At 28.3% G+C, this 206,079-nt stretch overlaps 4 protein-coding genes and 1 long non-coding RNA gene across 10 annotated transcripts; 3 read left to right on the top strand and 2 right to left on the bottom strand.

Annotated features, from left to right (window-relative positions):
* The first annotated feature begins 21,013 nt into the window (after positions 1-21,013).
* On the top strand, positions 21,014-68,643 carry LOC136989039 (corticotropin-releasing factor-binding protein). 4 transcript variants are annotated; one of them, XM_067287117.1, is made up of 10 exons: positions 21,014-21,166; positions 21,302-21,349; positions 36,894-37,170; positions 47,306-47,381; positions 66,203-66,360; positions 66,428-66,638; positions 67,187-67,371; positions 67,447-67,555; positions 67,607-67,790; positions 68,306-68,643. In XM_067287117.1, the coding sequence occupies exons 3-9, from the start codon at positions 37,099-37,101 to the stop codon at positions 67,786-67,788; spliced, it is 993 nt and encodes a 330-aa protein (XP_067143218.1). In that variant the 5' UTR covers positions 21,014-21,166; positions 21,302-21,349; positions 36,894-37,098; the 3' UTR covers positions 67,789-67,790; positions 68,306-68,643. The 4 variants fall into 4 exon arrangements, with proteins under 4 accessions (XP_067143218.1, XP_067143208.1, XP_067143199.1 ...); XM_067287107.1 differs by having other exon boundaries at positions 21,015-21,166; positions 21,302-21,340; positions 47,303-47,381; XM_067287098.1 differs by having other exon boundaries at positions 21,015-21,166; positions 47,303-47,381.
* Positions 68,644-69,428: 785 nt separating this feature from the next.
* Positions 69,429-115,290, bottom strand: LOC136988815 (mucin-17-like). The gene is given in 16 exon segments (XM_067286781.1): positions 69,429-69,990; positions 70,218-70,459; positions 71,839-71,885; positions 71,957-72,032; positions 72,193-72,339; positions 72,416-72,683; positions 72,756-72,883; positions 72,955-77,109; positions 77,295-77,438; positions 77,708-77,893; positions 77,963-83,963; positions 83,965-91,766; positions 92,421-92,486; positions 93,941-94,042; positions 104,503-104,634; positions 114,981-115,290. Coding segments are annotated over 16 exon segments (19,794 nt in total). The 5' UTR covers positions 115,096-115,290; the 3' UTR covers positions 69,429-69,807.
* A 14,847-nt stretch (positions 115,291-130,137) lies between these two features.
* On the top strand, positions 130,138-138,542 carry LOC136989058 (uncharacterized). Its single transcript, XR_010882853.1, has 3 exons — positions 130,138-130,400; positions 135,514-135,602; positions 138,472-138,542. It is a non-coding gene; the product is annotated as an uncharacterized lncRNA (long non-coding RNA).
* On the top strand, positions 138,531-148,099 carry LOC136989029 (transmembrane protein 169). Of its 2 annotated transcripts, none has more exons than XM_067287075.1 (2): positions 138,531-138,547; positions 146,877-148,099. In XM_067287075.1, the coding sequence occupies exon 2, from the start codon at positions 146,898-146,900 to the stop codon at positions 147,894-147,896; it is 999 nt and encodes a 332-aa protein (XP_067143176.1). In that variant the 5' UTR covers positions 138,531-138,547; positions 146,877-146,897; the 3' UTR covers positions 147,897-148,099. The 2 variants fall into 2 exon arrangements, with proteins under 2 accessions (XP_067143176.1, XP_067143185.1); XM_067287084.1 differs by lacking the exon at positions 138,531-138,547 and adding an exon at positions 138,802-138,822.
* An 8,914-nt stretch (positions 148,100-157,013) lies between these two features.
* dally (division abnormally delayed protein) lies at positions 157,014-197,152 on the bottom strand. Of its 2 annotated transcripts, none has more exons than XM_067286948.1 (7): positions 196,746-197,152; positions 169,798-169,956; positions 166,830-167,524; positions 164,329-164,579; positions 163,314-163,437; positions 161,541-161,682; positions 157,014-161,299 (listed from the first exon to the last, which is right to left on the bottom strand). In XM_067286948.1, exons 1-7 carry the CDS (start codon positions 196,933-196,935, stop codon positions 161,103-161,105), a joined length of 1,758 nt encoding a protein of 585 aa, XP_067143049.1. In that variant the 5' UTR covers positions 196,936-197,152; the 3' UTR covers positions 157,014-161,102. The 2 variants fall into 2 exon arrangements, with proteins under 2 accessions (XP_067143049.1, XP_067143057.1); XM_067286956.1 differs by having other exon boundaries at positions 161,544-161,682; positions 196,746-197,151.
* Between the last annotated feature and the right edge of the window lie 8,927 nt (positions 197,153-206,079).

Here is a 206,079-nt window from a genome sequence, read left to right as displayed (position 1 = left end):
GTTATCGTCCGAGAGTATACAACGAAGTGTAGAATTAGATATTGTCGATATTTAGCTAATCCCCGATACGTACTTGTATTTCGTTTCTAAGTTATCGAATCATATAATAGTAATCCATTCTTAAGAAGAAGAAAACAGATGAAATTCTTAATGTATATAACGCGTCTTATCTGCATATATTCTAATGGATTAAATTTCATTTTACAAATTATTTTTTATTGGGAGCAATTTAAGGATTGATGGTTTAAGGCAATGCAACATATGAACGATCTGCCAAGGAAGAGTGCCTCCCGTAAAGACTTCCGGTTTTTTACGTGTCTTACACCTAAAAAATTCCACGCGTCCAGCCCGTTGGTGAGGCCCGAACCCACGACCGACTGCTAGCGTTCACAGGTTTCATCCATTCGATGGGAGCAATTTAAATGAATGGCATAAAGTTCTCCGTATATGAATATGAAAACAGAGACTGACGAGTGAGATTGATTGATTAGTAACGCGCAGTGTCAACAAGTCAACCCATTATATCCAGCTTTGGTCAGTACGGGTGTTTCTGTAATACTAGCGTTAGCCCTATACCGCCGGAAATATCTGTATTCTGATTCGATTTGCCGGGCAATACGCCACGCTGTCATCTTGTCCAAGCGACATCCGAAGGTAATTTAATATGTTAGTTAACGGAGTGGAAATGACCAAGATTTTTTTCCATTGTTTGACTCTGAACCTCGAAACGTCGAAAAAATGCAAAAAAAAAAAAAAAAAAAAAATCAGGAACTTTTTCTCTATGCATGGATGTGTGGTAAGATTTTGTTACCCCGTTTGAATCTTAATAACTCCTGTGCTTTTTGTCGAAAGTTTCTGAGATTTTGCAGGGAGGTTGATGCTATTAAATTTTGGTGGTTAAAAGCCGAGGGATTGGGGAGATAGAGCGTCGTGTGCCCTATCTCGAGTAGGATCGACTAAATGACGATTTTACTCGTTATTAGCATTTACAGTTTTTTTTTTTTCATAAAACCCATTCCTAACCTCAAAAGTAAGCTTTTTGTCATTTTATAATATTTAAAAATATAAAAAGTTTTTAATAAAATATCGTAACAGATGGCGCCACAAACGCAACTTTAAATTGTCGCCGAGAAAGTTAAACAACTCGTCACTGGATATTTTTTTGTTTGTTTGTTTATTACGCTAGGATATTGACATCCGATCTTTTATCCGAAAACAATCTTACTGTTTACGATTTTCTTCTATCTTAACACAAAATAGAAAAGTCGCAGTCCGGAAATTTATCTATAGAACCAAATCTCCTAAATTAACAGAGAGAAATCTGTCCAGATAAAAACAATTCGGATTGAAGAAATGAAACCGCATAAGATCCGCTTCGTCGCACAGTTGTCCCGAATAGATGCGAACAGTAGCGCTAAATACACACACACACACAAAAAAAAAAAAACTTCTAGAAAATATCTCGCGATTATTTACGGGAATTTTTTTACAGACTGAACTTTTAACAGAGTTTTCATTATTTTTCAGATGTTAACATTTTTGATATGAGAATGGAGTCAGTGTGTCGACCGTGGACGAAATACGTCAATTTTAATCAGTTTGAAGCTTTCTGGTCCAAATTGAATTATGTACAGTACAAACCTTCTATTTCTGATAGACAGAAATCCTTTGATTTACCGCACTGCAATAAAGAACTATAATACTTTACAGATAAGCGAATGAAGGAAATGAACTATTGTCGACCAACAGGGATTTTATTTAAATAATTTTTTAGAATATATTAATATATAGTAATTTTTATATCTAAACTTGTTGAGTTTTCCGACGATTATAATAATGTACTGTTTTAATTAGTTTTAATTAGTTTTTAAAATGATTCAATATTTTATGTAGCCTATTTGAGACGAAAATTCCAAAAAAACGCGTACGTTTCGTAGAAACAGTTTCGTCGTTCTTTAATTATATATCATAGGTCTTTTATTTTAACTAAAAGTTACGGTATTGGCTATTGTTTTAAATAAGGAATATGCGATTGTAATTTTATTGCTTGGAATCGATATGTTATTTCGTGTTGTTTTTCAATGCCGAATTGAATTGTTCTTCAATGCCGAATTGAATTGTTCTTATGGAATTTTTACGTCGATTCTATGATTCTGGATAAATTAAAATATTTTAAAATGTAAACAATATAATCGTCTTTTTTTTTCTTTCTTTTAAAATTTTATCTTTAAAACAGCGAATCGGTATACATTTTAAAACAAGTATCATAAAATCCATTCCTACCCTAAAATTACGCGTTTTGCCATTTTATAATAATTAAAAATGTAAAGAGTTTTTAATAATAAAATATCGTAACAGATGGCGCCACACAGACAGTTTTAAATGTTGCTGGGAAAGTTACGCAACTCGTTGCCCAATTAAAAAAAACGTTTTTAATCTATATTCTAGTTTAGTTGAGTATAGTTTTACTAGAAAATAACATAAGATATAACATCATGTTACCGTCATCATGGAAGTACATGGTAAAAAGTAACACACATAATAATGCTTATACAGAGGCTCAATAGATATATGCGTTAAAGGATAAAGAATTTTTCCTTTAATGGTTTATTTGGATTTTCTTATTTATTATTTAGTGTTATACTTGTTCTATTTGTTTAAATTTAAAATGTATGTTCTAATTTAGTTTAATTTTGAACGTGTTCGATTTTCTATTAGAATCGAACAACTGTAACCTGAGGATGGCCCATAAAGTGGGCCGAAAACGACTCGTTGCCCAATTAAAAAAAACGTTTTTAATCTATATTCTAGTTTAGTTGAGTATAGTTTTACTAGAAAATAACATAAGATAAAACAATCAAATAATTGTTAATAAACCAACAATTCGAAATAAATTGCATATTATCAAAATAATTTGATGAAAATGTCAGGTTACAGAGAATGGACATTTCATGAAATTTCTCAAACCATGGTTACCGATGACGATGGAATTGATTTCGATGTTTTCCACGTTTTATTAAAATCAATTATAAATGAAACTGGTTTGGAGAATAAAAAATTCGATGGAGATTTCAATTTAAATGAACAACAATTTCCCGGAGAAAACTATTGCGAAGGTAATTCGACAAAGAAAGAAAAGATATCGCAAGACCAAGTCGAAAATGCAACATTGTGGAAAAAACGTAATCGTGCACTAAAAAGTAAAGACGTAGAGATGTCGGGGTCGATTAGTTCTCGAGGAATTGCGTCGGCAAAATTCAGTTCTCTTCCTCCTCTCCATCAGAATACAAACAAACCTTTCTTGCCCATGCATTTTGATCTCGGAAAAGAAGAGTCTTCCCCTGGAATAATCCGAGACAAAACCAAAGATTCTAAATTTTCACAGAATGGTAAAAATGAAGATAAAATAAATCATATTCCTGATGATATTAAAGATGAAATTTTTATTCCAATCGAAACTACAGAAATGAGACTAGACTACGATAAACCCGAAGATAAAATATTTATTTCAGAGAAAACTTCAGAAATAAACTCAGTTTATGATAATCCCGATGAAAACCAACACGTTTCGGATAAAACTGGGGAAATGGGATTAAGTTTTACTTTGGATAAATCTGAAGAAAACTCTTTTCTCCCCGAGGAAGTTCCCGAAATGAGTTTTGTTGATGATAAATCCGAACAAAAGAAAATTTTCTCCGAAAAGCTGCGTGGTAAAAATTCATTAACAAATCCTTTTATTGATTCCAAGCTTTTTTCTAGCCAAACGAATTTAGAAGAGACAAAAGACGATCAACAAGCGAAATCCAAGGATATTTTATTATGGTTACGTAGAAAATTTCGACTAAATCAGAAAGAAAAGAACGGAAAAAATAAACGCATAGACGAAGAGTTACAACTATTAGAAGATAAATTAAATGAAATGTTTACAACAACATTGATAAAAATAAAAAACCTTGAAAATAGAATTCATTCATATATAAATTAACCGAATAAAATGACATTTTAAAATGTAACAATTAGTTTCTTACATACATGTTTTGATATTTGAAAATAAGAAAGCAAACATTAAATCGATATCGCCCCCTTCTGGGCGTTTATTGCGTTTTACAAGCATAACAATCCGCCATTTTGAATCTTAACGTTTCGTTAACCAAATACAGTATTGAAAAATTCGTTTGCGTAAAATATTTCATTGGTATTTTTATTTTTAAAATAATCTTTATTTTTTAATATATTTATTAAGTTAACGATAAATTTAAAATAATAAACGCATGCAAAAATTTACTGATGTTTAGATATTATACCGAATTATTACAATTTTTTTAATATAAAGTACTTTATTTATATTATTTATTATGTTAGTGGAAGTAATATTTTAAGGTATAAATAAAAATTATTTAAGTTAATCTTTTACTATTTGTTTGTGTTGCCAAAGTTATTGTTTCGTAAACATTCTTCCTTCTGCATTCTAGAACTCTGGGAGGATTAGGCACACCAAATAATGTAGGAATAGCAATTTGGCTTTAACTTTTTTGCCATCAGCCCTACGCTGTATAAATTATGATGTTCATAAAATTATTTTTAAACTCTTCTTATTGAGCCCTTTTTATAATGACCGATAAAAATCATTTGTTTAAATGTAATTTTATACTTACAAGCATAAAATCAAACGATAAAAGTAAATCTCCGTGAACTTTGATCTATCGACTCGGAAAATCGACAACGCCTCACTGATAACGAGAGAAACAAGTTTAAAATTGAGTTTTCTAGACCCGGTAGTGTTTTTCTCTAGGAGCTTCTTCATTGCCGGCTGAAGAAGAAAGAAGAAAGCAGTTATTTTGGCGATTTTTATACCTTTTAATTGCTTATATTTCGGCAACACCTTTATAGAAAAATCTGAAATTTTGTACACTACTTAAGAAAGCAATTACCTTTCGAGCCAGATATCCAGAATTACTATAGGCGTTTGGCGGGCGAAGAAATAGACCCCCGAAAATCGGCAACTCTGATCCCCGTGTATATAGTCAATGACTTTTTACTTGTGAAATTAAAAATGTATTTTAAAAAGAAAACTAAACACGTATTTATTTCTACGTAATTTTTTTGTTTAATTAATGCTTTCGGCTGAAATTTTCTAATTTCGAATTAAAGAAACTTTTCAAATAACTTCTTAAAATTCCTTCTGATTTGTTAATTCTTTGGCATTAGTATTTACAATAAACAAATGTGGATATTGCAATAAAAAGAGAGATCTTTAATTCAGCATGGAATTTAAACTTTTCAACAATTTGCATATTGTTTTATATTTATCATTTGATTGAAAAGAAAGACTTGTAAAGGTAACAAATTTAATAAATTACATGAGTAATAAAACTTTTGTAAATAAATAATTACGAAGGTTGAGGCAGAAGTTTTAAACGCGAAAACGTGTACCTCGGACGTTCAGCGCCGCTTTTCTGTAAGCCTAGAAGTTTGACAATGGCGTTTGGAATGTCAAGCGTGATTCCACTGACTTTCCAAACGCCATTGTCAAACTTCTAGGCTTACAGGAAAGCGGCGCCAAACGTCCGACGTACACGTTTTCGCGTTTAAAACTTCGGCCTCAACCTCGCTATTATTTGTGTTATGTACACGTCTGATTTCATATTAAAATTTTACAAGTTATGAAAGAAATAACTTTATAAACAATAACCTTAAATATTAAGTAAGAAAAATCTATTCTTTGCTGAATTATTATAAATATTTTTGGCTTATCCTCCTAGTTTTCTATAGACAGTTCATTACGAGTATTGAAGGAAAACAATGGTTTAGTGGTAAAATTTCTTTAGTATTTCTTATTTATTATAAATTCAATAATATATTTTGAAATTTAATTGTTAACAACTTCTAAGATCAAGTCGTTTATAGATTTTTATTTATCCTACGTTTAAATTTAGAGAAGAATTAAAAGAAAAATCAATAAAAGTGGAAGATATTCCAAGACATAGAGGGAAGGAAAGAAGAAGTTTAAGATTCTTTCTGTTTTTCCATTCGAATTCGATATTTCAGACATTAGAATTATGTCTTCCATTTTTTTAAATATAAATTAATATAATTTTGTGGGTTTTTTTTTATGTTTTAAATTGTTCTGGCCAAAATTTTAGGGTTGGACTGAGTTTCTCCTTTTGCAATCTTTGTGAAGGAACAAATTTTGGGCTTTTCTCTAAATACTTTATGCTTTTTAAACAGCTGCATCGAGGACATATTGACGAAGTTTATAAGCTTGACAGATGGCTTCTTCGGATTATACAATATTTACTGATATATAAGCAAGAGTGCTTTTAATTAGTCCAGTTCTTTTAAACAAACTGTTTAGTATCGTGGATTACGTACCTAAATCCTCTAATAGATGCACGGGTGTCTGTTGGACAAAACATGCACCCAATCGCATATTATTTACCATATCGTCCCATGTCGTAGTAAAAACATTTTTCAAGAGTTTCCAGGGGAAAATTACCGCAACACGTAACATTCTTACAATTACATTTACTTCATTTTCATCACTATATTCTAAATCTACGATATGATATATTGGTAGTTTTCTAAAAGATTTCCTAAAGCAAAAATTTACTTAAGAAAATAAGTAGCGGTTAAATTATTTTTCACACCATATAATATAAAAATGATTAATTGAAAATGATTGTAAAAGAACGTCGCAAATGGCGAATATGTTTGATATTATTATATTAGATATGAACATGGGAAAGAAGATGACAAGATAATTTATCATTTTAACTTACAAAAATTGAGGACGAGAAATTCCTTCCTTGTTAAAATTCAGATACAATAAGACTCTTTCAAAAACTTGATAAATTGTACTTATTGATATACAGATTTTAAAGATCCATTAATTATAAGAACCACGTTTCTAACTATTGTTGAATTCGGCTTAAATATAAACACTATTGTAGTTTTATAGCTGTCAAATAAACACAAAATTATTGTTCGGTTAAATAATGCTCATATATTTCATATTACACATAAATAATAGTGTTAATCGTCACATATTATGTTTTCATAAGCCAAATAGCAAGTTTTTATAATGTTTAAGTAAATTATTGGGCTGAAATTTTCAAAAATTGCAGACCTATAAATTCTCACTGGCCACCATTGTTGCTGTCTGTCCTTTCTTAATCTCGAGAATGGAGTTAGATAGATGAAACTGAAGATCAGACATAAAAAGATTAGGGATAGAGTCCCAGATTAACTTTATATGAACTTCTGATTTATACCAGAAGTTACTTCATTTTAATTCAAACTTTTTTCTTGAATGGACTTAAATAGATGGCTGGCATGACTCCATTGTTAATAGGAAAAGTATGATGTATGGGAGCAAGACACTACTAAAATTGAGAGCATTGTGAAGAAAACTTGCATCCGTTCATTATGTCACAATAAATAGTATTGTGCTCGTTATAATTTCTTTAAAAATACCGTAAATTTCTTATTACAGTAGTGCTATGAAATAAGTTTGGCTTTACAGTAAGGTTTTCTATGTTGCATTTTTTTTATAGTGATCAACAATTTTTCTGTATGACTATCATTTTATAACAAATAAAAATATTTTATACGTGACTTAATATATTAAAATATAATAAATAAAAGTATAACAAATCGCACTATATCAACCAAAACATTTTTATACTATTAAAATGTATAAATATCATTAATAAAAGTTTAACTTAAAACCATTAAAGAAAATAAAATTATAAAATGTAATATGCAGGGAAAGAACGTTTTATAACAGATTAGAAAACTTTTATTTTTGGTCGACAGATGGAAGCATTTTCCATTTGTACAAAATTTTTATATTATGAATTTATATGTACTTAAAATGTACATAAAATATTTAGGATGACGTGTCAATTTAAAAAATTAACTGCGCAAAATTCGTTTAAGATTTATGGAAATTTATTATATATTCGACATCTAAATATTCAGCATATTAGAAAAGACTTGTTTTAAATATAAAAATTCTATTTTAAGATCTCCGATAGTAGAATACATATTGTATTATAGTATTTTCTTATAATATATTACAAATATACAGTAAACAGTACAAGTAAAACTATTGAACTAAACTTTTACTATTCTCAATCTCTCAAATCTCTTGATATTTCAATTTTTCTGTTGTTGACTTTTAAAGGTGACAACTACGAAAGGAAAAAATTAAAAAAAAAAGAAAAAGAAATATTCCATTTTTCAAAATGATTTCTTATGTAAGGTTTTCGAGTCCTCCATCCGACCATATTTCTTTTTTGGATATTGAAAGTTTCGAAAACAGCACAATTATTTTGTCATATTCCTACGGTGAGTTTAGTCAAGTAAAGAACGAATTTTTACTTTTAATCCGAACAAAACAGACGTTTTAATGTATAAATACCCGCAATTATATTCAGTATACTAGGTCAACAATCAAAAGAAAGATCTCTACTGGCAATTCTACTTCGATTGAAGTTTTGTTCACAATTCCCTAGTCGTTCCGAACAATTTAAATCGGGAAGTGAAGAATTGATTCATTTCTAATCTCTGTCAATGAAATATCGACCTCAATAGATAACCTCCGAAATAGATTTATTTAATACAGAAAAAAAAAATTTGGATAGTAATGATCAATTAAGTGTACGATGCCTTAATCCCTTTTGTTAGATACAGTAACTAAGTATTTCTAGAAAGATCATAATGAAGGGAATGTAATTAACTACTGCACTGTCATTAGGGAATATAAGATAGGCAAAACCAAAAAAAAGGATGTTTTCTTCCTAAACAGGATAATTTATAGGAAATATTTTAAGATGCACTGTTAAAATGTTTATCTATATTGCATTGCTAAATAAACAGATCTATATATAAATATAGAAGAAACAAAAATAAACTATTTATAAATTTTTATCATATATAATTCTATTTATTTTGATTTTATAAATCTTTAATTGGCTTATAAAATTACATTTATCAGTTGATAAAACAATTATATTAGTTTACATTATTTAAAAAATGGCAGACGTAATTACAATATATAGATACTGAAATTATGTCGGACAATTTTAATAAAGTAAATCAATACGATTTTTTTTTCACTTTTTCGAGTATCGAACCGAAAATAATATATATATATATTTATTCGTTTGAGAAATTTATTGCGTATTCGAGAACATATAGATGGATTGAATTCCACCAAAAGTGCTGTGACAACACGGATTGGAGAAACGATTTAAATAAAGGCCCTCTAGCAAACAAATAATCGAATTTCGGCAAATAAAATCCACGTGATCCAAAACGAATTCTCTTAAAAACAACATTAACGCGAGATAAGTATGACCTTTGTATAAGTGCACTTTAAGGGTTTTCGAAAGAACTAAGATGAAGAAAAGGTGATGTAAAGATAAAAATCATCTTAAAGGTTAAATTTTTCCGCGAAAGATGTTTTATATAAATATTTTTTTATAAAATCACTTTTTGTTGTGTAAAGAATGTTAAGCTAGTCAACATCAAATTTCGAGTCAAGGCCAGATCCTTCTAGTACATTAACGACCTCATTAAACTTTCATTCTATTCATTAATCAAAAGACTCTCGTCTCGTTAAATTGATGTCTAAATCATTAAACATACTTTTATTCTTTAAATTCGGAGCACTTTTTTTTTCTTATAAACAGTTGAAAAGGGAAGAGAAAAAATATATTTTAGAAAAAACTTCAAATACATTTTTAAGTTAATTATATACGCATAACTCTTAATTAAAATTGTTTTCACGTAAGAATAACTTGCATTAAATAAATTAATGAAAGCTTTCTTTTCTTTTTTTTAAAAAAAAATCCTGAAATTACGAAAAAACATTAACGCCATCGTCTGAAACTTGCTACCAAATGAATACAGGAAACTCATTCATTACAAAATTGTCTATTTGTTAAAATTAATATTTTAAAATATTACGTATCTTATATTTAAAATTTTATATTAGTATAACCACGTACAGTAAACCTGCCTAAACGGAAAAATTCTTCGGAACAGAGAGATTTTCTTGTGTTAAAAATAACACTGTTCAAAACGGAAAAGAATAAGGTGCTCCAGAAAAGTATAGAACCGCTGCAAATTTACTAGGAATTACACGATGATGTAGCCACCTTTCTTATATTGTTCAGGTTTTACGAAAACGTATTTTGTCGAAACTCATAGTTTCCTATATCGCAGCCAACAGCAGAAATTGTAAAAAGAAAACTGATTTTAAACACCACAAAAGTATAGAATCGAACAGTAAATGAATGCAAAAAGCATTAAATACTACAAAATAGTTTAATTTACTAATTTATTTGTGCATTTCCTGTAGAATATCAGTCATAACATTAGGACTGCGCCAGCTGTATTTTCATCAATTTTCTATATTTGCGGGCAGGTGCCCTCTTTATCGGCTCTCGATTGTGCTTTGGCATGGAGCTACTCGACCGAGTAGCCTTATGCCAAACCTTTTGCTATTGGCAATTTTGTAATATCTGCAATCCTTAATGTTAGTCAGGGCACAACCTGCCATCTCTATATATAGTATTTTTTCTCTTCGTATTGCAATTCCCTGTTCTGTGTTTTTCCCCGCCTCATAGTGCTAAGGCTTGTTTACTGTTCTCGGGTGTATTTTATTGTAATTCTGTGGCTACCCTGGTTGTTTAAATAATCGGGACTTGGTGGCTGCTCTGGATCTCAGGCTTTCACACTTTCCTATCATTCTTCTCTTTCCTTCACCCTTCTCGCTTCAGCTAAACTCTTCATTCTTCCTTTTTAAAGGCTATGCCCTAGGGTTAAGCCTTCTCTCCTTTGAAAGAATGTAGAATGTAGAATATACTAATAACATCGAAAAGGCGATTTGGCATGATATTGACAAGGTTATTTTTATGATCGAAGCCTCAAGGGAGTTTCGGGCGGTGACAATTGCTTGTTTTAAGTGTTCTTGAAACAATCGATGTTTATTTACTGAAAGAAATTTCTTTAATTTAATATCGCCACGTTAGAATTATAGAATAACGCGGTTTAAGAAGTTTTCTGGAAATGTCAAAACGTCTATTGTTCTTGTGTTGCTTTGGAACTGAATCGACATTTTTGTAACTATACAGATCTGGAAAGACGTCATTTCCATATCCGTATAGGTTTGGAAACATCATCCACAATGCTTGGATAGTATTTCACCTCTTCCAATACATTAATTTCTGTCAGAGTACAAACGTCTCTGTTTGAGACATCACTCTAAATAAACATTTTTCAAAATTTAGATTTTTCTTGTACATTTGCTTTGTCCAGGAATTGAATATTATAATTATTTTTTTTAAATTTTAATCGCATCCTTGTTCTCTGCCTTAAATTCAGCAGTAATTTTTTTTTTTCTATTTTTTCGATGAAGCGAGATAATTTCAAAGTCTTCTTCTCCCACGAGTAATTTCCTTTTAATTTTCGAAGTTCTTTGTCGTATTTACCCTTTTCAGATTAATGTTCAACTTCTGCTACTGAAATTAATTCTTTCGGCTTCTTTAAATTGATTTCCAAATTTAAAACTTTTTCTGTTCTTCACTAAAGATAATGTACTGTTTAGATTTGCTGAAACATTTCTCATTTTCTTCCAATAAGTTATCGGTTAAAATCTGAAATTTATTATAAATTCCCTAATTTCCAATGTTAAATTATTAAGATTGTCTGAAATATATTTTAATTTCATAGTTAGGAGATTTATAGCAAATTGAAAATGTCTTCTTTATAGTTTCGAACATGATGGATGTAAGCATTTTTTTTATCCTGAACTCTAATAGTTTTTGCACGAATTCTTTAAATTTCTTCATTGAGTTACGTTCATTTTCTAGAGTTAATTTTGTGAACTGCAACTGATGATTTAGCTTAAGAATTGTATTAAAGAATTGAAATTTTCAAAACAAGGATCACGAAGGAAGAGTCTTTCCAAATGAAATTTATTTAAAGACTGGAAAAGTAATTTTTCTTCTTCTTTTAAATTTTCTATTTTCAATTGAAGACTATTGTCGGAGTTATAAATATAATTATATCCTATTTTAATGTAATCGTGGATAACCTTTCATCTAGCCAGGAGTTTCAGACGGTTAGAGTTCAATTTACTGATTTGATCTTGGAGTATTTCCCTGTTCCTTTTTATCTAGATGAAAAGTAACAGGGAAATACTCTAAATAAAATTTCAGATTTTTTTTTATTATAAAATTTTTACTTTTGGTGAAATCATCACGTTTATATTTCAAACTTCCATCATTATCATTAAGTTATAATAATATTTGAAGGACAGAAAAATCTTCCTGTTTGTATTTACTTCGAAGTTCTTTTGCAGTGAAGAATAGAGAATTCTGAAAATCTGCTTAAACCAGAAATCTTACTTCATGAAGATTCAGTTTCTTCATTAGCATTCGTTTGTGAATTTTCATTATCTATACCAGACACTAGCTCTTTACATTGATTTCTTGGTTAATGTTACCCTAGGTATACAAAAAGGCTCGTCTCTGATCCCAGCAATCAGAAGACAGGGTTATCTTGTCTTCTGATGGAAAATCTTCTGAGGAAGATGGAAAATGAAAATTGTAATAAATCACCATAATTATTACCAACCAAATTATTAGAATAGGTTAGGTTAGGTTAGAACGTGCGTCCCCACTGTTCCCAGTCTTCTGATTGCTGGGATCAGAGACGAGCCGCCATTTTGTCTACCTAGGGTAACATTAACCGATTTCTTATTTCAGCCTGACCATCTTCATGCACTTTTTTCTTGTCCGTGAAGGAAAAAAATGTAAAACAACGCATTAAAAGTAACTCTAGATGATATAAGATAGGCTCTTATCAATAACTGATGATATTGTTATTCAAATGAACTTTAGAGTAAATTATTATTACTTTTTTGTGTAAGAAAAATTTTTATTATTCTGTAGTTTGACATTAAAATACTAATCTATAGTCATTAGCGCTTTTAGTAAAAAACACGCTAATGACTCGTTATTAAATTATTTAAAAACTTAAATGGATTATTTTGAATAATGTAAAAATTAATTTCTTAAGCTGGTGTTAATACTGTATTGTTTTAATTCAAATGTATCGAAAACCGTTTTAAATTAAATCTATAAAAATAATTACAATATAAATAGCTCGTAAACACGGTGCGGCAGTAAATACTTTCGACGTGCAGAAAATTAAAGCTTTTAAAAAATTAATTATTTATAAGCTTTAATATGTTTAAATGTAAACGAAACGTAACGGACAATCCGTATTCCTGTTGGGATTATTAATAAAGTCCAACGATGATAATTTCTCATATAAATAATAAAAAAGACAACAACGTGTTGCTTAACTTTCCCGGCAACATTTAAAACTGCGTGAGGTGCCATCTATTATGGTATTTTATTTTAAAACATTTTATATTTTTAATTATTAAGTTTTTAATAACAAAATATCGTAACAGATGGCGCCAAACGCAGGTTTAAATGTTGCCGGGAAAGTTAAGCAACTCGTTGCTGTTTTTTTCTTTTTTTTTTTTAATTATTCATTCTCAAACAAGCGTCATTTTCATCAAATTACTTTTATAATTTGCTGAAAACGTCACAATAAATATCGATTTTACAAAGTAATATTTTCATTTACAGTTTTAACATTTTTGTATACAGAAAATTGTAATTTAAACGTAAGTGTTGCAATGTTATGAATTTTAATTTATTTAAATTTTTGGTATTCCTACTTTTTAATGTATTACGAAAAAAAAGGATTGTCCGCAGGGCAGAAAGAGATAAAATTTCGAAAAAAACTTATGATTTTCGGTTTTATGTAACATCAAATTTTAATTAATATAAATTAAAATAATTTGTAATTATAAAAATTCAAAATTACAATTTTTACTTTTAAATTCAACTTTTAAACTAATTATTAGTTTTGACTTATAATCAATTTTGAAATTATAAAAACCGGTAACTGAAACACAGAATTATTGTTGAATTACATTATAATCGAATTACATAATGAAAAACTGCCTGATTATATAGACAATATCGTATTGCCTTACTCGAACTAATGAAATTTATCAAAATTTAAATATAAATGATTGATATATGATATTCGTTTCCATCTCGCAACGAGAAGATTAATCCGCCCACCTGACAGCATTGGCGTTGCCAGGGTTTTGTTATGGGGGCCTAGTAGAGGCTGTAATTTTCTGGGGAGGGGCACCAGGTTAACTGGGGGGCCGTGCCCAGCCTTTTCTTCTTCCTTCCTTTCCTATTGTATAATTCATAAGCGGAAAAGTTGCAATTAACAATGAAAAATGAAATCTCAAGAGCAACTTAGAAACTTTTCAAGAAAACAAAGAACAAACGATATTCATTTCTCGAATGGCGGAATAGAAATTCCTTTTCACCAAACCTACTTTGAAGGATTATCCTTCTTTCTTCCGAGTAGATCCTTGCATTATAAATTACGAGGGAAGATGGTTAATTAAAGGAATCAAAAAAATATTTTGTTTTTTTTTTGAAAAACAACTTTTTTCTTTATTTAAGTAAATATTAGGTCTATAGAATCGAATCAATTGCAAATTTTCATTTATGAAACGAATTAAATAATTTATTTAATATTTTATAAGTATAAGTCTAGCGCAATACATAGAATAGTATTACAAACATTGAATCCATAGACTATGTAAAATTCAATTTCTTATTTAAAAATCCAGCAACGAGTTGCTTAACTTTCCCGGAAACAACATTTAAAACTGTATTTGGCGCCATCTGTTATAATATTTTATTTTTAAAAAAGTTTTTATATTATTAATTATTATAAAATGGCGAAAGCTTAATTTTGAGGGTAGGGACGAGGTTTATAAAAAAAAATTGTAAATGCTAATAACCAGTAAAATCGTCATTATCTCTTTACGCCCTTTATCTCTCCACCCCTCCACGTTGAACCATCAAAATTTAATACCATCGGCGCCCCTAATGCACAAACCACCTTGCAAAATTTCAGAAACTTTCGACAAAAATCACAGGAGTTATTAAGCTTTAAACAGGGTGAAGAAAATCGTGTCACATATATCCATACACACAGAAAAAATACCCGATTTTTTTAACATTTCTCGACATTTCAAGGTCCTTTGAGACCAAAAGTGGGGGTAGAGGTCATATTTTTTGGACCGATCGTCATACTTTCCCTCTGTTATATATTACAGAGCCGGAGAAAGTAGAATAAATTAGATATAATTTGTAATTTAACCTCTGTTCTGTGATTAGTTCGTCGTATAAAATATAATTTTTTTGAGAATTTTACGTTGTAATTTTATAATTAGCTCATTAATTATCCTACAAAATTTCAAGTATGCCTTACGGTTGAAATATCTACCAAGTTATAACCATAACTTACTTTGAAAATTGTTGAAATAACGAAACTTTTAACTTTACAAACACTTCGGAGACTTTCTTGCAAATTTACGTTAAGAATAATTAACCTCCAACATAAATCAGGTGGAGTTTTGCTCCACTAATACTTTGTATTCGCGAGATTTTGTAATTAAATGAAGTAATTAAATTTATAATTTTAATTAGAACAATTCATTTCAGTTTTTCTTGATTAAACACAAAATTATTTTTACAAATCTAAAAAAATTAAATACTTTCATTTTTTATAATTTAACATATAAAATGTACATATTTATACGTTTATATACGTGTACAATGATATCAATTTCTTAAAATTTGAATTTGAAATTTCATAATTTAGGGTAAAACAATAACAAAAAATGTACTTCTATGACTGGCACAAATATATGTTTCATATTTAAAACACTAATTAATTATTGGCAATTTTAAGATCTGACCTTTAAAAATTATTCCTGGTGTATGTTACGAGGTGTGAAAAGGGACAAATCACAATTCGTCCCTTTTCACACCTCGTAATTCGATAATGTAATCAGAGGGAGTGGACTTTTATTTTGAGGCCGTCATCCCCCTCAATTTGCAAAAAAAACAAAAAAAAATGTTAAAAATGTCCTTGGACCTCGGGCTACATTGTTAAATCGCGAGGCATAAAAAGGGACATATTGTAACGACACTTCTACTCTAATTTAATGTTTCTTCTAAACTTGTGAATTTTAATTAGCTAGAATAATAAAATAATTATTAATTTGAAGTACTGTACAAGAAACAAAAACTTCTCTCTTAATTTAATTATTAATTAAATTATTTAAAGAAAAACAATGATTTAGGTAAAAAAAATATTCAAATACTTTCATCTTTAATAGTAAAATAAATCACTTCTCTTGTGATAATGCAATAATCAATTACTATGATGATTTATTAACTAATATCAGATTGTCATCATCAATGATGGAATCGTTGCCTAGTCTCGAGAAATGTGAACAACTGGAACATGTTGGGAGTGCAGCGCGATAATAGAACAACTGCAAGAGAATGTGTTCTTTCGAAAGTTTCATATTGTCAGACATTGCTGATCCAATGAAATATGTAATGAAATACCCCTTGGTTACTCTACCTATATATCCACATTGTTTATATAGACTTAAAGAAAGTTAATGTCGTGTGATTAGATATATTGACAACATTGCAGAGTAGAAAACACTAGCATAACAGATTGCTTTGTATGCATTAAAAATATTATAATAGTTTCATTTTAAACTAGTTCATCTTTTGCTTTGTACATTAAAAGATATTGTCACTGTGCGAAGCCTGCATATGAAGCAACTTTCATGAAGAAATACTGTAAGTGGCTTATACTCCAAAATAGGGCACGTGGATTCGAGTGGCTTGTTTTTATGCCAAACATTTTTTTATTTATGGGAGAATTCATTGATAAACTGGATGAAAAATCTTCAGCGGCGCAATGAAACTCAAGAGTCTGACAAAACAAGAAGTCGTGTTTAATCATACAAGTCTCTCTGTAGTTGGGTTTTTATGCATGAGGGAAACAATCTCTCTATTGAGAAGCAGTGTTTTTAAACACCCTAAAAATCAGTTGGATGGATTAGCTTTAGAGAAACTGGGACACTCCGAGAAAATTCCGGATATTCAAAATATAACTCCTGAATTCCTTTAGCCATAAAACCTGGTGTTTTTAGTGAAAATATGCTCCTCTTATTGTACAACTGTTGAGGTTGAGATAGTTTTTTTAGTTTAAAGGTTTACTTTCTTCGAGCCGTCTGCAGCTGACCATGGAGATTGTAGAAAGACTCTACAATTTCACATGTACATTTGCAAGTACATTGCTTTTCTGTTTGTAAACAGTAAAACTGGTGAATCAGATTCCGAAAGTGATTGATTCGCATTTACTCTCGATTCCTTAAGTTTAGTCATTACAAACAAATATTAAATCGACTAAAATTAATTTGATGTTCCTTAAATATTTTATATCTTTTATTTTTCACATATTCGGGCACACAAATTCCCAATGAAATTTTAAATGATTACGATTTAATATATTATTAGTATTGATCGCAAATTTTAATATTTTAGGCTAAAAATAAATATGTTATTTTCGGTAGGAAATTTTTTACAATGTAGTAATCACTAATTAATAAACATTCTCTTAGATCGTACGAGACATTGATTAAATTTAGGATTATCTTCAATGGCAGATTAAATTGGAAATTTTCAGTGTAATTTTATTAAGAAAATAAAGGTAAACATTAAATTTTCTGTTATTTGTGTGATGTACTGCTGTACAAATATAATGAGAAAACACTGAAATTTTCAAAAAAATACATTTACTAATATAACTAGAAACAAAACGATATAATATTCATCATACACAATAAAAATATATAATAATAAATATAAAATCTCCCTCTTTTACGTCGAAATAATAGTATTAATATAGTTTGGAACAATTCAATTATGAATATTTGAATCAATTAAGTTATTTTAGATTGGGAATTTATTTACCTTCTATGTTACAACTTGTTATATTACACAGAAATACCTTTTCTTTCGTAGTAATTATCATTCTAACACAAGCTAAAACTGTTGCAACATAAACCTTTGTTATGATATTACAATTTTACATGTAATATCTTTTCGAAATGCATTAACAAATGTTTTCAAAGTTGGTATGATTTATTACATTGTATAAAATCATAATGAGATCATTAAATAATTAAATTTATAAGGGGGTCTTCCGTGTAGTGTTGACGTCAGACATTTTTTTTTTTCGAGGTATTTTTTGAGGAAAATATTCTATAATAAAAGATTGGTTTAGGGTCCCGACTAACAGGCAATTGTCTTTTTCGCCCGTAGGATAATGTGCCACCGGAAGTCTTAAATTACGATATATAAGTAAAAAATTGGTTAATGTCACCTTAGGTGCCAAGATGGCGGCTCGTCTCTGATTCCAGCATGGAAATAGTGGAACGCACGTTTTAACCTAACCTAACCTATTCTAATAAATTACCATAATTATTAGCAATCAAATTATTAGAATAGGTTAGGTTAGGTTAGAGCGTGCGTTCCACTATTTCCTTGCTGGAATCAGAGACGAGCCGCCATCTTAGCACCTAAGGTAACATTAACCAAAAAAATTTAATACACTACAAACTTTTGTTTAGAGATTATAAAATATTACTTGTGAATAATTATTTTATCAATTTTGCGCTTAAATTAATCATTTAAAGCGCATTATTGCTTATACATACTTAATTTTATATGTAATAAAATTAATGTCTTGAAGTGATATTAAATATTACAGACTGTTCAATAATATATAAAGAAGAGCGACAATGAAAATTAAATTTAAAGTTTATGGAAGAAAACAACGTTGAAATATATGACATTATACGCGTTCAAAAACAAAAATATTCAAATTATTTTTTAATAAGATCTTTATCCAATTACAACATCAATTTCCGAAAGAATAATTAAGCTTTCATGAAATTACATTATTATTAGTAATCCAGAATATTTAGTTTCAAATTAGCAATTTATAACAAAGTCAGGCTATTTAATACGTGGAAGATGAAAATAGGATGATAAAAAAAAAAATGTAGAGAATATCATCCTACTGTTTCTATAGAAACCTAGGACAATACTTTCCACAAGTAATTCTTGATTTATTTTAATGAAGTTGGTTGGCATCTTTGTTTATGCTTTAGATTTAATCCGTACAAGAAAATTCTTTTATTTGTAAATGCTAATGACGTTTACTGTTTGTCTGTCCTTCCTTAATCTCGAGAATGGAGTAAGATACATAAAATTCAAAGGTGGATGTAGAAAGATTAGGAGCAGGAGGCCCTGATTAACCATATACGAATAAACCAGAAGTTATGTTATTTTAATCTAAAACTTCCTCTGAGTTAGATACGATTCCATTGCTAACGGAAAAGTATGATATACAGGGGCAAGACAGTAGTAATTTAAGGTGGAGAGCGTATATTTTAAATTAATTAAATTAAAAATTAAAGCCCGGCAAGTAATAAATAATCGTTCGTTCTGTATGGATTTTTATTCAAAAAAAAAAACATTTCTAAAAAAAATGGCTGCCGTTTAGAGGTGCGGTTAGGCTACATTAAGAAAAATAGTTGTTTATTTAGAAACGTTTTCTGATCTCTCATTTAAAAAACTTATTATAATAGATTTACTCCTATCATTAGCCGAATTAATTTAATATTTTATAGTGAATAATTAACTTTTAAATAAATTAAAACTAATTTTGATTTTTAGCATTTATAATGTATAATGCAATTAAGATTTGATTAAAAAATTAAAATGAAAGTTCTTCATTTTTGACTCGTAACTTCCAAAATTAGATTTATTTAATCTTATTAAAGTAAACGAGACTTTACGTAAACTTTTTTCATTACTCCAGGAGTCATGGGGATTACAAATGCTTATACATAAAACTATTTTTTGTAACATCTAAAATTAAAATCGTAAATTCATGCAATACTTCGAGCTTAACGTACCCTTACGGTTACAAAAGTATTTCCCCGAAATTCTTAATTTCGTTTGTCTTGAAGTAGCTTTCAAACCAGGTTCTGTATAATTCATTTTTAATAGTTTTTATACCTTCCTTTTCGTGTTTTTCCCTTGAAAAAGTACAAAAAAATTAGTTTATTGTATGTTGAAATTTTGAATGTATTTTCTTTTTATATTTTAAACTTTTGAAAAGTTTTTCTTGACAAAGTTTTGAATGTACTGAACCTGTAATCATTAAAGTTTCCAACTTTCTTGTACAAAAAGAAGAAACGTTGCATGGACATTGTACAATGGAGGACATTTATAACAAAGTTGCTTGTTATAAATACATTAAATATAGTTTTAAACTCAATGTTAGAATTCTTATCATGTGTAAAAAAAAAACAATTAAAAACCATTTATAATTGAAGAGTTCTATGGAATAAGGTACAGTACCTAAGTGCACTTAGATAATGTTAACACTTTTTTAGTTAAGTGTTTTATTGTGAACATCAAATACAGTTTTATTAATTAATATGGATATTCGCCTTGGTATAATTTGTACTTTACTCAAGCGCGTTTAACTTTAAAAATTTGATCTGAAAGTTAAATTTAACTTTCAAATCAAATTTTTTGTCGTAAAATTATCACGGACCAATCAGGTTACACAAAACAAAGTTCGTTATATATTCTAATATTTATTTGAATGAAATAGTTTCGTACGTAAAATTTTTCATTATAATTTAATAACTAAAAAACTTAAGTAATAAATATTTAAAAATAATTTTTAATTTATCATATTTATTTATTTCGACCATTCATAATAGACCAAACGTTACAACATAAAATAAATCGTATTGCATTCTAAAAATTCAAGAAATAATCCAATTCTAACTTTTATTATTTCATTTCGTTCTATACTTAGAATTAATATCATTATAAAATAGCAATATATTTTATAATTTTAAATAAACAGACGATATAAAATAATATAATCTTATTTACATAACTAATTCGACCAATCACAGAAGATGTTTTCATTTACGTCAAAGTTAACTATCGTCTGTCGAATGTCATCGATAATTTTCCAATTAATGGCTTGAATTTTATGATTATAATTAATTAATTAGATATTTAGTTAATGGGAGCGATTCTGCTCTATATGAAAATAAAAGAATCTAAGAATAATTATAAAGATAAAGGTAACTGTAATTATTGATCGTAAAAGTTGTATGAATTGAAATTAGTATTAGGCCTAATAATAAAATTATTATACTTTACATTGTTCTTATGTTAACTTGATCTTATAATTTTTTTTTTTTTTTTTTTATGTTTAGCAAGCTTTAGAGTCGTCTCTAATGTACGTTTCATGTTTGGTAAGTTTGGTAAGTGCATATCAATGTGTTTTTATTAGATTAGATGTATATCTTATAATCTATTTAAGATAAACATCCTAGAACTTTATCGCTAGCATCATGGACCTTACATTAAGCAAACTAACACTTTCATGACACTTACATAAGAGGGAAAGTATGGCGGTAGTTAAATATATATAATATATACATTTTTTGGAACTCTGGGGACCGTAAAACATGGAGAAATGCAAAAATATTCGGTACTTTTCCGTTAACTGGGCGCCATTCAATTTTCAATTTAGTTTTAAAAAAAAGATGTTTAATTTCACATTTTTTATTTTTTTACAGATAAACCTTATTTTACAAACATATTACAATGAATATGTTTACGCACATTTCTACTACTTTTATTTTAATATTATTTTTTGAATTCTTAACTTTAGCATTCCTCAAAACCAAACACATACAATAGATAATAAAAAAAAAGTAGTAAAAATGTGTATAAACGTGTATATAAACGTATTCATTGTAATATTAAACATGTGTGAATTACGAAATAAAATATCGATTTCGCTAAAAATAGTAATAAAACTCACTGGTGCCCAGTAAACAGAAAAGTACGAAATATTCTGGGATTTTTTTTCTGTATTATAGATGTTTGTGTGTGAAGGACACGATTATTTTTCACCTATTTGAAGCTTTTTCCCCGTGTCAAATATTTCTGAAGTTTTGCAGGCAGGTTTGTGTATTAGGGGCAAATGTTATTTGATATTTTCAGGAAAATCGGATCATTGGTTCAGAATATATGGTCCCACCCCCTTAATATCACTGGCCTTTTAGTGCTCTCTGAGCGGGAAAAGGCCTAAAACCACAAAAAAAACCTTTAATATCTCCCTCAATCTGAAAACTTAAAGATAATGGTAGGGTTTAAAACAAATAATGGCGGGAAAGTCCAGCAACAACTTTGCCAGCTTATTTAAGTGCATTAACGTGTCGAATTTTATTTTAAAAATATTATAAAAGGAATTTTAAAAAGTGTTTATAAATAACTATAACAGTACATCACGTTGATAAAGGTCGTTATTTATATATAAGCTAAAAAATTCTTATCGTAAAACAGGAAGTATCTCTGCATTCATAATAATATTAAATAGTAATCCGCGCATTCTTTTATTCCGCAGTGCGCTGAGCAGTTGCTACCGGAAGTGACGTTTTTGCTGCTGACGGTCGAAAACACTTTTGCTGGAGAGAAAGCTATCTCAAAATGGCCGATGTAAACGATGATTCTCTTACTGCTATATTTACGCGCGTTTGTTCAGTATTATTAGAAGAAAAGCCATTAAGTTCGATGTTTTTTATAAGAAAACGTAAAAATGATGATTTATTTGTGTCATTGGCGTTGACTGATTCTATTAACACTTTATGTATTTTTAAATGATTTAATGATGATAAGTCTACTTCAGAAGGCAAAATTTTATTCTCTCTCAAATATTGCAGTAAATTGCTAGAATCTGTAAATAAAAATTAGAAACAGTATTTCATAAACCAACTTTTAACGGTAGGTTTGACTTCATAAACAAAGACAATAATAATAGATTCTTATATTTCGTTTTGTTATTATACATTTCACATTTATTAAAAAGATACTTGAAGCAAAGGAGTTAAAAATCTGCTCATTTAATGTAGCAAAAAAACTGTTTATCGTTTGGTAATCGAAAAAGATACTTCTTCACGGAGGCGTCCATCTTGTAAGCAGTATTTTTAGCGTGGTCGAGAGGTGCTGCCAGTGCGCTGAAAGCGCAGCTTAAGCGCGCTGGCAGTAGGCTTAATAATTGAACACATGCGCTAAAAGCGCTGCAAGCGCGCTGAATAAAAGAATGCGCGGAATGCTCGTGGCATAGCAGATATTTTTCGAAAAATCTGTCATTCGTTTTGGAATATTCATCCGTGGCCTAATGGTTACTATGTAAATGTTTCGTTGTGAATGATCGTGTTTCCTGACACCATCCCAAAAATGAATCTTGTATTTAATGTTTATATTATTATATCTCTAATATATAACTTATAAACAACGTGGAAACTGTTTATAAACATGGAAAGTAAAAATGCCATTTATATTCGTTTTGTATAAAATTTTAAGTTTGTGGTCGCTCGATAACCTGATTATTTTTCATATAGAATTACTAGAATTTTATTGAATTAAGAATAGTATATTTACTAAAACTGAAAAAATTTTCATTTAGTTTACAGTTACTTGTTCTCGAATCTTATATAAGTTACATATTCGCATGAATAGAAGAATAACTTTTAAAATTAAATAATAAAGTTCAAACTAAAGTACTTTCAGTTAGTAATAAATTACAGTAACCCTTCGTTATATCGCACATTCGGATATACCGCGCTCATTTTTTATCTTCTAAATATAAAAGCGCTTAACGAATAATTCTTTAAAAAAGTCGGTTGCCATTGAATTTCTACAGGCGAAGAACTGTTACCTTATTCCAGATAATCACGTATAAACTACATTATATGAAATACAACCTACGAAAAAGCAAGTCGGCATAGAAATCGTAAATAGACAAAACAGTGGACAGACGTCTTGACAGCGTGCAGGTCAAGAGACAAACAGTTTGTCTCTTGACTTGCACGCTATATATAACAAGAGACATAACACATGATTTAATAATAATAAATAATAATAAATTACGTAAAATGATAATTTTATCACTAGCACAATAAAAAAATTATTTGTGTGACTGAAAATATTAACGAATTTTTTATACTAAATCACTTTCCCGATTTTTTGAAAATTTTTCATTACCTAAAATACATTATATAATATGTTTCGGCAATTTAATAGTGATATGTGAATTTAAATTAGCCTATATCTGAAACTACATGTGTAGTTTCTTTCCCGGCTGTTATATGTTGTTAACTGTTGCCGGGAAAGTTATGTAACTCGTTGCTGGAATTTTTTATAACATTCGTCTTCATAAAATTAGACAGTCATGTTTTTTAGATAACACAAATACATATAATTAAACTATTTGTTAATCTGTTTATTATGTCATTTTTTTATTTTTAATTAGAAAAAAGTTAACTTTAAACGTTTGTTTTCTTATAAATTAGAACTTATAAAAATGGAGACAAAAATGTCGATTAAAAAGATGTGTTTTCGTCCTAGTGTAAATATTTGAGGAAATTTTCTAAGCCTACTGCAAACACGATTTAAATATTAAAAATGGAATTTTTAATATTAAATATGCTGTAGATTGCTGAAATCAAATAATATCAGATCGTTTTTAAACATTATTTTACGTTATTTAAACTTAGAATCAGTTGAATGTCAACGATGACGTGTCTACGATTCGTTGTGCAATGGTAGAGAGGACGTCATGATGACGACATAAAGTAACGTAAATGACGTCATGGAAAACTTGAATTTAAAAATAAATTTCACGCAACTTTAGTAAAAAGAATTTGTTTATTATTTATTAAAAAAATAAAAAATTAATACCTAATACAATGTATAGCATGCTATTCATTTAATTGATCGTTTTTATTAACAATGAAATAACATGTAATATTTAAAAATATATTTATATAACGATATTAATAATTATATATTTTTGTAATGTAATCATTGGTTTAATTTTTAAAAAATTACTTTTTAATTAAAAATCAACTATTTACAAGGGAAACGTTATATTAACGTTTCATTTAATAAAATATTATTGTTATAGGTAATAAGATATGTTTATTCATTATCCCTTTCGAAACGTAATTATTTAAAAAGTTATAATTTTAAAAACATTTTGTTTTCGCCAATTTTGTTAAATTATTTAAAATACAAACTAGTTTCTCGTAACTCAGTAACTGTCAGCTATACAGGGTGAGGCAATAACTATTGCCACCTTGAATATCTCTTAAACTAAGTGAACTATTAAGATCCCGTTTCTTCGAGGTTGTATGATGTCAAGGGGGACGCATTTAGATAAAAATTATTTGACCTTGAGTGGGCGCATCAAGGTGAAATGAAGGTCCTTCGTTTTTTTTTTAAATAAAATATGTGTGTATATATACTTTTTGATGGTGACTACTGAAAGAAATATTGCGATCTATGACTTAAGGGCATTCAAAGTCATTGGAGCTCAGTTATAACAAAAATATATTTTTGTTATAACTGAGCTCCAATGACTTTGAATTTGACATTTTAAGATATTCAAGGAGCAATATCTGTTCGTTAATTTCATTTCATAAATTTAATAAAAACATTTTCATTAATTTACATTAAAAATATTATGGTTCGTATGTTTAAATTCCCTAATCTATTAATAAACACAAATTGTATTTTAACTTGGTTTACTGTAAAACTTTATATGTAAGATCTATACATACGTATACACATGCATGCATAGAAATATACTGTATATATAAATATGTGTGTATAATTTCTTTAGATTTTGAAAGAATACTGTGTATATGATAACTATACGATAACATTAGGCCTATATTTATATATATAAACGCATAGAAATTTTTTAACATCCAACGAAAAATATATAGTCTATCACTCAAAATCTATTGATTTTATATACATACAATTCTATTTTTTACAAGAGTTTGATTTAAAACTGACTGGAAAAAAAACTTAATTTTTATAACACGATTTGTTTTGATCTAACATATTTCAATAAATTTGCCTATTTAAAAATATCTCCGTTTTATTCAATTCTAAGGAAAAACGTTCATATTCTTTTCTAGAAAAATATTTTTAAAAAAAGTAAAACTTAGAATTTGTATTTAATGCTATTATACACGCTCAAGTAAATTTTGGCTGTTTTTTACGGCCTATTTGAACGAGTGTAGCGACAGTCTTTCATTCCGACTTTATCCCGCTGTTGGAGCAGTTCGAAAAAATTTAATTCGAAGTTTGACGATTTGTCTGTATGGTTGCATTTCTTTCGATTTCTTTCAATACGCAATAGTTTTGTATGCCATTTGGTATTAAAAACTAGAGGAATTTTTGTGTTTAATTAAAAATGTCGAATAAAAAGTATTATAAAATAAATATTAAAAAGTATTAAAATAAAATCTGTGCGAGTAATACAGGCTATATAAGTAAGTTACAATTGTCTCTCCTGTAATTTATTAACTAAAATCGAAATATTTTGTTTCAAACATCCTATTAGGTGGTTTATCGTATCATTTTAACTGGTTTTTAAGGTCTGAAACCAATCTTCCATTTTTTTTTTTTTTTTGTACAGTCTTTTTAGCAGAGTTTTCGGAAACGTATCTACCGTGTAAAAACAGAATTAGTATAATGGAAGGGCGCCTGTACTAAGTATATGCTTAATTTGCTGTAATTGCGAAAAAATAACAAACCACAAGTGAAATCTGTTAGTCTCAATACGAAGTTTGCGTACCTCAGAATACTTGGCAATACAATAGCGGGCGAATACGCTTTAGTGTGATTGTTATCAATATGAGTCTGAAATCTAAGTTCTTGATGATTGTGCTAGACTAGAGGTTTATGACTACAAATAGGTTGCTATCGTGTCACTGTACTAATAAGCATTGTTATCTCATAAACAAAGGTAATAGGCATACAAGAAAACTCGTAATTGTCGTTTTCGAGGGGTTGGAAGATATGTTCAAGATGACGACGAGTCCTAAAATGCACCTATAGGTGTTTCTTAGGATAACATTAAATTCGATATTTATGTCGTACAGAACATTTATCGAATACTACAATACCGAAGTATGCAAGTGCGAAGTTTAATAAGAATGGCGGATTTCGATTTTGGTAAAGATAAGCAGTGACAATAAACGTTCGTTGTTACTATGAGCTGAGCCAAGAGACGTTTTTCTGTCAAAACTACGTTTCTAGGTTTTCTACTACGTTCACATTTTCCTCGGAGATCCAATTTAAACACATTTCCTCTATTACGAGGTATTAATGCTTTTAGTTTCTTACAATAAGATGATAACTATAAAATAAAAATTTTCTCGTAATTTCAAATTACATCAATGCATATTTTATGTTAAAGTAATAAAAAATCAAATGAACTAAACAAAATAAAGTTATTTGAAGCAAATGGCTGATTACGAAATATTGATCTGCAATACCTTTTTAATAAATGCAACACGAATTGTCGATCTCTAGAAAAAGAAAAACTATTGATTTCGCATTGCATTCTTTGGAAACGTACGATATTGAATGTCATTAGTGAATAAGATTAGTTTTTTGATGTAGTGAAATGAAGGAAATTATAATTAATCATTGAAATTATTATTTAAACTTTCGATAAATCTTTCGTAATAGAAAAAAGTATTAACTTATTCCTAAATCTACGTTATATGGCAATTTTCCGTAAATAATTTCATCATTCTTGTCTATTTTACATTTTTTTAATGTAATTGATAGTACTTTATATAAGATTGTATCAGAAAAAACAATGACAAAGTTTAGTTCGATTACTCGTACCAAAATGTAATATGTTATTCGAAAAACGCAGCTAATTCAAGAAATTTCAATAAATAGACGATTAAAATAATGTTGTAAATTCGAAAACCAAGATAAATTAATCTCTGTGGAAATAAAAAAAAAATTATTTATTTTCTTAATTATTTTTACAGTTTTGTTTAACAACAAGTGGAATTCTTGATAAGATCTTGACCTATTATGTTAGACTGCTGGTTAGACTATTACTATGCTAAAAACTTCAAGTCTGTATTCAAAATTGTTGAAATTTGTTAACAAAACCGAACAATTAATAAGTAACAAAACTGGTTGATTTGTTCGAAAGTAACCAGTTTTGTTACTTTAGAAATAAAAATATAATAACGCATATTACATGACTTCAATTAGGTAAAATTAGTAGAAACACTGTCGTTTTTCGGAGAATGTTAATCAATTACTAATTCTAAGGTAATTGAGTAACATTCCCCGATAAACGACAATTGGCACGTATCTTGGTTCCTACCTTGAGCATCACTCATATTTTCAAAATCCTGGATTCGCCATCGCAAGTAATTTGTATTGGAAAATATGATGTATTTTTAGCTTAAAATATATTGTAAATAAATATCTAAACAAACCAATAACATCCAAAGAAAAATTTTTATACATAAACTATCTGTTCATTCAACTCAAAAACCAGACGTAAAAATATTTTATAGTTAGATTATATATTCTGAAATCCTTCTGTGCATACGGGATGTTCTAAACATCTAAGTTATTCGGATAAGTTATCTTTTATTCTAAAGCAACTCTTAATTTTATTCTGAGAACAGTTAATTTTAATTACGTCGTACGTTCAGGTATTAAATTTTTATTATTCTTTTAGCGATTCGACAGACTACAAAATTAATATTGTATAAAGAAAAATAGATTTATATATTTTCTTGTAATCTCTACTAAGCCATCTCATAAACAAATTTAAACATGAGCTACATTTTTTTTTAAGCTAGTTTACAAAAAGATATCTTTTCTGTGTCTGTCTTCGTTTTGCATTTTTTAATACTTAAAAAATATTATAATACTTCGTCACAAAGAATTTGACAGAGGTAGTTATAATGATGATATACTACAAATACATTAGTTTTCGATTATCTGTGTTTACTTAATTATCAGATCTTGATAAATACAAATTTGAATTAATTATAAATGCATTTTTAGTACCTTAAATATGATGATTAAAATGAAAATTTTCTGTCGCTGTAACCTATATCCGAACTCTATTTTATTCATTCCCCTTTTCATGAACATATCAAATCTCTATATTTTACATAAATAATAATATTTCTCTAAACATTAGAATTTATCATTGAAATATTTAGGGCCTATATTGTTTTTGTTGAAATTTTTCGTAGTTTTTAATTAGAACTAATTAATTATATCGTATTTCTAATTAATAAATTTATTATTTATATAAATATTTATTAATTAAAGCTCTATATTGTTTAATTATTTTTATTATTAATAATTAAAAACAATGTTTACTTAAATTGGAGCGTATTATCGTTATTATTGAATTGCGGTTCTTTCGTTATTAATTTTGAAATGTTCCATTTCATTCTTTTAAAGCGAATTCAATTAAATAATAATTTTTACAAAGAACAATATTTTATAGATGATGCGTTAAATATCAAATAAAAAACCTTTTGATGTAGATCTATAAATAAATAAAGAAAGAAAATTTAGAACTAATTTTTTATCATTTAAATCAAATAAAAACATTTTTAGAATTATAATTAAAATAACTTTGATTATATTTAATATGAGTAAGATTATACAATAATTTAAAACATTTGTTAATCAAATTATTTTAATATACTAATAGTAAAATAATATAGCCTATATATATAGGCTATATTATTAATATAGGCTATATATATGCATATTATATAATAATATATATATTAAAATGCGGGCATTTTTTCAGCAATAACTATCGAATTTTACATAGCTGATTGCTTCGTTGTTATTAAAATTATTATTATTATTAAAAATTAAAGCTAAAGGCCAAAGAAAAAAGCTTAAAGGATAAGATGCAAATTTTATACATAATGCTTCTTATAATTTCTATACTTTCTATTGACGAATGCAGCTATTATATGGATATATTACAAGTTTTATAGTATAACGATCATCATATAAAATATTATTTCTTTTTAAACACAATTAATTATTGGAAGATAAAGATATTTTTATTTTAAATCTAAATAAACTATAAAGATTATTATCTAATAATTGTTTCAATTATCTTTAAATTAAATTTTCATTTTTAGCTTCCGAACATTTAAAAAGTTTTAAATTAATATTGCTATTAATGTATTTTTTATTATTTAGTAAGAACTAATAAAAATATTTATATAAAATAGAATAAAATTTCTTGTAATCATATATTAGTTTTAAACACAGCAATGAAAAGGATAAAATAAAATTAATGAAGACTTTTTAATTTATCCAAAATTTGATTATTAATATTATATAAGAATACAGTAAATCAAATTTCAGTTTTAAATGTTGATCCTTTCTAAATATTAAACAATAATTAGTTCGTATATTAATTATAATTTTAATATTAAAAAATAAAAATTGTTTTAACAGAAAATCTCTTTTGGTAGTAATTTTGGAATTATATAAATGGATGTTTTGTTGTTTATAATTCGTGTAAGAATATCGAATTCTAAAAAGCATATTTAAAAATCAAAATTAATTCCCAATTAATAAAGAAAACAAATAGATTTGTTTATTAAGTAAATTATAATCCGTAATTAATTTGGAATTTTTATATTTATTAATATAAAGATTTTAAAACAATAATTGGATCTTTTCAATGTTTGTCACTTTTGCTTTTCAATAAATAAAAAAAATTCAAACAGGTTTTCATCTGAATAATACTTATATTCTGTTTTAAATATTTAAAATAATATAATAATTATTTAATGAAAAATAATATAACCAGATATCTATTGGTTTGACTGTAATAAATAAATGTAAGTTTAATGCAATGGATAAAATTGGAATGTGCCAAATTTTAGATTACATCTGGAAACTTTAGAAGACTAAGTGAATTAACGAAAAGCAGATTAATAATTATTTAATACAATAATTAAACTTAATTTATTTAAAGAATTGACAAAATTTTAAGTTTAACTGAATGTTTATAATTGATTTCATAGAATAACTCGATAAAGTCATGATAATGTTATAAGAGAAGTGCTCTTAATGAAATCGCATTAATCTCTCTTGATAAATGTACAAATGATTACTACAACACTTAACAAATTACTGAATCACTTAAGCGATATTTAATTGATAAAAATAATATCGGAAGTGTACTAAAATAAAATTAACTTAAATTATTTTGTCGTATACATTTAACAGATGTTAATAAACCAGCATAAAATCTTAATTATAATACAATAGATTAAAATAATTTCTCGTATTACATTTGTGTTACATACGTTAATAGACATATAAATTTACACTTAAGTTTTTAATATTATTCATTGTCTTCCTTACATAAAGATAAATTATAAAAGTTTGGTTTAATTATATTGTAATTATTAAGATACTTTATAGATAAGTATGCAAAAAATTATTTTATTCCAGAATGATTATATAAATTTTAATATATCGTGTTTAATATTTACTTCATCAGTACTAATAATACTTTTAAGACAAACATCACTCTTAGATTAAATGAAAATTAAGTGAATTAATCTAAAAATTGCCTCTAACGTCATCGTTGATGTAGGTTGTTCTATTTTCTTTGCAAAATCTGTTTACTCATTAATTTTATATTAATGTATAACATGACATTTATAGTAGAACTAGATCACTATTGTTATATTCTTTACAAAATGGCTTGTATACGAAGAATAGTCTTTCACTTCTAATTTGAATATGTTCTAAAATTGTTTATTTAAAAGAGAAGTAATAGAAACTTTATTATTATTTTTTATTTTTCAGTTTATGATATGAAGCAACAAAGATTAATGTTTGCGCTTTTAAACAGAAATTCGAAACTAATTCAAATTACAATAAGGAATTTAAAGTGCTCTTTCAACTTTAAAATTTTAGCTTTAATTAGAATATAGTCAACCATTTATAAATGAGAAAATAACTCATTAACTTTCTAATTTAGTGATCGTATTAAGCATAGTCCTCCAAATGAAAGTTATTTTTGTATGATAAAATGTATCTAAAGGAGCAATGTTTGTAAGAGTAAATTAGTCATTTCTTTTGCAATTGCAGCAAAAAGCAGATAATTAAGTCAATTTTCTTTTATATTACAATATGGCCTAATGATAATTGATGATAAATGGAGTATTTAAATAAAATTATCTTTAGTTGTGAATGTTTTACATGAGGGAATAACAAGCTTAAGAGGATTAAAACTTCAAAAATTTTTAAAACGAGATTCTAAATGAATTACAATTGTTAATTATTATTTGAAAAGAATTTAAAATAAAATAATTCTAGTAACTTTTCTCATTGAATTTAAAAAAAAAAATAATAAACCCGAAAAATATATTTTTCTAAAGAATTCTCTGAATGAACAAATTAGTTTGTACGAGTGTTACTACTCTGAAAGCTATTAACTTGATTACTTTCATTAATTGTATTGAGTTTTGTTAAACCACACACATTTTTAAATCTAAACTCTGAATAGTTAAAAAGTAACCGTATTAAAATTTCATTTCGATTAAGAGAAGATTAGAAATACTTTCAACAAAGTATCTCTAATATCGTGAGTGATCCAAAATGGCAAATTTCATATTCTTAATATTAGATATTTTGAATAAGAAGATATTGATTTAGCTTCCGTTTAAAAGTAATCTTGTTCAATTATCAAAAACTAAAACTTATTTATTAAAAAATTGATAATTATGTATGTGTATATTAATTATATTTTGGAAATATAAAATCGTCTTTTAGGATTGCCAAAAATAGGAAGCAGAATATTAATCATAAAATTAAAAATAATTGACCTCTTAGGAAGCGATAAACCACGTTTTATTTTTTATTTATTTTTGAACTCATAGATTTACGTTGATATTCTACTCAATGACTAATTAGTGCATTGTATTTATGAAAATAACTTATATTTAATAAATGTAAAATTATACTCTTTTTATTTAAATTACTGAAATGAAATGAAATGCTTATAAGGATTTACAAAAAAAAAAAAAAAAAAAAAAAAAAAAAATTACGTGAAATATAAAAATAATGATTTTTATTCCCTATTCATAAAATTATTGATATTTAGTTTAAATATTAAATTAAAAGAATTAAATTAACAATTAACATCAAATAAAAGTATACAATTTATGCGTGATAATATGCGATTTTTTAGAGAATAAGACTGCTTTTATTAAAATGGAAGCACAGAGGACATTTTGTAAAAATAAATTATATTCAAAATAAAAACAAAAATAAAACTACTTTTTCGTAAATTTCAATATCTTAATATTTTTCTAGATTTTGTAGACTTTTAAAATAAATAGTTTGTAATTAATTATTATTATTATCATCATCATCATCATGTATCAGATTCATCATATCATGTTATAAAACATTTCATAAGAATTAATAATAATAAGCTTTTAATGGATAATATATTTCAACTTTTCATCGTCTTTTTAACAAAAGATAATTTGAACTTTTGTATTCAGGAGAATTCTTGATCAAATAAACAAAACATGAACCATTTTAAAATATTTACGAAGTATTTTAAAAAATTTAATACTAAATTTAAATTTAATATCCTTTCTGCACTTAAGAAATCTTCATTATAGAGAGTTAAAATTCAATAATGTAAAATTCAATAATGTAAAATTACTGCAAAATAAATAATGATGTAAGACGAATAACAGTTTCAACATTGTTTCTTTTATTCATATTTATCTATGCTATTTGTTTATTTTTAAAGGAAAACATTTCGAAATTGTTATCAATAAATTTTTAAATATCCATTTTCAACTATTTATAATACGTTGTCAAAGTGATTTTTGTTTCTCTTTAATTTTAATATATTTCTTGTTTTTGATTTCTTAATTGTTAGAAAATATTTTAGATTCTAACTAGAATTCGATAATAAAATCGCAAAAGACACTCTAAAAGAAAACTTTTCAATAATGATTAGATATTGTTTAAGCATAAATTTTAAATATAATAGTTATAAAAAATTTGTTTATAAAATTTTATTTTTTCTATAAAACTATAAAACAGGCTATAAAATGATTTCACTAAATAATTTTTTATACTTGCCAAATTATTAGTATAAAGGTTTTAAGAAGTGGTTCGATATGTTAAATGCCATCGATATTACTATAGTAAGAACTTTTAATGATAATTAAAATATTATCATTTTTATAGGGCCTATATTTTTTAAAGTTATTCAGAAAACATGAAACATATTCGAATATGAAACAAAACTTACTGTACAATACCTTCTTTTTTACATTCGAGTATATTTTACGTTGTTTCAAATTCGAATGTGTTTCATGTTTTCTGAAATAAGTAAAAGAAAAAATAATTAAATGCAGTACTTATGAACATCGAACGTATTTAAGAAATAAAAAGTTCTGTAACAATAATACAGACATACACACTAATACTAACAACAATTATAATAATACTAACAAACAATAAAATTATATGCTCATAAATGAAAATAGGTTTAAATTTATTATCGAAATTTTAATATTTATTGGGCTGCAATTTGAAAAAAATTGTAGACCTATAAATTCCCACTCTCGTCCGTCTGTCTGTCTTTCCTTAATCTCAAGAACAGAATTATATAGATGAAAGACAAGACCAGATATGGACACCGTAGGGGCAGAAGGCCTCAATTAACTATATAAGACTTTTCGATACCAGAAGTTACGTTATTTTAATTCAAAAATTTTCCGCTGAAAGATAATGATGGCCGGCAGGATTTTGTTGCTAACAGAAAAAGTATAATGTATGTACCGGGGCAAGCCACTACTAATTTGAGGTGGAGAGCCTACATTTTAAATTAAATAAATTAAAAATATGTTTAAAAATTGCAACCTGGCATTGTGATGTCACAATAAATAATAGCTCGTTAATTTTTCATTATTCTGCTTTAAATATTTGTTACATAATGTGAACACTATTTCAATGTGTATTTTGAAATTAATTGATTTTGTTAATTTATCAATGAACTTATAATTTTTTTCATTTATTAAACAACTATAAGTTTGATATACAATTTTCTATTGTTATTTAAGGTTAGATTCTTTAATAGTATGGGTTATAAATAAACCTATACGTTCTTCGATGAAACTGAATAGTAGTTTCAGCCTCGATTCATTTTCACATTTTAGCACTTCACCGTTTCAAGACGAAATTCCGTTAGACCAACTTAAAACTTGCTTGAAATTTTTGATGCAATATGTTTTATTTTCTAGCAATTTTATTGCTTTGAATCGTATCATTTCCACTCTAACTGTCACTCGATTTAATCTTTTTTTGAACTCAAAAATATTTGTGTCAAAGTTATGAAAGGAAATAAGAACGGCAGGTTTTTCAATTTAGTTTCTAAATTCGTTTTTACCTTTTTATTAATAAGGTTTTTCTTTTGTACTTTAATCATATTACGCAACATTTTCTTAAATCTTTTCGTTTCATTTATAAAACTGTCGGTTTAAAATTTAAATTGTAAGTTTGATCTTTTAGGTATTAGTGTTAAATACATTTATATTTTATTTTCAATTTATTTTTGTAAACTTATTTCAAGCGAACTGTTTTTGCTTTTTTATATATTAGACCTATTTTATGGGAGGAGATACTTCTCAACAAGCGTATCTTTTTCATAAAACGTTGATAAATATTATTTGTGGATATAATAAATATAAAAATCACCAAAAATATTTCATTTGGAAAACTATTGATGTATCCAGATTTATTTTTATTTCAAACTATAGAGCAATATTTTATAACGCACACGCACACACACAACATAAATAATTTAGCAGGTAATAATTAAAAACAACTGATTATAAATTTATTAACAATTAAAAATCTTTAATGGCAAATTTTACTGTAATTTAAATGTTTCTAATACCTGATATAATTTATCTATAAATGTTTATTTGTTTTATGATAATACTTTATCCACGGCTCATATATACCTTTTAAGCTGTAACTATTAATACAAGTTTGGCGATATATTGCTACTATTAAACTCGACACATTCAGTTTAATGAAAGTAAATATGTAATACGTCAAATATTCAATAGTAGTTTGAATAATAATTTATAGATAAATAGCTTATGCTATGTATATTCTATTAAAAATATGCTGATTTTTTTATTTTTTTATTCTAAGATTTTTATGTTTATCGAAACAAAACGAGAAAATGTATTATGTCAGAGAACGACTTCATACATAAAATAAATATTATATTGACTGTGAATAAAATTTATATTATGTTAAAGCTGTATTATAATAGAAGAAAATAAAACATGGGCTTATTAAATAATATTTAAAAACTTTTCTAATATTGAGATATTATTTAAAAATGTATATTATATTAGTTAATAATTTTTATTTAAAATTAGAAGTTATTAGAATTTTGCATATTATTATTAAATTATCAAATAGCTTACGTTAAAAGTAAAAATATAGTTTTCAAAAACATGAAAAAACGAATATGTAATTATATAATCAATTACCCTCATTATCTTTTAAATTAAATTACTTTAATGCAATATTTTTTTAACTTTTTCTATCTTTACGAAGTAATAATGAATAATTTTTGAGAAACTTCACGCTGTTCTTTTAAAGAATAACTATCTGTTTTCATAAAGTCACATTTAAATTTATGAATTCGTTTTTGTTAAAGTCGAGAAGAGAATTTAACATCATCTTACTTAAAGATCAATATACTTATTATATTAAAAAAGAAATTGATTTGAATGACATGAATGTTATCGTTTTGAATTTAATACTAACATTTACATCAGTAGAAATTAACATATATCAGCAGTGTCTTAAAATTAATAAGGAAATCTCTCACTGCCATGCTTACAGGTGTGTCTGACATCTTGCTGTCCAAGGGAGTGCGCCGTCTACATAATATATAAAGCTTTACCTCTCCGTCCAGGCATCGCCACTTCGCACGAGTTAGTCAGCAAGTGCAGCATTTCTTACGCCTGTTGTGAACAGCCTTGTTGAGTGGGTGAAAGAAAACTTTGGGTTTGGACTTTTAGGAAGACTCCTCTGTAAAAATTGTGACATGTGTCGAAATATCAAAATCAGAGCACTTTTGTTCTGTTTCGCCGTTGCATCCTGTTCCACTCTTCCTAAGGTGAGAATTTACTAATATAAACTGAAATTACAATTTTTTACATTCTGTGTGGAAATTTTCTTATAGGTACTAAAACTTTACGTTTTATTATAAAGTTTATCAAGCAAATAAACTATAAAATTTAATCTTAAATGTTTAAAAAAAATGAAAATTTTTTATATATTTAAGTAGCTAAAATTGATTTTATATATAGATACTTTCAAGAAAACAATTTTTCGTTGATTTAAGTTTGATTAAACGATTTTTCTCGTTATGTTAAAAATTAAATGGCAATCTGTCATTCTGTGTTTTATTTTTAATAATCTAATTATTCTTATTTTAAATATGGTATTATAATAAATATATTTAAAGACGTTAAATTTTGTAACTATATTCTGAAAATATTAAGTAATATCGATTCACAAAAGTTTCCAACTATCATTTACTTTAACAGAAAGGTATTATTAACCTTCAGCTAATTTTTTAAAACCGTATTAACGATTTTTATGTTATATACAAAAAGGTTTTATTGAGATAAAATATAATTTAGATCCTCGTTTTAATCTATTCAAAATTATTCAAGTTACAAAACAAAATTATTTATTGATTTCTTAATGGATCGATCATTATAGAATTTTTAAAATCTATATATTGGAAAGAAAGTTCCTTATAACTGTAAGAATCTTAATAATTTCTGAAACTAGTTTATTCGAGTGGCTGTCGTTTAGCGGTGACGGCAAATTTGCAAAGTATGCAATTCTCCAAAAGAGGATAAAACAAACATGAACAAATAAGCACAACAAGCACTTTAAAATGCTTTAAAGTATATCAATGTATTAAATGTAAAAGTTACAATGTTTTTCTTTATATGATCTTGGATTATTATATTACTTTAATTAATCCTCTTTTGTTTTTTTTAAAAAATGCTCCCATAGTTATTTAAAACTGTTAATATTTTTATTCATTTTTGAATTATTCAAAACAATTTTAAGCGTGAAATGCTATCCGAATCATTTCATAAATGCGAGTTGCTTGTTAGATGATGTTTAATATATCGATAACAGTAATAAATAAATGTAACGTAGTAGTATCATATAATATACTGTATATTATTTTAACTAAATAATTTTGAAAAAGTAAAATTAATGCTTGGTTCACTTACTAAGTATGGGTCAAGAAGTTTCAAAATTATCATAAAAATTTTACATCTTTAGTGTTAACGATATAGAATTAATATCTGCACAAAATATTTATATTCGCCTAAATTAAAAATATAAAGATGTAAAGTTCTCTTGATAAATCAATTTGTTAAAAATAATTACTTTTAGTCATAACAGTCATGATAAATTATCATTAATAATTGAAAGTATAATAAAAAATTATTTCCTGTTTTTCTTCTATAATAAAATTACTTGCTCTTTTGCTAATGGTAACTTCTATTTTTAAAGCTAAACTCAATTAAGTTTATGAAAAGTTAATTTAGCATTAAACTTTTCAACTTGTGATCTTAATTATTACAGGTCTATCATCTAAGAGTTTTCTTTGAAGAAAACATAAAAAGAGGAGTCTTTAAAATAGAAAAAACGATATAAATATATATGATAGAAAACTTACTTTAAGAACATTACTGTGTATAGATGTAAAAATGCACTGATTTCTAATAATTTTCAATCTTAACATTTAAAATTATTTGATTTGAATCTAAAATACGAACTATCAATATTTATTTTTATTCAAATCTGTTTTATTTTTTATCTGTTAAATAAATTTTTTATCGTAATAAGAATCGAAGAACTTTGCAAATAGATCCACTGCTCTATCAATAAAACGCAAACGTTTAAATTAAATTTTAGGATTTGGTGTAGATAAATTTATGATTTGAATCGTTCACTTTAAAATGTAATCGAAACCACCATCTATTAAACTTATACAAATATAACAATTTTATAAATAAAATTGAGGAAAAATCAATTTCGAAGAGAAAAACATTACATTTGTCATCTGCAGTTGACGTTTCTTTCATAATAGTTATTCGTAAGTGGAAAATGATATTTCATAAAAAAAAAAGGAAACATTGATTGATTAATCATGTTGTACAAACAACTTTCGGAAATGATAGAACAGAAGACCAATTAACGCCCACTATTTACTCTTTTCGATTCATACCTGAGTGAATTGTTTTAACAAGACGGGAACAATAAAGTTGTCCTGGAAACGTGAAGATCAAATGATATATAATAGCAGAACATTTTGATGTTAAAATAAAATTAGTCATTCAAAAAAGTAAAGAAAAATAAATATTGATCCTACCCAAAAAATACCGCAAAGATAATCTGAACAGCAATTAAACTATTTTATATTAAAAATAACCTCAAGACATTTTTCAATTACATCCTTATAGTTTTATTTTTCAAGTAGCAAGAATATTTCTTAAGTTCTGTTACTAAACCATAACAATATTTCTATCTGAAAGTACTGTACAATTATAATAGTTCGATCTAAGCATAATAAGTGGAATTAATTCAGATATTTTTTTTGTCGTATAAGATCTTAAAAACAAAACAAAATAATAATAAATAATTATGTAATGCTTCAAAAGCAGATAAAATATTCGACATTTACGTATCTAAGTTTTTTTTTTTTTTTTTTTTTTTTGTTATTAGTTAAGTGGTAATTAGTGCATATTAAATTAAGTTGGAAAATTAAACGCTTCAAATTGACTGAAGTACTATGTTTTGGTAATTAAATGTTTCAAAAATTAAATTATCTATTAGATGCTTAGTTGGTGAAAAAATGCACCTCTGTAGTTAAATTTCATATTAAAAATATGCCTGGAGAAAATTTTTGAAAATTTTTATGTATAATGTAAATTGGATTAAATGTAGTATTGAATTCTTAGAGTTTAACAAATACTGAAAAATTTAAATTTTTATTTATGATTATTACTTTTAAAATCCAAATTCTTAGCATTCAAATTTCCGCGTAATGTAAATAATTTGAATAAGATAAGAATTGTTTTAAAAATAGTTAATCATCATTAAAATGCTAATAGCAAGAATCGAAACACTCGTTGTCAGTTGAAAGTATAATTTATAGTAATATAAATTAATGATTTCAATAACGATAAACCTTTTATTAGAATAAACACGTCTTTACAATTTATTAATTATTAATTCGACTATTCATTTTATTTATTGTTCTTTTGTTAATTGATATTAAATAAATAATCGCTTTTGCTCTTTCGGTTTATCGCCGATAAAATACGTTAGATAATTGCATTCGAATATTCAATATCAATGATTCGATTTTTATATATATTTGTATATTTCCATTTAGTTAAAAGCTTAAGAAAAATTGCTTTTTTTTCCCTTTTTTTTAAAGTTTTTAAATAGAAAATGTCGAAAATACTATTTCTTATATAAATTTATCTTTTGATTCCATGTATCAGGTTACAGATATCTTCGGATATATGTTTTTCAGTTTTTAGTAGGGATTTGTTGTCGAGAAAAAGTTTGTAGCTGATAAACTAAACTAAACGAAAATACCGTTATTATGACGAGGAGAAAAACTTCTACGTCACGATACAAAGATATAGGTAATAGGTCATTAAAGGTAGAAATAAAAAATAAAAAAAACTGTAGTAAAATTACACTAATAATGAAGGCGAATTAATGTAGTTTCAATAAACAATAAGCATAGAGATATTTAGAATATGAACCAAACATAAGCAATTAAATTTCGATTGTGTTTCTTATTAAGCAAAAATCCTTTTATCTTAGGTATTTATTATTTATTTATTTTTAAGTGGCATTTTAAATATATAAAAACATAAACTGAAATAATAAATCCATGTTTCTATTTTTTAAATTGTTAATGTTTTAAAGAATTAAAATGAAAATTTTTTGTATAACTATTATCTTGTTAATATTTTATACGATTATTTTAATAACCAGTATAAAATTTGAATGGAATTTATTTGGAAAACAAACAAAAATATTTTAAAATATATGCAAAAAGTTTTAAAACATACATTTTTATATTTCTTTTCACAAACTTTTAAAATAAAGGCAAAATTCAGTTTATTTTCCTATTTTTTATATTTTTAAAAACAAGAATTTTACAAAATATCTTTTCTTTGATTTAATATTTTGATATCTGTTGATGTTTCCGTAGTTGAGAAATTGGAGAATTTCAAAACGTTTACATTTTTTCTCTTACAAAAAAAAAAAAAAAAAAAAAAAAAAAAAAAAAAAAAAAAAAAAAAAAAAAAACTAAGTATCAGTAATTCGATGTATAGCTTTTTGAAAAGTTTGATAAAAATGTTTTTCGTATATCCCAATACGTTACACATCTAATGGTTTGCTTCTACTGTATTGGTGTGCTTTCACTTATATTGGTAGCGGCTTTATAGTTTACAGACACGAAAACCCTTTCTGAAAAGAAAACTTGTAAAAAGCATTTGAAGCCCATTGCATTCTGCAATTCAATATGAATAAATTCTTACTGAGCAGAACTTGTCATTTGTCGTGTTTACGAAACTGAACGCATTCTTTTTATTTTTTTAAATGATCTGTTTAATATAAAATATAAATAAGTATTTCAAAACTTAATCACTTCGTTTTAAATGATATTTAACTATAAGTTGAATAATTTACACAATTGCAATGGCTAATGTTTGCGAAAATTATTTTAAAAAATTTCTGATAATTTTTAAACTTTATAATAAAACATAATAAAATCGAAATTGATCAAATTAAGACATACTTAAAATTTATCAAATGATATATTCTAAAGTCTCATTAATCAGTTTCATTATCCCATTTTACAAATTTTGAACCCGTACGCCGGATATATTTTAAAATAAAAAAAATGTCGCTCGTATAGAAAAAGTTGCTGTTATGGACTGACAAAACATATATAAATTATATCAACAAATTTCTGAAGCATGAAAATTTTCAGATGAAACTAAACTTTAAAACTTTTTGAGCGATCGTAAAAATCTCGAAATCGATATCTTGTGTTCCAAGTATTATGATGTAATGTTGCAATTTATATTCATATCACTTAAAGGACATTTACTTAATGGTTAAAAGAATTTTCGACATCGTTTACGCTTAACGGAGTTTCTATATCAAAAAGGGGTGAAATTTCCAAAATCGTTAAATTTAATGCGGCAATTTTATATTCATTCAAACTAATCTTTCCGTCTATTTTTAATAAATATCGGATAATAGTGATTTTCGTTCGCTACATTTACGTTTATATAATTATTAACTTATTTAGATTCAAAACTTTTGTGGTAACATATTTATCAACTCTATAAAGAAAATAATTTTTGATAATTGACTTATTATTCGAGTATTGAAAAATTGCTTGATGATGATCGAATTTTCTTGTAATTTTCCATTGAAACTGCAAGTTTTTGCGGTGAGTATGTAAGAACGCAGCCAGGTCGAGCGGTTGGCCCATGCGAACCTCAATGATCCTTTGCGACATTAAAAATGAGTATCGCGTGAGTCTGGTTGCCTCCCCACACACACTTAAATCTCTAAATATATTATTTAATATAGAAAGGAAATAAATTAATTTCCCGATAACGCGAGAGAGTTGACATACTTTGACACATGTGACAACGTTCGAAGATCTAAATGTGAGTCGTCTGTCTTTCTGTCCAACGGAGAAGTGATGATTAGGCTGAAAGCGGATGACGACTAAGGACACGCTTTGGCGGCTGGTGGGTGATGGATGGTCGACAGTTGGTCGAAGTCTTGTAGTATACAGTACTCTACATCTTAGGTTCACGCTGTTCTTCTCGATCCTACGTGCATTGTCGCAGCCTCTTTCTCTCCTTTTTACGGGAAATTTTCATTTGGTGGTCACGTCCTAGAATATTTCAAATTTTGGGAGTGATTTCTTTTATTTTTCCCTTGGCTGTTTAGTTTTTGATTCTTACTATGTGTCATCGGCGTATGTCATTAATATGTTGTCTTACACGAGGCTATTGTTCTTTCTTGTGACAGATGTTCTCGGTAGAGTTACTTTAAGAGTTTTCGATTGATTAATAAAATTTAAAGTCAAAATATATAACTTGCAAATACTTTGGAGCGTCCAAAACGATTAATTGAATTGTATATTTATCTATAGAAGGCATTGTGAGATTATAATCTAGTTAATAATTTCGTAATAATTTTTATTTTAAGATATTTTATCATTGCATTAATTTCTTTTAAATTTTTCATTTAAAAACTGTAAATAACTTGATTAATTTGTTATTTCCAAGGTAATTTTTTAAATTATGGCTATTTTTACCTTGATTTAACGTAAATAGTTCATTAATGAAACTAGCTTTACTACGAAGGTTCTTTATTCTGAAAAGAGCAGGTAGAAAAATTCAAAATTTATAAGTATTGATAAAGAAACAATCAATTTTCAAACAGTTCAAGAAATAATTATTCTCGGTATTCAGACCTTTGACAAAGTATATTGAATAATTTAATTAACTTAAAATTTTATTTTAACTTCAATCTAAATTCATTAAATGATGAAATAATCGAAATTTGTGGCTGGATTTAATTATATTTCATGAAAGAAAAATTTTCCACGATCATAATTTTACATATGATAGATAAGAAAGATGAAATTTCTCGTCAAAAATTAATTATAAACATAAAAAACATTTGTATAAATCTTATTTAAAAAATTATTATGAGACGACATTTAATAGAAAGAATCTATTTTAACTTATTTTTAAGCCTTTTTATGGAGTAACTTAAGAATAATTGACTTAAAAAGTTTACCACTTTTGACAAACTTTAGAAAGTTTAACATAAAAATAAACTCTACATCCTATTTTCAAGATTAATTTCTCTCTTTATTAATAAGAAATCTGTAAGTCCTAATGCTTCTTTCGTGTATCAAAAATTAATTTATTCTCTGATATTGGATTTATACATTTAAAATTTTTTGTTTCGGAAATAAGTTTATTCCTTTCAGTTTTAAAATAATTATCTAAGGTAAATTTAATCTTATTATCCTTTTCTTCAATAAGTTACGAATGTTTATCATTTATTCTTATTTATTACATAAGACATTATAGTTATCTTTAATCAAATTATTTTTTCACGAGAAATGCTGTCTTGTTGCCAACAAATAACACTGAGCTTGTAACGTAGATCTATATATTTCATAAACTCAGACTCTTTGTTTTCATATTTAAAAAGGAGTTTTCTTTATAAAAGCTATTCTTAATTTTTTACTGTGTTTATTAAATGAATAGTACTAAAGCTGCAATATTCTCTCTAATTAATTTTGATAATAATTGCTAATCACATAAAATTTAAGTTATGTGAGTTTTATCAGAATTTCTTAAAGCAGTGATGCCCTGGTCGAACATGTTTGATACATCATTTATAAATGATCGAAATAATTTTTGTTCATTCAAAAATTTGTTAAAAAAATATTATTGGAATATACAAAATATTTGGGGCCTGTTTACTTACAGTTTATGCGCAATTTGTCTCGCCAGTTCAAAACTTTCGGCACCAGTTTTAACGTAATATTTTCAATTCGCTAGATAATATGTTCAAATTTCACTTTGGGCATAGATGTTTGTTGAAGTTGGATGGAATTTTTATTTAAAGAAGACAGTACTGTATCCACGGTAGTAGTCTACATGTGGCAGTACTCCTAGTGAAATTAATAAGTATAAATATAAAGATTTTTTTATATTTTGTTGTTTTTTCTGGGATTTTTATTACTTAAAGTAATTAATTTTGAAATTTCGTCAAAAATTTAACTTTTATTATAAATTTTATGTAATATATTATACAAATTTCTGAATCAATTTGTACGCTTATTATTATTTTCTCATCTTTCATCAATCTCATATAAATTTAATTTTACAGAAAAGCCTCGCTTATGTGGACACCTTCCGGGTTTAGTTTCTGTCCACATAAGTGAGGTGGCTGCCAAAATGAGTTCTGAAAAAATCTACATACAAAATTGTAATTATAGTACTGTACCGAATCCTGCTGAAAGTTTGATACAGATTTTCTGAAACTCTTTCCGCCCTGTGGGCACTAAGAGCAAGCCCACTATGGGTTTGGCCAGGCTTGATGATGAAGAACGAAGTCAGACGTGTCCGGACGGATCACTCCCGAAAAATTCCTGTTTTTTTCGACCCGCCCACATTCGAACCTAGATTGATTTATATTAAAACGTGCAGTTATAGGGGGAGTTTCAGGAATGGCCACAAAGCTAGGTTTTACTGTATTTATTTATTTATACAGTATATTCTCTGTTTAACGATAGACAAAAATCCTAAACTATTTATAGAATATTTTAAGATTTTATTACTTGCAAAGCATTAAGAAATGAAATAGGATCCCATTTAGATTCTATTTTATATCAGAAAATAGAAATAAATAATAAAATGTTAGTAGTAAATAATTCTAATAATATAATGGTTTTATTGAAAACCTGTTTTACTTAAAATTCGGAAAACGTTTTTCCAATTTCTTGAAGTTTCTTTTGACTATCCTTTCTTTCTGTATTTCAAGACTTGTAATTTAAATCTTATTTTATTCCATTATCTAAATTAGCTATAATCTATATAGCCTATGTAAAACTGAATTCACATATGTCTGTCTTTCTGTCCGTTTGTTCGAGTATCACGTGAAAACGTCCTATTCCTTCTCAGGCTATAAAATGTATTTATAGTAAATTTTAATGTAAAATTGCTTTTTGTAGAATCTATTATAAGTTTATTATAAGTAGGCCTATATATTTTGTTCCGTATATACATGTTTATATGTGTGTATTTTATATTAGTATATTACTTAATATATTATTTTTTGAGCGAAGCGGATACCTCAGCTATTATTTATTAAAAATCTGATAAATTTACTCCAATAACATTAAACTAAGATTTTTTAAAAATTATTTTTTTATCTAGCCCTTACTTATTTATATGTAGATTTTAAATATAATTTTATAAATATTATTTAGGTTGTTAAAAATAAGTATTGCATATTCTCATTTACCAGCAATTGCAAATCATCGATGTTGACGTATATATCATATTTAGAAACTTATCAATATAAAGATTTTCATTCATTAGAGAGAAGAATTTTAATTTATTAGACTAGCTTGCGAAACTTTACATTACAAAGGTAATCAAAAATAAAACATTCATTCATTTTTCCATTACAACCTTGTTATCACAAAAGTAAGGACACATCATATTGAATTACATGTTATTATAAACAATAAAGTCATAGAATGCGATGCTATTACCTAGGTAATATGATGTAAAGAGACAAGTAATCTTTCTGATAAATCAGGTTAGCGAGGAGAAGAAAGGAGATGGTTTCTCGTCTGAAGATAAAAAATTATATCAGAGATCGTTTCTGATAACCAATTATTGCTTAGTCGTAGTAAGCAAAACTTCTCTTGAAAAGAAAATTGTTTATTCTTTCATACTTGACATGATTCGAACTATTCGCCTAACTTGTACATAAAAGCAGATTGAACCATATTCTAAAGTACATAAAAAATTTTGACTGAAATTGAATTTCAAATTCTGTAAGTCGAACTGAAGAAGATGGATTTATGTTTCTTTTGTTTCGTTTATTTTCTGATTTAAAGCTTGAGAAATCAAGTATATAATGTAAACATTCAAAATTTTGTAGGATTTCCGTTTAAAACTTTATCTATCGGAATCAGTTATATGGCTCTTTAAAAACTTATTTTTATGAAAAAGTTTGGAAAATTAGTTTTAGTAGAGAGAAAATTTACAAAAATTAAAACATAACATTTTTAACGGCGAATTTGATTCCTAGAATAACAGGAATTTATTTTTTTTCCACCTAAATCGCTATAAAATTTATTTTTAATAAGCTGCATTTTCTCTAATTTCATAAGTATTATATGTCAACGAGTTAATTAGAAACACGAATGTAATAAAAACTGGATATAAAAGTAATAAACAAAAGAGTATATCTAAACTCTTGCAAATTTAAAACTTATATGGTTAATTTTAGTATCAAAAGAGAAAGTTTATTCTGTTTTGTATATATATATAATAAACTTGATGAAGAAAATAAATTAAAATAAAAAATAGAAAAAATAACGTAGAATTTTCTTTTTCATTTAGCAGAATGAAATAAAAAGAAGATTAATTAGAGAAGCAAGTTACGATGATGGCATGACACTAAATTTTGATCAGTCAGGAAGTGAGTGAATTTTTGTTTATCCATAATTAAAAATTATTGTTTCTTTTAAAATAAATTTATAACTTTCTTTATTTTTGGAGAAAAATTAGTCTCCAATTTCATGTAAGTATTATAATTTTTTTAAATGTAAGTTTATTGCACAACTCACTATAAATAGTAGTCGTTTATTTATTATACAGTATCAGATTTATGTAATAATAATTCATTTAAGAAATAAGAAAAATTATATAGAAATTAATGAAGAGTTTTTGCAGTTGTGTTTTTTATATAGTTAAAACCTGTTTATACATATAACAATAAAGAAAACCCAAATGCGTAAATATGCAAAAGAATGTACCGACTACATTAATAATCCTTTAAGAGGATTTAAAACTTTTAAAATGTGATATTTTTATGCTAATTTTAAAATATTGAAATAAAAATTAACATGCATTTTTTAATGAATTCTTTTCATTAATAACGTTAAAAGAGTAAATATTTTACGTCAAACTAAAAATAGTATATATTATATATATACTCATTGACAAAATAAAGTTACGCATGCAGCTAAATAGAATGACACAAAACTCGGAACACAGCTGTGTTAAGTATGTATATCATTACAGTTGTAGTCCGATTGCATGCTAGGCGATGCCACCAGAATGTTTTAAAAGTACCTTATGAAAAGGCTCGTACAGGCTTACTGCTCAGAATTTCTAGTTTATCTGTTGTTTGGAATCTTCGAACGCTGGACTTGTACGACACAAAGACATTGTCTTTGTGTCGTACGCATACGTATGCATAGCTGACAGAATTTGATAAAGACCGCATTATTGGGCTAGGAACCGTTTCGTCGAATTGCGCTTAATCTGGGCAGTTCTGATTTGACCGTGAAGAGGTGTTGGTGCAGTGACACGTGAGGGCACGCACACAAATGATCATGTATGTGTGCCCTCACGTGCTATTCGTACTTGTCTTGCGAACAGCTGCAACGACGTCTTATCTGTCATCAAGAGACAAATTTTTATGCACGTCGATCGCTACGTGTTGTGTCATTAGCATCGTCGGCTTCGTTTGCATTAGTATCATGACAGAGAAGCATGGACCTGCTACAGGCTGGCAACATATCGCTTTTAGCGATGAATTTCTGTTCAATGTAAAGAACGGATGTCTGTGTTAGAGTGGAGGGAGGACTGCTGATGAGCGCTTAAATCTTGCTTTAACTGCTGAGCGGCGCGCAGTCCCATTGATGGAGTGCTAGGCTATTATCTCGTATGACAGCCGGTCACCCTAGTGCGAAGGACATTAACGGCTTAGCAGGTATGCTCAGGAAAACCCGTGCCCTCATATGTTCCCTTTCTTGACGAGGTATCTTGACAAACAGACATTTTTGGCAAGATAATGCTCAGTCGCACACAACTAGGGTTTCACACTAATGCCTTCGTCATGAATATAGCTTTTTGTCAATAAGTGTATTATATATATAAAAAATATACATTACATATTTATATAATATATCATCGAAATTTACTTAAATTATTTAAAATATTTTTCATAGAACATTTATATTTAAATAAGTAATATCTTAAATGTGACAAATTTGGTAATAATTTTGAATAGAAAAAATAATTGCTTAAATATTTTTAAAGAATTTCTTAAGGAACATTTAATAAAAATATTAAGAAATATTTAATAAAATTAGTGTTTAAATTAAAATTGAAAATGAAACATTAATTAAATCTACACATAATTAAAGATTATTCATTATTTCAGTACATTATATAAAAGTTATGTAGGAGAGAAAAGTAAATTAAATTACTTCACATAAAAGTTTTGAAGTTTCATTAAATTATTAACTTTCTCTGCCGTCGAAATTTTTAAATGAAATTAAAATATATTAATTTACAAAAATATATTATCCGAAAGAAAGTGTAATAAATAATTTATGAGTTCAAAATTGAATAAAATCGTAAACACGTGTAATATCTCTTTCGAGAAATAAGAATCGTTAATGGAAAACCATAAATATGTAAAAGAATGTTAGCTGATGCAGAACCAAGGAAAACAAATTAACCGATAAAAGGTATTCTCGCTACTCTAATAGAAAAGTTATACAATAGTTTTATATTATGACAATAGCCAGTTTTTGATAATTTAAATTTCACAGATCGAATTTACGTTCACTCAAATGCCGTTTTACGTAAATAGTTTTAAAAACATTCGATGTGATTATCTACAATCTCAATATCACAGATTTTAAACTTCTCAGTCTTCGTTACGGAAATATGAAGAAATTCTATTTTTAGAAATAAGGATAATATTGAAGTCATTATTTTTCGATATAATCTCTAGACATTAACGTTCACATTATTATTATTTTTTAATACATAAAATACAATCAACAGTGCATTTTAATTACGTTAGAAGTGAAAATGGCTTCATAAAAATTTTAATTAAGTGTGGATTTTTATGTTTTACATTGCATGACTAAATTACAGTAGAGCGTCGATAAGTGGAACCAATTGGGGACTGGGGTCCTTCCAGTTAATGATTTGTTCCAGTTTCCGACTTTGTACGAAAAAATACATTAACCTGTCCGATGTTCAAATTTTTCTCCGTTGCGTATCGCTTCCTGTTGAATTTTTCTCCGTTGCGTGTCGCTTCGTGTTGAATTTTCGTCGATTTTAAGCCTAACGAAAATTTTTATAATAATCATCGAGGCTATCGTATCGTTAAAAATTATTTCTGCATTTTGTACAAACAAAATAAATATATTAAAGAATATAAAAAACATGAAAATTATACTTTAGAAGTAAATTTAGTATCAAAAACATTCGATTCAGCACGACACAGTCCGACTGAAAATCGTTCCACTTACCGACGTTCCACTTATCGACGCTCTACTGTAATTTGATTCATACGTGTACAGTAGTTAATTTTTATTAGTATGTTTATGACTTTTAAATAGTCTTTCAAAAGTAAAAAATACAGCCTGTTTTTAGAATAACTCTATTCTAAACTAAGCCAGATAAATCCAGAATAACTGAAATTTAAACGATAAATTTTAATAAAATGCAATTTAAATATGTAATCCTCTTTACTTGAAATTAAAAATAATTACAAACATTTCGCTAAAATATACAGTAACTCATTTTAGCCCATAGCTTATTTAAACTAATTTTTTGGTTAATATTTAAATAAGTATAGCAAGTTATTTTAATTTATATAAATGTGATACTTAAATTATTATTCATTTATACTTTTAAATAAAATTAAATCATTAACTAGTTTAGTGATAATTAAATAAGTACTGCAATTTATCTTTACAAAATTTATTTCTTAGCTGCATTAACGTAACTGTAGAGTGCTGAATAGAATTAATGGAAGCGAAATATGCATTTGATAAGCGAATATAAATTATCTTGAAAGATGAAATTTCAATCCTTTACTAATGTTTTGTAAAATAACTTAATATATTCTATAATTCTACAGTTAAATTTTCTGTTAGTTTCATAATTTTAATAACTAAAAGTTTCTAAATTAAGTACAAATATCTTTTATTAATTATCTGCGATTATGAATTAATGACTGTTAATTTAACTACGTCGTAATTAATAAAATATTTAATTATTCCCAACATTTTAAAACTATAGTAAATTATAATTTAAAATATAATTAGTTTTCAAAGATTTAATGAAAGAAATCGAACTTTTAGTACTGTATAAAAGTGTTTTATTCGTCTCAGATCGACTGAATTTTCTGATTACACTAGCTTTTTTTTTTAATTACTTTTTAATAATATAAAATTTTTATTAGAATTTTAATCGTTACAGAGATATAGTATAATAATAATATTAAAAAATCTAAGGTGTTTTAACGAACGATGGAAATATTTTCATTTAAAAATTTCTTTATAAAACCATTTATTAACAACTCTTATTAACAATTTTTAAAAATAATTTTTAAATCATATTTTTATTTTTGAATATTCTTAAATAACGTAGCTCGACATTTTAGTATTGTTCATGGAAAAAGTTTTTAACAACTCTACCTGTGACATTGAATTAAGTACACATCAATAGTTAAAATTCATTTACTTTCCTCTCTGAAAACACTTTTTCCCGTCTTTTTAGAGCTGTTAAAAGAGCTTTATAATACTATATATTGTGTAACATAATTAATATAGTGAATTTGATAGAATTTAAATCAACACATTAAAAACCTTTTTTATATCTCTGTACGAATAGCTTTAGATAAAAACTAACGTTTTCGACCAAAATTTGGGCTTCGTCAGACTATTGACCAGTATAAAATTCGAAACTGGAATTCGAACAACGTGTTTAAAATTATTTTAAATTCCAAATTATTTAAAAATTGGAAACTAATTTTTACCGTACTGTACATGCTACCGAAGTGATAAAAATATTGTTACATCCCTACAAATAAATAATACGATGTATTTGCTTGTATAGAAACGTTAGCAACATGCTAGTGTTGTTTATGCTTTTTCTCATATCATCACCTCCATGCATACGAAATATTGACGGCATCTTTCGCATTAATACAGTTGCCGGCCAGGTCGGCTTTGTATATTTCCAACGCTTCAACGTTGCGAAGGTGTTGAACCTGATCTGACATTTTTACCAATTTGGCGCTGTGGAGGTCGACTTGTATTTTGGGGTCTGTGGCATAGGCAGCTAGGACGGTGGTATGCCTTTGGTTGATGATATCATACCCGGGTTCCTGTATTCTTTTGCTTTGTGAGCGCTTCGTGGATCCGATGTGTACTAGATCTCGCTGGAATCTGTGGTCTCTGAGAGGAACCATATAGACACCCGGTGCTCGACTTTCCTCTGTCCTGTCTTTGTCATTGCGTAATAGCCCATATATTGTGTTATATCTCTTATATGCGATCGTGCCTTTACGGTTAGCAATTTCTTTATAAATGGAACTTAGGTGTTGGTTGTATTGCACCACTGTGCGTGATTGGTTGGTACTATGACTATGGATGTCTACCTGTGTGCTATGTGTGTGGCGTGCCGTTAGTAGGTTGGCGTACCTGCGCGATAAATTATGTATCCTGTTTTGACCATACCCGTGATTTATCGCTATGTTTTCAATGCACTTCAGTTCTGCCACAGTATCCTCCCATCTAATGTGGTGCGTGTACGCCCTTCTAGTTAGCGCACGGAATGCAGAGATCTTGTAAGAAAAAGGGTCCGCAGAGTTCGACGGAATAAATATTGGTACGTAGCAAGGTTTGTAATGTATGCTAGTTTGCACCCTGTCTGCGTCAAAGCGAAAGTTGACATCTAGGAAATGTGCATTTGTGTCACTCTTCTGCTCCAGTTTGACAGTAAGGCCATACGGGTTGTTGTTCATGTATTCCATGAAATCATTTACGTTGGGCTCAGTCTTCCAAAGAATGCAGATGTCATCTACATACCTTTTATAAACTATGATGTTGGGTAGGAATAGAGGTATGATCTTTCGCTCCAATTGTCGAACAACTAATTCCACAAGTCCCCTGAGATGGGGCTGCCCATAGGTACGCCCCGTTTTTGTAAATTGTGGGTTTTGCCGACAGGGTGCGACTATGTCAAGAGGGTCGAGCGGTCCCGAAGGGTCGTATGTAGGCGATCGGCACCGAGACAGACTCTACGGTTACAAGAAACCGTTTATTTGACACGAAAGAAGCTTACAAGATTTCCGCGATCTTGGAAGTTCTAGGTCGGCAGCAGCCTCTGGGTCTTCCTCTCCTTTCGAATATAGTCTCATTTTGAAGGAGTGTCCCTAGGTCGCGAATGGCCAGTTCCCTCGACGACTCCGCGACTCCAGGACGATGCGGTCGACTTCCGTTGATGGAAAGATGTCGATCCGAGGTCGGGAGACGGAGACGAAGATGGGCACCAGACACACACACAACAATAGATCCGTCACTTGGAACTTTCGGGAGAAGAAGCCCTCGCGTCCTTGAATTCTCAGGTTTTATCTGTTTTCCTCCGATTCCGCTTTCCGATTGGTCTCTTCTCGTCACCTGGTGACAATTCGAAACCTTTCGGGGGCGCGGGAGAGGTCAAAATCGAAGTTTAATTCGATTCCCACTCGGAGATAGACGATCTACGTTTCCCCATTGTTCTATTGTTTAAAAGTTCGCGTCGTTTTCTTTAAGAAAAACTATTTCTAACTTCTATTTTTTTTCCTCTAAAAAAATAATCTTTTTCTAAAAAGAAATGATTTTAACGCAAATTTCAGTGAGGTTCGGACCTATCCAGAGCCTCACAGAGCTTCCCGCCAATTTAAAATGTCGTAACGAAATAACGACATTTTAGCTGGCAGCTCTGGAAGCTGACAGTCCTTTCTCCCTTTGTTTGCCAAGTGACGTAACAGCGATACTTGTCTGAGAATCCAGCCTTCTCTGGCGCGCGTTCGGTTTCGCGTTACACCAAAGTTTTTTTTTTCGATACATTATTGAATGGTATAGAATATCGTTTACAATTCATCGAAATGTTTGTGTAACATCACATGTCTGTTTATAAGATTGGTTACAAATAATCAAATAACAATCACGGTCATCGAATAATATTTTAACAACATAAATGATCGACAAACTATTTTCTAAAACATGTGAGTTTTTTTTTTTCGTTTTCAGACTGAGCAATTCACACAATCTCAAAATTTTCAGAAAATGGTCTGAAACGGAGGGGGGAGGAATGGAATGTATTCGTGTTCCCTTCCTAATTTTTCGGAACATCTGATTCAGAAATCTGATAACAGGTTCAACGTTTAGTTTGATTCGCCTGTCTCAACCAGAATTGGAACTTGGGAACTTCATAGCCATTTCCGGTGCACGTGTAGCGCGGAGTTCTCTGGATCTAAGTTGAAGACACGTGCTTTTCGAAGCTATGCATCTAGTTCCGTTCCAAGTTTTCTGAAAAACTTCGTCTTTACCATGGGGGTCGAATCTTTTCCATTTTTTTTTTTTTTTTTTTTTTTTTTTTTGTACTGGACCGAAAGAGGATCATGGAGCTTCTGCATTGACGGTGTGCAGTTGTGATCTTGCCAATGTCTTTACGGCCATAACTTCCGGATGTCAGTCTCTTGAACCAGTGACAGTTCTCTATCATCGGTTTTCCGACGCAGATTACCGCTAATCAAGGTCACGCAGTTCAGAGTGTTGTTCCGTAACTTCCGTTTGATCTGGTCAGAGTCTATTCGCAGTCTCGACTGTGACAGGTATGATCAATCATCATGTACGCAAAAAAGGAAAAAATTTTCTGACATTTTGACTATATAAATTACTCAATCTATAACAGAAGTTTTCATCAATGTTTTGATCACGACAAAATTGTTTTCCGATGAGCGCGAATCAAATAGAAGATCATCGTTAAGTTTTCTCGAGAGTGATCAAATCCTCATTCTCTCTAGGACGGACAAAGTGACAATTTTCTGTCATCTATCCTAAGTATGAGAAAATTTTGGAAAGGCGTTGACCAAGGAGATAAGTCGCTTCCCCGACATGACTCTCTTCCCTTGACCAGTGTAGGCTCAATCGTGAGCGCTTCGTAAGGGATGGACAGAACAGTTTACACGAAACAAAAACAATACTATGGCTCCCTTTCGAAATGCACCACGCTCACATTGACTTGAATTCCGATTCGCGACAATTTTAACATTTAAGCACGTTTTTTGCATACATTTTTTTCAGCGACAATTTTTATTTTCAGAAAACGTGAATTCAATTAAAATTAACATTCGCTTTTGTTTTTATGATGATCTCTCCTCTCCAGAATGAAAGTTCATCATTCACAGTTCGCAAAACCGGACCGATAGAAAATAGAGAGTAGGATACCGTAATCGCTTATAATCTTGACCTTAGGTTAAAGTTGCTATATTTTTTTTTTGCAATTGACAATCTGCTTGCTTTGCGTCTACCTTGGGACTGAGAAAAGCTAAGCATCTAGTTGCGGTCGCATTGGCCTGTTTCCGGGCTAATACTGTCAGAAAATCCTCTACATAAAGTGCCTGTTCTAAATTTCAATCGACTTCGGATTCGATTTGCCTATTCTGCGATTGATGAAAGAGTATCTACTGAAATAATTAGCCTATATCGCAATGAATACGATGGATTTATAATCGGAACCTGCAACGCATTGGCCTCGATCTCCACTCGACTAGAGATGGCAGAGGGACGTCCTTTTCTCCGTACCAATCGGGCGACAGTGGTTGCATGTTATGAGGTTGTGAAAAGCATTGCAGCGAATTCGGATAGGGGTGTGCGTTTCCTACTTCGCTATTCCCTCGTTCCATGGGTTGTCCTGTTTGTTTATTCTGAATATTATCTTTGCGCACCAGTTATCGGTACTGACAATGTTCGATTATCTAACAATTTTTCCTAAAGTTTTAAACTGTTTAAAATTTTGACCCATCTTTGCACCGAACGCAGATTTCTTATGGAGTTTCACTCTTCCCGAATCCTTTAGGTTATTCTCCGACGTTTCAGCTTCGCGCCTGACAAAACTGTGCATTCTGCTAGTCACTCGTTTCTTCCCTAATGGCTACCTTTAGAGCTTTTGTGAATGAAGCAGTGCCAAGCATCCTGACGCTCAGTTTAATGTTTTTACTTATATTTTGAAAAACTGACCTCGGAACATTTTGCCTACTTCCGCTGCTGGCACTATTTTATAGTGGCGTTTTGTTGCTCGGTCAAGCCTATTTATTCTATCATTGTCGCACCTGCGAGCTTGCGCTTGGTTAACTAAAGCATTTCTGCGGGATCATCCAGCTAAGCTCGATATTTTTTTAAGGGATCGAAGAAGTCATAATACGCTTACTTTCACCGAAGAAAGCAGGTATCATTCCTCTCAAGGCCAATGAAAGAGAACTGCTAACTAACTCGCGAGTTCGCGCCGAAGTGTCTGTCTCAGCATCTATCGTTCCGACCCACCTTTAACTCAATTTCGGGGCGAAATTTTGATGTCGGCATCCTCAACTATAGTGTGGGCCCGCTGAATTTGTGCAAATTCTGCATTTAAAATCCCACTTCTGACACCAGTGTGAGTTTGCCGACAGGGTGCCGACTATGTCAAGAGGGTCGAGCGGTCGCGAAGGGTCGTATGTGGGCGATCGGCACTGAGACAGACTCTACGGTTACAAGAAACCGTTTATTTGACACGAAAGAAGCTTACAAGATTTCCGCGATCTTGGAAGTTCTAGGTCGGCAGCAGCCTCTGGGTCTTCCTCTCCTTTCGAATATAGTCTCATTTTGAAGGAGTGTCCCTAGGTCGCGAATGGCCAGTTCCCTCGACGACTCCGCGACTCCAGGACGATGCGGTCGACTTCCGTTGATGGAAAGATGTCGATCCGAGGTCGGGAGACGGAGACGAAGATGGGCACCAGACACACACACAACAATAGATCCGTCACTTGGAACTTTCGGGAGAAGAAGCCCTCGCGTCCTTGAATTCTCAGGTTTTATCTGTTTTCCTCCGATTCCGCTTTCCGATTGGTCTCTTCTCGTCACCTGGTGACAATTCGAAACCTTTCGGGGGCGCGGGAGAGGTCAAAATCGAAGTTTAATTCGATTCCCACTCGGAGATAGACGATCTACGTTTCCCCATTGTTCTATTGTTTAAAAGTTCGCGTCGTTTTCTTTAAGAAAAACTATTTCTAACTTCTATTTTTTTTTCCTCTAAAAAAATAAGATCTTTTGCTACAAAGAGACAATGATTTTCGAACGACAAATTTGCCAAGTCCTGAGGTGCGGGCTGCCCATAGGTATCACCATATATTTGCCAGTACGTAGAGTTGTTGAAGCGGAAGAATGAAGTATAGCATAAGAGGTGCGTTAGCTCTAATACATGCTTACGATGCGTACCCGCCCCTTCGCGGCTTAGTAACAGATTCCTGAGTGCACAGAAGCACGGTTGTATTTTAATCGAGGAGTATAGGGAGACAAAATCAAAGGCAGTAATGCATGCAACATCTGTTGCCTTAACATGTCGTAAACTATCAATTATATCATTAGAATTCTTGACATTCCAATCATACCCCTGTAAGCGCTCAGATATAAAGTTGTGTACCGCATTGTCAAGCAACTTAGTAGGAGATCTGAATTTATCCAGAATGGGTCTCAGGGAAGGTATCGGTTTATGTGTCTTTGCGAAAGCAAATAGTCTAGGAGTATCTGTCGAGGCAACCACTGCCTTGTTCAACTTCCACGCCCTGGCCAAGGGAGTTTGTGTGAATCGTTTCACTCTAGCCTGTAACCTGTTTAAGTAGGTATCATTGACGGGTTCACAGTCAGTGTTCACGATGTACTGCTGCATTAGTGATTTGTAGGTATCTTCCTTCAGTAAGACAAGCAACACTAGCATGTTGCTAACGTTTCTACACCAGCAAATACATCGTATTATTTATTTGTGGGGATGTAACAATATTTTTATCACTTCAGTGGCATGTACGGTGAAAATTAGTTTACAATTTTTAAATAATTTGGAATTTAAAATAATTTTAAACACGTTGTTCGAATTCCAGTTTCGAATTTTATACTGGTCAATAGTCTGACGAAGATTAAATTTTGGTCGAAAACGTTAGTTTTTATCTAAAGCTATTCGTACCGAGATATAAAAAAGGTTTTTAGTGTGTTGATTTATCTTTCCCAGGGATTGTGCGAGAAGTTGGTTTGATAGAATTTAAGTCAACAGATTTAAATTAACAGATTATTGAAATCTAACGTTTATTAAATTTAAATCTGTTTAATATGTATATGTTAAGATATTTTTCTCGCATAACTTTTTATTTAGATTTGTTAATTTTTGAAGATTTGAAATTTTTTATTACTTGCGCTCCAGACTAAAAACATACACATATGGCGACAGGCCTTCCTTTTTAGGCTTCATGTCGCCAAAGGTAAAAAAGTCCTTTAAAAAAACACAAACATCCAGTTAAAACTAGGAGTCGGTGACACACAGACGTCTTACTCTTTAACCATCCAGCCATTGGGTGTTTCCGCTTTTTTATCTGCTGGAAACAAGCGACAAAAAGAAATTTTAAAATACCGACGCCAGGGTGCAGCTTTAAAATTTGCATTTTCCAGCGCTTGTTCCAGCAGATAAAAAAGCGGAAACACCCACTGGCTGGATGGTTAAAGAGTAAGACGTCTGTGTGTCACCGACTCCTAGTTTTAACTGGATGTTTGTGTTTTTTAAAGGACTTTTTTACCTTTGGCGACATGAAGCCTAAAAAGGAAGGCCTGTCGCCATATGTGTATGTTTTTTAGTCTGGAGCGCAAAATAAATGGTGGTCCTCTTGGCAAGACTTGTCTTAACAATTTGATTAATAAATTTAAATCTGTTTAATATGTATATGTTAAGATATTTTTCTCGCATAACTTTTTATTTAGATTTGTTAATTTTTGAAGATTTGAAATTTTTTATTACTTGACACCTATAGAATAAGATAACAAAACTTTTGTTAAACCTAACACGATGTTAAGATATTATTTTTTCTGACTTTCACATTTGTTTTAATGAAATGGTTTTTCCTATTAATTAATAAATTATCTGTTGGTGTAAAAGACTAAACAAAAACAGAAAAAACAAAAATAGTTTTATTAGAAAACTATAGTTTAATTGAGTTTCGGAACCAAAAACGTAGCACATTACGCGTATCAGATACGCACCATTTCTTTTTGTTCGATATTATAAATCCATGTTCACTTACATCGGTAATGCGAGTAAACAATGGTTGATTAATACGATAAATATTAACATTATCGTATACATTTTACTTGGGAGATTATTGCGAGAACTTCCTTGAAATGTTACGGAAATGAACGACGACTAACAGCAAAATGACAACGTTTATTAGCCTGTGAGGCAGCTTTCTAAGTACCTGTAGATTCCATAAACTGCCGCATAATAACTATTAACGCGTTAGATTTATTCTACAACTTCATTAGTTTAATTATGTGCTCTATATATGGTGTGTGTGTGTGTGTGTGTGTGTGTGTGACTTTTCGTTTTTATACTAAATAGACAAATGAAGAATAACTTCAATTTCAAATTTCTATTTGTAGACAGATTTTAAATTTATAAATCATACACATCGCATCGCGTCTTTATAACATTTAGTCCAACTTTATTATCATATTTTAAATACCCTTCCTTTTATCAGATAGTCTTCCAAAAAAAATTTAAGTACTGTAGTAAATAATAGTTAAATTTTAAAGGCATTTTTCTGTTTTATTATCAATTATTTATCTACAGTTGTAACATATAATCTATTTAGTACACATTACAAATCAATTATTATCATTTATTTATTAACTAAATGATTACATTCAAATAATTTAGTTAAGTAACAATTGATAAATAATTTTTAGTAACGAGTTTTTTAAATATTATTTTCTTGAATTAATAATAAATTTTCAATGAAAATATTAACATATCAAATAATAGCAAAGTTTTTACTATTAATTTCTAATGTTGATCGCTTTTCTAATAATGATTAATTTCATTGCATTTTTTCTTTATAATTTTCAGTTTTACGAAACAATGGATTACTTCAAGTTTTTCTAACTTATTAGTTGATAGACGAAAATAGCTTAAAAATAACTAGGTATAAAGATTTTGAAGCCATTATTTTGAGAAGTCAAGATCGAAAACTATAATTTTATGTTTCATTTTATCATCAAAGAAGCAAGAAAATTGCTTTGGTCCTGTTATAACTTTGTTTATTAGTGTAAAAATCGAAAATAATAGTTTTTACTTACTTGATCGTATCACGAATATAAATCTAATACTATTGCTATCGGAATAACGATGTTGTGACTGAATTCGAATCGTACTATATGTAACTTAAGCGTAGGTCACGTACTGAAATCAATTTTTGAATCGCCTTATTTTTGTACATCAGATAGGATGGTCAATTTGATATTTTGTTTGTATTCAGAAATAAAATATTTTTATTAAAAAAAACTTTGTATCAGTTAAAACTTGTAATTAGCTAATACAGTTTTTAACTGATACACAGATTATTATAAGCTTGATTATTAGCTGATATAGTCTTATGTTTTAATGCTTAAATGAAATTCTGTTAAAGCTTATTGCATTAAATTAATTATATATAGTTAAAACAGAATTTTCATTTAAAAACAAAGTTGAAATTTTTTAAAGTTTAAAGAAATGAGCTTAGTAAAACCTTAAGGCTGTTAATGAGAGTTGGACCAGTCAATTGAGACTCTAAATTCGACAAAACTTTTGGTTAGGCATGACATAATGATTTATTATTCGTTTTTTATGTATTTAAGATTTTACAAAATTATGCAGACTATGTAGATTAGTCTTGGTTTTATTTCGAATCAACTGATATAAATTGTGAGATCAGACACGAAAAGGATATACTTTATAGTTAAAAAATAAACATAGTTTGAGGTATTATCTTTCAAAGTTAGCGGTACTGATTTTTCATTATTTTTAACTTTTACGATTGCGCATCAAATAGATAGTAACTATCCGCGGATTTGATATTTGGAATTTGGTTGCATATTTGGAAAGCATTCTTATAATAATTTTTAAGGTTAATAAAGTAACACCAAATTGAATTTTTTTTCTTGTTCTTTTCTCGAGCTATGAAATTCTTATTAAAGGCTGTCCATAAATTACCTCAGCACTTTTCTTGAAATTTTTACTCTCCCTATTTCTCTTGTTCCAGTTTGTCCAAGTTTCCGTAACCCCTCCCCTCTTCGGACGTCCAACAAAACTCGATCCCCCTTTAAAACCTTTATCACTTTATGAATAATAAATACTGTTGCCATAAGTAGAAACGAAACATACAAGAAATTCTGAAATAAATGTAATAAAATGGATGAACTGTATATGTATAAAGTTTGATGAAATAAACAGATGTTCACTGAAACTCCCCTTATCCGGCTTTTGTCCGACTCGTCGTAACTCCCTCTCTCCCTTCTAGTGTGGACATAATTTATGGACAACCCCTTATAAGATCACTATTGGAGATTTTCGCAAAGATATGAAATATATAAATAGGGACACATTAATATATAGTATATATAGTCTTATTTATCCTTCTCACATTCGATTTCACACACACACACACACACACACACACACACATAATATATATATATATATATATATATATATACTATACATACATACATACATATAGCTTACACACTCATACATATACATCTATATGTGTGTGTGTAAGCTAGGCTATATATAACTAATGTTATCTTACCTACGTTTAAAATATATTTGAAAGCTTAGGAAAATTATCACAACAAATAAAATTGTAATATATTCAGATTTATTGAAAGTTTTGTTTTTTAAGTTAAAGTTTATTTTGTGTTAATTTTATTTTTGTTTAGTTCTGTTTTGTAATACTGTATATCTTGACTATCGTCCTCGTTTCTCTTCTCTTTTTACTTTCCCGGCTATAATAGCCTATATAACCAGAGGAAAAGTATGGCGATCGGTCAAAAAATGATTCCCTTCAGATTTTTCTCTATCGTTTTTAGGTTTGCTTTAAATGAAGACGGTTTTAGAAAAGGACTCAAGCCTTGTTATCTATATAATTAAAATAATTGTGCATAATACTAAATGTAACTTGAAACTTTATACATTTACAGGAAAATATTTTAAATAGCTATTTCATTCAAGAAATTATTTTTCGTTCTACCGTGAACAAAGCTCTTTTCGGCATTTAAAATTTTGATTTAAGTAACATTGAATCTTGTATCTTAAAATGATTTGTGAATTGTTGTTATTTTGTACGAGTTATATGTTGGTGAAGGTTTTCTTTAAATTGATTGAAAGTACTATGTTTTGTTTCCGTATTATTAGTAGAAACTATTACTTTACCTATACTTTTGGAAAAATTTATGTAGCGATTTTGAAAAGCCTGTGAATTAGAATTATTTACGAAAAAAATGCAAATTTGGATACAAAAGTATTAGCAATGATAACGTATAACAGCAGACAGCAGAGTTAGAATAAAAAATAAAATAATATTTCTAAGCTTCTATTAAATAGAAGAAAATTTTTACATATTATAAAATGAAATAATAAGTAAAAACTTATGGAAAAGTTTCTCATATATTTTGGCACATCATTATATATTCTATTTAAAATATTATGCACAGTATTTTTATAGAAAACGGGATACAGTAAAACCTCGTTAATTCGAACTGCGTTAACTCGAAGCTGTCTACACGTCCCGGGCACAGTATATAGAGGTACAACCTGACGTCGACATCCTTTTACTGTTACAGTACGTTACCAGTGATCTGATTTGGACCCAAAAAGGCACTTTTGACAACGCACTCAAAGGAGCTATAAACTGTATACAAATTTATAATCGTTCTATAAACAGATTCTTGACAAAACGTTAAAAAAAGAAATTTACGGTCATAGCAAAATTTGACAAAATTGGATATTAAACTTTTTAACTCGAAGTCGCTATATATTTTGCCCGGTAAACTACGACTTAACGAGGTTGTACTGTAGTTAAGTTTCATAAATAGGCATTCAATAGTAGATTTGATTTTTCTTTGATGAAATTAGATCTTAAATTCATAAATTTAAGATTGTTTTCTCACTTAAAATGTTATAGCTAGAAACATGTCCATATTCTTCCAGGAAAACAATTTCGCAATGATTGTTTTTGTTTTACTTTTTTTTTTATAGACTTTCTCTCTTTAGTCTTGTACTCAAATGGTAAACAGTTCTCCTTGGGTATTTTATTCAGTTATAAAAAATTCATTTTATCGTCCACGACCGAGTATATAACACTCAAAGAACATAAAATTAGATTATTTTATTATAATGATAAACAAACTGCTATTGATCTAGGAAAGAGGAAATCGTTATTGATATTATATAGTTAGAAAACAGTTTATAACAGAGATAAAATTTAACGTCGTTCTTACGTCAATATTAAAAAAAAAATCTTTGTTTTGCAAATTTTATTTTAATATCTTTAGCTTCATTTGCAAGTATTTTATTTATATATTATCAAGAAATTTTAAATAAATTAACTTAGGAACTACAGACAATAATTATTATAATTATACCGACGATAATTTACTCAGCTATGATTTGCGTAGCTGAATATATGGTATTTTATAATTTTTAGGGGCTTTAATTTGAAAAAAAAAATTGTAGACTTATAAATTCCCACTGTCTTTTCTTAATCTCGATAGATGAAAGGCGAGACCAGATAAGGAAATCTTAGGAGCAGGAGACCCGATTAACTATATATGGACTCACAATGAAAAACGAAAGTCACGTTATTTCAATTCAAAAATTTCCCCCGAAAGGTGTTACATAGATGATCGGCACGACTCCATTGTTAAAGAAAAAGTATGATGTACAGGGGCAGACCATTACTAATTCGAGATGGCGAGCACATATTTTAAATGAAATACATTTAAAATAGTATTAAAAATTGCCGCCTGGCATTGTGACGATGTAACAATAAATAATTGCTCGTTCTACATCATTTTTCGTTTCTCCTAGTTTTAAACCTAAATGAAATTAAAAGCTCTTAAAACTTTAAATTGAAAAAAAATAAATAAAGTTTGGAGGATTAAAAAGAAAAATTTATTGCAGTTTTAAATCTAATTTCGTTTATATATAAAGTGGAAGTAGGCCTATTCGTTTTTAATGAATAGCAGTTGATTCTGTCGCTATACATCATTAGTGTGACTACTTTAGAATGTAACGCTGCATGTTTTGTAAGCAAAATAATTCTAATTTGTTTCCTTTTCAAAGTTACTGAGTAAATTTTCTCCTCCAAAAACTCTAGTCTCCATCGACAGTATCAACTTTTTCCTTAACAATATTTACAAATATCTATAGAATAAATTTATATATGTGTGTGTGTAATAATTATAATGAAAATGAAGTAATATTATCTTTAACATAATAGATTTTTTAAGATAATTTGTTATATAAGTTCAGATGTTGAGAAATTGGATTACTAAAGATATATAAAGTTTCTATTTGACGATCCAATGAGAGAAAACTGATGCATGATACATGAATTTGTTTGTTGTGGAAAAGCATAGGATGAGAAAAATAAATGTTGCCAGTCAATGATAAATAATACGAAAGCCTCTCGTAACACCGATACGAAATTGAAATAAACACTATGGTAGTAAAGTATTCTACAATAGAATCCGATTGTCATTGAAGATCAAACATAAAGCCGTAATCGGTAAAAATATATTTCCTGAAAGAATAGTATAAAAATTCCATAGATTTGTAGCAAGACAACAACATTCTTTATACTACAAGGTGAAAGTAATATCATTTTAAAAATCTTAAATTTACGTATAAACTATTTATTAACCGATATAAATCTCTGACGTTGAGTGACATCTCTATCTTTACTTTTGCAACAAAAAGTTACAATTAAAACTTTTTAATATTACGAAAAATAAAGAATAATAAAGAATTTATTTTCAAGATCATAAATAATATTTCGTTTATCAGATATATTGTGTACATTGCTAGTTTATATATAGTACATTTGCCGAAATTTTAGATAATATTGATATAGAATTTCAGTAAATTACAACATAAGCTGAATTTTGAAACTGTCAAGTTTGAATGTTTAAAATTTCTTCTTCAATAATAAAAAAATATATTAATAAAACGTTTAAAAATATAGAAAAAATCTCAAAATTAAATTAAAACGTAAATAAATTCGGATTTATCAGAACAAAACACGTTTTTCTGAGTGCGAATTCCAGAAAATATTTATTTTTCGTTAAAATTGTTTTATAATATATTTTTCTCTTTCTTCAAATTCTAAATTAGATTCTCTACCTTTTCACGAAAAAATAAAACGACAACACGTCGTGATTAAAGACAAATTCTGTGAATAAATTATCATGTTTGACTGCATAAATTTATTCGTATATATATGTACTGTACATTAAAAAAAATCAACTTAAAGATTGATTGGTATAAAGACGAAAAAGGAGAAAAATCTATCTCTCTGTATATTTCTATATATTTATTTAAAAGCAAGACCGCTCACTAAAGCGCCATTTTCTGAAGAGGGAAAAACATTTCTACTCCAATTGTCTAACTAAAAGCTTTCCCGTTTCAAGACTAAGTAAAAATCATTTTGTCGCAATTGAAAAAACGCATTTGGAAATTTTACTTTTGAATCAAGAAAAGTCAATTTAATTTTAAACGTAGTAAAATAATTAATATTCTATCTAAATTTATATAAATAGTTGTTATTTTTTTCAAGATTTAAAAGTCGAAATGCCGTCTGAATCTTTAAGTGAAAGATTTTTTTCTGGTTTCTTATTTGGGAATGCTTCTTAAATGCATCGCTAGATAAGTTTAAAAGTCTTTTATTCAGAAATACAAGACATTTTATTGATGCTACGATTTCCAATACTAAAATCCTGAAGTAATCCTTTAGATGGATTAGTTAAAATGGCACAAGATATAAAATGATTTTCTTTTCATCTTTTGGAGAAATGACGAATGTAAAATGAAGAGCTTTGGATTGTAATTCTTGAATCTTTTGTTAATGGATTAAAACTCGGTAAACAAATAAGAATTAAAATAAATCAAATTAAAAAATAATTTTGTATAATTTGAAGTACAGTAAAAATAAGTTATTGAAATATCAAACAATCGAACAAAAATTTTTATGGGATTTTACTTTCTATTCTTTACAATATTCTTCACAATAAAATTGGATTGCTGTATATTTATGCTTTCTATTATTTGTTGTTGTTGTTGTGGAAATATTACGCATGGGATGATGTAAATTTTAATATTATTTCACAGATTGCATATTTATGAGATCCCAAGAAGGAACTTACACATTTATGTCGCCAGGTAGTCAACAAGTTTGTGGATTATACATAATAACGGAACCAGAATATATAGTGGAGTTCGAGTTCGAAAACTTTGACATATCTTGTTCAAAGGAGGGACTTTTAACTGTAAGTAATCATATTTTTATATGTAAATGTTTAGAAGCTGTATTAATTATTACTTTGTTTTATTCAGGTAATGGATGGCTGGGAATTAAGTGGTCAATTTTTCCCCGGATTAGCAGATCATCAAAAACCTTTAGAGAGACGATATCATAATTTCTGCGGTATTAAAAAGCCTCACAAAGTCTTCAAAATGTCACAGAATGTAGGTCTTTTGGAATTTAGAGTGCCTATTTCTGGTGACGGGTTTTCCGTCGCCGTTAGATTCCTCGATAATCCTAAACGTAAGTGTAAATTAACGCTGTTATTAATGTGCAGATTTATAATTACAAATAATGCGCTGTTTCCTAACTGCATTGCGTAACTGTAGACAGCAAAGGATGTTCTAGTTCTATTTCTACTTATACAATGTCGATTTATTTGTTTTATTTTTTAAACAAATACTATAAAGTTTGGAAGAATTTAGTTACATCAATTAAGAGTAGAAAATAATCCAACAGAAATAACTAGCGAGTTGGCAATGAAGTATTCTATCCACTCGCAATCTTCTGTTAAATCCTAACAAATGATATAGTCAAAGATTTACTTTGTTGACTTCCTCGTTTATCATTTACAAAGTACGTAGTATCAGTCCAGACTCGGACTCTTAATCTCTAATTGTCCTTTGATCTTATTTTCTATACATATATTTTTTATCGCTAATGATTTTTATATGAATATAATTAAACAAATTTATGTTTTATGTAGTTAATTAATAGTTTTAAATCAGTAAAATCAGTAATTTAATAATTTTATAAATTTATAAATTTAATAAGTAAACGTCTTTTTCCAGCTTGTAATGCTGTTTTATACTCTCCCGCGGGAGTTTATACGTTAAGAAATCACGGACGTCCCGCTAACTGCAGTATATCAATTATATATCCCGAAACCATTCAGATTTTATCGACAAACGTAGGCAACCAGAGATATACGATGCATGGAAGATATATGGATGTGGAGACGGGGACTTTACATAAAGTGCGTGTTATCCTCATTTGTATATAATAATTAAATATATATATAGTTGCATATTTTTATTTTTATCTGTTTAAGTGTAAAAAACGCGGAATGGCCGATTATGTGGAGATTAGAGGTGGAGATGGTTTGGATCCTGGATTGATGTCTGTCGCTGAAGATTTCTGTGGATTGGATTCATTCCCAAGTTTGTATTCTTATAAATATTCGAGAAAAATTATTCTTTATTATTACTCAGATATTTATTTATATTCTATTAAAGGAAAAAATACAGTAGATATCGGGTGTGGAAACACCGCAGTCCGTCTTGTTTCGAGTGGCCAATATGAAAATTCAGTCACTTTTGAATATAGTATTCTGAGCGATTTTAGTTCTTTGAGTCTATTGTGTCCAGGAATGCTTTCTTCACTCTCATCCTAATAGTAAGTTTACGTCAAACGTTTATACGCCAATTGATATTAGAGCTTAGAGTTGATGACTCGAACATTTATCCTTGTTAAACTCTAATATCGAAATCCTAATTATTATTAAATAATAAATGTTTTAATTCGTAGAATTATCTCCGTTAATCCGATCACACGTTTATAATTTATATTATTTATAATTTATGCTTGACGTATTGGCACGTTATAACCGTTTAAATCGAAAAATACCAGGAAACTCGAATATATCGAAATCTTGCTTTTGTTAAACCATTAAATAGCTTTTAAATATACACATTAATTAATTTAACTGTTTAAATCCCTTATTTAAGAACAATAACAAAAGTACACACAGAGATAATAGAAATAATTAAGAGAGGTACTAAGGAACGTTAATGTATATCTATTCATCTGTAGTATAATGAGAGTTTGCGAGAATTAATTTAATCTCCAACAATTAAATAAGAAAATAACACGCAAACGAGTGGTAATAATGTAACTTTCCTTTCTATTAGCAAATAACCGTTCCTGTTCCATAAATGAACATCCACCAGCGGCAGAAGTCCCGTTTTCCATTCTACATAATAATATAACTTAAAAAAGAAAATAATAATATTAAGAAAACAAAAATTTCTATAAACGTTGTCCGTATTTCGAGGATAAAATATTTCCGAAGAGAACCGAGAAGAAAGGAAATTCGATTATTTTCTTTTTACTTCGTAGTGACTGAAAAAATAAATAAGTAATTTTTAACTGGACAGATGTTCTATTTAATATGGTATAAGTATCTTATAAATAATCTCAAATATGTACTAACAAATTCGTAATAAAGAAACTTTGTTCTTAATTTCAACTGTTACGTTTTCATACATTTTATAATACTATGTTACCACTTTCACCTGTTAATGTATTCTGTTATCCGACATAACATCTGTTGTTAAAGTATCATCTGTCTAAGCTATTAATGATAACTATCAGTAACAAACAATAGCATCTTGTTAGCTCTTTCTATTGATACAAAATATCTATTAATATTTAATAAGGAAATACTATAACCGTCCACGAGCTTTTATATAGAACACTTTCTCTAATACAATAACATCCATTAATGTAGTATTTTATTATCGTACCCGATGCTTTTCATTGATATGCTGTTTACTTTTGTTTTTTACTTTTGATCAAATGGAAATTATTACTTTCTAAACGTTAGAAAATTTCCTTTACGAGTTGCAGAAAGACATTTTTTTATAATTGTATCATACGCTACCTAACGAAGTATTTGATAAAAATGATTGAATCTTTTGCTCGATTGGAATAAAAAGTAGTAAAAATTTCAGACGTTTCTTTCAATGATTGAATTTATCATTTCGTGAGAATTTTGTTATTCTTGTCAAAGACATAATATTGTAACATTTGATGGAATTACAACTCTCGAGAAAGTTCAATCTTCTTTTTAAAACTTTCTAAACTAATTTTTTTATTTTATTTTCGTGCGCCAATCAATGCTTTTGAATTTATTATAGTGTCATTTATAATAACCATGATCGATATATAATAAAATTTGGAAATTTGAAAAGATGATTTTTCATATACATATATATTTAAAAAAAATCATAATACATTAATTAACAAGCGGACTGGGTCAACAAAGTACCTTTATTGAGCACAAAGAAAAATATAATCGATACAAATAAAAAGAGAATACGGTTAGATGATCTTTAATAGAAATTACAACTCTCATTATAATATTATACAATTCGTCTCGACTGTAAACAACGAACTTTTTAAAACATCTCGATCCTCGGAAGGATTTCGTCTCGGTACGATTGGTTAAGTCCTGTCACAATCAGGACTAAAGTTGACACGTTGGGGGCTAAACGGGTTAGTCCGAGTTTGGTTAGACTCACACAAATAAGACGTTTTCGCAACAGACGCTTTAAGTCCCGGGGACGAACCCGCAAAGCGTCTCGAGGCGATATCGGTATTGATTTGTAGTTTCATTTGTACATACTGGACTTTACCACACGTATACTTGTCCTCTGTACACGGTATAGTTCATTTTTTTGGGTTGTCCTGGTGGGTGCTGGGACTTGGCACGTGGAATGGCCACGGCTGGCATGGCGTAACCCGTCGATAAACTGCGATCTAAACTCAAATCGCTTCGTTTGCTGCTCTTTTTTGTCGTTAAATCGCTGGTTTCCTATTAAAAAATCACCGTATATAAACATATATAAATTTAACTATTTAAATTCTATCCTTTTTTTCCTACTAGTATTTCCATTCTAAAATAAATTATTATAAAAATAAGAATAAAAAGCATTTTGACATAAGTAATTTTTTACCTACGTCAAAATGCTTTTAAACCGCCATAACATATATAAACTCTGACAAAGGTAGAAAAATAAGGTAAAAAATTACCACACTTACTATAAACCCGTCGTATCCGTGTTTTTTAGAATGGTGTTCTCCGCTACTTTCGCTAGACGTGTCGGGGGGGATGATGGCTTTCCTGTCGATTGTGCCTGTCAGAGGTCCTCGAAGAGCGATGCCGCGGAAGACCACGTTCGAATTATCTTTGGGCGTACGACGTTTCTTTTTACAACAACAGAAAGCGCAACACACCGCGAAGAAAACGATAGCACCCGCTATGGGTATGGCAATGGCTAGAACTAAAGAAAGAAAAAAAAAACGACTGTAACCAGCAGCCATAAATAGCCAAAATTAAAATCAAATCGTAATATGTATTAAAATGGTTAATAGTGTGTAACACAAGTTGACAAGCTTCTTAGTTTGTCTATTCCTTTCGAAATTAGATTTCATTGACAGATCCTTTCTACGCCGATACAAAATAAGGATAAATTATAAATAGGAAGTTGATAAAACATCAAATAAATGATGTACTGTACTTTTCGAAATTTTGATCTGTATTAAATTTTAAAATTGTGCTATATTTATTGAATTTAAAGATTTATAATAATAGTTGATATCAAAATATATTTATCTAATCGACCCTTCCAGATATATTGATTAATTAATTAATAAAACGCTGTGTTGAAGATAGTAAAAATAACATTGACATGACAGGAGTAGGAACCCCCACTGGTCCCTAAATTTTTTCCTGGATGGGAGTAAATCTCTAGTTCCTTGCCTATTTATTTATGCTTTATTTTTATTGACTTTCATTTATTAAAATGAAATGAATTTTCTACATTTGCAGGAACTAACTCTCGAGAAACGATCGACCATTTCGTTATTTTTCCTTTAACAGTTTTTACTGCGGAGTAAACAGTTTCATTTTTTATTTTCTAGATAATTCGTTTAATCTCTCGGGGGAAATATTTTCCGGTAAATAAATAATTTAAGTCGATAAGAGTCGAGTCCGTAATATGGATTATGTTCAGAATTCATTGTAAAATTTAAACTATGTATCAATGTTTATAAATTGCATTAAGCTGTGACACTTGCTCGTTCAAAAATCATCAAGAATAAAAATTGGCGGAAATTCGAAAAAGAATAATTTTCTTTTGTTTTCGGAAAGTAATATAATAAAAATAAATTATCCGAGTCTGAATACCACGTAATTTAGAAAATTGTTAAATGAAACAATATATAAAATATTTTAAAGTTAGTTTCGGTTTTATTTTTGATTTATTTTTAATAAATTAAGAATTCTAATGAATCTGCCTAAAATTTTATAACGAATCCACAGTGGCGTAGCGAGGGAGCAAGTTGGTGTATCATGCACCGGACGCCACTCGCAGAGGGGCGCCCAAATGGTCTCCAAGACAAACTATATGTGTTTCTGGAGGGGGAGGGGGCGCCAATAAAGTGTCGTGCCCCGGGCGCCAATTATGTTCGCTACGCCACTGCGAATTCAAGAAATATAAATTTTTCGCGTATTAAAACGTAAATTACCGGTGGGAGTTTTTTCTTTAAGAAACGAAAAAATTATTTAAACGACTGGAATATAAAATATTACGTGTAATATTTGAAATTATATAACAACGAATGTATTAAAATAAATATTTTAGAATAAATGTAGACATACTCAAGCCATTGATTTCGCATCTCTTTCCTATGTACAAAGAGTGACATCTGAAATGAATAAAAGATTGTTATTACATTTTATCTCTTCCTCCACTCGTAATTTATTTACAAGCAGTTACCTGCAGATCTCTCCACCGTCCACCGTTCCTACGCAATCACCCCGTCCGTTGCATCGTTCGCAACTCTTAATTTCTCCTGTAATTAATTTTATTTCCATTAACTCAATACAAACCCAACATTAAAATCTCCATAACTTAAAAAAAGTATCAAATTTTTAAATCGTAAATATTAATAAGAGACATGCGTGCTGCCATCTATCGGTTAAGTTATTCAATTTTATTACGAAAAATCTCACCTAAACAAATTCTACCGGGGCGATCGGGATCCATGTCCTTGAATCCCATTTTGCACTCGCACGTGTAAGAACCGGGTTTATTGATGCAGATGGATCCGGATCCGCAATCGTTATGCTTCTCGTTATCGCATTCGTCGAAATCGGCCACTGTAACACGGCCATACAATGTTTTAACATGGTGTAAAAAGTATATTTTAGCCTGGAAAAATTTCGTTACACTAACCTTGCACGTCCTCGACACTCTGTATCAGTCGACTGACGTAAAGTTCGGTGCCACCGATGCTATAATTAGATTGAAGCAGAGACCTGGCTAACTCTTCTTGTAACACCGAAGGATTTAGATGCGCGTCGCGACTCACTTGTATGGTAAAATTAACAACTACACCTTCTCCTTTATTGTTGTTCCTGAGTTCGGCAGAAGGTAGGATACCGTTGACGTCGGCAGAAATTAACTCTTCCCCGATTTGTGTTCCTTTATACGCTTCGTTGATCTAAAATATACATTATTACGGTCAAGTTCGAACTTATTTATTTATTTATTTAAGAAATAATAAAACACTTACTCCCGTTTTTGCGGCATTTACGAATTCCTTGTATTTATCGGATTGGTTGTTACTCAATTCTTGATTAAATTTCACTGCTCGTTCTCCTCTCCTCACTACTCTCAATAAGACTACGTACGTTTGTATTTCTAAAATCGAGAATTTTACCTGTTAATTACTTTACGGATAAACGAGGTTACGGTTTGTGGCATACACTTACCTTCGCAAACCGTCCTTCCGTCTTTTTTGGCGTATCCGGGTTGGCATTGGCACCGTCCTTCACCATTAACGATGTGACACGTCTCCTTGTTATCGGCATTGCATTTCGGATTGCACGTCACTTCTGCATCTTTCGTCCATACCACGGCAGGTGTTTTAGTTGTGGGTCCGGGATAAACTGGTCTTTCTGTCAATAATCTGTCGTCCGTCTTTAATCGCGGATTTCTATCCGACTTGACGTCTTTGACCAAATTGTCTAAAACATCTGTTCTGGTTTCTGTTCTTTCCGTGCTTGCCTCTGTAGTTAAAGTGTTTTGTGTCGTGACTTCCGACGTAGAAGTCGATAAAGTCTGCACGCCGTGTGTCAAACTATATCCGACTTGCTGAGTGAAAGAAGGATTTGGTACCGTGATTATAGGCGCTTCGTTTCTTGGGGTGGCGATGCCTAATAACGTCCTTGTACCGATAATAGTCGTAAGGAAAGTCCGAGGTGGATAAGTTGAAGTGACGACGGAAGTCACGTGAATGGAACTATCGCGAGTGTAATAAATTTTAGTTGTGGTAATAACTTTAGTCCGAGTAAATGATTCGACACTCGTTATATATTTTGTAGATTCGGAAAGAGCCGGGGTATTCTGAGTCGAATGAGAATTTGGGAAGAAAATAGTTGTTGCACCCGTTTTTGTCTTTCCTAATACTGTTTGTCCCCTTGAAGAACTTACAGTAAAAGAATCCTTGACCTCATCCTCTGATTTACTTGACGGTTCAGTTGTTGAAACTGTAGAAGTACTTGTATCACTTGTAGTAGTATGGACAGGTGCCTGTTTACCCGGTAAATCAGAAGGGGCGAAAAATATAGTTTTGATACCAGTAATTATGGAAGTTTTAATCGCATGACTTGTTGAAGTGGTTGCACTAATCGAACTTTCGTTTGATGTATCTGTAAAGCTGCTTTCTAATTGAACTGCAGGAACGAGAACTGTGCTGCTTTCTAATGTACTAGTTGAAGTAGTAGAACTAATTACTGACGTTGGAGATATTTGGAGGACAGAACTTGTTTCTAATTTTGTAAAGCTGGTCGAAGAGCTGCTTGTTTTAATTTCAATATCAGTTGTATCTGTAGTGGCTGTTTCTGTACTTGTATCTTTAGAGGGAATATCTGTCTTAGTTGTTACGCTTGGAATAAAGAATATTGTTTTTATTCCCGAGTGAATATTAGTAGCAACGGAAATTGAACTTGTATTTACGATATCCAACTGTGTAGTAGGTTGAACCGAAGAAAGGTCAGTTGGCAAAATAGAAGATCTTGAAGAAATTTCCTCGATACTTGAACTTCGATCGTCAGATGTAGCAGTAGTATTACTAATGGAAGTAGTTGATGTACTAATACTAGTAGTAGATGTTTTCGTTGTAGAGTTTATGGGGATAAAGCTTGACTGAAGGAAAATTGTATGGATACCTGTTTGAGTCGATGTAATTATGGTGCTAGAAATTGTAGTTGTTTCTATAGCTGACGGTGGTTTATAAACAGGCATTAGAGTTTCTGATGTTTTATTTAGTAAAGTACTATTTATGACACTAGGTTCGACAGTATTAAATGGAAATAGAATTGAGGGCAAAGAATAAACAGATGTTTGAACGGTAGTTATTTCAGATTTAGTTTTAACGCTCGTATCGACAACTGCAGTGTCGTTCTTTTTACCCCTAATTTGACTAAGAATATCTTTAATAGCGTCTCCAATGTTGCCACCTAAGCTTGTATTTCCTCCAAGTAAATCTGAAAGCTCAAACACAAGACCCGGTTTGGTTTCAGGTTGCGGTGTCGTTTCACCCGTTGTCTCTGTTTCTTCTTTGCTTATTTCAGTAATTACATCGGCGGAAGTCGGTGTGGTGGTTTCTGATTTGGTAGTATCTTCCAAATCAGCATCACCCGTTACATTGGCTTTTCTTGGTATAGTTGGTAGACTAACAGTTTCAACAGTGGTTAGAACGGTTTCAGTAGGTACAAAACTGGACAGACCCAAATCTTGATATACTATTACTGTTGAGCCATTAATTATTTCCGTTAGAATTGAAGAACTTGGAAGTACTTCACTTCTAATAGAAGTAGGTTCAACGACCAAAGTCGATAATGTTTCAATTATATTAACTATTGAAGAAGTATCTACAATAATTGGTGTTCCTGCGCTGGTTGTTGTTGAGATTTTGTCTTCTGAAACGGATGTTTCTGCATGAATTGATGTTAAAATGGAGTGTGGTAAAACTGAAGTTGAAGTTCCATCGACTACTACAATAACAGTACTATCGACAACCTTGTCTTGATCGACTTGTGAATCAATGCGGGTGCTAACTGCTACATTTGTTTCAATATGAACGGAACTTTCTGGTATTCCAGTCACAACTTCGATTATTGTTTCTGTATGTATAGTTTCGGGTAATGGCTCTGTAGCAGTACCAACAGCAGTGACTACGTTCACTATTTCTTCCACGTGACTTCCGACGGATACAGCTGTGTGTATTACACTAGATACGTCTATTACAGACTGGGTAGGCAATGACGATGTCGGAGTAATTACGATACTAGAGGTAGGAGTAGATTGAACGGTAGATTCTATAGTTACGTACTGTGTAATTATACTTTCACTGGAAGTAACAAGTACATTTGTACCACTGAAATATGTAGTATAATAAGTGTGAGTGGATAAGAAAGCAATAACGGATTGAACACTGGGAGAAGGAACAGTCGACCCTTGAGAAGTTGTAATAGTAGAAACAACTATTTCCGGAACGACCTGAGTATTGGAGACAACCACCGGTTTATCATCACTAAAGAACGTTGTGTAGAAAGTAAAAGTGCTATAATCTGTAGTCGTGATATACACAACTGTTGGCGTTGGCGTAATAACTGATGACGAAACAGATTTTGGAATAGCTGTATCAGGTACGAAAAAGGTTACGTATGATGTAGCAACCTCTTCTTGACTGGCTACTATAGGACTTGTGCCACTGAATAGTGTAGTGTAATATGTGTAAGTTGTTAGCATAGCACGTACAGAAGGAATTAAAGGTACTTCGTAGGTAGGACTAGAACTAGAACTGGTTTCGGACGTTGTTAATCTGGTAGTTAATCTTGTCGGCGTAGTGATGATAGAGCTAGTAGGTAATGTTTTTATTGTTTCACTCGATGTATAAGATGTCGTTTCGGCAGATGTCGAAGTTGTAGAAGCTGGAATAGTCAGCGGTATCGTTTCTGTAATTAATTGCGTACGCACTTCTTCGATTGATGATAAACTAGTTTGATCACCACTAAACAGTGTTATGAAATGGGTTTGAGTACTCAGAGATGTTCTTGTTATTGTATAAGAAAGCGGTTGAGATGTAGTTGTTGTTGTTGCTAATACAGGAGTTACCGTACTTATTGTTGGAATAATTTGAGACGACGTCGACTGGGTAGGTTTTTCCGTAGTCGTAGGTACAATAGCCGTTATAACAGTTTTCGGTAATGTTAAAGTAACCACATTTGATACGACATCTTCCAAAGTAGATACCACAGAACCCGTATCCTTAAATAGAGTGATGAAGTTCGTGTATGTCGTATAGAACGTACTTGTTACAATCACAGATGTCGTTTCTGCAGTAGGAATAGCCTGTTGAATAACTGATGTAGTAGTGGATGTTGGAGCAGGAGGTTCAGTAGTAGATGGAGAAATGATTTTAGTTATCGTATACGTTTCAGTGATCGTGAATAATTCAGAGCTAACTTCTTCGATCGGTGTCACGAAAGAGCTAGTATCGCTGAAAAGAGTTGCATAAAATGTGTTAGTACTGAACGAAGTACTTGTAATCACACGCTCGCTCGTTTCCAATATGGTGCTCGGCAAAGTTTCCGTTTCTGTTTGAGTCGATACTGAAGTAGCAACAGTTGAAGGAATTTGTTTGAAAACCGGGATTGTGATGACATTTGTCAGAACCTGTTCTGTGCTAGATATAATAGAATCCGTGCCGGAGAAGAAGGTAGTGAAGAAAGTGTAAGTTGTGAAATACGTTTTGACATCGTAGGATGTACTATATTGGGCAGTTGGAGTAACGGACGTGGTGACTTCTGGTGTTACGGAGCTGACGGGTGGTGGCAGAGTTGGGACTGTTGTTATCGGAGCTAAGACAAAGAAAAGAAAATAAAATTACTGATCGTAAAAAAAAACTGAGTAATTGAAATGACTGGAAAATATGTATTAAACTCTATTTTATTTTTGTTTGTACTATTAATAATAAATGAATGTATAATTTTGAACTTTGTTGAATTATTTTGTAAAAAATTTTAAAACAAGAAAGAAGACTTACAAGTTATAGTCGATGCTTCCGGTACGTATCCATATTGTGACGTTAGTGATATTCCATTTGCTCCTACTATGATAACTTTTGTACCAGGTATAGCTCCAGAAAGAAGAGGATAAAAGATGGATCTAGTCGAACTTCCGTCTTTTCCTAAAAATTAGATAAATATTAGACATTTATCTTTTGTAAAAATTAATATTTCTAATAAATTACGTTAAACTCGTAGAAAGGGTATTTATTTAAGCAATAATTACAGTAAATGTTTAACTAAAACATAACGTTAAGGCATTCATCCATTAACATAACGTAAGACATTACGTCGAGTAAATAAGAATTAGGTTTAATTAATATTTCCTTATTTACGTAACTACGAAACCTTAAGTAATAAAATTATTTTCAGAAACAGTAATATCATTTACCAGATAACATAAGATGAGTAGTAGGACCATTTGTTCCAAATTCGACACTTGTAATAGTATCTTGAGAGGTAGAAAGTTCAGACGATGGAGATTGAGGCGATGCAGTCTGAATAGTAGGAATATACTGTTCGGAAGTTACAGTAGCAACCGGTTTAGTTGTACTTGACATAAATGTCGCTGGAATTTCTATAGAAAATTAAAATAAAAATCAGTAAAAATGTTAACTGTGGAGTTAAAATAGTGATATTTACTTACCTAAAGTCTGAGTTAAAACTCTTGAATTAGTTTCTTCCAAAGTTGTGTAGAGAGTTTGTCCTCCAAAAGTGAAAGGTATAGTAAAGGTTGTAGTTGTAAAATATGTCAGCACAACCGTGTGAGTCGAAGCAATATTTGGAGTTGGTACATCGTATTCTGGCGACAGTTGTGATGTAATAGCCGATGAAGCCGTTAGAAGTACATTTCTATAACTTGTTTCTAAGCCAAATATTACAGGAACAGAGGTTAAAGTAGTATAAGTCTCATAAATAACAGTTGTTGATGGACTAGGTTTAAATAAAACAGGATCAGAAGATTCAGGGTAAGTTTCATAAGTAGATGTCGATGGACTAGATTTAAATGATTCGGTTTTGGATTTTCTTCTTCCTATAACGGTATAAAGCCTATCGGAGGCTTTAATAATACCACCAAGACCAGTTCTAGTAACAACGTAGAAACTCGGTCGACTCGTTATTTGGAATCGCGATGGTAAAACAAATCGTGAATGTTTTCTGACTTTTTCAGTCTGTTGATAAGGTCTTGTAATGGTAACTGTCAAACGTTTTCGTGTTAATTGACTAGTTTCGGTTTGTTCCTGATTTTCTGTTGTTGTTGCGATATTTTCTTCGATAGCGGTTTGTACATCCGATTCAGATGGTTCTTGCGAACTTAAAATGGGTGTTACATTAATCACTTCATTTGTAGATGATTCGAACCCGGGAGGAATTATAGATGTATCTAGAAGGTTAGACGATTGAGAATCGTCTAACGTTTCTGACTTTTGTTTAGAAGCGATAGGTCTCACTACAACTCGTACACCCGGTCTTGGGGTAAATATTCCTTGCCTCAGTTTACCGTTTGCTTTCTTTAATACAGAAGTTAATATTATCTTTCTTTTTAGAGTTGGGGTTGGATTTTGGGGTAGGGTTTCTGTTGGTATCTCGGGTGTCGCTTTTTCTAAATAGCTGGTGCCTAGTAATTCGTTCACTGAAGTGTAAGATGGTTGAAGATGAGAAACTTCGGATGTTAATTGTGATATCTCTATTGTTGGTTGTAAACTAATCTCGGGCGTTGCTGTGGCTTCTTGTTTCACGTAAGCATTACTGATACCATCGAAACGAATTAAAGTTTTTAAAGCTAGATTTACTTCAGTCGTTGTACCAGCGATACTCCTAACTCCTAGATTAGTAGTCATACTCTCTGGGAGGAGAGTGAGATAGCCCTCTGTATCGATTGTATTAAGATGATTTTCAGTAATTGGAACGGGTTGAGAAACTACATTTGTTGTTGTCTCGGCTCGGACGGACATTCGTGTATTCAACCCATCGTAAAACGTATAAAAATACGTAAATTGCGTATAATACGTCTTTGGTACTTGCGCAAGTTTGTTAATATCAATAGTCTGTTGCGGTGCGGGTGGAGTGGTAGGCTTAATGACGTTGGGTGGTACGAATACTCCGTTATAAACATCGTCGTTAAATATTCTAATTCTTGATGCAAGATTAACGACAGTTATACTGTCACCAACAGTCCTAGAAGCGAGATGGACGATTGAATTACCACCAGGAAGAACTGTGTAACCTCTTTGAGTTTGAACCACTCTGACCAAGTTCGAATCGATGGTTTGTGGAATAACATTTGAATGTACTGATTCACTGCTGCTGTAATCGATATCAGTACCATGCAAAATTGTTGTATAATAAGTCAGAGTGGTGTAATAAGTTAACGGTATTAATTCAGTAGCATATTTTGCAAGTTGAATTGACGGATTTCTACCCGGAGGATTCAATATTTCATCTTTCTGTTCAATCGGGCCTCTACCCTGAAGAGAATCTGTAGGTTTTGTTCCTGATAAAGTTTTAGTTATAACTATTCTTCTTCTTCCATTCCCTCCCGGTTGAATTGGTTTACGTAGACGAATTATTTTTCTTCTGGAGGTTGCAGATATATCTTTTTCCGTTGAAGACGGTTGAGGTATTTGTTGTGATTCTAAAGACGGTTGATTTGTGCTTGTTAATGATTGGTCCGTATTACTTGCCACTGCATTAATTTTCGTGCGTCTTATTATAATAGGCCTTCCGCTCCCGGTACCTTTCGATGGCCTAATCCTTCGTATAATTTTCCGTCTAGAAGGTTGTAGCTCAGTTTTTGAATATGTAGGTTCAGTAATAATATTCTGAACATTTTCTTCGGCTGTTGCTTCTGTTGCTTCGACAATTTCTTTTGATGATGATGCAATAGAATCAATTATTAATGGTTGTAAAGGATTTTCTATTTTAGGAGTTACAAGTTCGTCATTTGATAAAGGTTTAGTAGTACTTTTCGCTATAACGATTTTTCTTCTCACAGCAGCAGTAGGTCTATTTCCCGATCCTACTCTAACTACTTTATACCTTCTTCTGGGATTATTTCCGTTTACAATTCGTCCGTCACTGGGTTTAATAGGTACGAAACCGCCTCTATCAGGTGAGATCGGTATCTCCTGTCTACTATCAAAATTCGGACGATTTTCTATTTTACGAGGTGGAACCTGAGGCAAATTTCCAAGAGTTCTCTTTTGATCATCATCATCATCAAAAGGATCCTCGTCGTAATATTCACTTTGGCTGTGTATATTTCTAGAGGGGGGAGAATACTGTGTTGTCACTCTAGGTACGGTTGGTCGACGAATTCTTGTAAAATCTCTTACAGGTCGGAATCCACCTTGATCAGAATTATCTTCAAACTGTTGAAGTCTACGGAAATTATATCTTAACCCATTTCCGTAAGGGTTATCATCTTTTTCTTGGCTTGCCGAAGATATAAAATCTACTGTAGCGCTTCTTTCGTATATTTCAGTAAACGAACCTTTGAAAAGAGTTTTTACATCTGATTCCGAGGATGAACTATCAAAAATTTTTGAACTATCTAATGGTTCTGTACTTATCGAAGTGGTCATTTCTATGACATCATTAATCTCTTCAAGACCAGAACTTAGTAACATATCTTGCTGAGTATCGAGATCAATCTCTCTGCTAGTTTGAAGTGGCAATTTAGTCAATTGTGTATGCATTATAGGGGAATATTCAGAAGTTCGGCTTTGCAAACTGCGTGCAACTTTCGTGTGGAATAATGGCTGCTGATAGAAAGGAACAGTAACAGTAGTAACAACAGGCTTTAATTCGCCTTTATCACCTGTTACATACAATGTTAAAAGTGTTGTTAAAGGTTGAAAAGCAAAATATTGTTGAGGAATGAAAGGAGCTGGAGATGGTACTTGTGCTGGGACTCTAACAGTAGTCGTTTTTATAACTGTTGATTCGTAAGTAGACGTTGTAGTCAAAGTACTCATAATGGTTCTTCCTCGTAAAATTATAGGAATTACTGTAGTCGAAGTGATAGTTCCAGTAGTAACGAAAGAATTAGTTAATAAATTGATATCACCTGCTCCTCCTGCTCCAGCACCACCTGCTGCACCCCCTGCATTTTGACCCGGAAAGAATGGTACCGGATATTGTGGAAATGCAGTTGGCGTGCTAGTTTCTGGTGAAATAGTGCTATATACAGTAGACAAAGTTGTTAATACCTGAACATCAGTAATTGTATCTGTACGAGTGCTAAAACCAATTTTGATGGGGACGAGCTTCACGGAGGCTAAAGAAGTTGTTGTTATTATAATTTCTGTAATAGTTGTTTGTAATTGATCCAATGGCATGTTTACATCCGGGATTCCGACTCTAGAATAGAATAAAGTCTTAGTCACACCATCGGTAATGACTGTACTGTATTGAGATGGATGTATGATACTAGTGTCCAGTGTTGTGGTAGTTAATGTAGCGTAAGAAGTCTTAAACCCATGATAAATAGGTAATGTTTTAACTGTTGTTACAACAGAAGTTATAGTAACTGGAGGCTTAGTCCACGTGTTTGTGGATTTAGATGTGCTTATTATACTTTGTCTATTAGTACGAGGATTATACGGACGTCTTCTATTATTACTTCTCAGTCTAGAAAATGATATAGATGATCGACTATCAGTATCGTCATCTTCGTCCCTATTTACGGAATTGAATGATGATTTTAGTGTTGGTGATCTGTTGCCACCTCTTCTATTTTTAATTCTGTTTCTATTATGTCTAAAACGATTATATTCCGGCGTCGAGGCTTCTATATTGTCATTTTCGATATCTTCTTCTTCTTTAGATCTTGCTCTATTTAGGAAAGAAGCACTTCTTCTATCTCCATATGTTCTTGTCCTACGAGGAAATACGGGTCTTCGAGTTGATCTAGGACGATTGTAACGATTTTCAGATTTTTCGTTATGGTCACCATATTCATTATAATCTTCTTCTTCTGTTGTGTTCTCTTCGTAATCGGAATGTTCGTGTTCATCTCTCTGAGCAGGAGTTGGAGAAGGAATGGAAGATCTTCCGGAGAAAGGTCTTCTATTTCTTCCTAATCCGAATGACTGACTCCTTGATGGTCTACTCGGTACGAAACGCGAATTGGTCGGCTTGAATCTTCTAATCGGTGCGACCTGAGGCGGTGCCGAACTCACAATAGCTTCACTAGCATCTATGTCACCGTTGTCACTTTCTTTGTGTTCTTCTTCTTCCAAATTATCTGATTTCTGCCCGAAACGTTGAAAGCTCCTAGTTCTTGTTGGTCTTCGAAAATGAATAGTAAAAGACGGTTTATTCGTTGTTGTCCTAGAAGGAATTGTAAATACAGGTCTATCTCGGGTGCGAAATGGTCTAATTTTAATAACTGGACTAATTCCTTTTGATGTAGTAAATTCTTCGTGCTTAGATGAAGGAGCCGGTGTCTTATCTTTATTATCGTAGTCGTCATAGTCTTCGTAGTCTTTATCATTTGCTACGCTCTTTGTATTTCTAATGTATTGCTGAGGACGATTAGTCTGACCTGCTCTAGCTGGTCGATTTTTTTTAGTCGATGTTGGTTCAATGGTTGGAGAATGTTTTGTTTCTTTCTTTGAATCTCTATATTCATCATAATAATCATCGTAATCTTCATAATCAGAATGATCGATTGACTTTTCACTTTTTATTTCTGAAAACGTACTTGATTGTGATGAAAACACTAACGGAGAAGTGGATTGTATCGATTTTTCAGATGCTTCAGAAAACTTAGATTCCGTATCTTCGTTTTCGAAATCATAGTAATCTTCGTAATCTAAATCATCAGAAACCGAATTACTATTTTTTTCAGATTTAGATGATTTAATAGCAGTTACACTGGTGGAGCTCTTCTGAGTGATATCGCTGATCTGCTTATCTAGATTTATTTCTTTGCTAGATTTTAACGTACTTGTAGTAGAGGTAGTAACAGCCTCACTTTTGATTATAAAATCTGTATCTTCCGAAGGATTTAAGGTTGGTGTTAATTTGTCTGTTAAATCTAATAAATTATCCGAATTTATAGACGGAGAAAGTTTTATTTTGTAAGGTGTTGCTGCTGTAATAATCTTTTCTTGAAGTTTTAAAGGATCTTCTACTTTCGGTGGAGTAGTAATATTCCCATCTACTTTATTATCAGCAGCTCCATCCAGCTCATTATTTACTACAGTTAGTCCTACAGTAGGACTAATAGCAACATCGGCAGGCTGAAGCTCTTTTAATGTCTCATAACTGTAACGAACTGGCGTACTGACAATTTGATTGTATTGACTATCTGCTGTTGTTTCTATAATATTCGATGCAGAATTGGTTAGAACTGTTGAAGAACTTCGGGCCACATGAGCATAAAATCCATTAATGTGAGTTCCATAGATATCCGTAGTGTGTAAAGTAGTGGTTCCATCATTAACTTCAGTATTAATTACAGAAGAAATTAAACCATTGGTACTAGTCGGTTGTATGACTGTTGAAGTGCTTCTAGCTATATGTGCATAAAATCCATTAATATATGTTCCGTAAATCAGTTTAGTATGAAGAGTTGTAGTTTGATGATTTACTTCGGTATTAATTTCTGAAGAAATAAGTCCTTCTGTGTTTGTATTAGATTGCGTTTGGTGACGGTGACGGTGACGGTGACGGTGACGGCGAGGGTGACGGAGAACTAGTAGTAGGAAGAACAGGTAAAATTGTGCTGGTTCTGCGAGCAACATGTGCATAAAATCCACCAATATAAGTACCGTGAATTTCGGAAAGATATAAAGTAGTAGTTCCACTATTAATATCACTACTGTAAACCGTTGACGAAATTAATCCTACTTTTTGAGTTGGAGTAGAGGATGACGGAGGTTGTTCAGTCCAAGAAATTGCTGCATGACTCCTTGGCTGTAGAGTTGGAGTTGGAGTTAGTATACGGCTTGTTGATTTTGCTATATGAGCATAAACACTACCGATATAAGTACCATATATTTCTGACAAGTAAAGGGTAGTAGTTGAATCATGAACCTCACTACTTAATGGTATAGATGAAATTAAGCCAGTTTTATAATTTTTTTGAGAAGTTTGTTCAGTTGAAGTTGTAGGGGAAAGTATTTTTGTTTGTGTTGATGTTTTTGCTACTTGAGCATAAAAATTTCCTAGATAAGTTCCATAAATTTCAGTGATATAATAAGTGGCTGTATTTCCATTTATTTGTGTACTAACTTGTGAAGATACTAGTCCTGTGCTTCGAGGTTGAGCTGTTTGAGTAGTAGTTGGTTTGATGGATAAGAGAGTAGATGTTGTCTTAGCTATTTGGGCATAAATTCCACCTATGTGAGTGCCAAATATGCTTGTTATATATCTAGTTGTAATATCATTTCGGACCAGATCTGATACATGAGAAGAGATGAAACCTGTTTTGTAGTTACTCAGAGACGGCGTTTTAGATACAACGTTTTGAATTATAGGTTCTGACGACCTAACATTAGAATGAACACCATAATCTGGCGTAGCTTCGAACCATTGAGCTTTTGTAGGTGTTATTATATTAGAATAAGTAGAAGCCACATGAGCATAAAAGCCATTGAGAAATGTGCCAAATATTTTAGTGGTCCAAACTGTAGTTGTTCCATCTTTAAGTTCCGATCGGAGTGAGGTAGAAATTAAACCGGTTGGATAATTATTTTGAGTTGGTTTTACAGGTTGTATGGAAGATGTAGTTTGTGCTATGTGAGCATAAACACCTTTAACATAAGTTCCGTAAATATTAGTAGTATAATGGGTCGTTGTACCATCATTAACACGAGAATTAGTGATGGAAGAAACAAGTCCAACTTTATGAGATGGTAAAGTTGGTGTCGGTTGGGCTGTAGACTGAAAATTATAAGTTCCAAGAGTGCTTGCGGCATGACTACGATCTATTTCGTTTGGTGGATCAGAATAAATTCGAACAGCACTTTGAACAATTTGAGCATATGCACCATTAATAAACGTGCCATATACTTCCGTAGCAAACACCGTTGTAACACCATTATTTATTGTTTTCGCTTCTACAGATTGTATAAGACCAGTAGGATAGGGCTGACCATTAGTCGTTGTTGGATTAACTGTAAAACCCGCTTTGTAAGCATCTTCGTCTGCTATCGAACGAGCTACAAGTCCACCATTTCCTTTGACGTAAGGATAAACCAAATCATCGTCAGATATAGCTGAAAGATCACTATAACTTTCTTCTTCGTATAAATCGACTGGATTATTTTCTTCTTCTCTGACGTGTAATAATTTTCTTTTGTGTGGTTTATTTTCCTTATATTTTTGTGAGGAAATCAATGGAATGACTTTAGTTGGCTTTATTTTTAATTTACTAGCAACATCACGCTTTGCGCGAGTACTAGTTACGATATTACTTACTGTCTCGACATTGCTGGTAATTATGCTTTTATCACCTTGTAGATATGTGGTGTAATATGTTAGAGTTGTATAATAGGTTTTTAATTCTATTACTTTCGACGGAGATGGTAAAATAGTCGGTAAATCAGTTTTGCTACTGGTACTACTAGTTGAGTCTTGAGGCTTGATACTTCCAGTTGCTACGTTTGAAACTACTTCAGTTCTACTCGATACAACGCTGCTTCCGTCTGTAAAGAGAGTCGTGTAATAGGTGAATGTTGTGTAACGAGTAACAAGTGCACTTTTTAGAATCTCTTTCAAATTGATGGAGTTTGGTAAAGTCACTTGAGGCTTTATTACCTCATCTGGAACGACAGCTGTGGCTTTTGGTAATGATGATGTTATTACGTTAGATACTGTTTCTTTACGTGTCGAAACCGAAGGCTGACCATTAACTATAAAAGTAGTGTAATATGTGAAAGTAGTATAAGATGTTATTTCAGTTTCCTTTAACTTAGCTACTTTAGTAGGTTTAATTTCACTTTTGGCAGTTTCTGTTACGATGTTAGTCGAAGTTTCTTTTCGAGTACTTATCGAAGGTGTTCCATTGTGTAAAAATGTAGTCAAATAAGTGTATGTTGTGTAATAAGTTTTAGTAACAGCAGAAGGTATAACACTAAATTTTGATTGTAATTTATCTACAACGTTAGTAACTGTTTCCGAAATAGTGTTTACTAATGAACTATCTCCATTTAAAATAGTAACTAAGGATGTTAAAGTTGTATAAAGAGTAGTGCGTCGTGCGGTACTTGGCGCTATAGTTTTGTTTTTGTCATCTGTAGAAGATAGAATGTTAGTTATTGTGGTTTTACTGCTAGTTACAGTTTGACTGCCATCTCTTAAAAATGTAGTGAAATAAGTTAAAGTTGTGTATACAGTCTTTAGTGGTGGAGATTTAGTATGAGTTGGGGATATCAATTCCGGCGTAACAGTTGAATGTTCATTTAATGCTGTATTAGTTATTGTTTCCAATCTAGTAGAAACAACTGTACTACCTCCGCGTAGTAAAGTAATGTAATGAGTTAGTGTAGTGTAATATTTAGTTATGGATGGTATGATTTCTGTATTAGCTTTAACAACATCTGTGATGTTAACGTTTGATTTGCTTATTGAAACAGTCCCTTCAGAAGAAAGCGAAATGTTGGAAGATTGCAAAGATTCTGTAATGACTGCTGACGAAGTAGTAAGAATTTCTGAACTTATTTCACTTTCTTTACTTTTCACTTCTGGAAAATGAATTTCCTCTGAAGAAGTGGCCGCGACTGATTCTAAAGATTTAGGTGTAACTACATTAGATAAAATTTTCTCTCGAGTTATAACTGAAGTGCTATCATCTTGTAAAACAGTGGTCAAATAAGTTAAAGTAGTATAATAGGTAGTCGGATAGATCTGAATACTAAAACTTGGTTGCAGTGCTTCTGTTGGTAGTTCTGGAGTTCCCGTAGTAGTAACAGGAAGTGTTTCTTCACTTGTAGATACAATAGCAAATCCTTCCGTATAGCTAGTACTATAATGAGTTCGAGTTTCGTATTCCATTGTAGTAGTTGGTATAATGGGAAGTGTTGTTTTTGATATTTCTGCTAATTTGTGTTGTTCGCTGTTGTTATAAACTTGCGAGAATACGTCTTCTCTACTTGATATAACAGTCTTGTTATCTCGAAGATATGTAGTAAAATAAGTTAAAGTTGTATAATAAGTAATTGGATAGGATATAGCTTTTATCAGTTCATCCACATTACCATCAGAAGTTGCATTCAAACTTTTTCCTGCTCGAGTCTTGTTTTCAATCTCTCGCCATTCATGTGATTCTGAATTGATGACTTCAGTTGCTGAAGGAGATATTCCTGGTAATATAAAACCCGCTGTTATAAGCTTTTCATGCTTACTTTTCACAGTTTCTTGACTTTTAGTAGCTGTATCTGCATCAGGTAATATAAAACTTTCCGTAATAATATTTGCAACTGTAGAATTAGATGTTTTTTTACTTGAAGTTTCGAGGATAGATGATTGTTCTGGATCACTTTTTGTGTTGTTTTCTAGTGCAAGTTCTGTCGATTTTGAAAATATACTTTCAGGAAGGAAAAAGTTACCAGTTAACAAAACTGGTTCTGAAGTTGGAGTAGATGGTTTTGTATCAATCGATTTTATGTTTGGTAATATGAACCCATCTGTTAGTATTTGATGAGCAGGCTCTGTTGATTTATTTTCGTTCTTGTTTTTTGATATTTTCGATGTACCATCATTTTCTTTATCTTCAGTTGCTGTAGTTTCAGTTGTCGTCGGTAAAATAAATTTATCGGTAATAATATTTTCTAAACGACTAGATGTTGTAATTTCCTCTAACAAATTCATGGTTGTAGAAAATTTTTGTTCTGTTGTTGAATTTTCACGCGCGCCTGTTTTATCAATAACTTTTGGTAATATAAATCCTTGCGTAATTAAATCTTGAGATGAGGTGGTAGATTCTACACTGGAAGGAAGAATAAATCCTGCAGTGATTACATTAGATTTCACTGAAGATGACGAAGATGACGTTGATGTTTCAGTCTGATTATTCTCATCAATAACTTTCGGCAATATAAATCCTTGCGTAATTAAATCTTGAGATGAAGTAGTAGATTCCACACTGGAAGGAAGAATAAATCCTGCAGTGATTACGTTAGATTTCACTGCGGATGACGAAGATGACGTTGATGTTTCAGTCTGATTATTCTCATCAATAACTTTCGGCAATATAAATCCTTGCGTAATTAAATCTTGAGATGAGGTGGTAGATTCTACACTGGAAGGAAGAATAAATCCTGCAGTGATTACATTAGATTTCACTGAAGATGACGAAGATGACGTTGATGTTTCAGTCTGATTATTCTCATCAATAACTTTCGGCAATATAAATCCTTGCGTAATTAAATCTTGAGATGAAGTAGTAGATTCCACACTGGAAGGAAGAATAAATCCTGCAGTGATTACGTTAGATTTTACTGCGGATGATGATAAGGTTGATATTTTATTCTGATTCTTTTCTTCTACAGAAGTACTGTTAATACCCGTTAAAGCAGGAAGAAAGAATCCCTTTGTAATGATATCGGGAGTATGAGTAGCTTTTCTTGTGTCATCAGATATATTGATATTGCTTAATTCATCTTGTTTTAAATGTACTGTTATTTCTTTTTCTGTGGTTGTATCAACTTCTGGAGTTATTTCTTTTGATTCTGTAATTATATCTTTTTCTGTGGTGATTTCAATCCCTGGTAAGATAAATCCTCCAGTGATAATTTTTGGAGTTGTTGATGTAGTGCTTTCAGTGGAAGCTTCAGTAGTTTCTGTGTCAGTTTCCTGTGAAGTAGTATCAATCTGTGGAGTTGTAACGGCATCTTCTATATTTTCAGTTGTTATCTCTGTGATGTCCTCTGTTATTTTTACTGTAATATCTTCTTTAGTAGTTGTTTCATCCGTTATTATCTTTGATTGAGATGTCTCTTCTATAATCGAATAAGAAAATGATGGCTTGATAGCACTTAATGTATCAGGTAGAATAAATGCCGATGTAATTATCTCAAGGTACTGAGATTCTTTTATGTCATCTGCAGGTGTTTCTAGAATATATTCAGGTTCGACTTTTGATGATTGTATATCTATAGTATCAATATAATTATCAGAAGCAGACCAAATATCGTCATCTCTTACAGATCGACCTGTAACTGTTTCATCAACTGTAGTTGGTTTTAATGGACTTGTAGTTTTAGATACAGTAAAGAAAATACTAGAAGTACTTTCAACAATATGAGCATAAGTACCACTAATATACGTGCCGATAATTAATGTAGTCCAATGAGTAGTAATTCCGTCTAATTCTTCTGTTCCTGTTATCGAAGAAACAAGTCCTGTCGGATATAACGAAGTAGTTGATGTTTCAATTGGTGTTTCTTTAATAGTTTTCTTTTCGTCTACTTCAAATACCATTATGGTCTCATCAAGAATTTTCGAAAGATCTTGAATATCTTCTGAATCCGTATCTTTTATTTTTGATGAAATTTGCGGTTTTCTTTTTTCTGACAGGAAAACTGTTGAAGCTATTGGTTCATAAGTTTCAGTTATGTAACTAGGTTTTATGTTAGCTTTTCCATATCTTGTCTTCAAATTCGTCCCTACGGTCAAAGTTGACATCGTAGTTACGTGTTTGATAGTTTCTCTAATTGTAGTTGTTGACATGGTTTTTTTGGAAACGAATTCTCTAGTGTCTGTACCATACGCTAAAGTTGGAGTAAATTGTGAAGATGAGCTTGACTTCGGAAAAAATTGAGGCGCTTTTGTTGTTTTCGAAGATACTGGGATGTGTGTAGTAGAGAGAGGATAAGCACTTCTACCTTGCGCACTCGATGTTGTTGGCATAAAAACGAATTTAGTTCTTGAAATAATCGTGGTGAAATGGACAAATCCGAATAACGTAACTGTAGATAAACTTGAAACTCTTGAAGGTAATAAAGTTGATCGCACTATTCCATTTCTTCGAATGGAGGTTGATGAAACGAAAACGGGTTGAAAAACATACTGTTCATTTTCCTTTAATAGAGAATGAGGTTTTATTGTTCTAGTCGGTCTGTTATCTTTATGAACGTATGAAGGTTTTATTTCTTGCGAAAATTTTGCTTGATGTTTACTAGTAGTTACTGTTTTAGTTTCCGTAACAGTCGTTGTTTTATGCGTACCTTGAGGTAATATAAATTGATCTGTAATTACAGTAGCACCTCCTTGCTCGTTTATTTTCCGTGCAGTAGGTTCAAAATGATACATCCTTCCTCTTCTATTATTTTTTACATTCGTGTCCGCAGTTAATGTGTTTTCAGGCAAAAATTCGCCGTTTATAACTCGATATGTTTTTAATGTCTGGTAGCTATCAGGACGAACATTAAGATCACTAAACCTTGGAGTAGCTGTATTGTGATCTATGGTAATTGTCATTGTGCTAATGTATCCCAATCCTAATGCAGGTGTAGCACCTTGTACAGAAAACTTTTCAGATCCTTCGATTAAAACACCATCTAAAGATTCTCCATGAACTTTGGCTTTTCCGTACATTAATGATCGTCGACTCGTAGATCGGTCCAAACCACGTCTTGTATTACCCAATGGTATAAATACATCGATATCATCAGAAATATCCAAAACAATATCTTTGCTTGAATCTTTTTTATTTTTTATATCGTATGTATAACTTGCATATTTGTAAGGTTGCGAATTTGTAGCTTCGATCGTAGAAGGTAACCGTCGATTTCCAAAGAAAAACATATAGGTGGTTGGCTTAACAAATCCCTCTGTATACGTGCCAGTGAAAACAGTGTATGTGGTTTCTCCCGATTTACCCTGGTGAACAAAAGCACCTTCCGTTCCCGTAACGGTAATAACAGATTTATCATGATTTGGATGTAACGTTGCGAGTCTTCCATGTGTTTCTCCAATATGTAAAACAGAATTTCTTCTTTGTAGAGGTATATAAGATCCCGTGACTTCAACAATAGGTTGACCTGCGTACAGAGAAGCAGGCGTAGCACGGATCTGTACATTTTTGAGGTTACCATCAGTTTCGATATAAGAACCATAAACTGTTGCGACAGAATTATCCGAATTATTACTCTTTTCTAACTCGACGTATCGAGATTGAGACGAAACTAAATCATTTAAAGCTGTCTGGTAAATTCCACCCGATGTAAGAGAATTGTAACGTTTTGTACCACTTGAAACTTGAGGTGATCTACTCGTTCCTATTATAGTATTTCGAGAAGATGCCGGATAGATAAGTGTAGAATGACTCAATGCAATTTCGGCGTAATTTCCATCTATGTAGGAGCGATGTAATTCTGTTGTATACAGAGTCGTTGTTCCATCAGATATCGAACTAGAAGTTCTGATATGAAGTAAACCAGTTGGTCGGCCATCGTTGTACAAATTACTTTCCAAATATTGGTTCTCTTCTCTTGGATCTGAAACATCGAGAAGAGTAGGACTCTAAAGAATCTATTGATACTTGAAGAAATTCCATTATTAATATAATAAAAATTGTGTTTAATTAATGTGTTTTGTTAATGTAAAGTTAGTTACATTTCTTTTTTTTTTCTTTAAAGCCGCACAAGAGGTCTTATACAGCAGTTAAATGCTCTAACTGGAAAGCCACAAGCAGTCGTTACGTTAGGATTCTTTTTTTTTCGTTTTTGCATTTTATAAAATATTATTAGTTAATTTTGAATGAATAATGAAGCGAATAAAGAATTAAGCAAAAGCGTTAAAAAAATTTAACAAAACAGAAATTTAAAAGAATTTTATAGTTTGATGTGTTTATGTAAAAATTGATTATAAAATTTTCAATAAACAAAACAACAGAACTTTGAAAAACAGAAATTTTATCAGATGAATAGAAAAATATTTTATCTAGAAATATAATATTTTCTTCTAAAATCGAATCAAATTCTTAAAATTATATAATCAATACCAAAATCATTATTCATTTATAACAGTTAAAACGGGATCATTCGTCAATTATAATGCCTGTACTCAAAATTTTAAATAAAATTTCTGCCAACACAAACAAATTCTGTTGTATTCATACATTAATATCAAATATTATTTGTCATTTTTACCTTGTTTGTTATCCTGTTTCTCTGAATATTTCTCATTGACGTAGACAAATTTATCATTTCTTCTCTCTGAAAAAATAATTATTAAAAATAGATTATTTTTATATTGAATAACTGATAAGAATAAGTTTCTTAAACAAAACATTTTAATTTCCATTTTTTTTATTAATTAAATAATGAAATCATAGTTTAAATCAGTGGTTCCCAACCTTTTCTAGGATGCGGAACACTTTTGTGAGCAATTTTCTTTAGCGGAACACTTACTTAAGTTAATATGAAATACATAAGTTTGTCATCAGTTATTTTATTAGAATTGAGCAGTTATAATTCAAAATCTCTACTCATATTATTAACGCCAATTCTAAGACAGGAAAAAATATACCTAAATAACTTTAATGGGAAACTTGTGCCTGATGTTTTTTACATATTTCATTCAGTTTTTATCATTGTCTTTATCTTATTCGAAACAGTAGTACACTCCATAAGTACGAGTCGTACATATATATTTAAGTTTATGAAAATTTTATGATTTTAATTTTTTGATATTCGGCGGCTCAAATACGATTGTACACTTTCCGATTTGCGACTAAATCTGCGGAACACTTGGGAAATGCTTACGGAACACCAGTGTTCCGCGGAACACCGGTTGGGAACCACTGGTTTAAATTATAAAATTTATGCTTAATAAAAATAATCTTATAGAAAATAATGTTTATAATACAAAATTCCAATTATTTCATGGGTCATATTGTTTAAATAAGTGATTTAGATTAAACATTAAAATTTACTTTACGTTAATTATAATATATAAATGAAATTGTTTACGGCTTCGATAACTTAATTTTTACATTGTAAATATAGTTGTTTTATCTTTCCTCAGTTCAGTGTATACACAATTATTTTAAAACTACAAACATAAAGATTATTTCTAAAAATAAATTATATATATATATATTCAAATATTAATTGTTGACTAATTAAGCTACAACAAAAATAAAAATCCAGGAACATCAAATATTTGCAGAATTAATCGAAATAAAATATAAATTTAATTCAACACAACTTTCTTAATCACTTAATAAACGTCCTTTTAATCCTTGTAGACGACTTAAATCATTTATTAACTAATGTACATATATTATTACTTAATAACGTACAGTACATAATCTTTGAATAAACAAATAAATATTTAAAAATTACATTCCAGATTACTAAGGAAGTATTGTTTAGTTTACCAATTTTAATTTTTTATGAAACAAATTACTTCATAGATTCGAATCATATTAAACAATTAAAGAAATTGTTTCATTAAGTCTTAAGACTGCATAATATATACATTTTTTAAACATTAAAACATTAAAGAGATATATAATAATAAGTACAAAAAAGTTTTTTAAAATCTTTCAAGGATATCAAGAAATACATATCTTTATTAACTCTACTATTAATTAATTTCAATATATCTATCATTATGCAAATTGCATCATTATTTAACGCAAACACTTGTAAAATTTTTAAAATACCTTCGTCAGATCCATCATTGCAATCTTTAATTCCATCTCGGACCCTTTGAAGAGGTATACATTGATACCCGGTTCTACATCGAAATTCTCCAGAAAAACAAGCTAAAAACAAAAATAAAATCGATTTTAATTCCTTTTTTCTCATTCAAATACAGTAATAAGCTCTTATATTTATTCATAAACAAAACAATACACTTGCTACAAAGCTAACTGATGGCACTTCGAGTGAGAATATTTTGTATAATTCAATCTTAAAAAATATATTTAGAAACAAAACCTAAAAATTGTATATTCTAAATTATCGAAATAGCCTAGAGTCGTTTCAGATACAAGGTAGAGTATTAGACAAAGTCTGAATAATAAATATGTCGAGTGATATTTACCGAGTAGGGCTCGATAGAAGGTCAAAGTAAGGAGGCACTACAAAGGTTCATTACAGCCATCGGCATATCATCCCACATAAAAAGAATTGAGGTCAAATACTCGAAAGTTTTGTGCAGTGTTCATTTTAATATTATTTTTAACAAATAAATTCAGGTATTAAAACGATCAGTTCATTATAGTTTTAAATGTTTATCCAAATTTATTACACTTGTGTGTTGTTCAATTAAATTTTAAAAAGTGTTTTGTTAATAAGGTGAGAATAAATTACTATTTGGATCAAATTTTTATAATAACGATGTTTAGATAATAAGTGTGGAATTTTAATTAATGTATTATAGTTTAAACAATAGAAGATAATTTAAAAGACAACGATAAAGCATTTCCTGTCTTTTTTTTTTGCATTTTATTCCAATTAATATAGAAAAACCAGTATCAAAAGCTATATATGAATAATTATTAGATGTTATTATTTCAATCGTTTATTTAACTACGTTTACAAAAGAGAATTTAACCTTGAATACTTCCGAATTTCTATAACAATAATATCGTTAGTGAAATCAATAACATCATCACTACAAAAAATATTTTATAAATTTATATATAAACTTTTATTTATTATTATTTTTTTAATTTTTAAACAAGCAATTATTTTAATTACACATTTAAATTTTATTTTATGTAGTAGAAACATAAAAATTGTTTAAAATAGTTGTTAAACATAATCGTTAATGAATGATTTTATTTTTTTTAAATGAGTAATGCAAACCTGAAATCCTTATACAGTATATAATATATAGTAGAAATAAATTTAATAAATTTTAAATTCTTATTATAACAAATAAGCCTATATATTTATGATTTTAAATACACTTGTTTAAGCTATATAGCTTTATAAACGTTCCAATCGGCTTAAGATGTATCGTTTTATTAATTCTTATTGAGAACTATTGTACTAAATTTAGAGTTATGACGTTATGAATCTTTAAATATTTCTTACGCAAGAAAATCTGCAGTTTTAAATCATTTTTTAACGAATAATTTAAAAAAATTTTGAATATTTAAATCATGTAATTATCAGTTACAGTAATTACGTATACAAACTGTAAACAAAATATTTACATTTAAGATTTCTTAGATAATTTTTATTTTTTTTTCCAAATTAGATACTTTTCTATTTTATGTAGCCTAAATTTGCACTTAATTAATATGAGGACAAAAATGTATTAAAAGATAATTTAAAGAATACATTAACACTGGTAAAGAAAACGTGTAAATAGTAAATAAAGTAAGAGTTACGACGTACAATTGGGGTAAATGATATAATCGGATAATGGACCGAAATGAAAAACATTACCATATGACCTCCGTTGGTAAATTCCATGGAAGGGTGCCACAAACATATTAATGTAAATATTTTAAGAAGGTTAAAAATAATTATATGGGAATACCAAAAACATATGGGAGATTAATGGCTCGCTTATATATCAAGTAATAAATGTTTCAATAAACAGGAAGAAAAGAAAAAAAAGAATGACTAGTAAGAATTTTAATTAGATTTCATAACTAATTTCAATCACCATCAGATAATAGTTTTAGACAGCATAATGATTAGGAGTTGGTGTGGTTTATCTATGATTGATGGTTTATGTGAACGAACTCTTAATAGGAATCTTCTCAAATATGTAATATTGTGGTTATCTGTCAATGAACTTTATATCCAGCTCTTACTTTTTACAAAATGGACTTGTCATTGTTTTACATATAAACATCGAAGGTTTTACTGTATAAGTAAAATGACATCTCCGTGTTGACAATGTAATACGTTGCATAATAATGTGAATTAATAATCATAGTCATTTCAAAACTCGCATTTATCTAATGATATATGCTAAATATTTTCAGTAGCTATCAAGATTGGATAATTCTATATTAATTGTTATGTAATGTTTAATCACAAAAAAATAATGGTTCCATAATAAAATAATTCTTTTCCAAATGAGCGAGGGAAAGATTTTATGTGGCATCATCACCAAGATTTCGTTATCTATGTGTAAAACAGGTTCTGTCATTTTCTGTCTGTGGGTGTAACATCTTTTATTGATGAGCGTTCGCAAATACATTAAATTTAAATTTCCAATAAGATTTTGTTTTAAAGCTGTCAGAATGAATTTTAAATATATTAAATATAAATAAGATGAAAAACACGAAATAATTTTAGATAAATCATAATCCTACACAGTTTCTTTTCATGTACACTACACGATTAGATTACATGTATAAAATTAAAATAAAAAAATAAAAAACATTTCTAAATTGCAAAAACTAAAACTTAGATTTAATACATAACCATAACGAATTTAAACATTTAGTTTTCTTTAAAAATTTCCCATTCATAAATTCATGGTCGACAATTGTCATGAATTAAATAATGACCTTGCAAAAATAAAGGCCGTGGTAGATTTTAAGATCACTTCTTTAACCTTGTGTACTTGACTATCCGATATAAATTATCACCGAAACTAAATACATTCAAATTCTTCTAAATCTGTGATGAAATCTGCGAAGAAACTTCTGTTATGGACAGTTGCCAACATCCAGAATCAAAGAAAACTACTTGACATTCTGTAAAGATGATTCAATAAATTCCGAATAAAACTCTACATGCGACTCGTCTTCTTACTGATAATTTTAACGTCTACATGAAACTGTATAAATAAATAACGTTGGAATATTTATTTTCGAGATTAGTGGAGTTAAAAAAAATAATAAAAAATAAGTCTCGTAACGAGATCGTAATTTATATATGTCATCAAGAGGCATACGAAGTGTAAATCTACAAAATTGTCGTTTACTAATAAGAGATGTACGGCGACTAATAAAAGAAGTGACCTTCATTTAACGTAACTAGCAGTGATTTCAAATGCCATTCCGAAATCACCTTGACCTGGTTTTCTGGTCACCCAGGTTCAGACGGACAGTCACGTGATTTCTACGACGTCACTAACAAAAAATTTAGATCGTTTCGCTATATATATTTATTTTTTTATCTCTCGATCGATTGAAGCGTGCATTCGCTAATTGTCTCCATTCTTTTTTAACTATTGTAACGTATATCCAAGCTTTTAATACTTCCGGCATTCTTAAAATTCTGTACCTAAAAAAGAACGAACTGAAATTTTAGATTTAATATAATTTTTACTGGAATAACGAGTGATTATATCCTAAAATGGAAAATTAATAAGAATTATAATAAAAATAAAGATTTCTCACTCCAACAAGTAGAAGCAGATACATCATACAATTCTTCATAAACATAGAAATCCCCCTACATAGAAAAGATGTTGGTGAAGTGGGTCAAGGAAATCAAGAAATTTTTAACTCGTCAGCTGAGAAATAACTTAACCAATTGGATAAAATGTAATGAATGACGTATAAATTTTGGAACTCATCGTGAGAAATCTAAATCCATCTATAGAAGTGAATTAGTCATTTAAACCGTAAAAACGGTTTAAGAAATTATTTGAATATTTCTTTAATTATCCATTTTTTTTTTTTTACATTTTTAAATATGTCTTAACTCACCATTATTTTTACTAGTGGCAGTAGCAATTCTATTCAACAATTCAGTGAAAGTAATGGCTTACATCACCGTGCTAAAGGTCAGGGATGTTGGTTAAGAAATCATCAAGTACTGTACTGTACATCCGCGTTATCCAATTTTATATCTTACTTCATATCCGTGTACATCTTTTAAATTGATTATCGATATTCTTGCATAACATCACTGATAGCATTCTCACGGATACCTAAATGAGGTCAGATGTATTTTCGATAAGTATCAATTACCTCGTTTCTCTACACTCAAAATTTTTTAAGGTCATTTCAAACCGCCTTTCAATGAAGAATGCGTTAAACTAGATCTCAGGAAGATAAAACTTTATAAATATATTGTTGTCCATTGCCCAAAGATGCCCTTTCGTTACATAATTTAACAGATCAATTTTTACCAATCTCTTAAAATATTTTCAAAAAGTCTAACTATAATTCGAACCTTAGTTTTTGGAGCATATTAATAAGATCAATAGGTTTACCCCTTTAAACGATTTTAAATTAAGACGAGTACTTTCCCTTAAAAAATTTTTTTTAACACTTCCTGCAAGCTCAAAGTTACCGCATTTAATCGTGACTCTATCTTAAAATAGATGTATTTTTTAGATTAAATACTATGACCTATAAAATATTTTTGAATTTACATAGAGATTACGGAAAAAGAGTCTTGGATACGATGTAAATCACGCGCTATATAACATTCGATGTGTCTACGCGAATGAAATAAAATAGCTTCAATAGTGCTTACTATCAGTTTGATATTTTAAAATATTTATTTTTCTATTATATAGTTTTAAAGGGAAGATATTTCCAATGCATAATATTTATATAATAAACCTATATATACACATTTTTATTTTATTCAACAATTACTAATATTAACTCCAAAAATACATAAAGTACATTGAACTTGGCTCAAGGCAACAAGATAATCATTTAGAAACCTGACTTCGAGAGATGTTTCTTAACCATCCATACAAATCTGATACAACCCCACGGATGAGGGAACATGTTATCAATCGAAACAAACTGCATAAACCATTATTCCTACTTTGTTTGACAGAACTGCCTGCTGTTGATTGTTTCCATATAACTGGTTATCGATATGACACACCGAAAATAGCAATAGCTAATTTTTCTTAACTGGAATAATGTATATAGAGTATTTCCGTGTTAGCTAATAGGGATAGAAATTTATTTTAAAATACTTCTGCATTTTTTCATTATACTATTAGAAAAAACAATGAAATAATTAACGTATATACGCAACGTCAGCAAAGGAACACGACTTTCTTTCTTACATTTAGGCTTATAAAGATAATTAAAAAGCAGCCATAATTCTACACAGCAAATAAATTGATAAATGGGATAAATTATATAATTTTTGTAATAAGTTAATATTACAAAGGAGACAATTCCTAACACGAATTTAACAAAATATAAATGATGTAATCCGGAAAACAATTTTGGTTTATACGTATGATGTAATTTTATGTAAAATATTTCGTGACTAAAAGATTTCATTGAATCTTTTATAACTTCCGTCGAGTAAAAAAAGATGGCATATTTCAATATTTTAATGTATAATTTACAGAACTCATACTATAGGTCTATAATATTATCATCTATATCTTCAATTTTATAGTTTGATTTATAGTTTTTTTAAAATATTTATTCGAAAGAAATACTGTTCACTATATTTAAGTAATTTATAATAATATAAAATTAATGTAATAATAATAAAATATTAAATTTTTTTTATAATTATAACAATTGTTTAGATTAAATTTACATATTTCTATCTTTCTAATTTTTCTGATAAAATAATTTTGTTATATCAAAACAGTGCAAAATATTTCCTCATCTATTATTAAAAAAAAGAAAAATCTAAAGATTTGCTTGTCAAAAAGTTGAATATAATATGCAAAAGACATTAATAAACATTATTTTTTAGAAGAATAGTAAATAAATTAAAGAATTTGACCTAACTATTATTCCATTTCTTAACACTTAACTCTTTATCATTTTAAAATATATATTTATGTAATAAATTCTGTATTTTTAATTTCGAGAATTCATAAAAATCAATATAGATTTTATACATAAAAATTATTTTACGAATTTTTTAAAATACAGAATTTTTACTTGTTTAATTTAGACCGACTGCATTGAACCAGAGTTGGGTGTTGTTCGTTTGCACGTCAATTTTGGGTGGAGAACCTCTATCCGCCTTCAGCGAGACTTTAGGTAGACAATCGACTCGCTTGTTAAAGTGGCCAAGAAAAAATTCGATCCGGATTTTGAATGGAGAATAAGGATCGAATAAATTAAAATTCGGAGAAAGTCATTGCCAACTACGCCCGTTTTTCTGCAGTACAGTAGATTACTTGTCGAATCTTAAAGGGTGTTGGATATCAATGACAATTTTCTCACATATGTTATCTTATACATAAAATTTATCTTTCTTTAATTAAAATCGTCAATTTGTAGCTTATACAGCTTATAGTAAAACATTCTACAAGTTAAAATATCATCAATTAATTATTTTTTGACGTTTATCTTATTTGATATAACAGCAATTAGATACTATAAGATACGCAGTTATTCGGAAAATTTTGGTATTGCACCTGTGACATTGTAGAAAATTCTAAAAAAAAAGGAGAATTTACATTTAAAAGTAGTTTTATTATGATGCGAATCGAATACGATGTTTTATCGAAAACGTTCTATTAATAGCTGATGAACTTAAATCTTGCTTTTAAAAAAAAGCTAAAAATAACACGAGAGTTTCCTTACAAAATGATTTATCTGCTGGCCGTTTCACTCAACAACTGTTCGGTGATGGAAAAGTACCAATCGATCCGAAAGTGGACCTATCGTGTGACATTACAAAAGCTAGATATCAGTTTGGAAACTTGATCTAGGAAATACAATTAAAATATAATAATGGTATAAAATAATCCTCGATAATCTTAAGGTACTGTACTTGCTCATAGTGTGATGTTCAATAGTGCTCTAACACTACAGAATGCCCACAATTTCGTTGATTTTTGGAAAGTTCGATCGCATTTGCTCTTACAGTCCTCATATGCATAAAAAACAGACAAACAAACACAAAATGTGCATAGAATAACAAGCAGCTTATTATCGAAAGCTTAAGATATAATATTGAAATAGAAATAAAACGTTACTATTAAGTAATTATAATTATAATTCACAAAAATTAACTATTTACTTTTATTCGATATTACGATATAAAATTTGGAAATGACTAAATCAAAGAAAAATACAAGAAGACTTTATGTAGGAATTCCACATAAACTCCACCTGCTTCAATTCTGGTCTTTCGAGTTTTATCTATCCATTCTAGCAAAACTAGTCTAGTAAAATCTATGTAAAAACTAGAGATGCTGTCTGGATAGGACTGTAAAGATTGTAGAATCCTCAAGGTTCACAACCCCTTTATAAATAATTCAAATAGGCATTTTTACTGAATTTTAATAACTTAAAGAAACGAATCAAGCAATAAATTATTCATCGACGATAAGCTTCAATTTTTAATCTGGATAATTTCAATTGCTCTCATTTAATTATTCTACGGCAGTTTTGCTTGAAGTAGCTTTTATTAACCATATTTATAATGGTTATGTTCACCGAGCATAACGGTTGGGTACAGACCAGATATGACACGGTCATTTTCGTCACGACTACGAAAAGATTAATGGGTCATATTTACGAAGATTATAATTATCGTTTTTACAACCATTTTTCCGTTATTAATATCCCATAATTACATTAATTATGTTATTGAAAAAAAATATATTAACTAAACTCTAATGAGAAAGAAATTTCCTTTCAGAAAAAAAACCCTCCACCTAATAAAACAGTTAGACCGAAAATAACTTCTACAAAAGAATTTACAGCAGAATTAAAGTTGTAAACCGTTTCCGGAAGTCAAGCTTAAGCTTTATTTAGTTTCAGCTATTTAAACGGCAATAAATTAATTTTTAACTTTGTGCTAAATTGTTTCCAGACTAAACAGAAATTGTTTAAAACAAATACGCCTTACGTAGGAAACAAAGAATTTTCCTGAAAATATCATTGTGACGTAATCACCTATAGAAAAAAAAAATCAGTTGAAACAATAAGTTAACTGCAAGGTAAACTGTTACACGTTATAACTGGGGTGAAAGGTAACTATTTTTAATATTCGGTATTAGGGCGGATATTTGTTTCTTCCACCTAAAACTGAGTACGACAGTGAATAAATATAAAATAACTGGTTTTTCTATACTATCAATAGTGAAATTGTGTTTAAAATAGGATGTTATTTTTAGCATTCAATATAAAAAATTATACACTACTCTATATATATATGTGTGTGTTTGTATTATTTAATTACATCACAGTTCACCCTGTTTTACTATTTAAAGAAATGCTTGCACAATGTTTTTTTTTTTTTTTTAATATTTAGAAGTAAAAAGAAAATACTCTAGAGTGATTTGGATCAAGCAAAACTGAATTTTAATATATATATAATTTGGGAATCTTTATATGTTAATCTTAGACCTATTTTGAAATAATCATTTATGAAACTATTTTTATATACAAAGGATTTTTTTCCTTGTATTTGCCTATAGTGTAATATTATAAACATTTGTAGGGCACGAACTATATTAATATACATTACAAAATAACGTAGATGTAATGGTGGAAGATTTATATTATATTAGACTACTAAATGTAATTTACATTTTTATTAATTTAGAAATAATTCTATATCTTATAAAATTCAATTTAATAGTTATATAAAGTAATGAAGTTATCAGAAAAAAAGCATGCAAATGATATTATACGTCGTAAAAATGTATTAATTTTTATTAATAGAAGGGATAAAAACTACAAAACCTACTGTGTGTGTGGGTGTAGTTGCGCGTGTGTTCTTTTAGATTGTATCAAATAGTGTAATCTCTAATATAATATATTTTAAGTCGTTTGAAATAAATTTAAATATAATATTCTATAATAGTGATCATTTCTAATAACTTTTCATTCATAACAATTGACGAAATTTTCATTCAAAAAAGGAATATATTTGTATACAGTATATACATATATATTCTTTACTTAGACTAAATGTGTACATAATAATCTTAATTATAAATTTATTTCGTGATTTTAGAAGAATAACTATTAAAAAGTAGTAAGTAGCCTATAGAAGCGCAATATAGGCCTGCACACCTTACAATTACAATACAATTTACGTTTCCATCTTAAGTAAAACATAAAAATCATAATAAATAACGATTATTAAATTAAATTTGTAGAATCATAATTTATCAGCAAGAACACTGCATTTCTGCAGGGGTGTTGGCTACATTATAACGGGACGAAGTTTGTTTACTTCCTATACCCACGTATAATAATTATCTTAATTGTACTCGTAAGACCATTAAATTAATCGTATCGTATTTACACAAAGAATAAAAATAAAAATTTTAAATTTTAGCCGACACGAATTCGTCGTAGTTAATTTCCGATATTGTCTATTTCACTTTAATTTGAATAGAATAATGCTCCTCTGTTCGGGTCGTATTATATATATATATAAAGGCAAGACGTTTTCGAAATAACGGCTTCTTTCGGTTGAATTATTAGGTAGAAAACGGGGCAATTTTAAGAAAATATTGAAAATTTCGCAGCAGGCAAAAGAAAAAGTATAAGAAACGAATTCATGCGCATGACTGACCTCAATTCTGAATGAGAAAGGGTGAGAGAACCAGTCAAACCTCCCGTACGATGAGCTACGAATGCTAATATGTTTCGTCATATCGGAAGAGGAAAATCGCTCCTATTGGAACTTGGCATTATTGTTATTATCATAAAATTGAACTCATTTGCAATAGTACATTTCTATTAAATCTCTCTTTCCCATCTTTTTATAGTTCCGAAACGCTCTAAAAAAATTATAATGTAATTCCAATTTATTTTTATGTGTAATGCACTCGTTAATAATTTCAAATTATTATTTACGGAATACAATCATTATGATAAATGCCGTTGATAGAATCGAAAATGAAGATAGGAATATTAAATAAAAATATTCTTTATTGATTCTAATCTAAATTCACGCTATTTATTTGAAGAAATAAATAAATATATATATATATATATATGCAATTTATAATCTATTATTGCAGTTTAACCTGATGTAATAGTCATAACATACCTTGTATTGTACAATGATAAATGCATTAACTACGTGCTATTTTAAGATTCTAAAAAGTTAAAATTGTTTAGTTTTTTCTCTTCTATTTAATTAGCAACTACTTATAGATATGTTTTAAAAGTATATTTAATTACGGTGATATTTTTAATGTAAGGTATGTTTCATAACAGATATTTATTTTAAAACCTCTGATTCATATTGTAATAATTGTCTAAATGCCTTGTTTTTCTTGCTTGTAGCTAAAACAAATAACTGGATTTGACACAGATATTATGTTGAATGTATAAAATGAATAAAAAATTACTAGATTCTAAACAAATTAATTACTAATTTAACTTACTTTCGTCGGAAGCATCTGGACAATCTGGATGACCATCTTTCAGCCTGGATAATGGAACACATATTGTCTGATTGCCAGTACATGTAAATTCTTTTCCTGAGTTACATAGTTTTGTAGAATGCGTATGAATGACTATAAAAACAAATAATAAATATATTAAAGTCTTGTTTCAAAATACAATAATCAATTCTCGACTATGAATAATTAATTCAATTTTTAAAGGTTATCCTCGTTTCAAGGATTTCCTATACGGATTGAATTAGGACAGATGTAAGTGCTTCGTGTTATGTTTGGATCTGTTATTAAGGAAATAATAAAAGATTATAGCAAAGATATTCAATCGTTATTTCTTAACCATTAAACGATATGACAAATTTTAAATTGTTTTCTTTATCAGGACCAAAAAAAAAAAATGTTAAAGGTTTTATCTAGAAGATTAATTTTTAAAAAATGATAAATTTAAAACGAATTATACTAAAATTTAATCTAAATTGATTACAAATTGTGGCTTCACGAGGAACCAAGCAAATTTGAATTAGGAGGTCCCGTGTATAGTAGTAGTGTTGGTTTCAACTAACTCGAAAGATATTTGGAGGGAATCCTCTTATTTTTTGGGGAAAGATATTTGGAAGGAAAGATATTTGGAGGGAAACCTATGAATTTCTTTACTTTCATAATAATCATATTTATTTTTAATTAAAATAATAAATAAATATAGTGAATCAGCAGTGAGATTCAAAAAAAAATATTTTATAATAATTCTCAAAATAAAACCTATTTATTCCAAATAATTACGCTTAGCAAATGTTTTCAGGTTAGTCAATTATAATTATTTATTGGTAATTCAAACAGAATTTTATATAAAATTATACACGTTTACGTACTTTTTAAACATATATTTATGAAATATAAAGTAAATCTTAAAAAGACTTATATTTAAGAATTTAAAATATACGATATTCTTATTCTGTAAACAGTAAGATAATTAAATCGTGTTGAAAATTATATTGCAAAGTTTTAAGATCATTTATTTATTAAAAATCGGTTTTTCTAGAACACCGTTTCCATAAGTCTACTAGCGTGACTAGTTGCGATTTTAACAACTGGAGAGTATGTTTCTCTTACTGCGGCCATCCATAACTAGCATTATCACGACCTATTACTGGGTCACGACCTACACGTTTGGGAACCGGTGTAGATGAAGACGATTCACGATCTAAAGCGAGAACAGCTGACCCGCTTATTCTCTTCCCGCTCGGAGTCATTGAGCTGATAACACAGCACGAATTTATTTTGTAAGATGATAGAAACGATTTCATTTGTTTACGCTAGCGTAATTATACTCATAATGCTAAGAAGAATGGTCAATGTCATATATATTCTGAGTAGTTATCGACTCTAGTACTGTGAAATTTATTACTGGAACAATTTCAATACGCGATTATTCAATATCGGAACGGTAGCAGCAATTTTCTTTGGGGATGACTTCCGTAGACGTTATCTGATGTGGCAGGTGATGTGACAGTGGGTCAAGAGGGCAAATTATCCCGGATAAATAGGTTCTATTACAGGGTGTTCTTATGAGAAAAAAACAGAGGGGGAGGGAAAAATTTTCTGGTGCAATACAGGTAGTTAACTACGAAAATTAAATTTAAAAAATTAATATCTGATAAAGAATACGTTTATAAAAAATAAAACAATTTCCCCAGGAAATGCTACAAGGACAAAATATTCATATTAATAATATTTTTTTCCTTTTGTATTTTTATCTCAATGTCGTTAGATATGTGCATAAAACAATAGTGATTCTGATTTTGTAAGATACTTAGAAACTGTAAGTGATATACTCGTGCCTATTATATAGAAGCTCCGTTTTATTGGAAAAATAATGAGAATAAATGAGAAAAGGGTGGTTACGAGCTACTGGAAAGTACACTCGACAAGCGACCTTGCACTAAATATCTTGGCAAGTCGAAAGGCCATTCTGTGCTTGACTCCGATTGGCAAATCGATCACCTGTCATGGCCTCTGAACGCCACTGATAGGAATACGGCCTCACAGTTCTCTGTTGTTAAATAGTATTTCCTCTGAGAATTTACCAACCGTGACTGAATCTTATGCTTCTTATCACTAAACTAACCCATTTTTATTTTTATGACTTTTTAAATAACTAACTGACCCTTACCAGAATTTATTATCTATACACTTTTTATACCTATACCTATATATATAAGCTTGTAATAAACGTACTCAATATGTATAATTATACGTAAAGTCTATATATATATATGATACTAGATGTAGTGTGTGTATATATATATAGTTGTTCAAAGAATTTAATTTAACTTTAATAATTAAAATTAAAAATATGATACTTTAAAAATAGAATAGCGATTTATATTCTTCACTTATTATTTAAATTACTTATAAAAGTATAATAAAATAAATTACAAAACATAAAAACGAAACCATTATCAAGAGTAATGCAATTCGAGCTGCTAATTACGAATTAGCCGTTCATATTCTATATTTGTTACTTCCATTTAGTAGTATATTAATCATTTAGGACAGTTCATAATTTGAGAATCGAGGATAAGGTTGAATATCGATAATAATTTTAACTGGAATACAAAGGTCAAAGTTTCTGTTAGAATATTCATCACATTGAGGAACCAAAATCTTTACAATGATAATCAATAGAGTAAAAAAAAGACCCACTGAATCCTTCTTTGTTGGGTGCAAGTTTGTACTTTTATCTATTTCGAATCAATTTATTCTCTCTTAAAATAACAATCCGTTGAATGTAGTGGTTTTTTTTGGTATTAGAAGAAAACCAGGACCTTATTAGAATTAATCATAATCATAAATCAAAAAAATACTTTGAGGAAATGGCGACAGAGGATTGACCCTTATTTTTAATAATTTTTGACAGGTTATAGACCTAGTTGTCGCCAAAATATAGCAAAGAGACGGTAGCAAAACCGATAACAGAAAATAATTTAAGTTTGTTCTTTCCGCCGTGTATTCAATAAGGTTTTTTTTAGATGAAAATAAATCATATTTTTCAAAATTTTTAATAAATTAAACGTATACTTAAAACAGATATAGAAAACACTACTTGTATATTTCTTACTGTTGATTTCCACGAAAGAATTTCCGAAGAAAATTGAACAATGTAACGAGATAATTAAAGAAATATCAAAATGTTTGTTGTTGTACTGTTGAACAGCTGACAAGATGACAGGAAATACTAGAAATTCAGAAATGAGGTTAATTTTGGGTGTTGTTTTAAGAACGGACTGCGGTAGAAATAGGTTATGTACAGTTGTACGCTCAATTCATTAAATTTCTCTACAACATAGCTTATCTGTAGCCATTGCTTCTAGCTATCAGTGAAGGAAGAAGATTCAGGATATTGATGATAAACTGGACCAGTGGAACAAATGTTACTGATTTATGGATTTTTAATATGTCCTTAATTCTATTTTCCTCATTTTGGTATCACTCATTATTGTCAATAACGTTTTAATTAACATTAACACTTCTCTTCGAGGGAGATTTGACCAAATTTTCGTCATTCTTCTCAAAATTTAGTTAGTAACGTGTGTAACGAATTGAGAGTTATGGGTTACATTTTAATACGTAAGAAAGTATGTCCCATTATTCCCAATACGATCGATGAAGACTTATTTACGTTTAGATAACGATATAACCTCTAAAATATTTATTTTACGAGGATACTAATTAAATTTGTTATCCTGTATACGGATTTACGTCGTTACATTCTGGAAATTTGTCTTATATTTTATTCTGGTAACTTTTTTTCCCTACGTTACAAGCGCTTGTCATTAAACTCGGCAGCTTGTCAAACGAGTTAAAATATTTGGAAACGTTGAAAATGAGAAAGTGATTGAACTTTGCTGTTTGGCAGTTAATTCGACAGTATAATAGTAAACTAGGTCGTCCTAACTACCCTAATCCTGTTATTACATAGATGACATTTTTCGAAGAAATTAACACAGGATAAGTAATTATTAGGTTAAATAATAATTTTAGATTTGAATGAATGGTCTTGCTTTTCGGAAATATGTTAATTAAGTTCTATTTTTGTTATTAATAGGGTTCGAAAAAAAAAGCTTATCTAAGGTGTCGACTATCGAAACGGGTCGATAAGAGCCAAGTCAAGCAGAGAAAATGGAATTAAAAATTGCTCTATTGATAGAATAACGTTTAATTCCATTTAACAAAATCGGTGGCCTGTTCTGATTCTAAACAAACACCCGATGTGTTTTGTTATTAGAATGCGGTAAATATTCAAAGTAAACTTCAAGAGTTTAACGAAAAAAAATATATATATACAGAAAAGATATCATTTCGGTAACAAGTAAATTACATTTTAGTTATTTATCTAGACACGAAATTTAAATTTACAGCTTATTTACAAAAGACTGTGCTAGTTAAATGTATAGAAAAGTAGAATGAAGTAAATCTTTTTTTAAGCAAATTATTCTTTTGTTTCGTTAAATTTTTCTACCCAACTGAATAATGGTAGGTTATAGGTTTTTTTTTTTTTTTAAATTAAATACAAACAGTTGTCTCTTGTTCTATCGTAAATAATGTTCGTCGGGTTAAATATATAGGTTGCATTTTTAAGTTTTTATAACGTAAACTTACACAATAAATAAGTATAAAAGATTTATACGGATTTATTTCTCTACACGAAGACGTAAACTTCATAATTAAACTTTTATACTGTTTTACTTTCTCAGTGGCGCATTCATGGATTCTAGGCAAATTTGAATTAGGGGTCTCCGCGTATTGATGATTCGGACATTTTTCTTTGGGGGAATGTTTTGGGGAGGAATATTTTCTCATAAAAGATCGGTTTGGGGTCCCCTGTTGGTGGGGACTTCAGTAAATTGCCCGTTTTGCCTATAGGATAATGAATCACCGCGCTTTTCATAACTGTAAACAGAATTTAATGATAAAACTTCATTAGAACTGAATAGGAAAAGCATTTTCTTTTAGAAAAGAAAAAATAGTTAATAAATTTATATTCATCCACAATACTCACGAAAACTTGTTTATCGGCATGTATTATTCTATTAAAACTGTTTGAGATTAATGAAATGATATCAATTTAAACTTAAGTTGAATAAAATGCAATAGAATGCTGCTAAACAGGGTCTACTTTGCAGAGAATTTCGTTATAAAGAAATTATATTGTCTAATTAAAATTTTCGTTTAGGCATAAACTAGTTTTTTTTTAAAAATATTACTAACGAATAATTACAACTTAACAGTTTGATTTAATGTAACGTAGACCGAAAATAAACTAAATAATATACTCATTCATACTAAACTATAGAATAAATTTTTGAATTCAACCTCTGTTTTACAAAATTGAAAACGTAATTTAAAGGTTAAATGCTTAAAATCAGTTCAAATTTTAAATTACATAACAATAAAAAACACTTAGAATGTGTAACGAACTTGCGGTGTTATTCTATAGATATATGGGCTAGCGACTTGTTATCTGATTGAATAGTTCACTGAATATAATTATTATCCGTTTAATCCATATAAAATGCACTAATCTGATTACTAAACAATGTAGATGATAATCTGAATATTAAGCCGAATCTTGCGATTTTTACCGTGTTTTAATTGCAATCGTTTAAACAAAAAACACGCAAGCTATTGTAAATAAAATTTAAAATTCGAATCTTTTTTTATCGTTCTGAAAATTCATTTTCCTATTGTTATCGATTCTTAAAAGTGTATTAATTTTTTTTATTATTATTATTACACCAGGAAACAATTTAATATTCAACGTGAGCCTATTTTTACTTCGTTTAAAATCTTTAAATTAATTATAAATCATTCAATTTATTAATATCGTATTCGATTAAAAAAATTATTAAATAACTTCTATACCTTTTAATTTTCGTAATAAAAATAATAAAACGAAGAAAAGTATGTAAGTAATAACACAATATATTCCGTACAGGGTGGCCCCGAAGTAATAGGGTAGTTGTATTATTTTTAACTGTCCTATTAATCCTGGGCCACCCTGTATTTTAATTATTTTCTGTGCAAAAGTTTAACATTCTTAGACTTATTTGAAACGAGAATAATTAAATCTAGAATTTAAATTTTTGACATTTACTATTAAAATATATATATATATTTTATACTATATTTTAAACTATATATATAGTTTCTGAATAACGGAAATGGCGTATTCCCAAGCTATCTATAGAATTAATTGATTTTTAAAGAAGAGGAAACGACTAACTTAAGTGATAAATTGATAAATTACTTTTTAATTGTGAGAGTAAAGGAAAACTAAGGAAAAATATCATTCCAAACGATAAGGAAATTTTAAGTTAAGTGAAGGGAGCATGAAATACACTAAACATTTCTAATTAAATGAAATTAATTAGTATCGCTTAATAGACTCAAATCAGATTTACTTAAAAGTATAATCTTACGCATCAATTTGTTTATAAGCCGAGAGAGGGGGGGGAAAGTATAAAAGTATATTGTTCTTTCTTCTCTTATAGGTTATATACCACAAATTTGATTATTGTAAAAACAAAATTAAAATAATACAAGAATAAATTTACGTGTTAAAAAGCCGAAATTAATTGTTAATTATAGACAAATGATTTGACAAGTTCATAAGTTTTTACGGTACCGAATATTAAACAATCACGTTTTCTCGGATACAAACGAGTTAATATATTGCAATTATTTTCTTCGTGCCGATAAAGATTAGGTATAATTTTTATTTTCGTCTTGCATAGTTATCGAGGTAAGCAGCCAGGACCACATCACATGGAGAAGCGATAGGGCGAGACAGGTACAATTTGTTGTTTGTGGTAGACGTGGACGACCGAACAAGATAATGACTTCTTATTCTAGCTGCGCTTGTCTCGGTTTAACCCGCAAACTTTAGAACACAAGCATCTGCTTAATTTAAGATAGGAAGGATATCAAAGGGGTTTTTTTCCCCCAATAAGATTAATATTTGATTGGATTCTTTCTCTCTCCTTTACGATATAATATTTTAAATGTTCGTCTTTACGTATATTCATTAATTTCAAATTAATAATACGTAAAATCCTGCTTCTTGTGTACAATAATTTAAAAATTCGCTACTGTAACGAATAGTTTCAATGGCAGCAAGCCAATTATTTCGAAGGAGAAAAATTTAAAGGATACAGGCAGCAGGTTTTCAGATTTTTCAGAAAAATCCTGATTTGTTTTTATGTACGCGTTAGAGTTAAAATATATGTACCTATTATCTTATCTTTCACAAAAATAAAATAATTAAAAACAGTTTTAACAATAAATTTATGTGAGAAATAAAAGTTTACGTATCGTATACATTTTCTTTTCGTAAGTAGCGTAAAAAAGTTTACTAAATCTGTAACAAATTTATTTTAAAATAAGGATTCATACCAGTTAAACCTTGTCCTTGTTTCCGTCCTTCTAGGAAAGAGATTTTGATGAAATAAACGTGTTAAGATTATTTTTAAAAAAGTAAACTATAAAAATAGCTCGCTGGAGAATTGTCTTTACTCGTATCGCGTAAATCTATAAAACTTTTTCAAATTAATTCGAAGCTAAAGGAGAAAAACTGTACGTCTTTCCTCAAAGTTTAGAATTCAAAACGTTAACTGCTGTTAATTTTTATCTTCGTTAATATAGTAAAAAAAATATCGTAACATAACTAACCTAGACGATAATCGATGACCTTAATTTTATTTTAAATAACTGATAATCGAATCTTAACAAAAAGTGATCCCATTGGAAGATTCATTTACTGATTTTCATCTATTCGAAGCGTTATTTTTGGTTAATGGATTTTATCGAAAAACCGTAATAAAAAAATAATGCCATAGTTGCTTATCGAGTCTTTACTCGAAAGACTCGATAAGCAACTATGGCATTTTTAAATGTATCGTAAAATATAGGGCTTATTGTATTTAGGACAAAGCAACGTACATCAAAATTTCTAATAACTAGGCTATCAATCGCGGAGAAAGAGAGCAAACAAATTCATTTCGATGAACCAAATAAAGATTTTTCTTATTCTTTTGCAAATTATTCTGTGTGCACACGCATTCCGTTTCAAGGAATCGCACTTATTTTTAAAGCTAAATATTAATATATAAAATAGCGATATAATAAAATAAACTATAGATTAAATTTAGGGCTTAAATATTTGAGATTTTTCTAACAATTATTTTTAATTCTTAAAAAAAAAAAAACATTTCTTTCTGTTTCGCTGACTAGGTCATTGAAAAAAATGCTAATATGAAAAAACGAAAAGCTATCAAGGCATTAAAGTTTGAACTGAATAGGAATAAAACCACAGTATTTTGTTAAAGACATTGAAAATTATAGGTATTATTACGAACAGTAAAAGGGGTTCTATAAATGAAGGACTTTTGATCTCGAAATATCCGTATGTGTTGTAAATAATCATTATATTAAGAGACTTTTTCATGCATTTTATCGATTTCGTATAAGTTTTTGTTATTCCTATAACGGTAGACAAATGATAACGCATTAAGACTACAATAGACAATATAAACAATACAAATCATAAATTTTTGAAACGACGTTCTAATTCCGATTGACATAAAGCTCTGTAAAAACTATTAGAAAGCAATAGGTGCTGTTACTTCTTTTCAGCTAGATGGGAAATCAAGCAACCTACATATGGACAAGGCTGAGATCCAGTCGACCTCTTCTTCAGGATTGAACTGCTGACCTAAAATGGCTGGGAGAACAGGTTTCGCCGTCCTACAGACGGAATGTTTTGATGATAACGCAACAAACAAACATGGCGTTAAGGGAATTTCGTACATTTGGTTTCTGTATTTTATGAAAATACCGTAAAATACGGACGTAATAAAGAGTGTGGTACCTTGTTAATGCAATCGAGATCAAAATTATTTCGCATGTTGATAAACATCTGCCACTACTGTTTGCTCGTACAATTGCTCGTGACATCTGCCATCAGTTTTTTTGTTTCTGGATTAGTCTTGATATTTTTAATCCTATATTTATCGTCATTTATGTCGGTTCTTGCTCTCACTTATATTCTACATTTTACTGTTTTATCTTGTTATTACGCTTCTTTCTTTTTTCCCTTTAGAACTTGTCTGAATTTTTTGTTAGTGTAATCGACCGTAACTTTACAAATATAGATCCGAAGCTCAAAAACTTAAACGTAAAAATCAAAGCATTGTAATGAGCATAAATTTTCTTCAATTACAAACAAAAAAACTTTAAACTTCTATAGATTATAATACTTTTTTTTATTGTATAAAATTGTAATATTGCTATAATTTAACTTGCATTAAATGGAACAATAATACGAATAACTTGAAATTTCTACTGACTAATTCGAAGGTCTGCAACTTTTAGGAATGTAAACAATTTCTTTGTTTAAATGTCAAGTTTTCTCATTTTTATAAGAAAATATAATTAAATAAATAATTATTCATATCATATACGCTTTGATCGATCAAAGCATCGATCAGTATTCTAGTATATAGGCCTATGCATATGATCATTACAGTTCATCAGATTCTGAATAACTTTTTTCTTAATATACAAAATAAAAATAATTTAATAATGCTAAAATTCTTTTAATCAATTATCAATGCAATAAACCATATTTTTTCCCTTTTTTAAATCCCATTCATTTCAAATTTGCTACTTACATTAAAGCAGTTAAACACTTCTTTTATATTGTTGAATGAAGTGACTGTTTGAATTTTGTACGTTATTATTTCTAACAATAAAATACACAATTAATATCTTCAATTCAATGGTTATAAATTAGATAATGATAAGAAAACCTGAAGTTCCAATTAGAATATTAATGGTTTCGATTCCATCGTGTCTTCTCGTTCCAGTCTTTTATTCTCAAATTACAGGTTTTTGATAAACCTTCTTAGTTGTATGAATAGATTTGAATTTTTGCTAAGATTTTCAGAAAAAAATGATTCAAAAATGACCAAATTTCATCAAGAAATAGGCCTATATAAAATTGTATAATAGAAAGAAAGGATAAAAACGATGGTTCCGTCTTGGATTACGCTATCTAAAATTTGATTCTTCTCATTGTAATTTGATTCGTATCGGAAGACTGAAATTTTAAAATCTTCAGTTAGTATTCTTTTAATTTGTGCTCTACTTTTTACGCGACATCAATTTGCTTTCCATTGTTATCTGTCGGATTAAGAATAGAAAACACTTTCAGATCGAGATCACCCGCTGTTTTTGATATGCATAACTTTTTATGTAAAAATCCTGATTTAATTTCTCAGACTTGTTATTTTATCAAGTGGAACTCGAAACGGGCAAATTTTTCAAAGCTTTATAATGTAAACTAACCAGATTTTAAAACTTATTGGCTTTAATTTTACAATAAAATTTTATAAATATAAACTTACCTGATTGTTGCAATATAATTATTAATCCGAAAAACAAAAAAATCCATTCCGATATAGGCCTATTCGCCCTCTTGGTACACCGTGCCCAAGAGCACGGCCTCGATGCAGTAGGCATCACAAGATTATCCACATAAGAGCGAAGAGAACCGCATGGTACCTGCACGAATAATTAAATCCAGATAGGAGTATTCCTACAAATCTAAAAAATTCATGCTAAAGTTCCAACAAAAGCAAATCGACGTTTTATCTATATCAAATCAGAGCAATTGTGTCATTCATCACAGAGCCAAAAGAGTGTACGATTGCTTCTGTACCGTTATCCTAATAGACTAACGGTGCAACAGGTAAGTTCGGTGACTGACTCTGTGAACCACGTGACACACGCGGACAGGTCCTGCCGGTTTTTAATTCTGATACCCGGATATTAATGATGTCACGTCTTTCTAAGCTCTTTTACTGCAAAAACACTTCATTGGTTCTCAAAATTCTCCGTGTAATACTATACAGTATTAGCATCAGCGCTACTAAGTAAATCCTTAAATGAAAATATAAAAGTCATCATTTAAATTAATTAACGTCGTCTATACACTCGTTTCTAATTGCTTTTCCTAAAATCAAAAGTACTGTACACCTTTAATTTCTGTATAAATATGTAAACGTATATATATATATATAGATGGGTATGTGTGTTGCATGTTAGATTTTACCACGTTAATCATTTATTAGTGCATTTGTAAAAATGTTCATTGTATACTTAGAAATTTAAAAAACTTAGTATACAATTAAAATATTTACAAATGATTAATAAACACTTGCATCGCAAGTAGTGCGAAAAAGAACAGGAAAAGAAAAGCCTATATTGTAAGCTTAACCTATAGGCTTTCGAGATGTGGTTTGCTCGAGCCTGCTGACCCGCTTCTTTGGCAACTTGGCCTCCAGCATTAGTTGAATGTAACACGTTTGTTCTTCCGGACCTAATCTGATGTCATTGGACTGTCCGTGTGTTATTTCAATTCGGTTTCTAAGTCAAATTAGTAATGGTTAGGAAAATGATTCATTATATTAAGATTTAAAAGTTGTATAATAAAATCGACGTATATAATTTTTGAATTTTCCCCCCTTATAAACAACCATTTATCATTACGTATTTCCATAATTTATCACGAGCGTATACAATTATTCCAAATTTTAATATAAAACGAAAATAAATAGCTTCCTACATTTGCTTTTATCGTTTCTACTTATCATGTTTTTCTTATTTTTTTTTAAATTAATTAATGTATAGAGCAGACCTTTAACTCGATGGATGCCTCGGGAAATAGAAGTTGCTAGACTTATTCTAACTGATAAAAGTCTATCCAGGGTCATTTCCTATAAAAATACTTAAAATAAAATTTTATGTAGTAAAAACAAGAAACAAAATTACATAAAAGAAATGAAAAAGTTAAAATTCACGTTCATTGTAGTCTCATTAATTTCTTATTTTTAAATTTAAAATACGTTCCTATACGTTATTTCATATATATATATATATATATTTGAGGTTATTTTGTAGCAATTTTGCCGTTTCTACGAATAATATTATTAAATAAAATTATCATTTAATCATTTATCCTTATACGAAGTAAATATAAACAAGGCATCAGCTACTAGTCTAGGGGATCCGAGATCCAGTGGCGCGTTATCCTATGATCAAAATGGGGTCCCCACTAACGGGAGCCCCCCAATACAATCTATTATAAGAAAATATTTCTCCTAAAAAATTATGTCTGAAGTCAACACTGTAATAAGGGCCCCTAATTTAAATTCGCCTAGGCCCCACGAAGAGATCGAATCCGGGCGAGCAACACTGGGAATTTTTCACGGACAGTCCGTCCCACATACGTTGGACCAACGGTTGCTTCTTTTGTGGATCTGAACAAACCCACAATGGGCACGGGAAAAAGTACTCTTAGTATTTATAAAATATATAAATATTTATAAAGTCATATATATTTACCAAATAAATCAATTATATTTATCGTGGTTTATTATTAAATCGTTATAGAAAACTAGCATGTTTTGAATAACAAAATGGTTTTTATACAGATATTTTGTATTTTCTAATAGAAAAAAGTAAAATGTGACCTAGAGATATGCATGCTTAATTTTCGGGAAACGGAAGAAAGGAAACTTTCTTAATTCGTGAGAAAGAAAATATCTCGGTTAGTGATTCCTTCCGGGGAAGTTTCCGGAAAGCTTTCTTTACTTTCTGCAATTGCCTCTTAAGTAATTGCCTTCAATTCTATTGTTTTCAGACAGCTAAGCTACTTATAGAAACATAAATCTAAATATATATATTTGATTATTTGCTTCCATGGCAATAAAAAAAAGAATTGCAAAATAGAAAACATTAAAAAAGTTTTATTTGTTCGATTTTCTTTTTCATTATTTCAATTCCCTATTATTTTCTAAAACGAAATTGATTTCCTTTCATTCGAAATCCTTGTCCAAAAGTACAATACACGTTAGTTTTATTTATTCATATTAATGAAAATATTGTAACAAATCATAACCCGAAAACTGATTAAAACTATTTTCTGGTTAAATTGTGAAGCCCGAGGGAAAACGAATCGAAAATCAATCAACCATTTAGAACAACCTAAATTCGAACTAAGGCATCACATTCTTACATAGTTCGGAAAATTTAATTACAAATACTTGTAACGAGTTTACATTCTCGAATGTTTACCCGTCAAAATGCGGTAATCTGTGTGCTATCGCAATATGAATCGCATTAAATAAGATCTTTTATGAATGGCGTATACCACAAACGTGACTTTGGCTCCTGAGAATTCCCATGACCTATATCAGCTTTTACTCTCATTCAACCGGATTTTTCTCTGCAAATTGCAAATTTTAAAATATTTTAATTTGTTAAATAACTATTCCATATATATTTTTTTTCTTATATACTTCCAAGACTTATCTTAAATTTTTAACTCTCTTGTACCATTTTACGCTCGTGCACTAAATAAATAGTATAATAAAAACGTAATTTATTTAGTACTAAAAGTCTGATAAGTGTCATTAAAGAGATTACATCATACTCGAGTATGAGACAAAAACCAAAACGTATTTTCTGTAAAAATAATGAAAAACAAATTAACGATCGGATGAATTTTACCAGCCAATTCCCATTCAGTTCAGATGTGTGTACTGTACAGAAGCAATACTTTATTGTTTCATCAGTATATTTATTATTGTAATTAACTAATTACTGTTATATTATCTTAATCATGCTGTTACTTAATCTTAATCGTCAGGTTTTATTCAGACGTCAACTGTTTTTTTTTTTTTTTTTTTTAATTTTGGTTTAATACATCAAGACCTAAGACGATAATGTATATATTGTAAAGTACAGTTTTCAATGTACCTTTTAGCCGTTTGAGCTTCTGTTATTCTGGATAACATTTTAAATAAAAATCATTGGTTTAAATGCAATTTTATCCTTACAAACGTAAAATTAAGCCCTAAAATTGATGGAGATCCCGGTGAACTTTGACCTATCCTTCCGGAAGTTTGGCCAGCATCTCGCTGATAAGGAGACAAGCTTAAGTTTAAAATTTGGGCTTTCTAGACATTAGTATTTTCTTTAGGAACGTCTGCTGTGCCAGATGAAGAAAAAGAAGAAAATACTGTTTTTTTTGACGATTTTTGTACTTTTCCATTGCTTTTACCGGTATTTAAACAAGTCCTTTATAGAAGAATCTGATATTTTACACACTATCTGAGATATTCAGACTTACTACAGGCGTTTGGAAGGGGAGAAATCCACCCCCGAAAATAGTCAACTCTGATCCCTGTATATATAGCCAGTCAGTGACTTTTTTTTTACTTGAGTCATTGCTATGACTTTCAATACACAAGACCTTATAGATGTGAAATGCTCGATGACAGTTATAGGCCTATAACCGACGATATCTTTAATTATTTTAACAATTTTCTCTAGTTTAGCTACAGTTTATGAGTAAAATATTTGAGATTTATTCACATTAGTAATGGTAACTGAAATAACAAAGTTAGTAAAAGTAATAAAATATCTGCGATATTTGATTACTTTCTGATATCATTAATCATAAGTATGATCAATGATAAACAAGTTTTGATATCAATTACATCCTTCCATATGTCTCTGTCATGTTATTTCTACGTTTCTGTATCAGATTTATGTCGCGTTATCACTAAAAATAAATTAAAAATTTGAAATATGAATTTTATGAGAGACATGCTAATAATAATACTGTATTTGTATTTGTACTAAACAAGTTTTCAATATAATCTATTGTACTATCGAAGGACAATAACATTGTTTGGAGAGATTCTAATTGTGCGAAAATACTGTGTCCTTTATTAAAAGTCCTTAAAGATTATAATCAAGTATTTGTTTACTATGAAATAATTATAATAAAGTCGATTAAATCTACAAGGATATAAATTTACTAAAAATTACACTTTTGATTTCTATATCATTTTTTTAAATATTTTAATTAAACAAGACATTAAAAAAAACAATTTAATGTATGGAATGTATTGGAAAATTGCTGTATAATTATTATCCAGTAAAACACTGTATAATTATAGAAAAATTATCATAACAATTCAATCTATATTATTAGTGTAAACGTGAAAAGTATTTCGAATAAACTGTAGCAATAATTAATGTACTTAATATTTTTTGAATCTAGAGATGTCTATTATAGACTCCTTTTAAATTCTTACATTTAAAAAGTATTAAATATATTATATTATCCTTTTTTAATAAAAAACACAACATATAACGTTATATTAATAAATACAATTAAAGACAACACAAGAATAAGTGTCTTGGAAGTTCTTTTAAAAACATTTATTTTTGTGTTGTCTTTAAACTAATTGTATTTATACATATTGTATTGTAAAAATATAATTATACAATTATACAAATATACAATTGTATTGTATAAATTCAATCTTGTGTGTGTTTTAAAAGAAGTTTTAAAACACATAAAAACATACTGCGACACTACTTTTGAGACTAAGTGCCGCAAAAAGAAAAGAAACCATATGTTAAAAGCTTCATCAGAGGATCTTTTATCTCTTTTTCAATTGAATTTATTATTATGATCAATTAAAGAACTTTTAAAAAAGAACTAGATTCTAATAAAGGGGCACTAGGTTTAGCACTACTTATTTTTAGAATATGTTACTAAGTTTATGTTAATTTATTAATTCCGCCGTAAAATGAAAAGTGTTAACAATAGCCTACAGATAACTATAAGATCTATTTACTTAATTGTTAAATTAGTTCAAACTCATTAATATAGTCGTTAGTTGTTTCCTGAATGTCTTTCTAGTTGGCTGCCTCTTCGTGAACTGACCTCCTGCCTTAACTTTTCTCAGTCACATGTTTATACTTAAGTATATTCTGTACGAAAAAAAAATTGAACTGATACCTATACAGTTGGCCATAACGTATAATAATAATCTAACATAATTCTTTGTATTATTATTTAGCAACGAAGACATTAAAGTATCGTAAAAATGATGTTATGTCATAAAAACTTCAGGAAAGAAATGACATTTTGAAAAAGTCATCATAATTTCCTCTATTGTTAAAGTTACATTTTATAGTAATAAATAAAATTCAGTATATAATAAATTCAATTAAGATATTTATGGAACAAGATATTTGTTACACTTGTTTTAATGTAACACAAAGCTGTATTTCCTAACATGTTGTGCTACTCTCAGGGGTATGCAAATAAAAAAAATCATCTGGTATTTAATATTCGTCAATGTATAATGCAAAATTTTTCAGAGAACGTTATACCTAGGCTATTTTCTTGGCTCAAAAATTCACATATCGTAAGAACTTTAATCAAGTATTGTACTTTACCTATTCAAAATAAATGTACTGTACGTATATAAATAAATAACTGTCAATGAATTACACGTTATGTCTATAACTGAAGCGTAAAATCTAAGCAATTTTCATTATTTAACGTGATTATTTATACTCAACCAACTCTTAATTAAAATTCTTTTATAATTAACAAAGAACAAACACCTTGAAACGATACAATTCATTTAACAGCATAACATTTTAAGTAAAACAATCTTCCTTGTTAAATTTGAAGCTTGGGAGGAAAGAATGCAGCGTAAGTGAAGTTGTTTAGTGATTGCCCTCATTTTTTTCTCATTTATAAAAACAAAATTTCAAATTAAACTTTCTATCCCATTGGTCATAACATTTTATTATAAATTTTATTACGTTCATTTTTCCTGAACGCATAAGGAAAAATGTATAACGTGATCATTCTTTAACAAAACCACTAATTGAAAATCCTTTACTCTTGATTTAATACCGATATCAATGGCTTTAACTACAAGAAGAAAATTACATCGGAAATACTTCGGCAAATCTATTTATATCTTCCAACGTATAAGGAAGGATATAGCGATTAAAACGTTCGACATTCCACGATGAAAACAAGATATTGCTTCAGTTGGTACCAAAATCTCTCAATTGGTCTCAGTTGCAGAACGTTTGGAACATTGGCTTGACGGAGATATATCGAATTTCGTAATGGTCCAATTCGGCAACTGTGTCGTGAACATAATGGACGATGGTTATATCTGGCCAGAAGACATATCCTTGGTTAGAGTAGTATTAACTCCTCCATGCAATTTCTAGAAAAAAAAAAAACATGCCTTTTCCAAGCCTGGGAAAAAGGAGGACGGTTGGTTAGATGAGTGTCGATGCGCTAACTATAAAACAAGAACACGAATGAAATCTGGTGTCAATACAAGCAAATGCCGGCTCAGACGTCGCCCGAACACTCGGGGTTGGGTCGAAACATTGGCTACCGAAAGAAAGAAAAGAAAGCATCACCCAGCAACACGAGTCCTTTCAGTAGGAACTTGGAATGTCAGGACATTATGGTCACCTGGAAAACTAGAGCTTCTTCGGAAGGAAATGGAGAGATATCAATGCGACATATTAGGTTTAGCAGAGATGCGTTGGACAGCATCGGGAAAACTGAATGGTGATGAAGTCGTCTGGTCGGGAAATGACACAAGGCATGAAGCTGGTGTTGGATTTCTGCTTAGTAAAAGAGCACGAGCAGCATTCTTAGGATACAATCCAGTTAGTGCAAGATTGATGATGGCAAGGTTTGAAGCAAAGCCATTTAATATATCAGTAATCCAGGTATATCCACCTACGTCAGATAGCAGTGAAGAGGAGATTGAACTTTTCTGTAAAGATCTGAGCATGATAATAGAAAAAACACTGCAGAGAGATGTGATCATCATTGGAGGTGACCGGAATGCTAAGATTGGAAATAATAATAATGAAAGTTGGAAAGAGTAATGGATATGGATATGGATATGGAGCAAGGAATGAACGAGGGGAAAGACTGCTTGAATTTGCCCTAGATCAAGATTTAATGATATGCAACACCAAATTCCAGTAAAAGAACTGTAGAAGATCAAGTGATGGAACAACAGGAAACATGATTGATATGATTTTGATCCAAAGGAGATGTTCAACATCAGTTCAACAGTGTCGAACCTTTCAGGGAGCCGACATAGATTCTAATCAAAGCTTAGTCATTTAAAACATAAAGATAAAACCGAAGAAGAAAGTTAATGCACATTTCCAAAAGAAAAGAGACATTTCAAAGCTAAAAGATGTAAAAATAGGAAGCATATGTAAAAATACACTTAAGAAGAAGATAAAAACCCTAGACAAGATGGAAGAGCTAGACACAAGAGTGGAAGAAATAACAAAGGCGATAAGTGAAGCGATTGAGCAGACCCTACCAGAAGAGGAAAAAATCAACAAGAAATGGATTACACAAGAGACTCTAAAACTTGTTCAAGAGAAAAGAGCTCTTAGGCTTAGAAGAGACATTTCTGAAGAGTTGGAAAAACAGTATGCAATGAAGTAAAAAAGCAGTTAGGATGGATAGAGTGAAATGGCTAGAGGATCAGTGTAGAAACATAGAAAAATATGGAGAATGTAAGACTAGAGAAGTATATAAGATGATCAGAAATGTCAATCAGAAATGGAAACCAAAGCAATCAAAGATAAGAAGGGAGAGGTTTTAGTGGACAGGGTGGAAGTCCTACAGAAGTGAACAAGTTATTGCTCTGAACTAAACAAGGAAACGTTAGATACAGATGTATTAGAGAATCTAGTAGATTAATTAAGGAAGATATCGCCACCAAGGGTTGAAAATGAAAATGATATTATGAGGGAGGAAGTTAAAAGGGCAGTGAAACGGATAAAAGACAATAAAAGTCCCGGACATGACAAAATCACAGAAATGATTAAGCATGGAGGAGAAAGCTTAATTGACGAGATACAACAAGTGTGCAATGAGGTATGAAAGCAAGGAAAGATACGTAAAGTAAGTGAAAAATCAGTATTGGTGACAATACATAAGAAAGGCAGCATGCTAGAGTGCAAAAATTATAGAACAACTGCCCTAACAAGCCACATAGGAAAAATTCTGATGATGATCTTAAAGAAGAGACTAAGTAGTTTGATGGAAGAACAGGCAGGTTTCAGGAAAGACAGAAGTACAACGCAGCAGATACTAACGTTACGGCTATTAGTTGAAAAGGCAAGAAGAAAGCAGAAAAACATCTATTTCTGCTTTGTGGACTTTCAGAATGCATTTGACGGCACAGACCAAAAAGCCACCTTGGCAGTGCTAAAATCTTATGGAGTGGATCATAAACTAATAACCTGCCAAATAATATTAACGATAATGCAGAAGCAACTGTGAGATTGCTTGAGAAGCTAGGAAACTGGTTCGAACCCAAAAGAGGCACCAGACAGGGAGATCCTATATCCCCAACTATCTTCATAAGTCTCTTAGAAAGAGTCATGGATAAGATGACGCAAGAGATGCAGGGAACATCAGTTCATGGTGTAAAATTCAATAACCTGAGATTTGTTATCATTGAAGAAAGTAAAGAACAACTAGAGAAAATATTACATCCACTTAATGAAGAAGGAAAAGATATGGACTATCAATAGTGAAAAAAACTAAGACACTGATATTTGGTGATAACAACACGATAAGAAACATCCTAGTAGATGGGAAAATAATTGAAAATGTAAAGAGCTTTACATATTTGGGAAGCAAACTAGCCTATAATCTGAATTGCAAAAAAGAAATAGCGATTAGAATAGCCAAGGCAAAAACAAATTTGAAAACAATGGACAAAATGTGGAAAAGTAAAGCAATTAGTTTGCAGACAAAATTAAAAGCATTGAACACCCGCATCTTCTCCTGCCGGTGAGACATGGGTAATAACAAAAGATATGGAAAGAAAAATGTTAGCATTTGAAAGACAGTGTTACAGAAAGATCTTGCCAATAGGATGGATGCAGAAAGTCTCAAACGAAGAATTTTATAATAGGATATACATGAAAAAGAATCTCTTACAAAAAATTATACAACGAAAACTTCAACTGTTTAAAAACATCACAAGAATGAATGAAAACAGAAAAATTAAGACTTTACTCTATGGTATTATGGATGGATCCAACAAAAGAGACAGACCATGTAAAGACTGGATTGATAACGCGTTGAGCGAATGTACGGGAATTGAGAAAATCGGCAATAGATAGAAGGAAATGGAAGAAATTAGTGAAAAAGGCATTCAGACACCAACGGATAATGAGCTCAGGGTTGATGGTGATGATGATGATGATGAGAGTAGTATTTCTTTAGGAAGGATACTAGTGTCTTCTGAATGCATTACCATACACTTCGGAGAGCCACGGGTTAAAAAATTCGACTCTGATATCTTTGATTATTTTTAAAATAAACATTTTAAATTAGATTGTAAAGTGTATAGAATATTGTTGCTCCCTTCCTGTGTGAATTTGAGATAATAACGGAGATTATTATTTTGCAGTGAAACGCTTCATAAAAATTTTAGGCTATATGTGTCTTTTAATTAAATCTATTAGTTTTAAACTTCATTTATACAAAGCGCGTTTTACCCAAGTCACAAGCGGATAAAGCTGATATTATCCAGAAATGAATAAATGAAGCAAGAACGAAACCCTTAAAATACGGGTTTTTAATACAGAAGAATTTGCCAAAAATATGGGAAATAAAGATTTTATTGTAACCGATGGCGAAAACAAGAGAATATTGTGAATGGCACTCTCATGGTAAAGATGAAAGTTCTGGTTTTGTCTTGGCTGAATCGTAGATAAAAGAGTAGACATATGTTATTGCTTAATATTCGCTGAAGAATATCTACAATGCAGAACAAACAGCACTTTATTTTCATGTAATACTTATAAAAACATTATAAATAACACTCCAGAAGATATGTCAAAAGTTTAAAAACAGGTTTGGCAATTGACGAGGAAATTACAGTGTCAGGCTGTAGAGAAATGTCTCATGAAATTAGACACGAAGATAGTCTGTATAAGTCATAAGAAACTCGCGAGATCCTAATACGCGGGCCCAGGACTTTGGTAACGTAATTTTATTTTCTTGTTCTCAGCCTCGTGCAATTATGCAACCCTAATTAAGCTGATAATCGTGAAGAAGAACATTCAAAACACACTTGACCAGTGAAAAGATGAGAATAAACTAGGCTTATATATTACTAGTTTGCATATTACTACTTAGCAGGATTAGAACTACACTTTCAGAGCAAGAGAGGTCCAACTTTTTTGGAACAACTATAAAAAGTGATTTAAGCTTATGTGATTTTTAAATTTAAATATCTTTAAAATAGTTTTCAAAAAATAAAACAGAAACGTGCAGTGAATATTTTTAGGCCCACCAGTGGCCGAGTGAAGTTTTCTTTATGTGTCTAACACCCAACTAAGGGGCCAGTTTCCCAAAAAGTCCTCTTGGGAGGCACCTTCCCCTTGGTGCCTCCATGTGTCGCGTTACCTCATACTATCAATCTAATCCAAATACTATTTTTAATGGATCAGACTTCTGATCAGTTACCAAAATATTTCCTGATCTTAGCCACGCTTTGATTATTATCACTATTAAAAGTTTTTGCTGAGCACGTGATAACATTTAACCTGCTTTGTATCCTGTCCTTAAATCTTGAGACGTAAATTTCATCCATTTCTAATTAAGGTAGAAGGCCAAAACTTTAAGGCTGTGTAACATACATAATCGACAAATTATTGAAATACTTTTTTGTCGTCACAATATATTCATTAAGTTCAAATGCAGGCGTGTAGCCGTATAGGCGATGACACGTTAAAACTGTGTTTCAATAATTTCCGGAGTTATAAAAGGTTACAACAATATAGCGACATTTTTATGTTACAACTAGACTTGGCCTAGTGCCGAAGAAGCCGTGTACACCAGCTTGTCGTCACAGATTGTGCGAGAGGGCCTGGCTATTGGACTACTAATTCCTAGTGTTGCCAACCATAAGTACATGCTTTTATTCATAGGGATATTTTACACATGTATGTATATGTGCGTATATACGACTGACTCAATTCGATGCTTTCGGGCACAATAACTTTTAATTATGTAGTAGTAGTAGTATGCAATTTTAAATAAAAATACAATTGTTTACTTACTTGGAATGCTACTAGATAAGATTTTAAGCGCATGGTTTTAAAGTAATATACAAATTTAAAACTTTTTTATAGTCATATGTAATTAATGTATTAAATTATCGAAGCATTGACTTTATTAGTAAGAGTATATAATAATTTATAGTAATAAAACCAAAAGGATTAATTGTTTTAATTCCTTTACAGAGATTTTATTAATTCATTGTGTACATATAAACAACATTTTCGTGCTTTTAATAAATTATTAGTTATTTATTAAATGTTTTTCAAGTAGAAGGAAGTTTCTTCCTACAACCTTTCAATGCTATTCTAACCTCATTTTATATCATAGACCTATATTTAATTTCTCAATACAATTAGTTTAAAGCACTTAAATTCATATTGTGCAAAAATATAAGATGTAAAAGAGTATCATTCTTTTAAAATAACCTTCGTACTTCTGTATAAATGCCGTACATATTTGGGTCAAGTTAAAATTTTTCAACACAATCTCTAATTTCAAATGAACCGTTCAAAATAATCCAAATAATAATAATAATTATAATTTTATTAACCTTAAAGAAACGGAATCTTTCTAATTGAACTGTTACTATAAAGATGTAGGCCTAATAAATTATTTTCCATTGTTTTTGTAATAAAAAAAAACATCCCTCTTTCGATCAGTGGTAGGTTATAACTTCATAGGCCCCAGGCAAATTTGAATTAGAGGGCCCCACGTACGATGTTGATTTCAGACGTTTATCTTCGAGGGAATTTTCTTATAATAGATTGGTTTGAAGCCCTATATTGGTGGGAACCACCCCTTTTTGCAACTGCGAGCCACTGCGCTCGTCCTCTTTCTATTGCCATCTTACTGACCAGAAGAGATGTCTAAGCTGCTGAAGAATTATATAAAATTTATGCGACTTAATACCGGTTCTGAAATGATGACCCATCTGATAAATCTCCTTTCGTTTATGTAGTCTATTGAGTGTAATTAAAGTCACTTATTAATCGCAAAAAAAGGTAAAATATGCATCCCTTTTTTTTGCGATTAATAAGTAAGAGAGAGGAGAGCTTTAAGTTGGGTCGAGGTTTACCGACGAAGACGAACGACATTGTGAACTCGGTCACTCGTAATCCGGACTTCCTGCTTATCCGAAACAATGTAAATAGCAATGTGGCAAAGTTACGATCCAGGAACTCCGAGTTACCAGAAAATGCGGAAGAATGGAGGTTTTCGTATGTAGGTAACTTGTTCAATATTTAAAAAAATCTTGTTTTCTAATTGTTTACTTCATAAGTAGTGAGGAATAAAATTGTTTTTTTTTAATCCCCTTTTGAAATAATTATGTCAGAAAAAAATATATAATAAAATTAAAAATGAAACGATAATTTCTTTTATAAATTCGATTGTATTTATTATAAAAGTTTAATTATTATCGAAAAAAAGTCGGGATTATTTTAGAAGGATCCGGGTTCGATTCCTTCCTTTCTTTCCATGTTTCTATTTAAGCCTGAAGTTATGACGTTCGTTTCAGGCGGATCTAAGCGAGCAATAATTAGAATCTACTTATCGCGGCATAAATCGACTGCACAGGTTTAAAAATGGAAAAAAGACTAATACGTCGCTATTAATCAAGCTATTTTCTATTGATTTAAAGTTTTAAAAATGTAAGCCGAATAACAATTAAATCATTAATGTCACAAGACTTATTATTAAAATATTATCGAGATAAATTGTATGGCATACATTTGTAACTAGTCTATTATTAGTTATAAAGAATTTCATTTGTGATTAAACATTCCTGATAATTTATAATGAGTTTATATTTAGTCTAAATTGTTAATTTAGGCCTATATTAAAATATTTCTTATTAGATTTAATACAGTTAAATTTCAATAATATGATTATATTTTAATGCAAATTTATTATATATTGATAAAAATCAAATAATGTCTTACTACATATTATACAAATTTAAATTGTTCGCATGAACTGCTTCCTTCAATTACTCGTTATATCAAAAGTTTATTATTATTATTATTATTGAAGTTCTGTATAAAAATCATTCAACTGTTATTAATGATACTGATAACATTAAATATTTTAATTTATAACAGACTTATTTCTATTATTAATATTCAGATTACTTATTAAGTAAATTTTATATTTTGTCCATTATGTTTATCGAATTCTACTAAAATCAAATAACGTGTAAAAGTTCTATATTTTTAAAAATTATTTCCGAACCAACCCACGTATTCTATTCTTCTTTAGGAACCTTTTTTCGTGTGTCTCCTTCCACGCTTACCACCTACACTTTACGTAGAATCCAAAAAGCAAATGGAAATCCTTCTCTCGCGACGAAGTGGGTGCAGAAATCTGTAACGCATTTGTTCTAAATGTGAACTGTATTTGATATAAATGACTTACAAAAAGATACGTGTTTTAAAACACAAACGTAAGTCATTTAAGCCAATAATTTCTTTCGTTTTATATAAACGAATGACGAACTCGTACAATTTATTTATTCTAGTAATGAGCAAAAATAGGAAAAAGAAAAACCTTTTTAATATGAAAAATTAAATACAGCTATTACAAATTTGTACAGCGATTAATAGTGAGAAAAATAGTAAGTAAAAAGTTACTAGAATAGGATGCATCACCTGAAAAGAGGACAGAGACCCTAGCAAAAAGGAAGGATTTAAAAAGGCGTATTGCTTTAGGGAGTAGGCCAATAGCGGTTTCTTAAATTAAGAAAGAAGTTGTTAACCTTGAGATCGCCTCCGTCAAAATGCTGTTCTGATATTTTCTTATCTATTTTTTTTTAAACACTTTACTTACTGTTACGAGATTTCTATCTGAGAAACCGCTAACATCTTCTATGTTGCAATAACATTTCACCTGTTCCACTAATCGATCATAATTGAAATATTTGTTTTTATTAAAATTATTATAATTTCATTTTACGTGGATGTTTACAATGTGTCATATGTTAAAAACATGATTACTGTACCGGATGCAACTGAATTATATTAATATTAATTATATGTATTTATTTATATAATTTAAACCAGATTTGTTTATGATTAATCGTATTAAATTGTATATTAAAATTTTTGAATTTTATTTTATTTTTTTTATTCACATATAAAATAATATTCAAAATTTATCAGTGCTGCCCTCTGTGTTTCGGAATAGAAATTATTATTTTTTTTTCTCGTATCATTAAAAACAGTTTTATAAAAATAATAATTATATATATATATAAAGAATAAAAATAATTATATCTAAATTATATTTAATCACGTATAATAAATATCTCGTAATAAAAAATAGTTTTGTTAAATAATCTAAACGATAGATGGCAGTACGAATTAATAAATTTTAATATATTTGATATATTTAAAATTAAATAACCGTACAATTAAACAAAATATATTTCGCACTTTTAATAAAAATAAAAGTAAAAATTGCAAAAGAGTAAAAAAAAAAACGAAATAATTTAATTTTTAAAAATTTCCGACACCAGATGACACAATAGTATTAGAAAATTGGTTACTAACCGAAATAACGATAATAATAGAAATTGACAAATATAAAATAAAACACGTGTACGTGCCGTCTATTTCCGGCGTGGATTATAAATGCCTATTAAGCATTTCTGTCGGCTTTAATTAGAATTAAAATAGCGCTCGAATTATGGAGAAATTGTAGAATAAATGTAAAATTGATAACGTTTTTGTAGATGGTTTGGTAATGTTTAATGACAGAATTCTGTTTGAAATGGGAAGGTGTGGAAAATTAAGTTTTATTACGATAATTGGTAAGATTCTTATTTTATCGTAATGATCTTAATTACTTTAAAATGCTTATTAATTGAGTTATAGCTTAAAGGTACACGCGACTGTCAGTAGTGTTTTACTATTGTTTTAGTAAACAACTGCGAGAAAATAGTATTTCAATGTCATGTTTTGTCTTGTGTTGTGCCAGAATTCATACAAATCAATGGAAATTTACCTTCACGTGATTTATCTCAATAGTGTATTAAGCATTACAGTGAAAAGAAATTAAAATGATGATAGCCATTTGAAAAATTGTCATAACAGATGTTAGAATTCTTTATCCATTATCTTAGGTATATTAAAATATATTATAAGAAATGCTTATATGAATTGATTATATTTTTAGTATTGTTTAATGAGATATCTAGTGTACTTGCCTGTGTTTATTCATTTAAAAATATTAGAATTTGCTTTATGTGCACGTAAATATTTAAAATGATTTTTAAGTAGGATTTGATCAATGCTGTGGCGTATGCCGGCGGTTCTCGACGTTTTGGGTTGCGGATTCCTAAAGCCCCCGCGCTGCAATGGACTTCGGATTGCCGGTTGAGAAATGCTGGTATATACCACATGCCCTGTGCATTATGTTATGTGCGGGGCCGGGTGTTGCGATCGCGCCAGGCCCCACCATCCACATGATCCAATTCTTGCAAAATTTAAAAATTCATTGTTTCATTATTGTTATCATTTGCTAAGTTAACTAACTTTCCTAATCTATATAACGGATGGTATGTTTACCATTAAAATATCATTTTGTTGTTCAAAACTGTTATTTTTTTTATTAAAAGATCCCAGTATGACGACCTTGCACCGGGCCCCGCTATTTCTCGGGCAGGCCCTGTCTATATGCATCGTTGTTGCAACTTTAGAAACTATTGAAGAAAATAATCCTTCGTTCGGTACATTAATTAACATAACCTATAAAGTTTTTTGCACTAGTGTTATCTGTATAATTACAATGTCTACTGGTAAATCTAGAGATGTGTGAAACTTTGCTCCATCTGTTCCGCCGGGTCCTCGTTTAGATATCTTTCAGGATAAAGCGAGACGTGTTTTCTGTTAATTAATACAATGTAGTCTGATTAAAAATCAAATATGCTCGTTTTTTATCGACAGTTTCTTATAACTGTATAATCAAAATTGTTTCTAGTTTTTTGTTGTATGATGATAAATTTGTTTTGAATCATAGTATTTAGAGTGAGAATAGTAAATGAAAATAATAATGATAATAATTATTGTCTTCATTGATTATTTAGGTTACATAAATAAATGATAATTTAGAATAATTATAGCATAAATAAAATTAAAATATTTTTCTGCAGTAATGTACTCGGCAGAAAAAATATTTATTTGTTCTTGCTTAGATTGATTGATTAATTTTTCTAAATATTTGATATTAGCTTGTAAAATTAGTTTATAAAATGTTATTGTAAAATGTGTTTTAAAATTTTACATTTACTGCTACAATATGTAATTTTTTACAGTATCATTTTAGTCTTTCAAAGTGTCATCTCATACTTACCAGCTAATAAACCATAACAAATTGAATATACATACTTTATTGTGGAATTGTTAGATAAAACATGTTTTAATAAAATAAATTTGTTAGTATTGAACTCTTTTTATATACAATTATTACAAACTGCTTGTAACAAGTTAATGTTAACTATAGTTAATAAACTTTTCCTCTTATCAAATAAATATTTTATAAATAATGTGACCAAAAAGAATATACAGAGGTGGGGACAGAAAACAGTGTTGATGCCGACCAATTGGTCCGAGACAAGTAACAGTTCTAGAACAATTGAATTTTATTTTCTGAATACTACAATATGTGGTACAATTAATCAATCTTAAAGGGGTGCCACTACAACAGTAAATGTAAGATTATACCACTATGATTTTATATTTATTATTGCTACCCTGGAAGCTTTAAATTAGAGATAAAGAATTAAACTTCTTATGCATACCAATTAAAAAGCTGCCCTGTGGAAATAACTACTTTCCTAACGATATTGACACTTTCGCTGCAATTTTGCCTTAATTCTGACGAAATAAATCAAAATACTACAAATAATGTATAATTCCATCTGTTGGCAATGAGAACCACTTCAAATATTTATCTATTTTGCAACAACAATGGCAGCTATTTTCAAACATGCTGTTTTTTGAGATAAGAAACCAAATCATATACCAGATAGTGTTACAATCACTCCAGTTTTATTACCAGATGTGATGATTTTTTAATGCATTTTGTGATTGAAGTGAAAACAGTATAATTTGAAGTTTTGATAAGGAAAAAAAACAGTATAGTGTATATGGATTCCTAAAAGAGTATATCTGGTCTTAGTGAAAAATTATAAAAATTACAATGTTTTTTTAGAGTCTTATAAATGAGTATAGATCAAAATTTAGTGACTGTGAACTATAAGATTTATCATGCAGTTTTGAAGATTTCACTTTAGGAATCTCCTCTAAAGAAATACAAAAATTTTTTAAAGAAAAGACATCATGTTTATTCAAAAAATATTACATACAGATGAATAAATCTACTAGAATAAAAAGCTATACACTCATAAATAAAATATAACATAGTCTCTTCTGCTGAACCAAGAAAGTGATTAAAAATAACTGAGGATAACTCAGTGGAAGTGCAGATATTTTCCAAAGAAATGCAATTTCAGGATAAGTTAATATGTCATAACTAAAATAGCGAGGTCGAGGCCGAAGTTTAAACGCGAAAACGTGTATGTCTGACGTTCGGCGCCGCTTTCCTGTAAGCCTAGAAGTTTGACAATGGCGTTTGGAAAGTCAGTGGAATCATGCTCGACATTCCAAACACCATTGTCAAACTTCTAGGCTTATAGGAAAGTGGCGCCAAACGTCTGACGTACACGTTTTCGCATTTAAAACTTTGGCCTCAACCTCGCTAATACACACTTGGCAGTTAACACTTTTTATAGTAGATAGATACCATGATCAGAAAACATATTATATATAAAATTGAAAACTAACACTTGGTATTAACTTTATTATTTTGCTTATGCAAAATAATAAAGTTAATACCAATATGAAATTTTACCCCATAAGCAATCTAACACATTAAGTTAGATGATTAAGCATATCATTAAAAATTTAAATTTGTACGAAAATTAGAATACCAAATAAGTTGCACTGAATGCTAAATTCATTTTTGTTCATTTATTTATTGTGATTGATTTATTTTAAAAATAATTAAATTTAATAAATATAATGTTTTAATTGTTCTGAGAGTCTAATTATACAATGGAAATTTAGTGTGCTTTACTTGAATTAATATATTTGTTCATATACAAATATAAAATAAATATTTGAAAAGAAAATTACATGATAGGGTGAGGATGATCTAGCTACTGTGGTTACTCAGCTCAATTAATTGTACTTTTAATAGTGGTGATATTTGAATAACACTAACATTTTTGGTTCAGTTAATGGGCCATCAGGAACAGTGTGTTTGCGGAATACATCTTTTATTCTTTGCATTCCACCTTCAAATTCCATAAAGCATTCCACCTTCAATTGTCCATGCCTGAGGATGGCTCATTATCTGGGCTAAAAAAGTTTGTATTATTCAAATATCACCACAGTTAAAAGTGCATTTAGTTTCTTATAAAACTAAAATAGAAATTGTTAGTGTGAAAATTCATAGTGATTGTTATTTTTGTGTATAATATTAATTTATACATGTATTTATTTTAAAAATTTTGTAGCTTGTGCTTCTGAAACAGATTTTTTTCGAAAATGAAACTATCAAGATGATAAAAATTATAGTACAAGATTCTTGTTAATTCGCAGGCCCCCGTAAGTGGGCGTGCAAGGTGTGCACCACACGTGGGCGGTACATTCAGGGGGTGGCAAATTGGTATTGCTGGCAAGCTCAGCATAGGTAGTCATAGTTAAACGGGCAGCTTAATCGATATTGTGCACAGGCGCTCAAACAGCTAGCGCCGCTGCTGTTAATTTGAACTTGGATAACTTGAATTTTCTTTTAATTTGAACAGGATGCTAGTCTCTGTCCGATTTCTATTTAAATCAATCCAAAATTCTCTGATTAATTTGAACTTGATTGTACCGTCCCCTCCTGTTTATTGGAATCGACAGCACATATTAGCAGGTTAACATCATCTTCCCACTTTTGAAATTTAAAGATCAAAGTTAAAATTAATTAATTAAAAAAAATTATTTTAATTAAAATTTTAAAACACTAGAATTCAGTTGGCACAAGATTAGGACAATTTATGGTTGCTCTGTGGCACTTGCTTCTCAAATACAGATATATTTTGAGCTTTCCAATATTTTTTTTTCTGTATTCCATTGAATGAACTACTGTACTTTTGTTTTGTATTCCCATTCATTAAACATTATTCTGTTTGCTATGTGGTGTTAATGTGTTGTTAAAATCATTTTATTTTTGTTTTGTAGTATCAGAAATGGTCTCCTTTTAATTAAAACTATTTAGGTTGTCCCTCAGAGTTCGAATTAACAAGAGTCGACTGTATTTTTCGGTTAAATTTCATTTGATAAAAAATGGTTGCCGGGACAAATAAGTTTAACCAGAAAATTTATTTTAAAAATTCTCACAAGACAATACATTAAATGTCTCTTCAAACTTCGTCCCTTTCATGCAGAGGAATGATTTAGAATTTTACATATTAAGGCAGACGACTCGACTCCAAAGAAAGGTCGACTCTGTTGTGAGGCCGTTAACTCCCGACATGTGTGAATTTCCATAGTGATTGTTATAGTTTAATTTTACATTATTTTTGACAGAAATATTTTTTATATTCTTGATAGCTATTTTTTAAGGACTTGTCAGACCACAGTTTTCAATGAGGAAGGGTAATAATTGGCACAAAATGTACGTATTGGTTTAATAAAATCTCAGTAAACTCTCCAATTAAAAACTGTGGTCTGATAAGTCTTTAAAATTGATAGCAAGTTGAAAATAGCTTTTAAGAAGATTAATTAAAATATAGGACAAAAAGCAAATAATTATAATATTTTATATATGTTGTGTGATAATTTTATTATTTATCAAATAAATTATTTGATTAGGTGTCAAATTATTCAACTTGAAGTATAACAAGATAAAGATGATATAAACATATGGATACAAAGCATACATCTATTCTGTACCAAAACTGGTAAGTCTACATTAAGTTTTTCATTTTTTAATCATATACTGTATAATAAAACTGTTTTTTATGGTAACATTTTACTATAATCATTACAAATAACATAAATAAATGCTTTAGATATTGGTCGGAAACGAACTCAAATAACAAAAGTCCATGCATACAAACCTCATCAGACAAAATATGTCTTTATCGTTATTAATATTATAAAAATTAACTTATAACTCTGTAAATTTTCGTCCGACGGAGATTATTTTTTTAATAAAATTGAAGACAAAGTCTGCCCAAAAGGGACCACCATTTATTTTTTCTGTGTTCCAGACAATACGCATTCTTGGTGACCGACCTTTCTTTGTAGGCTACTTGTCGCCAGAAGTTAAAAAATGTAATTTCTAAAAAAGGACTTTTTTAACTTCTGGCAACAAGTAGCCTACAAAGAAAGGTCGGTCACCAAGAATGCATATTCTCTGGAACACAGAAAAAATAAATGGTGGTCCCTTTTGGGCAGACTTTGTCTTCAATCTTATTAACTTATAACTATTTATTTAAAAAGTAAAGACAAAAACAAGTTTAGATACGGTATGTAGAAGAGAGTAGAAGAGAACTGCAAGATATAATGTGCAGATAGAACAGCATTGTTTTCTTCTGTATCTCTCTACCAGACTTTCCCAGTACTTATTTTACATGGCAAGGAAGTAGAATCAAGTGAAAAACTTCAGAGCTTTTTCAAATCTGATTTTATTTTAAATTTTAGCAAACTGTATTAAATGCTATATATAATGCATATAGTGCAAAGATAAACTCAAATAGACTTGTGTAAAATAAAATTCAGAATGATAATATCGTGGGTATAGGTCCGAAAGCGGCTAATTTTCAGAAAATGGGTTTTGAAAATTAGACAACCAAAATGCAAATTTTTTTGTAATCATTTGGAACTTTACTTATCTGCTTGTCATCCTAAATAGAATGCGTTTAATTTAAGGACACATCCACACAATCACTATCTGTAAAAAACTGAATATTTACCTTGTTTGTCAGTTGGCAAGCACACAGGTACACATATTCCATTATTTTCCAAGTATCAGTTCATTGCAGAAATGACAAATGTTTGTCTGAAATCTAGAAAATGAACCATTCTCAAACAATAATTTGTGCTTCTGGTTTTATAGTTACAAATACAGTAGACCCCCTATAACACAGGTTCATATAACACGGCGAAAAAATTGCGATCGGTTTCGTATAACATGCTAAAAGAGACTCGTATAATACGGTAAAACGTCGTCGCCGACTTGTGTTGCGACAAGATTGGTCGAATCTGGACCAATAGTGGAATAGCAGCCGAACTACTTGCCACCGTCCAGCGCCACGCATATATACGGAGAGTTTAGACGGAAAAATATTGATAAATTTTTATACAGTTCTTGTGAAAACGACATTTATAGTATTATTCAACAGCCATAAAAATTATATTTTTATTAATGATGTCTCCAAAGTTAAGTTATTTTTCTGTGAAAAATTCGCTGATCAGGAAACACGCACCCGCCGTTTGATGAGCCGCTCCACGGCGAAAATAAGCTTAAGCAGTGGCGTCATCGAACGGTGCACACTCGGTAAGTAATCCAACAATTTTTTGTTTATAGCATAATTTATATAGATTATTCCCAAAAAATTATACGTGATTTGTAAATGTTGAGTCAAATTATTCTAGAATTGATTAATTTTATGGAAGAAAACCTTTCAAACAGCCGTAGCCCCTAAACTGCACACGTGCCAAGCTGTGATTGGCTCATATATTTAAGGAACTCGTACAACACGGATTCACATAACACGGAACATATCTACCCTGTTATAGGGGGGGTCTACTGTAGTTAATATCTGTTAATGAAAAAACAGCCTAAAAAAGAAGATAGTGGATGATATTACTTCACCAAAGAAAAATGTGAACATGAAAAGGAAAGAAATTGCAAAATTTAATTAATTACTTGTGGTTCTATATCCATGATATGATGCATGCCACATGAATTTTAAAGATGAGACAGAGGTTAAATTTTAAAAAATGTTAAAGTGTAAATCTAAGCAAACTCTGTACAATAGGTCATGGTACTTTGTTGTCATTGAAGAAATGACTTAAAAAATATTTGCAGAACTTTTTTAGCCGATAGTTTATTCTTCAGCTGACTAGTAAATAGGCTTATAAGAACAAGTAAATGTAAAAATGTATTAAAGATAAAAAAATTTCTTCATTATTCCATTGTTTACAATCACCAGTGACAATCCAAAATCAATTTTTACTTACAGAAACAACCTTTTACTTGACGCTATCTGTAAAAAAATGTAAAATGGTTAAAAATATCCTCTGGTAACAATGGCGTAATTCACAACCATCGTCGATAAAAATTAAAAAAGGGCCAATGGTAATTTTAATCAATGATTGTTGTGAATTAGGAAATTATGGAATTTTTGCCAGAGGATGCTTTTGGATTGTCACTGATAATTGTAAATAGCAGAATGATAACGACATTTTGTATCTTCAATATATTTTGGGCATTTTTTAACTATAATCAACAAATATATATGATAATAGTACCGCTAAAATGAAGTGCAAGTTGACAAAGCCTTGAACCCTACATATAGACTTTTGTCATGTGCTTTTATGTGTTGCAGTTCTGTCTTTGGACTTTTGTCTTGTTGGCCTTTGTCATTTGAGTTTTTGCCTTGGAATTGTTTTAAATAATAAGCATTATTAGAAGCTAATATCCTGTATTGTTGATTTGTAGTGTTTTTGTTGAATTGTTCAATAAAATAGTACTTTATGCATTTTTATTTATTTTACTTTTAATCATTTTAAAAGTATCTTGTAAATGTAATATCTTTTCAGGCAGTGGACAACATAAATTCTTAATTGCTTTTATTTCCTCTTTCCAAGAAAGGATTACAACAAAATAAATTTTTAGGTAAGCATAATTATTTATTTTTTTAATGTATTTGATCAGTAGAAATTTAAAAACATAAAAATACATTAAAAATTTTTTATAAACAAATTAATTAAAAGACTTGACTTTGAATTGATTAAATCTTAACATCATATTATAAAAATTAGAAATCCAAATTTCATTTTCAGGTAGCCAAATCACAAATAGGTCGTCGTCAGATGACACCCGATGACGACCTATGGAATTTAGGTTGAAAACATTTATGATATAAATAAATATTTCTCAGCAAGCATATGGTTGTTACAAAAAATTTTTAATGATATTTAGCTGTTTACTATTATACAGTATGAAATTAATCACGAACAATATGTTTTGTGGTATTTATAGGTAAAATTGAAACCATTTTATACATAACATAAAATTTACTGTATTTACTGGAATGTAAGATGCACTTTTTTTAGATTTTTAGTATATCTGAAAATACACTGCATCTTAGATTCGACGTAATGTATCAAAATTAGTGACCTTAAGGTACCACATGTCTTATTTCTTTGTCAGTAATTCTATAGCATTATTTTAATGATTTACTAGACCAATATATATAATAGAAAATATTTAAGAGAACAAACTTCACTTAAAGATGCCAGTTTAAAACGTAATGCATTGCTTCCACCTAATGGTAAATATTGAAACTTTGTGAATAAATGTGGAAAAATTGAATAATAATGCTCAAAATATTTTTTTGCAATTAAATTTGGTCAAAAAAAAAATTGTTCTTTGGAATTAAGCACAAAATTGCTATGGAGAACTTATACAGGAACACTTTTCCTGTATAAGTTCTCCATAGCAATTTTGCACTTAATTCCAAATAACGTACAATCAAAAAAGAGAACAACAGGCAATCAAATACCAAAAAGCTTATGTTGCATTATTATTAGAAACCCCCTTTTATATTGTTATCTTTACTTTGGTATCGTTTTGTATTCTAATTCCTTCAATTTACTTATTTTAAAGAGACCGACTTCTTTTATTTTCATTAATAAAAACTTTTTTGGCTTCTCAAGTTACGACTTTTGTTTTTTAGAATTTCTCAAAGAACGAATACAGCATAATATTTATTTTGGAAACTAATGGTGGCTCAATAGAAGCCAAAAACGTTTCTGTTAATGAAAATAAAGAAGTTGGTCTCTTTAAAATAAGTGAATTGAAAGAATTAGAATATATATTAATAATTTTTTCTTAATCTGTAATGCCATTTATTATAAACGTAATTCCATTGATTTGTATATAAGTTCAATTTAAAAGAATTTCCTTTGCCTTGTAGATAAATTTTGTGTAATAAAACAAGATAAAATACCATAGAATTTGTATAAATTAGTTTGAAGATTGAGTCAAAAATAGTGAAAAGTGTTTATTTTGATTAAAATAAAACGTCAGATTAGAAGATTTGGTTATACGGTAGAGTCTCATACAACACGGGGATTCGTTACTCATTATAGGAAATTGCATTATCGAAACCTGCATTATCACGTGATTTACGAAAGTTTAAACCTTGGCCTATAAGTTGAAAAAAAAAACGTAAACCTCTGGTTGACAAAATTCGGGGGTTGTTGCTTGCTTTATTTGTGCATTGTACGGGACTCTACTGTATTAATTATTTCTTATCCATTTGTGTTATCTTTTAATATGAAAATTTTACATCTCTCATGTTTTCACATTTCATTATTATTATAATAGAAATGAAAAATAGGAATATACAATTGATCTAAATATATATTACATTAAAAACATGCGAGAAAATAAATAGAAAAAACAATTTTAATGGTGAGAGCTACAATTTTTGAACTATTTTGATTGAGAGATATCAGACGTCAACACCTTTAGGATGTTAATAAACTATGTTTTAAATATTAATTATAGCCATTCAGTTAAATTTATCTTATAACTTTGGATTTCTTATGAATATTATGTCATGGATTTGTTTTATAAACAAGGCAAACAAAACCAGTTTTGAACACGCAAATTATGAGAAAGTGAATGTTTTCGACAATGTTAAGTGGGCTTAGCTCAATCTTGTTAAGTCTATTACAGCAACATTGTAAGTACTTGGATGAAAATTCCAGAAAAAGTTGTGCATTGCTCTTTCAAGAAATGTTGAATTTCTGATGTTGATTATGATTGCATGTGAACGTCAAATCCAGTGTTGAGTAGCATAGTTTTTATTTACTAAAACTAAAACTATGTGTATATAACAACTAAAACTAATACTCGGGAACTTGACTAAAACAATATTGGTGTTGATTCATAAGAGGGTAACGAGGTAAATGAAGAGATTTCTAATTTTGATACCGCAGAAAATAACAATATATAACTTACGTGCAATAAATACCGAACATTTCTGTTGACAAAAATTTGTTTCAAGTTGTCTATTTAAAAAAGTCCATGAGTGAACATGTAGAAATTAAGGTTCATCTTAGATTTGATGGCATCTTACTTTTGAGTAAATACAATAAGTACAAACTTTATTAATTGCTTCATATTTCCATATTATTTCAGCCAAACATAAACTATAACAAAACTTTAAAAAAAATAATCATAATGAAAAAGACATATTTATCATTCTACCATGTAATAAATCTTAAACAACTAATAATAATACCAACTAATTTATCTTAAAAACAAACCAATTTATAAATTATTTTCATAGCAAGTTTCGTGTTCCTTACAAGTACGAAAGAGTATACAAATTTTTATACGCATTGTTAAAAAATAATCCTTGATTATTCTTTTTTAAAAATTACATCGAAATATGAGAAACATTATGAATTTAATTGCAAACATGGAATAAATGCATCTTTGTTCAATGTGTATTAAAATATTAATTTTCATAGAAATGAATACAAGAGCTTTTTGCTTATACCAATGATATTTTTGTATTTACATAGAAAAAAATTTTTTATTTCTTAAAAGAAAATGTCATTTGAAATGCTTAAATTTAATTTATGTACGAATTGATCTTTATAAAATCAAAATTTAGTAATAAGTGCGTAAAATTTTTCTGGATTACATTGTACTACATTTCTATAGGAAAAGTAAACGACCGACTTTCTTTAAGATTAAACGTTGTCGTATTTATTTAATTCCATTATCGCAATAAACACAAACTTAATACGAATGCTAAAATTCAAATAATTTGTGATTAGAATATTGTTATTGTTAACAAATTGGCAGTTTTTCTTTTTTTTTTTTCAAAATTTATATGTAAGAGTTATTAATGAGAGATTATACTATTTTTAACATTTTATTATTGTATATTTTTTTACATGCAAGATTTTTAGCATTAATAAAATATATAATAAACAATAAACAAAAATTAAAAAACAAAATTTAACTTTTAGAATATAAGTTTAGAAAATAATTTAAACTTTAAAATTAATATTAAATCTGGAATATTCTTATATTAGATTTTGAAATCACTTAATCTGAAATGAATTTCTTTTGATTTCTCTAAAGAAATTCTCTGTAATTTAAAGAAGAACTTGTGTTTTTTTTAAATAGAACTTTTTGTAAATAAAGCATGTCTTAAATATTTGTTCCTTAATCTTTTCATGAAGATAAAATAAAATTAACTTATAAGGCTCCTTATTTGAGCAACTTTAAAGATGATAGAATTCAATACAAATTTATACATCTAAAACTTTTACATTGTTATTTTATTGTATGACAAAATTAATGTATTTAAAGAGACAGTTATCTATTACTCTATTTAACAAGCATAAGAAACGAGATAATCTTTTCTTGTATTTTTTTTTTTTTTTTGCTTTTCCTGTAACTCATGCTTTATACTTTTTCATTCGGTATTGGATGTCAGCCAGTCACTTCGTATAGATAGCATGATATAGAAATTACATTCGTATTGCTTGACTTATTTTTCGTATTATTGAAATTCTGAATATGTTTTCTCTTTTCATGGAAAGAAAATATCAATAAAATCTGTTGAGTTATTGTCTTATTGTCAATAATATTAACATGTCGCCAATCATCCAAAATTAAAAACATTTATATTAATCTATCATCCGACAGTGTGTCTTTCAATTTTTTAAGAATGAATTAAAATAAAATATTGTAATCCTAATAAATCTCTACAAAATCTCCATAGTGAGTGACAATATTAGCTAGATGATTGTAAACCTTATTGATATTTCATAATTATAATATTTTATTGCAGTTTATTCTTAACAAATTACAAAAGCACTCCTTACAAATGATGGTATTTCTTCTCTATCATTCTTTTCTCTGTCTTAGGAATGCCATTACAGTAGAGTCCCGTAAACTCGGCCTAACATGGACCGAAGGGTGGCCGAGTTTGTGAAAATGCCGGGTTATCGAGAATGAAGTTAAAAAAGAATAAGTACGAGTGTTTCCTCAGAAAATACTGTACTGTACTTGTATGTATTGTTTGCTCGAGAATACAACAGAGAATAAACTGCCCAAATACCCTTAAACAAAGGGAAAATATGTACTTATGAAGGCATAGAGCCTTTACTACATGAAAATGAAAATTAATGAATTCACAATCATTCACGTCGAGTTACGCAACGGGGTTAAGAAATCGACTAACCCTGGCAAAGGCTGCAGGTAGACCAAGTGGCCGAGCGCGTGCCGCGCCAGACACGTGGTAGAGGAGTGGAAGCGTGGCCGAGTTATCCGGACTGCCGGGTTATCGAGTGCCGAGTTTTCAGGACTCTACTGTATTAATAATGAGAATAATACCATCATTTTTATTCTATCACTGACAAACCAACATAGATTTCAAGAATTACAATTGTGTTTAAATGAAGTGCTCCACTACATTTTTTTCTGCAGTGTAGCCTTTTTTTTTGTTCTACAATTCAGCCGAATCAGAATTTCAACACAAGATTAAAATTTATTATGTCCAAAACAATACAAGAAATGTTAAACTTTGTAAACTAAAAACAACTTACAAACAATATCAAATAAAGTTATTCATTCAATATATACTTTTTTTTATACCTTTATCCAAATCTTTCTATAAGTTTAAATCACTATCTATTTGTGAATTATTTATTTCTGTGCCCATATGTTTAGAATTCGCAGTTTGGATTTAAAAATTATGAATGCAAAAACAGTAGAAAAATCTACCATAGCATATTCTCCCTTTTAGCTATTTGTGTAATTTACTTTTATTACATTAGTTTTGTTTTGGAATTTTTTAAATATTAAAAAATATTCTTAATACAGATGATAAAAGTTTTAAATCTTGAATGATATTAAATGTAAGCAGCTTAAATTTTTCCTTAATTTTCTGTTCGTTTCAAATGATACAGGATGTTATTTATAGATGAAAATAATTAACAGATGAAATGACTTCTACTTTTTTTTTTATTATTTATGATGCTATAGTTTAAGATTTCATTCAAAAAAATAAAAATAACATGAATGAAATAAAGCTAATTGGAAATAAAAGAAAATATGTACATCCTGAAGCAAGTAAAATAATGTTTTAAATTATCATCTTCCTAATAATTAATTAGTTAGGAATTAAACAACAAGAAATTTAAAATTTCCTGTAGAAAAAATATTTTCTAACTGCTGAGAAGAGAGTCATTGTGAATCATCTAGAAGATAATGATTATAAATGAAGATGAGTTACTGCTTGGATATATTGTTTAAATTAAATGGAATTGAGAATGTATCTTTGCAGATACGAGGGATAGCCAATAAATAATGCAACACGTTTTTTAATTTAAAGTTTGTTTTATTATATTTTTAAAAATATGACATTGTTTTCTAAATCTTTGGATATGTAACCTATTTTTCCACATATTCTCCATTCAAATCTATGTTCTTATGCCACCAAGACACAAAAATCTATATGCTATCACAATACACTCCGCAGGACTGTACCAGAATTGTTTTCTACTTCAGAGCATTCACATAGGCTTCCAAGTTGATTTGTTTTACCATGAGGCAATATATAACTAGAATTATCCATTCAGAATCCAAAATTGATGCTGTTATCTTGCCAGTTGAAGGTACTATCTTGAACTTTTCTTCCAAGGAGAGTTTATTTATCCAACATTGAAACAGATAACGAAACATGGATTCATTACATTGATAATCCTTGGAGTTGCATCATAGTCTCTGTAGCACTCATAACAAGCAACTCAGAACTGATGGCTTCTTTTTACTTTCTTTTTTTGGTCAGTTAAATTTTAAGGAATTCATTTTGTATACATCTTTAGATACTGTAACAGGTGAATAATTACATTGACACTACCCTTAGTGGACATGTCGCGTTGAATGATGAATTTTCTGGTTGTGATTCACACCGATCATTCCAAATAAAGATATTGGTATTTTCCATTATTGCTGGTATCACAGCTGTTAGTGGCCAGCCTGAGTGAAAAAGAGATCAAACAGATTATCATTATTGGAACAAGGTTAAGGTAATCAGTTTGCCCAATGGCTGATGGTGCTTTTAATCACTGCTGTATCGCTTTAGACAATTTTTAAGTCCCTACGAATATTTGTGACAGTCTCATGTTTTGTCAAAAGAAATTCAATTGACGCTTTCAGTTTTGAACAAACTTCACTTAAAGATGCCAGTTTAAAACCTAATGTATTGCTTCCACCTAATGGTAAATATTAAAACTTTGTGAATAAATGTGGAAAAATTGAATAATAATGCTCAAAATATTTTTTTGCAATTAAATTTGGTCAAAAAAAAAATTGTTCTTTGGAATTAAGCATAAAATTGCTATGGAGAACTTATACAGGAAAAGTGTTCCTGTATAAGTTCTCCATAGCAATTTTGCACTTAATTCCAAAGAACGTACAATCAAAAAAGAGAACAACAGGCAATCAAATACCAAAAAGCTTATGTTGCATTATTATTAGAAACCCCTTTTTATATTGTTATCTTTACTTTGGTATCATTTTGTATTCTAATTCCTTCAATTTACTTATTTTAAAAAGACCAACTTCTTTATTTTCATTAATAAAAGCTTTTTTGGCTTCTCAAGTTACGACTTTTGTTTTTTAGAATTTCTCAAAGAATGAATACAGCATAATATTTATTTTGGAAACTAATGGTGGCTCAATAGAAGCCAAAAACGTTTCTGTTAATGAAAATAAAGAAGTTGGTCTCTTTAAAATAAGTGAATTGAAAAAATTAGAATATATATTAATAATTTTTTCTTAATTTGTAATGCCATTTATTATAAACGTAATTCCATTCATTTGTATATAAGTTAAATTTAAAAGAATTTCCTTTGCCTTGTAGATAAATTTTGTGTAATAAAACAAGATAAAATACCATAGAATTTGTATAAATTAGTTTAAAGATTGAGTCAAAAATAGTGAAAAGTGTTTATTTTGATTAAAATAAAACGTCAGAGAGATTTGGTTATACGGTAGAGTCCCGTACAACGCGGGGGATTCGTTACTCATAGGAAATTGCATTATCGAAACCTGCATTATCACGCAATTTACGAAAGTTTAAACCTTGGCCTGTAAGTTGAAAAAAAATGTAAACCTCTGATTGATAAAATTCGAGGGTTGTTGCTTGCTTTATTTGCGCGTTGTATGGGACTCTACTGTATTAATTATTTCTTATCCATTTGTATCATCTTTTAATATGAGAATTTTACATCTCTTGTTTTTGCATTTCATTTATATTCTAGAATTACATTTAGTTCTGATTGATGCTAAATCATTTCATTATTATTATAATAGAAATGAAAAATAGGAATATACGATTGATCTAAATATTACATTACATTAAAAACACGCAAGAAAATAAATAGAAAGAACAGTTTTAATGGTGAGAGCTACAATTTTTGAACTATTTTGATTGAGAGGTTTCAGATGTCAACATCTTTATGATGTTAATAAACTTTTATGATGATGTTAAATATTAAGTATAGCAATTCAGTTAAATTTATTTCATAAACAAGACAAACAAAACCAATTTTCAACACACAAATTATGAGAAAGTGAATGTTTTTGACAATGTTAAATGGGCATCTTCAGGCTAACTGACCTTTGCAGCTGTTAAAACAAAGGGATATCCAAATCCTCTTGTATGGAGACCCTGATTGATATTAAAAAGAGTGAATTGATGAATTCTTAGTTGTTATAATTTTAATGTCGTACATTTTATTTTGTAGCAAATTATATATGTGCTTCTGAATAAAAACAACTTTATTCTTTGTTTTCCAATTGATAACTTTTTACTATATAAATCAATAAATTTATTGGATTTGTTATATTTATTTAAAGTTTTTGTCACATTATAATTATAAATTTTGCTTAAATCTTTTTATAGTGCTTTTGATTTGTATCACAAATGGAAATGATTGAGAAGCCATTTGCATTTGTACCACCTCGTAAAAGGGGAAGTAGATCGTCTTTAAAATCGAGTAACGATAATATCTTCATTTCCATTGAAACTCCTGTTCCGTCACCAAATCCACAAAATGCAAAAATGGATCATAAAGTAAGTAGAAGATTGCACCATTCAAATGACAGTCTATCAGAACATAATTATACATCACATTCTGTTCCACACCATACAAGAAAACATCCTTCACCACATGGTAACAAACCTTTTCAGAATGACCAGGTATCCCCTATACATGAGGAGAAAGCACAACAAAATATTGGTTCTAGTGACGATAGCATACATATCAGCGAAGGAGGACAAGGTGACGATCTTACCACGGAAAGGTCTGCATTGAATAAGAGACCTTACGGTTCGCGGCCAAACGGACTTAGTTACGTGACAATGACCGGCACTATAAAAAGAGGAAAGAAGAAAGGCCAAACAATGGACATGAAAGTTCACATTTCAAAGGAAGAATTAGATGAATTAGAACATAGTATAATCTCTCATCAGAAAGAAGAAGAGACAGATTGTTTTTTTGGCCTTCAAAAAGGACCTCATATCACCGTTTTTTCTCTTATTTTAGTTCCAGCCATTTTCGTTCTCTCAGGTTGTTATTCGTTTTACGTCGGTACCATGACGTGGTATAACATGTTGGTGTATTTTAGTGAAAAAAGAACACTAGCACACAAAATATTTCTCAGTCCATTGCTTATTATCTTCTATCCTTTTCTTATTATAATATCTACTTTAGGTTTAGGAGTTTATGCAGCTTTTGTGCAAATATCTTGGCATTTTGATAAATGGAGAAGAGAAGTACAAGATTGGGAAAAAGGATTCTACGGTTGGATTTGTTGCATACTTTGTTTAGAAGATTGCTCTCCTTACGAAGTCGTTATTCTAACAGAAATCCAACCCGGAACCGACGGCGAGAAACCTAAAGTAGCCGACACGGCATTATGAAAACATTCTACTTTAAATTCTTCTAGCATTATTTTGAATCTTTAGGTGTAACTAAGTGATTTTTTAAAATCAATATTGTAATGTCTTCATTCAAATTTCAGAATTATAAAATTTCCCTTCAAAAATTTGGTCCAGATACTGTACAAAACGTGATCTTTCGTCCCCAAGAATGCACGTAATTGATTTCTCTCATCTTTATAAAACCAGTCAGTTATCAAATAAAATTTAAGTGGATTATGCGGAAGGTAAATATCAAATGGAAGTTATTAGGATGTTACAAATGACAGATTACATATTACTGATTTTGTGATTACCAAAAACCTCTTTACTATGAATATATTTTGAAAACATTCCTATTTTTTAATACCACTCTTAAAATTTTTAATAAGCTATTCATTTTTTATACTACTTTATTAATTATATATATATATATATATATATATTTTATATATCTTAAATTAATTTTGTTAAGAATATTTTCACTTTTGATTTTTATAAACTCTTTGTCAGGTGATTAAAATATTTTGGGGGGGATAACAGTAAAAATTAATTTATACACAGTATAGTAAAGATAATTTACTAGCAAGTTTTAAATTATTTGTAAAATTTTATATAAATTAAATGCATAAAACCAAACCCACAATAATTTTTCCAAAGTTTGATCATTTATCGAACTTGTAATATCTTTAAACGTGTAGATTCAATAAAACTTTCAAACGTAAATATTTGACGTTCAATTCAAAATTGACTATAAATATTATATATAAATGTTTAATACTAGAAGAAGAAAAAATAAACGGGCATATTGTACGTAAGCATGAAAATAAATACATTTAATACAGTAGACCCCCTATAACACCGTAGATAAGTTCCGTGTTATATGAATTCCGTGTTGTACGAGTCACTTAAATACATGAGCCAATCACAGCCCGGCACATGGGCTGTGATTGGCTCATGTATTTAAGTGACTCGTACAACACGGATTCATATAACACGGAACTTATCTACGGTGTTATAGGGGGGTCTACTGTAACTAATTAAATATCTACAGAAAGTTTGTGGCTTTGGTTTTATTAGATAACGTAATTAATAAATATAGTTTTTACTATTCCAAAAATTAATTCAAATATAGTTAATTTATAAACTATTATAATTACCGATTCCTACACAAATTATTAATAGAAAAATTAACCGGTTGTTTTATATAATTTTAATATTACGAATACTTAATTATTTGATAGCTGTATTTTAAAATGTGATGACAAAAATAGGCTATGCATAACAATGTTACAAGTATTCTAAATTTTTAATTTGCTTAATTAAATTGATTTTTTTAATGCGAATATTATTTCCTATTATCTGTTTAGTGGAAAAACGAAAACAATTTTATTAGAAATTCTATTGTAATTCGTTAAGGTCCAAAAGTGTTTACCCCGATCGATAGTTACGTGCGAATTATTAATTCCGGAGTGATGAATGAACGAATGTATTTGTAATCTGCATAATTCTTTCGTGAATTATCTTGGGTCAAGAGAAACTGTAACAGTTAGTTCTATCACGAATGATCATTAACAAAACTCTAATAAGTTACAAACGTAATCTATTCACCTATTTGAAATAACTTTTTATTAGATAAAATATTTAAATGGCGTTTTTTTCATATTTCTGAAAATGATGTAATAAATGCGGAAAGCAGGTGCGCGCCATTGTAATTGTTTCAAATAATTTTGCATAAAATTTTACAAAATATGCAACTTCGTATCAAAAAGTTTTATTTTCCATTTTTAAATATCAAAACTTTAATTTCACGATTACTAAAAGTTCATAAGATAGTTTTATTTAGTCTCATTTGAATAAAAAGTCATTAAAATACAAATTTAAATGTGAGAATGGCTTTCAGCTTTAATCTGTGGCCGGTCATATCAAAACATAAAGCAATTTCTGGGTGGTTTTACGTATTCGGAAGGCTGTTTATAGGCTAATGCATATTTTCATTTTATTGTTAAACAATATTCATTGGCATCGCTAATTCTAACATAACATTGCATTCTATATTATAAACGTATGTTTCGTTCGGCAATGATTACGACAGATTTTGTAGGAATGCTACAAGAGCAAACAGTAATAAATTGAAATATAAAAATAATCTATGAAACGGCAATCTAACTAGCCATTTCACTTACCTCGCTAAGTAGCAAATAAAAATTCAATGTGTTACGTTTTTTTTATTAGATCTGTTTAAAACTTAGAAATTGTAACATCACGAATGCTATGTTTAGCTTATTTTTATCATCATAATCTAAATCTATTGTTGTTAAATGATTAGTCTTATGAAATATTTTAAAGACTAAGTTACGTGGGGAAAAAACAAGCTAATATTATCATAAAAATATCAGAAGTGTCTTGTAAATATTAATCAATAGTGAGCAATACCAGTGCCAATAGATAAAATTTCATAATTTAACGAGTTTCTGAAATATAATAGAAAACTAATTATTCTTATAATCGAATTTCTGTTGTAACGCATTAGTATCCGTTCATTGTGATGGTTTCGAAAGATATTTAATAATGTCTAGATCTATAAAATTTGTGAAAAACATCTGAATTTAGGAAACGTTAAGTCTGAAGATTTAATGCACGTAGATAATAGTATATAAATTATTATAAATAAGAAATGCTTTAATGATATTAATGAAAAAAATAACAACAACCTTAATATTAAAATATCGCAAATAGTTAAAGCCATGTCACCGGATATTATAAATCTTGCTAACATTATAGTGTTGCAGATTAAAGTTTTATAGGTTTATCTTATATTGAAAGAGTATTTTAATATACATAGAAAAATAGATGTACGGTAATACTTCATACCGATTTAGTCTAACTGGAAAAGATTAAACAGATACATAAATCCAGTAAAAAGATTAAAATGTTTATAAATTTCATAAAAGTACTTTTATATATGTATATCAATGGAAAATGGTATTAATTATGACTTGCACTTGATAATTATAGACTAGACCAATTTCAAAATTAATAATAGAAATGAAAATATTAGCGAGGTTGAGGCCGAAGTTTTCAATGCGAAAACATTTCCTTGCTTTCCTGTAATCCTAGAAGTTTGACAGTGGTGTTTGGAAAGTCGGTGGAGTCGTGCTCGACATTCCAAAGGCCATTGCCAAACTTCTAGGCTTACGGGGAAAGCAGCGCCGAACGTCCGAAGTACAGGTTTTCGCGTTGAAAACTTCGGCCTCGACCTCGCTATTATCTGAGAAAAAAAATGAATTTCTATCAAAATATAAGCATTGTAAATTGGTAATTTTTCGATAATGGATTTCTAAATTAACGTAACTTAATAATTAGACAAATTTTGTAATTCCAGAAAGAACAACTCAAAATAAACTTGAACTCGACTTTCGATATTTATATTATCGAGTATAAATACAAAATTAATGTTTTAAACGACGACCGATTTCATTTTGTATTTTATAGTTTTATTTTTGTCCGACATAAATGCGACAATAGAAATCTTAAATATTGTTAATTGTTATGTTAGTTTGAAATTGTTCTCGTATTGATGTTAGAATCATCCATTGTTTATATTAGAGTCAATTTTTTTCTAAAAGCACTTTGTTATCTGTATCTTTATAATGTTAAGTTGTTTGTTAAGTTTAAAGCTTGTTTTCTTATATATAATTTCAAGAGTTAAAAATTGGTTTGATATTTCTTGTTCTTGATCATTCGGTCGTCATTAACAAATAAAAATATTGCATATAAAATTGTTATTTTTAACTTGATATCAATACATTGTATGATTAATTTTGGCCTAGCAAAGAAATGTCTTCATAGGAATTGTAGTTCCTGTATACTATAGGATATCAGTCAGTTTGTATAACTTTTGAAGTGATAGGACCAAACATCCATTTATAAACCTATAGAATACAAAATGTTATCAAATGAATGACAATAAGCTGTGTTTCTAGGATATTCAAGTTTACATCTCATGTTGTATAATAAATATTTGGAAAATTTACAGCACCATGGCTACAAATACATGAAATTTTATCAGAAGATTTCAATGTTATAAAATTGTACAATAATATATAAATTTCACATCACAATGATAACTTAAAGGTATTTTATCTAATAATTTATCATTCAAATTTAAGATAAATCTTTTTAACTTTACTCTGCATCACTGATAAATTTTACATAAAATCAGCATTTTGTAAAATGAAATAATAACCTTTTCATGTATTTATTTACTGTGTGAATGATTTTATAATTAAGCATTCATTACATATAGGATGATGACATGTAATTTCTCTTATTTCATTAATTTTTTTATTAGATATTTCTTAGGATTTGGTTAGAATAATCAAACGTGGAATGAGATCAAAAGACAACTTAGTTTATTACTTTAGAACACGTAGATAAAAAATTTTAGACAATACACAGAACAATTTACAAGAAGCCGTGACAGATCGGACATTTGTTTGTCATCACCCAGAAACCAATGAGTTTTTATGTCTATAGTTACAATATGAATTTCATTTTGAAATAATAACGTATTTATTCTGAATCTAACAGATAATTATATTTACTCGTTGACTTTAAAAATTTATTTTAATTGTGATAGATGATTATAATTAATTTTATACACATTTTTACTTATTATATATCAATGTAATTAAAATGTTCTGTAATCTCTGAATTTATATTGTATTTTTAATAAGTGGTAAATATAGTTTTTTAAAAACTGTTTTAATATAAAGATTGATTTTAAATGTAATCTTAAAATTTTTAAATCAATCTAATTAATGCTGTATTTGTTATCTATACGAATAGACTAAATTTTGAATTATAAGAAAATGCAGTTTTTATATACACAAAAATTTAATAGCAACGATTTCTCCAAATGTAATTTATAAATATTTTTTATGTGGTATAACGACTGGAAATTTACATAATGGCTGCTCAATCGTAACCTCCTTAGATATTAAAAGCCATACCATTAATGAAAAATTTGAGCAAAAAAATTAATATTAAATACAGATTGGGTTAACCAAAGCATAAAAATATCTGCTATATTGACATGGAAATGTATATATACAGCAGGTCTCCACTTAGTGTCACCGATAGGTTCTTGGAAACTGCAATGTTAGGCTAAATGATAGAATAATGTTAACCAAATTATATCTTATTTATAATTGAAATGCATTTGCAATCTCCAGTATTTATTTTCCACGTCATATAATCAATTTTAACGATTGACGAGGAAACATACAAGTATATTTGCAATGTTAAGCAAGGACTTGCTGTATTTTAACTGGGAAATTGATCAACGTGTCCATACATTTCATTTCTTTCTATAAATACAATAAAAGAAGCAAGCAATGGAGATTGATGTTTTAAAAGGATGAATTGTATGGAGACATTGTTTCTTTTTGGCTTAACCTTCGATCAATGCTAATTTCTGGCTTGAAGAAACCATATTGAATAAAAAAATATTTAAGATCACTTTTGAATGATTTAATAGCTTCTGCAAGCCACAAATTAGCATAAAACTTTCAAACTGCAAATAAAAAACTATCATAAACAGATATGAAAATATAATTATGACCACTAATGCCCATAATTATAATAATAAAATCTAACATTTAAAACAATTTTAAAACTGTTGTTAGAAATGCTCTGATGAAAAATGGTACTACTAATCCATCTAAACACGAAATTAATAAAAATAGTGTGGCTTTTCACATCCGAGGAGGCTATAACTCAATACTTTAAAACTTCTTCCAGTTCGTAGACAATTTAAAATATATGCATATTTACTTTTTGGATATTTCTATATTAAGTTTCTTAGAGTGAAATTGAAACTGCTGAATGAATGTGTCGAATGATGATGATGATACGATTTTATAATTGTTCCATAGTTCATTATTTATAAATGGTTATTATAAATAAAATTTTTATAATCGACGTTAGGTATCCGACGACTTGCTATTTGATTAATATTAAAGAATTTGTGATTTGAATAGTTAATTTTATAATGATACGGTCTGTATAAGATGCTCGTAGAGGAATGCAGTTTGAAAGTGACCGAATTGTTATCGTTGTTACACTTAAATGTAGATGTACTAAAATTCACGATGCTTAAATTAATTTTGCTGGCTAAGTTTTAAATCTAACTTGATCTCTTCTAACAAAGCTAACTTCAGATTGGAAAAAGTAAGTTAATTACTTAATTCCGATGCTTAGGAATATCTTATTTCGTTGATAAACCTCTGTTTTTCTAAGAAAAAACTTTGATTCGCAGTGTTAAGTTACGCAGTCACTTCCTGATTGTGATAAGTATACAGCATTAATGGCAGTTAATTCAAAATGCTATAGTCCCACGTCGAGTATTTTTGTAACATTCACGAATTAATAAACAATCCATATCATTAAATCAGATAAGAATTGCTCGTAGACAAAGCCTATATTTAAATATAGAAAAATGAATGTATTGTCTTTTCATTTAATGTGTATCTGCTCAAATGAAAAAAAAAAGATAGTTATTAATTATTGTGGGAGAAACATGAAAAGAGAACATCTGAAATTATATAAATATGCATATACTAGGCTTTCGTCAATTCAAACTAAAAATCAATAACAGTAACAATGTTGAATCTTTTTGATATATTTAAATCTTTTTTTTCAATGTTAAATAAATTCTACATAGAAGGATTGAGTGAAGAATAAATTTTATATTTGATTTCAATAGTTTTAAATGACAAGAGCTTTATCCAAAAATTGTGCCAAATATACTTAGTCATTCATAGTAAATGTGTGTAAATCTAAACCTAGTACTTAACTTCCGTATCGAATTTCTCTTACCGTAAGCTTCGTGTAAAATATTTACTTTGTCGACTCGATTTTAGATATATTTTTTCTACCGACGTTCGAGGCGCTCTCGTTTACTCAAATTTATATCGTATAAAATTCGCATCTGTCGTATTAGAAATTTTATACAAACTGTTCATGGTATGTCGCATCTTTTTTAAACTATGCAATATTTGCATTTTTATCTGTTTACAAGATAATTTTTTTCGAATGGCTTATATTTGACTTTTTCACAAGTAAGTAAGGTATATTTAAATTAGAGAATTTGAGACCAGATTACTAAATGCAAAATATAATTTTAAAATGTCCGACAAACGACTACAATTATTCGTAACAAAAGAGAATTCCGATCGATATTTTGCATCGTCGCATAATTGAGACCGACAAAAATTTATTGCAAATTTATGTCGTGCAACAATTTAATTAAGAAACATTTTTTGATCCTCTATTTTACACTGGAAGTAAATTTCAAGCAGCCTTAGTAGACATCAAACTTGCATTATAAGTTAAAAATAAAATTTATACCCGTTTCAAATAAAGAAATGCATTGTTTTACTATATTTGTAGAAACTGGTCTTGAAAAATATTTCATTAGTTTTACCAAATACTACAACCAGTTAAACAAGTATGATGAGTATGTAGTGTAAGTCATTGGCATTTCTAAGCCGAATGAGTCATGGAGTATATATTTGTCATTGAAGTTGAGGGTTAATTTTTTTTTTTTTTTTGCATTAACATTACTGGTTCGGAGAAGCCCGTCTTCGGCTTCGTTTATGCTAATTTAAATATTTAACATACAGTTGCTTTTTATAAAATTACCAGGTTGTGATTTGATCTCTCTATTAACAATTGTTAGCATTGAAATTACTCAGGTATTTTTTTTTGTATTGTTTTTTTATTTAAGACGTTTACAAACTGAGTGTGCCATTGTCCGACATTTAATTTGCCGTCGAGCAGAAATAAAATGAAAAACTCCGACAAAAAATTGCAAAATTGTACGAATGCGACAAATGTAAATTGGGCATTATTTTTAAAAATTTTACTCCGTCTGCATAACGTAGAGCATACAAATTGTAGATTTATTCGTATTTTTCAACTGCACAAAATGTTTTATAATGTAGATAGCTTATTAATGTGTATCCGACTAAAAAGTTATTCGCTCGAGTCAAAATTGTTTTTTACGCACGTTTTTGATAATCGAGATCTAAAATAGAAAAGTCGCACGGTATTTCGAGACGTCTCGCACCATGGTCTACGTAATTTGTGTAATTTGTCCGACGACAAATGCTCTCGTACGGCTTTTTTGAAAGCAATAGATTTGTATACACGTGAATGTTCATATTGAATACCAAAGCGTCGTTCACTATATAGTCTTTTATACTTTGCTATGTCTTCATGTTTGTGTATTATTCTCGTAGAAATTGTTCCGAGTTTACAAGGATAAGTTTAAAAAATAAACTTAGATTTTGTACTGTATATATTGTATGTATCAAATAAAATATGATGTTAAAATGTGTAATGGTTTATTTCTGTTTAAAAAAAAGTAATAATAAAAACATACATAGGATACTTAACACTTCTGTCACTAAACTTGACCTGTTTAAGAAATGTAATAGAACCATCTGGTAATAATTAAGGTTAATGCATTACTTTCATATTGTTTTGTTGATTTGTACACGTCCTATTAACATCTGTACTGAATTAGAAATTTTAATTTGATTAAGATGTGTTAGAGCTCTAAAAGATCTTTTAACTTGTCAAGGAATAGAATGTGATATTCTAAATATTTTTTAGTAATTGCATTTGTTAAGACAATAAAAAAAATGATTAAAGCAGAATAAATCTTACACGGACATTATTTAAATAAATTACCGTTTAAAAAAGAAAGGAAAAAAAAACTACCAAAGCTTTTAAATATGATTAAACTACATGTAATTAGTCCAAAAGAACAAATGTTTTAATTTTACATAATCAATAGGCATTGTCATTAAATACTCATCTGCGTCATTTAACTTGCAAAATTAAATGTGTAATGCGCAAAGCTGAAATTATTTTGGTTTTCTTCTGCTGATGACGGCTTCCGTGATCGTTATTTAATGCTTCGGTTTTTACGAACCCACTCCCAAGACCTTCGGCGTCTTCCTCGCGAAAGTTAAAAAATGCGCCACTGCCGAACTGTCCCCATCTAACTTTCGGAATGCATTAGAAAAATATTCATTAAAAACACCAGCCTTTATACAAAAGCCATTTATTTCTTGTTTGAATTGTAAATACACCAAATGACAAAGTAACATCTAGATTCTGACTATAGTTAGGTATTTTTTTTATTCTGAACAACAATATTGCAAATAAAGACTTAAGTAAACAGATAAAATGGTTAAAAAACTATTTGATTAATCTGAAAATTTTGATGGTAGAGAGAATGTCGCTATTGCATATATAGGCTATACACATATATATAAGCTATAATATACAAACATATTTAAATTTCCTTTAATATAATTGATCAACTATTATCTGTTAAGATTTGTGCAGAAATTTTTTTATAAATGGAATCTCTAGCTCATTTTTTTTTTTAATAATTAAAAACTTCTATAACCCAAATTAGTGAAAAGAGAATAAAAGACTTTATTAGTTGTCAGTCTAATACCATATACGTGAATACACACAGCATATTTGGTTCGTAGGACGAATATGGAAACGAAAAGAAAACAAGTAATGAGTCGTGATATGTTCCGCGTGACAACTGCTGCCTCAGATTCGTAACTATTACACCGAAATACTAAAGATAACCTCTACCGGAAACTCTGCGCTCTTAATTACGAATTACAGAAAAAATAATTGTGAGCAACTGTTGCAATCCGAATTAGATACGTTAATTTTCCTGGCGAGAGCGAGTTAATTTTAAATGCTAAAATTATTATTTTTTTCCCCATTCACAAAAATAGAATTTAGATTTTACATTTTTAATTAGACTATTAATAAATTTGGAATTTATGAAATAAAAACTAGATCTAAATTTACTATTTAGGAATATTGTCGAACGTTTACGAGAACCGTTAACACAACTCAGAAAAAAAAAAAACATTTTCTGATTTAAAGTGCTACACAGTCAACTCTCCATTATTTAAGATAATGGAAATACAATTTACGCAAGGTAAGATGAGAAAATACCTTTGGAATCGTAGCTTAACGATCGGAGATAGGAAGAGAGCATCTACGTCAAGATAATCAAGAGTTGACTGCCGCATATTATTTGGTGTGCTACCGACAATTAATGCTAACAAATCTAAACGGAAGATCACAGTCTGTTCGTTAGATCGGGAATTGTCGTTAGAAACTTCGAAGCCTAAATTAATCGTGAGAGCAAGAAATGGCAGAAAAGCAAAAAGAAAAAACATTTAACTAATACTATTTAATACGTATTCATTTTTTCTTCTTTATCAGACAAAATATATAAAATATCAATTTTGAAAAACATGTACACCTTGTCGAATTATGTACTCGATTGCATTGAAAATCACAGTTTGAAGAAAATTTAATTCAGAGCTACATTAGTATATCTCTTGCATATAATGTACAAACTGTACAAGAAAATAGGAAACAAAATATCAAAACAAAAAGAAAATATTTGAGTTATTTTTTAATACATGATGTCATCTTTAATCTAAAAAAGTGTTTAATTTTAAAAGATAAAGTTTATCATTGTCAACTGTATATTATGTACATCTTTACATACAGTTACATTATCAACAATTATACAGAAAAAAAAAATTGGAAAAATTAAGAAGCTCTTCTTGGGCTCTATTCTCAGAACTTGAAATTTTCTTTTTCCTTTAAAGTAACATTAGAATACAAACAATGAACAAAAACAATATTAAATTCTAGCAATAAAATCAAACAAAATTTCCTCTGCATTGTAAATAAATAGCTTCGGTAAAGGAAAAAAAAATCTTGCAAAACCTAACTAGGAATACCTTATGGCACTTGACATTCTATTGGAAGAGTTAGCTGGAAGTCAGACTCGCAGGAATTTGTTATATTGCAGAAAGATCGTTAACATCCCATAGAAATGAGTATAAATAGTATTCTAACGGTAAATGAAACGTTACACCTCAAAATCATCGAAAAGTCGGGACAGTTTGAGCCTTCTAAAATTCATATTTACGGGTTAATGCATAACTATATAGAGATATCATTTTTTTTTAATTCCAAGTAACGTAAACAACTCTAAGTGCTATTTTGTTATTTTCTCCACATTTTATACAGCTATCACATTTTTATAAATGGGAGGAAAGGGAAGAGGATTTTTTTTTATTTTGTTAATACCAACTTGTGCTTGCCTCATACATTAAATGTATGACAAATGCCTCGCAGTCTACATGCATATCCAGCTATCACAATTAGTTACCACATAAGTTGTATGTATATATATTGTTAAATAATTAAAAAAAACTAAGAAGAATGCATAAATTAACAAATGAAAGAATTTTATGCCCTTTTTTTGAGAGTTTAACAAGCAAATACATGATAAATTTTTTTTTTTGCCTTGGATTAGAAAGTATACTCTCAAGGAAAAAAAAATAGTGATTCCGTAGCTAATATAATAATAAAATTTATCTAATTAGTAAACAAATATCCAAATTATGTATAATTTTAAAAAGTTATATATAATGTATATATAAAATTTAAATTTAGAGATTAAACAAATGTTAAATCATTTTTCTCACGTGACAAAGTAAATCGAAGACGACTGTTTTGGATTTAACTCATCGAAAATGCAACGATATCACACAATGGCATTACTTTTTTTTAATCGTTAATGTGGCCAAAGATGTTTACTGATAATGTGGACAACTGATTGAAAATGTAATAGAACCCTGATTATCCAGTTTAATGAGGAGTTCGATCCTCGGATCGTCGGTTAATTTAAAAAGAAATCGTCCAAATGATATAACGTTTCTTGTTGCTAGTGAGTAACGAGTGAGAAAATTTCTTTTCGGGAAAAATTATATTTAAAGTGTCAGCAGTCATCAAACTAACGGCATTTACATTATAATCAAGGTTCCACCATAATTTAAGAAGTTTAAATTTAAAAACACTCAAATCACAGTTTATCTTATTAGAAGTAGAGTGACCAGAACCCCATTTTTCCTTTTTGATAATTCATGTCAAATTTGGTGAAATGATCTTACTGCAATAAAATGTATTTACATTTTTTTTTACAGTTTTATAAAAAAAAAATTATTTTAAATTTGTTAAAAAGGCAATTAAGTTTCTTTTATTTACAATGTTTCGGAACAATTTTGCAAACACATTATTATTTTAAACACAAAAAGTTGGTGCTGACTTAACAAATAATAAAATTAAATTTCTGTTGTTTTATTCCGTGTAATAACCTTCCATAAATACATCAAATGTATAATTAAAAAGGAAGTCTTATAAGATATAAAACAAAAAAAAATTTATATCACAGAATAAATGGAATGAGGTCAGAACAGATGGAAATTCAAAATCATTACATTAAATTTTAACTGAAAACACTAGAAATGTGTGTTTGTTTTTGTTATGGTATATAATAAATTAATACAAAATACAAATTTACATCTGCTGCATCAAATTATTAAAGTTTTTGGTCATTAAAAAAAAATTTGGATAGTTTTACATGTGTAATGAAACATGAAATAATCTAAATGATTAATGATCATACAAATAAATGAGTATTTCAACAATCTCATTAGAAATATAACATATGCGTAATATGTAATTAAGTGCTTGTATATAATTTTTTGAAAATAGGTATCTGGTCACCCTGCATCTAAGAATCGATAAAAATTGACAAAAGAATAAAAAATATTTTCTATGTTTGTTACAAATAAACAATTTAGTTAGAGAAATAAAATATGTGACTTGAATCTTCCACCAAACATTCAGCACTATTATGATGGCAACAGGACACATATTGCTTGCGAAAGTTTTTTCCCCCTTTTTTTTGTTTTTGAAAATAACACAATGCAGATCTATTTTTCTTTTTTCTGCTATTGAGTGACAAATGAATTGCTATAATCCTGTAAATGACTGTTACCTTTCCTTCTGGCATATCTTCCGAAGCCAACATTTCCCCATCTAAATTCCACACAAGCATTTGAATAGTAATGTAGTATTAGCAGAATAATTATTATAGTATTTGTAACTGCCAAAAGGAAGAGCGTTTGCTCTTTGTAGAAATGGTCAAGGACCCTGGCACCATTACAAAACAATAACAGTACAATCAGTGTAGGAATTGAGCTCTCCTATATGGCTTTAGAAATTGGCTTTACGTCAATGAGGTGCTGCATACTTAAGGAGAATACATTCGATCAAGAGTATCATCGTGACACTGGACAAATTAAAGTAAGACGACGCTCCGCCGACATCGCCGGTACGACTTTTACCATGTTCCATTTTCCTCTCTTGATCTTTTCGACTGTCTTTGTCGGTATTCCCACCGTTAAAATCAAAGTCACTTTCGCGCGCATCTAGAAAAGGAAGAAGGTTAGCTTTTTTTCTATTGTTAAAAAATTCTTTACAAAAACATATTTTAAAAATTTCAAGTGTTGCAGAAAATATTAACAATTTTATACTTACAATCCTGTAAATGATTAAGTTTAAGTTAAGAAATTAATTTAGATTTGAGTTAGATGAAATTAACCATAATAATACAAGTCAATCACAAAAATTAATGCTTTCGGAAAAAATAAATAAATAAATAGAACCTACCACCATCATAATCTCCACTACCAGAGCCGTCGTGATAGTCTTCGTCGTCTCCAATGTTATTTCCCCATAATCTCCCACTACCACTTCCTTCCATTGTGTAAGAATCCGATTGAGGTAAAGAAGTCATTTTGCTGTTCAACAACTGTTAGTAGCAAATTAAATGTTAGATGATGACAAGTGTAACAAGAAATGATTAATATATTTCATAAACAAGATCCATATTCAAAATTAATTTATATATAAATATTCTTATAGATAGCAATATCAAAGAGTTCCGCAATAAAAACCACAATAAAAAATTATGACATGTACTTTGCAATGCATTAAGATAAACAATTTGTCTCCACTATCTTAAAAAATTGTTTTGATACTTCAAATGAACTTTGCAACGTTATTTATTTATGTACTTTAATCATTACATATTAACTTTTGATTAATGTAAATATACAAAATTGCTTTTAAGAAGATTTTAGTTTATTACTTTTTATATTTTGATGGAAATTAATTGACTATCTAATATAATAACAATCTATTTCAATTAAAGTATAACTAGTATAAGTATAGTTTGATTTATGTAAAATAAATTATAAATTATTAAAGTTGTATATCATTTATAGTGTTGTATTTTTCTAGTTTTAGTCATTAAATTGTAGGATAATTTACACAATTAGTTTTTATTTCATTAGAAATAGATTTTCAAGAAATTCCAGTTTATTATCAGTTGATTATGAACTGAACTAGAATAGATTTCTGCGTACTAGGACCTTGTTTATTAATAGAACTTATTATACTGGTGTAGTTTCTGATCAGCAAATAGAGGCCATCATAGTCAAATTTTTGACTTTTCACTTGATTTTTGACTAAGATCTTCTCTATTTGCTAATCAGAAACCACTTCAGTATAATAAGCCCTATTAATAAACAAGATCCTAGTAGACAGTGCATACACAGAAATCAGAGAGTAAAGACAGAGGTAAAAGGAATGAACTGGAATAATTCAACAATTTTACAATGAATTAAAAACTGAACTTCTGCACAAGTTTACATAATTGTCAAATTACAGAGAAAAAAAATTAAACCTTGTTTTAATAATTATATTATATAAAATTAATTTTTATTTATGCAATACAAAACATTTTTAATAAACACAACTGAACTATTTTACAGAAGGATTATATTACAATAAACTTTAAAATTATCATTTTAAAACGATCTTCCAGATTAACTCTACAATTATTTACAATTTATCTCCAAATATTTTAATTTTAAAAGCTTTCATATGTAACTTAATTTCAAAAATAAATTTAAATGATTTTAATGTAAAAGACTGAACAGGTTCATCAGAATTTTTAAAAGCAAAATATTTAAAATTATTTTTGTTGCAAATTGATTCAGATTAATCTTTTTTCAGCCCACATTTCATTTTGTAAAAAGTTGCTGTTTTAAAAAATCATTTGTCTTTAACTATAATTAAATCTATCAAAAGCTTTTGCCAAGACTTTCAATGTAAATCTGAAGGCTTTAAAATATATAATGAAAACTGTTAAAATAATTTTTTTTTTATTGTAATGGAAAAAATTATATATTTTTTCTGCAATGTTTATTTTATACTGTGAACTAGTAATAGTAAATACTTATCTTGAAAATTCTCAACTAATAACAAAATTATCTATTCACAACCACACTTTTATACTATGTATGTGAGCTTTTAAAATTAAGGAATTAAAATTACAAATAAATAATTATAATATAAATTTATATTGCAAAACAATACCTGTTTAATATGGTTTAATTTATCTATTAAAGTAGATAATACTACATCTTGCGCCGACGAAAATTTGATCTCTGGATTATGCTTCTGGGCAAATATGCCAATTCCAGCAATAGTCTTTGAATATCTAAAATGATATTTTTTATTATTTCATTAAGAAAATCTGTGAAAAAATGTTTAATTATTTATATAATTTTTAATAAAGATTTGACACTTAACTTAAAATGTCTTTATAAGAATTTATAATTTTTTTTTTTATTATATTAACTAAATTCATACTTGCTCCCAATTGCTAAGCGTCATCACAATTAAGATCTAAATTATTTTTTATTTAGTAAAAATAAATTTCAACCTATTTAACTCATTAGCACAAATAATCTTTCAAATATATCAATTTTAATTAGAATAAATATGCATAAAAATATGTAAGTAGGGAAAAGTAGTTTAAAAAACTGGTTTCCAAAGGTGTAAAATAACCGTGTAACTAATGAACTCTTGAAAAGATTTCTAGAAAATGGGTTTGGCAGATAACGTATTAAGCAATGTTAAAAAATGAATGATGTAACAGGAGAATACCACCCAACCCTGCCTTCAATCTACTGATAGGTGCTAATTTTCTGTAGATGAATTACTTTAAATATTCCCAGACTGAATTAAAAAGGGGGGAAAAAAAACACTAAAAAACTTACATTGGTCAGTTCATTTAAGTTCAGTTTATTTTTAAATGGATAAAATGTAAGTTTTTCTTTTATTGAAAAATTTGTTTTTGATTTAGAAATAATGCCACTGAATATTTATGCTAAATATTTACTTTAATAAGCAATTAATGCTGTATGGATGCATTATATATATATATATATATATAATTTTTATTTTACAGAATTTTTAAAAATAGTCATTATAAATGCATAAAATCTAAATATGAGAATTATATTATTACTTATATTAATATAGTTTGAATTTATAATATAAAAATACAATTAAATGGAGGAAAAAATACTAGTTTACAAATACTTACTCTCCAAGACTGTTGCCATTCCAGCATGTATCACCACTTTTCCCAACCATAGTATCATAATTACACATTGCATCTGCTAAATTAGCATGATATCCTTTTGTTTCAGTTAATTTATGAACAAACGTCTGTATTTTCATATAAAGACTTGTGTCGGTCGATCTTATTGCAACTATTTTCTTTGGACTTTCAAGTACCGATTCGCTTATGACCTCCCTAGTTGCTCGACGTGGATGACCACATGTCGCTTTTACCTACATAAAAATCAAATTATTTTAAGCAGATTATATTTCATAGTTTATTTGTAGAATGTTTATTATGATTAAAGTTCTAAAACATTAATTGAATTTTTGTTTAGATTTTTGAATTACGATAAAAATCTCTAATAAAATATTTAGATTAAAAAAACAAAATAGTATTTGGATTATTAATTAAAACAATATGCATAAACATATTTTGAATATAATGTTACATTCATATTTACTTACAATATATAATAATAAAATAAGTAAAAATCTGTCTAAAATGGAATGCAATAATGCCAGCCATAAACTTATTTTGGCACATTTTCACTTTATAGACAACTAGCTGACCCGGCCACGCGTTGTTGTGGCTCAAAATGTATCTATTATAAATGTATAACACTTCTCCCGTGGGGGGAATTTCAAAAAATCCCTTCTTAGTGTACATTCTCTTGACGTACCCTATTAAAACGCAATCAAAAACGCATCTAAAATAGTATAATAAAAGCCGAGTTCTTCACAGTAAGCCTTAATCCCGTCACTTTTCCCGCTGGGGAATATCGAAAAATCCCTTTTTAGTGTATATTCTGTTGACGTAACTTATTAAAACGCAATCAAAAACCGCATGTAAAATAGTATAATAGAAGCCGAGTTCTTCACGGTAAGCCTTAATCCCGTCCATCTCCCCCCACTGGGGGGAATTTCGACATGTATATTATATAAAAACACGTGCGTATTCGAATGCAACGTTGTGTCAAAATTTCAAAGGAATCGGTAGGAACAAACGAACGTTATATTTTATTTATATAGATAGATAGAAAATGATCTGCTTCAGTCCATTCTCACAGAAAAGCATAATGCCTCACAGAAAAGCAAACTTAGGTCGTCGGAAGTTAGCGCCATCTGTTGGACATAAAAGCCTTAATCCATATATAAATATATTTTTGAAAGGGGGAAATGGTGTAGGGGTATGAAAAATAGATAGTAGCCGATTCTCAGACCTACTGAATATGCATATAAAATTTGGTGAAAATCGGTAAAGCCGTTTCGGAGGAGTAAGGTAACTAACATTGTGACACGAGAATTTTATATATAAGATTATATTTTATTAATCCAGAGAGAGAAAAATTGAAAAAAAATGTTACATACAACTCAATTAAAACTGCTTCTACAATATAAGTGTTATGTTTCAAAGACATGCTAAAACACCAAGATGTATGTATGATACAGAGGAAAAAGTCTGTGGAAAAAAACCCAGTAAACAGATATTTTAACTGTCCTATTCCCAAAGACCTACCATTAACTGATTAGCCAATTCATTATTATGTTATTAAGTGCTTAAAAACAGTTAACAGTAACTTAATAATTAATAAATTAACATAAAATACTTCAAGATTTATTTTAAAAAAATACTTTTGAAAATTGATTATTCTTATGTACAATGTAGAACTGTTTATTATCTCTTACATCAACCAGTGCTGAATTTAACTTAATCTAAAAATTTTACCAGATGGAATCAATTGCTTCTTTTGTCTAGCTAATACGAAGAGATGGAAACCATTTTATTGTAAACATTGTTAGTTTTTGTAAGTAAAAGTTACCAAATCACTGAAAATAAAATTAATTCAAAGTATTATTTCCTTTTTTAGATTTTTGGCACATTTTTCCTCAAAAGCAATATTTAAATATTTGTTCCTGCATGGAAATGAGTTAATCCTCCTAGATAGTTGGGAAGAAACAGTATTGTGTTGTTACGGCTACTTTCCAGACAATGAAAATAAAAACTTAAATGGTAAGACTGACTTAACTGATGGTGATCAAATTGAACTATGATGATCAAGACCTGAAAGTTGTAACATACATTAAGATATATAATTTAGTTGCTGTTAAACGAGTAAAGCAGGATTTTTCAGTATATGTAGTGTAATTGATTGCCAAAGTTTTCCTGTTCCATGTTCTCTTTCTGGCATATAATAGTATTTTATTAATATTTACTCTTTTCTTCTTTTCTAAACTGCACTTTTATAAAATACTCACTCAAAAACTTTTTAATGCAATATATTATAACTTTATTCTAAGGTTTTGAGTGAATATTTAGCATTTTAAATGGCAAATCATTCTGTTCCTATATTTATTGTGTTTATATATATATATATATATATATATATATATATATATATAGGTTTGTTCTATGGAAGGTCCATTTTAGACACATTTTCCGTATTTATTACACATCAATTATTCTAAAATATTTTCACTCACTTTTTTTGATAATTCTGGTCCATTTTCCATTGCATACATAATAGCTTCAGATATTTTTGTATCTAAAGTACTGAGAGTTTCTTCAATGTTATAGGAACCCACCATGCCTGAAGTTAGTCGTTCCAGCGCTATGATGTATCCGTTCCATGGCTGATCTAGTTCTGCTACGCCTGCTAAACAGCCTCGAATAACATTGAGACAGAAACCGCTGCAAGGTTTAGCATCTACTAAAGAATGACAGTGAGCACAATATGTCAAACGGAACAAACTTTTACTACATTCCGTATTTATTTCCAAATGTTCTGTACTGTTTGCTACCTCAACACCCAGATTCATTGCTTCTAAAAATAAATGAGCCGCTTCAAAAGATCTCGTTAATTGCTCTGCGACTTTCCTTGCGATATCACCAAAAGGTTTAATCTCTTGTTGAGTTTGACGTAGACATTCTTTATAGTCATCACTGAAATCTTTTAACTTAGGATTTATACTATGATGATAAACGAGAGGAAAAAGTGAATCAAAAAATGACCAGATACGTTCTTCAAGATTTATTTTACGACCATTTATATACGAAAGAAGATCAGAATAAAGTCTAACAACTGGTTCTCTGGCAACAGTATCCATTTTTTTGTAAACATCAGAAAATAAAAAATTTGTATTGTTTTCTGATAGTTGGATCATTTCTACAAAGTTTTCTGAAATATAAAGTAAAAGGATTAATAGGTATATAAATAAGCTAAAATATAATAATTATTAAAAATGTGCATATTTTAAAAGGAAAAAAAAAATTTTAAAAGTTCAATAACTCCTTTAAAAAACTTGAATATTTAAATTAAAAGAAGTAATTATGTGTATGAAATATGATCATTACAGGCACAAAATTTCATTAACATAACCACACCAGTGCATATAAAATCTGATAAGCTCTAGTATCTTGCTAGACTAAGTTTTAATAATAATAAAATTTAAATGAAATACTGCTGCAAACAACTTTACCTTTGAAAAATTAAATAAATAAATTACTGCATTTTCATAGAAAGAAAGAACAAGAAATTTTTAAAACTATTTTCCTAATAAATGTAAGAAAATTTTTTATAAATATAAAACAAAAATAAAAATTTCTTGAATTATTTATATGATAAGTTTATAATCTCTTATCTGCAAAATATTAAAAATAAATGAAATAAATTAGTGAAAAGTTAATAAAGACATTTAAAACCCATGATAAATACAGTTGCTATCAAAATAATCTTCAGTGATAAAAAAAGGGGGGGTAATGAAATAAACAGTAACCATAAAGAATTCATAGTTTAAAAGTATATTTCAAATGCCAAAGATAATTTTTGTATAAATAATTTATCACCAATAGTTGTGATTGAACACAGGAAATTGTCTTGTACCAATTAATATTAGATACAAAACATTTTATATTTTAATTTCATTTTTCTTGTTAATAAAAAAAAATTAAAATTTTATTGCAGTACATTTGTAATTGTGAAGATACAATCTGCGCCACTAAAATGTTATTCTTAAAAAAGGAATCGTTCTAAAACCTATGGACTTAACTTTTGTTTATATGCCTACTTCCATGTTAAATGGATGCTACAATTTAATATTTTGTTGAAAATCAAATATAAATTTAAAACCAGATATATAAAATTATAGAAATCTGCAAGCTTTTAATGATACTGAATTAAGATGCATATATTATGATAAATCTTAGTTTTTATATAGATATTTCATTCAATACAGCTCCAACAACTCCTCCAAGAGCTAAATAAATCTTTCAAATTAAATGCAAATATAAGAAAAATGCAAACATTAATATTGTATTTAATCCTATCAATTCATTTTTTCTGATATGTTTGCAAAATGAGCTTTTCTAACTGATAAAATATTTAATATAGGATAAAAAAAATTTTTTTTTAATAATAAATTAACACAATCATCAATAAGAGTTGTCTTCATATAAAAACCTGAGGTAAAAAATTTTGTTTGGGATATTTTCTAATATTAGTAGTAATAATGAACAGATCTAAAATTAAGCATTTTTAATAAAATCCTCAATTTTTATTTACGCTTAAGTTCAAGATTAAAAACAAATTAAGATAGATGAGAAACCGGTAAAGCAAATAATTAGATAAATGTAATTCATGTGTCTCCAACTATAAATTTCATAATTTTGGATACATTCATATTGCCGTATTCTGTACGACTTCACCATAACCTCTACTGCCAAATCTGTTTTGAACTATATCGTTTAATATTTTATGAATATAGACTAATAATAAATTCCTCTTTTTGAGTTTTATCACATCAAACACTCATCTTTTATTTGCATTATTTTAATTTATCAATGTTTCTGCCTAAACAAGATTACTTATTTGAAATCTTAAATGTGAAAATTATCTAAAACTAACCCAATACCTGATTTTATCAACACTTATTTCTATATTAAAGTGTCATATGTAATCGACTGTAAAAAATAATCAATAGAATATAAACCAACAATACAGACATATTATTTTTTATACTTATCAATAGTAAATCAGCAAAAAATTTAATCTGAATGATTGATCAAGCACATGACAATATTAGAGTGATTGAATACATGACACAGTCGACTGAAAAGTACAGAAAAATTTCCAGAATTATTCAAAATGTTAATTTCTGATACAGATGTATACTAGAAATGATCAATCAATATAACAATCTTTTGAAAAATATATGTAAAATAAACTGTACATAATATATTACAATGTCAAAAATAAATCGAATAAAATCAAAACAATGTTAAATTTAAACAGTAATTTAAATGCAAATACAGAAGCATACGAATTTAAATGTAACTAGTTCTTAGTTTTATTCTTTAATTATAAATAATTTTAAAGTGTATTTTTATGATCTATGTAAAAAAGTTCCGTAGATCTAATGTAAAAAGAAGAATGCAAAATGTGTTAGTACTTACCTCGAAATTTTGTAGCACTAGAAGCTATCAAAGTTTTTAAATAAGAACTGGATGTCTGTAACATGTTCCTAAAATCTTTCTTAGCAGCTTCAATATATCTTTCTACCATTTGATTCGTGCAACAAGATTTAGGAGAAGGACAAATTTCCAAATCGTTTCCTTAAATAATAAAAATAACTTTTAAGTAACTTAATAAATAATAATAAAAATAGAAACAATAAGATATTTATTTTAAAATTATTTAAATAAATTGATAAAATAATTTTAATACAAATACTAAATGCATAAAGTGTGCAGAAATAACATAGATTAAATTATATGTGACAATCTAAATTTTCTTTCTTTAAACCTTACATAAGTTTACATAAATTAAGGAGTGCCTTTCATATCAATTCATAAAAGAGGAAAGCACTATATAAAAAACTTAGAATAACATTTGAATATATTGCATTAATTAAATATCCGAGACACAAAGCACTGCAGAAAATATTCTTACATTAGCAAAACCAAAATTGGCATAAGTCATTGAATAAAAGATGACTTCTAACCTTTTCAGGTTAGACAAATCACACCACACTTGATTATAAAAGTAAAGGGTAATAAATATTTCAGAAATTGAAGCAAATAAATTAAAAATGACATGTAGAATGAATCTGTCTTAATTTGTAAAAAATTAAGCCCCTCTTTTTTATTGAATTTAAATGAAAATTACTTTTTATGTAGCCAATTTAACCTAACACTTGATTGGTGTGGTCAAAATTTTGTACCAGCATTTAAAAAATTCCTTGAAAATTATAAAAACATTAATTATACAGTACAAATAAATTAACTTACAATCAATTTAAGAAAATTATAGTTATTGTTCGAGTCAGTTTTTTCATGTAAATTCTGTTATTTGTGATGTCTATTATTAAAAGTGCCTGTAAAAATGCACATAACAATTTTTATTAATTGTTTGTTGTCAAAAAATTAGCAGAATACATTTTAAATTCATCATTTATTTAATAAAAGAAAAAGTGTTTTTGACAATTACTATAGCCAATCTCAGAAAGAATAAAAAAGAAAAAGCCTGTTCATTAGACAGACAATGTTTCTTAAATTAAAAAAATTGATAGATTTAAAAGATAGTATGTTATTTTGATTATCAAACCAGTTGAAAGCATTTGATTTTGGTTATCTCTTAAACCAGATAATAAGTAAACTTATTTCTTTAAAAAAAGTTAATTGATCCAGTGCATTAGGTTAAATATTGATTAATAAGATACAAATTACAGTAGTATTGACGATAATCACTTATCATCAAGACAAATTGAAATTAAAATGGTCTGCATTCATTTAAAATATGTAGTTACTGTATAGATTGTTTTTAAAATTATTTTAAAATTTTACTAAAATTGATTTGCAGATGTAAATTTAATTTAAAGAGTTCTAGCCTGTTCCAGCAACAATTTTGGCTCAGTTAGCATTCATCCTCAGGATCAAACATTCATGTAATAGAATTCTTTTAAATTTTAATGTTCTTAGAAATGTTCTAAATATGTTATAAACCAAAGAAGTATGAAAGCACATTATAAAGCAAGATTAGGTTAAAACTGCATGCCAATTACTACTGTATGTATTCAACAGATTTGTGATGGACATCGTCGTTGTTTATACTTTATGGTTTCATTTTACTTTACGTTTTTTAGTTATTTATCATTGATTCAATTTAGAACACTTCTAAGAATGATAAAATATAAAAGAATTCTATCCCATAAATGTTTGATCTTGAGGATGGCTACTAAGTTAGCCAAAAATATTTTATAGATAAAAAATTGATGATGAAACAGGCTAGAACTCTTTAAATTTATACTTTACTCCAGTTTAAGAAGCTTATTGAAATAAATTTAACTTTAGTTCTTAGTTGCAATATGATAAAATGAATTCTAATTTGGTCTGAAGTGGTTTAGAAAGCAAAAAATCACCAAAACGATTTATATTTATCCATATAAACAATGTTTTATATTATTTTCTATTATCAAAGTAAATACAATTAAGTTATATTAATTATAAAGAATTATCCATTTATATTTCTTGAATAATAATTTGTAAATAAATCAACATTTGATTTATGTTATTATTTTTAAATGATATATTATGCAATCTAAATTTTAATTCCTAACACTAACTTACTTCCCATTTTAATCTAGCTAAACTGATTGTTTATGTCAAATTTCAATGTCCACTTACCAAATAACATTTAATTTATAATTCAACATTAATACACATGCTTGCTTACTAGTTAAACTTAAAGGAAAACATTTATTCCTTAAAAAAACAAGCCAGAAAATTAGTTTAACAGTCATCATTCCAATCTCTAAATAAACAAAACATTCATTCTGAATCTAATATTAAATCCGAACAAAGGTAACAGCAAAGTCTCATATCGTTTACTTACTGGAAGTAATCGTGTTTTGTTGGTTGTAACGTATATCACTTTCACGAATATTTTAAGTACAGAAGCAATAAGAATATTCAATTTATTTTTCGGAATGGTATTTACATTCTAACTTATTAACGAACAAACACAATTAGTTTGTATTTTGTGATATTTACAGCTTAGTTATTACGCTTTAAAACTGCAAATGAATATTAGAAACACAACTTTAAATATAAATTTAATATTCAGAAGAGGATAATTATTATAAATTCTTTTGAATATTGGATGAATTTTTCATAAATATTTTTAGTGACATTTGAGATAATAATCTGATTGATCAACTAAAGAATTTATAGCATTAATTAGTTTTCTAGTGATTTATTATATTACAAATTATTCTGTTAACTGTACGTAATATTTATTAAAAGGTTATGCAATTTTATTACGACTCAAATTATTTCAAATTAATATCAATCAGAATTTAGTAGGATTAGCATTAAGCTTCTGAGATAAACACTCGGAAATTTAAGATTATTAAAGATGTATTAATACCACAAATATGTCATGCTTTAGTAATATTTTCCTAGAATCAATAAGCATAATAATGCTTTTAAGTATATTTTTATTCTGATTTTGAAGGCATTTCCAAATTTGTAGCGGCTTTCCATGCTCTGTTTATTATAATTCAAAAATTATCAATTCTGAGTGATATAAATAAATAAAATTGTTTAATGATGGAATAAAATACTTTGAACTTTTAACTTAAATACTAAAAAAGATTTTATTTATATTTGAACTTTTAAATCTAACTACTAAACAAATCAAATCATTAAAGCAGCTGTGTATATATATATATATATGTACATTTAAATATTATAAATAATAATTCTTTATATTAAATTATTGTTACAATTCTTACAAAATTTAACAATTTAAATATCATCTTTTAATGTCAAATACATTCATGTAAGTAAGAACAGTCCTAACAATTTATTATTATTATAAATAATATTAAAAATTTTTAATTTTGTTAAATAAATTCTTTCATTTCTGTAAGGAAAAAAAAGGATTTTATTAGTTAATAATATAAGACCATAAAAGAGGATACTTGGAATGAAAATTTAATGGAACAGATATCGTCACATTCAGAAACGATCGACAAATTAAAACAACAAAAAAAAAACCTACTTAAATGTTTTTAATTTATACATACAAAATAAGTTTGATGAATATAATGCAAGATTTAGTAATTAACAATAATTATATCATTAGGTTATTATATCATATCAGATCTATTCATTTCGGATATGATGTTTATAGCAGAGACGTAATTAAACTCAAATTGTACATGAAGGTCAATAATAATTCGAGGAAATAAAAAATAAAGTTCATGCATGTTCATGATTTCATTAATAGTAATTCTTTTACATTTAATGTTTATGCATTAAATAAAAGATGATTGCATAGCCATTTAACTATACGTATGTGTAGTATTTGCTTAATATGACATTAAAATATTTTGTTGATTATCTGCTATAGATATTTTTCTGTAGTTTGGGTGAACTAACATAGCTGAAAGCATACACTTTACATAACCTTAAAAAATAAATATTTATAAAATTATTTTTGCTGTTTTTCAAATCATTCAACCAGGAAATAAAATCAGAGTATTTTCTCTCTGCTTATTTATCACTTGAATGAATATTTTTCTTTCATCTACTATTGACTAATATTGACAGTATAATTCTCAGTTGATAGTTATCGACCATTGATCGATTAAAAGATCCGATTTCAGACTAGAAAATTTCATGTAACGTGGCATATATAATTTAAAAAGTCACTTTAATATTTTCTATTAAATAATTGATAAATATATAATAAAATTGAATATGTTTATTACATAATATTTAACCCAAAGTGGATATCAGATGAAAATAGGATATACTTATTTTAAAATGTATTCTAAATGCTTCCTGTTTATTTTCTCTTTCTCTGTATTCTTAACTTCCACACATCCATATTACATCTAAATAACTTTATTGTTAATTTTCTAATCCGAAACTAGTTTGCACAATATTAATAAATTCCGCTAATATATAAACTATTATCCTGCTTACGTTACTATATATGGAATAAATTCCAAACAAGATCAATATTCAATTATATTATACATTCCAATAGTTTAAATGCACTGATTCAACACCAATATCTCAATACTACAAAAACAAAATTAACAATTCAATTATAATCTCCCCTAACAACTGAAATCAAAATTCTTGGGGGGGAAAAAAAATCTACGAAATATTATTAAATATTTATACATATTAAAATTACATTTTTCATTTTGTTAGTCTCCTTAGCTTTGATTGCATTCCCCATTTAGTCAAATAAGACACACACTACGTTATAAACATTCCTTTTTTTCTTATTTTTGTATTTAATTTAAACTCTAGAAAAATACACTGTCCACATCAACATTTTCTTTTCTTATTCACAAGGAGTTCTCTTTTATATTCTTTACACATTTATATGTAAATCATTAAATTTTATATTGTTTAGTAAATTTAAAATTGTGAGAAAAAACAGTATTAATTTAAAAACGTTATTTTAGGAAAGAAATATTTGCAGTCCAACTTTAAATTTAATATCAACTCAGAATAGTAAAACTTATCACAATGTAAAATTTTCAATGGAAGTATATATATATAATCTTATGAACAAAATACATGATTAAGTCAAAGATACAAATGATTATTTTCTAAAACTGAAATATGATTATTTTAAATGTTGTGGTAGTATTATGGTGTTGTGATATTTTGTTAAAAAAAAAAAAAAAATAGAAATTAAAAATCAATTTTAGACTTGAACAAGTTAATAAATTTGAAGTAAAAAACAAGCAATTGTGCCATCAATATTAAAAAATTAATTAATTTAGAGAATTCTGAAAGAAAACATTGGTCTGGAACAGAACTCAAACCTGCAGTTCTTGCTTACTGTAGAAGTACACTGCTAGTTGTGCCATCCAAATCTTTCTAGACATCATGTACCGTATACGTATAGTACTAAAACTCACCAGTATGAACTTTTGTACTTTGGAAACACTAGAAAAGTGTGATTTATCAAGGGCATGTTGCAAATTTGATAGCCTTGAAAGACAGTATTACACCACAGGTGAGAAGCACCACAGAATATCAATTACAGTTAGCCATTGAACACTGTTGACAGTGGTGTGTAGTGACATTTGATAGCTGTGTCGACCCTGGATAGAATTATTGGAAGTGTTATACAATATTTTGGTGTGTAGCATCTATGAGCTAAATGGCATAAGGTTAGTGCTATGTAAAGCGCATGCCGAATGCATATAATCTGACTCCTTTATACCCTTCAAATATTTTTGCCGTAGAAGCTGTCCTGTATTCGACAATACAGCACTTCCACTGGGAATATGCAATAGCAATCTTATCATTTTTTCACATGTAGTATAGGAATTTGTAATAAGATACATAATGTGGTTATAATAAAATAGTAATTTTAAGTAATTCAAAATATGTTAAAATATGAAAATAATCACACAACGTGTATTTATATTTTAGAAAATACACAGGAAGTGGCACTTCCACAGTTTCCATGGACAGCATGCCACTGACTGTTGATCACCTTCAGGTTTTACACTTTTAAAATGACAACATTGAATAATAACCACTGAATTGCTAAGGTGTATAAGCATGTACTGTACATCTGGTATAAATAAAATGCACTAAGTCATAGTGGAAAGTTTTGATACTAAATATTTATGAAAAATGTATTTTGCATGTTCTTTCAGAAATGCCACCACACCGGATTTGGTTGTATTTGAACTGTTAAATATTTCTCTAGACAATGTGGAATAGGGCACTTTAATTATGATCACCATGTGTATGCATCTGCATAGTTTAATTGTGAAATGAATTAATATATATTTTTATATCTAACAAATTTAGTTACTAAAATATACATTCAATGTTTTATCAAGTTTCCAAGTTTATGTGGATTAATTCTGAGACTAAGAAAATGAAAAATGATTCATTTCTTTCAACTCAGAATTAATACGAATTAACAAAAGTTAAGAATTATTTTACTAATGACAGAAAAATAAGACTAAATTATTCAAAAGGAATTAGATTTTATTGTCTACCATGAATTTTTCATTAGAAAATAAAATTCAATTCCTTTAAAATATACATAACCAATAATAAAATTTGAAATATTCTGTTAGTTAAAAAGGTAATAGATTATTAATAGAAAGCTTTACAAATAATCTTGGTATTAATCTATGATCAGAAAAATATCCTCAAATCATTACAAATACCTCTTCAATTTAAGAGGAGGGGGAATTTCCTTTTTTGTATTAGACAATAAACAATTGAGATGTTCTCTGATTAAAAGAATTTATAAACCATCATTTAAAAATCTACAAGTTTCATCAGTTTCTAAATACATTAAAATTTTACACGAAGTCAATCCAAGATAAATGGACATGAACTAATAGCTTATTTAAGAAATATCACTTAAGTTATCATTCAATGACATTTTTGTTTATTTAATTTCTTTAAATTGACACTTAATATCTGTGTAACATCTTGTTTATTCTATTCTTAATATGATTTTGATATTTAAACTGTCAGTTATTTTCTTTAGCTTAAAAAAATTCCTTATATAAATTGGAATCATGTTACGCATTCATTGAATTTTCTTTTTTGATAAATGGAAAGATATCAGATTGCATAATAAATAATACTTCAACTTGAAAACTAATTTTTCATATTCAATATGGATATGAATTTTTTTTAAATCATGTTTGTTTATATATATTAATATACAGTTCTAAGTTGCAAAGAAATATAAGCATTTTCTTATTTCATTGATCAAATTTATTACTACTATTATTGTTCATGAGAAACCATACTAAGGAAGAAAAATGTGTTGACAATGACAATTATTTAAGCAAATATTTAAATAAAATATTTTCAAAATACTAAACTGGAAAAATGAAACTACAAAAGTCAAATCAATATTCCTTTTTACATATAATTTTAGTTTAAAAACTATATTAAATGCAACTTTATTTTAACATACTGTATGTTTAATATGCTGTTTTTATGTTTATAAAACACCTATATTTTCTTCTATTTAATTTGATAATATCTTGATTTAAATAATAATAATCATTTAACATTTAATTTAAGATGTTGCATAAGATATAAATGTTTTTAATTAAAATTATTTCTACATTAAACTGATTTTATACAAAAACATAAACTAAAATGCAATCTTGACTGCTGTATTTTGGTAATATATTCCAATATTACTTTAATTAATAAAAATATTGACATGACTGAAGTTAATTGTTCCTAGAGTAAAGTTTAGAGAAGACAATATAAATATGTCCGAGTAATAGGGTTGGCAACTCTCCTGGACTTACCTGGAGACTATAAAATGTAGCAAAATTTTTTAAGCTAGATTCCTAAATTAAGACTTATTCTTTCTGTATTTACTTAACAAGATAATCAACTTTTGGGTTATATATTAAGACAGACTAAAGAACAGGCAACAGCATATTGATGAGAGTAAAAAAGTCAATATCTAGAATTTTTTTCCAGATAAGAAAAATGCCCAGAATCAACTCTTCGTGAGTTGGCAAGCCTACTCAGTAACTTATAGCATTTAGCAGATTGTGCTGAATGCCATAAATCATCTAAATCTATTAGCAATACTAAGGCATACAAGTTCTATTCACAGTCAAACATATTTTTGCTACATTCTTGATTTTTTCTTTCTTTAAAACATGCACTTGCTATAGAGTTGAATTTTTACTTTAAACGTTACTTATTAATCAGCCACTTAGTGCCACATTGATAATTAAATCAATACTAAAACTCAGATACCCCAATAATTAAAAAATGTGCAACTTAATTTTTCACAGAAAACTTACTTTTCAAATTCTTTCTTAATTGTCATTTGTAATTTTCATATCAGAAATTTCTTTAATGACAAGGCTAACAAATTTCATAGTTTTTAATTATCAGGCGGAAAAAAGTTTAAGATCTTTCAATTGTATAAAACTAATTTAAATATAAACATCTAAACCCAATAGTTATATATTAAAGCAAATGATTGCTGGATTACATTGGGCTATATAGTAGTATCGGATTATATCAGGCTTAATAATAATAATATAGCCCAATATAATCTGGCAATTGTTTGGCTCTAATTTAAATATATTAAAGAACAAATATTTTTTGTAAAGAACTGATATGTTAATTCAATTACAAATCATTTCAACAACATAATTATATAGATTATGTAGTTCTATCTTTGATAACTTGCTTAGGTTCTTTATAAAATCATACATTGTACTGTGCTGAATTGTGAGTGATACTTTAAATAATTCTCCTATTTCCATGACTTTCTTACAATCCTTTAACACATGTAATATTGAGAAATCACTAGAATTACACTAATAGCAAATAGGTAGTTAGTAAGTTAATGTATATATTTCTAATAAATAAGAAACTTTTGTTCAATTGCACTTCAGTGATTAGTGTTTTCACATTGATTCCTATAAATTTTTTATATATGGTTGAGATGAAAGGATATTTTTTCAATACCAAGGTAGGTAAGTAAATTGGCAGATTATCTTGATCTTTAGTTCTAGATTGCAATATATATTTGTTACTTGACTCAGCAACAGTGTTTCCAATCATGTATATTATTTTCAAATAAAAGATCAGTTACACCAAACAATTGCAGTATTTTATTGAATTTAGCTTGCCACAATTGATTGTTATTTAATCTCCTGTTTTGCTGTATCATTTCTTAGTGTAAAAAAATTATGTTTTCATCCTTTTAAATTTTAACCAGTAATAAAATTTTATTATTTCTTTTAGAAAGAATGTCGTGAGGCTGTATTTGGATATTTCCAAAGTATTATCAAATATTACTTCATGTGTTTCTTGCTCCTTACTGTTATCTGTATTAAAATGCTTACTTTCACATAGCCAACTGTTTAAATTTTTCACAAAAGATTTTTGTTGTTTTAGGGCAGCTTCAGCTTAACGTACACAAGTCACTGTTCCAACTGACTCATGCAAGAGTCTTGTGTACATTAAGCTGTCGTGCTAAAACAGGACAAAAATGTTTTCATGAAAAATTTAAATAGTTGGTTAGATGTATTATAATTATAAAAGTAAAGTGTCAAAAGTAAAGACTTGTCCATTGAAAAATGAGTATTAATTAATCCTTTTAATGATAATTTTACAGCTGATGTTCTTTCAACCTTGCATTGTTAACATTCATTCAGGAATTCATTTTTTTTTTTAATTTGAAATTATGATTAGTATAATTTTGTTTAAATATAGCGATCCTGTAAATTATTTTGAATCTTTTTAAGTATTCTTATATTCCTTGTGAAACAATGGCTTGAACTTAGAATACCTAAACTTGAATTACAGTGTATTTGAAATTTACATAACAGGTCAACCATCACTAATCGGGCATCATTAGGACTGTAGGGTGTCAGATTAGGGATTTTGCTGGATCAGAGTGATTGGGTTAGAATTCACTTAACCCAACAGCTAACCACTAGCCAATAATTTGACAAAAATTTTCATTTAATGTTTCTTTGTCGTTAACCAACGTACTGATTTATGGGGTATTTTAAAGGTAGGATATCATCCTACCTTTAAAATACCCCATAAATCAGTACGTTGGTTAACAACAAAGAAACATTAAATGAAAATCTTGCGAAATTATTGTACTGTATATTTTGTCATTATCATGTAAGTACCATTGTATATCACACCTAGTGCAATATTATCATGCAAAAAATAATTATTGTACATCTGGCAATGCACAGCACTACCAAATAATAGTGGCAGGATGGTGGGATGACCTGAAAAATTTGAAATTACACTACCCAAAACTGGTGCCAAATCAGTGATGTTCAACCTGTATTTAAAATACCAGTTTACACACACACATTTGAAAGTCTGGACAAACTGTAAATATGAATGAGGTCTGGTGCCAATTAGTCTGGATTTTCAACACTTAAATTTTTCAATAATTGTATATAGTGAAGTCATATTTTTATGTTGTTTTAATTTCATTTTACTGTATTTTATTTTTAGTTAATGTACATAAAACATATTAGTGGTCTTACTAATAATAAAATTAGCATCAATCCACAAATTTATTTTTAATGATTTTACTAGTGTTAATATTTCTAAAGAACTTTCCTATTATTTTTTTTTTCTTCTAAATAATTTTAACAAAAAATATATATTACATAAATACACTATAATATAATAATCTTAAAAATATTAACTAAAGAATTCGTGTTTAGCAGTGTAAAGATATTCTACGTGTTACTTCTTGTAACAAAAAAACATTACAATAAAATATTAAAAGAAAAAAAGTAAAAATCTGATTTCACAGTAGTAGTAAAACAAAGGCCCAAATATGAATAATAAAACTAATAATTCTGTACATAGGTTCAATAGAGAGAGAAATAACTTGACTTTGAAATAGCAATGGAATAATAAAGACAGACCTATAGCTTATTTAACAGTGCTAGACTGACAAGATAAGATTAAAATAAACTTAGAAAAATTAATAAAGTTGTTAAAAATTCAAGATTAGATAATCTTATAACTCTCAATTGTTTTATTTCAAGTAAAATATATCACCGTCACGTAAGATATTGATTTTTATTTTTTGTAAATGAAATTGATATTTTCAGAAGTCTTAAATCTTTATTTAAAATCTTTGAATCTCATCTACCCTTTCTATTATTTCTGTTAACATTAAATTCTATTTAGATTTAACCATATTTTAAAAAAAGTGGTTTAAAAAATAAATAATTTGCAATTTTTGATTACATAATTCATTGAAAATATAGTTTAGTTCAAAAGTTGAATTAATTCAAGTTTTAAAATTAAATTTTTGAAGTGTTTAATATTTTTATTTTTTAAAAAGATGATTGCTTAATATGGCCGAAATGTCCCAGGTCTTCATTAATTGTTGTTCTACTTTGTTAGTAGTAATAGTGTTTGTCCATTTCCAAACTAGAGTAGATAATGGAACTAGTTATTAAAATAATCACATTCAATTCCTAACTTAAATTTGTATATAAAACTAAACTGACTTTTACAAGAGAAAATATATCTTGAAACATTAACTTGTGCATAATCATTTATTCATCCTGAATTTAATATTTTAGATGCAGATATAACAAACTATATATAATATTCATTAAAATGAACTGCAGTCTCAAATTTTCCAGTTAAATTACATTACCTTCTAGAATGTCTGATCTGAAAATATTACAATTGTGTTTGGTATTAATACAGAAAAATAAATAAATAAAAGTATATATATATGTATACAAATACTTGTAAATATTTAACTATTCTAAAAAACTATTATTCTTTTTTCCATTTGTTCTTCATGTGAAGAGGATAGATATGCATTTTCATCAAAAGCACTTACAAATATAATTTTATTTTTTAGTCTATTTAAGTTAATTCAAGTGTATTAACATTTAAGAGTTATACTTTCAAATCTTAATTGTAAAGTTTGGCATGTTTTGTTATATTCTAAGTTTAAAATGTACATTTACTTTTGAATGACAATTATATAATATACAAATTAAAAACTTTGAAAATTTAACAATCATGTTTAACTAATTGTTCTTAAATTTATTTCAATTTTTCTTCTCTCATATTTTTAAAATCACAGTTTTATACATTTAGTATCAGTTTTGTTATCTAAGTTTATACATGAACCTAAATATATTTATTCGTATATTTAAAAAAAAATATAGCAGAGAATGCGCTTTATAAAATCTTTGATACAAACTAAACAAGTTTGCCAGTTAAAATAGGGCAGTTATTGATACATGTGTTTAAAATTAACCTAATTCGGTACGGAAAAATTGTGCTTTTTTTTAAATTATAAATTCAGTTATTTTTAGAAACCATTTTTTTTTTAATAAGAAAATTATATTTAAATATTAAGTAAACATTTTTATTTAAAGTAAAATGTAGACAAAAATCAAAAATACTGTACAAGCAGAATAAAATGATCACATACAATTTAAAGCAATTTATATAAAAATAAACCACCACAAAAGATTTATATATACTGTATATAGAAGCAGCAGCTTTGCTTTAAAATTATTTTAAGACATACACTGTTCTAAAATGGAATATATTTACTGTATAATGCTCTAAGTGGGTGTATATAATTGAAAAGATTTGTGATTTTGTTAAATGACCATACTACCACCTACAAACATTTATAAAAGAATCTAGAAAAATAGCAAAAAATACAAAAATGACTAGTATACAACCATTATTGTATTAAATTATATGTAATGTAAAAGTATGAATAATTATGTATTTAATTTTTACATAAGCAATAAAAATACATTTCAAACAAAAAGAAATCAAATTAGAAGTTTTTTTTTTCTACAGGAGAATCTCACTAATTAACAAACAACGCTGATATGTTAAAATTCTAAAACAAATATTCCAATTAAATCATATTAATAATAGAAAGATATGAATTCATAAAAACTTATACTATTACACAAAAACATTACAAATACTAGTCGTTTTATAACTGACCGATCTAACCGTGATCATGTCAAAAGTTAATTAACATATAATCATAAAAGAAACTAAAAGAAACTGAAAAATGATGGCAAAAAACTTAAATTAAGAGGAAATATCACATGAAGCTAATATAAAACAAAATTTTCTAGTAAGCGATACTTTATATCTATGTCTGTCGTTCTGACATTATGAATTATATTAATTCTTCATGTTTAGCAACTTAATGTTATATGCTTTTCTGAAAATAACTAGCAATATTTTAGTAAATTTTAATTATTATTTACATTCATTTAGATTTTTTAAAAACTATTTCTTCACTATAAAACACAAATAACAGAATACCTAATAAGAAATCTGACAAGATAAATATTAATAAAATGTTCAAATTTTCTAACATCTTGTCTTTTCCATTTTGTGATTACTACACTAGTTTTTCTTCCAAATTGAATTGTCCAGGCCTTCACTTAAAATCACTTCGTTGCCGTGATAAATACTCCTAATTAATTTTCTGATGTGTCATATAAAAACAAATTAAATATTAATATGAAAGTTTTTTGTAACAAAAATCTCCTTCAGATAATACTAATATTTATAAGAATTATTAGAACCAATGTATATTTATAAATACAAATACGGTTAATTTATATACTCACAGATACTAAAAATCTTTAATACTTCAATAATAATTAAATTTTTTATAAAATATATATGTTATCTGAAAGCATATTTTTGATAAAACTTTAACTTTTTTTAGGAAATGATTTATAACATTTTATTTTGTTTTGTAATATAAAATGTAACTTAACTAAATAAAGGCAAGAGATTACTAAAAGATAAAATAATCATAAAAATTTACTTCTTTATTCTCTTGCATTGTTGTAGAATCCATAATATTTTAATGCCTTTGATAAGAACAAACAGTAAACTTTCTTCTGATTAAAAAAATTATCTTGGATATTATAATGTGACTCATCTCTACCTCTAGAAACTGATTAATTATTTAAATAAATATATTATGTACTCATTCATCAAGAAACAATCAAGTAAAACGATAAAAATTCAAAATCTGAAGAGTATTTTAAAAATAAAAATTAATATGATGTATATTTAAATCAAATATTAACATCTTTAAAAACAATGTTTATTAACTCTAAATCAGTAGTCTTCAACCTTTTAATATCTATCGATATGCCATGCCTGAATATTTATGTTTGCAGAATCCTAAGCAATTAAATTTAAAGAAATAAAGAACATGATAAAAACTTCAATACTGTTTTTCATCCTAAGCAATAACACTTCTTATAGTTAGAAAAACCAGTTTGAAAAATTTATTTCAATATTCCTTTGCCACTATCAAATTTCAGGATGATAATTTTCAAAATTTTATAAGTTAAGACATCAGTCAAGATCCATATTATAATATTACAATAATATAATTATTATATAAATATCCAGAATTAAATTTTTCTTCATAAACTGTAACAAAACAAATTCAAAATTAGAAGATAGTTCTATTATTTCATGTATTACAGATAGTACATAATACTTAAGCAAAAAATTTAATTACGTTTATGATAACACTACAGTTTTTTCATTGTCCCCATAAAATAATTTTATAAGCAAACTATTCACAAAGTTAGTAATTGAAAGTTACACAGAAAGAAAAGTTATATAATATTGATCCTATCTTCTAGATAGATAATCTAATTTATCCAAAAAGTACTTGCTCTAGTAAAAAAGTGTATTATCTTTAACACTAGTTGAATGTGACTTCTAACTTGTGAAAGACTTAATTAGAAGAAAAAGTGATTTCATTAAATTTAATTTGAACCTAAACTTGTTCTTCCATTTACTAATTATTATTATATTAAGATCTAATATGAAGTTTAGTATTAAATCTCAAGTCTATAAATACATATACATTAGACAAAATAAGGTCTTTATTGCATTAGACAAAATTATTAACAACTATAAATAACACAACTGAAATTTTAACATTGATATTAATACAAACTGATATATTAATAATAAAATGGTTTTAGATTTTGTTACTTCAAATAATTTCTTATTAAAACTCTCAACTTCTCTATCATTTTATGCAAAAAACAATTTAAATTATAATTCTAATATTCTAGTCTGGGTCTCTTATATTGTAACAACTTTTACTTCACACACATGCTATTACCAATATCGTCACCTGCTAGTTTCATAAACTATAATCTATTACTTTTGACTGTTCCATAATTTTCTACAGTCAATAAAACAACTGAAATGCCAAAAGTACTCATATTAGACTATGAAACGACTATATATCAAAAGTAAAATGTTTTTTAGATTTTACGATCTTACAAAATTTGAATTTATATATTTGTACACAAAATGGCTTATAATGTATTAAAAAACTGTTCATTAATACATTACATATTTTTATAAGAACTTAATTTAGATCAATTGATAGAATCTAAGCCTTAAAAAAAAAATATGGAAAGAGTTTCCATTCTTTCCAGAGATACAATCAAAAGTGAAAAGCCTCAGTAAATAATTGCTGAACTGTTCGAGAATTTTGAACTTTTCAGCAAATTAAACTTCTATAATAGTACATTCCCCTGCTTTATTCGGAGAGACATTTTCCTAATACTGTTCTTTACACTCTGAAAATGCTCGATGTGTAAAGAACAGTATTAGAAAAATCTCTCCAACTAAAGCAGTGGAATGTACTACAAGAATCAGAGTCATTAAAAGTTTTTTGAATAAACTTCTACAATTCTTAGTTTAAAAAAAAAATTAATAATAATAATCTCAAGAAAATTTATTTCACAACAAAACAGAAGCTTAACTTTAAAGAAAAATTTAAAAACAGAAATATGAAACACTAAATTGATTTTTTTACAAGAATTATTTAGGAGTTTAAAAATGATGTATAGTTTGTCCTCAATTAACTTATAAAAATTTAATTATAATTATAGTTTACGGTTGTAATAGAAATAATTTATTCAATAATTTAGGTTAGCTAAATTTTTTAAGTTTTTAATATTCTTTACAATTTTTTTTTTTTCAAAATAATTTAGCTATTGAATTAAATTCTTCACATCTAAAACATTTTATATTCATTACAATGTCAATGTTTCTCAAACAAAGAAAACAGCAATAGTTCCACCTGCCAATAGAAGGAAAATTTTTATATGAAGTTTAATAGTTTGGGTTCACTGACACAAGTTGACATCTGGGATAGCAGAATCAAAACAAAATAAATGCATTTAAGAAAATTTTATATAAAACTAATTCATCAATAAACTACTTTATTATAAAATATTAGATTTTCAATATAAGAATAGTATTTAAAACAGATATTACGATGTAAATTAAAAAATAAATGGGCCTACCTTACATTAAAAAATTAAAAACTTTATACAAATATATTTTATAAACTTTTCAAAATTAACTAATTTCATTCAACAAACTACACAATATTGTATAGTTAAGTCTCTCAAACGTAATAAGGCCATCAAAATAGCAATTTAACTAGAACAGGATGTCTCAATAATTTCAAATCATGAAATTAATATAACAATTAACTATATGCTATTATACTGATATTTGTATATTATAATTGTAAATTTCTGAATTATTTACTAAAATATATTATTCTCTAAGAATATAAATTTTTTTAACATTATATTAATTCAAAATTCTAAAAAAAATGCTAATTTATTGGATTATTTTCTATTGCAATTAAGCTAATAATAAATCCATATTAAAACCTTTGGCAAAAAGAATGGAACTCTAGTCAAATTACTTTTTATTTAATAAATCATTTTTCTATTTTAAAATGAAAATCTTTTAAGTTTTTCTTCAAAAAATAATTACTAAAAAAAATCAATGGAGGAAGATATTTGTAATAATCTATCAGGAAAATTTGAGTGGAGGAAAATACTTTACATTATAATTTAAACAATTATGTAGAAACAATATCAATATAATTTTATTTTGAGAAATCACTTCACATTTAAAAATTTTTAAAGGCAAAATGACTTTAAATTTGTTTTCATTAATGAAATTTTCTGGTGTAAAAAAAGAATATAACAAACTTTAATTTCTTTAAACTGAATCTACTGATTATTATTTATGAGAAAGGCGTTATTGTTAATTACATAAAAATTGCATTATTAACTGAAGTACATATTATGACTTGAATTAAGGTTGACAACTTATTAACTACAAACAGCACCAAGTATATTTGTATCATTCTTTAAAGGATAAAGCAAACAACTTTAGTTTGTTGATTTCCATTACTAAACTCGTCCTTTACAAAATAAAAACTTAAATGCATGGATTAAAAAAATATGATGTTATATTAACATTTTTTTCTTGACAATATAAAAATAATTTAGTTAGAATCTTTTTCTATGAACATAGTAAAACGAATTTTCATTAGTAAATCGCAAACTGCCAACACAGAATGAATACACGAATTCATTCGAATCTCATTAAATACATTAAAATGATTCGGTCTAGCAACTCACTATTTTATTACTCAAGTTAAAAAGTTTCACATACTCAGTAAATAACATGAAAATTTTTATTCAATTTTATATTAAAAATTGTTCTTTGATACCTATGTAAGTACAATAAAACTATACAAATTTTTATAACAAAATTCTTCAAAAATGTTACTAACATTAGTACATTAGATGATATGCATTTGTTCTATTGATTATTTTATATAATAATAATAATAATATCGGATAATCATTAAACATGATTCAGCATTACACAATCATTTTATAAGCTTAATTAAAGAAATAAAAAGTCATCAATATCATTCCAGGCTATATACAACCTACCTCATTAAAATATCTAATTAGTTAGGTATACCCAAATTAATGCAACGTTTCAAACATTTTATAAAATTTAAAATTTTGGATTGACAACTTTTGCCTGAATTTCTCTTTGTTCTATCAAATTAAATACAAAAAGGTGTTTCCAAATGGATGACTTTGGACTCAGTGATAAATTCAGTTTCAATTCATTAGAATGCATAATTCAAATAACTAAACACTAGCACTTTTATCAATACAACTTTTCGTTTTCATATTTTTCATAATTTGTATTCTGAAAATGAAGTATACAAAAATATTCAATATTAGAAAATTGAACTTCTTGAACTGATAGCAATCACTTCAAGAAATCAAATATTTGAATTATAAGAATTTAATATAAAATTAACATTCTTACACAGTTAAGAGCTGTTATAACAGTATCAAGCTGCACATATGATATCGTGTTTCGTTACTATTGCTATAACAATATAGGAAACATTATCTATTGTTATTATTTCTGTTTTAATATAAACAAGTAAATCATTTAACAGAAAAAACAATATTGAATAAGACAAACTAAAATATCTTAAAAAAAATGTTTTTCACTTCCATTAAAAAGTTTATTTTATTATATTTAATAACAAAATGTATTTTTTGAAATTATGTAATACTAGTGAAAGATTTGATCAGTTCTAAAATGATTCATATATCTATGATTTCAATTACAGCTGCTTATTTCTCAGTGAAACTAATCAATAGAGTAAATGCTCTTTGTCTTTCAGAATATCTCTGTTTCTGAAAAAACTTTTAAAAGTACATGATACATTTATCAAAGAGCTATTTTTTAAATAAATCTTTTTAAAATAATTAATTTTATTAGAATATGATATATCATCGGCATAACCATTAAAATCTTTCTAATAAATCTTTTCATATAACAAAAATTTTAATTTTAATTCATTATTTAAATTTTAAAAAAAGCAGACATTTATATTTCAACTGCTAGAAATAAATTATAAAACAAATTAAATTAATAGAATAAAAGATTAATAATATATACTAAATTATCAAAATAACTTAGTTAAAATTAACTACTGGTATATTATCTACTTTAATATTTGTAAAAAAACTACTATATTTTTTTTATTTCATTCTATTATTTAATATCTTATTTTTATGTTTTATCCAATACGAAAAAAGGTTCTGAAAAATTACGATATTAAAATTATCGACATTTTTAAGCTAGAGCTATCCCGAGTTTTGTATTTTGTTTTAAGATGTACACAAACGATTAATTTGGCTTTAATAAAGTATCATTTTAGACTACGATTAAATTTAAACATCTTAAAGTTATTTAATACTAAAAAGTAAAATATTTTTTAAAATTAATTTTTATTGAAGTCTATTAAAAATGAAATAAATAAAATTAGGAATAAAAATTTATCTCAAATATCATACTTTACAAACCAACTATTACTCAAAAATATTTCTATAAAATTAGTTAATTTTAAAATATGGCTTACATGATACAACTGTATGGTTAGCTTAAAAGTATGCAGTCTTATGTTCTATGATGTATAAATATTTTAATTGTATACACACACACACTGAATTTTAATTTATTGAGTATATAATACAAGTTACTTATAATATTAGAATGAATAACTATAGATCTATTTTTATAGCACCATAGCCAGAGTTTAAAAATACAAGAAACAGTTGTATAACCTTGTACAGTCAACTCTCAAAGATCCAGACATGTTGGGGACATACATCCAGAATGTCTGGATTTTAGAGTCATTGATCTTTTACGCATTCCAAATGCCCATTTATTTTATGACTATTATAATTATTATTAATTATAAATAAATACATTAATTTAATAAATTAATCCAAGATTTTTAGATTAATTACAAAAATTGAAACAAAACATCAGAATTTGATCCATTGACAAATTTTGAAAAATTTTTTTGATTTCTTTGTGGCCAGAAATGAAATGTCGATCTTTCTGGATTTTAACATACAAATCTATTTTTACAATTTTACTTTCTGCCTTAACTTCTTAATGCATTTTATATTAATGTTTATTATTGTATAACTTCTAAATTGATAATTTCAAATAGAAAAAAAAATAAATTACTTCAGCTCTATTAAATTAAAAAAAACTTACAGAAGTGAATGATATGTCTGACTTGCCAAAAAGTCATTACTAAAAAGCTTCTTTTAATATAAAGATTTATCATCAAAGCAAAATTACATTTTGTATAATTTTTTTAGAGTTCCTAAAAATAAAAATACAATTATTTCAACTAGAACTATTTTCTCACTGTAGTTAAAAATATATAAATCATCCAATTCTAAACAGTAATATCAAAAACTTTTAAAAAATATTTTCATCAAGTACAAAAATAAAAGTAACTATCACGAAAAGTTTTAATTTATTAAATAAAAAAAACACATCTTGATATTCTCAAATAATTAAGTGAAACCAAATAATTGCATCAAAATGCAATTATTTTAGTAAAACTAAAATTTCTGTACTTACAACTTAATAATTCCTTTGAATTCGGCTCAATTAAAATCTATATAACTTCAGGCTGTTTTACCAAGTTAAAAACAACTGTTTTTAGACTTTATTTATAAATAATTTGATTAATAAACCATTATATATTTACCTAAATTTGTTTTAATATGAAAGAAAAACTTTTTAAATGTGATGCTAAATAATATTTAAATTTGTTGGATTTCCTTAAATCCAATTATCCTTCACTGATGCAGAGCATAAATAGCCTGACAAAAATCAGAATTCGGAATGAAAATTCTGATCTTATAAATTTGATTTCTAAAAGGTCATGTCTGATAACTGATAATGATTACACATACGTATGTTATTAATTGTCCATTATAATAAATCTCAAATAGTTTATACTTTATCAAATTATCTATTGTTCCATACTATCAAAATTTAATTATTCTAATGTAAGCTTATTAAAAAATTAGATAATTCCAATGAAAGGATTATTAATCACTAAAACAATTAGCTTATTTTCGATAAAACTAAATAACTCAACACTTTTTATATACGTAATTTGTTATTTTTTCCTAACCTAAAATATTCTATACAAGCTGGAGTTGTGGTGTTTGGTAAATGTTTCCAGTTTCTAAGCTGTTTTATTCACTGTTACAAGCAATTAATTTTGTAAAAACATTCTTATATAAAATTTCTTTTAATCAATTAAAATTATAATATATGAATATTTTTTTTTTATATATATTAATGAACACACGAGCTTAAATACTTTTGAAATTTCAAAATGAAAACTCAAATCTGTAGTAATTTTTATCCAAAATAAGGATTTAAGTTGGTGAAAGAGAAGGGAAAAAAACCCATATCCAAAAAGATAAGAAGCTAAGAAACATTTTCGATACATTTCTAAATCTATATAAAACACAGTTAATAAATAATAAGGATAGACAGTGCTAAGTAATAAAAATAAGCTGAAACTATAATAGTAAGTTCAGATAAACACAAGAGTGAAAATTACAGTTACAATCACTAGATTATACTAGAATTTAAGATTAATTTATATGAAACTTCAAATCAACTATTAGTTAATAAATTAACTTAAAAAAGAAACTCATAAATCATATTTGATAATAAATAGCTAATCTCTTATCCTCTAAAAAATTTAAATCAATAAATAAAACAAGAGTAACATAATTAAGTAATTTGGATCTAATTTGTTTAAATTAATTTTAATTCACAAATTTAAAACAACTCTGTAAAAAGTACAGATATATTTTTAATCAATATTTTTATCCAATTGTCTATCAAAATCTGTTCAACCACTTTGACAAAGTGCATCGGACCAATAATAATGTGCACTTTCATACTGATGCCAAAATGCAAAAATTTATTGATCTAATATTTTCTAGTTGTTTTTTCAATGACATATTTATGATAAAAGATAGATCATTGGTGAATATTTATTTTTACGGTTCTGGAAATGCAAAGGTGTATTTAACGTCAGAATTCTGTTTTAAATTGAACGGAACATGCATTGTGATAAATTATTAGAATAAATTTGTGTATATCAAATTGTAATATATAAAAATAAATAGTTATTTTGATCATACATTATGTTTATTATTCAACTTACTAAAAAATATTAAAGTCTTAGATTAAAATAAAAAAAAGCAGATGTTTTACATATAAGCATGTATTTTATATAATTTATACTACAAAAAGTTAATAAATAAACTAAGCTAAAATAAATAATATTTCTTCATTTTTACATAATTTTTTCAACAAACAAAAACTAAAAGAAGTCAAGTGATACCAGTTCAAGCATCCACCAGATAACACTAGATTATAAACAACAAAACAAGATATTTTCCTTTTGATTTGGTACCAGAGCATAATCTTATCTTTTCTGATGTCATAAAAACTCTCTTTTTCACATTTATCTTAAAATATCAAAAATATTTCAAGTTGAAAATAAAATATTAGTTTCATTTTTAAACGATTAGACATTTGTATATTTAATATCCTTTTTGCATGATTCACGATGATTTTGTAAATGAGATAATCAGCTTTCCTTCTCTTAAGTATATAATTATGATTATTGATATAATCTTTTGTATCTTGATATGAATTCAAATATTTAAAAGAAAAAATGGAAGTTTCATTTTAATAATTTGATTTTGGTTATATCAATTCAAATTTCTTTTAAATTAAAATCTAAATATTTATCACAGTCCAAAATAAACTAATTGTATAACTAAATGCTAATAACTAGAAAACGTTAAAGTAATAAGGCTAAAGATAAAATTAATATTTACTTATTCTAAAGGATATATCACATTATGCTACCAATTCTAATTTTACGACGAAAAATGTAAAACGTAATCAAAATAAAGTTATCAGGCTGTTTTAGTTTTCTCTTAACACTGACTTTTCTAAAAGCTATGAAAATAAATAACACTTTTTAACTCTTGGATAGAAATTTTAAAATCATTTTAGAATTACTCATGGAATTTAATAATTACTAAGTTTATACAACTATAAAATAAAATTCTGTAAAAATTAACGGAAATTATTATTATAATCTATTTAATAATAATAGTAATAATTTTATAATAATTAAAGAAATAAACTGATATATAAATCTGACGTAATAAAATTTATTCGAATGAGTCAGTTTCCTGGCATGAACTAGTTAGCATAATTAAAACTTCTGAGAAAAAATTATATCCTCATCACAAACTTGACGTTTTATCAATGTTTCCAGGTTTTTTTTTTATTCAATATAATTTAAATTATGTGATTATTTAAAAATTAATACTTTCACACATTGGATAAATATTTTGCACAAAATAAAAAAACCTGCTATTTGAAAAATGTGTTAAATCATCATATTTATAGTTTTTTTGATGTTATTTTTTAAAATTTAATGCTAGCAAAACATTGTTATAAATAATTCATTCTGAAGTAGAATTATATTTAAATAACAATAAGAACAAAACTTTTGATTTTAAAATTAACAATTTTTTTTTTAAATTTTCATAAATTCAAATATTTACTTAATATAATTGAAAAATTCTGATTAAATAATTTCAAATATACATAAAATATTCAACAAGGTAATACCAACAGCTCAAAAATAGAAAATAATAATAATAAAAAAAAAGGTTAATAAGAAACTTAATAAAAGTCATTTTTCTTTTCAATATTTTTTTAAATGATACTTAATTTTATAAAGAAAATAAAGTAATTTAAAACTGCATTAAAATTCTTTTTCGTCTTTCGTTATTGCAGTTTGAGAAATTCGAGGGACACAGTGAAGGTAATGTTAAGCTTAGTGACAATGATAGGAATGACAGAAATGTGTAGTTTATTCAAACAGAAAAGTAAAGGAAAGAGGGAGGGAGAGATTCAAACAAGGTGAACTAAAGGTAGAGAAGAAAAATACCATTTTTCACTGATTGCTAAGCTAAATTAAATTCATTTTAAAGTAAAAAATATGAAATAAATATGTTTTGAATGTTTTCATCAATCATATTGATAAATTACATATTTTATAATAAAGAAATTATAAAACTAAATTAGTTACAAAAAATAATATTTAGAAAATTTTTTATGAACTTATCTTTAGGGTTAAAGTCCTATAGTTACCTTATGAAAGTTCTTTTTTTTTTTTGGAATCATCATAAAAATAAAATCTAATCTATCAGATAATAAATTCTGATTTCTATAATCAAACGTTCAACTTTTTCTGATTCACCTTAAATTGCACAAAAATATTCTAGACAAATTCAACTGAGTACCAAAATAATCCCTTTAAATTCTGGAAATTATGTAACAAGTGTGATATTTTTAAAGTTGCCACAATATATTAAACTGTGGAAAGTACCTGAATTTTTAGCAACGTTTAGCTGATCATAAATCTTTTAAATTACTTTAAAAATGCATAAATTTATTCAGAAAATTAATTACTTTTTCTTAATGCAAATTAAAATTAGCAAGCTATTGATTACACAACTTCAAGTTTAACTGCAAGTTATTTCAAAATAAACTTTAAAACTTAGTTTTTAAATTTTTATAAAGAATTTGTGTTATTCATTAAATGTTATCTTAGTAGCCCGAAGATTAATTTACTCAAAATACTTGAGTTTGTTTTAAAGATTATTTTAATAAATTATTTAAAAGCTCACACAGATATTATTCTAAATGATTCAAAAGAAATTTATCTTAAGTTACTTCATAATATATTTATACACAGCCTAATTACTCTATTAAATAACAAATAATGAACATTTCAATTAGGTAAAATTTACAATAGAGTCTAAAATTAATATTAAAGAAACTAAAATATTATTTCATTAAATAAATTCAAAATGATGAAACCTTCATAAAAGAAATATAAAATAATAATAAAAACAATTACAAATAAAGAAAACATTAATCAAAATAAATTTAATAATGTTCATCAAAAGTCTAACATCCTTTATATCTTAATAACTTTATACAAAGTAGACAAAATAGAAATAGCAGTCAATGCCATCTAAGCAATAATTCTCTTATTTTAATTACTTTCAGCTATTGCCCTTCAGTGTGACCTTGAACAACTGCATTGCATTATCTAACCTCATAACACACATACTTTTACCTTTTAATTTTATGCAATTAATATTAAAAATTTCAATAATATAATCTATAAACTTATAAATTGGTTAAAATAATTAATCCATCGTGAAGCCGTACGACACTACGAACTCTTCTAATTAAAAGTTTCCAACCCCTATCCGACTGACTTAATTCAAATTACATCATACCAAATGCTAAATAAAAATCTCCAAGCATATATAAATAGTAGTAAATGTTTTCTCCTTATTTAATGACTATTAATTATGACAAATATATAATTTAAGAGTTAATATAAAATAATAAAAAGCAACTATTAACTAATTAATTTTACTACTACTGTATTAACAAATAATAAATTAAATCATAATTCTAATTTATTATACAATTTTTATTATATTACTAGTCATCAGCAGACTAAAGTATTAAATTTGAAAATTGTAGATGTCGGATGAAAAATAATTAAAATTACTATTATTTTTTTTTTTATAAATAAAATATTTAAGTTTACAATCAACCAATACATAATTTTTTTTCTTCAATCTGAAGAAATTTTTTCTTAAAAAATAAATAAAAAAAATGCCAGCCTTCCTACTACGTTAAAAGAAAATGTCAGAGTAGTCTAACTGGCTAGGCAACATCCAAAAATTTTCTATTGAACATCTTGCACAACTCACTTGAAAAAGGATCATCTGTTTCTACTTGGTAAATATGGTCAAACATTCCAATCTTGAACAACAAAATTTTAAATTTTATAACATGTTGAATTATATTCTAAATTCTTTTTTAAGAAAATTGACACTATTTAAATAATTACACATATATATACATTTTCAATGCCTATTTATATATGTAATATATATATATATACTTGTACTTTCTTAAGTTTATATCAAAAATAGATAATGAAAAAATATTGAAACAAATCAATATCAATGAAAATCTGCTTAATAACTCTCGGTAAAGCTCGAACGAAAGGCAGGAATCTAAAATATGCGACTCGTCCAAATTATCCGAATATCAATTTTAACAAAATCAAATCAATTTTTTATAAATATAAAAAATTGATTTGATTGACAATCAAATTATATTGTAGTAACAACAATTTAAAGTACTTAAATACTAAACAGGCATGTCAAGCTTCTATAATGTAATAAAGGTAATTAATTTTTTACAATAATGCTGCAGAAGTTGTAAGAACTAATTTATAAATTGAATTAAAAGATCATTGACAAACAACTATTATAAAAGTCTTTTTTCAATTGTAAACAAGTATACAAAACCGTATAGATTTTTCACTTTCGTACAATATTCGATTACATTTTTAAACAAAAACTTCATATTTTCTGTAAATAAAATCAAAAAAAAAAGTTTTTAGATTTCCTACAAGTGATAATTATCAAATATAGGTTTGCCCATCGCACTCAAATTATTACACAGAATGAAAAATCATAATTCTGATTTATCGAGGAGACATTGCAATATCAATTGCCCGAGGGTCGTCCCAGATTAAATAGAACAACGGGAGATAAATCGAGTTTTGTAAAACACCGAAAAATGTTAATTGATCCCACTTTTAATTACAAAAGAAGACAATTACAACTTTATAGGTTTTCATTTAATATATGAAATTAAGTATCATTTCCTGTTATAAAAGTTTTTCTTAGAATTTCTTTTTCTGTTTTAAAGGTTTAATTAATTCATAGCCTTAATACACAATCTTTTATATATATATATTTATATTTAAGAAGGTTAGAGTTCAATCAAATTCATGTGTTAAAATAAATATATGAATTTTATAAAATATAAAATTAGAGAAAAGAAAGAGAAAAAGTGATAATGATTAGTCTATGGACTAGACCCATAACAAATTGATTGGGGACAGTGCAAAAGCAATTCATCTCAAATATTACCTTTGATTTGCTGATCTGGAACTAGGTCGGAACTTCCTATATGTTTCATTACAAACAACTGCCTTACTTCTGTGCATAAATCCTTATTGTAATTGAGGACCGTTGTCAGATTTGTAAATTCTGCCGTATTGTTACTATGTGAAGTATTTTGTGCAGACGTACCCAACTCATACCAAACAAATAAAAACATATTATAGCTGTTCTAAAAGCCATTCTTTTCGATTAATTCAGTCTTAATTAAGTCTTATAAAGTTAACTAAACAATACAGAAACCTCTTAATAACGTTCTCGACGGGAAAAAATGCTACGATGAACCACACCGCCGCATCACACCTCACATTAACTTTCGTCTCTCCCACATCCTAATCAGTCCTAATCCGATCACGATCACATTCTCCCAAAGACGTCACCATCTTCGCAGCGAATGGTTTCGGTGTATTCGCTTCTCTCATTGGTCAAAATTTATTTTATCATTTTACTAACTTTAACGTTTATAATATTTATTTAGTAAATATTCTTATTTATTTTTATACATTAATAAATTTTTAAATATTAATAATAAACTATTTTAAATTTTTCTTAAAAATTAATAACAGCCAATAAAACATATTTGACCTAAGGCTGTTTTTTTTGTTTTTAAAATGTTATTTTTAAAGTTACTAAACAACTGTTTAATATTTATTTATTATTTATTATTATTATGTTAAACTTTCAAATTATCTACGCTTTATTTCGTTTATGTTAAAATAAAAATACGAAATATTAGAAATCGTTTGGTCAATTTTGAGATCCTTTATTTCTATTGGTTAAAAATATTTTAAAAATTTATAAATTATAACAGCTTAAAAACATATTAATGTATAAAATTAATACGATATTTGATAAGAAACTTAATAATAAAAGTTATAAATTGTTTTATTCGTTATATTATAATATTTTATTAAATAAATTATATATATTCAATTTAATGGAGAACAATTATTTTTTTCAATTTCACTTTTGTGAATATAAATATTAATTTTATATTTTTAAATTATAAACTGTTAAACTTGACTGTTTGGTTTTATTTGTTACGTGTTCTTCCTTGTGACAAAACAATATAAAATGACGTAAGACGCATTCCGTCAACTGTTTTTTGTGTGTTTTCGAAGGCATTTATAGCGATCCAGTTTTTTTTATATTATTAATTATTTAATTTTATAAATTAATCATGCCGTAATTTGAAAGAAAAATAATAATTATTCATAAACTGGTTACCGTGATATTGTGTTCTAAATTTTAAAACTTTTTCTGCTTAACACAATTTTTATGAGGAAAAATTTTAATAGCTTTTCTCTCTAAATCTATTTAAATTTATATGCTGAATCATCGAAAACTTGGCATTTGTGTGTTGTTTTAAATTTATCAAGAACAGTGGTTTATAAGACGCGATAATTGTTTCACAGTACAGTTTAATCGGATACAAAATGGGAGCGGGAAGCGATAACAAGTGTAAATTTCAAATTTCCGATTGGAAAATTTTATCTGCAAATTATTTTATACACAAATTAAAAAACTTCTAGTCGTAAACATGGAATTTAAACAGGTTTATACCATTAAAAAATTGAAATAAATAGTCTAAACGCGCAACATACGCATAGTATCTACGCATTATTAATTTTTTTTCTTTTACTTTTTTTTAATTTTTGTTATGTGATATATAATTTTCTTGTTTACTAAGCACTTATTTAGCAAGTTATCTTTCTATGCTATAATTTCGATATCGTGCGATCGCGGTTGTTAACACAGTTACGAAATACAGTATTTGGTAAACTCATTGTAGATAATGCTTTGATCGATTAATTTATGTAATTATATAAGAGATTGAAGACTATTTTTTAAAATTTAAGATAACATTCAATATTAAAATAGATTTCAATAAAGTTTTAGGAGGTTGCATGTACCATGCTATGGGTGTGTATGTGTATACTGTACGTGTACGGGCTTGAAAAAAAGATGTTTTCCCTGAAAACTCCATTGATAACTTAATTTTAATTGCACGAGGGGAAAAACCCTTTAATATTACAATGATTTTTTAATTAAGAATTGTAAATTTATATTTAAAAAATTTCTTGGAATGCTTATTTTATAAAAATGTAAACCATTTAAAATATCTGCAACAACTACAGTTTTTACTTTCATTAATGCAAAGGTCCTTGATAATTTTTCTGGTAGAGGAAAAATTAAGCAGTTATGCTAAGTACACGCACGTAATAATTTATTGTAAACAATTGTATAATATAATTTTTAAAATTGCTATTCAAATAGTTTATTCCCATTTAAATTGACTTTACAATAGTCAAAATGAGAATATGTAATAAGCTAAAACAGGAAACGAGGGGAAAAAAAACGTACTAAATAGGAACAAATTGAAACAGGAAGCATATGCAGATAACTGTTTTGAAATATAATAACTTCGATTTAAACAAATGCAAGTTTAAAAGTTTGTTAGTCTAATAAATAAAAACTTACGGTTAATATAATTGAAGGAAATAATAATAATATATACATATATTTACGTAACTAGGCAGGAAAATAGATTTACATATATCATATAAAGGAAATAATCTCTTTCAATAACATTTCCTGGTAAAATTATTGCTCAATTTATCTGCCTTAAGGAAAATAACAGAAAATTCTTTTCGGGAAATACAGTAAAACAATACACGTATAAGAATTACGGGGAAAATATTTCAAATGAAAAATATAAAAAAATATATATATATATATATATATTTTTTAAAAAATATTATTAAAAAAAAAAAAAATATATATATATATATATATATATATTTTTTTTTAATGGGTAAGTTAATTACACATGGAAATGAATAAATTGGCTCACTTTTCCTAATAATATTTGCAATTATATGTTTTTATATTATTTAAGTTCCGTTGTTATGAATGTAACGGATGTTACATATCGGAGTTTATTCTGTGTTTGTTGATAGGTTCCGTTAATGATTAATACAAATATCTTTGTAAACAAACTCCTAGACGTAATATAAATATATTAAATTAATCAAAAATATATAAAATATAGAGAAAAGACATTGTAATTTTTGTTCGATTAAAGAAAAGCGAAAGAAAGTTATGCAAATTTAATTATAAACGAACTTATACGACTTTTATTTTTAAAAATATATTATGAAATTCGCTATAAGATATTCTTACAGAGAATTCGAATTACGCCTTTAGGGCCTACAGAGATTTTTATAAGTAGTAATTTCAGCCTTGATAATTTTATAGACAATAGGAAAGTTAATGGGCGTTTCCTCAAATGGCAGAATTCTTAATGGTTATTGATTCTATCGTACTATATGTAGAACTTTATATTAGGAAATTTTCTATATTGAATTTCGAAATTGATGAATTACTTTTATAAGAATACATAAATCATTAGTTAAGTAATAGATCCCCCTTATAAACTATAATTTGATACATGAAATTCTATATTTATTTATGTAAGAATCGAATATGATATTTAATAAACTAAATATATTTCTTTCAGATTATTGTGATAATGGAAGATTTTTTTTTGTACAGAAAAATAAATATTTATTCTTTGAAAAGTTTATGAACTTAACTGTAATTATATATGCATCACATTTGTATATATATATTTTTAATTTTCTGTACCCTATAAACCGTGTTGAATGTTGCAGATAAACCCAAGAAATTTCAGTTACACCCAACATTAATTTAGGTCTACAACAAACAAGAAGCTATCCCTGAATAATCTATGGCATAATCTTGTTTTAAATTTCCATAATGTAACTTATCCGTGTGTAGTTCTTTTTATAAAGTTTATTATTACTAAAAACGTGAAGTTTATGTTCTTTACTAGGTTCCATTAGTTTTTATGGACTAAAATAAACACAGCAATCATTATGCAATAAGCTAATATTTCATGGCTCTCAGCCAAAGTTAAGTTATTATATCGGTCTCGACTGCAAATATAATGCCTAAAATCGAACACAATATTTCGTGCAATGGTCGATCAAGCTTTTACCTTCATTACCTATAATAATTATTTCAAAAATACTGTCATAAATTATAAGTATAATGTTAAATCATAATCCATAATAGAAAAAATAAATTATAAATTTAATTAATAGCTTTATTAAAATAGCTAAATGTATGAAGCCCAGGCAATACTCTATATTTTCAATTATCATATCTTCGGATCCGCCCATCATATAAAAGAAATAACAATAATTTGTTAAGTAAAAAAAAGCAAAAGAATTAATTTCAATGATATAAAATTATGCATCATATTCTCAGAATTGCTATAACTGTTTATTAATTGATAATCAAAAGTAGATCTAATTTAAATATTTTAATATGGAATAGGTGTAACAAGTTTTAAGATATAGAATATCCTTGTTAAGTATCTCTAAAGACTTAAAGAAATCACTTCTTTGGCGTCTGCATTCTATGTTCTATCTTTCAAATATCATTTAGTGTCGAAAGAAACAAGTGATCTAATCTAAGATCTACAAAAACATAGATTCAAATATCGCTATAGGTTATTCATTAATATTTAGGTCTATAAAACGCCTAGAATAAGGAGATCATCCATCATCTCGCTGATTTTTTTTATACATAAACAGTTTTTTGGCTACTAATGAAACTCATCAGTTTACAAAAGTCAATTTTTTTTCCCTTCTTTAAGAATAAGTTTGCTGATAGAAAACTTTTCATCTTTTCTATTAAATTGATTTTTGCGTCAATATTAGATTAAATCTAAGAAGTAGGATACTGAGGACGGATTGATGTTTTTTTTACCAGTAAAAATCGAATAATATATAATATAGTATATATATATATATATATATATATATATATATATAATTTAATCAATTTTTCTATAAAGTAGCGTGAAATTTATCTATGAATTGCCTGATTAACCTTCTGAGTAGTAGTATAAAAGTGTGAGTTGCATTGTCATTCGTCTAAAATAATTAGGCAAGTTGTATTTAAGAAAATTCAATTTTTAATTAGGTTATAATTTAAAATTAAAAAAAAATTATATATTTAAAATAATGTTCCTATTTCAGATTCTTCAATTAAAACTATAAATTGCAGCACATCAATAAAAAAAAATTTGTTTTCCTGAAAAATCGTTAAAGAATATAAAAATATTATTGCATTTACTTAGAATTGGAGTATAAAATGTTAATAAAGCTCTTTATTTGCTATCAAAGAGCATATAAATTCTGTTTCCGGTGAATTATAGAAATGTTATTTTTGAAAAAGAATACATAATTATAAGTAGTTTCGCTTATGGGAATGAACGTTTTTCATCTGCTACCAATTCTGGAAATAAAAACATTGCTAAAAATAAGCCCATAGCGAGTCTATCAATCATAAAACACTTTAAATACAAGACATCTAGCCTATTAATCTGTCACGTTTTCGTGAGATAAAAGCTACAAATACAAGTTGCGAACGAGTATACAAAATCCGACTTATTCATTTAAGATTATTAATAATGTTATCAAAGAAAAACATTCATTTTAATAAAGACATAATTAGTATTATAACATTTTTATCAAAGGACCTATCTTCCCACGCTTTTAAGACCGTGAAGATATGTTGTCATTGTTTGATTGTAGAGGAAATTCGACTTTTAATTAATGTTACTACGATGTCTTTTAAAATCCCATATGAAAAACGTTGTAGTAAATTATCAATTTTAATAATTAAAGTTGTAATTCATTCATAAATTTTCGTAAATATTGTGATTCTAAATCAGTTTTCTGTTAATGTTCGGGCCCATTCGAGTTACTTTTGGTAATAAAAGACATGTGTAGAACCCCCTTCTAATAATACGAGGGATTGGATAAATTACTACCCGGCAATAATCCTTTAGAGCTATTTTTGTGGATCCTGAAATAGAGCATCCTTTTATTATACAACTGTTTCTACTTTGTTAAATTAAAAAAAGATATAACATGCATTTTAACTTAATTCTAACCTAATTTATAAATGATATTTTACATTATTCTTAATGCCTACTTATCAAAGCTTTGTAATGAAAGTAAAATAATAAATGATTTTTAATTGTACATCTGTACTAAGCTTTACCAAATGTACAACCAATCAATAATTATTTCTAATGTAAAGAGGAAAAAAAAATGAAGAAATGTGTTTTTCTTTCATACACAATTTTAATCTGATAAGCTATAAATTCTGAGCGTTTTATTTATAATCATGCATCAAATAGATCTACATTTATCATGAAAAATATATTTTTTTGATGATAAATCGTACTGTTGAGATATTTAAAGATCAATAATATGATGTCTATTTAAAGCACATCCTGCTATTGATTTTTATAATATAACATTAACTACAGTTATCAAAAAACTATGGGTCTATAATGTATGATAATCAAGCCTGTATGTTTTTAAAATATTCTGTTTAGAGGTTTAGAATCATATATATATATATGGGACTTATATACATATATTATAGGCCTCATATTTTTATATTTAGCTACTATGTTATATTACCTACAATTATCAATAATATATATAATTTTTTAAATTTAACTGTAGTTAATATATAGATCATAAAGGCCAACTTTAACCTAATGGAAATTCAATCAATATTAACATTTTTAAAAAGGTATTCTCAATTAACTTTATTATTTTATTTTTTAAGTAAAAGTATGATTTAATGCGCGAATCAAGGATAAAAGTGCAGCAAAATTTATTGATAAAGCAATTATAAGAAACTAATAATCCTTATTTTATAAAATAAACTATATATTATGTTAAATACATAATGTAAGAGTATTAGTATATTTTACTACTTGTTCTGTCCATAAAACTACATTAAAGTTTATGTGTCACGCAAGTCATACATAGAACAATGTTCAAATTTCGTTCGTAGATGAGTTTTATATCAACGATTGTTAATAATATTTAATCTAGTCGAAATATTATATTATTATTATGATCTGTAGCTGGAAGATAATCCGATAACAATAATAACTACTAGTCTGAAACAATACAACTCTAGGTATCATATTTAATACACTACGCGTTCGGTGTTACGAAGCGAAACAAATCACTTTAACATTAGCGTTGATAACATTAATTTCAAAGAATTTCCTCCATTTTGAATTGCAAAAATCCGGCTTTATTGTATTTTTATAAAAAAAATAATAATAATAATAAATAATTTTTTTTATTTTATCTTGAAAAATCACGTAAAAACCTTGGCCTCATTTCTATAAATCTTTCGATATTCGTGGCCATTCAATCGATACGAAGAAAGTCATAATGATGTTATCAGTCCCTTCGGAAATTATGTTCCTGATATCGAACAAGAAAAAGTTTAAGGGACTGACAAACAATCGAATAATTTATCAGATTATGGAGACAAAAGTGTAATCATCTAGTTATTGATAACAATTTCGATATGATATTTTGCTAAGGCTAAAAAAAATAAAATAATAATAATAATAATAATAATAATAATAATAAATTCGGTTTTAAATCACTGACAATAACCCTTTTATACACTTAAATTATTATATAAATTCAATTAAACGTAGGGCCCACGAGAATTTGTGTGGGGCACGAGTATACAGTGGCCATTTTAGCGATTTTTTTTAAATAAATAAATAGCATAGTTCTTTATTAATAAGATTTTACTTTCTGTTGGTATAAATGGTATTAATTTTATAGAAATAAGAACCACTAAAAACCCCTAAATTTTCCCAATGCTCCGAGAAAAATCCCTAATCCCTAACTCCCTCGAAAATCCTGCTTATAAGTTACGGATCTCTAATTTACTTGATTGTTTTTGGAATTTTTTTATTAAGGAATATGAAAGGCGCGTATATTAATAATATTAAAATGGATAAAAATTTGATTTTAAACTGCGTAAAAATAGAATATAAGAAACAATTGTGCACTACATATACTATCCCCCTATATAAATAAATGTATATATTCGCTTTAGTATTTTTAATTGACTTTCTATTAATTATACAAGCCATTTAAAGAGAGAATTAATTTTTTAAATTAATTTTCTTCAAAAATATGTGACTAATACTCATATAAACGATGCTAAAACGGACGTACGGTACATCCGCTTACGAATTGAGTCATTTATAAGTTAAATATCGAATTTGCTGCCATCTAGCGACGATAATTACAAACTGAATTTTTAAGTATATTTTGTCCTACTCGTACTTACTTTCTGTTTTTAACAATTCACTACGTACGAGATAAGTTATAAATTTTGTTATTAAAATTTATTAAATTTTTGGCACGCTACGAACATTAATATAAAATATTCTTAACAGTTTTAAGATTAATTATTTCTAAAATTCTCGTTTACGTATATATTTCGCTGGAGTATTTCAATTAATTATTATTATTATTATTATTATTTTTTTAAATATTTAATTTATTTTTCAGTAAATATTTTTCCTATATTAAAATATACCCATTTATTCCATATTTTGTTTCCCAAAATTAAATTGAATAATAAAGAAAATCGATTTTTAGAAAATGATTTTGATATCGATTGGTACTATTTCTGGTTAAATGCAATTTTTATTGAAAATAAAATTTAAATAGAGTCTAAAAACTAAAATTGATAATGAATGAGTTCAGTTTGACTTTGATATTTAAATGTATTTGTGTTTTTTTTTTTTTTTTGCTTTTTTACATTATGCGATCGGTTAAGTTTACGGGATCGGTTGCAAGGAGTACGGATCGGTTTTCGCTTTTGCATTTCTTTGCTTATAACGCATCAAAATAATAAAAATTATCTTATAAAGAATCATTTAATTTGCAAATTGCACAATAAATTTAATCGAAATTCACTCAATAATATATCTGCTATTAAATTATCGAACATTACAAAACTTAAGCGGGGATCATCGAGAATCAATCCGGGATTCTCCTAATAACGAGAACATATGTTATAATTAATTTACCATTATAAATGGAAAGATTAAATTATAATATTTCCTCTACATTTTCCTATTTCGCAAATTTATAACATATAATTTTTATAACACATCAAGGAAACTATATTTTCACTTTTATCCTTTATTGCGATGATTTATGTACCGTGCATTTGATTATCCAATGAAAGATAACTTATGGAATTTATTTAAGGAATATATTTTTAGAATTTTAGAGGCCAAATAATTTTTTTAAAGTTAGTAAGTATAATAACTATTTTTCAAAAATGTACAATAGAAATATGTATATTAAAAAGCCGCGCTTATAACCTTATACACGTACCGTACAAGATTTGATAAAAT

The sequence above is a fragment of the Centruroides vittatus genome, unplaced genomic scaffold (assembly GCF_030686945.1).
Source record: "Centruroides vittatus isolate TY-2023 unplaced genomic scaffold, ASM3068694v2 contig_1276, whole genome shotgun sequence".
NCBI classification, from domain to species: domain Eukaryota; kingdom Metazoa; phylum Arthropoda; class Arachnida; order Scorpiones; family Buthidae; genus Centruroides; species Centruroides vittatus.
This window is presented reverse-complemented; position numbering and strand designations above follow the sequence as displayed.

Excerpts from the sequence above, each read along its gene's own strand:
- LOC136989029 (XM_067287075.1), top strand. The coding sequence starts at position 146,898 with ATGGAAATGATTGAGAAGCCATTTGCATTTGTACCACCTCGTAAAAGG.
- LOC136989039 (XM_067287107.1), top strand. The coding sequence starts at position 37,099 with ATGTGTCGAAATATCAAAATCAGAGCACTTTTGTTCTGTTTCGCCGTT. Across the intron at positions 37,171-47,302 it reads CCTGTTCCACTCTTCCTAAG|CAGAATGAAATAAAAAGAAG; the intron begins GTGAGAATTTAC and ends TTTTTCATTTAG. Across the intron at positions 67,372-67,446 it reads AGACGGGGACTTTACATAAA|TGTAAAAAACGCGGAATGGC; the intron begins GTGCGTGTTATC and ends TATCTGTTTAAG.
- dally (XM_067286948.1), bottom strand. The coding sequence starts at position 196,935 with ATGTTTTTATTTGTTTGGTATGAGTTGGGTACGTCTGCACAAAATACT. Across the intron at positions 167,525-169,797 it reads TAGTGCTACAAAATTTCGAG|AAAACTTTGTAGAAATGATC; the intron begins GTAAGTACTAAC and ends TTTATATTTCAG. Across the intron at positions 163,438-164,328 it reads AATGGCAACAGTCTTGGAGA|ATATTCAAAGACTATTGCTG; the intron begins GTAAGTATTTGT and ends ATATCATTTTAG.